Below are 288,358 nucleotides of genomic sequence, written 5' to 3'. Positions count from 1 at the left end.
AGTAGTTTTAGAGATTGAATAGGTGATGAAAACAGAGGCACTTTTATAACAAATCTTACCTCCTTAATGCAGATATTTGCACACTGACTGCTGAGGTTGTTACACAAGTTGCACATTCACATCTTTGCAGAGGAAATGGATGCTTCTTCCTTCAGTTCAAGTAAAAATCCAAAGACTCATTACTTATCATTTCACCTAATGAATGGAAGAGTTTTCTACAAATAAAATGTGTCCAGATTAGTTTGATGAGTCTCTATGTATTACCCAAATGAACGGTGTATGTATACTACATACATAAAGTTTTGACATAGTTCAGTATTACTAGTGTCAGAATTACCATCATTATGGTCCAATTATATTTAAACATTTGCATTCTAATTACAAAAATACATAACCTGAAACCACTGTGCACCAAGTTGTCTATTTTTGGTTTCCATATTGGCAAAACATTTTCTTTTTACAATTTCAGATACATAAAACTTGATTTGCCATTTTTTTGCATGCGTTTATAAAATAGAAATTTGTAGGAACTAATCTTGCAGAACTCATCAACACATGATTTATTTGACTCAATTTACACTATTAAACAAATTATGTAGATTTGCACACTGGCTAATATTTCAAGTTTTTATGAGGTTTTTATGTGATTTTCGTCTTACACTTTTATAATTGGAATACTGCATCAGACAGATTCAGAAATGCGGTTTAATAAAAAGTTTATTTAATATCCCCCTTGAAAAAGATGCTTTTAATCTGAGAAACAAGTGTCTTTAGATTTTCTTTTAACAAAAATGTAAAAATATATATGCCTCTGTCTCCTGCACAATTGATAAGTGAAAATTTCTCAAAGAATTTGGTCATGTTTAGTTTTGTCCAGGGCATTTCTGCAGAATTTGCATGTTGTCTTCAGGTGAAGGCTCGGTCTTAGTTTTACAGTACAAAGTCGAGCTAAGTGACCTAACAGAGACTCATCAGGACTGATGAGTCTCTGATGAGTTTTATCCATCTGTCTTGTGTCGCCATTCCATCACAGTTGTTTGACATGTAATTTTATTTACTGTAATTAAATAAAGTAAAGGTGAATGCAATCAATAAATTCTTGCAGTAAATTTGTTGTAGTAAATTATGATAATTAAGTAAGTACCTGAGAAGTTAAAGTAATCTAGAAAATTACATTTTCAGACAACTTCTTGACCTTTATCTTCAAAGCCCTAATACATTCTTAATGGTCAATAAAAAGTAAATAAAAAGTATAAGTTGAATGAAAACATGCATTGTTTCAGAATTCAGTGTTATACAGCCATAATTTATTATATATGTGGCTGAAAGTAACATCGGGAAAAACAAAAACACTCAAAACCACACAAACAGGCAAACATACAGCACACCCACACCTCATTAAGAAAATAATCACTCAACTATAGATGTTACAAACATTGTTCAATGAAGTGCAGTTCAGACAGACAGGGTGAAAAGCAAACTGTATATATGCGCTGGTAATGGTTGGGAGTGGTGCCGTTTGCATGTATTATCTGCACCTCTCAGACGTGGTAATTGAGCCTCAGTGCTGTTACGAGTCTGGTGAGAGGCAAATAAATGCATCTCCTCACTGCTAATGCTGAAATCCGATCCTGTCTGCAGATATTTACTGTGGGCTGCGTGCTGTCTGTGCCCGTAAGCCTGTGCATTACCCCTGATTCATCAGGCTGTTTATCTCGCCAAGTGAGCAAGAAAAAAAAAGACCTGCAGTAAATTCCCATTATTAGATGAAGTGTGAGGAGGCCATGGGGGAGGAAGGAGACAGACAATGTGGCTTCGATACAGCAGGAGGAGCAGTAGCAGCCTTTCAGACGGTGGGTCTCGTCAGCTGAGGCAGATCATTAGCTGCATCACTTTGAGATGATGTTTTTACTGTTTGGTGAGAGTTGATTTACTCTGATCAATGAGGGATCTGTCTCTGGTGAGTAGAAACACAGTAAATTTTAACAACACTGATGTTATTAGCATCATGCTTGCCGGTCTGTGAGGCCAACAAAGAGTTTACGACAAGCTGCTTCACATTAGACTCTGGTACAGATTGCTCAGGTTTTAAAACTGCAATCCTGGGGTGTCAAGACACTACCACACAACCCCAGAGTGGATATTTCAACTTTTTATTGCTGCTAGAAAGTGTACACACACACACACACTCTATGTTTTTATCTATGTTAGGGATGTAACGTGTAGCTCTGATGAATTTTCATGAAGATGGTTAAAGCTAGAATACTGCACCTTCTTTACAATTGGGTGCCACAAAAGAAGGCTTAAAAGTACTGGCAGGCTTTACTACTGCATTGTTGGCATACATGTGGTGGCTGGACTGCATTTACATTACATTTACAGTACTTTTTCAAGGTTATGTTCCTTTCTCCAATCATTTTCAGTTCACAAGTAACATTCAGTGAAGAATACACCTGTGACAAAAACATTAATTCATTAAATTCAAGCACTCATACTCATTCTAACATAAATTATGGCATTCTTAAACCCAAGCTAAAAAAAGAGTGGGGGGATTGGAACACATAAATTTGTACCCATTATATATTTTTATCAAATATATTTTTTTCTTCAAATTGGTAAGGTGGTAAATGTGGTCCATGTTTGTAAAATCCACAGCTGGCCATCTTGAGTGCCTAATTATAATGATTCAAAGTCTCAAAAGTTCTAACATCTACATACTCATTGCTGAATAAAATCCCATTTTCTTTCTGGCAACTGCTGTTGACATATCAGTTCCTTTTTTGGCAGAAAAAAAACTATGAAAAGCAATGCTTGAGGAAAACATCGGCCTGTCAGAAAAGCCGGTGTAATTTGAATCTCAAGTTAGACAGCGAAGAAAACCACTTGGCCTTTAAAATCAGTCCCACGAGAAAGTTCGCTCTCCCTCGTTTTCTCTTCCACTCTCTCTCCTCAAAGTACAGTGTGTTGCTTCGGTGCCATCACTCGCTTTCTCCTGATGTCACGTTTGACCTCTTTTTCTAGCCTCCCATAAAAGGAGGAAAGCACGCAATGCTGCGCTGCAGGGAATACATGGCCTATTATGTTATTTACAATGCTTGCATCACTGCTAATGCATTTGAGGAATATTTCTACCTTATTATTGTGATGCATGTTTTTACATATGCTAATTCAAATGTTAAGAGCTTATCATGTTTACCTAATAGTGTTTAGAGTAGGATCTCTGGATATACTACAAAAATATATTAAAATACAAGAAAGAAATTAACCTGTTCCTTAGAAGAAAATTTTGCACATTTTTAAAGAAAGCATTTCACATATTTGTTTGATTGTTATTATTATTATTTTTTTTACAAATTTATGATGAATGACAGTAAGTTTGTTTTTATGGGTGCTACCAATCAAAATTTGCATATATCACAGGGTCTGTTTACTATTTCACAGTTGAAAGGTGTATATGAAATGAGCCCTGGGAGATATGCTGTTTAGACAACAGAAGTGCACAAACAGCTTTGCTGACACCATTCTGTGTGTAATTACTTTTAGAGGTTGCACAAATAACAGATGGAAAGGTGACCTTTTCACAATATTTATTTATGCTTGGAAATTTAATCTGTCCCTGTCTGGCCTTTGTTGGTTAAGAATGAGGGAAATTCTTCATATCAAAAGCAGGTAGTGTTTGACAAAATGTGCTGTGAGGAGTGTGATGTTTCTAAAGGTGTTCTTAACACATTTAAGATTTAATTTAGGTCAGCCTTACTTTACTTTAGTGCATTAAACAAGACACTTTTTTTTGATAATATTACTTCTTTGTCAATAACAGACATGTTGTTTTTCATTTTCTTTTTGTTTAGCTCATTATTCCTTCCTTCAGACGCATCCTGGGGGACACAGAATATTTTTTCCTATTGCTTTCCTTCACAATAATTTTGCATTCCATTGCAAAGTTTTTGTGCTCCCTCACAAAAATGTGTTTGCATTCTCATAGAAAAATTATATATTTACTTGTCAGTTCATGTGGCACCTCGAATACCGAATGTCTTCCTGCTAAAATATAAGGTTTTTGTAAAGCTTTACATTTATGTTCGCACATCATTTCTGAGATATCTGAAGTTTTATAACATCTTTTTCTTTAGGACATAAACACACCACATACTTATGTGGAAAATGCACATATATTTACTGAGGATCTTTAAAGTTGTACATATATACTATTTTAAATTAACATATTTTATCACCGTGACTACATACAACATAGACCAGGGTGAATTTGCTAATTTATTGTGAGGACATGCAAAAACTATTGCAAGGGAACGCAACAAGAATGCAACAAGAAAAAACATAAGAGTGTGGGGGTGGAGGGCAGGGTTGGGGCGAAGTGTTCCTTTCCTTTCCATTGACCTTGGAAAACCAGTTTGAAGCTCCACGGTATGTAAATTTGTTCCTGACTGGGGATTGCTCTGCTAGACCCCAATCACACTGGAAAGGAGTCGACACAGCATGCTGCTCTGGTGCAAGTCGTCGCTCATGACATTAAAACTCTCTAATTTGTCACTGAAACTCTCTCGAATTTCCCAGCATTGTTTCTCTCCCTCTGTGGGTAAGGGCTAATTTCAAACATACTCATCAGCTTATCTTTCCTCCTCCTCCCACTCCCGTCTCCTCCCATCTCCTCGAGAGCTAACTCAAAGCTAATTTGCAATTCTCAGCGGCAGAGGAATTGATGTCTCATCTTGGTGCTAGGTAACAGAATTATGCGAGTAATGAGAGAGTGATGAAAGAAAAATTTGAGGCAGGGGGAAAGACAAAAAAATTAGACTGTTTGATATGACAAATTGTCACGTCTCGGTTTTGTTTTCACTTTTAAAGCCAGAAATGTTCATGTTGTGAGCTTTAGAAGAGTGTTTAGCTTCCTGTCATGAAAGATAGGACATGGCTGTTTATGACATGTTCAATTCCAACAGGAAATAATTGTATTTAGTAACTTCCTTGACTTTGACAACAGTAGCTTAAAGAATGTCTGAGCTTCTGAAAAATAGTTCAAATGTTGGATTTTTATGGGTAGGCCCTTTGAAACTTTCACATAGGCGCACTTCTGTTTTATTACAAATGCAAATTAAAAAAATACTTTTTATTAAGATTTCATGCGATGGGAATTGAGCATGTAATTGTAATGTGAACATTAGTACACAAACAGCACCAGGAAGAGCAAGAACTTCACATCAGAGTTATTAAAAAATAATGCGCTTGACCTTTTATGGGTATTTGGCTAAACATTATGTGACAGGGACAAACAACTTGGAATATCGCCCTATCTCCACTGTAATGGTGGTTGTTGCATGCTGTTACTATTATTTTTTTTTGAGTAGCAGATGGATGAAGCTAAATACATGGCAGGTCTGTAAGTAAAAAAAGATCTGAGGCTGTGGTGGTGCGTCAGGATAAGCCTAAACATACAGTGAGAGCTACAATAGTATGATTATGATAAAGAGTAAAAATCCTCATGTGTTGCAAAGACCAAGTTAAAGTCCGGACATGAATCCAATAGGGAATGTGTGATGATAAGACTAAAAACAATAACAGAAAGATGCTCACAGACATTTTTCATTCATTCTGACTGAGCTTGAAGTTTTGCAAGCATAAATATGCAAAACCTTTAGTCTCTAGGTGTGAAAAGAGACCTTTCCCTAAAGACTTGTAGCCGTAATTGCAGTGAAAGGTTATTCTACTAATTATTGACTCATGGGAAATGGATACAAATGCATGTCACCCATTTGAGACTTTCGTGTATATTAGAGCATAACATAATGTTCAAAATGCAATACAAAAATTAAAAGTTATACTACAGAAAATTATACCCCAAATTGTCAGAACTGTAGGATTGCGCTTGTGCTCACTAGAACACTTAAACATGAATTTCATTTCTTATGCAAAAACATCAAACATTAGAAGTATTATATGAGTAACCAAACTTGTTTTTGCTAATGCTTTACAAAGGTACATTCAGTTTTAGTTGAGTTAGTTAGAAATATCATTTGTTGACCAGTAAATTTAATAACTAAGAGCTGCTGTTGAATTACGACATGCATAATCATTCAGGCTGCAAATCTCAGTGTGAGGATCAGAGTGTGTGAAAAACAGCCTCCATGTATACTGTACAGTCCCCTTCAAACACATTCTACAAGCAAGGAGAGCTCAGTCAGCAAGAATCCTCTGCAACCACTTAACAGAAATAAGAGACAGTGCAGGGCAAATGTTTACTCCAACCTCAGTTCAACTCTTGTTAACAAACATGAATTTTACAGAGAACAGATAGGCTGTGAGAACTGTATGATGCAAAATGTAACTCTAAAGTTGTTTTTTTTTATGCAAATGCAAACAAATGTCTGTGTAACAGAAGGAATCTGACAAAGTTTACCTGTATGAAGTACTTTCAACACCAAAAATAAACATCACTTGCTGTTATTTTCTATTTCTATTCAAAGGTTTCAATAATATAATCCTGTCTTTACATTGCTGTTTTATCAAAAGAAGCAACATGGCTGAGGAAAAAAGCTATTATTCAAGAAGTGACTTATTAGAGCTGATGAGTATATTTTTTAAATTGGCAACATGTTACCATTTCTGTAATATTAATTAACTAAAGGCCTAGCCTATCTCTTTGATTGTTGTGAAGTTTTAAGAAAAATTGGTGCAACACTTAAGATGTGTCGTCGCTCTGATAAACAGTTTTTCAATTCTGACCAGTTCTCCCTTCCTTCTTTTCATAGCTGGCTTCTGCTTCAGGCATGTATGGCTGAGTTGCTCCAATTACAACTTGACTTTGTGTAGCATAGCACAGTTTTGGCTGTGTTCGAGCAGATTTTTATGTGAACAGCACTGTGAGCAACAGAAGATATGAATGTGGAGGCAATTTGCATAATCATGGTTTGAAAATAAATGAGGCAAAGATGTTGAGCTACATCTAAGCCATTTTGAAGAATGAGGAAACAATTTTCTTGGAAAAACAATCTAAACATGTAATTTCCATTTAGGTTTTTAGAGGTTTAATTACTGGCTAATTTCAAAGGGGCTCTAAAAAGTAGTTTTCATATGAAATCTGCAGGAGTAAGGCTATTTAACAATCACCACTGTAATAACAATTCAAGCAAATTTTTATGTAACTTGTGGTGTCCAACACTTATAGTTTTTTTTTCACTGATTCTTTTTCATTTCACTTTTCCGATTAATTACAGATTAATTGGCATCTTTATTTAGATCTGTAGATTTTACGCAAACATTAGACAACTGAACATTCTGACATTGCATCTTTTTTTTAAGTCAATAACAAAATTTTAGAATAAAAAGGTTTAGAATAAACACAGTTTATTTCACACACACAAAGAGAAACTGTCAAATAATCAAAGAGCTGAACTAAGATAATAGCAACTACTTGAATAGAGAGGCAGACAAAACTCTTCATCCCAAGTTTTTTTGTTTTCTTTGCTTGAACCAGAGACCATATCATCCCAGACAAATTCCAGGGGAAAATGTATTTTTGCAAATTTTATGTTGGTGTTAAAATTGTAACAAAGTTGTAATATTGTGCACAGCAGTACAGACTGTACCTTAGGGTAAACAAATGTGTAAACAAAGATAAAGACTTTTTAATCATGAATTGTAAAATGGATATCAATATAATTTTAATTAATCGAGTTACATGCAGATAAAGTTTGGTTTTATATCCAAAACTTTTAAAAATGTTGAAGAGTTATTAACAGAAGTTGGATTATTTTCCCTTTCCTTTTTTTTGTTTGTATTTAAAAACAAAAATGTCAGTCTGCAGGATTTAGTCTAGTCGGTTAAGGAGTGGGAGGTAGTGATATTCATCTCCAGCGGCCATCAGGAGAGAGCTTGGCAACACACGGGACTGGCTGCCAGTTCATCGCAGGGCAAGAGACACAAACAGCCAGAAACACACTGATACTTGGAGAAATTACCGAGACCAATGAAACAACAATTAACTCAATATTCCCCTTGTCTGTTGTTAGTCAGTACTAATGTCCACTGTTTTGATGTAATAAATAAATTTGGAGAAGATGCAATGGGTTGGAAGCAATGGTTAGTCTTGTTCAGTAATTCATGTGATTAAGAACTCTAAATGGCCTTGTAGTGCTAAAGGGTTTATTGCAGCTACAGACATCACCATTATTAACTTTTTCTGCCAACTCTTTCTAAACAGTATTTCTTGCATAACAGCCTCATCTCTGGAGAGATAATGAACACATAAATCTTTTTATACTTGTTTTTGTCAAAATCTGCTGATTATTTTATCTTTTTGGCTAGCTAGTGTTATACTCATAACTCATGATAGTTTTATTTGTTTTAAGGCTATATTTTGAGGTTGAAGAAACTGCTGAACCAGGAAAGCTCTTTAAAATAAACCTAAAATTTCAAATGGTTTTTAGTGTACTGTAAGGGACAACGATAAATGCTCAGTCACCAATGTGATATGACCAGATTAAACCCACCTTTTGTTTGAAGGAGATACAAACAGTGATTTACAAACACTTTCATGCATATGTAGGAGGATTCAAGTGTACTCCCTGGAATGCGTGTTGCTCAGCTGAATGCCCCCAACTGAGTGGGCATCTGTCTGCATAAGGGACCACAGGTAATAACAGTAAAAGTCCCCACCTGCTGTGCGAAATAAAGTCAGTGCTCCACTCACACACGCAAGCCTCACACGGCTGAGTTGTGCTAATATTGCAGGTTACTGCTGGCAGCCACCCGGGTGGTCTCACAAGGCTCTAATTAGGTGAAGGGTGGGCTATTCAAACCCTTATCAACACACCCAGTGACCAGACAGAGTCTTTTCTTGACCTGTCATTGGACCAGTTTACCTAAAAGTTGAACTTGAGCAGGAGGGTGAGCTGTTGTTACGTGACTGAAATAAGGATAGCAAAATAAGGAGGCAGTGCCTTGCACAGTGATTCAAAATCCCTGAGTCTTTCCACATTTTCCCATAGTGTATGTATGTATAGTGGCAGGGAAATATTCCATGTTTTTATGATTTTTACTTAGAAAAAAGATCTGAAAATGACCTATTGTCTTTTAATCTGACAATCCATTTGCCTCCAAAAGTCACCAAATTAGTAAACATAGTCAACTGTTGTGCAAATTAGTCATAGTAAAAATAAAGTAGTTCCATGAAGTTTGTTGGGGAATAAACAACATCATGAGGACTAATGAGCAAAGGTGTGAATATTAAAAACAATATCCAAACCATGAAACAGCCCCATGAATAACTGCACCATCCATTATTGGGAAAATTGAAAAAGAATAGCACAACTGTAAAGCAAGATAAGACTTTTTACCTGAACTGAGGCAGGGATAGAAGAGAATCATTTTCGGAATCGGCTAAAAGGCCATTGGTCCTCCAGGAGGGGTCAACGGTTAACCATGACCCCAACACGTCCTTCATAGAAGAGCGGCAATAAGAAGGGCTTTGATTGAACAAAGCTATAAGTGGACATATTTTCTATTTTTACTCGAGTCATTTGGGAAATACAGAAACATTTTAAAGAAGGTGCTATGCATAGATCAAAACTGAGATGAAACCATGTATTCAGCTATTTGTAAAATCACATGTATGTTGAAAAACTAACACTGCATATTACCTCCAACAGACATTGTTGAAACATGTTGTTGACAGATGCTTTTCTTCAGCTGAGGCAGGGAAGCTGGTCAGAGTTAATGGGAAGATAGTTGGCAAAACTGGAAGAAAAAAATCAATTAAAGCCTGAAAAAGATTTGTGAATATGGCAGATGTTCACATTCTAGCAGAAAAACAACCACAAACAGGGCCAGAGCTACACTGGAAATGTTTAGTTCAAAGCATATTCCTGTCTTTGAATAGACCACTTGAAGATAAAAACTAATTCCAATCAAGAAGATGTGACAAAATTGTTTTTCACATTCTTTCCATCCAAGCTGACTGAAAAAGTCTTGTCCTCTGGTCAAAGTGGGAACATCATCATGAATCTGATGTGGTTTATGAGGTCACAAGTCAATCTTTCATTAAATCATTATCTGAAATCATTTCAGTATTTCTGAAAGTTGTCTATTTTCCGTGTACCAAGTATACTACTCAGATACAGTAGAAGAGTTTAAATTTTGTGAAAATTCCACAAAGAATTGGATAGGAATGAGAAATGAAATCAGTCCAGCATGTGGAGAGATACATCACTCCTTTGACATGATGCCAGCGAGGACACCGACTTCAGTGTTACCTAGAAAGTAATTGCATCATCAATTGTCCACCGCATGACAAAGTCACCTGCTGATGTGGCCGCCATTAACCTCGCTGTGCTTGACCATAATGAACCGAAGACTTGCAAGTCAAATGTGTCATCAAGACATATGAGCAGTTGAAATGTGTTTATCTCTGTCAAAAACAATCCACGAATTCAGATTTCACACCAACATAGTTGTGCCTTAAAATGATGTCAGTCACCCTTCTCTATACCGTTTCTTTATATACATGCATATATATATATATAAAAAAATCATGTATACCGTCATTTAAATTATAATACTCATTTCAATTAAACTTGTTTATGATATTAAATGTACCTTTAACACACAACCTCCAAGCAACTATTAAACATTTGTCATTAAGCTCTCATTTCTGCATTAGTATATTTTTATTCGTCTTATGTAATTTTCTAATCCTAACGGTCATTTTTTAATTAGCAGTAAGTGGAACATCATTATAATTAATAAAAAAAGACCTGCGAACATCAGTATATGTGTAATTAATCTATATAATTGAGTCCCTGAAATAACTGAACCATTCAATAATATATTAATTATCAAATATGACTGTGATAAACAGGTAATCTTTTCAGGATGTGTCCAATATCTCAAGATTTGACCACTGGATATAGGTGCGCACCCTCCAAGTGGCACTGAGAGGGATGTACACATAAAAACAAATTGATATTTACCATGTAATTAAAAGTGATCCAATGAAGAGTTTATAAAAGCAGGTACGTTTTCTAAAATTCAGTCGGGGAGCTAAAGCTTGCCCTTTCGTCCCTCACAATATGTCTGTCTCTGGATCTTTGACTGTTAAATCAATACTGTCTCTAGCCTACCATGAGTCAATATGTGTCATACCTTTCTCTTAAAGCATTCATATGTCCTGTGTCGCTGTGATTTCTTGGTAAGGGCAGGCTATCAACTTTCCAATGCAAAATTACACCTCCCTGATGGCAAAAAAGAAGGACAAAATTCTCTATGAATGAATGAATGAATGAATATATGCATACATAACTAATGAGATTGACCTATAGACTGGTCAAACCTTAACTGTATTTTTAAAAACACAAATGATTTTAATACAGAAGTTGGGAATAACCCATGGTGGCATTAACACAAGAATCATTACTCATCATGAATTCCCAAAGTTTGGCTTAGAGATGGAAATTTGTCTCTCTCTCGCACTCTCTTCTCTGTTTCTCTCTATTTTTTTTATTTAGAAACAAATTAGTTTTTCATATGGAGTTTAAAGCTCACATAAAGGCCTGTGACAAAACATTTAAGACAGCTCAGAAAAATCCTCTTCAGTGTGTAAGGTAGGAGACATTATGAAAGAACTACAGTTATTGTATTTATTAATTATATTTCTTCCACAAAGTCCAAAAGCATCCAAACATCGGAGTCAGCTCTACAACTTAGTTTTTGTTTTTCACCTCTGAAGAGAGTCTGTATTTTTTTCTTTTCAAAATGTTGTTGCTTTGTTTGGACTATTATAAGGACTATTATATGACTCGCCTCATTAGGTGTTATCTAGCGATCACAAAGATTAGGGTGTGTTGGTAGGGAGAGTGAGGTTTAGGATGCGAGGTTGGGATGGGATGTTTTACAGCATAATATTTACCTTTTGAGCTAACACAATAAAAAAAAATGTTACAGAACAGTATAACTTCCATGGAAATAATACTTCCTGTAAGTAATACTTCTAAAAATTAGAAACACATTTTTGTGTTCTTTAAGTGTACCAACAAGAACTTTCTCCTAATTTTTTCTTGTCTTTATTATAGCAGGCATTTACTGTATCTATTCAACTTCAAACTTGGCAGGAGGTTGGAGAATAATTGCTCAAATTTTGCAGGCATGTTCTTACTTTGGGGTTACAATTTAGCCAATCATCTGTGATATTATCTGTTCCACTTTTATGCCTTGTTACGTTACACAGAATGTCACACTGATTTGACAGCTGTCTCACTGACTCAGCTCTGATATCTGCTGCACTTGTTAAATATTTACACAGTTCACTATAAATAGTACAGTTATACAGATGACACAGAGGCAGGTGAACACATTTCGAATCATGTGACCTAATAAAGAGATTGATTTTGCAGATGTAGAGGATGAGGCAGTGAGACGAACTGAAGGAGAGAGCCAGAGAGAGGAAGACGGGTCTGTTGTGTCTGTACGCCTCCGGGTCCTGCTTTCAAACCTCAAATCAATGTTGCTCCACTTAGAGGTAAATTGAAACAGTCTTTCCATCGAGTCCCAACCATTTTAATTTTCACCTGAAGGGGTCAGGGAGAGGACACTTTAGTGATGATGAAAGACATTTTCCCATTTTCACAGCTTGGTCACGCTTTGACACATCATTATCCCATTGACTTAATACATGCTTTCCCCTCTGTCTCCCTCTGCCTCCTTCGTCCATCAGGAAACGTGTGCTTCTCTTGCTCCTTCAACAGCAGCCACACTTTTTCTTCTATTTGCCTTCATGCACACAACGGTGTGCACCTCTCATTGCTTTTTCACAATTCATGTCAACTACACATCCTGTAGTGGTCCTCTCTTTGGTTTTTCACTTGTTAATCCTTTTCCCATTCTCATCCATTTCTTTTTCTCTCCTCATTCTTAGGCCTTTAATGGACTGTTCCCTCTAAGTGCTTGCTCTTTAAAGCATTATCATCCTCTATGGTTATTCTTTGGCCATATATTTATTTTACTTTTTACTTCTTTCAGTCTGTTGTAGTTGCTATCTTATACAAAGGGACAATCCACTTTCAAATAAACACAATCCAAATGAATGAAGAACTCATTTTGCTTTTTCATTATCTTGTAATTTTGTTTTTTAAAATTCTTTTCTCCGAGTGACAACATGTGATAACAAGGTAGTGAATGGAAAACTAAAGCACACCCCATTTTAATTAGGGTACAATTAAAATCAACTGGTCTAGTTTGATTGAAAAGCACCGGATTACTCAGTTCTTATAAACATGGAATTTTTTTGCCTCGTTAAAAACAGTGTTGCAATTGGCATAAGCAAATTATCACTGGTCAAAAGATAAATCTGCCCTGCGACAGACTGGCGACCTGTCCAGGGTGTACCCCGCCTCCCGCCTGGAACGTAGCTGGAGATAGGCACCAGCAACCCTCCCGACCCCATTAGGGACAAGGGTGCACGGAAAATGGATGGATGGATGGAAAAGATAAATCTCAGAAACATTACTTTCTTCTTAAATAATCTAGCAGATTTTAAGGTTTTAAGGTACTTTCACTCACTTACAGAGCTTGAAATGGCCATGTGAGGATGTTATCTTTTCACCAAACCTGCTGCTCACACTTTGTTCCTAGACTTTGTATTTGTTGGTTGTCTCTCATGCAAAGCTTTAAACTGAACGGTACAGGGCCTTTCTTTTGTTGAAGATAAAACCCTTTTGATTTTATCAGACTTTTATGATACAACCTAAGGTGAATATGTATGGTGTTTCTTTGCTGGGATATTATGATTATTTGGCTGGGAAAGATACTTAATCAATCAGACTGTCTTACTGATTGACCTACCAACTTACTCAATGACCCAGTCCTGAAAATAAGTCTATAATATTATGAAGAAAAGCAGCAACAAGTTTCAGCACTGTGGTTATCTAGAGGCCCACTGGGTGTTCATATTAGAAACATGTTACAAGGCTCTTTTATAAAAGTTTTTCCTGGTAAAACCGCATACACAGTGGCAGTGCCGTTTTCTGTAATATGTAATAATTTGGAAATATCTTCTTGTGTGGTCACTGTGCAATATTTTTATAATAGACTATACATACAAATATACTTAGTTGTTAGAATAATACATAAGCATATACAAATAGATATAATGTAAATAGAAAAATGATACATTTTATGTGGTAACCAAGTCTAGAAACACCTTTGTAAATATTATTAACTTCATATTTTAGTAGTAGCACTTTTAAATAGCTCTTTCAGGGGGATGTTTAATAACAACAATGAGCCTTTAGGAAATTATGCTCTGTCAAGACAGATTTGTATTTGTGCAGTGATGCATATTAATATGTATTGTAAACTGTAGGACTTCAAGTTTTGGGCTAACAATTAAAATTTTTTTATGTTATTCTGCAAAGACCTTAGATGTATTGCAATTTATTGCAAACACTTTAATTTCCAACAAATGAGTCAAAGACAATAAAAAATGTGGTTGTAATTTGAACCAATAAAAAAAATCATTATTCTTATTAATACACTCTTATAATAACCACAGCTGAAGCAGAAAAGAATGGCTAATTTCAATATTATTCAGATACTCAGTGCTACAGAAAGGGAACAGGAAACGCTTAAAGCTAGAGTTCTGTTGCTGACGATGAAAACAAAGAACGTTTTCTAACTAAATAATGCTTCAAGTTAAGTGATTGAACTGAACCAGGAAGAGCCTTCAGGATATCCAACCGAGTCCAACTAATGCCAGGACTGTCGCCTCCGGAAAAAAAAAAAAAAAAAACACATTTTCCACAAAATTGTGTTGGCTTGACAGTAGAGTTTGCTCAACATTGGCAGGAGGTGGGCGTGATTGCATCTGCACACACACCAAGCTAAAGACTTTTAGACAAGAGACACGTGAAAGGAAAGGCAGCATGGTGGTCACTTGTTAACAAGAAATGCATCAAGGACAGATGGAAATTTAAAGAAGTGCCAAAATCAGCAGTAGATTGTAGAAGGAGTTTATTTATTTAATCCTCCCTGCAATTGTTTTGGAAATTTGTCTATACAAAAAAATAAATAAAGAATTGAGCATCTGTTGTATTACTGACTGTGAATCATCCTGCAACAGTTCAACTGCCGGGCTGCTTGTGATCAAAGGGAGAGGAGTTAGCTGCAGTTTCTCCCCAGGAACACTCTATAAATAGTATTTAAAATGTTTTGCAAGGTCAAATTCTTTCTACAATCCAAGCATGATCTGGTGGACTTTATTTTTCTTTTTGATGGCACACTGTACGATGACATAAAATTTTAAATTACGTTGTCTAAAGAATCATAATTGTTAATTTGATCCATTGAGTCCCTGTGATCATTTCTCAAAAACCAGCTAACTGTGGTCAACTTTAAGAACATCCTGACTGATCACTGTCATTCATATCACCCATATAGTCAACATTATTAAAAAAAAAGGATAATTCAAAATTAAATGTTTTGAATTATCCTTTGGTAGATCATTAAAATATTCAAAGTCAAACAAAAAAACCTAGCATTTAAAAAAGCCTAGCATTTATTACTCTACCTAAATTCTGACCTATGATAGTACAATGATCTTGAACTATTGTCCTGCATTCACTTTGTTTCTTAAAACCCAACTCTGTCGTTTATGTCAATTTTTTATGCAGGAAAGTGACATATGGGTGTTGAAAAAGGGAGGACCATAGTTAAAGATCTTTGCTCCCAGGCTAATTAAATCAAGCTTTAAAATGTAAATATACTATAAAACAATATTGAGCTTCACTGGTTTTAATTGATGCCCATCCTGAATGCTTGATGAGGCTATTAATTTTGACTGATGGTTCACTGCAGCAGATCCAATGGTGAACTCCTTCATATGACTACCCTGTCGTATGAAGGAGTTATATATATATATATATATATATATATATATATATATATATAAGAAAAGAACTATGACAAAAATCTGAGCAAAATAACAACAAAAAAATGCAGCTATGGAACCTAACTATACACAGCCAAGTTTTCCTGTTTAATAATTTAAACTTCAATATTTTTATATTTTGTGACAGAAGCACAAAATATCAATACATTTGTTTAATAAATGCAGTTATTTTTATTTTTTACAATTTCTACATAAAAGTCTTAAGAACCATAGAATGGCTGATTTAATAGTTTGTAGAACAATATTCGCCTGAAATTGCAAAGCTAAAAGTCTTGTCTTGTCCTTCCCTGTCCAGCTGAAGATAAACACTCCCAGAGAATGATGCTGCCACCACCATGTTTCACAGTAGACATTGTGTATTGAAGGTGTTAGATTTCTGCTTCACTTTTGAATGCAGAACAAAATGTTAAATCCTGGTCACATCTGACCATATTATCGGTTTACTACTGATGGTTTATTATAATATCTATGCTATTTGACATTTTCTGCCAATTCTCAATTCAATAACATGAACGTAGAAGATGTAGGCTGACAAAAACAGTGGTTTCAAGTGTGTTCATATACAAATTTATGTCTTTTTTAAGAAATTTCTTCTCTCATGTCAGCAGATAGAGTGACAGTGTGGCGGAACTGGTTGCAGAGTGAAGGTGAAATCTGCTCTAGAAAATGGATGTCTACTGATAGTTACATAGTAAATTAGTATTCCAGTTTATGAACACTCCTAGTTTGGTGTAACTCTGCACACAGAGCTTTGAAATACAAAGACCATTCTTTGCTAATGAACTGTAAAGGTTCTGCATATGTATGTGCAATTTCAAAGGCAGCGCTTCTTTGTGTATTTGTATGTGTGTGTTCAGATAGTGATTTATTAATGGAGGAAAAGAAGTTCTCGTCTATCCAGCTCTCACTGCTTCAATGGTCTTTAGCAAAGCCAAAATTGAAATATACTGCATAATTCATGAGTCCTAATACCGCTGCCGTTCTGTACCACTAAGAGCAGAGGCAAAATGTAAGTCCTGATGATGGTTCATGATGAACCTACTTTAAAAATACTGCTGCTGTAACTATTCCGAGAGTGAAAGGGATCCTATTAACAATTATTGTTACTGTTAAGATGTTAATCGAGTATAAAAAGTGTAAACAGCTTGAAAAGCTTCTTGAAAATAGCAAATGCTGAAGAAATACCCAAGGTTCTTCTTATAGAGTCAGTCACCTCCCTCCTTTCCTTCCCTTTTTTAAGTCTTTCTTTCTTTTTCCATTCACTTTTCAGGCAGGTTTCTCCTTTCATCATCTCCTCTCATCTTGTCCTTCAGCCAAACTTCCCCTTACACTGTGCATGGTCTCATGTATATTTTGTTGCATATTTTCCACACCATATAATGTAATCTAGATATTTTTCCTTTAAACCTGCCATTCACCACTTCCTTTGTACTCTCCAGGCTTTCTTCGTGCACTTATCTACTGCAATGTACAAAAACAAAATCTTTTTTTCAGTCTTTCATTATTGATTTCTTGTCCTATGAACTAATGCACTACATTTTTTGTCTGTTATTACACAACTCGATTTGTTTGGCTAAAAAATACTTTTTTAGTTAGCCAATTCTTTATTACCACAGCAGTGTTATTTTCCAATAGGCATGCATCAGACACAATGCATAAATGTCCTGAAAGTGGCCTTTGGAGAATGATGCGTAATTGGCCTTATAATTTCAAGGCAACTGGACCTGCAAAAACTAAAATTTAAAAGTATGGCTGCAGTGGTAATTTCTGCAAAAAAGCAAGATTTCTAACATTTGATTTGTGTGACTTCTCACTCCTCTGGAGGATGAGGTGCTGTAGCACCCTGCTTGCCATTCGTTTCCTCTAATTATCCACTGCTAATTAAGGTGAAGAAAAGGCAATCAAAATGGCCACACCTGTCTAATTATAAACAAGTCAAACTGCGTGGGGTTGGATCCAAGAAAAGGTGAGTGATGATACTCCTGAGCCTGGACTCCTGGGCTGACAACCTGTTTAATTAGATTAAAAAGGAAGTTGTTAATTAATTAGTGCATCATGGTTGACTGCTGTTGGATTCTGGGTAGTGAGAGGTGATGGGTACTTTGAAGACATGTTGTATGAAAACTTTTCAGGAAAAAAGTGACTCAGAAGGACACGAATGCTTGTTTCTGCTCACTAGTTCCGAGCCTAAATTGTTAGAAAATATTCATTAAATTACACTGCATTAGAGTTTAAGGTGCTTATTAATTCATATGGTATAGTGCTTTTATTAATCTTACAAAAACCACCAAGTGCTTTACTCCAGAACAACATTCACTTACACATCCATATTCCAATATGCAGCAGCTACATAATTATCGACTCTCAGCCTGGCTTATTTTATAGTGCTAGATTTGAGATTTATTTAAGAATTAGCTAAGAAAACTCATGAACAAAAATCACTTCCTTGGATTTTGTACTGTGTTGCATTTCCCAGTGACAACTGGAACATCTAATGATGAAAATGGTCCAGAAGCCAGTGCTTGTTTCATTTATTTATTTGTCTTAAGTTGCTGTTTCCCCCCCACAATATACAGATACCTGATCCAGAGACCAAACAGAAAATAGAAAAAGGATGCTGTATGTTACTATATACAGCAATGGAAAAAATTAAGAGACCACTGCACTGAACCTCATTGAAAACCTCATGGTTATTCCACCAAATGTTGATTTCTGAACCCTTCCTGAGTTAAAACATCAGTGTTGTTGTTTTCCTTGTATTATTTAAGGTCTGAAAGCACTTCATCTTTTCATTATTTGTTATGTTGTCATGTTGTAAGTAGTTCATAGAATAAAAGAACAATGTTCATTTTAATCAGACATTTACCAGTAAAAAGTCAAATCTGAGAAATTGATCATTTTAAATTGTTTAAATTGTTTGTGGAAATTTCTTAGAACTCGATCCAACATATGTCCAATATATGATATTATATGAGACATACTTAATAATTGGTAGTGAATCAATTTTAACTAAAGCAATGGTGCTGAAAATAAATGTCAAAGTGTAACATCCAGTAATTGATACCAATTCTAAAATATTTATTTAATCATTATCTAGCTGAAACCTCTTTAGTGCTGCCTAAGAAAAGCAACAAAATAACTCCTATTTTCAATTTTTGGACCAAACACTCAACTTGCAATGAAGAGATATTTTCTGTCCATCATCCATGTAATCCAAAGGGAACCTGAAACCTACGTCTCGGTTCCCACTGCCACCTGTGTTGGCATGTTTTTTTTTAAAGAAATTTTAAGAGTTTCTGTCTGGCGCCTGGAGATGGAGTGATTTTAGTGCTGTGAAGGAGCTGATTGAAATCAACTGAAAATCAACCCAATCAAACCCCCAGGGAAGATTCCTGAAGGTGCTGCTTTTTGTCTCCTTTCAATTTGCTGAGGCTGTGTTGACTGAAGGCAGAGGGGCAACACAGAGTCGTTGCTTTAAGAAGATGCCAAGTGGAATGAAAATATACGACTCTTCTCAGAATTACAGATGACATTAAAATGATGTAATGTTTAGAAATATCGAGTTGTCATAGATGCAAGTGTTGTGTCTAGGAGAGATATCAAATGGATTTATAAATTATTGATGCCCTGTACAATTATATGGATGATTCAGGATGCCATCATTTATACTGAAAATCTGGGTGGGAGGCCATGGCAGGCGGCTTTTTGTTCTTCAGAAAGCAAACAGTATCTCTTTACCTGACTTTAGGTTTTTCAACTTGAATATGGTGTATTCACATAATCTTTGACATATAACATTTCTGAATGACCTCAAAATCCTATGGACAATGTTCTTTTCAAAATGTAGTTAATGAAAATGTGCTAATAAAAACTGAACAGCTTCTTAGATTTCATCTAAAATAATGGAGAGAAACTTTGAAAAGTAGATTTTGACAGCCCAGTGAAGTTCTACAGAAGTGAACACATCATTGGATCATTTATTGTGAGTGTTATGAATAAAATGTATTAATTCCTGCTTTCAGTAGGTGAAGTTATCCACTTTTTGCAGCAATGCATAGAAAATGTAACTACTAATTGGTAGGTACTAATGGATCGGTCTTCTCACTTTAGCTTGGAGGAATTACCCTATTTATTTACATTGCTGGAATAGGGAATTTTATTTAAATTAAAGGTGTACTTTAGATCCTTTCTTCTCAAAGCACCGACACTCATTAGAAATATTTTTGTTCTTTTTTTTCCTGTAAGGACTAATATGTTTAAGGCTGTTTTCTTGCTGCATGACCAAGTCTCCAAGTATTAACTCTTTCTCCAAAATTTGCTGGAATTACAAAGTTCAAACACAGATTATAAATCTAATACTACTGATCTCAATAATTGTGTGTGATTTATGTGGCTCTCCGTACTCATTGTATTTTGTGATAGTTTGTTACATTAGAACAATACTATTGTTTTTTGGGGGCAGTTTGTATTTATTTATGTCAACATTCATTTGTGAGCCACTGTAGGTATTTTCATTTATGTTTTAAATCAGAATTTTTCACATGGAAATCAAGACAAGGGATTTCACAAAAAGCGCAATACACAGGATGAAAGCTGGAATTATAAATATGGAGGGAGACAATTTAGAAAATCACTACAGGTTTTCTGATTAGAAAGTGGATGTGAGTAGCGTGTCCCCAAAGGTGATTGACAGCACTAAGACCGCCATCCTGGCTCTGATTGGTAGAACTGTGTATTTCTGCAAATGGCAATAGAAGCACAGTCAGAAGACATTTTCTTTTCTAATCTATGATTATCTATTACGCCATAGTGAGAGTTTTAAGAAATGTGTAAAAAAACTTATTTAACAAAAATAAAAGTTACATACTGCAGCTTTAAAGAGGTGGAAACTTTAGGGGATTTTTACTTCTTTTGCTGACAGTGCACAGCAGCAATTTAAGGGAGTGGAGTGCTGTCCTTCATTCTATATAGCTGGACAAATAAGTTCACTACATTGTTAAAATAAATATAAATCATAGGAATGACATAAGGCAAAATGTTTCTGGTTTTGAAAGTTCAGCTTCTTTTTTAATTGCAGTAAATCTTTAAACTAGAAAACAACCTGTTTGGATATTCCTTTTATCCACAAAACCTTAAGTAGTACTTAAACACAGCAATTTATTTTTATGTACTAAGGACCAAATATTCACTAAAATGACAATGAAAATAATTAAATAATTCAGTTGGTCATCTCACATCTGTCGCTAAGTAGCAGAACAGGATGAGGTTCACACTCAGCTCTACTATGCTTCTGCCAGCTCTGTACCCACCCCTAAGAAGCTGGCCCCCCACCCTTTCCCACACACGCACACGTCATCAGTGTGTTTGGTGTGTGTTTGTTTGGTGTTGTTTTGATCGCCAAAGCTTGTGTGTTTGGGCTGTGCTGGCTGGGCGGCGAGTGTGCCCGGTGCAGAGCTGATGGCGTGCCAAGTGCTCCCTGCGGGCCGGCTGTGCCTTCCACTCTGCTCAGCCACCGTGAACACTGAGCCGACAGACTGCTGCAGGGGGAAACGCCACCCCCTTTCTTGTTCTCTTTCTCTTATGCGCAGAAAAGCTCTGCATCCTCACTCCACATCAATTTGTTTTCCCTCCAATCCTTTCCCTTCGATCTTCTAATTATTGCTTTTCCCCTCTCAGCTTATTTCTACCTTCTTCTCATATTCTAGACATTTTAGGATTCCCTATGAAATAAATTAGTGGAACCAATATTTTCTTCCAAAAAAGCTAACCTTTTACATTGCTACTTACAATCTTTTTACTATTATTATAGCAATTTTCACTGAATGCCGTATACGCTAGACGTTTAGATGCCCCGTTCTATTAGGTTTAACTGGAAATCCTTACCTTGGTTTTGAATTGCAATACCTACTGTTCATTAGCATTTAACTCTAATTAGCAGGCTCATTATAGCATTGAATCAACAGCGAAATTCTTTCAGCCTCCTCACTGTGCCTAATCGTTAAGCAAATGGGGCGTCCTAAGTTTGAAGTGATTACTATTGAGGTGTAAGTGTCACGGCCCCACACAATGTCACTCAACTGACCTTAACAAAACAAAAGTGGGATGACTGGAAGCAGTTTGTTTCCACTTGGCAGCAAAGACGTTTTGTGTTTGTACAGAGAGATCACTTGTACCTTCAAACATCTCCGACAGCTTAGACATCACCGCTGCATGTTGTGAGATGGCAGCTGCTTAACAGACAAATGCTAATGCCTTAAGCTTTTGTTTAACTTCCACTGCACAAGTTTGGTGTTCATGTTTGCATGATAATTTATGCTCCAAAAGACAACGACGCACATACTGACTTGCTGCTTCGAATTCAATAGATCAAGAATAAACAGCTCCTTCATTGGCTGATCCTCCAAAGCCTCGACCTTGAATAGGTAATGCCTGATAGATTGGTTATTCTTCCGAAGGAATGCAATGTGCACAATGACTTAGGAAATTTCTGACATGCATTCACACACACATGCATGAGTATAACCACAACCAGATACAACTGATCAGTTTCCCAACCAAAACTTCACTAGATGTCTAGCAGAATAATGCAGCCATGTGGCACACCAAACGATGCTAATGCTGTGTAGTTCATGCAGACTTTAATCTTTTTTGAGAGTGAATTGAAAAAAAAAACGTTCATATTTTGAATAGATGAATATATATATTGCTTCAATGACTTTCAAAATATGATCAGCTGAGGACGAAATTAAAATATGGAATATAAAAAATGGAAACTAACAGACAAAAACAGTCTAAAGGGTTGATCTTTGACATAGAGAACACAATTGCTTTTGCTTTAAATTAATTTATTCATCAAAAGAAGTTGTAAAATCTGCAAGAGCAAAATACAGATTATTAGAATTTCCATCAATGAACGTAAGAGCTTGGAAATCTGAGAACAGGTCTGTTGATGGTGAGTGCAATAAAGAAAAGCACAGATTCAGCAATTACTCAGTAAAATTTAATTGAATTAATGTTAATTTCATTTCATTTCATTATTAGACAGTACACACATACGTGTATATACATCAGTCTCTCTGGTTTTACTTTTATAGGTAAAATGGTCAAAATAACAATGAAAAGAAAACAAGTTCATATTCATTTAGAAACAACACTACTGATGTTTTAACTCAGGAATAGTTCAGAAATCAACATTTGGTGGAATAACCAGGAGGTTTTCAATGGGGTTCAGTGCAGTGGGGCTCTTCATTTTTTCCACAGCTGTAAATATATATCCTCTATATATAGATAAATGGTTACTTAATTAATAAGAGTCAATTCAATTAGCTGTGTATGCATGTATTGATGTAATAAAGTCTATATTTACACAATAGTGAAATCAAATTGATAGATCAAAAACTTGAAGTTCTCCTCTGCGATACAGAGGTTTAGAAATGCCATGTGTGTTTCACTGAAGAGCAGCAGGAAACAGAATTAATGTGGTGTATCACTATCTGAAAGACCTGCTCCTATTACAAGCCACTCATCTCAAACAAACTCTCCCATGACTCTTTCCACTTCCACACTTCTGTCTCTATCTGTCTCTCTAGGTCTCACCTCTCTCCATTTCATGGCTGTTTTCTTCCTCTATTTGCTTGACAAGACAATGGATAATAACCCTGGAATAGCACAGAGACCGGCAAATGAGAGTAATCAAGCTGTCTTGTCCTGGTGGTGTTCAGGTTCACTCATCAAACCCTAATTATCACCCTGGAAACCAATGTTCCGCTTTAATTGTTCTGATGAATGAAATATTACAGAGAGGAGTCGGGCTGCAGCCGAGCGGAATAACAGCTTTTAGCCATAAAACATGGCAGAGTAGAAGGATGTGGATAAGGAGGAGGAGGAGTGAAGGTGACTGAGAAGGCGAGACAGAGATGGCAAAGAGAAGTGGATGAAAACAGGTTAATACTGATGATGTGGCAAAAAACAAGAAAATGGAAATTCATAAAAGTTAAGAAGGCCAGAAAAATCGCTGTAACGATGTTCTGGGTAGAAATAACTCAAACAGAAAAATGAAGTCTATTTTTTTAAGAAAGCACAGAATGAAGTATCTGTCAAGAGAGCAAAACATATTTCATTCAAAGATCTCTCACATTGTTCCCAAGTGAGTTGTTCAAGACTGATTTATTGGATTATGTATTTCCATTACTTGTTACTAGCTTGTCAATTTCCCAGTAATTATAACTAAAATGTTGTTTATCAGATGCTGACATAATCATTTCGAATTAAATCCACGTCTTGTTTTGGTACAACATTCAAATGCAGAGCATGATTTTTCTATTCTTTCATGTATTAATTTTCAGTAATTTTTAATTTGCCTGGCAAAAAACAAACCAGGAGGGCATGAAATGAGACAGTTGCACAAAACATCTGCCAGCAAACTTTCTGAGCACAAATTTCTTCCTTCAGGCTGTACAGTGGAGCACAGCCACACGACTGTGGATATATTTCCTCTTCTTGGCTGCATATGGAACTGCTCAAAGTTCCTTTCACATAAGTTTACTTGTTACTGTAGCCATTACTGGAAGGGCTGCATTCTGCCATCAATAATGAAGTGCACTGGACTTTTTCTGCAGTAGACTCTCCCAGCCATGCAGTTGTGCCCAGTGCTGGAGCAGGGAGGGAGGAGCCATGGAAATGCAAGAAGATATTCAAGTAGACATTTGTAGCAGAGGAATAGAATTTAAAAATGAGACACAATTTATTTCTGTACACATTAATCCATGCACTTAACATGAACATAACAGGTTAGACTTGACAAATAAATCTTTACCTATTATTCAAATAGTTCACATTTTCGCTAAGAGTTCACTGAGTGAACAGATAGAGTGGCAGTTCTCCATTTGTGTTATGTGGCTCAGAACCCAGGGTTAAACTTTTCATCTTGAACAAGTTTTGTGACTCAGCAGCTAACCATACCAGTACATTCACTCTTATCAACTTCAAACTAAGCATGTAGTGCCACTGTCAGGAAGTTTGCTTTTAAATACATTTAACCAGCCACTAAAAACAATCTCAACTGAACAATGCCTCAAAAATCTGCATTTTGATCTAAAACAAGGCAGACAAACTGATTCATGCTTTTAAATTATGTGGACTAGGAAGTAGGATGCATTGTTGACAGGACACATGCAATCATGTTTTTCATCATTTACTGTTCTGTAATGTTTATCTTTTCAAATATATTTTACAAAGTACATAAAATTATTATTTTTTATGTTATTAATTAAACCAAAAGTTAAATGAAACAGTGAAGAATGTTGTTATTTTCCCCACCAAATTAAATAACATTGATGAAAGATCTGACAGATTAAATTATAGGACTATTCCTTCACTATCAATGAGTAGCAAAACTTCTCTGAAGACTGTTTAATTTCAACATCTCCTTCTGTTGATTTTATTGGGAATTTTAGATTTATGATATTACTTGTCATTGTGTGATATTCATTCCAAGTAGGCATATTATGGATTCAGCTTTAGGAACAAATTTAAACAGAACAGACATATTATACATCTATATTTGTTCTAACCAATTCAGCAAAACAATCTGCATTGACTTTCAACATTTTAAAGTACAAAGCTCCTTTTTTAAAAATCCCCATACTTTGTTAAAAAGTCTAATTAATTTATTCAGAGGCACACACACGAAGTCACACACATAGCTCAAATTTATGCATTCAATCAATCTTAAATGCATTCATTTTTAGAGTGTGAATAAATGAAACCTAATGCATTTGATTTTATTCTTATGTCTACAGTGTAAATTTACAGAAATGATTTAGCTGATGTTGAACAGGAGCAGCAAGTCATGGAAGTTAAATTTGCACGACTTGCTGCAATTTATCATAAAAAAAAAATGAAAACAGCAAATGTCACAAGTACATGTATGGGGTATTTTCTTCGCTGGTAATAAATCACTCGAATTGCATATTCAAACTATTAAGGTAACAAGGCAGTCAGTCAGCAGGCTGGGTTAACTTCAAACAGCAGGTGCAGAGCTGGTAGGAGGAGCATGCAGAGTGAGGTGAATTTTAAATGGAAAGGATCAGAGAACCAGCATGCTTCTGCCAAACTAAAACATTTTCTACCTAATATCATTTGTCCTTGGGGCTTAGAGACTTGACAACTCTGTTTCAGTTCTATTCTCAGTATGAAAGTGAAAGGAAAAAAAGAACGCAGCTTTAAATGTAAGAGATCAGTCTATGTTGTAAACATTCTAATACATTCATGTATTAACAGCTTTTGACCATTATTTTGAAGAATTATCTTCACTGTTGAGCTCCAAGTATTTCCATTGTTTTACAATTCCCTTCCAGATGCAAGTTGAACAACTTCCTTACAGTAAAGTAAAAATTTTACAATCACTTCATATCCACCACTTATTTTTTTTAAATAAACTAGCAGTAACATAAGTATAAAAATGCTTGCTATAGTTTAATTATTGTGAATATAACTTAGAAACATTTTTTCTTATGACAACCAAATTTCCAGCAAACCTTTGGGGTGATCCCAGCTGAAACCACCCAGAATTTGTAGGTTGTTCTAACATATCGTTTTTTACTGGGCAATAGAGGCAATGTCAGTTCTCTGTTTTTTTGGTTGCAACCACCAAGCAATCAAATAGTACCTGAAAGATAACTTAAGTCAGACAAATTCCTAAACAAATAGGATTAAAGAATATGATTTATGTCAAAGCATGCATTTTCTCTCAACATTAATATTTTTTTGCTTTGTGCAGCTTTTGGAAAAATATGGTGCTATATTCTTGATATGGATAATGTGCTATCAAGATAACTTTTTCTTTGTCAGCAAGTCATCTCAAGTAGTGTCTGTAAAAAATAGCAAGGTTTTCTGAAACTTTCCTAGAAATGAATCTCTTCCGCACTCTTGGCCTGTCTTAATCCAAACTGCATAGTGTTAAAGCCTGGTTTAGATGTTTGGCTTGATCAAACAAAATGTAAACCCACAAGTAAAGTAAGGCTACAAGTCTAAGCATATCTGAAACCAAAGTAAATATAGAAAGCAGTGAGTCAGATGGAGAGTAAATGTAGGCCTCCTGGTGCACTGCCTCATGTATTTCTCCATCATGAAACCACTCTATTCCATTCAAAACTAAAAGCAAAATTTTTACTACTAAGAAATACATTTTTTCTACCTTTCGATAGAGTGTTTTACTTGTCAAATCCACATAAAAATGTAAAACAAACAACTGTCAGTGGGTATTTTTTATAGTTAAATAAATATGAAGAACAATTTGCATGCACCCAAAACTGTTAGAGCAACAATAAAAACAACCAGAGTATTAATTTGAACATTTTAGGAAAAATAGTAACAAGATCTTGTTGCAAATACTGTGAAAATTAGAAGTTTTGTTCATGTCGAGGGCAGTAAGACCTTGCTTCTTATCTGCGGTCCAGCTGAGTTGGCTGGTCCTATCAGCAGGCTGTTATCTTGGTGCCCCCATAAACCTCAGCAGTGTATGAGCTACCTGGGTCTTATCAGAGTCAGTCCTCCCAGAAACGGATCCATGGCCGCTGGGCCTTCACTAACCCTGGTTCAACCTCACTGTGGTTCTTCTCTTTCAGCCTTGCTGGCCTGTTTTACCCTGAGTGCTTCCCCCCCCCCACTTTCTGGCATTCATTACTTTCAGTTCTGCTTTAAGTCGTTCTCTTGCTCTCTATGTCATTACATATTTGGCTGCATATCTAATATCCTAAGAATGAAGAGATGTCTTCTTCCTTTGGAAAATGTTTAAATAGAATTCAACTAAATAATGTGAAATATTTTTTGTCATTTAACTTTTTATGTTTATGTTGATAAAGTGACTTTATCACAAAGTTCAGTTTTGGTTTCACCTCATCTGGGAACCTTCTTCCATGTTTATTGTGGAAGAAGGTTCTGAATATTTTAGAAAAAAATGTTCCCTCGTTTGTGGAAAACTGGGAACTGGATTTGTTGTAGTTTAGTGCCACAGCAATTTTCTGGTTGGCCACTTTCTTCAAAAATAATACATTTGTGGAGTCCAAATGCAATAGTTGTCCTGTTGACAGATTCTCCCACCTGAGCTGTGGATTCCTGCAGCTCCTTACGAAAAGGCTTCGAATATTGTTATTATTATTTTTATCCCTGACCTGTCCAGAGTACGTCTTGATCTTTATCATATTGTTTTATGCCTAATATTGTCTTATCAAAGAAAGAAGGCACTTGGACTTAGGTGCAAGTTTTCTTGCAATAAAAAGCTTGCCCTGAAGTGTAAAAAATATCAAGCAGAGGCTATGTTTTTACAGGGTATCATTTTTGCAAAATGCATGAAGGAGGTATTATTACTTCTACATCCATTGTATATTTTATTGATAATCAAATCTGACAACCTGAGATTCGTGCTATGCTGTAAAATGAAATATGTTATCACCTCTTATTATAATTTTTAATTCTTTCCAACATTTGCAAGACTAAAAGGACATATTTATAGGCATTAGTATAAGAAAAAAAATCCCTTATTTGTATCCACTATTTAATCCTTCCTGAAAACCTAATATTGTCCGGCTGTCAGCTACAATATATCAACCCGTCTCTTTATGCTGGAAAGCCACATTGGTATTCATAGTGTGCTGTATTTTGAGCATCTAGCACATTAAAGCCGACCAATTACTCCAAAACAACTGAGAACATGCATATTAGAAATGTCAAATTACAAAACCTAAATGTGCTCAGGGCCTGCCTATTCAAAACAATATCTGGGGTAAACAAGACAGCACAGCTTTTCCAAGTTTCTGTGGAGTGAAGTATATAAATGTATTTAGAGCTTGTTACAAACAAGCAAATTAAAACAAAATATAAAGTCTTTAGAACAAAGACATCACAGGAAACACAAAGGAGAGAAAAAAACTGTAAATGACAGTGGCAAAAAGATATCATATAAAGGTATCCGAACCTTGGAGTTTCAGATATTATTTATTCTGAAACTCATTATTTATTAAAAGGAAAGCTAATAGAAGGGAAGTTTGACGAAGATTTTATAAAACAAACTTGATTTTGAAATACATACTAAAGAAAACAATTAGAGATCTCTTTCATATTCATAAATGTGCTAGAGGTATGAGTAATTTTGAACCTAATTGTGTTTTAAACCAAATTCAATGCAGATCATTTCAATTAATTTACCGTAAATATAATGCAATCATCCAGTACCAATCAGACTCGATTGCATACATTACCTGAATTAGGATATGCATAAATATATGCCATATTATTTGATCCAATTAAATCTATATTAATCCCATTTATTTCAATCCAATGTTATTCAGAATCAGATTGAATTAGTCAAATTCTGTTAAAATACAAGAAGCATTAAATTATAAGATCCTACTTTCTGCCATAAAGATGATTTCTGCAAAAACAATAATTTTCAAGCATAAGGATCCATTTCTTTCTGTTAAACCTGTCAAGCAAGACAAGGCATGTTTATTTGTATACTACATCATTTTAGCAACAAGGCAATTTATAGTGCTGTATGTGAAAAAACACTCCCATAAAACATCAGACAAAAAACATTAAAGCGGCATAATAGAGGAAATGATGAAAAGTTGGAATAATAATTATGTTCCTGTTGTTATTGATCAATAATTACTTGTCCATTGAAATGGGTAGATTATTTAAAATCATACATTAGATCTATTGTTTTATAGCCTGACAAAAAAATTGTTTCAGAAACATCATACTTGCCATGAATATATCAAGACATCAAAGACCTTTGACACTTCCGTATTTATATAGAATGGGCATTTGGTCCCACTGGAAAAAATATAAAAGGAAGCTCATTTTCAAATAAATCTGCCACCAGTTCTCTAATTGACAGGCTCCGAAGGTTACAGCTCAGTGTTTTGCTGCTAACTCCGGTAGCAATGTGTTGATTGTGGTGACTTGTGAGTTTACAGTGGCAGTAATTATTGGAGTGGCGGCAGTGACAGCCCTGCTAATGAGTGTTGACAGCCACACCCCCATGGCTGCTTGTTCTAATAGCCTAAACATCAGGCATGGAATGGATTAGTTTTTTCTACTTAAACACACACACACACACACGCCCGCACACACACAGGATGGCTCTTCATAAACCAGGTCACAAGAGGATGCGGGTTCTTACAATCACACAAATATGGAACATGAATATGCACAAATGTAAAAAGAAAATGCAATTATCCCACAGAGAAAGCTTGCTGGGTGAGAAAATTATGTTCTGATGTTATTTTTGATTTTCACACAGTATGGCTGTGATGTGTTGCTGCTCAATTAGGCTTCATTTGTTTTCGTTAGAGACAAGTGTAACATTTTTCTTTATGTAATGATTTGTAATTAAATGTGATTGAAATGAACAACTCTAGGGTATAAAAGTCACATTTGACACACAAGTATTTCCTATAAATTTTTAAATTAAATTAGGTAAAGATTTTTTAGGATTTTTAACATGCCTGCCCCATTATTCCTGATTTTCAATTTCAATAAAAAAAGATATATATCTAGTATTATTATGTATGATTATATATCTGAAGGAACTGCAGTTTGCATGCATTAGCCTATCTGTTTGCTCCTTAACCTTTGCAGCCAAACTCAAAACTGAGGTTATTATGATCACTCTACTGTAAATATAAGCTGTAGAAGCTAAAAAGAATTTGATTTAATATTATATCAAATCTACGCAAAAATAAGTAATCTACAATAACATCAGTCAACAAAAAATGTGTTATAAAATTAAGTTGGTTAAGTATGTTTAGGCTTGTAAAATCACATCACATTTAATTTATAGATGAAAAGAATGTTATCTTAAAATATAGCAATATTTGAACTACTTAAAAAGGCCAAAGTATTTTCTGCTCTACTTCTAATTTGACCAGGATACTTATTCCTTGAGTGCATCGGCGAAAAGGAACTATGTGACATAGTTGTTGTTTGAAAGTCTGCAAACTGTCACCTGCAATTTTCATCTTAATTAGGAGAACATATGAGTAAAAGAATGTTAAGTTGCTTTCTTTTCTTAAAAAAAATTAGAGCCCCAACAACATAAAACAACACCCCAGATTTGTCTGATTATTGCATTGTGACAACTTATCAGGCTCTAATTTGGAAATAATGAATTGCATTAGCTGCGAATCCTGTTCCCTTCTAATTAGTGGCTCTGGGACCAGGTTTGTCCTTTATGAGACGCTCCAGAATGGAGTAATTATGCTGTATAAATCAATTAGAGCCTTTCATTTGTGTACATTGTGTTTTCAGTTGCAGATTAAATGGTGCTTATGATAGACAAAGAAGCTGTCCGGTGCACTATGAAGTAGAGAATTACGAGAAAGAAAAGGGGAAGGGAGACGTAAGGGAAACATGTCTGAGAGGAGGGTGGACGATCAAAACAGGGCTGCAAGGGCAAGGGCATGCTGAGAGGATAATTTGCACTTCCAACTCAGTCTTTCACATGCAGGCAGTGAGACAGATGTGTGCAGAAGGGCAGAAAGAGGAAGGAAAATAAAATGAAAACACACCCTTAACCTGATTTGATCCATGTGAGCTGCTGAACATTGAACAGGACACTGATATCTTTTGGTTTTAAAGCAGACATTTTAAGATTCATTTCAATGACAAGGTAAATCAAAACATTAGTGGATTTGGATATTTTGTGCCATAATAATATCATCAGGTGTTGGTTTTTCATTCAAATGTTTTTGTGTGTTAAATATTTTCGCCTCAGACAATTTTTAGGTCCAAATTTTGGACTACATCCCGCTATCCCCCTCCATCTTCTTACTTGGTAATCTGGAAGAACCAAACAAATCATATCACGCCTGCCTGTAGCTTTATCGTCAAGAAAAAAGTCTGCTCAACTGCCAAAAGATCACTACATCACAACGGCTAGACCTCCTCAAGCATGCCACCGGAGAAATACACACATCAGTGGAGGAGGAAAAGGAAGAAAATAATGATGTCACAAAACATGCCATAAGTTGTGATTTTAAGGATTAGTTTTATTCTACTTCCATACAAAATGTGTTATTTTTTTCTAATTAAACAAATCAAGGAATAACATTAGAACTCTTCCAGAAATAACAACCAAATTTGTTATCAAATCCATATATTTTAAAATACAAAATTTTGTTGTTACTCTGTTATTTGCTGTCTGTCTTCATATTATGCACCCCTTTCACACATAAAAAATGTCATTTTTTGTTAATTTACTCATTTATTTTTAAAACCAATATCTTAGTTTGTGACACATTTTGCTTGTTTGTCCACATTGCATGTTTTCTACATACTAATTGGTGAATAACAAAAAATAACTATGGATTATTAAATTTTATTGTTAATGACACACTTTTCACATGAACAATTAGTACCTTTATGCCCAATTTAGCTCAAGCCAGTTCAAACCAGTTTAAAGATTTACCGATCAAGCTTTCTTGGCTGATTTTCTAGGATTAGAATCTTTAGTTTTTGACACTCTGCACAGAAAGCCGAGGTGTTGAAAATAACAACCTTCAACAAACTGTTTCCTAAATCCACTGCCATGAGTTGCATGTATTATTTTCTCATGAATTTACAATTTTTTTATCTACTGTAAAGTAGTATTTACAGAAGATATTTTTTAAGGGAAACACTGTGAACTGTGTTTTACATGCTGCATTCTAAAATATGAAATGGAAATATCTATTTTTAAAGAAACTGCTTCACTTTGGCAAGACAATAAATTGTGCTTTTTTTGTAAACAAATTACTTATACTGTCATTTGTACACCATTTTCAAGTTATATTCATAACTACCTAAATCCAGTGCTTAAAAACAAACAAATTAATCAACTAGAAACATTCATAATTTACATTATGACATTAACATATTATATTTTCATAATCATTTAATGATCTGAATGAAGTAAAACTAAATCTTTAAATAGTTTTGTTTTACATCCAAAGATAATGTGCTGGGTTTATAAAGAAAATGGTTCGATTTTGTCTCATTCTAACATATTTACATTAAATTATCTGAAGTAATAAGAACATCTGCCAAATATGTTCATGCTTTTTCAGTTTTACAACCCACTCTGTAGAAGAACCAGTAACAATGGCTTACCTTTGAGTAACCGAGTCATAAATAAATAAAAATGAAGAGGAGGGTTGCGTGACAAGAAGCAATTTAACTAGCTGCTCTCTCTTTTCTACGGGAGGGGCATAGTGCTTTAGCCCAACTCATCCTCACATGTCACAGTTTCTGATGGTGACAGAGTTCACTGGTGCAAGCCAAACAAATGTTGAATGAATTTGGTGTGAATCTCGCACAGGCTAAAGGGATCAGGGGCAAAAATGGACACAGCTTTTAGCAATACCCTTCATTGCATGCATCATTCTATTCTAAGATTGGATCAGGTTTGCTGAATAAAGACACAGAGCGTCCTCTGCTGCTGTCTGCAGACTTCTGTCTCCTGATGACTGTCCTGATAAGATAAATGCATTACTATGATCATGCCCATATTATGTTTGCTAAGATAATCAGAACAGAAAAAAATTTACAATTCAGACTCAGAATCTAAATAGTGTGCTGTCTATTATCCAAAACCCAGGCTACATTAAATCCATATTGACATATTTACCTAAAAAATAAAAAATAAGATGAAAAATAATCATCCCACTTATTACCATACTGTGGTACTCTGTCTTAGAGAAGGCTGGATGGCAAAGACAAATTTGTAAGGAAAGATGCTACTGTGTATGTGAAGAAAGATTTTTTCCCCAAGCCATTAAAAAAATTACTTTTGATTAAGACCAGGAAGCATTTTTCTGTCTGGGAATCCATGTAAAGAAAACTCAATCTTCAATTCTGCTTGAGAGCTTAGGCAGAAAAGTGCCAGAAATTTGATTTGTAAAAGTGCAGCATGGAGTTTTTGAAGTTGTAGAAAACAAGAAAGAGTGAAAAAAAGGAAAAACTTCTGTCTGTGATTTGTTTCTCTCTTTTTATTTTTTTTGAAAAAAGTTAATAATGCACCATTTGTTCAAAGTTGTCCAAACTATTCAGCAAGAATAGTTTAAGACAATTAGTAAATTATTAAAACTAAATCCATCCATCCATCCATCCATTGTCTGTTCACCCTTGTCCCTAATGGGGTCGGGAGGGTTGCTGGTGCCTATCTCCAGCTACGTTCCAGGCGGGAGGCGGGGTACACCCTGGACAGGTCGCCAGTCTGTCGCAGGGCAACACAAAGACATACAGGACAAACAACCATTCACACACACACACACACACACACACACACCTAGGGAGAATTTTAGAGAGACCAATTAACCTAACAGTCATGTTTTTGGACTGTGGGAGGAAGCCGGAGTACCCGGAGAGAACCCACGCATGCACAGGGAGAACATGCAAACTCCATGCAGAAAGACCCTGGCCGGGAATCGAACCCAGGACCTTCTTGCTGCAAGGCAACAGTGCTACCAACTGCGCCACTGTGCAGCCCTAAAAACTAAATCCTCCTCCAAAAAACCCTCAGTTGTTTCTACATGTTGATATGGTACAATCATAAAATTAAGTGTATTTAACTGGGATTGTTTTTGTCAAAGACAAAAACAAAGTAGGACAACAATTGTAAAAAGGAGGGAAATTGTCTTGTCCCTTTCAAATAAAAAAATAAAATCTATATGCGTTATGAAGGTCTTGTACTAGTGTTCCTCACCATCATAAAAATGCTCAGTTGTGAGCTTAGTTTGGCTTCCGTACCTTTTGAAAATAACCTTCAAGCAAGTATTAAAGACAAAAAATCTGCTTTTAAAAATAGTAATTTACAGTTCTAATGTAATATTGTAATTTTAAATGTCATGTTTTTGTTTTTTCTGTAGGTGGAAAATCGTCATTAACAGAAACAAAAGCTTTCAAATATCCATCTATGTGCAATTAATCTATGTCTGTGTTTCACTTAGTGATAAAGTTATTGAAATAAATGGACTTTTATTAGTAACATTTCAATTTATTGAATGAGTGTAATATCCGCAAGCTATTTTGATAAATATTTTTTTCCTATCAGGTATGGGCAGCAAATTAAAGCGAAATAAAAATAATAAAAAAACAACTAAATGTGGAACATTTCTGTTTATAGGAGAAATAAAGAATTAAAATGCTTACGACTGTAAGTGTAAATAGCAACACTAATATAACTAGTGCTACAGCTTTGGTATTTATTTTTTGAAAAAATAAATGCAAGTTCTCAGTTGTGACAATTTATGCATTTATTGTCAGTAAAACAGTGCTTTAAAGAATGATCTTTTATTAATTTATACACCCTAAGTCAATAGTTGGTTTTCTTAAAAAATATTTTACAACCAATACTACTTGACTGCTTGCCTTAGCCTGCAGAATTTATCCTCAATGTTCTTTGTCTAAACTTGCAATAAATTACATTTTAGTTCAGTTTAAACCATAAAAGTTTCTTTTTTAAACAATGCTGTAATCAGGTTGTTGTTAATCTACTTCATATGTAGCAAATTTAAATGCTGTCAATTAGCTTTAGTGGTTAATTATTTTTGAGCCTGAGAAAGAACCATTTTTGTTCCCCTTTTATTTATTTCTTCTAAATAAAATAGTGTTAATGGAGTATTTGTGGGTAATTAAATCTTAGTAGTTATTTTGTGGAGGTCTCATAAAATTAGAGAATATTATGTGAACAAATAGAGAAGTTTAAAGGAAGGATTGGTCAGACATTCCAAACTTTGTATATCTCACACGTCTCTATTACATCTGTTCTCGCAACATGTAGTGAGCGTGGCTTAACTGCACCAAACCTAACCGACTGGACTAAAACAGCAATAATCTGGTGACCAACCAGTGATGCCCAATTTCTTCAGTGGGACAGAAAAACTAGTTAGATGGAAGAAATTATACAGATTAAATTATTCATTACTTATCTCCAAAAAGTAGTTCACAAGTATAAAAACAAAAAACCTCATATCTTTTAAATATATCCCCCATCACCCATTATGCTGGTTTAAGTCATAAGTTAACAGTCACTACTAAAAATCTCCAATAGCTGTGGGTACAAATGATCTTCTGAACCTTGTAGTCCTTCAGCTTTTTATCTGTATTGTAAAGATATATTGGATATTAACACTGGAGAGGATGTTCAACTGCTAGCAGGACAACGACCCTAAACTTGAAGCCAAAGCTACAGATGGAATGGTTTAGATTAAAGCACATCCATGTAGTAGAATGTTGTGTGCCGTTTGTGTTTGCTGTTTGTGTTGCTCTGTTGCCTGAAATGCCAAGAAGAAACTTAGATGTCTTTAGTTGGAAGGTGACACAAAGTTTTATCAGAACTGTATTTTGAATGAAAAGACTACAGCTCAACTCTAAAGTCCATTAAATTTTCTTCATGGCCAAAACCATCACAATATTTGCCTCTGTGGTGCAGAAACGAAGCCGTATTAATGCCAGTGGTACTCAGCTGTCAAGCACTACAGCTGCTGAAAAGTGAGGATAGTGCCAGGATGTGGCAGGTGGCTGGATTCATGAAAGTCTGGGTATCTTGTTGCCAATATCATCTATCAATAATCAGAGTCATTTTCTCCTCTATTGCTTTAATGAGGCTAAATGATGAAATGATGACCAACATTTGATCCAAAAATCTGACATGACTCCTAATACTAAAACTGCCAGCCAATATATGGAGAGTTTTAAATAAAATCCAATACTCTGTAGTGACATTTAATTTTTCATTTATTTTTATGTCCATTCCATTAATCAGACAATGCAATCTGCATGCTATAACTTTCAAGCAATATCACTGGACACGTACACGCCCACACACCTGCACACCCATTAACTCTCCTAATCTCGTTAAACACCATATATCCATCTCAAATTCTAATCCTAATGTATGCTATGTTAAATAACTAAACTATCCACCTATCAAATAATCCATTTTAAAATTATATTCCCTAGTTTGGGATTATACAATTTGTTGCTGGAATTTGGGTCAAGATGTGAAGTGTTTAATTTAATTGGAAATAGTATAACTTGCTGGATACACTAGCTGGAAGAGTATTTGACTCAGTAGAAGATAACTGCTTCTCCTGGAACACAAATATTTACTTTTCCAGAAGCAGTTTGGGTAAATAAAAATTTATTTTTTCTCAGTCTCCCTCTTGCATTTTGGCATGCATTACTGTAAACACTCATGATGAACTGGGTCATTTCAGTGGACCAGCACTCACCAGCTTTGCACTTTACACTTAAGATTAAATTTTGTCCTTAGGAGACAGAGGTAAGGCTCGTCCACATAAGGAATGAAATGATCTAAATTTTTTTCTGTGCAAGGTAAAAAAAATAGTCCCCACAAAAAACTAAAACAGACAGATAGACATTTTTGATTGGCCAACAAACTCCCCTGACCCTAACCTCATAGAAAATCTATCAGGAGGAAAATGACAGACACTAGAACCAACAAGGCAGATGACCTGAAGGCAGCTATCGCAACAATCTGGGGTTCCATCACGAGGCATAGAGGTTGATTGATGCATTGACTCAGTAATTCAAGAAAGAGGAGGCCCAAGCAAGTCTTGAGTACGTAGAGATGTACATACTTTACAGAAGCCTGACTTTTGTGCTTACATTTGTTTTTAATTGGTTTAATGTGAATTTGGGGTCTTCTTTGTCTTTGAGCCACTCATTAAAACTGCAAAAAATAAAAGCTTGAAATATTTATGTATAATTTGTAACGGATTTCTATGAAATGACTGTTTTACTTTCTGAGATGACTAGCAAGAATTGCAATATTCAAATTTCTGCACACAGCCATAGGTTTGTTAAGCTACTTTGAGAGGATTTGAGTTTTGTGACCTCCATGACATGCTGGCAGTTGCGCTCCGAAGAAGGGTACACTGTGGTCATAAAGGGATTGACGAGTCCAGCAACAATAGTTGGGTAGTCCATCATGTTGAAAGAATTATTAATTGGCGCTTGTCTCCTGTGGTCAGTGGGTGAGACCTTCAGGTACACCCTGTTCACATCAACACAGACTCTCCATCACCTAAGGGCATTTTATAACAGCCAATTAACCTAATATACACATTTTTATATGGTGGGAAAAAGCTGGAACGCTTGTACACATGCAGAGGGAGAACATGTAAGCTCAACATATTCAAATCCAGGACTTTTTTGCTGCAAGGCCTCAATAATAACAAGTGTGGTAACATATAGTACTAAATGTACCTACCACTTTTACTCCAATATTATATTTATATTTAAAAAAATATTATATTTATCCCACTTATCATTTGCTTAACTTCTCTGTTGATTTTTGGTATTTTAGCCTTCTACACTTTATCCTGCTTTGCTAGGTTCTTATTATATGTTTATTCTGTACCCTGCTCAATGACAGTAATCGCAGAAGATAAATTTAAACTGTGCCATTTTTTCTTAAGATCAGCTACAGCTAAGCTAAGTGAGTGTATTGTTCAGCTCAGGTCGAGCTTAGGGTTTTTAAAATTGCCTATCATATCACGCCTCATAACATAAAGGGTATGTTTTTTTTCCTATTTGGGACTTGAATGATGTCAACAGCTAACATAACACCTTTAAACAATGTTTTTACAATTTCACATATGCATGGTTGCGTTTACTCCTTTTTAATTGGTCTCTCTGTTCAGTAAAATCATGTACTTGTTCTCCTTCCTAATATAGTGTATATACATTTCTCTCTCAAAAATGTACCCTAGAGGTAAAGTAAACAGAGATCCAAAGCATCAAGCAGGAGTTCACCATCCTGTCCACAGTAAGGTAGAGATCAAAGGCACTCATTCCTCTTCACCGCCTGGGAACACATGCTTTGATCCTCTATTGGCTTGACCTCCATTCGACCTTGTGATTTCAAACAAAGGCCTTTGTTCTCTTTTTCAAACCTCAGGATGAACTGAGACAAGAACAAACCAAAATGTTAGGAGAATAAGAAGTATGAATACAATCTGGTTTGAGACTGACCAGGTATGGAACAATATTTTCTGGAAACAAAAGAGAAAACAACCTTTCAAACCTTAAGGAACATTCACACCAGATTAACACTGTACTTTGAGATCAAGAGTCATTCGGGGTCTTGGATGCATCATGGGGAAGAAAGGTTTAAGTATATCCGTCCTGCAGAGCTAAAGCCCCCTTCAATTTAAATTAGTCACCGTCATGTCATTGATTAGCGTTCCAAAAAAATTTCACCAAGCAGCTGCAACAAATAATCAGAGCACCATATGGAAGCTCATTGCACAAAGAAATTGTAACTTTCTGGTCTCCCAGCTGGGGAAATACACACACGCATCCAAATTGCACCCAAGCTTGACTATGCAGGATCTCAGCTGACCAAACGAGATTAGTTTCAGGCTGCAACCTGAAACTGTAACACTTTCAAACATAAAGTTTGTTATTAGCACTAAGGAAAACGAGGAAAAAAACATGGACATTTTCACAGCTTGTGTGATACATAGTTGCACCATGACTCATAAAAACTAACTCCAGGCTTTAGAGGATTAGTCGGAGTGATTTCTCCAATAATTCCTTGAATGCTTGAACCTACAGTCATTTGAAAATGAGCTCCACACACCACTCATCTACTAATCAAACAATAAGTTCAACAATATGTCTACAATATCCATCCATCCATTTTCTAACATCCTCATCCCTAGTGGGGTCAGGAGGGGTGCTGGTGCCTATCTCCAGCTAACGTTCCAGGTGAGAGGCAGGGAACACCCTGGACAGGTCGCCAGTCTGTTGCAGGGCAACACAGAGACAGACAGGACAAACAACCATGCACACACACACTCACACCAAGGGAGAACTTAGAGAGACCAATTAACCTGACAGTCATGTTTTTGGACTGTGGGAGGAAGCCGGAGTTGTCTACAATATGTCTAATCAATTTCATGAACAGCATGAATTTGAATGGTTTTTAGTGAGATTTGACACATAGAATGTGATTAGCACACGACATTCAGACTGACAATAAAAGAAAATGTAATTAAATTATATTTCTTTAAAAATGTCATTATCCATAAACACTTGCATATGAACACAAGATCCCTTTCAAAATGCATTCACATCTGAGAAAATGCTTTGTATCAGATCAGTTACAATAATTTCTGGCAATTTAGTCAATTTTCAGGAGGTAGATTCATCACTGTCTTTTTCGTCCATCCCTCCGTATCAAATGTAAAGGTTGCTGCTAAATAAAGGACAGAATGCCTCAAGTAATGTAATGTATGTTACAGTTATGTAACATAATGTAACAATTTCACAATGGCAACACCAGATATACTGTCAAGTAGATGAGCAGTAAGAACAATTGGCAACACCAGCCCTTCACAAAGTACACCCACTCCACTCCATCTCTGCTGTAGGACATAATTTTGCAAACTTAATATGAAACCTACTCCACAGCTGCTGTTAGCCATGTATCCCATTACATATATAATCATTATTGTCGCCCATATGTCAAATTGTGTCAGGGACTTTGTAAAAGGACTCTGGCCCTGTGTCACACTGCAAGAGTCAGCATGGAAGAGAAATATTTATACCTGCCAGACAGATAGACTGATGTTTAATTCATTGGTTTCAGACTGTAGCCCTGCTGACCCTAGATTGTAGAAGATGGAGTCTTCTCCGGGTTTATAAGCTCTCATTAACGGCCAGTGGGGACCCACTCCTCAAATTGGTTCACTTGCCTGCTTGTGGGACCTTGTCCGTATAGTTACGAATGTGTTTGGGTGTTTTTAATAAAAATGTCGCTGTTTTCATCATCAAAGCTGTTTTATACATTAGTAACAAAAAAATTACATTCCGCTGTTAAAATGCAAGATGTTTGGAATAACAAAAGAAAAACCCAAAAACCATGAAAAGAACATTAATGTGATATACTTCTAGTATAATTCTTCTGAAAAACAACAAAACTATTCAAGGGAACATGTGATACACAGGAAAACTGAAATAAGCCTGCATAGCCTTAAATTAAAACTTTGATTCAATTCCAATCAGTTGAATCAAAACAGGTCTTTTAGGGCCAAGATCCGTCATCAGTTGCAGAGAATCATATAGGCCTTTACAATAAATATATCCTAAGTTCATAAACAAATATATTTCATAAATGAAATTCAGCTGTTCTAGTAGAATTTTCTGGATGTTTGTTCATTTGCATTCTTTACCTAAAACCATGATTTACTGGCTACATAAGATCAAAATCATCCTACTGCACAAATAGTCAGGTGAAGATATTAAAAATATTCTTATATTTACATAGCCCAATGTAATCTCAATCCTGGAGCCTTAAAGCACACGGCCCTGCATGTTTTAGATTTAACACACCTCATTCAGATGATTGCAGTTCAGAAAAAGCCCATTTTGGCCATCAATTGAAATCTCATTCCAATACCTGCATTGTTTACAGCAGCGTTTCCCAATTCCGGTCCTCAGGCCTCCCTGCTCTGCATGTTTTAGATGTGCCTCTATTCCAGAGCAGCTGATTCAAATGATTGCATGACCATCAAGTGCTGCAGAAACCTGTTGATCACCCACAGATTCAATACAGGTGTGTAGCAGAAGGGAAACACCTAAAACATGCAGGGCAGGGAGGACTGAGGACCGGAATTGGGAAACACTGGTTTACAGCACAGACCTGTGCACTGCATATTATAAATGTACAAAAGGTATTAAACTCAACATTGTGCACATGATTGACATCATTCTACAGATGTTTGAAGTGCTTGAACTGAGAAAAATAAGGATAAACTGATTATGTGATGGGAGTCGTTCAATCTGTGCTTGTAATTCCATAATTATCAATCACTCTTTTGTAGAACTTGTGTTTCCAAATAACACAATGTTAAAACGTTCTTGGTCCATTGCCCAATATTTAACATTTCCTGGACTGTTGACTGAAATTCACAAAAGTCATCTGTGCATTCTTTTTTGTAACAAAATCTCACAACTATTTTGATCTTTGTTTTATTTGGTACTTTACCTATGATGTAGATGTTCAGATATTTTTTTCTTTTAATATCACTAACAGTTGTCACAAGTTAATGCAATTATAACAACCTTTTCAGGTTTGGTGAGAGCTGCATGATGAAAAATCCTAAATGGTGACTTTTGGGAGAGGTTGTGTGGGTATACATTAGCATAGATTAAAAGCTGCAGATGAGCAAGAAAAGCTGTATCAGAACCAAACACCAAAAGGAAAAGAAAAAACTAAGGTGATCTGAACTGAATCCAATACGTCATATGATCAATTGCATCGAACAAATTGGCAAAAGCACCATAATAATTCACACATGGCACAATTCTTAAGCTTTCTTGCAATATTTTTCTTTTACCAAACATATGACTTTTAATTTAAGCAAAATATATTATGGAAGAAAAATATGTTCCGACGGCCTTTCTGCTTGTCCTTGTGATCCTTTAAAAAAAAAAAAAAAACTTTCCCTTTGTACATGCCTGTTGAAAGTAAAGCAAAAACAGATGGGGGAGCTAAATTAGCATTCAGTCACTCATGTTTTTTGTGCCATCTGTTAAAAAAAAAAAAAGATGACACCCTCAGATTGCAAAGCATAGATGAAAGGTTTTGTACTTGGTCTAATTATCCTGCCAAAGCTAGGGCTTCTTGGCTTTGTTATGGTACTAAAAATCCTGATTTTAAAATATAGGGTTTACTTATATTTACTAGTAATAAGTTAGTAAAATTGCTCCAGATAAATACAATTTAGAAAAATAAATCTACGTAGTGACTGACATTGATGTGTAAAAAGCTATAGGGCATAATCATCCCACAATGACAAGACATATTCAGTCTGTGTGAATAGACATAACATACAGAATATGCTATTAAGTAGATTAACACAACTTTACATCATGCATTTTCCTTTGGCTTTCTCTGGGCTGTATATATTGCAGACTTAAAAAACGCACCACAGAAACCTTAGCCGGCATGACGCAACCATCAAGTAATTAATTTTGGCCCAACCCAGGAGCAAAATTTTGGGTTCGGTTCAGGTAGGGCTTGGGCCATAAATTTAAATCTAATCTCTATTTAGAACTGGGGTGATGTTCTCTACTTTCCTAGTTTTAGTGAGAATGCGAGCAGCAGTGTATGGATTAGCTGCAGATGTCTGTCTGACTTTTTAGATGAGCCTGTGAAAAAACTGTTGCAGTAATCCGATTAAAGATAAACGCATGGATGAATTTCTCATGATCTTGCTGAGACATTATTCCTTTAGTCCTGGAAATGTTCTTCAGGTGATAAAAGGCCAACTTTAGCTGGAGAAATTATGGTATATCCATCCACTGATTTATTCTAAAAATCTGTAAAAATCTGTTCAAGACCAGAGTGTGTGATTGTTGCCAGTTTAAAATGTTGAGTGAAACCAAAGTTTTGAAGTACATCACACAAATTTTTTACCACTCTCTCTCCCATGATTAATAAACAGTCATCAGTATATATAACAGATAAAATGTTCCTACAGTCATTGGAGAAAAACCTGCTGCGTATTTTGGGCTCTTGCAAAAGTTTTTCCACATTTTTCAATGGTACAACTATGAAATGCACTACATCTATTTTCAAGAATTTATGTGGTAAACATAATTGTAACACAATGATAAAGACGAAGGAAAAATGCATACATATCTACCAAAATACATTGCAGTTTGTTGTAGCAATATGTCAAAATGTAAAAATGTTGAAGGGGTCTGGATACTTTTACCACCACTATTGTAGTTTGCGCTTGTTCCATGTATTTTATAGCTGTAGCTTCCAAGTACCATAGACATCCTGTGGCTAATGATGTAAGCAGCACAGAGATAAATTTAGTGAGACAGATGCAGGGGTTCAACTCTGGTACCACTACCTGATTTGCATAAAATCCTGTTAGCTTGTCAGTCATTAGGATGTGTTTAAGCTCACAGTATCCTGACAGCTGAAGAAGTCCCCCTACAAAGGAGTGCAGTCATGCTCATATATCAGAGGGGAGAAAAAAGCAGCCGCAGTGAGTTGGCCATGGATCAATTTATATGTAAGGCTGCACCATGATAAGACTGGGAAAGTATTGTCAAGGTGCAATACAAGCAAAAGCAAGTCACCAAGGAATGCTCAGCCAAAAAGTCACTCAAGTGGATATTTTAATTTTAACTTGTTTATGAGAATAATGTACAAGTTCATTCATGTCTGAAGTGCTAGTTGGAGCATATAATACTTACATCCCCAGTCTTAATTTAATGACTCGTATATAACTTCACATTTTGTGCACATGCAAAGTTAATTTTGATAGTCTTTGACTGCCTTTTGCAGAAGTAAGCAATTCTATCTGTCTGTTTGTCTAATGCGTATTAATTTCCACTTCACACACATTATGCAGTTAAGAAATTGTATGTTGAAAACAGAAGAAATTAAAACCAAGAGCATAAAGGTACAAAATGCAATTAAGGAACAAAATCCAAAAGAATTCAGCTTAACAGCAGAGGACCAAACATCAAGGTTAGAAGGACAGATGAAGTGGCAAAGGAATTTGGTACTACTATGAAACTGATAAAACTTCATTAATGGTTATGTGACAGCATATTTTAAAGCTAGAAGAGCTAAAAAGCCGAAAAGCATGAAAAATAAACAAATCACAAAAAAACATTAAACATTTTGATTTTGTGATTAAACAGTTTTCAACCACTTTTTTGGCATCGTCTGTCAACAAATTACAGTGTAAACAATAAAAACGCAAATTTTTCAACAATTGCATGTAAAGACTTGCAGCAAACTTGTGATTAAATGTGAAGGTTGAAATTATTCAGCAAAGACTCATATAAAACATTGCGATCAAAATAAGCAATTGAAAATACATGGTCACGTACATAATGCACAATCACTTGCATGAATGTTCCAAAGCATTTGGAGCTTGGTAAAAGACATGAGAAACAGCTTTTTGAAGTGCACAAGGGCATTGAGGATTGAACAAGTAGCTTTGAGAATTTCAATTCTGATCTAGAAAATGTACCAAAGTAACTGAGAAGAACTGTAGGTGCATCATGATTTTATCATTTTACTTGAAGTGAAAAGTAGATGCATCTGCTAAAATCCAAAATGTGCATTTGTGAAGTACATCAATATTAAAGCGGAAATAATAATAATAATAATAATAATAATAATGATCATTTTTTAAAAATTGCCTTTATCCAAAGTGGCGAACAAGTCATGGTCATTTTATAGGGCAATCTGAATCTCAATATTGTGCTTTTGGGGAAGTTGGCAATTAAACCAGCAAGCCTCTAAATAAAAAGGTCAGTCTGACTCGTGACATAAATTCACAAATGAAAAGAGCTATAAAGACATAATATTTTAATCTTGCCAACAGATCATGTTCTGTAAGAGCATTCAAATAAATTATTTCTTCTTTGGCATATTTTGAAGAAAGTGCAGCTTTTCAATTGCTCCATTTTTTTTTATTACTTGAGATAACTCAATTAAGCACCTGTTTATGAGCAAACAGAGGACACATGAAACAAATATGCAATGTTTCATAAGTAAATGCATAATAGAGATAATATTATGTTTAACTTTAAGCAGATTTTGTTATTAATCAGATGTTTAAATTATGGACTGATTCCTGTAGTAACACTTGACTAGGATATGATGTCATGTATTTCTCAAAAACAATTACGCTTAATGTTCAATACATGGACATTAATGGAATGCATAAACAAGTCCCCAGAAAATTAACGTGTAATTAATGATAAACCAACCATAAAGACTGCATTTTAAATGTAGGAAGTTGAGAAGGTCCCAGTGAACATTATCTTTAATCTCAAAGCATCCATACTTACTACATTTTCTTTAATGAGCACAGACTGCAATAAAATCAGAAAAAATATTGCACAAAAGTACTGTGTATTGAGTTCAGCAACATTACAGTAGATGTGAAATGATCACTGCAATAAAACTTAAAAGTGAAATATTGAGTCACTTCTTTCCCTACATGGTAGAAAACATCATATCAAAGGAAAACAATGTGCAGCAGCTTGCTTTTCTCTGGCATCAACTACTGAGTGTAAACTGAAAGATGTGTTAATGCAGTAGAAAAAGAATACATCTTGTAGAGTAGCACTGTCATTGTGTTCTTTTAGAATAAAACGTTTCTCGCTCCAGTCATAAAGCACTTCTTTCACTCATAGTAGAGCTAATTAAGCAAAGTGAATTAGAAAAAAGGCTGAGGTCCAAAAACAAAAAGAGGGAAGAAATAATCACACTTCAATAGAAATAAATTAGAATGTGTCATGAAGCGGTGCGGTGTGAGGTGGTGAGGCAGACGCTTGAGACCCAGGTAGAAATGAAAATGATGATTTTAATGACGGGAACACAGTCCAAACAACGAGCAGCAGGCAGATGGACACGACGACTAGACATTGACAACGACATACAACGACAAGGACCCGACGAGGAACAAGGAACACAGGTGGAGTTAAATACATGGGCGGGTAATCACAGAAACGAGACACACCTGGGAACAATCAAGGGGAGGACAGGACAACGAAGAGACTCAAGGACACAGAAAACTCTAAATAAACACAGAAAAACACAGATCCTGACAGAATGTAAGACAAAAACAGGTGACAAAGGACTGCAATTAATTATTTATGCAAAATCACCAACATAGTTTGTGCTTCTGACAGGTCAATGCAGCAATCAAACGGTTGTCTTAATTGCATAATTGTTTGTAAACTCTAATATGTATTTTACAATTTTCAGTCTATGTGACTTTGAATCATGTCCCTATTTGGATGCTATATTTTGATATTCAGCTGCAAAAATTTAAGTAGGGCAGAAACATATGACCTTTGCTTTAGGGCGACCTCTCTTCACTGAGGTGGAGTAGGTTATGCGTTTCTGCTTGACTGTGCATCTCCACCTCTCAGACTGGATTCCATGTACATGGGAAGTCAGAACTCCGTTGTGGGAATCTCATGAAACCCAACTCAACCAAGTTGAATGTTGTAGTGTAACTGGTAAACCTTTTATGGATGCAAACTCGACTAAAAACCCACCTGTTTGGAATTGTATTTGAAACGTAATCAATTACAAATTTATTGATGGAACCTGACATAATGTCGTGTTTTGATTGTTGATTCTATGTTGCATTGTTTCTGTGTTTGATATGATGTAAAGCACTTTGAAATGCCTTGCTGCTGAAATGTGCTATACAAATAAAATTTGATTGATTGATTGGAAAATGAATGGATTTTGCTTAATTATTTTGCACTGTTTAGCAACACAAGCTAACAGAAAGTTATCCATAAGGAGATACAGTTTTGTCGACTTCATCCTTTAATTGACCAAAAGTCATAGGTCCAGCCAAAAAAGGTTAAAGCTAAAATATTTCATTGTTGCAGCTTCCCACTAAAATATTTTAAGCTAAATTCACTGACCCAACATGAACTGTTTCCCATCAGTCATTGTTCTTTTATTAAATACATGCCAACTACAAATAGACCAGGACAAAACATTGCTGAGAATGACTTTGATTGGTTTTCAGAAACTACACTTCTTTACGTAATACTATCCTGTTCTCTTCAATTACAGATGTTTCAAATGTTTTTGGATTTATATACTCTCCGGTTTCAATTGTTAGAAAGCAAACAAAGTGAAGCTCCAAGGGGAATGCCCAATGAGTTAAAGTTCTATGATTTCTAGAGAGAAAGAGCAATAACTAGTGCCAACAAACACAAATGTCTAAGTGTGCATACAGTATCACAGGTACACATACAGTCACCTCATTTGTACCTTGTTGCATCCACTTTTTTTTTACTTAAAGGATTACAAATCTTTTGCTCTTGAATATGGCTCTGTTTATTGATTCATAAATAACGATCTGCAGTCAGTTCAAGTTCACTTTTGTCAAATTTAAATTTCTTAATTAAACCAAATCCACTCATCAACACACACATTTGAATAACTTCTTTGAACCACACTCTATTAAAGGGCTGAAACGATTCCTCGAGTGATTCTAGTACCTCGATTATTAAAATTCCTCAAGGAAAATGTATCTGCCTCGAAGCTTCGTTAAATTATATTTTATTATTTAGCGCACCGTGTTCCGGCCGGGAAATTACTTGCATTGCCCAGCGCTCTCACTTCTGCCTGAGTTGTTGACAAAAGTTAAATATTAGCTGCATAACGACCAGTTTTCAAGTTCGGCCTGGGAGGATTTTATTGATTTATGATAATGTCTGGGTCTTTGTCGTTTTTCGGGGGACCAATAAGCATCCTTAATGTGACTGGCGCGATGCCTGAAGTACAGCAGCTTTTCTCCTCCCGGAGCTGCTGCCTGGTGGCGTGTTCAGAGCGAACAGTGGGGAAGAGCGCTGCAGGTGTATTTAGGTGAGTGGATAGACTGAACACTATGGACAGCTGCGCATTAGATAATTAACGTCAGTTCAGCTTTACGGACAAACCAGAAAATTTATTTCATATCATCCTGGTCTCAACAAATGGGTGACGGAGCTCATCATGACGGTACTTAGCTGGTAGATATTTTTGTGTGTGACAAACAAAGGTGTTAACTCCCGTTGCTAACAAAAACACAAAAGCTATAAATGTCTGGGCAAGGTGAGAGTTCATCTATTAAATTGACTTAAGATTAATGCATAAATGAAAAGCTGGAGTATAGACATTTTTTTATAAGTATATTTGTGAGCCTGCCTCTTTATTATTGAATTGAATATAATTTCAGATTTTTGTATAACTTTTCTTCAGGTTAACTTAGAAAGTGAGCTGTTATTGTTACGAGTTAATTTTCTAAACTACAGAAAAGTTATTGTTAGGGAAGCTCAAATGTGAAAAATTGGACTGATGTTGATATCCAATAGTGACACTGTTGTTATGTTAGATTTACCAATGTTTTACTTTATCTTTTTTTTTAATCCAATTATTTGATTAATCGGAAGAATAATTGATAGATTTCTCGACTACTAAAATATTCGTTTACACCAGCCCTATTGTATTATAATACTATGTACACTGATTTAATGACATGAAATTCTGACTACAAGGGATAAACAGTTCAACTTTCATACTTAAAATGCCCATGTTCCTAATGCAAAACAGAACATGCCATCACAATGGCTGTAATTAAGTACTTTTAATCTGTAGTGACATCCTCTGTGAGGTCTTTAAAATGCAGAAAAGGAGGGAAAGGTGAGGAACTTGCAGAGACTTACTGGTTTGTTTCTTAGATCTTATGCATGTGTGCACACTCCCACACACACTCATCACACCCCTGAACTTTTCATTTTATTGTTAATTTTCTTTACAACCTTGAGATACTCGTGCATCTGGTTTAGTGTCTGTGTTGATTATTGCTCATTTGGGCATTAATGTCAGGGCTGGTGAGACTAATAGTTTGTTCATAGTACCAGAGTTAGGGTAATAGGACTATAAAACTGTTCCTCCCCCACACTTATCACATGCATGGCTGCAGCAGTTTAAAATGGCTAACTGAACACACAACAGTACAGTAAGGTACTCACTTACAAACAAAGTAAGAACAACAAAAAAAAACAAGATTTGAAAAAGGTGAAGTATATCAAGCTATGGAAGCTAAATATTTATGAATAAATCTGGGAATACCTGCTTTTGGATTATACTTTACTGTGAAGACAGATAAAATGAGACAGAAATTAACTTATAGAAAAGCACCATATTTTTCCTGAACGCTAAATGCCAATTACTTAATTGAGGTTTTGTAGCAAGCTTGCAAATCCCACCCTCACTATATACATACAGTTCTGTATTCTGGCCTAAAAACTTTCACAGTAGCTCCTTGGAGACTGTGTATTTCCACCTCTCAATCTCCAAAGGTGACCTTCAGTCATTACTGAATTGGAACAGCACAATACTCTCTTCCCCGATCTCACTATTCAAGCTGTGAAAATGCAGAAAACAGCTGAAAAAGAGTAATGTGTAAAAATGTACACCTAGGAATAGGTGTTGGAGATGGGTGATGAAAGGGATGATGGGATGCAAATGGATGCATAAAGTGTTTACACATGGCTAATTTCATCCTGTCAATCTTGCAAGAGATTGAGGACAGTAAAAACAGTTGAAAAATTGGAAAAAGGAAAGAGTAAAAAAGGCGATGCATAGTTATGAAATAACTGAAGGTTACTAAGTAAAACCAGGGAAAGAAGAGCTTTAATCTTTTAGTATATTTAGTTAAATTATCCACATTTATTGTAGTATATATTAAACTGAGTGTCTTGGAAACATAATGATGAGAAGAAAATTAATCATAGGTTATATTATGCTAACCTTTAACATTTTACTGATAATGGGTACATGAAAGGCCACGATGTACACATAAGACCACTAATACTCCCAACACTGTTGCACATATCCTTTATATTTCAGTGGCCTAATAAGATATATCGCCCAAGTTAAATAATGCTCCAGCATCGTTTCCCTACACTTTTAACACTGTGGCATATATAATTTCATCACCTGATAAGCCAGCCAGACAAAGACTTTTGTTAAATAATGCCAAACCATTATGCTTGATGAGCCCCAGAGCCACTCTGGCCATGTTATCATGCATGCACATTACTGCTATATCATTTACTCAGCTGTTATTCAAATACTGCAGCAATATCCTGATAATACCACTGCCATTTTAAATGATATGCAAGATAATGCAAGACTGATAAGTCTGACTTAATAAAGATCTATTCACCTTGTGATGCTAGATACGCCAAGCTGAAAGAGTTGTGACATCATGATCTACTTTCTGATTAATTAGGCTAATAGGCTAATAATTATCTTACCCTGTGGGTCACTCATATTTGAACTTTCCAAGTCCAATGATCAGTTGATTAATAAATACAAAAAAAAAAAAAAAAAAAAACAATAATGGTGAATGGTGTGAAAGCATTAAAATAACTTTACGTAGTTGAAGGTTATTTCAACTACGTAAAGTTCAACCTTACGTAAGGTTGAACTTCAACCTTCAACCTTACGTAAGGTTGAACTTTAGGTTCAATGAGGTTCAGTAAGGTCCAGTGTTCAACCTTACGTAGTTGAACACTGAATCCAACAGCACCGGCCCCAATACATGTGAACTATTCAAAGTAGGAGCACATTCAACCCCACATTTTATAGTCATAACACAACAAAGTCAGCCGTTTCAAGGATTCAGAACACTAATCTAAGCAAATCATGAGTGCAAACAGACCATCTGCTTATGAAAGCATAAGGTTACATAATGGTATCATCAAGTTATTTCCATAACAGAACTCACTTAATTCTTTAGTAGTGGTACATTCTGTTGCTTATTCCACACAAACTTTCTACATATCGAAAAAATCTGTGTCAGGATGGTTTCTAGAGATCTCACTATGCTATTGTATCACATATGTTCTTGGGCATTCCTTGTACAAAGCTGCATACCTTTGAGATAAAAATGCAAAATATTAATGCAGTAGTACAATGGAGTCTCCCCACTATTATTACAACACATCCTATTTCTTTAGCTGTGGAAACCAGACAGCTGATGCCGTTATGGTCAGATGTCTATGTCATGTTTGCATCAGATTCTTTTGGGTGTTCTTGTTATCCAGTTTGGGTGCTTCAGTCTTTGTACTGACTGGAATCTTTATCATATCTCTCAAAGCATTTCTGTGCATTTCTGGTATGGCTTATTAGTCGTCTCTCAGGAAATGCTTTTGCTTCATCTACAAGAATCTGCAGTTGGTATGTGTCAAACTAATATATATATATACATACAGACACACAATAATTTATGTTGCATATTTATTTATCTGAGCTGATGAGAACAATGAGAATAGGATGAATTTTGGGATCAGCTGAAAGGTGATGCGTGAAAAAGACATGAAGGAAATGAGGGTAAAACCTGATGAAAATTTCAAGTCAATCTATTTTTGAAATGTGCCACAGTGTGTGGGAAAACGGGTTTATGCTGATAGACATGAAAGGCAGCTACTATTGTATAGATGCGTTTAAAATTGCATGACTAGGCTGTAGAGGATTTCAAAAGAATTCAAATGCAGGGTTCAGGCAGAGTTTAAATTAGAATACTGCACCACTGCTCATCTTACACTCTCCATAGAAACCACTGAGACAAGTAGAAACACGCAACTCCTCATCCATCATAGAATTTTGTTTTCTTTTTTTCTTTTACTTTTAATGAGATTATTTTTAGATGTTTCATGTTTTAGGGACCCGAGTACCTTGTGGTAAAATAGCATATTATCTCATATTCTAAAAAAAACCCCACCATGTACGTTTGTTAGACTTTAGCCATATTCAGCCATTCTATAACTTTCTTAAAACTAATCTAAACAGCCTAATTATTTAATGGCTGTTGGGAAACCTTCAAAATGTATTTTTCTGGGTCAGCATTCATATACCAACAATGTTTCTAATAAGAACATTTTACATCCAAGCAACAACACGTCTTTTGAAAGGATTGGAAAACGGAGAATACAAAAATTTTCTTCAGCATGTGAAAAATGCTTACCTAAAGAAATGAACAAGAATAAAAACATATTTAAACAATTGGTCAGCAATATACAGTAGTTAGTAGACTGTAAAATGAGAAATTAGTTTAGCAAATGTGGAAATGACTTTAATCTGAAGAAATGTAAAGAAATGTCTCTCGTTTTGCTATTTTGGGCAACTGAATGATCATTAGGATTATTGCAACTTTGCATACTGTTTTCATATTGTTCAATCATAAACACGGACCTTAACTTGACAAGTAAAGCAATAGTGCTTTATATGTCATTATTGATTCTTTTATGATCTATTGTGATGTTGATGCAATAATTTTGATATTTTGGTCAATCCTGGTAGGCTTTCCCGCTGTCTTCACCATTGGTGGATAATGGCTTTCACTGTGTTTCATTAAAGTCCCAAATGTCTTTGTAACCCACAACAAACTGATTGAGATTAATGACTTTGTTTATAATCTGTTGTTGAATTTCATCCAGGAAACAGGTCTGTGTATGGCCAGTTTCCAAAAACAAAAATTGTGGCTAATTACAGTTATTCATGACTAAATAAGGCACACGGTGTTGGTTTGGATGGCTTTTTTTATCATAACGATTGAATTTAAAATTTTGAAAAGGCATTGTTATCTATGTGTGTTATCTTTGTCTGTTATCAAAATTTATTTAATAGTCTGAAGCATTTAGGCATAACCAAAACAACCGTGTATGGTAAGAATAGAAGAGTATACAACATGTATGTCTCCTCCCTCAGGGTCAAGAACCCGATGCCTATGGCAAGCTATGTCTCCCTTATACTTATACTAATCCAGATATCCTGGTGTATGTTGTAGATGTTCCTGTTCATGGCAACTGAATTATGGATGCAATATTGACTCTTGTATGAGGGCTGGACCCCTTAATCTGAATAAACAGACATAGCTCTCACCTGAAATTGACAGTATTGTGAGAATATGTGCTGTGGTCAGCACTTGTAGAAAAGCAGTACTGCTTGAGGTCATGACACAGCTTTGTATACTGAATGCAGAAAGGAGACTTCAGTCAACTACACGACTGAATCTCAAAGTTACACAATTCCCAACCTTAATTTGCTTTTTCCATTTCAACAAACTCAATTATGCTGTAAATATTTTCTAGTCAATTTTAGTAATTGAGTCACAGCCTTACACCAACACCTAACACATTATGACAGTGGGATTTGTTTTGTTTATTAATTCAGTTAATAATGTAGATCTTGGTGTTTAATAAGTGGAGCTTATTAAAATGTAGATGAACACGTTTTCTCTAGAGTTTGAACCTTACAATCACTGACGGCTGTAACAATATTTGAAACCTAAAATTGTTCATGCCTAGACTTTAGTCTTTAACAGTTGTCAGCAATTAAGAGAACTTGCAAGTTGCTGACAGGAGAGAAACAAATTGTGACATAAATATCCAAAATAGAGTAACTAACAAGACTTGTACTTAATTTTTATTAGAGGAAACCCAGTCCTACATTAGAAATTTTGTTAAAATGAGCAAAGGAAATTTTGCAGATTTTTTTTTGTTTGTTAATTTAGTTTGTAGTCATTGTGCAAATTGGTAATTCCAACCCCTATTTCATGTAAACTAACTAACTTGCATTAAGTCCTTAAGCATTGCATATGTGTTATGGAGATAACTGAAAAAACTTTCAATTCTATAGTTTACACGCCTCACATAAAGACACTGGTTTACAGTGAACTATGTAGTAAATACATTTATAAGAGTCTGCTCCACTAAATCTCAAGCTATAGTTCTTCGCTAGAAAAAGGTGCATTGCTTCCTCTGCTTTGGTGGTCACTCTTCGACTCGATGACAGGAGGTAAACTAGGTTTGTGTCTTGTTCAAAAGTAATGGCAGAATGGATTGGAAGATGGATAGACAGACGGTGGTTTTGTGTACATCACTGAAGACGTTAATCCAATCTGTTGTGGTGAAAAGAAAAAGAGTTGCATCACAAAGTGAAGATCATGACAGCAAGAACAAGATCCTGCGTGCAATGAAATGAGATTCCAGTGTACTGTAGGATGTATAGACCTGCTTGTGAGACCAGGAGAGACGTTCTAAAATTGCAGGCGACCATGGAGAAGAACTGCTGCTACTCCACATTAAAAGGTGATTGAGGCTTTTAATAAAAGCATTTGCATATCTGCATGTGCAACATTACCGATAAATAGATGGGCCTTCAGTCATTGATTGACTGAAGGTCCATATAAAAAATTTCCAAGAATGGTGCAAATTAATGCATAGCAGGTAAGAAATGTGGAAGTTTCCCGTTTTTATCCCCCAAAACATCTGACAAAATGGCAAAAGTACAAAAAGGTGTTAGAACACAACAGAACCCCTTTCTTCTACTTGCCTGTTCACTTATTTCAATTTACACATATCTTTATTGTGATCACAACTCACAGATTGATAAGATACACATTTTAATGTAATTCAGAAAATAAGATACATTTTTAACATTTATTTAACTGAATTAATTTATTTTTTTAGACTATTTCAAGTAAACATTTTGCCATAAAATTCAAAATCCTTACCACATACAAACTACCGATATTCATTAGGTCTTCTTATTTTCTCCTATACATATTACCAGATTTAACCTGCAAGACCTGCCCAAATATACAATTGCTCTTTAAACTGTTAGCAAGCAAGCTAGTTTGTGCACTCTGGTAAAGACTTTTTTGAGCTACTGCTTCATAAAAGGTGAGCATTATTTATTATACACAATTTTTTTATCTATAAGGATAAAAATTTGAGAGCAGTTTTTCAAGATGCAAAAATGTGTATGGTCAGCAAACAGGAGAAAGACCAATGGCACACCTTCATTTTCTCATTGATTATCCCTGCTAATGTTCTAATCTAGCTTTCTATTCTTTCTCAGTAAAACACTAGCCTCATCAAGACCCAATTAGCTCCTTTGAAGCTCACGGTGATCCATCATAACACGATAGACACGCTCATCTTTTCTCCTTAGTGTAGCAACATGCAGTTCCCTGTTCTAGTCGATACACCTCCCTTGCGGAACTACTGCAGAATAGTGGTCTTCCTTCGATCAATAGCTAACAGAAATGAATGCATGAATGAAGCTCACATACTTATTCATTAGTAGTGGAGCTTCATAACAATAAATATGTAGGTGGGATTTTGAATACAAAAACAAAACAAAAGTTACGACTAACTTTCACAGAGTGAAATTAGAAAAAACACACTATCAGCATTAAGGCAACTTTCTATAAGAGTGACAGTTTTCTGAAGTTTTTTCTGAGTTATCAAAGATTTTCCCCAAGTTATTTTTGCCAAGCCTAAGTCAAGTTTCAAGACTCTGTTGCCTGAAATTACTATTCCAACATTAGATGTGTGCCATCCAATTTGTCTAAAACACAGAATAATATTGAATTTACACCATTATACTTAAGACTAATTTAATTTATGAACATTTAACATCTTAGCATTTTTGGAACAGGAGTTTTGTTTACCTAATCAGAAATATGGCATGGATATAAGAAATTGATTAATACCATTTAATGTTGAATTTGTGAATTTATCAAAAAGTCAGTAGTTTTATTTTTAAGTGGTATTGTCTTTTTATTGACACACCTGTTAATTCTCATGCACACATTGTGTATTCATGTATTATCAAGTGGTTTTACAGGTCGTAAGACATCCAGTTTGTCAAAACTTGAAAAACGAATAGTTATGTTGACTTCGTAAACCCCAGGGGAAAAAAAATATATTTTTTATAAATCAAGTTTTGCTGTGGTGATAAAAAAAAAAAATTATTTTTACCTAATTTTGTTTTAAAACTGCAGTAGGTAACTTTGATATAACTTTTTTTTTTTTTTTACACATTTGTAAAAACTATCAACATGTTGTGACTATAGCATGAGACAAAGTCTGTTAAAAAAATTGAATTCCTCTGCCTCCTCCATGTGGTCCTAGAGCCATCTCCCGGTCAGCAACAACCAATCAGAGCCAGAGGGAAGGTCTTAGCGCTGTCAGTCACCTTCGTGTGCGCACAATAATATGTATTGTCCAACTAGAAGAGATTATCAAGACTACATGGTAAGAGGAGGATCTGACAGTGATTGAATTCAACCAGACCATTTAAAAACTGATAAGAATTATTGCTGGATGTGAAACTACTGAATCTAATGACTGGATGTGGAAAAAAATGAGACTTCTTGCACTTGTTCTAGGCATATAATCAGTGAAAAAAATAAAAACCATACAGTGTCCTAAAGTGACTGCATGACTGGTCGGAAATTTGAAGTGGCTGTGGTTTATGAGGAGATTATGTCATTACCACTTTTCTGCTGACTGAACGTCCCAGGAGTGCCACGCTTAAATTTATCAATAAAGTATGAACTATTCTGGCCAGATTAAACAGTGTCCTTGTTCCACTTTAAGTCAGTTAAAATAATGACTGTTGTGGAAAATATGTTCAGGCCTCGAGGTACTGAGGGAAAGTAATGGCTTAACTAGGGTAGAAAAATGAACTCTACAGAGTCTATTATAAATGAAACTGTAGTCTAAATAACAGGTAAACACAGTAAAGCATGAAACAGAATATGAGTAAGCACAAGGATCTTCTACAATGTGAAATAAGAATTAATACAAACGTAATCAAAACCTAGCTGAAAAAACAGAACTAAAGTCTTTCAGATCACTATGCATGAAGCTTTTAATAAATGATGCAAGCAACATATCATTCTGAAATAAATATAACATGAAATGTATGCAAGTCAAGGCTCCTGACTAAAGCCTGCGTTTACCATAGTATATTCAGCATTCAAATGATCTGCTATGCCTGCACCACAAAGTCAGGCTTTTATACACACAGTTTTTTTTCTTTCTTTCTACAAGAACCTTTTTCTTTCTTTATGGCTGTTCTTATGCAATGATGGTTTAAATGTTACCAAAGTAACAGGGTGTTTTGACAGTATCTGAATAAACTCTGCTTAGAGTGTTTTTAGTGTGAACATGCTGAAATGTTGCGTCTCTGCATTTCTGAGTTTTTGTGGGTTGTTTTCTCCTCCATCCATCCATCGCTTCTCTATAACTTGTATGGCCAATGGTCACCGGGTGAGAATTAGGGTAATACTGTCATGGGGCAAGATAGAGACATGCAGGACAAATAACCACGCACACACACACACACACTCACACCTTAAAGCAGTTTGTAGTATTCAATTAATCTAACAGTCATTTTTTGTACTGTGGGAAATAGCCAAAGAACCGAGAGAAAACACACATTTACACACCCCAACATGTAAACTCCATGCTGAAAGAACCCCTGCTCTTTATTTAACCCAGGTCGTTCTTGCTGCATATCAACAGTGCTACCAACTGTGCCAATATGCAGCCCTGCTTTCTTTTTTGTTTATTTTAAAAGAGACAAATTAACAGCAACTAGTTCACCTTAAATCTGGGAATTTAAAGGGGCTCTGAAAGCTAGCTGTCATCTTTGTACCACGAAAGCAAGTCACATAAAATTGTATGAAATTTGCCCTGGGTAACCAGCAAATAAATAAATCAAAATGTGTGGGGCGATTTGCTGTTGTGATTTACACAAGCAACCTTGAGGTTTGAAATTATGGAAAATTTGATGATTATTATGAGTAGCACAGCATAGGACCAGCTGTGTTGTCAGTGGTTTTCCCTCTCCATCTGCTAACACCACAACTGAGATTACACTCTCCCACTTCACTGGCTGTTACTTCCTGAAAACACATGCATGCACAAATTTAGACAAATCCACAGCTGTTCTTGGGCTGTTTATTTTTAGGACATTTGATTGATGTGGCAATAAGTCTTTCCATGCCTTGACAGTTGAGGCAAATTAAAAAGTTCAATATATGGAAATGGTATTCAAACAACCTTTTGTAGACTAAAATGCTATAAACTTTATATGAATATTTTAATATTTTTTCCTTTGTAGACCCATTCATCAACATTTAAATTGAGGTTTTAGGGATGTTAGTGTACGTGCAAGTGAATATATTTATGTTGGTTAATATCTTTGGTCAGGCTGATATTTCTAAAAGCCCATGAGATTAAAACTGAATCCTATTAACTTACTTTCAGTTCAATTGTTTTGGAGTCGTACGCAACAGTTGAAACACTTGTCAGGGGTCTTCACATCCAGAACAGGCCTTGGCGCCGGTGTTCTGCAGTGGGATTGAACACATGACCTAATTACTCAGATGAATATTGTGTTTCTGTGACGGAGGAGCCGTCAAGAGCTGCGACGTAGTCATAAAATAATGTCCATGTCAACGTGCAACGTGCAAGCACACAAACATTCGCACAACCGTGCAGACAACTTACTTTTTTGTTTCACGTCAAACTGGCGCGGTGTTCCTGCCTCGGTTATCACATCCATCCTAACTTGTAATTTTCGGTGTCAAACATTTTCCCGGATCAAATTTTCGAACAGGGCTATTTCCAGATTGTGGCGCACCAGGGCGGGGGAGTCACGTGATGGCGTAATGATGTCATCAGGACATATTGAGTGGTTTCTATTAAATTGAGCAATGCATTTTAGTCACAGGTTTGTTTATTTATTTTTTTTCTAAGTGTTATGGTTATTTTTATTTTGCATATTTGATAAGAGTTTACTTGAGTTAGAAGTGATTTTTATTTTTTTTATTTTTAATCTTCTTGTAGGCGGAGCTTGTGGCTATAATAGGGCTCTGCACCTTATAGCACCTTGTTTCTTTTTTAAATCTGCATTGAACGTAATTTTGCTGTATACCTTCATCTTTGTTCACCTAAAGACAAACACACTAAATATCACTGAAGAGAACTATGGCATTGGCCAATCATTGTTATTTATCCAAGTCATAATAGAGTTTCAATATGGATTTGTTAACGTGATTTAAATATATTTCACAAACAAAACAATAATACAAGTAAGAGATTTTTTAAGGAAAATAAAAAACAATAACTAAGTTTTAAAAACATAAATGAGATCAACACAAATATGTGGTGTGTGTGTGAGCGTATGTGTTGTGTGTGTAAATAAATGTATGTAAAAGCCTTGAGAATTAAGCATCAAATGGTGCAACATTTTTAAATAAATGTTACAAACCAGTAACAAAAAACAATAATATCACAACATTACAAACATACTGATTAATCTTGGTTTTGCTCAACACAGGAAGATAAAAATTAACCATAAAGTTAAAACCCAGTTTCAATACAATTAATAAACTCAATAAAATTGCACAACTAAACCTTACAGACAGCAAAACCCTGAAAAAGTAGTCATTTGAGTCAAACTTCAGCTAACTTCATAGATAACAAGAAATGCCAGTGATGTAAGCGGTAGAGCATGAAACCTTGAACTAGTGTGAGTGAGCTCACAACAGCACCTGGCCTCCTGGGAATACCGGCTAGAACAACACTTTCGGAGAAAGTGCTTTCCTTTTTATTTTTCTCCTCAGAATATTTTCAAATCACATTGCCAGGGGTTTGAAAAGAAAGTCAGCGGGCAAATATGAGCCCAGAAGACATTATTTCTCTCCAGTAACAATTTAGTTTCTACGTCTTTCCTTTTAGACATAAAGTCTTTAGCCTCCCATACATTGAGTAGGAAAAATAGCTACTGAAAGGGAGATCTGAACATTTTCTTGTTTTGGAACGGTAACTAATTAACACCAAACAATATCAAGATAAAAAACAAAATTCAATTTATAATTTGTGTCAAACCGACCTCACTCAAGACATTAGTAAGCAGTGTTATTATAAATGTGGGGGCTGCATGCTAGTGGGGACAACTAGAAGGATTGCATTGTTTGCAATGAGATGAGGGCTTATTGCTGCAGAAAAGTCAGGCTGACATTACGTGATACTTGTTAGAAAATACCACAATTAATGTTCTGAATCAACACATCTGTTGCTCTTTTTGGTAAAAAAGTCCAAGTCCACATGTCCATCAGGATATGTACACACAGAGGCACATAAACACACACTTTCACTCTCCTCTCTTATTGGTATAGATTCATTAAAATCCACATAATTATTCTGTTAATTTTCTCTCTTTATTATAATTTTGGTTTTAGGAGTTTTGTACAGAATAATGTGACACATAGTAAGTTGGTGTGTAGTGCCGCATTAGTTGAAAGCAGACAAAAAATTGTTTACTCACACAAAGTATTACAATTACTTGCCATCCTAAGAGCATTCCCCTCAGCTTCACACCCTCCTGTTTCATCTTACAGCCGAGGTATTTTCCCTGCATTTAATCCACAGGCAATTGTTTCTCCTTTCTGCTACAGTAGACAGGGACTTGATGATTCCTGGTAAGAAGTGACTCTTTGCTCCTATCTGTTTTGGAGTAGAGGTGGATCATACAAATCTCTATTAATCCCCTGTATCCCACTTCCCCAAGGAGCAACTTCAACGTTCAGGCATTCTGGGATTGGCTGGGTTTTTAGTTTCTCCCTCAACACTGTCCTTGCATTGAAGCGTTAACTCTTTGCTGCTATCTACCAAAGCCACGCTGGCAGTTCAGAGTGTTGTGATCATAATGTTGGGGAAACACAAGTTTCTGTCCAGACTGACTTCCCATTTCAAATCCAGAACAACTTGTTCAATATTTACCTACTTTAAAGGTAAATATTCCTTTAAAGGAGGTTTCATTCTTCAGCACACTGATATTACCAGTGCACTGATAATATCCAGAAGATATTATCAGCTTGTGCGTCCTTATAATATATGCCTAGAGTAGTGTTTCCTAACCATGGTCCTCAAGACACACTGTTGTGAATGTTTTAGGTTTTTCTTTGCTTCAGCTCATGATTTTGATTGATGGCTACTTAACAGGTGTTGGCTGAACTGCAAACTTCTGAATCGGGTGTATTAAAGCAGGGAGACATCTAAAACATCAAGGGCAGTGTACCTTGAGGACCAGGGTTGGGAAACGCCAACAAAAAAATTTGTAAATTAAATCATTCAGATTGATTTAACTTCTTATTTATGAACAATTGTGATGATACTCCGAGCAGAGATAAGGTGCTAGGCATACCTTCCTTGGGAAAAGCTTGTGCATCCTTATAATATGTGCCTTAAAGATGAAGGAACTCACATGAGGAGAAAATTAAGTGTTCTCCACACCACTCCTTATGATCTTGTGGTGTGGGTAAAATACCATATTGTCACCTTCCCTAAGTCATTTCTTGCCAAAAGTGATTTTGGCAAAAATCAAAAAAAAAAAAAAAGGGAAAAACAAGCACCAATTTTTTTTTTCCAAAAGATGTTTTAGACAAAACCATCACTTTTGGCAAGTAAAGTGATGTAGGCCATTATTTTAGGAAGGTGACAATATGAAGATTTTCTGGAAAATCTTAGATCCATCATCTCTTTAGCTCAGTTTCATCTTTTCTGCAATTCTCCAGTTGAACCATTGGCTCTGTTTAGCCATTGCAATTGACTTGGGATGCTCCTGTGCTTCTCCCTTTTCCCCCTCCTTCATAACAAGATGGCTTGTTTGCGTTTGAACTGAAGGGCTTGGTGTATCTGAAAAAAACTGCAGGCATCCGATCAAAGATGTGGCGTCCCTTTATTATCATTCAACTTACAATTCTTGATGCAGCAAAACAAAATAATCAGAAAATATCAAACTTAGAACTCCTTTCTGATAATACAGTTGCTACAACTACTGAACTACTGCAAACTATATAAAAAACACATGTTCTGCCACATTCTAGAACATTCCCACCCATTAAGGCTCTGATAGGTTGTTGTCGACCATGATTGACAGGCAGACCAGCCAATCACGGTTCAGACAAGCCTACAAGGCGAAGTCCAGCGAAGCTGTGGTATTTTCCACAGCGTTGGTGCGGCCAAATGCCACCAAAGAGCATTGGGAAGAAAATCTACTTTGATTGCCTAAATAATTCACATCTGAAATGAAAATCAGACTAAACATTGTAAAGACTGTCGGGTCATTCTTTCTTCTTGTTGCCACATGAAAAACTGTAGTTTTATACACGGACTCATGAAGTTTCATAAGCAGCATGACAATTCTTGGTGTGGTGTGTTAAAAGTCCTGCACCAGCAGCTCTAACTTACCTATCTCATTTAGTACAGGACTTGAGCAACGTGGATGTCCAAGTTACTGTTTTTTGATTGTGCTGATCAAATATTTCAGTTTTTAACCAGTTGCTAATGGGGATTTTGTAAATTGTGAAAGCCAACATGGGCCTTTACACTAAACTGAAACCTACCAACTTGTGTAAAAAATTTCTTCTTCTTCATCAAGTCAAAAGATCATTAACCCTGCTATGGTTTGCTTCTCAGATATCTGTTTCCTTTGCTTAGAAGGACATTTATCCTGATTACTATCTAAGAGTAATCAGAGTATTTATACAACATATCATCATGTTGTTAGAAATTAATTTTGGTAATGTTTTGATTTCTGGAAAACAGTATGTTCTCCAGAAATGTACAAAAAATGTTATGCATTTGTTATATGCGTAACTCTACTTTATTTTGAGCTCTTTCTGGCATCACTGCATATTCATCAAAGTATCCTTTTTGAAACAACTGCATTGCAATCAGCCTAATTTTAAATGCTCCTAAGGAGAAAAAAAGAGAAAAGAACACCCTTCTCTGGCAAGAAAGTCAGTTTGAGGAGTGTAGAGCCTATGCCTATGGTATAGAGCTGTGAATGACTGTGTAAACTCCTGTGAAGTGCCTATTTACACACCAGTGTCTCAGGGGCAATGTCAAATCTAATGCTGATTGAGCCTTGCCTCTCACACTCCTGCTTCAAGTTGACGGCATGCCAATGAGTTGGGCTTCAAAGTGTGTGAGAGAGTGAATAGGAATGTTTGAGCTGCAGAGACAAGAATAAAAGCAAGTCATCATTTGCCACATAAAATGATTGCTGTCTTTGTAGTGCTAATATGAAAATGTTGGAGTAACTTTAAACTTACAACATGTAATCCAACAACAAAATAGGAACTTTGGCAGAACAAGAGTTGCCTAAAGGAAGGTCCTATAAATATTAAGAGCTGTATTCTGAACAGCATTCACAGCTATATGCCGAATGTTGTCCAACAACATTCATAAGTAAATTTGTTTTTAACTTGGAAAATACAATAAAATGTAATCTCACAAGAGAAAAGAAGACAAATATATGAATGGATATGTACTGACAAACACTCAGCATTAGAAGAGAGGAGCTGGTTCTGACCAGAGAACAGTTTTTCTCAGTGGCCTATTGCACACTGATGCACAGACATTGGAGTCTGTTTGTCAGCTGTCATCTAAACATGAGTCAATTAATCTTAAAGATAAATGTGAGTCTTCCTGTGCCACCATCAAGCCTTTACCCTCATAAGACAAAACTCATGAAAGTGATATTATTATTGAACGCTGCACTTGGAGGAAGAATGAAGATCAGAGACAACAAGAGTTTTAAAGGCAGTCTGATGAAGTAGCCTAGGCATGGGTATTTCACTTAAGATAAAACATTTCCTGAAGCAGCAACATTGGAATGGAAAGTTACAGTTTAAGATTGTTTGTTTGAATCTTGTTGCACAGATTGACTTTAGAGCAGAGTGACATTTTGGTGTGTAATTTTTATTTTAGTGTTCTGGGTATGCAGTTTTTGTAATAAAACAGATCCTTCTTGTCTATGCAAATTTATGTTATGTATGGCACATGGTTTGTTTGAAATATGACGATTACATTAAGTGTAAAAATGCCAGAGAAGCATATCATGACTCAATATAAATAAATACTGTCAGATCCATGAATCACTTCACTTTAGAACCTTAACCTTGTCCTTTTTATCCTCAACAGCCTTGGCAAACAAGAATATTATATGCAAGATTGTAAAGACAGTGATCAATCTGCATTACATTTACAAACTACTAAAACAACGCTCACCTTTTCTCCTTGCTGCACTTCTGTCATACCGTCACTACTGCCGTAGGCTCAGAAGAGAAAGCATTAAAGAAAAAGGTCAGGCCTCAGTTATTAGGCATGGTACTGTTTGCTAATAGCTCTGCCTGGAGAGGCAGTTATTGATTAGAATCTCTCTTCTACAGCAGTGAGGAACACGCACATTTTGTTTGTGGTTCCTAATTGAGCTCAGTTCACCTTGTGGACACACTTGTAGTTGCATTACAGATTAAATATTTCAGCGTGCTTCAACAAACAAAAGCACATCTATGTCTGACAGCACAAGGACACAGAAACACACCTGCTTGCAGATAAAGATTTAGTTGCAATAAGGTGCATTAATTATTGGTGCTTGTGATTGAAAAACTGCACTGTTCTGCTCCTACACAATCAGGAGAGTATATATTTACTTCAACATTATTAAATTAAAGGAATTTAAGTAAAACTCATAGATTACAAAAGCTTTTTGTATTGTTTCAAAGAGTTTTTGTTGCAAGTTGAAAAAAATAATCTTTTGCCAGATAAGAAAAATAAAATTTTCAAAAAAAGTATTGACATTTTTAGGTGGGAATTACGCCAACATTTGAAAGAAACATTACACAATGACGATAAATCTGAAAAAAGGTAATGATTCTCACAAAACAATTTTGTCCATTGCATCGAACTGGTTTTGATTCCAACTGTGGTTCCTCTATCCTCCACCAGAGGGCATATGACAAGTTTACAATTTTATACAACTATTTTAGGCAGAGGTCACAGAAGTGTTATAGGGTAAAAACTCAAGAATTTCTGAACGAAACCATAGCAAGTGGTTATCTCTAAAACCCATTAAGTACGCTTCACAATATTTATCATTTAAGGTTCAAGTTACATTGTTGAAAGCCAAAAAGACAAAGAAAAGCTTTGCTTGACTTATATTCAAAAGTAGACATGCATTCCATGACTCCAAGAATGATCAAACTAAAAGAGCCACCAACGTGCCATCTTTTCTGCAGAGGTAAACCTTTTCAGGGCAAATCTAGTCTCAATGCCAGATCAGGAAATTTGGAGGAAGGATAGTAGGTTACTTTTAAACCACAGAGACTTCAATGAAATGTCAGCAAACTCTGTCCAAAGAAGGACGTAAAATTGGTTCTTGGCTTTCCTTATTCTTTTTGAATTCACATGTGATGAAACACGTGTCTTTTCCAGCCATGAGGCATGTGATGAATTGCAGTTGTTTAACAAAAGCCACTGCTCTGTGGAGGGTCAATAACTCATCTATGATCAGTGAGTGTGACCACAGTGACACTCTGATCAAAAGTGTATAAGACTCTCTGTGATCAACTGTATATCTGTCAATGCTTTGCCAAGTGATACAACCTTAAAACAAATCTACAGCTTCATGCTTTCCACACAGTTCCATTAGTAATACTATGCCTCAGCAAGGGGAGTTCTAGCCTGCAGGGATTTTTGTACCATAAATCACCTTGTGATTATGAATTGTATGCAAGACCCCGCTTGGTGACAAATTAGGCAGCCTGGAGGAGCAACAGTATGCAGTGGCTTTAAAAATACTTGTTTCTGGCTTTTTAAAATGTTAATAGCTAAATAGTCACTTTAACAACGCTAAACAAATATTGAGTTTGACCTTATGGAATACATTTTCTAGTGCTTCTCCAAAAGTTTACAATATCTGAAGCAAACCAGTCACATATGGCACTAAAATGTAAAAAACAAATAATAATGAAAACACAACTACACAAAGGTGTAATAAGCAATTTCACTTCATGACTATGTAGCTTGGACATCTTTGAGTGGTTGTTGTCGGGAAAGGTGAAGCACAAGGTAGGTATTGTTTTTATGTTCTTTGTTCTCTGTTGCCCTTGAGTGATGTGTGGAGAATTGAGGATTGGCAAATACCTATTTGTATTTACTTGTACATACATACATGTATTTACCAAATAGGTATTGGTAAATACATGCTCTCTCTGACCCATGAATCAGCAGCTATTTCAGGTGGACACTTCAGCCAGGCTGCTAATTCTGGTGCACACATTTATTGACATGCAAGTCATCTTTAACAGTTTCATAACATAAACATATTTTTGATACAAAACAGGGATTTCTTTGCATTGAAATATGCCTTTACAATGTGTAAACCTTTATTGAGAAATTGCCATTCTTCGAGCTACAATATTCTGGACTTATTAGACTTGCACTGGCTAGAGCCAGAAATGCTTACCTGAAGGTAGACCTGCACTACATTTTTCACCATAACTCAGCTCTTTATGTTTTCATTTATTCTAAGTAGAGTTTCAAAATACTTTTTATGTTCAGAAACTGTCTGAAACTATTTATGCTTTCTTAGGTTACCATTCCAGACAAAGAAATTGGTTACAAGGTTGAATGTTTGTTTCTAAAACTCCTATTTGGTACCGTATAATGCCGCCCATCGACTGACTTGATATTCATTGCCGATCAGAAACTTCAAAGCATAAATGAATACACCTCAGGACACAGGATTTGTGAAAGATATGTGGGATATTGACAAAAAAAAATTGTTTGGAGAGAGAGAGAGGGTTTGTGTGTGTGTGTGTGTGGGTGGGTGGGTGGGTGGAGGGATGATAGAAAAATGAGGAAATCAGACAGTACAGATAGTAGGACAGAGGAGGGGCATCACTGTTGAGCTTATTAGGATTGACTCCCCCATGCTTCAGACAGTTTAATAACTGTTCTTTATTGTAATAACAGAGGGCTGTCCTACCATAGATGGTTTCAATTTCTCCAGCAGTGTCCATCATGCACAAGGCAGATTAAATGTCTTGTGTGGACTAATCGCAGACAGATTCAGATTGCCCTCAGCCAAGCTTCTTTGGCCATTAATGAGACCATTTTGCTGAAGTGAGCTCTACTCAGGGAAAGCTAATCTCTGAGTAGTGTGAAGAATGGGGTACAAAGGGGACAGAGAGAAGCACTGACCATGAAAATAGCTGCAAGATCAATTGCAGAGTTTTTTATTTGCTGGCCTCAGGTGGATCAAAATATGTTGTTTAAACAAAACTAAAGGTTGGTAAAACAATCCTGTGTGATATTAAACTATTTTTAATCATTCTACATAACAATTCCCTTGATGTAAGAGCTATTGATACTTGAAACCTTAACACATAAGTCAAAAACAAATTGTAATTCAGGACAGACACAGCTGGAAACTGATGAGATACAACAAAGATGCCACAGGAATGAGCCCGGAAAAAGGTGGAGGACAGAAACTGAGCCACACTCAGGTCATACTCAGAAGAAGAGCAATGTCACACCAATCTTTAATAACTTCATGCTGAGAAAAATAGGAGGCTGACTCTTTTGTTCACTGAATGAACATAAATAACCAAGAACTGTCACTTAAAAAAACCACTGCAAACTGTTGCTCAGGGGTCCAACCTGCTTTCTGCAGCATCTTAAACATTATGCTGGTGCTTGCTATGCTCCAGCAGGAGTGTGTCTGAACCCCAGATACATTATCTTGTCCTGCAGTTGCCACACATGTTGCTTTGATAAGTTATTTCTTCTTTTTGGTGTTGTTAATATGTATTTAACAATACATATGTCATGTGTTGTTTTTCCCTGTTATTTCTCAGTTCTTTGTTTCATTCTCTCTTTCTGCAGGTGTAGAAGCAGACTTTTACTGTGTTTTCTTCAATTCTTCTGTTCTTCTTGCCTATTTGCATGGACAGTTAGGGCTGAAACATATAGGATGCATGCACACTACAATATTATAGCAAAAGAAGAGTCTTAAACAGAGATACAACTGAGTGTCATTTTAAAGACTTATTCATATCCAGGCTTACTTACAGAGAAAATCACATGCTAAAAGCAACTGGATAGCACTTTATAGTACTAACATAACACTAATGTTTTTTTTAAAATTGTCCCTAAATAAAATAAAAATATAAATTTTTGAATTTGTTAAATGAATTTGACTTTTTAAAATGTATATTCTAAAAAGCTCCCTTATGCCTTTTCACTTGGTTTGAATATTGGTTGTATAAATAAAGCTGACTTGCTCTGCTGTCATATCAACATTAGCCCTGTGGCCTCTCACCCTTGGAGGAACTGTAAAGCCTCATTGAATCACCAACCTAAATTCTCCCTGTGGGAGAAGGGGAGAAAAATGTAAAACGTTAATGCGTTAATGAATGACAATCCACCAGCAACTAAGACTGAGTATGACAGTGAATGATTGGTACAGTTTCCTTAATTTGTGCAAAATGGATCAGTAAGATTGTGGAAGCAATTTTATTTGTAAACCTAGAGACATTTGTTTAAAAATGAAATCAGGGGATTTGGGGGGAAGCACACAACAGCTAAATCTTGTATTTGGAAAGAAAGAACATCAGCTGGAGATGGGTTTATTTAGGGCTGCACAGTGGCACAGTTGGTAGCACTGTTGCCTTGCCTGGCCCTGGGTCTTTCTGCACGGAGTTTGCATGTTCTCCCTGTGCATGCATGGGTTCTCTCCGGGTACTCCGGCTTCCTTACACAGTCCAGAAACATGACTTTTAGGTTAATTGGTCTCTCTAAATTCTCCCTAGGTGTGTGTGTGTCCGCATGGTTGTTTGTCCTGTCTGTCTCTATGTTGCCCTGCGACAGACTGGCGACCTGTCCAGAGTGACCCCGCCTCTCGCCCGGAAAGTTAGCTGGAGATAGGCATCAACACTCCACCTGACCCCACTAGTGACAAGAGTGATAGAAAATGAATGGGTTGATTTATTGGTGGCAAAGGTTTTGACAGAACAGGAAATGTTTTACATGACATATGACAGTTACAACTGGACCACTCACAATTGGAGTTCTGCTTTTAAATCCTGTCATGTTCAAAAAGGTTATCATTGGGGCGTGCTGTGGTGGCGCAGGGGGTTAGCACGCCCCACGTTTGGAGGCCTTAGTCCTCGACGCGGACGTCGCGGGTTCGACTCCCGGTCCCGACGACCTTTACCGCATGTCTTCCCCCCTCTCCTCACCCTCCTTCCTGTCTGCCTACTGTAAAAAAAAAAAAAATACGAGCCACTAGCGCCGCAAAAAGCTCTTCGGAGAAAAAAAAAAAAAAAAAAAAGGTTATCATCCACATTTAGTAAAAATGATAAGGCATTTAGAAAAGGTAGTATAGACATGCCTAAGGGGTGGACAAAGGCAGAAAAGGGAGGAAAATGGCTAAACACAGTAGTTATTGAGAGATATCTTAATTTAAAATTAAGCATAGTGTTAATGGTAAATACCAGTTAATATCTGACCTAATGTTTCACTTTCTGCTTTTGATTGCCATTTTTTTCTTTCAGTGTCTTCAAGTAATTTAAATACCTAACTACCAAGAAAAATAAACTGTTACACAAAGGAAAAGACACGGTGACAAAATGGTAACACCTATGTGCCACATATAGCTATGAGGGGGGGAAGGGCCAAAGTAACCTGTAGCCTTATAAAATCTTCCATGTCTTCATGTGTGCTTTCACACACTGAGAAAGCATTGACATATTTGTGTTCACCCACGCATCATCTCAGATTATTGTTTTGCCCTGTAGGTGAGTGAAGGACATTGTGCACCAGAGTGAACTCATAGCTGATGAGAAAATCTGCTCTGGTGGAGCCTTGTCCCAAATGAGCTGCTGCATGAGCAGGTGTGAATGAGTCAATTAAGAGTTTTAATGAGGGGGAGGCTTAGATGAAGGAAAGCTATGAGAAGATGGAGAGGAGTGTGTTGAGGAGGGAGGTGGGAGTGGCCGTGCATACCTAAATGAAGGCAGGATTCTGATCTAAGGAGGCTCTCGTGTGGAGCAGATTTCTGCCAATCTTCGGTTCTCACTGCCTTTTCTTTTTCCTTCATGTTTGTAGAGTTTTTATTATAACTGTAAAAACAACAAAGATGAAGATATGGTCAGTTTTCTTTTCAGAAACATACATTTTCTAAGGTTCTTCTTACCACCTGAGGAAACATACACCTGTTAAGGGGTTTTCAGCTGGCTGACTTTTCATTCCACAGAGAAAACAATTTTGAGCTTTTTCAAGAAAATGTCAACTTTCGTGAGAACCCATCAATATACAGTATTTGGACATAATTTTTAAATACCATTTATGCTGCTATAAGCTACAGCTTACTATGTCTGCTAAGCAGGACATAGTGACCAGTTTTCCTCACTCTGCTACTTTCTCCTTCTACTCCCCAATTTAGCAACATTTGCTGTTTGCAGCTTTTAACTTTGTTTCCTCTGTCCAGTGTTGCTGTTCAGAAACTTCATGTATACCTTTACGTTCACCTTCTATAGGTCATACACTTGGTCCACTCTTTTAGTGTTTAACTCTTTCCTAAACATAGCCATTGCTTGAGCTTTTACTGAGACTAACTGAATGTCCTCTCTTATTCCTCAAACTTATAAACTGGCTCTGAGCTTATCAGTTTAGTTGCGTTTCTTAGATAAAACACCTAAGGGAACGACAACTAACTCTTTATATATTCTTTAACATATAAAGCACTTCTGGATCAGAGCTTCTGTGTTTTTTGTGTGTATGCTCTGTCCTTTTAAACACCCAATAGGTCATTGCCATGTACACTGAGCCAGGTTCAGCTGGAAGTTTCTTTCTGTTAAGCTGAGTTTTCCTTTCTGCTGTCTTTACATGCTTGCATCAGGAATGTTGCAAGGCGGTGAAGGGGTGTAATCATCAGGATTTTCTTTAGAAATTTTTTTTAGCCAATTTGAATGATGAACTGAACTTTACTGCATCATTTGAAAACTAAAATAAAACAGGCAACATTTTAGTCTGTCTGATTGAAGTGACTTTTTTTTCTCTAAGTTGACATTTGTTGTGAATTATGTAAACTTAACTTAAATTGAAATTACCTACTTCCAAGGCCTAACATTTTCTTTAGATATTCTTAGCAAATCATCACCGAATAAATTTTATTTATTTATTTCTAGCTCTCATATGATCTTACATAACCTATCGCATATTTAGTATGACCTCCAGGTAATATAAACTAAAATCAGCTCATATTAAAGGACATATTGTCAGTTTTCACTCTTATAACTGTAAATCAGAAAAGAATGTGAGGCAGTTGCATGCATAGTAACCAGTATACACCTGCAATGCAGACTTTTGGATGTTCTTCCTAATTAGATGATTACAAGTTTTCTCACAGTCCATTGTGTCAACTATTACAACCCTAAAGTTTTTTTTCTGTCTTTGTCAGTTATGACCACATTTTCTCTCTTAATCATTGAACAGGAGTTGTTCATAGAGTCAGTTAGGATAATTAGATTTGGGAATGCATAAAATAGCTCAGTGCTTGGTCCAGTACAAGCCCATCCACACAGAAACACACACATGCATGCACACGCACACACTGGATTATGCAAATTAGGGGGTTCACGCTTCCTTTGAAATGTAAAGAATGAGTATGGAGGGTTTGCTGTAGAGATAAACACAGGGTTCAGATGGAGGACACGGAGAATGAGCTAAGCTGAGCTTCACATGATGTAAATGCTTTTTCTAAAATTAGACTCTGCTTTAACAGCAATGTGATGTGCTGGTATTTTGTACACGTTATACTTGTAATTTCAGAGTGCTAACAACTTATTACAAATTCAGCAGTTAGCTCCATGAAAATGTTCCATTCAGAGCAATTTATTCATAGGGAGATGCTAAAAATGTACAAATATGGTTTTAAAAAAGAAAAAAAAACACTTTTTAAAACAGTGAGTGTTTGTTGGCAAAAAATGCCTAAATGCTTTATTGGATAAATTTGGTAGACGTTTGGTTTAAACAGTAAAAGTCTGATTGTATGTTTTTAAAAATTGATGACTATTTGGTCACCAATTTGGAGTTTTTTAAGCTGCCCATCCTTGTGCAAACATGTAATCCATGACTTTCAATACACTTTACTGCATCCTGTCATTACTGTGATTTAAAAAAAAAAAATACAAATGAAACCTTGTTGTGCATCTGTGTCCTCTGTATTATGAACAACTCTCTTACAATTGTGTGTAATGTGTTTCTACTTAGAAATTATGATTATGTTTTGTAACTGTGTATTATTAAACATACCACTATTCCCCAAACATTTACTCCCAAATAAAAAGTACAGAGTATATTCCACACATTGATGTTATCATTTTAATACCACAACTGAATATGGATGAAATCAGTTTATAATCACAGTAAATCATCCTGTGGCCAGCAGTCTTTGAGGTTGATCCATCTGGAAACATTGTCTGCAGATTTACAACATTTATCTAAGCTGGTAGCTGAATTTGTTGAGTCTACTATGTGTTTAGAAATAAAGTGATAAAGCTTTGTAAGCTTTGATTGATATGTCAACACATTCTAGCAGCTTTCTCAACCTTCTTAATCCAGAGTTGAAGCAGCATTTTAAGGTAATCCTGCAGAAACTCAGTTGGGGGCAAAATATCTTTTGCTGTCAAGAAAAATAGATACATCATAGTCTGGAAGGTAAATGGTGAGGGAGTTAAGTGGGACACAGCAGCAATACTGAAGTGGCTCATAAAGTACTGGTGGTATGTTGGTGGTGTGTTATTTCACTGTCCGTTTTCAAACATGCTTAGGTCAGTTAGAAAACCAAAATTAAATGAGAATGACTCACTAATTTGCTAATGTGTCAAACAGTTTGTTTCAATTTTCCTTAATATTCTGAAGTTTACATACATTTACTTGGTATTTATTAGAACTGCCTGTTAAGCTATATGACTTCAGATGTTTTGTGAATCCTTCCAAAAATTTCTCACAATAGTGTATAAAAATTTTGGCCAATTCCTACTAACAGAACTGATTAAACTGACTCAGATTGTAGGCTGCTTTGCTCAGACAACATTTTTCAGCTCTGCCAACAAATTTTCAATGATTAGGGCTTTGTGATAGTCACTTCAAAACAATGACATGTTTGAATTATTGATCTTTGTATATGCTCTTCTTGGAATATTTTGAAAATTACCCATTTCTGCTAATAATGCTGCTGAACTATTAAAGAACTCCATAATTCACAGACAATAAAATACCAAGGACGCTGTTGCAAAGTTGCAAGTCTGCCAATGCAGGGCCTATTGTTGCCATGAAATGACCCATATAAGAATAATAGCAGCTTAAGTATGCATGAATTGCAAAGAATAGAGGTAGAAAAAAACAATGAACTGACACACTGCTTATTATTCATTCATATGTTCGACAAATAGAAAGTAAGCTGCTGATATGCATCCAGCCAAAACACAGAATGAAAGACAGACAAAGGAGATTTGTGTGTCAAGACCTCTTCACCTGTACCACTGGAGTGGAGGAGCATGATTGTCTAAAATCGGTTTTATTTACCTTAAATAAAACATTCATATTAAAGCTGAAAGAGTAAATTTGGAAACAGTTGCAGATTAAAACAACCTACACTTACTGAAAAAAGCAAAATGATTAAAGAACAAAAAGTATTTTTTGTATTTCAAGATTGAGGAAAAAATTGTGATTTTTCAAATTCGGGATTATAATCAATCTTTTTAATAAAATTGTGTCACATGTGTGTGTGTGACTTTGGGACCTGCAAATTATTTAGGATGGTTGCCCTGACATAAATCATTAAAGGAACAATATATATTTTCAGGACACATAGTGCCGTTTTATATCACAATCAAGTAACTATGTTACCTTTGGTTGTAATTAAACTTTTGCATATAACATAACTTAAAAAAGATTTTACTTTGCCATTTCATGACTTGAATTTGGTGTCCAGCTCTAAGAATCTTTTTTTCTTTTCAACACTCCATCTTTAGCATGTCATAACAATGACTTCCCATTTTGCTTGTTGCAGTAGTTTATAGAAGCGTTGAACTGGGAAGTAGCTCAGCAGACTTGCAGTTCAACCAGATGTTTGCTAATTGCTGCTGCCGCTAGTCTAGTGGAGCTGAGTGAGGAATGCACGGAGGAGGGACGCTCTGTGAGGCTAAAGCATGGCTGTAGACTGCCGCTCAGAGGATGAGCTTTGTGGGAATAAGAGATCTTATGTAAAAAGAATCCCACACAAGACCATATTTATTTACCTTTTTTTTTTTTTTACAATTTTGTTGTTTTAATCATCAGCTGTTGATTAAGCCCTTTTCATGACCCTGTACCTGTATAAGGCTTCGATGGAGGGAAAGCAGCCCAGAAGATCCTCTCTACAGATGATGTTTGTTGCAGTTTGGTTACTTACCAAAACTAAAATTTATTTATTGAATCTCAAATACCATGCGTGAAACGTGAAGTATTTCTGAAGAGGGAAATGTAAGTACAAAGGCACAAAAAAACCCCAACAAACTAAAAGAAAAAAAAAAAACATGACAATATCTTGAAATTATGAGTCTCAAAACAGAAGAACAGGGGTGGATGTTAGTCACATGAATGTAGCTCAAAGTGTCTATGCGTTTTTTTAAAATACCAAGGTTGGCATCTGGCTTAATTAGTGTAGGATACATATGATACATATGATAATGAACAGATAAATGTGCTCATGATTCACCATCAAGTTTCCATTACCAACCTGAGTGTGAAGTAATCCACATTCTGCACACACTCCATCTTGGCAGCAGGGGAGTACCAGATTTTGGCAAAATAGGTTACTTGGTGCCTGTTTTGCTCCTTAGCAGTGGATAATTGCATAGTCTTTGTCATATATTAAGCAATCCTATTAACTGAAACTCAACATCATGCTTCATCATTAGGCCATTACAACTCAGATGTAATCTTAGCTTATGAATTAAATTACCTGTGTCCTACATGACATTAATAGAGTCTGAGTGAGAGTTTTATGTCTGCAATGGGGCTAATGATGATAGGAAATAAGTATTTCCTCTGGGGCAGCAAATGAAACAGTTTAATGTTTGAAGTTGCACAGAACACACTGTAGGACATTTGAATGAAGAGTTTTAGAGCATACTACTTTTTTTTTCTTTTTTAAAGTTGCAGTAAATATAATGCTAAAGAGTGTTTTGGTTTTATGCTCTTCTACTTTTCAGATTTAAAAAAAAGGAAACAAAATACAAGTCTTTTTTGTAAAGTAACTACATCGATAGTTATTTGTCTCCTACACAACTGGGGTTTAACTCTGTTGACACTTTGAAAAGAAACTACATCAAACGATTTCCTCAGCTTCTTCATGACAGCTGGAGTCTTCTCCAGCTGGCTCAGAGTTCACAAAAAGGGCAAGCCAACATATCCAGACAACATCATATCAAACTATCAGAGAGCTGCAGCAACACAGAAGACATTTTGCTGCAAACCTTAGAGGAGGTAAAAACAGCCCTCAGGCTTCAGGTGATGAGCCTTTTTACCTGGGTTAAACAAGGCCTTGTACACAACATTTGTTTTTCAATTGTGACAATGTTTGGGAACTCAGACATTTCCGTTGGCAGGGAGGTGAATATTGATGGGGTTAGCAGGATATAAACCTTGAGTTAAACTTCTGTTGATTAGATCCCCGGTAGGAACATTTAAAAATGCTGCAAACCATTGAAGAAGAAACAAGTCGATTGGCTCTAATTTCCACTGGGTTTATTTTAAAATATGTAAATCCCAGCCAGTAAAAATAACTGATGTATCATGAAAATTGCTGATTTTTCTCAAACAAATCAAGTCAACTTCCTTTCAAATTTTTGTAGGATAAAAAAACAACAACCCCAAAACAACTATATGCAACATGAGATAGTGTGCCACATTTCAATCATAAAATAGCCACTAGAGAGAGTAAGACCTCATTCCACATCATTTTATTTGGTTTCAAAAGAGAAGGGGTAGTGAAGACATAGCATTCTCTGAAACATTACTGTTCTTATCCATATAATTTAGTGTCTACATATGCCCTGTGTTCCCAGTATGAGAATTGTTTTATGCACATCACAAAACAGTGAAAAGCAGAACCCAAAGGCAGAGAGTTGAAAATTAAATTGTTCACTTACTAAACTTCAGAAATAGGAAAAACAACCAGCAAAGTCCAGGGACCCCCAAATGGCAAGGACTAAGAGACATGCTGGAGGTGACGTTGGTCTCTGACAAGGTGATTTTTAAACTGGAGAGTTGATTACTGAACAAGAAGCAGGTGGTTGATTAAAATCTGGGTGCAGCTGGGAGGGAAAGCAACAAACTGAAGTTGATCTGAGGAAATTTGTTAGAATACAGGGAAAACATTGAGGCAGAATACAAATATCAAAATAAAGCACAGACTGAACAGTCATGACAGCACAGACAACAGAGCTTCCCCAAGAGAAACCAGTGTTGCCAGAAAGAGGCAAAAAGACACAAAAATGTTAATCAATATTTGATCAGTTTTAGAATATCTGGAGTCTCGTAGTTCTGTTGAAAGGTCATAATCAGTCAATATCTTCCTGCAGTAGATTACTTTGTTGTGTTGACTTTGACTACACAGACACTTTTTTCCAGCTAATCTCATGTTCGAAAGGAACCGAGAACAAAATGAATTTCTTCTTTCCCTGAACAACACACGTCAAAAATGTAACAGTGATCTACAGTGGAATATTTTTTAAAAGCTTTAATGTTGAACAAAAAAATAAGGCAGTGAAAAATAAACACAACAGCAATCACTTTAACCACATTTTAGTGTTTGTTTTCCTCCATTGCCTTATTTATTTGGTGAACAAACATCCAGGCGCTGCTGTCGGTCCTGTGCTTGGTGGGTTCCTGCCAGATACATTCAGCATGTTTCAAATGAAATACATTAAATATTGTAGACAACCATGTAAATACAATAAGCTTATGTGAATAAGCATCTAATCCAAACATAATGGTTGTATAAGAAAATGTTTAGATAAACTGAAAAGAGGTTTTTCAGCACCACTGACAATTAGTTTGATCCAACCCATTGGCTAGTTGTGAGCAATAAATTTAATCAAAGTAAGATAGAGATAGATAAGATAAATCTTTATTGTCATTGTCACAAGGACAACGAAATTCAAAGGGTGCCATCAGTCGGTGCACATGCCCAAAAACAAAAAATAACTGTCTCACAATTCACACACAACGCAAGAATCAACAAACAACTGGCAAAAAAAAAGAAAAATAAGAACAGCCACATTCTCACATACATCATTTATGATGATTAAGTAACTAGCATGGAGAGTTATTTACCTTAGTTAATCTGCTACAGTTAACAAACACTCATTTTAAGATCTCTTAAATATCTTAATATCTCTTAATCTTTTTTTTCCCCCTGTGATGTGCCTAGAACAATTTGGTTATTTAGCAAATGTATTAATCACTATTCAATTTGGAATAGGTTTTCAATGTGAAACAATTGTTGAAAATCAAGATTTGTATCAATGTTTTGCTTAAGTGATAATTAATAATTATGATTATCAATTTGTCAATTAAATTGTTAATAAAGTTACATTTTGTTTTTTTTTATTGGGGCACCAATCCAGTATTTTTGGAATCATAAGTAAAACTTGATAGCCTTGATGAAAGAACAAATTCATGGCTTCTAGACAACAGAAAACTCCTCACATCAAGAAATTATGACTGCCACACTTATTTTCAACTTAATCTGAGAATTTCTGAACAAAATAGCCCGACATTACATTCAACTGTATTTCAACATTACAGTTGAAATATGCAGTCTAGCTACTGATGACAAAGACAAAAGAAATATATTGAATGATAAATGAAATGGAAAGCTGAAGCATAACTTCAACTTATAATTAAAACAGGGAACAAAATGAAAAATCAGCATGAGCCAAAATGTAGCTAAAGCTCAGAGTATCACAGATCAGCGTGACAGTGATAGGGATGAGGTTTAGGAAACCAAAATGTGAAAAGGGGCTGATGTCAGATCTAGATACTGTCCAGATCCAGACCCATCCACCACTTCGGAACAAAAAGTCATAGAAACTCAAACAAGTGCTCCAGCCTGGCTTTAAAACTAAACAATGGAAAATGTGGCTTCAGGACTCTGTTCTGTATGACAGCAGAGCGTGTGCGTGCGAGGACAAATGGAAACAAAAGGAGAGGGAGAGCACAGCACAGATATGACATGCAACATGATTTTGGAGCATTGTTCAAACTCTCTTTTAATACAAGTCACTTCAAACAAATCGCAGCATTTGTAAAACATTTTGAAAGCCATGTAGATTAATTACCTTCCCCTTTTTACAATTTTGCATTGCTTTATGTTGGTCAATGCAAACAAGGTTAAAAAATATTTTGTGAATAAAAAGTGAAAAAGCCCTTTGGAAATGTATAGTTTTATTCAATCCTTGGACGTATATTTATATCAGTAGAGTTGCAGAATGATCTTGGTTTGATTGTTTATTAAATTATGTGAGTATATTTATGATATAAGCATCAGTCTCCTCTGAGACCAGTTAACTGACTTTCACCAGCTCAGCAATTTTTTTTTATTTTGGTAAAGCCATTTTTATACAGTATATCCACTTTTCTAACCAAATGTCTATTTACAATAAATAGCAGTGCTACAATATGGCCTTGTGAGGGGATATGATGTGGGGGTGTGGGTTAGTGCTTGAATGATGCATGTGCATATTACAGACAAGGATATACAGAGCATCTAACGGACTGGAAACAAGGCTTTATATTCAGCAATTTATGATCTCAATGAAGGTGAAGGAGCATAGGAGGGAGGAGAGCAAAGGGAGTACTGATAGAGACCTTGGGAGGTGAAACAAAGGACGTTGTCCAAGACAAACTGTCATCAACAGATGTTGATGAGAGACACCCAGAAAGCACAATTGAATGAGAATGCTTCTTTCAGTATTTGATATTTATTTTTGCCTTCTCTCTGTTTTGTCTTACTTTTTATTATTTTATTTTTTTTTAGCTTTTTGGCTGCCATAACAACAAAGCGTTCAAGCATATCTCTGAGACAGGTATCAAAGGTAAAATATACATTTCTTATACTCTTTTTAAAGTTTAAAAATATATGAATAAAAGCAAACCCTATTTTTTTGACAACTTCTAACTTATTTTTACTCTGCCTGTTACTTTATATTATGTTTTTTTTTTTTAGTTAGCACCTCTCTTTACCCTTTCCAAGTTTTTCCTCTTTCCACTGCTGTCTTCAAAGTTTGCATTTGGCAGATTCTCCCTAGCATTCCTGGATGTTTATGTTGGCATTTGGCAGGATGTTGTGAAGCCATGTGATTAATCCCCCAGGCAGGAGAAACAACATTAACCTACCGCTCTATATTTGCCACTGCATCACCTTTGAGAAACACCTTGGTCCAGCAGCCCACATTATGCTACACCAGAAAAGTGGGAGTATAAGCATATAAAAATTTTTAACAGGGTCCTTAGCTTTCTACTTCAGATATGTACCCCAAACAGTAAGAGTTGTAATTGTCAAACGCCCAAAATATGCATTTGGATTTAGTAAAATGTCATGTGGTATTGCTAGCCAGCACATTAGTTTGTGTACTAGTTTTGTTATTATAAATACAGTTTTTAAAAATAAAAGTTTTACTATGATAGCATTCTGTATGTCTTTGAGATAGAAAAACAACATTTTAATAATATGCTGTTGCCTTGTCAAGTGGCTACATCCTGTGTCAATATAACAAATATTACAGCATTTCATTCGACTCTGTGGACAGAAAATGGTGAATAAGTTACTGTACGCAGTAAAAGGATTTTTCCCCATGTCTTCCCTGGAAAATTGTTTTACTTGAAAAGAAGTTTCAAAAACAATAAGAGGGAGAGTGATAGTTTCCCTTTTTATTTTCCTTATTAACAACAACTTAGATAATATCTCTAATATAAGGTAATTTAGTCATCAACATTGACTATTGTTAATGGTGTTTGCTTTGCTAAACTTGCTTAATCCAACAAACAAACAATGGTAGCTAATTTCAGCCACTTCTAGTCACAATATTTACTTTGATTCTTCTTTTAGGGATGATCCACATCTCATAACTAAAGGTGATGGTTGGAACATTGACAGATAAATAAATAAAGAGTTTTACTTTTTGAATTAGATCTCACTTCTTTGACTTAGTTCTTTTGTCACCATTTACAGAACACTTGTATTCTTTATTGCAGTCAAAACCCCAATCAATTCATCCAATTTCCACTCTGTCAAATCATTCTACTTACGGAAGAGATTTACCTTTGCCAGTGGGGCCAATCAGCCTTTTTTCTTGTGAGGACCTTTTGGGGTCTCAGACTTTGAAGGGAAGACCTTGTGGGCAAGGGAACATTTCTAGATTTAGATTTAACTTCAGAACGTGATGAGCCATGCTGCATGAATAAACACTTTCAGTGTGCTGACTTTATGCTGTCCAAAATATATGACAGGACTGTCAAACGTTAAAGATTAAAGAGTCGAAAGGGAGTCAACAATATGTATACACAACACCAATAAGCAGTGGAAACGATAAAATATATATTCTGACAGGTTTGTTTTTCTTGATGTCATTGCACCCCATAGCTTTGTGTTTTCTCCTAAACATTTGTCTGTAGTATCCAGCCGTCTGCCAATGTTGGAATCCATCTGTCTTCCTCTCTGTTTGATGCAGATGGAGCAACATGACAAGGGCACGGGAGCCAATCCATTCCAACCTTGTCATTTGCAGGCATTTCGATCTGTCACAGCACTCTTCCATCTCGATTAGGGGTGTCCTGCTGTGGAGAGACAAGCCTGTGGAAAGGCTTGTGCATGTGTGTGTGTGTGGTAAAGAAGAGGGAAAATGTGGTCTTTAGGTGAGGCAGCACTGTGATACTCATCCCTCTGAACCTGTCAAAACCAACACCATTGTCATGTTGAGGTTGTGAGGAGCAATGCCACTTTTCCACCTTCGTGGGAGTTACTGTTCCTGAGAGGAGATGTTAGAATATAAAGAAATACATGTCATAGATTTAGTTATGTGCTAAGATGGTACGTCTCAAATGATGTGTTGACGTTAACTTGAAAATCAAGGTTTAGTTTGCTTTTAAAAGCTTTGTAAGTGCTGACATGTTTCCTGTTCCACAAAAGTGGATCAGGACATCCTTGTGCAGTTTTTTCCTAGCCCTGCTCTGCATATTTTAGGTGTTTCCTTGCTTCCAAACACCTGATTTAGATGAATGAGTGATTTGCAGCATTGGGTGGCTGCAAGAGGCCAGGTATGCTGGAACATAGACACATCTGAAACATGCAGGGCACAGGTTTTTGAGGACCAGATTTGGGAACCATTGTCCTATAATATATTGTTCACGTGAGTTTGAAATAGGAACATATGCTAAATACACTGAAAACGGAGAGAGAGAAAAAACTTGATTTCATTTTCTGAGTTGAGTTTTTTCTCTTTTGTCTCAAATAATGCTCCAAGCACCTCAGCAGATTTTCCAAAGCAATGTGCAAATTTAGTCACATTGTACACAAGTTATGATAATTAGAGGACAACATTCTACACAAACCTGGTCTGGACTTAATCAAGGCTCATTCCCACCAGAGCCAGGCAGATGAGTATTTATTTACAGATGAGGCGATTCCTGATGTTTGCTTTATTATTTCAGTACAGTTCCATCTTGTTCAAACAAAGATACAGTATTATAGAAGACTCCTCCCCTCAATCAAATACACACGCACACACACCCCCACGCATGCAAACACTTCCCTGACCTGTTCTGCGTGTTTGTCCAGACTAAATATGCTTACTAATCTATTTGGGTGACCACAAATCTCGCCAGCCAGCTTTTAATATTTATCTCAGTCTGTTGTTGTATAGTTGTCCTTCAGAAAAGTAACAATTCTGGGAAGCAGTGCTAAATATGACATAAATTTACCTAGATTGTTTTATGATAAGGATAATCTGTTCCTTTTGTATGTCTTTTAGACATTAAAAATGCTACAGAAGAAATAAGGTAAAATTAGACAATTGACAAAAACAATTAAAGAATCCACTTTTGTAAGTAATGCTTATGATAATCAGTTACCATTTATCACCCATTTAGTAAAATAGATGATAAATGGTAGATAGGTAATAGGCAATCTTCACACAATACAGATAGAACATCATTTGTATGGCATGATACGAAAAAAAAAGCAAAGTAAAACAAATATCTTTCAGCTCCTCTTGTTTTTCATTAGCTGTAAGGTTTTTTGTTTCATTTTAATTATAATTGCTGAAAAGTAATGATAAATAGTTTCAAATCTGCTTTTTCAAAATATTCAAAATTCTAACCCTTCATCTCAAATCTTTTCTCCTGGTTAAATTAATTTTCAACTCTTCAAAATGCAAAGTTAGAAAAGCTCACTGGTGTTAATATTAATAAATTGTTGGGTACTCATTATTTCAACCTTTTGGCATTTTGAACTTAGTAGTTTTGGTTATTTCATCCCCAACTTTTTATGGTTGAAGAATTACAAGATTTAAAGTACTTTTTCAAAACACCATTGGAAAGATACAAAAACTTGACCTGCAATTATAAGGTTTGCTGCAATGTCAATAAGGATGTTTCCATTGATAGTCAAGGAGAATAAAAATAACATTCTACATGCTTTTCTATAATAAAATAAACCTTCATAGTCCTTAATATATTTTATAAAATGAGATTGTTACAAATGGGGCTTTAGAACCATGTTTTATGGAAATAAAGTGCATTTTAGAAATTTTCAGAACATTATAAGCAATGAAGATAAATTACACTTGAGATCTGAGCACTCTTGTGATTATCTAGTTCCAAGTCTATTCGAAATATTCCTTGATGTTGGTGATAATGCAATGGGTAAACATTTATGAAATGAAAGTGACAACATACATGACAACATACATAACAACAACATGGTAGAGAATGGAACTGTGAATTGAAATGCAGTAAATAGTTCCAGAGCTGAACTTTAAAAAACAATAGCAGGAAAGTTATTATTGTGATTGTGATGTGACGTTGGTGATTTAGGATTACATTTGTATATTGTTGTTAAAAAGGATCAACTTTACACTGATATTACCTATGTAATTAAAAATGGAACTAAACCCACAATATGGTCATATGGAAATTAAAACCAAAATGACCCAAGGCAAAAAGTTCTTCACCTACCAAGGGGAGCATGTAATTTTCAGGTCACCGAATGTCATTTTAGTAGTCAAAGGCACCAACCCTGGTATCAATCTTAGGCTTAATGACAATGGTTTTGACCTCATTATCCTTGCCCCCCTGACCATCTCGTTCCCTTACTCATTTATCTCTCCTTTTTTCTTTTTTAATTCTCCTGGTGTGTGACCCATATATCAGCCTCATGCTGGTCTTCTTTGAAAAGTCGTATATTGCCCTGCTATGTCATCTGTACACGGCATGATGGAGGTCTCTCTGTGACTCCACATAATTGAAGTGTACACCATGGCGATGCCGCTCCTGCTATTGGAGAACTTAATATTTTTTTTTCATTGCAAAAGCAATGGTTATAGCCATATGTAGCAGATATCAAGTGAAAAGTAGTTTGGTAATAGCATAAACTTTTAATACCTCATACACCATTTTATTAATGCAGCATTCACAGACACTGTATATCTTCTTTCTCTCTCATTCAAGGAAGAAGCTGAGAGATTGTTTGGGAGTTTTTTTATCCCTCCATTTCTCTCTAGTTCTCTTTTTCTTTCTCTCATTTCCTTTCAATGAAGAGTATCAAAGCTCTGCTTCTGACATCCCTTCAGTTATAGAAATACCAAGAGAGCTCTCCAGTAAACTCTACTTGACACAGTGACTGAGACATCCGACATGCTCTACAGAATTGAGTGTATTTGAGATAAAACACCAGGGAGATATTGCACTTTAATGCTTTTCAGATCATGTTCTTCTACAATTAGGTTCATAAATGCTGGCATGTTCATCTTGAAATACTTTCTGTTTATTGTACTCTTTTGCCTTTTTAATACTTTCTCATAAATAGTTATTTCTTTTCAGCAGACCTCACATTTATTCTGTGTCACGATGCCTAAACTGCAGCCCCCGCTTTTCTTCCACTGTGGAGATGAAGCCATTACTGTTTGAAAACAGTTATCTCGTTTTGGGGGACATATTTTAAATGAATGTGTTTCCTTTCCTGATTACAGCATTTTTTCGTCCATAAAAATGAACGTTTTCAAATAACTTTTTCTTATGTGACATAAATGCATTTATAAATGCAAGGATTTACAGTGTTTAGTCTTTATATGACACATTATATATGACTAGCCAATGTTTATCAGAATGGATGGGTTTAGGTTTAGCAAGCATTACATGTAAAGCATAGCACTCTAAAAATCAAGTATGCCACTGTTTCCAATCAAGTTTATTTAATAAATTTTTATTCAGGTAATTTTATTCAGGGGTTTGTGCTTGTGATGTAACCTATTTCTTATATCACTCATAGTGACACATTTAGAAACAGCAGATGATCAGGTTCACTATGACTTTAAAGGGCATCATTTCTTTTTGGATGTTTGTGGTCACATGGGAAGGTCATAGGTCAGGTCAGTCATTTGCTTGTGGAAAACCTGCATGAAAGGAGTAGAGTTTGTTTGCATTCACCCGTGTTAAGCCTTAGAGAAGTTTTATTTATTCACAATTAGTTTGGGAAATAATGTTAAGAAACATGTCAATGAAAATGAAGGCATCTTTACTTTTATGTCTGAGTCATCATGAAACTATTTCAATGCTCAAAGGTACCTGTTTAGTTGTCTGTCGCTACATGTAGAGCAGCATGCATAGGAGACTAAATTCTGTAAATTGGACTGAAAGAATTATGCTGTCTTATTAGAAGTAATGTCGAAACAAAAACAATAAGAAACACAACAAATCAATTATTATGAGATATAATAAAAATATAATAAAAATAGAGTTATCTTTGATTTTTACTAGTACATGAAACAATTGTTCAACAGCAACAAAATTATAGTGGCCATACTTTGAGGTTTCATTATAACGTAATGCCATATTTAGTATTTAGCTAGACCTATGACAAAGTCTGACACAAAGGAGTAAAAAAAAAACAAAAAACAACAATACTTAAGATATATGTATATCACATGCTCTAATGTGTTTTCAATGTTTTTGAATATTTAAAAAAATATTTTCATACCAATAAAAGCAGCTATGTAAACTTGTTTTGAATATTATTTCCCAATCAGTATGCAGGCATCATGGTGGCACACAGACACTTGGCTTTTAGTTCAATCACATTTTGAATAGACTAGAACCAATTAAGAGATTTCAAGATGGGATCATGTTTTCCCAAAGGTTTGTGAGGTTAATCGTTCAGCAGCAATAGAGAGAAAATAATCAGAGCCAAATGATGAGTTACTAATCATCCACAGAACACAGGCTCACCTTCTGCACTGAATGCTTGTTTCCATTGTGATAAGGTTGAAAGTAAGTCGGTATAATCAGAACAAGCAGTTTAACTTTATTGTGATAAATTCAGGAATTTATTCAGGAATAATTTGGGGGACATGATCTCCCCTAACTATTATTTTTTTATTTTTTATCCTATGCAACTAAAGTATAGTCTACGAAAATTGTGATCAATACTTCATTGTTACATAATTTACAAATCAGCATTTCCGTGGTGTCAGTAGAACAAGCAACAAGGCTGGTCTGTACAGCTTGTTTCATCTTGGTTGACAAATAATGAGATGTGTGGGGAAAGCTTTTTTCTTTTTTGGTGTCGAGGAAAGTGTTTACTCACAAGACAAAGTGTCCTGAATAAGACAAACACCATGGTGTTGAAAACCTATTGACAGACAAAGACATAAAGAGACGAAACGAGAATTAGACATTAGGACAATACTGTGACACCAGAAGCTAATTAGGGAACAATATTTATTTGCCAAAGAACTGCAGTTAACTTGGTTTTTCAGTTATTTTTGTTATATATACAGAAGAGTTAGTTTTTCATGAGTATCAGTATGGTACTCATGTCATGCACACAATGAGTATGACACTCACTTAGGAATGGAAAATTATGTTGTATAAATCTCTTGGGTTACTTTGCACAAATTGCTGAAGCAGGTACAGACATCTTTAGTTGTTTGAGAACAACCAGACAAAGATAAAATGATAAAATAAGTTTAACATTTTACACCATCTGCGTTAGTATTTTTATATCCTTATTTTCAACAAAAGCTCTTCAAAATCTAATTACCGTAAGTTGTTTCAAGTAAAATTGCTATAGAAACCTCTTTGTATGTGCTCCATTTTTCTAATAAATTTTGAAAAAATAATTTTCACAGAGTAGGAAAGAGCAAACCACTTTACTGCATTGTTCTGAGTGAAACACTCCCTGTCTGTGTTGAAAGCATTCCTGGATATATGGGACCTGTCAGCAGAAATTTATCAAAAATGCTTAGCAGATATACTGGGGTCTAATACTCTTAGATCAACAGAGTTTTAAGCTGGGAATTCAACCACTTCACGTAAAATTAACTCAGCATATCAGAAACCTAATACTAAGGATGACACCCTAACCGCAATTCCTATTGTTTGGCTTTAGCTGTGTACACAATACACTTCTATTTGCTCTGCTCCATTTTCCTCTTCAAGAATTAGCCTTGGGGTAGGGTTTATGAATTCACTGTGCTCACTATGCCATCCCTGCCTCCTCATTTACTTAATGCGTCACCTCTCATTTCTTTGCGTAAGTAAACAGGTCTTTAGACTGCTGTCTCCTTATTGGCCATCTGCGAGGTTTATTTTTTTTTCCTTTCTGGAGAGGGGGTGGTGCTTGAAACTGGCTTCATCAGACTTCCTCAAAACTCTTGGAGCTTTGAGTGCAACTTTTCTGTGAAACAGCTTTTGGTATAACTGTTGCTAAGTGTTAAAGTTATTTACTTGCAACTTATAAGGATCAACAGGAGATCATGGAGTTACAATAACTGATTCCATTGAATGTCTAAGTAGGGCTCTTCACCAGAAAATCCCTGATGAAACACTGAGGTAAAGTATACATTTCAGAATTCAACTTATATTCATGAATTTTAACTTCCATTTAACTGTTATCTCAGAAATTATTATTTAAAATCGGTATAATATATAGGTATGCTCACACCTATGGATGTTATGTATTTGTGTTGGTTTCTCTCTATTATTTGGAATTTTCTACTTGGAGTATTCAGTTAAAGAACATATTTGCAACAAAAGCTCAACTGCTTTCTTGGGAGTTTGGAGTACCGAAACAAGAATATGACATAATGTGTTGAACTACAAAGACAATGAACAAATGAACAACGCACATTTGGAGAGTTCTCTGACAATACCAGCATGGAAATAGGAGAATATCAACAAATGGCTTCCGTCAGAAACATAGACAAAGGAGCAGATGTATGGAAGGAAAAAACTATTTGCTTTTTTATGGAACAAAGAGAGAGGGAGAAAAAAGAGAGAGAGAAGTTGAACTCCTTGAACCATGTTCCACTTTCTTTCGGGTTTTTAGGCTAAACACTGCAGAATGTGCTCCTAAATCCTTCCAGCAATTTTTTAATCAGCTCCTCTGTGTCGAACAGGTAGGGAGGAAAATAGAGGGCAAAATGAGGAGTTCAGCTCAGAGGATACTTATTTCTGAGGTATAAGTCTTTTATATTTGTTGAAACATGTACACACAAAGTTGTGCTTTTAGAATCTACAGAGAAATAGGTTAGTCTGTGATTAGCTATGCTTCATTTCCCAATATCCAAACCCTCTGTTCCCACAACACAATCACATGCTCACCAAAGATTCCGCCCTGACCTCTAAGGTACAAATCTGTGTGGTACTAAGGCAGTTCAGAATGTTTGGCATGCTGTTTTAATGCAAGAAAAATAGTTGTCAAGCATGACTTAGAACAAATTAGATTCTGTGTTGCATGCTTTCTTTCTCTACCGCATCCTGCTTTAGAACTGCCAGAATAAGCATATTAAAATACACACAACTGCTGGAGTTAGAGTTACTCTATGTATTTATTTTACTTGTAATATAGTAATATTGATAGTTTAGTTTATGTGGGTACAAATATTTTTTTATATAATTTTTTTGTTAAATATTATACACTTCATTTTAGGGGCACTTTTTATTTTTTTAGAAAGAAAACTGAAGTAAAGTTCCTCCCTGGTTTTTGTTGGCTTTGCTGATAAAGTCAAATGACTCAGTTCTCATGGGTAAATCTACTGCAGTCAGTCGGACTGATGGTGCAGATAAACAAGTAGATAAACTTAGCCTTCTTTCCTTCATCATGCACCTTCCACCTCTACATCCATTATCTTCCGTCTGAGGTCGGGTGTTGGGGGCAGCAGACTTCCCTCTCCCCTGCCTCTTGGGTCAGCTCCTTAAGGGGGAATCCCAAGGCGTTCCCAGACCAGCTGGGAGACAGAGTCCCTCCAGCGTGTCCCAGATCTTCCTCTGGGTCTCCACCCAGTGGGACCTGACTGGAGCACCTCATCAAAACTGAAGCTTATAAAAGTGGTGTGCAAACCATCAATCCTTTACTTAACATTTAATTTTAATGGCAACTTTTATCAAAGTAATTTATTATCCACCATATAATTTTGGATGAAAATTTTTTACTTTTATTTTTACAATCAAGTATTTAAACTTAAAATGTGATTTGCCTCTGTGTCTTGCTGTTTCTTGTGCACGTAATTAATTTCTTGCATTTCATACTTATTAACAAACTACTTTTGTATCCATTTACTTAACCATCTTATCTTATCTAGGTAGCGATACATTTCAATAAATTGAGATAAGCATTTTCTCAAGCGTGCAACCTTATGTTAATTGTATTGATTAATGTGCTGAAGTCTCTTGTGAAACACAAGCCTTTTAGACCTCTTATCAAGTCAATACAACTCTGGCTTCCAGCAATCACACAATTATGTTTTCTTAAAGAAGAATATGAGTACAACATTGATAAGCATTTTAAATTAGTGACATATTTTAAAAATTGTTTGAAAGGAACTTGGGAAGCAACAATTTTGGTGAAGGCCTGGATCCGTAACTATAAACCACCTAAATATATAAAAGTTTTATATCAGTGGTGGCTGAAATTTTCAAGAACTTTTCAATTTATTTCTTCCAGTTGTTACGAGACATAGACAGGTGTCTGTCATGATGAACCTCACAAGTTTGTTCTTTCTTTTCATCAGCACTGCCGATTTCAGTATCTTCAAAAACATCTTAGTTTTGAAGAGAGGGGATTTCCACAATGAGAGATCGATTGGAGGAGCTGCATCAGACAGCTCAGGAGTCGTCAGGGCCAACTGCCGACCCTACCAATCCTTTCTCAGAGGAGGGTGATGATGATGAATCTGTGGAAGCTGGGACCATTACGCAGCAGGCCGTGGTGTTTGAGGAGGAACCAGTCATTCAGAATTTCCTCTCCGAGGCTCAGCAAATCAGAGATGACATCTCAACACTTGAAACAGAGGTTAGGTGGGAAAAAAATGACAAGCTAAAGTATTCATACCTTGTGAATAGTGCATCGAGTTTCCACACATTTCTTCTGGAGGTGAAAGCATTATGACTGTACCAGCTTTGCACATGTACAGATGGAATTGCCAATTATTTCCTAGCACAACAGCTCAAGCATAGTCTGACGGGTTGTAGGGCGTCTGTAAGGATACATTTTTAAGTATTGCCACAGATTCTAAAATGAATTCAGGTCTGGGATTTGACTATTCGGTTATTATGACACATGAATATGCTTTGTTCTAAACCACTCCATTGTAACTTTGTCTTTAACTGTACTGGACATTTCAACTGCGAAAACACAAAATCTTACCAAGTGTTTTATCGAGTTTCTTGTGCAAAAATCTCAATACACTTAAATACGACACTAACTTAACCCTTTCATGCATGAATTATGATCCTTTGTGTCAGAATTGTTTTTCCATTAAAAAAAAAAAATTCTTAAGGCATAAAAAAAGGTAGGAAAATTTTTTTGTAAAAATATATATTTTTTATCAATCAATCAATCAATCAATCAATCAAATTTTATTTGTATAGCACATTTCAGCAGCAAGACATTTCAAAGTGCTTACCGGAAAGACATTTCCGGACATTTCAAAGTGCTTAATGTGATCAATTGTAATTTTGTGCAAATACAAAGTTGTTATTTGAAAAATACATCAGTAGTATTGTTCCTTTATCTGATGTCACAATATTTTTTTTACTTGCAAGAGTCGTCTACAGTAGAAGGAGGGACCGGGTCGGTTCTCATGCTTCTTTGTCTGTCGGCCATATTGAATTTAACAAAAATAATTTTTTGCATTTGCAGCTGATGGCCAGTAGTTGATGGTATCTTTTATGATGCATTAGTGTCCACTTCAGTGGTCTGTGTGCATTTATAACATAAAAATCTACAGGAAGCACAAGAAAATGGCTTTTAGATAGCTGTCCACTGTAGTGACCAGTATGCATGAAAGGGTTAAAAGTAACTTTTCATCAGCATAGAGGAGTTTGTTTGAAGTAACTAATTCTTGTATATTGATAAAAACTACTAGTTTCGGTCGCAGACATTTTCTCTTGAAACAAGACAATTTTTCTGTATTTTAAGTGAAATAATCTGCCAGTAGAAACTAGTAATTTTTATCAATATTTTATCAATATTTTATCAATATATCAATATTTTTATCAGTTACTTGCGAGTGAGATTTTTTTAAATTCAAGGGTAATAAAATAATTGAACTAGAAGCTAAACAAAACAAAAGATTTTGTGTTATTGCAGTGTTGGACCTCCACTCCAGCCTTGTCTTCTATTTGGTTTTCTTCCAGGATTGCCACTTGCCTAGCTTAATCCATAATCTCTATGTCCCTGCTAAAGAAAACACTCTACATCACCACTGCCACCATCGAGTTTTAATCTGGGGATGGAATGTTCAGGGTTATATATAGTGCTGTTTTTCCACCATGAATACTGTTTTGCACATAGAACAATATGTTCACTTTGTAACTGTCTCAAGTTTGTCTTTAGCCACAAGTTTACTTTTTCTGCTACAAAATTTGTGGCAAACTCCAAACAGTATGCTTCGAGTTGTCGCACGCTTTTTCTACAGAATTGATTGAATCATTTAGATGTCCAAATATTGAAATATTTGGACTTGAAATATTGTTTTGTAGCCTAAACCTGCTGAAGCTTTCTCCTCTATTAATGTGTTTCTTGGTTTTTAGGGATGCTGTTTATTAAGTAATATTCTGTAATGAACCTCTCAGGCTGTCACGGAGTTGTATTTATAATGAGATTAAACTACTCACTAGTCTGGTAAAAAGCAGCCAATTCTTCTGTGCTTTGCTTTGTACAGAAGGTTTGAAACAATTGCTTGCTTGAGGTGTGGACTCTGCTGATTTACAAGATCAGATCTAATTTTACCCTATTGCTAAAGTTTTGCATGACATATGTAATGTTCCTGCTTGATGAATCTTACTGGAAATGACTCTGAGCGGAATAGGTCCATAATGACTCAATATTTGAAAGTGTGTTCAACATGGAGCGAATGGCTTCACTCATTTCCTGAACTACCATTGCCAAGGTGCCATCTTATTAAGGCAAACTAAAATTCTTAAACTGTGGAGAAAATGGACGTAATCTTTTACACGTTTTCTGTTCGCTTATTTGCATGGTTGAAATTTTACCAGAAAAATCCAAGATTGAGAACTGAAAGGAGATGAAGATAAAACTGCGTGGAAAAGCAATGGCCAGGCTGACAACAGACAAGTGATATTATTACTTATTAAAGAAGTTGGTTGCACTGCTTTTTTAAAGAGCATTAGATTAAGGGGAGTGAATACAAATATACTATACTTTCTTACTTATTAATAAAAGCTTTAGAAAAGTATTTCTAATCCTCCTTCAAAATCCAAATTATGTGCTGCTTTGTGTTCCTCTCTCACACAACATTTAATAAAGAGAAGGTTTGTGGTTGTAACATAATCACCAACTATTTTGATAGGTGAAAAAGACTAAAAAGTTTCGATACTTTTCATAAAAACTCATTTTGCTATTGATATTCTTCTTGTTCATTAGCTTTTTTGTAAATTATAAAATGACGTATTTGCTAACTCATATTTAACACGGAGAACTGACTTGAGATTGTGGCTCATACTAATGTTACATCTACTGCTCTAGGTCCTGAAGTTCTGTCAGCAGCAGAAGACCCTGGTGGCATCCATGCGTCGCTTTAGCGTGATGAAGAAAGAGAGCAGCATAACACGAGACATCAAGCTGCAGACCGAAAGCCTCCACCGCCGTTTAGACACCCTTTCAAAACAAGCCCAAAGAACTGAAGACCAGCTGGGAACGAATGCTGTCGCAGTGAGAATACAACGCTCCCAGCATGCAGCTCTGCATCGCAGATTTCAGCAGGTCGGAAAGGACAGCTTTCTCTTTGCATTTGACACTTGAAACAACTTTGTTTTCTCTACCTCTATTCTAAAGCTGCACAAATTCACATGAACAGAAGATATGCTTCATAAATGCATAAAACACATTGAAAAATGGAAAGATTGAAGATGGCAATAAGAAATCTTTTTTTCTCTCTATAAAAATATCTATATTATAATAAACATTCTCATTTAGGAGACTAAAAACAGCACTGATAGAACTGAGGCATATATAATTACTTATTTTATGTCTTTCTACAACAACATCTCCAGATGCACAGTAAATGCATAGTGTGATGATGCTCAAAAAATCAAACATAAATTATGTATATGCTAAAAAAGATGGGGGTGAAATACCCTCTCATTCTTCAACCCCTGCCCTCCTTTCTCATTTTCTCTTTTGCTATAATTACTTCCAGGTGATGCGCCAGTATAATGAAGGTCTGCTGACCAAGCAGGATCGTTGTAAGCACTTCATTATGCGGCAGCTGGAGATATTGGAAAAGAATGTAACAGAGGAGGAGGTGAATGAGATGGTCGCCACAGGAAATTGGGAGGTGTTCAACGAGAACTTGCTAAATGATGTCAGAATCACACGGTCACAACTGTCTGAGATCGAACAGCGACACAGGGTGAGAGCAAAAAACCAAAAGGGTCACGAAGTCTTGGAAAATGTTTCTTTAAAAAATTATATTCCCTAAATAGCTGAATGCAAAGATTTTGATAAAACAAATCTTATTTTAACATTAAACTTCTTGACAAACCTGTCTATGTCAATATCAAATAAAATTTATCAAAAGAAACACAAATCTTTTTTAATCAGGCCCTCTTCACATTTGATTAAGACCAGCAGTAACTAGAAACTTATTACATTTAGTTACATTTACTGACTTTTTGGGAAAAGAAATGTACTTTTAGGAGTAGTTTTACTCTACCATACTTCATGCTTTTACCAGATTGATATTATGAAGTATCGCAACTTTTACTTGAGTACAATTTCTGGATATTCCACCCACTGAGATTAATCTCATGAATTAAGAACAAATATATATTAATAGAAGATGCATGAGATACAGAGACAAACCTACAATCTTTACTACGTATTTTAAAATTATTTTCTATCTGCTTCTTATTGTGCTATTGTTGTTCAAAAAGTTACAGAAAATACTAAATATTGTCACTGGAAGTACTTCACATTGTCTTCTGCAAGAATTAATTACATTAGTCTTGAATTTAAAAAAATGGTTTGGAAATGTGTTTTTTCTCTTGTAGTGCAATTGTTATTTATTTTCATTTTAATCTTTATAATAACAGTCTTTGCACATATATATTTTTTCTGGTAGATTATATCGTCATAAAACACAACGTTTTTTTCTCATTTTTGAGCATTTTCTACAACTACTTTTAACTTGAGTGAAATTATGTTGGCATAGTGCTACTGTTACCTGGGTACAACTTTTAAATGTCAGTGGATTTTCTGAAATTTGGAAATTCTTAATTCAGAGTGAAGGGAAGAATGAGCCTAAAGCTCTCTTAGGTTTTTCCTTATGTCTTTTTTGGCAGACCTATCACAACACTGCAGTAGGATGTTTCATAACAATTCTAGAAATGTTCCTATAAATGGGGAAGGTTTCTGCATTTCTGCCATCAGTTTTACTTTCACCATGGAAGCAAGAACACTATTACTATTAGTATTTTTCTAATTTTATCAGCAGCACAACAGAAAACGGTTGAGAGATTTTTCTGTATACATTGAATAAGTGGTCTTGCGCAATAATGGTAGCCTTTTGTGGCAGGTGTTCAAAAAAATCACGCACTTCATTATGCACAATGGGGAGTGCACTACATATTTGATGCACTACAGCAAACATCCAGAAGATTCAGCACAGACTATTCATGTTCTGGCTGATTTTTAATGTTGTGCTCTTAATCCAAGGTAAAGGAGTCAGAGGAGGACAAAACTTGTCAAATAATCTTTAAAAATGTAAAACAAAAAAGAAATCAAAGTCTGAGACAAGGTCACTTTAAGAGTTTGTACATTATGATCTCCATTACCTAACTAATGTCCCTTTTTATGTCTGTTATAATATTTATGTTATCTTCCTCCACACCCAGGAACTCTTGAGCCTGGAGAACAATATGAAAGAACTAAGAGACCTCTTCATGGACATCTTCATGCTTGTAGAGGAACAAGGGGCTGACATTGAACACATCCAAACTAATGTTGAGCGAACACAAGATTACATAGCTGTAACTAATGAGAAGTTCAAGGCTGCTGCAAGATATAAAAAGAAGAACCCGATTCGACAGCTGTGCTGCTGCTGTTGTCCTCCCTGGAGATGCTGCATGTGAAACAAGTGCCTTTTGTGCCTGAGAGTTCGTTCCAAATAGGGTTTTATTTCAAACACTCATGGCTAACTTGGAAGTCAGCAACACAAGTGACATTAAAAGGAAGGTAAAGGTGTCGAAGTTGTTGCTGCTGCTAAAAAAGAGCAATGGTGAGTAGAGACGCAGCAGAGCACAGAAAACAATTAAAGAGGAGGGCAGGAATTGCTGTGGGAAGGTACTTGTTTCTTTCAGGAGGAGGTGAAGCGACTGCGATTGGAAGAGACAGTTCAGTGAGTTCTACTCACCAACATTGTTGCTTATTGGAGACCTTCACTGTCATCTGACAGAGGTCACAAACAAGAGGAGGCTACTGACACTGCTGGATCAGCAAAAGTAATATTCCAGCCCTTCTTCCTGAAAAGTAAAGCACTGTTTTTCCCCTCTGCCATAAGAATCCTAATGGGGATAGAATTGTTTTTTCAAAACATGCACTTTGCAAGATTCACTTTTCATTTTGTGAGGCATGAAGAAACATTTTCTCATAATGAGGAGAATTTTATTTTCAGAAAAAAATTATATTTTGCATACATTTTATTTTTGGCAATGTATTGATTTAAAAAAATACATTAGAACATGTACTGTATTTCAAGTCCTAATTATCCTTAATTATATTTTGTATTGATTTATGCAGTTTTATGTGAGCAGAATACAAATATTTTAGGCATGACAAAAACCTTTGAATGTTGCTAAATTTAGTAGTCACCGGCCCTTTAAATTAAATGTAATACATCATTTTTCAAAGTTTTTCCTTTCTGTATAATATATATTTTAAATCTGCATGAAATCTGTAATTTTTTAAAATAAGACTCCAGTCAGCATACTAAGATGTGTTTTATTATATCAGTGAGTGAAAAAGCGAGTAGTGGCCTCGGGGAAAGAAGCCATTAATTCTGGGAATTTTACATTTAACTCATACATAGTATCAAAACACCCAGAAGTACTGACTGACTTATCTCTTACCATTTTCTTGGATTCAGCTAAGACTGTTAATTCACAACTTCAGCAAAGTAATGGGAGATCAAGTGCTGAGTAATGCATTCTTCATCGCTCTGGCTCCCTGGTGAACCATCCTCTACCCAGAGATGACGATGGTGTTCCTTTGTGACTCAGCGGCCAACGGCGTCCGGTGTTCACGGCAAAATACAGGTGCAGCTGGGTGTGTGAGTGAGAGCCAGCCTGGAAAATCCAGTTGGACCACTTTTCTCAGATAGCGGCAGGATATGTTGGGAGAAGAAGAACAGTATAAACAGAACAGTTAACCGGTAGCAGATTGCTGAAGACGTCTGCTCCTCTATGAATGTTTAGTTTCTTATGATTCTGTCTCACAAACATTGAAACAAATAGAGGATTATAGATTTTAAAATCAGTTTATTGACCTTTCTGAGACTTTCACAAATTCAGCTCAGGTCCAAAGCTTCTATTGAAGTGTTTTTATAGCTTTTTTATTCGCTTCTTTACTTTTTTTTTTGGTTCAGCAGATGAACATGGTGTGACAGATGAAAGGTGAGGCGTGTGATGACTTCCGCCTATAGCAAGAAAACTCTTTCGACGAAGCAGCTTCTCTGTGTTGTACATCAGGTTTTTCCAGGATTGCAATCACAACATGAGACCAAAACATGAATGCATCAGATATTCAATTTTTACTATGTAAACCAGAACAAAATACATGTAATGCATATATGAACACTTTCCCTTGAGATTGTAAAGTAAAATGAAGTGCTGCTGCAAATTCCAAATTTCCTAAACAGCAACAATGCCATCCAGTGTTCAATAAGATAACTACTAGCTTGAAATTGGTTGTCACTTAACACTCAACTGCAAATGGACACCAGTATGGACTCTCAGAAAAGAAAAAGTGCAGGATGAAAAAATATCAAACATTTCAAACAATCAAAGAAGTAAATATAAAATCTCAGGTTTTATGAATTACTGCAAGCAAGCATTTTAAAGTGACCAAATGCTTTTCACATGTTTGTAAAGTAATATAAGAAATACATTAGAGAAAAGAAAAAGTAAACTCCAGTAGGGACCTTAAAAAAATGTGTTTTTCACATATTTGTTAAAACTGTCACTATGTAGTGACAGTATAACACGAGACGGATAGTCTGTGAAACATTTAAGCTCCTCTGTCTCCTCCCTGTGGTCCTACTGACATCAGAAAGAATGCACCACTCCCAGTGAGAAACAACCATTCAGAGTCAGGAAAAAGGTCTCAGCACTGTCAGTCATGTTTTTGCATGTGCTGCCGGTTTGCTGCATCTGCACTAACAGTGGAGAAACAACTTTCTGTTACTGGAAAATTGTTTTTCTATCACCATCAGTGGCATGCAGAAATATCCTATTATGATCACCTCATCAATATATGGCATCTCAGTCTCTTCATACCACACAATATAATCAACATACAAATAAAAACTGTTACTTAACAATATTCAAATACATCTGTGCTTTCAGCATATACAATATATTTATAATTTATAGATTTAACTTCAATAATATTGCAGATACATGACTGAAAGACGAGTCCAGGTAGGCATTTAAGTTGCAAGAGATGTTGTTCTTGATTGTTTTCCACCTTTGTTTTTCACCTCTAATTGTTTTCCACCGCTTTGTGTTTCATAAGTCAAAGCACCATGGGTCATAAAAAAGTGGATTTTATTTTTAGTTCAATTTATTCAATTCAGTCATTGTGACTATTCTGAAATAAATTATTTTATTGCTCCAGTAACAGTTTTGTTTCTCATATTTTATTTAAAGTCCATGCAACTTATGGTTTTGTACTTGTGCAATATTGAAAACACATCAGTTGTTCTTACCTCTGCCCATGTCACTAATTGGACTCATCAAAAATGTGTGAATAAACAATGATGTAAACACTGGAAACATAGGAACATCTCCAGATCTGCTGACTACAGAAAGGGTTACATTGTTTTTGACTGTTTACTGTACAGATTCCTTTCATCTCGACAGTTGGTCACAACGTGGGTCCAAAGGTTCTTCTCCAAATGTCAGCGATGGATCAAAGTATCCCTTTGTTGAGTAACACCAGCTGTGGTTATGGAGAACTGACATAATTTTACTGACTGTTCCTGACTGTTTTATCAGACCATCAAAAGCTAAAGACAGACATATCCAGCCCTGAGAAAGAGATAGATCACAAAAGAAATGCAAAGCCAGTATGGGAGCTCCAGTAGCAGCTCAAGCCCCAGAAGAATTGAATACATCTATGTAGGTTAAATTATAGACCTGCAAGTTAGAAAATTGAAATTAAAACAAGGGAGAAAAAAAATTGTGGGACAGTACAATTAAATTAGTTAAAAATAGCTAAATATACAGGTAGGGATGCAGCCACCTGAGGGTGATGTTATGAGATATCCATCCATCCATATCTGCTTATTTTGCATTGCCTTGGTTCCAATCGCTAGCGTGGAATACCCTGGACTGGTCCATCACAGGACAATACAGACCAGTAACCATGTGTGAACACAGTCATGAAAGCAAATATTGGTCATGATAATTTGTTGAGGTGAAATGTAAGCATTTATGCAGCATGCATATAGACATACGTATATCCTAGGTGAAATGTGAAAGACAAAAAAGAAAAAGACAAAACTAATCAGAGGAGTAAAGGTGTAGTGTGTGACAATAAGGAATACCAAAAGGTTAGTTTTTGCACCACTTGCATTTCGGCTGCAAACGATCAAGGAAAACAACATTGTGAGAAGTCTGGAAGAAAGAGAGAATATGGTAAAATAATCTATTTCTATATCAATTTTGTAGAAATGTAAGCCATTTAATGAACTGACGAGTTATCCTTTAACCTAAATCTCTGATTATATTTATACCAATGCTAAAGAAATATTTCAAATTAAGTCTTCAATGTCTATTTTCCACCTTAAAAGCTGCATCTTTGAAGATTTTGAATATTTTTGACATTTTCTTTTTTCTCAGGAAGGTATGCAATGTCTAAATATTACATCCAGTATAAAAAAAAACTTTACATTGCTGTTTTAAAAATATGTCTTCTTTCTTCTTCATCAAATAGATCAGCTTTTTTGTATTTACAGAGGCAGAAGCATCACCACTGTCGCCTGGGGAGGTAACAAAGTAGACCTGTCTGACAATAATATGGCTTCTTCTAACAATATAAAATCAATAAAAAAGATATGGTCATTTTAGAGCATGTTATTAAAACCTGGTGCAGGCCTTCACTGACTAATGCAGCTCAATGAGGAATATAAAAAATTGTTTTACTGCATTCCAATTTTGTTGCATTTATTTATAAAAACAATAGAGATACTTTGCTAAGCATGTGTAAATTGTTACTACAGTGATTATGTCAGGGATGTCTTTAGCTTATTTGACAGATGGCTGGATCATTATGAATGGGAGCGCTATAAATCAAACCACAAACAAGCTCTAGATGTGTTAACTCACAACTAATGTTCCAGTCCTTGCTTTTCACACTGTTTTATGCATAATATTTCATATTCCACTGATCTAAGATGTTATGCCAGATACAGTTGTCATTTGTGATCTTTCAGAAGGACCACCACACACGCAGGAGGTAGACATTACTATACTGGGAGTGATTTAATAACGAAAGATAAATGAGGAAAAGTGTGCAGCATGAAACAAAGGAAAATAAATCAATAGGGAGAAAAGCTCCAAGGCACACAGGAAACGGGAAACTCCTACAACAAATAAAAGAACACAAAAATAAAAATACAAAGGAGGGCAATTAATGGGACAATAATCAGGTGAATCGAATTAACTGATGTGTCAGTTGTGAGGGAACCAAGCTGGGGCAACTGAGGAGAAACTAGTAAATACTATGTGAGAAAAAGGAACAAAGAAACCCTGATGATAACCGGTGGAAGGAAACATTGGGATGAATAAAACAATTACAAAGGAGAATCAAAGAAAAAGGAGATCAACAAAATGCAAAGTGCACTATATCATAATCGTATCAAATCTGTGACAAAACCCCCACTTTTGTTGATTTTCACATTGACATTGAGGTTCCTCTTTCGTTATCTGATTGAGCTCAATTTCAGCACTGTTCACAGTCACTCTTACTAGCTTGAGTTCAAATAAAATGATTTTCTCTGCATTTTTCTCCAAAACTATTTTCAAACTAAGCAGCAATAATAACTGTTTTCCATCAGCAGCTGCAGCTGTGAATAGAACCTGCAATCATACAGTCAATCTGAGCCAGCAAATAGAGAAAGTAGCATGTTCAAATTGTCTGCCTTGGTTTCTCCCCTGAGACCTTACTACAAGAGATTAGAATTTAAAAGATGATCCCCTTAGACTAGGAAAGAAAAAGAAAGACAAATAAATGTCCCAGTTCAAATTAAAAGTCCCAACCCACTGATGAATACCTCATGACAGCAGAGGAAACCAATCATAGAATTAATATTTCCCAAAACTCCCACCTTATGAAATACATTAAGCCAGCAGAGGGAGCTCATACCTAATAATAATGAGACCTCACCGTGCTTTTCTGCTCAATAGTTCTGTACAAACCAATAAACAGTCCTTGTCAGACTTTGCCCTCCAGTTGTGAATATTTTTGCAGCTTATGGTTGTAAACAAACCATTTTGACTTCCATCAGTGTGCCATTACCGCAAACTCAATAGCATCCTTTTCTGTTCCTTTGTGTCGCGTATTGATTCATGCGTTCCACAATGAGAGGTAAACAGTGGGAGGGCAAGCCAAGGCAGAGCTGACGCGTGCACGTCAGGACAGAAGAGAGGTGAAAATTAACTGAGACGTGGGTGAATAAAACATGTCTCTGAGGATGTTTCCTTGTTTTACCCCTCCAAGGGCTCAGAGAAAACTGTGAGCCTTCCTGATGGTTAATCCTCCCTGTAATGAGGGGGCAAACACACTGAGCCTCACCGGCATGCACACACACTTTTATACTGCAGTCCTTGGCTAAACCACATTAATTGCAATAAATAATGTCCAATGTAATTTATTGCATGCAGCATGTAATAAAAAAGTAAGTTTTGCTTTTTATACGCTATAAGAATAAATTTTCACTCAGCAATGTTGCGTTTTGCAGTGCTTTCACTTACTGATCAAATACCTCCAGGGTAACTTTATAACCAACTACAAGAAGAAGCTTTGAAAAAAAAAAAGAAGCTCATCTGACTAATTCATTTATTGTGGTTTTCCTGCAGCAGGTTGACCTTGTGAAGAAACAGACAAGCTATCATAGCTGATGCAGTTTAGGTTCGGTTCCATCAGTATAATAAGTAATACGATCTCGAGTCTGGACTCTACTTTACCTTGTCATCAAACTCTGCAGAAAGTGATTAGATTTCACCCTATAAGCCTCATAATTGTATTTGCTCTGTTGTATGACTGTGTATGGATACAATTGTGAGGTCCAGTGGAGAAACAGTAAGTGCATTCAGCACAATTTCTGCAGCTATAATCAGAAGAGGGAAGTTATGTCCAGCTTACCAGCTGTTATGAAATCCAATGCTGACCATGAGATAAGTACAGTATATGGTACAGCGTAGACGCTCGTGAGTGTGAGTGGCCTTGCATCGAGTGTGTGTGTGCATGTGTGGCCTTGCATCGAGTGTGTGTATGCATGTGTGGCCTTGCATCGATACATTGTAAGGACGACTTCTCCTTACGGGGCCCATAAGACCCCATAAGAAGTGGTGCTTTTGGGTTAGTGGTCACTGCTTCTTGACACTATGTAAAATGTGTGAACATGAAAAAATAAATAAATAAAAAATTATCTGTCAACTTTCTTTGATTAATGTAAAAAAAAAAAAAAAACTAGAACAAATATGTATTTTTAAATTAAAAACAAAAGAAAAAGATATTTTGGTTTTGTAGTTATTTCTTTTGAAAATTAAAGAAAACATTGTCTAAAATTCATCCTTTCATATATTGAAGGGTGTCTCTTTACAACAACTAACATCAAGTTATTTTGTGGGAATTGTTGTGATAAGCAATAACAAATTATTGTATTATTTTGAAGTAGAAAGAGAACGATACATTGTTTTTACTATTTTTGTTTTTACAAAAAAATATATTTAGAACGCATATCATGCAGTCGTTCCCATCTCAGACTTTGAACTGCTTCATTTTGTTGCAGTTACTAATAGACCCTGGTGAAGAAAAGCTTTCCTACAGCACAATGCAGCCATCTTCTTTTGTTTTTGTTTCCTAACCTCTTTTGGAGAAGTCTAATCAGGTCTTTTGATGGCTTTCTTTGAATGTTGGTTTTCTTGCCCCTTTTCTATAAAGTCTACATGTTTAGCTCAAACTGTAGTGTACTAATAGTTGTTTTTTCAACAGATTCACACACCTGAGCTGTGGATCTTTCCAGCTCCCCATGTGCTTCTCGGATGTTTCTCTGATTAATTGTTGTCTGTTAGTTTAGGCGAACAGCCATGACTTGGTTATTGCATTTGCACTCTATTCTCTGACGGTGTTTTGTCAGATATTCAAAGCGTGGGGTATTGTTTTGTAATATAAATCTGTTTTAAAGTTGTCCACATCTTTATTCCTGATCTGTGTTCTCTGTTCCTTGGTCTTCATGATAATGTTGTATTCACTATTGTTAACTAACAAATCTTTGAGGTTTTCAAAGAACAGCTGGATTTACTCAAAAATTAAATTACACACAGGATACTTGCCAATTATCCGACTTCTAAGGGCAATCAGGTTCCCTGAATTTCATTTAGGGGTCAAAGACTAGAACATTCTGGATACAAATACACATTTTTCAGAAGTAAAAAGAATTACAGTAAATTGTACAATGTTTTTTGATCCCACATTAAAATTCTGGACTACATTGTCCTGGTCTATCAAATAGATTTTCAATAATACATAGACATTTGAGGTTTTACATGACAAAATGTGAAAACCAACGAATTTATCATCCCACTGAGATGGTTTTCAGTTGGCCTGATATCATTAAAAGACCCACCAATCTGTCTTTATGAAATGCATTACAGTAAAAGCAGAGAAGCTTTTCAATTAGCTAAAATAAGGTATCATTCAAAAGCATGAAACACAGTTTAAAACAAACAACCATAAATAAATTGAGTCTTTTCTCCTCACTCTCTCTTAAGGAAAGATTTACTGTATCTGCTGCTCCAGTCAGAAAGTTTAGCAGCCACTCATAAGTGTCATTGGGTTATAGATTATAGCGGTGTCACCCAGCTCCGCTCTTTACCTCCGGGACTTCATAAAGCTCCTGACTCCTGGCCAGACTCTCATTAGGCCCACACACTCCATACGCTTTATCTGACAGCCCTTGGCAAGCGTTGTAACAAATGTGTGTGTGTCGAACTTCTAGATTTGTGAAGCCAAAGTTTATACTGTACATCACAGCTCACTGACAATGTTGTAAACACACACACTTAGACGCAGCTCTGTTCCTCAGATGATTTAGAGTAGCGAGGACAGCCTTTGTGTGAAACATGTCGATGAGAAACTTAATCTCACCAAACTCTGGCAATTATTTATTTATTGGTGCTCTTTGTTAGGGCAGCAGGGTTCCAGAGAGTATGTGATGCACACTCTACTGTGGAGAGAAACAGATTAAAAGACTGAGAACCTCATGATTACATAAACTAAAAGAGGAAAATAAAGCTTCAAGGCTACAACATCATAAAAAGTTTCACAGATTAACTGCCGATTTATTTGTTAGCTTTTTCCTCTCTTTTTCATAATCTGTAAACCCAAACAACAATTTTAAAAAAGATTACATTTTGTTAGGCTATGTTGACCAATGACTATGCTATGTTTAATGCTGCTTTTTTATTTAATTATATGCAAAAAATCTATTGTTTGCTTTTCATATTTCGAACCATTTATTTTTATATAAATAGTTGAAAGTTGTGCGCTCACTGCAAGTGCAATGCCTTACAAAGGTTTCATGCCCAAAAATGTTTTATTTCACATTTTGTCTCATAGTTTTATGAGCACAAATCAGAAAAAATGTGCTGTTTATATTTATTTATCCCCTTTTCTCTTGTCAGGTAAAATCCAGCCTCTCGTACTCAGTCATTAATTGTTGGCCGTGACATATGTAATGCGCCAGTTCAACACTATGATGCTTACTGGGAATTGCCTGTGCTGTAAACAACAGTCCCTCGCTGTGAAGAGAAAAGTGCCGATGTGAACGAGACGGCTGTTAATTTTGATTCAATATTTGGAAGCGTGACGTATTAAAAATGTGTAATATTTTAACAGTGTAATTTTGTAAAAACAAATTGCATTTTTACATGTCTCGTACTAAAAGTATAATTTCTTAAGTCATTTGGATTATTTATTTATTTATTTACCACTCTATCTTTCAATATGCATGCTGTAATTAGGAAGGTTTAATATGCAAGTATAACCAGCTCAGCTTTTGAGTAAAACTTTTGTGAAGTGCCTCAAGATGGCATTTGTTGTGAATTGTTAAAATATAACAAAGTTTAAATAAATGGATGATTGTTGTGTTCTTTAGTCAGATAAAAATCCAATAAAACAAATTAAATTTAGTGATTGTAATGCGATAAAACGCAGAAAGTTACAAGAGCTGTGAATACTTTCACAAGGCACTGCAGTGCTGCAGTGAATAAAGCACATTTCTCTACTCTATAATAATTATGATGTCCAGCCACTACAAACAAACAAAACAGCCTAAAGAAAAGCTGAAGAGCCTCACTAGTGTGATGAAAAACTCATACAAACTATCTGTCAAAAGAATCTTTATGTTACTCCAAACAGCCTGCTTTTTGATTTTTTTATTCAAACATGCACCAAAAACCTTGAAAAATAGGTCATGTGAGAATATTCACACAAGAAACCAAAACATTTCCCAAATAAATCTGTCTGTGCTGACTCTTACAGAATATCCCTTTAATTTGCCAATTATATCTGAATTTATACAGAAGCTGTTCTCCCACCACACTTGACAGAACGGCTGTCAGTGAGAAGGCAATGCCATTCATTTTCACTTTTCTTACCACATCCTATTTTTCACTGTCTGTGAACAACCTCTTGAGTCAATTTAAATAGAGTGTATTTAGAGGAGATAGTGGGCTTCACCCTGAAAATGACTACTGACACTTAACAGACATAAGGTCTATGCTGGGAATGGAAGTGGAAAAAAAAGAGGCTAATCATGAATAAATTTCCTTCCTCATCCACATGGTCATGATATTCTATTTACAACCCATCTCTTTGGGTCTTTATATCAAGTTAATGAGATTTCAAATAAATGTGAATGGAGCTGCATTTAAATTGCTATTCAATCTGGAGGCATGGAACTGGAAACAGGAAGTATTCCACCAAATGACAGAGGCGCTATAACTAATGCATTCACTGACTTGGGCAGGTCTGAAAAATGCAATGAATGGTAGATAACTATTTGTGAATTTTAGACTTTTAATCTGATGAAAATGTGGAGTAAAAAAGACAAAGGAAAGGATGTGAGCTAAAGGAGATGGATCATTTTTGAAAGTGATAATTACATGTTTTTCATCATTCTGTCACATGGAAGTATAGGAAGGGTTCAAACAGTTTTGACAAGTTTCTATATTTAAACATACAACAAATTAAACCATTAATAAAATATTTTAGTTGAGTAAGCAGCGACAAATAGCGCCATGTTTTTACCATTTGCTGTCCTTCAGCTCCCAAGAAAGTTAAAAAGATTTGGTCTAAATTAATTAAATAAATACCAAAGATGCATTTTGAAATTCAGCATGTTGATTATTTCATTGGTTTCCTGTTTTTCTTTATTTTTATTGTCATTCATTCCCTATAATCCCTGTCATTTAGAAATTTGAAAAAAAGGTCAATCCATTAAAAAATAAATGGATGTGGACATTTTATCTTACAATGAATCATTTACAACCAAACGTTAGATTATATATGTATAAATTATCACCAATAATTTACCACATAGCAAGAGATCACATTTTCATTGTTTAACAGATTTAACAGATACTCTGTTGCTCTGAGTCAAGAATGGAAAGATTTAATTAAAGAAATAATTTTAAGATAAAAGCAGAATATTGTAAAGAAAAACATCTGTCAATGGGTTGTTTGTGCTGCAACCCAGTTTTATCTTGTTTCTCTGGGTTAAAATAACTGATTTGGTGGATCTGGATATACCGGTACATGGCTGAAATTCTTTCATTCCATGTTATAAACAGGTCAAGATTGAAAAGATATTAAAGATAGTATTACATAAAATGTATTAAGATGTGTGTTTTGATTTCAAGTGAGTTACAGAGTATTACACACAGGGGAAAAATGGTTCTAATATTAAGGTGGGGACAATTCTGTAGCACATCAAGTTTTTACGATTGTATTCTAGATAAAAAAGCAGCAGACAAAAACACCCCACCTGCATTTACACCCCCCACCCCCCACCCCCACACACGCAGTCCCAGTTTGACATCTCTATTAGCAGAAAGAATGACATGACAGGATGAATGAATAGCAATGAGCATGAGAGGACGTCAGAAAAAGACACAGTGTGAGGAAGATGTGAATGAGAGGCAGTGGAAGACACAGTAAAAGACAGGGATCAACTGTTTGTGGGGAAACCAGGGGCCAGGAGCCTTAAGCAAGGGACCTGCCAAATGCTGACAGTCTTCTCCATGACACCCCATTAGATTTCAATGGAACTGTAAGTTGGGGGAAGGGAGGGAATAGTTTTTGTTCTGAATTTTGTTGAGAATTTTGACAGGATTGTGTGTGGTAAGTTGTTTTTTTTTGTACCCCATGCCTCTAAGTTTGATTTAACTATCAGAACAACCATGTCAGGATTATTAATTTTAATTGCTTATGTAGCAAGAATAACATGACTTGTTCTGCAGTACAAAAAAGCTTGTTCAATAACTCAGTTTCAAAATGACTAAATTGTTGCAATGAATATTAGCCATATATAAAAAAAAATCACTGACAGATTACGGAAGCTGCAGCCAGAGTTCTCACTAACTCCAAACAGGCAAACCGTCACAGCAATCTTTATATCATTGCAGTAGATCCGTCTTTTCTTAATGTCTGATCTGAGGAAGGCAGAACAGTCGTGTATTTCACATGTACGTCATGCAGATATTGTGCAACATCAGGTTGCATAAGAGTTTAAACTGAGTGAGCTTGAGAAGATTTCAAATTTCAAAGAACGACTGAAAAACAATAAAACTATTAGTTCTGCTGCGGTATTCTACTGGGAATTCTTGCATTAAATTTAAAGTAAACCTTTGCTCCAATTCATTCATCTGTGAATGTGTTTTTGCTTTATTTGAATGTGCTTTCATGTTGATGTTTTATGATGCATTTTATTATTTTTTATCTTAAATTGTCTCCTAGTGTACTTCATAAATGTCTTGTAATTGCAATACATGCTGCGATAGAAAGTAAAGCTTTCTACAATTTATGTAGGGTGACAGTTGATTTACCATCACCCTACATAAATTCAGAATCAAAAAAAGATTTAAATACATTTATAAGCATGTCTTTGTAGACATACTGTATATTTCCAAGTAAAGTAACATTGAGCCTTTTGACAACTCAGTTTGGCTACAATACCTTAATAGCAATTCACACATGCAAAACAGAGGCTGCTCAGACCAGCATTGGTATAAGTTTTCAGATACTAAGGCTGTAGAATTAGCAAGGTGACATGTTACTGGTCTGATGGAGGAAACCCGAGCATCTAACGTAAATAAAGATTTGCACAGCTGAGGATTGGATTGGAGACCTTCTTCCTAAGAGGGAAAAGCAGCAACAACCACACCTCAGCCTTGATGTATTTTTCTTAGAGTGAATTATGCTGGTACAGATTATCGCCCCCACCCCAGTCTTTGTTCTTTCCCTCCTCTTCCTCTGGACGTCTCAGTTTGCGCCCCATCCTGTCTTGGCCCACTGAGGCTCTGTCATGTCGGTGCAGGTTCCACTGATTCCGGCTGAAACCAATACCTAAGGATTCCGCGCAGGAAAAATGTATGCAGACATCAGTGCAAGACATCAAAATGACAAAGCTGCCACAGTTGTGCTTCTAAAATTTCCTTGTGAATAGAGCACATAAATACTGATTGGACATTTTGACTTTTGGACAGCTGGTTTTCTAATGCAACAACATTCTTCACATAATGGTTTTTGGGGGATTTTGCAGCCACTGTTGCTTTTCCTCACAGCCGACATTGAGAACCAGGTAGCAGTGTAATCCATCTTGTCAGGGATCCTGCAGAGTCACTCACTGTGGGTCCTGGTCCTGATTCTACTACAAGATATTTATCATGGCTCTTACTCTTTAAGTTGTACTGATTGTAACTCAGCAGTTACTTTTCTTTTATATGGAGAATTTACGAGAAATGTAGGAGAACACAATTATACTCATCATCCTAATAAAAGCAGCTTATTTGTTCTTTCCCAAAAGAAGAAGTTGTCCTTCAGAGGGCAGTTATGAAGGTGTTTAGAGTTATAGACACACTGCTAGCATTAATTTAAAATCTTGAACAACGTAAATTTCTTTTGGATTGTTGTACAGCACATAAATACTTTAACATATCCAATTCTGATAGGGACGAACAGCACATATTTAAAGGAAAGTTAATTTTTCTGCTACATCTTTTTCCTTTGTGAAACTTATTATATGTGATCATAATGTTCTGCCACTAATCTCCAGAAGTCAGTGTCTAGTTAACAATAATACTCCAAATTTGATGGGCTACAGCAAAAGTACAGTAGATAAAGAAACCAACAAAAGGGCTGTTTTTATAAAGAAAAACAGGAGATCTGCTGATATTGCTGTTTACTTATCTCTCTGGGAAAACAAGGACACAAAAACTGAATTGATATTCAAGTGAGAAATAACTTTTTTCTCAGTTGTTTTCTTCTTCTTCACTTCTGAGAAGTGAGAAGACAGACTCGTACATTATTGCCCCCATGAGGCTGGAGGGAAAAATGTACATAACTAAGTTAAACTCTTGTTTTTCAAAATAGTATAAATACTGATGGATGACAGAAATCTTTAAACCTTTCATTGTGTGAAGGAACACTGCTAAGCAACGAATTTCCACTTATTTCACTCCTTATTTATCCATTTGTTTTCTGTCATTTTTTTCCTTCCTCTCCATCGCTCACTTCTTTCTTCCTTCAGTCTCCTGGGTCTTACTGACAGCTGGTTTTTCTGGCTCGTGTTTGCCAACAAAAGATTGTCTGACACTGATCACTCAATACTCCTCTGTCCAAATATTTCAGACTGTTTCCATATCAGACTTGAATCGTTGGAAATTCGACAGCATCTCTTATTCATGGTGACCATGAATTATTCTCCCTGATATGAGCTCCAGTCACGTAAGGCAACACCGGAGATGTTGGAACATGACAGAAAGATAAATATGGAGAGTGACAGAGATTGACTGACAGAAAAAAATATGAACCGTGAGAGTTAAAAAGAGATTATCTGAACATAGAATCGCGTCATGCATCAGAGTGTGACATTTTGTGGATTCTTTGGGACCTAAAACACAAATAAGCAGGAAAAGATTTCAGAATAAACTGCGACCAGACACCAGTGGGACTGGAAACACAAAATAATTATAATAAAAATAATTCATTTACTTTATCATGTCATATTGTTTTTTTTGTTTTTGCTACACTTATTCATATTTTTAGTGCTTTGTTGCTATAAAAAATTCCATCTTGTGGTATCCTAAAAAAATTATTTCACTTAAATTCAGTACAGCTCATTTATATAGCCCCAAATCACAACACATGTCAATTCAAGGTACAAATTCAAATCAGTCCAGTTATTCATACATTTCAATTGATCCTACTTGTCAAGCAATGCAATCAAGCTCAGTTTGTCCTTGCTTGCTTGCTTCCTTCCTTCCTTAACAGTCTGTATTTATAGTGTTCACAGAAATGTGTGCTTTGCATTCAGTGAATTATTACGTAATGAATTAATCCTAGCTGAAAACTCCATTTAGTTGTGTTCAAACTTTACAGCAAATAAAGTCACTTTAACATAGTATTTATTTTTTTCTTTTGTGTTTTCTGTAAGAAAATGGTTAGTCTGCAGTAATACATTTTGACTTTGTTCCACGTTACAACACATTTAACTGCAAATGCAAACGGACTTAGATGAAAAGAACATTATATTATAATTTGGAAAATACTTATATTTTTTAACTTGTCAAATTGTACCAAGAAAAAACAATACAACCTATTACACAAAATGTATTTTATTCTAAGTATACATTACATTTTAGAAAAAAAAATTAATTCTTCGAGATTTTGTTTGCCATTTCAAATTTGAAAATTTTAAAAACAATACTTGGATAAATTACCTGTCTAGTTATTAGAATAAGGCTTACTACTCACAATTACAGAAATATTGCAGAACTTTTGTTAAATCTGTTTCTTTTTCACATGGTAAAGAGAAAGTGAAATGTGTCTGATCTGAATCATATTCAGACTAGACTCGGGTGGGGAAATTTTATTTTATTACCACATGCTGAAGGATAGCTAAAACACACACGCCGACACGCCCACACACATACAGAAAACACATTCAAGGTCATGTTCCTACAAATAAGGGACAGATCGGCATCATAATAAATCTGCTCCGCGTTTCTTATAGGTGTGTGTGTTATTATTGAACCCTCCAAAGCTCAGCACTAAAGTCTTTGATCCATGAGAGTGCCGATGTGTGTCACAGTGATGGATTTAGTCATTACTATGTCCTCCTTGTCTCAGAATCTGTCTTTATGTCGAATGTTTGTCTATTTCTTTTTTTTATTAGTTTCTAAATTCTCTCAAGATTTTTTAAACTTATGAGACAAAAAAATACATTTGTGACAATCATAAAGTTTGTGTGTATGTCCTCAGATCTGAATTAGTTTGCGTAATTTTTTTAAAGTCTTTTACATTTATAGATTCTCAAAAATTTCAAATTTATAATTTCCAACATATTTTATTTATGTATAAAAACACTGATGCATGATAGGACACCACTAAGTTCCAAGGATAGCATTTTATTTTATTTTTTTTTTTTGGTTAAGAAAAAGTAAGTATAAATGTAACTTCCTTGATAGCTTGGCCTCAGCTTTCCCAATTCTTTCACAGGTCTTGTGTCTTTTTTATATTGCACGACTCTAATCCTTTCACCCAATGGTCTATTTGAACTTTCACACCACTTCAAGTGGGAATACCTCATCAGAAGGTGTAAAACCACCTCTGCGTGACCTCTCAAGGCCTTCAAGTGATCTCACGTTTCCTGCTTGTAGGGGTGCACTTACTGTCTCGCACATCAACCAGTTGTGCAAATTGCTTTCTTTTACACAGAGACCAAGAGACTCGGAGCACACAGCTGAACTGACAGTTGATATTAAGCAAAACCCTCTGTGTTGCTAATTATCTCTGTAGAGAAACAAGGCCACAGACGTGTGCATGGGCCTCTAACCCTGTTTGAGGAAGTTTTAAGTAGAAAAAGATTATAGATTGAATTTGAAAGCCCTGCGGACATGTGGACATGTCTCCAACAGGAGTATCAAGGTTCTCTTCATAGCTTTGTCAGACTTTTCAAATTAACCGTGTCATTAGAGTAGATTTGTAAAATTCTGGATAGGAGTTATATCTCAGAAGAGCTTATTATGCAGTCCACCAAAAGAAAAACAACATAAAAACCAACTCAACTACACTAATCAGACAGAAGCTGACCAAGGATGAGTATATTTTGAAGCTAGTCCAATGCCAAACATGCTCAAAATTAACAAGAGAACAAAAAGAAAGGGCTTCTGTTAATTCCTTTGATCATTTTTTATTTAAATATATTATTTCTTTAATCATGCTCATCTTACTTTGCAGTTCCTTCAGCATCAGTTTTATCTAGAAACAATTAGAAATGGCCAAAGTTTTCTTCTTGTTTTCTTTGTTCTTTGTTTTATTTATTTGCACGTCACTATGAAAAAGGGTTTAAGGATTAATTACAGTATTTAAATAGGATTTTAAAACATTTATGAAGTATAAATTCTAAACTTGTTTATATTTATGTGGTACAAAAAGAGTGAACAGACACATTTAAAAAATAAATAAATAAAAAAACTTCTGTTAAGCAGAGTGAAACATCAGGTTCCTGGTTTAAGTTCAACATTTTAAACACGTTCAAATCAGAATATCATCCAAAAAACGAAAGTTTTCATTACACAAATGGTCAGGGTCTTTCTATTTCACAAGATAATGGTTGATTCCAACTATCAAGATTGTATAACAGAAAATGAAAAGAGGGGGAATAATATCTTTTATTCAGTTTCATAATCAGATGGTTCTTATTTGCCTGAACATGCAGCAGTGTTTTTAATTGAAAATGGAAATTTCTCTATTTAAGTGCTGATTACCATAGCAGGTGGAGAGCAATTAAAATAAATGAATGGTGAAATGTCCCATATATGAGTTATAGAAATGCTCCAGGCATTTTAACATGCAGCCATACTTTTCTACAGTAAGTCTTAGATCCTTTTCCTTACTCTTCGCACAGTATTAATTTAGCTGGTCTATATTCAAACGAAGTAGAAAAAAGCAACAACGATAGGTGTTAGGTGTTGTGCGTGTGCTTGCGTGTGTGTGTCTGAGCACCCCTGTGGCTTTTGGTGCTCGGTCAGAAAGCATGACTTTTATTCAGTTTGCGACTATTGAACAGCTGAGAATGCAGGAAACTGAAAGCAGAGGCAGAGTGGAGACATGTGCCATATGGAAAACTGAAAGTTCACATCATGTATCATTATCATCATCATCTTGATCACAGACAGCTACCACACGCCCATACACACAGGCATAGAGAATGACAGGGTGATGAATCTCAGCATGAAGGGAGGAGTAGTGTGAGAGCTTTGAAGAAAAATAATATTTATTTTATAATGTGAACAGGGTCTTTTTAATTCCCTAAAATTAAAGTTCACCTCCACTGAAATACTGTTTTCAGTTTCCCAAGCACTGCCATGCTACCTTTAAAAGTTTTTATATATACATATAATATAATCCAGTATACCACACATTCAAGCTACTGTTACTGATGAATATGCATGTTGTAAAAATACCATCTGAAAATATTAATGATTAACAGAAAAACTCATTTTAGATATACTGTATATATACAGTATACATATAGTACAGACCAAAAGTTTGGACACACCTTCTAATTCAGTGGGTTTTCTTTATTTTCATGACTATTTATAAGGCAAGAAATCCCACTTATTAACCTGACAGGACACACCTATGAAGTGAAAACCATTTCAGGTGACTACCTCTTGAAGCTCATCAAGAAAATGCAGAGTGTGTGCAAAGCAGTAATCACAGCAAAAGGTTGCTACTTTGAAGAAACTAGAATATAAGGGGTATTTTCAGTTGTTTTACACTTTTTGTTTAGTGCATATTTCCACATGTGTTATTCATAGTTTTGATGCCTTCAGTGTGAATCTACAATGTCAATATTCATGAAAATAAAGGAAACTCATTGAATTAAAAGGTGTGTCCAAACTTTTGGTCTGTACTGTATATGTATATATATATATAGTGCACTGAAACTTAACCAAAGTTTCATGCTCTACTTAAACACCTTCTTTATAGTTATATATTCACTAAGAGGGGATAAAGTTAAACATAAAAAAGGCCCAACAACCTGGTTGAGGTGCACAGACTAATACTTTGCCTAACACACTTTCTGATTAAATTTGGTCAAATTTTACTCCCTTTTGATAGGTGTGTACCACCATGACAGACCTTGATTTTGAAATATTTTCCAATATGTTTTGTGAAAGTTCTCAAATTCTCTCGGTAACCCCTCAAATTTTCAGCCATATTTAATTCAGAGCTCTTCCTGAGCATTCCAATACGTTCATTTTCCTTGGTGAAGATATGCCTTTTTTGTGGGTTCACTGTGATGCTGACCTAATATAATCCCTCTTGAGCTTTCCAGCAGACGTCTGAAGGTTTTTGATCAAAACTAGAACTGTTAAATGAATGTATCTCTCTTTTTCAGCTATGTCCAAATATTGATTGTTTTTAAAGTTGAGGAATCTAAGAAGCAGTGCAAATGAAGTTTTATCAGAGCAAAAAGGCCATATGAAAATGATACCCAAAATACTTCTGGAGACGAAAAGACGTAAGAAAGTTATTGGTGTTTGAAAGAGATCTCAGTAGTGTGTCTGACAGGAAACAGAGACAAGGTGTCATGCAACACTCCAGCTGGGTGTCGTCCTCATCTCCAACCCCCAATGATGTATGGTGAGACGCCACTGGGAGCCGACTAGTGAGGCAGGAGACGGTGAAATGGAACCAATATCTGGAGCTGCCCTCTCTGCCATAAATTAAGTGAGGATGACAAGGATTAAATAGCTCAAGCTTTTGAGTGTTTGTGTGTGTGACTGTACTTTTGTCTTTGTGAAAACTTTCAAAATCTGACATAACAGAGGAGACAGTTTTATTAAATGAGATCATCTTTGTAGAGTGATGAGGGAAAAGGGTGAAACTGCATAAATGTCTACATTTCATTCAGTCAATATAAACTTTTATCACAATCCACATAAAAATCAATATAAACACAAGTGTGAATGTAGATGACAAAAGGTAACACAAAGTGAATTCATCTGGGATGTAGAGAGAAATATGGCCGTGTGAACAAAATAAGTCCATGTATGAGCATTTTTGCGTGCTTGCCCATGCGTGACGATCCAAGGGTATTGACTAACATATGTTTGGAAGCTCATATTGCATCCAGATGTCACAGCAAATCAATTCCAGTCATAGAAGGCCAAATGTTTTTCATAAGCCTCGCAAAGCCTGGCAGGTGCAAGGTCTTCAACAATTCAGTTGTGGAAACAAGGGCAGAAATGGAAAATGCACAGATATTAAATGTTAAATATCTGCTTTATATTAAATATCAATCAGCCATGTGTAAAAAAATAAGGGGAAATATTTTTTATAACTTTGTGCTGCTTGTTTAAAGGGGGTTAAATTTACAATGATTTGGTGAAATGTTTTTTGAAACGAAAAACTAATGTATTATAGGAAAATCGAATGGGTGTTTATGGGCACAACTAGCTCACTAGGAGTACGCTTAAGCTCCTGTTTCTATTTCTTGTCTTGCCACACATGTTGGCTTATTTAAATACAAGTACTGTGAGGATGTAAATTTGACAAAGGAAGATTGTTTTGTAAAACATCAAGTTCTGATGTGTTGCTAATGATGCAGCGTTGTCCATGTACTGGAATGAAGAGTGTCAACTTAGGAATTTTCTGTCAGGTTAGAGCAAGCTGGTTTTCCCCATAACATCAGAGGTTTATTTTCCTTTTTTCTCATACTTAACTATAAATTCAGAACAAAGGTTTACTTTCTATACAAAGCATGCAAGTGTCTCCAAGAGTTCAAATAATTACCAGCCAAATTACAACACCAGAGTGCTGCGGCCAATTCTTGGATTTGACATCACCAGGTGATTGACTGATTATTAAATAAAATCATCTGTTGCAAACAAAATGATATGATGCAATAATAGGGGCCTTGCTGCACAGTGCCACAGAACTTTTTAATATGTCCAAAATTTACTTTGCCTTCTTTATATCTGTAGATCAAATTGACATATAACAGCATCTGATGCAAAGAAAGGTTATACTGGAATTGTACTGACTTAAAGCAACATTCCCTCATAGGTCATAGAAACACCAGGTGGATATGCTACATTGTGATGGACATATTGGATTCCATTTCCAACTAACAGAAAATGACAAGTTTTAGATCAGTTTTTTAAAATCTTTTTTGACACTTGTTTTTGGCACGTATTTTATTTCACCAGTTCTCAAGTTTCTATTTGAGTTAGGTTACCAAAATGTCTTGATTCCGTTTGAGCTTGAGCCAAAAACCCAGAATACAATTTGTTTATGGGTGTTTGGCTGTAGGCATGAAGCTGGTGCACCATGTTCAAGGTTGCTGATTCCCCAGTTGAGCTGACCTAAGTTTTATTTTCAGCTCTCAGGCCTTTGCCCTTCCAGCCCATCCCATCAAGCTACCACTCAAACAACAACAAATAATACCACACAACTTTTTCATTCAACACATCAGATTAGGGTTTCCTTCCTACATACCTTGTGTGCATAGTCAGGATTTTAAATACGGTGTTTCAGTTTTGGTAAATAAGTCTACAGACTTACTAAGTCACTATAGCATTGTAGACTCATTTTCCAATGAAGCTAGACAGAATAAACATAATAAAAACCACTTATAAGACTCTCATGTGTGCAGAAAGACATATCAAATTTGAAGATGAGCAAATAAAGACTTGTCAAGACAGGCAGAGGGACTTTAACAAGGCAAAGAAGCATTTCATTAAATTTAATTATCATGCATTATCAAGACTTTGGTTGGGTTATGCCACACATAACATTTTAATATGAGCACTTATCAGCCCTCAACCTCTGTCAAAAGCCAACTGCATTAAAAAACTGTTGTTATGTATTTATTCTAAAAATTCTCTTTGGAACTAGAAGCTGCATTACAAAAATAGTTTTAAAAAATGGTAAAAGTGATAAATACTGTTTAGGTTTGAAACTTATTTTTCTTCTGCCCTAGAAATATATGTTGGATATGATGATTACATGATCGTAAAAGTAGAGAAGCCTAATTTTGCATCAGTTATGGTTGTTCTTGGCAGTCCCACAAGACTTAAATGTTCCCAACTTGTCTTCTTAAACAGGAAAGATTAAATGCTGAGTTTATTTTTAAAAACAAAATACTTCAGTTTTTGACACTTGACAGAAAACTGCTGCTATGAGAAATTTTCATGGGAAATTCTCATAAAATCTTTTTGTAAGGTATGAAAACATGTTGTATAGTGGAGATGAGTTATATTGAACTCTTAACCTCTAAATCAAAATCATGTGCAATGATAACTCCCTCTGTAACTTTTTGTTACCCAATGCAATGCCTTAACCGTAAAAAGTTAAAGAACTTATACACACTTAAAATTGCTCATAGCCTTCAGACTCCATGGCAGGTTTATAAAAATATTTGTGACATGCCAACTACATTACGTCGAAGTCATTGTCAGAACAATATGATCTATTATTCTAGATGTACATAACAAATAGTACTTTTACAAAATTGCTGGAATGAGAAGCAAGAGTAAAAGGGATCTCTGCTGGAAAGAGGAAGAGAGACATCGAGGGACAATTTGTCATCTGTCTGGTTTAGATTGTGCCGGAGAGAAAATGTATTTGGAGAGCACAAAGAAAACACTATAAATTACTCTCTGTACAACACATTCATAACCCAGCATTATCATCTCCGATCCATATATCACATGGAGAGAGCTGTTTGCATTTTGCACAAATTCACAACCATATGGAGAGCGGCACATCTGAGGACACACACACGTATTCACACTGAGCTGAATCTACGCCAAAAACCATTAATCCACTCTGTGACTGGGAACAAGTCCAAACGGGCTTGTTTATCTGCTCAGGTATCTGATGTTTTAATATGAAGTATGTAACAATTTAACTACCAAAATATTTATAACTGTGTCAGCTAAAATATGCAACTTTGATGGAAGTAACTGTGGAGTTTATACTAATATTACATAGAAGATGCGTGCTAGATAAAAATGTAAAAAAAAATCTGGAGCAGTAGTCTGTGAATAACAGACATTATGCTCCACAGCATGGTGCTGATTATAATTTCTTTAAATCTTTTGTGTAGATGTGTTTTTAATTCTATCTTTACTGTTCAAATCAGTAAAACTTGCTTGAACTAAATGTTCCAAAATTTCCTTTTTTTTATTATATCCTTGTTGATATAAAACTATCAAAAGTAAACATAATCTTTTGTTAATGACCCTGGAGGTCATTGTTGTCTAAAATATCCCATCCTTCTACTTTCTCACTTCATCTTACTCATCTTTTTACATTTCATCTATATACACACATAACGTCTCTTGTTCCCTTTATTTCTCAAATGAACAGACATGGTAGTTTACCTGGAGATATGTGAATTATCTGGAGCAGTGATATAGATGGAGACTGTGACCTGCCAGCACCTCAAAGTTGTTCCAAATCAATTTACTGTTCCATCACTGTGACCCAGTTATTCATCCTTCTCCCCCTTCCCTGTCCCTACAACACTGAGCAATCTCCATTTATCAGTGTCTCTGTCTCCATTCTCTGCTCTCATCTGTTCTTTTAAAATTACTAAGAGTCAGATTTTCTTGACAATGAGAAAAGTTTGTCTTTTTGGGCATCACTTCAGAAAAAAGAAGGAACACTGGAGAATGAATTGGGATTTGAAAATAAGCTTGCCCTGAAACCTTTTGTTCCACTGCTCTCATGCAGTATTCATAGATCTCGATGAACAATTCCTCGCTTTGCATTCATTTTTTAACCTTGCTAGTCAGGCGCATGGTTAATGACCTTGAGGGAAAAGCAAAACAGTGTGACTCACACCTGCTGCTTCTATGGGAAGAACGCATATGTGTGATTCAATTTGTGTTTATATGCAGGAAATGTCTTTTTTTCAATAAACATTTATATGGGGTTAGATGTACAAAAGCTAGTAGCACACTATATCAATTGAAAATTTAAAAGTTGATAATATAGATCCATAATACACAGAATAACATATTTCAAGCAAATATTTTCACTATTTTGATGATTTCCCTGAAAATCAGAATTTTATATTAAACAGAAAACATATATAATCAGACATTTGAGATTACTGAAAGGCAGGCTCATGTACTATACTCTTTTTCTACAAATTACCACATTTGTGGCAAATAGGTCATCAGTGATAAGGTGCTATGGAAACCCAGGTTGTTTTCATAGTGGCTTTCAGCTCATCTGTATTGTTGGATCTGACATTTCTTATTTTCCTTTTTGGAATCCACTATAAATTCTCTGAGGAGTTCAAGTCAAACATACTTTCTTTCACAAATTGTTCTAAGAATTTTGACAAAACTGACTTGAAAACATTGTTTTCCAAATAATCCCTGAATTGGGGGTCATGTCATCAGCTGGATCTCAGAGTACTTAGGATCAGAGCCTCCCTACTCTTCGCTCAGATTCCCTCAATACCCAAAGAAGATTCATTCATTTAAAAAAATGGCCTTGGAGCACTCAGCCACACAGTTATCACGTTCCTTATGTTAAGAAACTTACAGAAAATGGCAGTTGTAGCTCATGTCCAGGATACTTTTATGTGTGGTTACTCTCGAAGTTTGATGTCAGCTGCAGTCTACGCCTTTAGCACTTGTTCAGAGAATTATCCTTTCTCCATACTAAGTTCTTGATGTATGAAGTTGAAGAATAGTCAGTGAGTTGAATTCATGAATCCCATTTATTGATATCAAAATACAGCTGGTCCATTTCTCATGCTATCCTTGTGAACTAACAGAGCAAAATAGCATCAAACAGCAGTTTGTAATTCCCTTTATTATCCTAAGCTACCCCCTAAAGAGGCTGTTCCCTTTCCTTAGCGCATGTGATCTATGTGAATGCATGTACTGTATGTGTATATGAGCATGCAAATAGCTAAATGAGATAGAGGGAAACACAGAATTATTTATTCTCAATATACTCTTGAATTAACTTTCCTTCACAATCTTCTATTCATGCTTCTAAGACAACTTTTTCTACCTCACTTTTTAATTCTATTTAACTTTCTATTTTATTGCATTAAGCACTTGGTGAACAACCAGCTTCTTTGCAATAGTGTTTTGTAACTTAATGGCTATCAAATCATCAGTCTCTCAATACCCAAAGAACATATCTATGGCTGTATAAAACACAGCCATAGATATGTTTGTGAATATAAAAGCCTTTTATTTAATTCTAATTTATGAAGAGATGGGATTTTTAATCCACCTTAACTTTAAACTATAACATCATAATCATTTTTTTTTTTTGCTTTTTGAACTAAATTACTAAATTAACTAGTCAATGGTTTTCAACTTTATTGCACTGCACCTGTAGTTAATGAGAAACATTATTCTCAGAGGTAAATAACAGTTGCAAAACTATATTTTGAGTTTGGTAAAATATATACATTTTGCACCCATTAGTTTGCAGTAAGTCTACATGTAAATCTGAAATCTTAAATTTGTGAAATAGCTATTTTTATAACCTACTTCAGCTAATGTGACTTTGATATTTTGACAGGCAAAGAATAAGATTGGAGTAAATCCCCTTTGTGTGTGTTTAAGATAAATCATGTTTCTTTTATCCTACAGGGTATTAGAAACACATCAGCAATAGTATTTACACAATTCTAATCACATTGCCTATCTTCTGTCATCTGAAACCAAAGGATTACTTTTATATCCTGTCTCACTGTTGACAGGAGAGGAAGAAGTGGGTGGCAACCCTCTTTTCTTATGTTTTATTGTAAGAATAAACATCATTCGCAGAGCAAAAGCACATATTTTCTTACAATAATGAGTGATCTGTGTGCAGCTTTTTACTTTTTGTTTTTTCCCTTGTTACACTGATCCAAGCAGAATCTGTAATAGACATTTTAGTTTATGCAGCTGACCACAAAAAAGTAAGTTTAGGTATGGATGTAAACAGTAAAGGACACCAGACAAGGGCAAAGCAAAACGATTACATTTAACAAAAGGAGAAGAAGTGGATGAGCAAGACTAAAACTTGCAAAGAAAATTACAAAGCAGGAACATTTCTTTCACTTCTAGTAAAAGTGTAACAACAGAAGAATTTGTTTTGTTGAATTCTAAACTCTTGATGTGGTTTACAGTTTGATGAGGGTGAGCACTGCAGAACCAGAACAAAGAGCTGAAACGTACATCTGTCCCCTCTACTCTGCATGCAAGAGACCACCTCCAGCTGTCTGCATAATAAACACTCCCTCATCCACACATGCACGCACACAGAAAACAAGAAAATATTCCAGCCACATTTCTGGACACAAAGATGAACACACATTGTGAGCTCAAACATTAAGATGTTGTAATTTTTGGGATAATTAGTTGGCCTGTCAGTTTTATGGCTGTTCCTTGCTAGCTCCAAAATTAAGCCTTTGAGACCTCTTGCTCTGTTGCACACACATACACACACGCACATTTTTGTCTCTTTATGTTTGTGCGTGAGAAAGAGAAAGACACATGCAAGAAGAGAGGCAATTGAAGCTGGGTGGTGGAGGTGCGCGCGTGTGTGTGTAGGGGGGGGTATAAACCCACTATTTAATTAGGAAAAAATAATCTCAGCTGCTATAGCCCTTAACAAGATCAAGATTTTCTTCAGTCATTGTCTTAAATGTGCATTTGCTCATGCGATAATTTAGATTTGACCATTTGTATTCAAATACCCTTTGCGATCACAATCATCCCAACTTCTGTAAGCAATTATTTCATTAAAAGAAGAAATTTTGATGATGAAGTTGAAATCCACATTCTGAAGATTAAAGAGAAAAACTCTTGAAAACGTTTGAACATGCAGGTTCTTGTTTTGCTGGGAAAACAGCAAACGTTCAGGTCAGAAAAAAGGTATAAACACTGTTGGTAGTTTTAGCTCAGGCCACTTCTTTAAGCTTCCAATTTTCTTTGCTGAATACTTACTGAAATTTAAGGACATTATCACATATCTCCTTCGATTAAATGACTACCTTTTGAAACAAAGCAACTTTTGTTCATTTCTATAAAATAATTCTGACCTATTTTTGAATAAGCAAGTTCCAGTCTAAATAGTTATTTAAAGTAAAATAAAAAAATCTAATTTTACTTTAGGCATTACAGCAACTTGTTGACGACTTAAAAGACTGGCCGTGATCCACTAGCTTACACAGTCCGTTAGTAACTGTAGCCCTATGGGTACACACGGAAACATACAATGACTCACATCCACAAAGTGATTATTTATGATCTGAAACAGGTGAGGATAAGTAATTTAATTATGTTCCATAAAAACAATAAACTCAGGAGAAATAAACCGGCTGCTTCTGCACTCCCGGCTTTGTACTCAACCCTCTGGCAAGTAACTGGTGTGTAACGTACATAAACACCGTTTCCTTTTTAACTGTCTAGGACTCTTGAAGACCAAAAGTGCCTTGCTCTACCGCTGACTTTTATGAGTCAATGTCCAAAGCTATCCCACAGTTAAAACATTTTTCTAAGCTTTCAAATTTGCATTTTCCCTACAGCCAAACAAATATAGTGATTCCTTTTTAAGTATATATCCTGAGCAGGATTACTATGGCAACAACACATTATCAGTAGGGTAAAACTAACCTGTCTCATGACGGTCTGATCCCAGCTCACGTTCCCTATTAGTGGGTGAACAATCCAACGCTTGGTGAATTCTGCTTCACAATGATAGGAAGAGCCGCCATCGAAGGATCAAAAAGCGACGTCGCTATCAACGCTTGGACGCCACAAGACAATAATCCCTTTGGTAACTTTTCTGACACCTCCTGCTTAAAACCCAAAAAGTCAGAAGGATCGTGAGGTCCCGCTTTCACGGTCTGTATTCATACTGAAAATCAAGATCAAGCAAGCTTTTGCCCTTCTGCTCCACGGGAGGTTTCTGTCCTCCCTGAGTTCGCATTAGTAAATATAAATATAAATATTTCCCTACTTAGAATATCCTAATCTTCTCTTTTCCAATGTTGCTTTTCTATCTCAAATATGAACAATTCATCAGTTTCAAAGACGGGATGGTACTTTTACATTAAAAGAACAGCAAAAAAGCATATGTAATGAGCATCAATTTAAATTGATCATTTTCATTTTTCATTGCACTTGATTTTATGCTTGATCACATTAATTCTTTTGCATGTCAGCTTGAAAAAGTTAGCTTATCAGCAGAATGCTGTTTAATATGCTAGACATTTATACAGACAATAGGCTCAGTCTGTAATTCTTGAAATTGACCATCTGATTTTAAGTTGACTTATTTCTAAAATCAAACTTAGGAATTCAAACTTGCTGTTAGGCTTGAATACTAATGAACAACCGACAGAAACTAAACTGACATGTTTCATATTTTCTAGCTAAAAGTCAAACCAAGAGTTTGTAGTTGTGATTGTGCCAATGAGTCCTACTGGTTTGGATGGTGTATAATTAACTTTTTCTTTCAAAATGATATTCTTGTATACATTACTCCCATTCCCAACCTAAAGAATGCCTCCCTGGCACTCTAGAATCTGGTGTTTGGGCCTAGAGTTACATTATCATCCATCTCTTGATTCGTGCTTGTCTCCAAAGGTTATTTTCCTTTTCATACTTACTGCAAACAGTCTTAACATAACAGGTTGGGAATGAATAATAGTCCGCCTGATTTTTGAATATCTGCAAACATTGCTATTTAAAATCTAGTAGATCAGCAAAGAAAAAAAAACTAAAAATGATATCCATTAAAAGCAAAGAGGCTTCTTGGCTCCCAGAAAACTCAATAAGTGTTTATATCCTTGCTATCATTTGCACAGTTTTTCCTTGTACAAACTCAGTTGTTTTTAGATGTACAAAAATAAATGCACGTTTTGTTCATTTTTTGCACATTTCTATTAATCTGAGAATGCAAATTTTCATAATTGTACAGTATTTTTGTTATGCTGTAAATTTGCCCTTACCGTACAGTGTCCTGCTTGTATTTTCAGTTTTTAGATTTTATCTTTGTGTGAATTTGCATGCTTCTGTTACCCTGCAACCTCGGATGGCTGAGGGTAATGTAGTAGATGATCTTGCCTCAACGTGTGATGCTGCGATATAGAAAAGACGAGACACACACGTTGAGCTCCTTTTACCTTCAACAGGAAGATTTATTCTTCTGGTGTGCTCAATCTTTTCTTGGTCACTAACGCGTCAGCGCCCCTAGCGGCCATGTGTAGAATTGCACGGACTAACTGAAATAACACTACAGAACTTATTACGATGAGAAATTAAAGATACAAAATGAAAAATTATGTTGGGGTGCCTATTTTCTTACTTCTTGGTTTTGTTTACTAACTTGTTTTTCACCCCTCTACACTTCCATTTACCTGAGGGACAGTAAAATGTATTTTTCTATTCTATTCTATTCTATTCTTTTCTAATAAATCCAGGCCACAAGGCTACTTGCCTTAATAATACTGGTTTCCCTGAGTGACCTTACAACCTTTGTGATTTGAACAGCATCTAGCAGGCATCATGGTGAGTCCTCTCCGGAGGCGTTACCCTGACCAAAACATTCTCCCCCAAACACAGACTGTTCAAATTTATTCTCACATATCCCCTGGCTCTGTCCTGGGCAGCATATGGCTGACCATGAGGTTCAAGGACACCAGCCTTTCACAGATTTAGGAAATCCATCACTGACATACACACATTCATCTTGGCCTCACCCTGCCGAAAATAAACACACACACTCTGACCGTTCACGGACACCCAAACAAGTGGGCACTACTTACATGACGGAGAAGTCATGCAGAAACAAAGGTAGTTGCTTTCTCTACAATGAATGGCTTCTGATGACAGGAGGTGGATGATGAGGTTCAACAAAAGGGCCCAAATGGAGAACTAAAAGCAGAAATATGCACACATCAACACCCAAACTAACTGCCTGACCTTGTGTTGCGAATGCGGTGTTTTGTTTGAGTTGAAGCTGTGACATAACCCTCTTTTCTCTCTAACAGTTTACATCCTCAGAATCGTTTAAATCCTCATATTTACTTTTTTTTCCAACAGCAAAGTGAAGCCTTGAAACATTCTCAATTCCTTTGTTGATGTGAATAGGATTAAATATAATCCATCCACACCAAACTGAAATATATAGACATGTTGAACATGATACGGAACGCTGGTGCGCAGACAGGAAATGTAGCCAGTGTGACATATAATCAACAAAAACAAGCGTTGGCCAGCTTCTCTTATTTGTCAGCTGCCTGGCCTTGGTGTCTCAGCTTGACATGTTTGAATAATCCAGGTTGTGCTTCAATAAGCATGGCTCCTATCAGCCTCACATAGATTTGATGGATCATATCTATTGGCCCAATCATTTGTCACAACAAAAGGAGGGAACAAACACAATGGCTATAGTAGCTCAAATTATATCTAATACCTCACTTCCCAACCTAGAATGGCTCCGCAGGATGAAAGCAAAGTAGGGATGTCTTTTTCTTTGTTTTTTCACAATCAAAATTTTACAGTGAGTGGATTTAAATATTGTTTAAATATTTATTTGAATGACAATGATAATGTTAACTCTTTCAGAAAAGTCAGTCAAACTAAGTAAATACATATATATGTAACCCCTTAAATTTCTGCAATTTGACCTGGAAGTATGTAAAGTACCAAACAACACAGTATTGTTGAACACACTTGCATATTTAACTTTCATTATCAAAGGAATATTTTCTTCTTTTTTTGTTTTCTTTTTCAGACATTTTAATAGAAGAAAATATTTGAAAAAAGTATTCAATCAAAACCCAGTAACCTCTGGATGTCTCACTGTGGCACGGATTGTAGACATAGATGTAAATATGGCTAATACTTAACAGGAACTAAACATTTTTATTATAAGATTCCAAAACTAGCTTTTAATTCTGCCATACCCCACTCAGATTTCTTGTTGTAGAAAAGGTCTACGTGAAGTGCTGTAGTTGATCAGAGTGCTGTTGCAGTAAAATGTAAATTATGATCTTATGTGTGTGTGTAGGCTACTAATTAGTCAGTTTGTTCTACATGCGTTTAGGATCGTGGGGAGGACGGCAGGATGGGGGCACACAGATTTCTTTCCTACAGAGGCCATCTGTTGAAGAGATGCTCAAACACACACACACATTCATATTTACACTGGAGAAAAACCATAAATGGAATGCATGAGGGGCTCGCCATTACTTGTAATGTTTAAACCAATTCAAAATATTTAGTCAAATTGCCAACAACAATAATTTTTATCAAAATGTTGAGTAATAATCTAGAGGAGCGGGATTGTTAAAAAGGAAATGATCCAGGTAGAGGAGTAGTGGATTAGAGAAGTTGGGTTAATGCTAGAGTTTGTCAATTATGTATTCTTACTCAGAAGTGGGATCAATATGACTCCGAGGAAGTGTGAGGGTGGCTAAGTTCAGCAGGGGCTCAGGGAAAGTTGATAAGTCTTTCAATGTTGCCATACCTAATGATTTACTGGTGTAATGCTGGAGGGCAGACAGCAAATAAGTAGGGTTGCACCGAGGACCAACGGAGGACTCTTGTGGGAGATCAGAGGGAATCCCAAATGAATATTGCAGCAGCGGTTTAAACAAGAACGTAGCTAGAAGTTTGAAAAGTTACTTTGGTGGAGACATGAAGTAAATCTTAGGTAAGTGGTTCCAAAGCACTTTACTAGGGATATACACACATGGACATATTATTGGTGTCTTCTTCAGACTTCTTCACCTGTCCACATGTATGTTGGCCCACTCTCTGTGGCCATCTGCTGTAGTTGTCTCAGTTTTGAGGGATGCCTTCTCCAAATGACATGTTTCAGCTGCTTCCACGGAAGTTAAATCGAATTTAAACCATTGCTCATAGAAGGCCAGTTCAGAATAGTCCAATCCTTTGCTCTTAGTCACTCTTGGGTTGTTTTAGCTGTTTGTTTTAGGTAATTGTTTTGTTGGAAGACTTGTGACCTGTGATTGAGACCAGAGCTTTCTGACATTTCTCTCCAGAATGCCTTGATAGTCTTGAAAGTTTATTGTACTCTACTTATTCAAACTCCCTGTGCCAGATGCAGCAAAGCAGCCCCAGAACATAACTGAGACAAAGAACAATGAGTGGTCTGATCTGAAATTGATGTACTTTGACCTTGGACTTCCCCTTTAATTTCTTTATAGGTTGTTATGGCCCCTTTGGTTATCATTTGTGTTATCTTTCTCCTCAATTTGTCATCAGTTTTCTCTTTAGCCAGGGATGGTTGGCTGCAGTCCTGTAGACCTCAAACTGCTGAAAAAAATTGAAACTATAGTCATGGGAGCATGAAGCTTCTTGGAGATGGTCTTTTATCATTTAACCTTTAACATGCTTGTCTATAATTTTCTTTCTAATCTCCTGGGACAACTCTCACCTTCTTTTGCTGTGGTCCATGTTCACTGTGGTACACACCATGTCACCAAACAGCACAGGGCTACTTCTCACCCTTTAAATAGGCAGAATGACTCTAATGCTAATTAGAGAACAAAACTTAGTTTCACATGTTCCTATGGTCAATTTATTTTCAGTCTTTTCTAAAGGTATCAACATTTTTGTCCCAGTCTTTTTCATCAGTTTAATTTTTTATAATTATGTTGAACCTAAATTCAAAGACAATCTCTGATTTTCACAGGTTCATTTTCAGTAGTGTTTTAAAATGTATTATTACTTTGGTCAGCTTGTTGTGGCAACTGTTGTGGAGTTTTCAACCATTAACAGAGGGGTGTCCACATGTGAAATAGCAAGGAACTGCAACTGTGGCTGGACAATCTGTCAATGTCTAGAAGTCCCTCCGGTCTCCTTATGTTGTGCTTTGATGAGCAGATTAACTTCATGTGAGCGAATCAGGCAAAAGCTCTGACCTCACAAGAGATGAGAGTGGAAGAGAAAAACCATAGATAACAAATTGACTCAATCTTGAAGTCCATCTATTACAATTATCATTTATATATAAATTATTTTTTATTACTTATAATGTACCTTTTTTAAAATCCTAGCACTGGTTTGGTAAATTTAAATCTACTTCTCTGACCCATCTGCCAACCATGTCAGAAAGTTTTACACTTTTGTGTACATTCAGTTTCGCTATTAATAAACTTATATGCCTTTCTATCAAGCCCAACTTGGTTTTTAACATTTTTGTCTATTTCTGTGGAGTATGTGAAATGGCTCTCCTGTTTGAAGTACTGTGGTATTTCACTTAGCAAGATCAACTTTCGAACACACATTCGAGGATTGTGAAAAAATATCTTTCAGAATCAAAAAGTATCCCTTCTCCTCATATGTTTTTAAGAACTCAAAGCCTAGAGGCTGTGAACAAACTGGTTGAATTCATTTGATTATCTTGCTCCAACACTGCTCAGCTCAACAACTCGAACAATAAGGAACCCCCAATACACCCTATCAAAAAACCTCCACAGCAACACAAAGAAAGTCTAAGGAATCAATATTCCACCTTTTGGAGGCACATATAACTGTGAGTCTGAGCTGTAACACATTGTGTGGTAAGCTCTTTCTCACTTGGCTGACCTTGAATGAAGCCTCAGATGAGAAGAAAATACTATTTTCACCTCACTCCTGGACCAGAAGTGGTTTGCTGTTGGCTATGTGTGTGCGTAGGAGAGTGTGTGTCCATTTTTGTGTCCTATTTCAAGTTAGAAATTACTTTCATAAAACTGTAACACCATCTTGGTATGCTGTGATCACTAAATTTCATTAATGAAAAGATTGGAATATATTGATTTATCTTAGGTAATGCTGAATACTGTTGAAAATAATCTTTTCTGCCAACACAACATAACTCATTAAAGATGCAGTAGGGAGTTCTGAGAAAACTGTGGTCTTAACTTGAAAAATTCAACAAGCAAGTACAAAATAACATGTAGTTTTCCCATATCATTTTTTTTCTCTGCCATTTGCACAGTGGCAGCAGAACAACAAACTTGAGCTTGAACTATGGTATGTGGAGGATGGGTGTGAGCAGCATGTACATGAGCATAATTGACATTACTAAAGATGGTCCTCGTGGCTCTAAAGAGTTTTCTGACCAGGAGCAGAAAACTCATTATGATTCTAGCAAGTTTAGCATTTGTTACGATGCATAGACATCTTAACAAATGATGTTTACTCATCATTTGTTATGATGCATAGACATGATGTTTTTTTTCCAACAACATATTAACATATTAAGCACATAGACTTTCATCATCGCCTTTTTATACATCTAACACTGTAACAATGTAATCTTCAGCTTAATTTGCTGCCACTGATTATTGGATATGTTCTAACTCTGTAAGTGGTAAAACTTCTAACTACATACACCACACATACAGTGCTCAGGAAATGTCAAACCAAGGAACTAATTATAGTATTACCTAATGTTATGCTATGCTGCACAAATGCTCTACTTGTACTGATAATTTACCAAAATTCACACATCTTGGTAAGTCAAATGCTTGGAGTGGATGAAATGGCCTCAAGATGCTCAAGATAATTATTAACAAAGTAACTTATTCTGTCCCAAACCAGCAGCACACACTAAAGTTTGCATCTTTAATCCCAATAAGTTTAATCAGATTCAATCTAAGAATCAGTGATACAGAGACTGAAGTTATTTCTGAAGTAAGACCTTAAAATTAGATGACAATCTCCAGCAGGAATGGTAAGATATTTTTTTTTATATAGCACATTTTCAGCAAGAAGGCAATTCAAAGTGCTTTACATGAATTAGAAGGAAATAAACAAAACAACATACCAAAGGAAAGTGCAAAAAAAGAAAAGAAAACAAAAAAGTATGGTAGGATGTTGGGCCTACCATCTTTCTTTTGAGAATGACAACAAAGAGAGGTCAACAAGGCATGTATTCAACAAGGAGGTAGTTAAAACCATGTTTCACATTCAGCTTGTAATGATACAGAAAGTAACACTCCTGTAACACTATTTCCCATCTCACTGTGTATGATGGTGTATTTAAAAAAAGTTTCATGTGAGCCTACAAACCAATTCAGTAAACTAGAATATTATTGAAAAGCCCATCTATTATAGGAACTTTATCACTAAGTAAAACACATTATATAAATTAATTACACACAGTTGGAATCTTCAGACTCTTTATTTCTGTCAATTATGATCATTTTCCTCTGAGAGCTAATCGAAATATGACATTAATAATTAAAATATTACCTCAAACCAATAAAAAATGTTTATTTAAGACACAAATGTGAGCTTACTTCAAAGTATGTTTAATACCTGCTGAAATGCTATTTTCAAGAGGTACTTGAAACTGACAGATCAGACTAATCAGCACATGTATTCTAATTTATTGAAAGAGTGTAAACTTAAGAAAATGAAGGAGAATTTTTAGTAGTATGTGAGGAATCAAATGAATCAGAATTTGATTAAAATAAATAAAAGCTAAAACATTTCAATTATAGATTCATGCTTCCTACCTATACACCAAATAACAGCAGGATGAATTTTTCATCCTGTTGAAGTTCATTCATCTTCCAAATCCTGTCCCGCTTATTTGTTTGGATGTAAAAGACCTTCATCACATGTTTTTCCTCTTAAACTCAGAGTCCCTTAGCGAGTTTCTTGATTCTGAACAACTTTCTCTGTCGGTGACCTTTTAGGTTACATCCTCTCTGTCCCTGACCCTCTGACTGAGAGCAGCCTTGGGAAAGCGTCGGCAGACTGATTTACACATTCACGGGACAGTGGTGCATTAGAGAGGTCATAAGGGCTTTGTATTTCTTCACTATTCCAAGAACCAGGCCTGTATTCTAAGTTAGTGGTGATTTACTGAAGGGTTCTGTGGATCTGAGAGGCCATGTCAAAGGACATGTGGAAAATATGCAGAAATCTGAGAAGTGTTTTGCAACAGAGTTATGTCTCTGTTTGTAGTTCAGTTATTTTAGACAAGGAGAGAATGGAAAGGCATGACTTCAGTTTATTTCTTACTCAAAGCAAAGAGAAGCAGATTATTCCATCTCCTAAACTGAAAAAAACTGAATCATAAATATTTTATACTTTTATATACTTATATATAATTGTTCCTTCATTTTAAACAAAGGAAATTACTGAAGGTAGCAAATTTTGGATAAAACTTTTACTTGGTCGGTTTGTGGTTCTTCACTTCTGTTTATTGCTTTTGTTTTCATTCTGTTTATTACATCAGTGTTTCTTAACCTGATTGTGCTGACGGCAATGGAGGGCCATAACACAGTAATTACATTTACAGTATTTACAATAAATGGTCTATCAGATTAAAAAAGTGTAAACACCCAAATCCAAATATTCTGATCAGATTCAGATCAATTGGAATGAATTTCTAATCTAAATGAGAGAGGTTGTAGATTATATGGTGTCCATGTAAACACTTCATGTTATTCTGATTGTGGTAAATTGACCTGACATGGTGGAAGCAAAACTGGTCTACTGCAGCACCAGAAATACTTTCACTTTTCTGTCATGTATTTGTTTTAGAAAGAGAAATCCATTTTAAGCGATGAACAGTTATACAACATCAAGTAAACACCCAAGAGCAAATGCTGAGACCTTTGTTTTTCTTCGATTTTGAATATGGTTAGATGTGCCATTTAGCTTAAAGATCTGTATATATTTTAGTTTGCATCTCCATAAATGGTAAGTTTCAAATGCAGCTAAGACAGTAGAAATTGACATTGTTTTGGCATCTAACAGATTTTTTCTTCATTGTGAGAACACGTGTAAAGAAAACATTGAAGTACAAAAAGAACTGAATGAAATTTGGGCTCAGAAAAAAACCTTTTTCATGGGCTTGTTTGACATTGAGTACTACTGATATAAACACATTTTGTTTATTCAAGCATGCATTTTATTTATATGTCAAACAGGATTAAACATGTGGTGTGCTAAAAGAACCGTGTGTCTCCTCCATCACTCTTAGAGAATAGTGAACAGCCATTTACCATCTGCCAGTGTACTTTATTACATGTACTGCGAAATACCTCTAAAAATGCAAATTTCCCTCACTGAATCACTCACTCATTATGGTTATAAGGAATTAGCATGTTCAGAAAATTTTGTTTTAACAACTTGACATATAATGTTGTGCAGTTTCTCAACAAGCCTAAGGCTGACACAGCTTGTACATTTTTGAGAAACAGCTCTTTCATTGACGTCTGGCATTGAATTTTGTTTAATTTCAGAGACGACAAGAGAGGTCTATGAAAATGGTTTGAAAGTGCCTAATATTCCTTGTATCCTGCTTTCAGAGTCACCATCATGGTGGTCTTTCATTTATTGCTTCTATTAATCACCTGGTAGACATTAATTCAGTCATGGTTAGTATCCCATGGATTTATGTCATAACAAGCTTAAGACATTTCTGACATCTTGAGAAACAATGTCAAATTACTTATTGACATCTCAGAGTAAACTGAAATTTAAGTCCATGATATATGCTAGAATTTCCCCCCCTTTATGAAGCTTCACTCTAACATCATTAATTTTGTCAAATTTATGCCTTGCCTTTGTGATTAGAAGAAAAAAAAATATTTTCAACATAACGTGTACACTATTTATATAAACTTACATATGTACAAACTTCTACCTCATAAGAAAAGAGCTATCAGTGGGTCTCTGACAAAACATACAGAAGATTTTTAGAAAATGGTTGTTGTGGAAACTTTGATTCCTTAAAAAATTGTACATGGATAATTTAAACAGCACATGAAATAGATGTAAACATTGGTATTTAGTATGCAAATTAATCAAATCAGGCATAATTTGTTGGCAAAATGCAAATTAAAAGAGAAATGTGATGTATGTAATGTGGCACAACCAGAAAAAAATTGTCAGAGCAGGAACTGCAAAAACTGCTTAAGAATGGTAAACTTGGTGTTTGAAATCAGCTTATTTACATAGTAAACCTGAGCCATTTCTGGGGTGGGAAAAATCCAGTGCTGATTAGCATACCGACTTCATTAGGCTATTCACATACTTTTCTTATTGGTTTCAGCCAATTCGCTACATGTTCAGAAAACACACATGGCTACCAAACATCGCCACAGTCACATTTGAAGAAGACAGATACAGTGAAATTGTGAAGATTCATGAACTTTTACTGCAAGTCCTACCAGAAAAGAAAGGAGAAATCTCCACTTGGAACACCAGAGTTCATGTACAACGTGAGAAAAGATTCTTTAGCAGAAGAAAGAGCGGCAGTACATCAGAAAACACGGGCATCTTAAAGCTATGGCAGACATCCTGACTTCTGAGATGGAAACATCCACCAGAAGATATTGGTGGAAAGAAAACACACCTGGACCACTTATATGATTTGAGGCATTTGCCAATGCAGGAGAACTTTTCAGTTTTTCACAAGGTGGGTTTCAGAACTTTTGTTATTTTTAAGACACAATTACAATACATAGCACTATGTTTTTTGTGAAATGTATAAAATAATTTTTGCATATTATGATGAATTTGAAAGACCTCCTTGTCCATCATACATTTAAGTCTGCTCTGCTGCAATCTGTTTGTTCATAGAGACCAACACGTCACCACACACAGATCTGTGCTGCGCTGCTGCAGCTGTCCTGACTATACTATGACAGTAACCAGGTGGGTTTTTCCCCAGACAGCATTTAGATCTGGGCCAAATTCATTTATAAGTCATCAAATCCGCATAACAGTCAAAGGAGGTTTACGCACATGCGCCAGTTCTGGCGCTCAGGCTGGGATTATGAGCCAACCTGCTTTCTCACTAATCTTGTTTGCACAGTGCCAACATTGAAATGGTCATAGCTTCATTTTTCTTTTATTTCTTTTTATTTGACATTGGAAAGCTTAGAATCCACACTGTCAGAATCTGTAAATAGCTCCAAAAGCCCCCGGGGAAAACTTGTTCCTGGTTTTTTAAGTGGCCAGTCACATATGCCACCTTGGCTGTATGGTAGTTTGGGGTGATGTTGTTACAATAGTCCACAGGGGAACTATCTCCGTACTGAAATTATGTGAGGCAAGGCTTGCATGTTAAAACATCATATAACCTTCATCTGCTCAATTTAAATACCATCCTTTGTACTGTACTATGTTCCTGGATATAGTACATACTGTATGTTTTTTGTCCAGTTACAAGGCTGCAAGGGAGCCGTACAGAGGGGAAAAGTTAGGACAATTCCAAGGGCCCCTGATCGACAGGGGGCCCTCCCACAAAATAGTTTTTTTTGTGTTTTTGTTTCTTATAGAGATATAAATAATGGGGCCCCTGTCAGTTACAAAATGAATCACATAGTGTTTTTAAAGGTGTTTTAGCAGTAAAAATGAAATATTCCCATTCCCAGACCAAAAAACATACATCTAAATTTGAACCCCCCCTGGATGTGCATGAAATGGTTCATTCGTGCTTCACGTTGAAAGTGTTCAGTAGCAGTCAGTGGAAGACAAGAACGACTGTGGCAGTTACTATGCTGCCAAGAAAAATTATAAAGTCAGGTTTTCAAAACGAGAGAGAGAAAGAGTGTCAATTTATAGCCCAGTTTTTCTCCAACAGAGGTGGGTAGACTGTGAGATTATCAACCATTTAGCATAGTTACCTTAGCTACAGAGTGCTGTTTGCCTCCATTTCACTACCATTTAATGAATTAAGGAAATAATTTAACAACATATTCATATATATAACTTGTCTCTGTACCTTTAACACATTTAACAGCAGAAGAGTCAGTCAGCATAACCTTATAACCTTTAAACCCTGTCCCTGTGAAAAAGATGAGCAACACTGTGTTCAATGACAAGCTAGTTAGAATCATTCCAGGGAGTCTATGTGTTTTTTTGTTTTACAATTATACAACAAAAGTGATTTATTTATTACTCACAAAAATTCAAAATAAATAAATAAAATTTTCCATTAGCACACTTAGCAGTGTGCTAAGTGCTAAGACTGTCCTCCTGGTTCTGATTGGTTGTTTTGGTTGCAAAGTTGCATTACTGTAGCCAGCAATAGCAGCTCAGGGAGGAGGTGGAGGAGATTGATTTTTTCACAGATTATCTATTTCATAGAAAACTGTCACAACATGGTGACAGCTTTAACAAATATGGAGAAAACATATATTTTTTTTATTAAAGTTATATACCGCAGCTTGAACAAAATGCAACAAAATAGCATTTTTTGAGAAGTCTGGATTGTTTTATGTATATTTTGCACGTTGCCTGTTACTGTTGCTGGAGGGAAGAGACATTTCAATAAGCTAAAACTAACAATAAAAAAGTTTAAGCAACCTTTTTGCATGCAGTATGTGGACTGTAATTCACTAGTGAATATTGTGCCAGTATGGGTACTGGACCAAAGAAAGCAACATAATTGCAAGCCTTAAAAATTGTAACAGCAGCTGCTAAGAGGGGGCCCAATTTAACTTTTCGTCATGTGGCCCAAGATTTCTGGCGGCCCCCCTGCAAGGCTGATTTATATATGTAGAGCTACAGTAAATACTGTACATGTAGATTTAAAAAGGTTTGTTTAGCAACTTGTTCTGTAAATGTCGCTAAGAGAAAAAGTGTTGCATGTTGAAATCATATCCACCCATCCATTTTCTATACCTGCTTAATCATTACAGGACTTTGTAATGGGACCCAGCAGGACTCAATTTATATAGCACTTCAAAATAGAAACATATTCAGCCAGCCATACTCAGTATCGCAAACTCATTCATACACTTATACAAAGATACAAAGCTACATGAGGTTAAGCACATTGATTGATGAGGACGCTGGAATTGAATGCATAACTGTCATAACAAAGAGACACATGACAGGAAACCATGCACTCTCACATACCTAAAAGGAATTTGTAGGGACTAATTAACATAAAATGTGGGCTTATGGACTAAATTATACACAGAAAGTGATAGATTAGAACACAGGAGCTTGCTACAAAGCAACAGCGTGAACACATTGCCTCTTTGCAGCTCTTGCTAAGAGATTTGGAAGGCAAACAAAGATCTTGAAAAGATAGGTACTGTAACACCACAAAAGAGAGTGACAACAGGCACTGCAGTAGTTTAGAGAAAATAAGGGGGATGAAAATCAACTGGAAACTATAAGGGGGAAACCTTGTTATTTTGAAAAGTGAGAAGGCTGTACCTTCAGGGCTCTCCCAGTGGAAATTATGCCTCTGCATGCAAGGGGAACTATTGGCAGCCTGCGCTGGAACCCCTTATGATGTTTTTATTGTCCCTCCTGTGGCTGGCAAGTAGATTATTTTGTAACTCCAGCATAAATTCAATTCTGATAAAAATAAGAACCACATCATAGCGTATGTTTGTCTGTGTCTGATCTTAGGAGAAAATTTTGAAAAGGTGGACTAATAAGTAATATTTATTTTTCCACTCCATAAACTGAATTCTTATTTCAGTCATACAGTTTAATGCTAAGTTTTGAGCACCGCGTGCTATATGCAGAAAATTTAAAAAATGTAGAAGACATAGGAAAAGATCAAGGAACACACCAGAGAGGTCCGGGATTTCATTTTTTTTTCTCAAAATGTCATGTAAAGTATTGACTAAAAGAGGGTGAAAATAAATGCACACACCTATTTTTTCAGATTAATTTTTTTTCAAAAAACAAATAAAATAAATGCATCCATGCATATGCTTTTTTTCACCTAATTATGCAAAGCTTGGATTGGTGAATCACATAAAGTCCTAATTAAATATGATGCAGTTTGTAGTCTTAAGTGATAAAATGTTAAAAAAGTTTAAGAGTTGTGAATACCTTTAAGGGCAGTGTAAGTGGTGCCAAGTTAACCTTCAAGGAAACCTTAGACATTTGATTCTAAGAACTTCCACACAAAGCAACTGCAACTTCATATACACAGCTGCACCCTGATAGCTTTAGTTATAAACTGCATACTGAGAGAAACTTAAGGAGGCAAAACCTTGACACATTAGAGCAGCCAACATTATGCCAGCTGCATCAGCTACAATTCTTTGTAATAGCTATTCAGTTTACACCAACTATAAATATCTTCATCTTCACACCACACGATCTTAGATTCAACATCTTCTTTGACTAATGTTTAATAAGCATAGTCAGATTCAAAGCATGCATCAAACATTAACACAGGATTTACACAGGCCTGGTCTCCAGCACGCCATCCTTTTAATGCGATCAAAGAAAACTATTCATCCTGTCCAAAAGGAAATCAAGCAGCACACTCGCCTCTCTTCTCTGATCAAAGCATAGCAATTTTGCCCGACTTTTTTTTATTATTGTTTCGTATTTTATTGAAAGAAATTTATGTTTTCTTTTATTTGAACAATCAATGTTTGCCTTCTACTGTGATGTATTCAGGTTTTTTTTTTTCAACGTTTGAAGAGACTCTGGTACTGATCTCCCGACTTTGCTTCAGACGTCGCGATCAAGTGAACTTTCTGAGACCTCAGAGTGACAGGTAAGGGGTTTGTCAGAGTTTGTGTTTTTGTTTGTCATGCTGACAACATTTATAATAAGGTTCCAAATTGAAGGTATTATGACATTTTTCCTAAACTGTCGACCTGATGACTAAGTTTAAACATGAAAAGGGAAGCCTTCAATATTTACCAAACAATTTTCTCTGTCCCTTGCTCTCTCAGTTTCACACACAGACACACACACACACCCACCCCCATACACACACTCACAAGAAAAAAGGAAGGAAGAAAGAAAGAAACAAGGAAAGAAAAAGAATGAAAGAAAAAGACAGTCTGGTCCTTGTTAGGTCCTAGCTGAATAAACTGTACCTCCATTTTGACATTAATTGACAGTTGGATTAGCTGTTATCAGAAGCAGATTGGAGGAACTGTGGGACATAAGCTTTCTTTCATACACCAATAATTTGGCCCCTGTTTGACTCAACAATGAAAATAAGTACAAGCCGTGGTTATGATTTTTGTGACTACTGCCCCAGTCACACATTATTCCAAGGTTTCGATACCTTCTTTTTTCATGTCTCCTGTAACATTTAATAAAATGGTTTTATAATTCTTTAAGTTTTATGATGTCTTTGTTTCTACCAAGACAAATAATGTGTGTAGATTAACAGTATATTTAGTTCCAAGGTGGGATTAAACCATCGGTTGTTTTCAGAACACCAAAGAAAAACCCAAAATGTAAAACACAAATAAAACCCTGAATGAGTGGTCAAAGCAGAATCAGAGAGAGAGAAAAAAAGAATTTTTGAGAAAATTGTGCTTTTTGTTTTTTTGTTAAGTATACTACTTGGAATGAAGAAGCCACCTCATGCTTTAAAGAGGAGCTTCAGAGGTTTTAAAATGGTAAACTTTGTGTCTGAAATCAGCTTCTTCCCAGATTACAATTTTACTTACCTAAATTGGCAGACAGGCTGAACAGTATTGGGACAAGCAGACAATGAGTTCATTGAGAAATGCTCACCTATAATTGAATTACCTTATAAAACAAAATCCAAGGTTGTGAAAATGACATGGGGCAATGCTAAATTCATCCCGTACAAATTTAAAGTGTACATCCCAACTGCACCCATTCAAAGACATGATTGTGCGCCAAGTCACCTGTGTGACTGCAGCAGTAAAAAGGTTAATGGTTACTCTGGAGGAGCTGCAGAGATCCACAGACATCTAGCAAAACGTCCACACCTGAAACCAATTAAATATCTGTGGAATGACCTAAAAAAAATCATCTAATCTGAGTGAGATCAATTGATTTTGTAAAAAAGTATTTTCTAAAAATTCCATCTCTACATTTTTGACGGAATATAAACGCATATTCACTTTTAATCTATAAATTTGTTGTTATTCTGTTTTCACATTGTACAACGTTTGAGTGGATCTTTCATATGAAACAGTATTAAAATATATTAATGTTTCATAAATATATTAATATTTCATTAATATATGATTTTATGTTTACGTTTTGACAAAACGTGAAAAAGGTCAAGGGAAATAAATATGTTTGAAATATGTTTGAAAATCTAAAGTTATTAGGAGGTAAGAGTAATATATGTTCTTAGGAATCAAACTTGAATGTTTACGTGGGAGCAGTGGCAAAGCAAACACATCCAAAGCCTACCTCCTATTATCACACTATATTTGATAAATTAGAAGGCAGACTATGCTTGATGGCGCAATAATTAGGGGTCATGAATTTTTGCAAGCAATGTGTCACCGCAAACATTACTGCCATTTATTGTTATGAATGTTTAACAAGGCTTGCTGGTTATAAATATATTTGTTCACATTTGTATGTACATATTAAGTTTGTGGAAACTTTTGCTGAATACCTCAGTTTAAACTTTTCAGGTAGCAACTTTACCCCTGATGCTACTCCAGTTTCTCTTACATGTGTTAAATTTTTAGGAAAAAGATAAAATTATCTTTTCTTGTGCAATTGAATGGACTTTGAATATTTGAAATATATGTATTAAATTTGTTAATCAGTTAGCTGCTTCTAATAATGTATTCCAGAAACTAGGAGTAAGAGTGAGTGACAGGAAATGTAAAAATTGAAAATCCTGCAAAAAGGGTAAATAAAGTCAATACACATTTTCAAAAGTAAATTAATCATTGAGACAAATCTGCCTACACATGTTTGGGCACAAATACATGGTAGCACATTTACATCCATCAGACACACACAAAGCACGGTACAGTTGCAGCTCTTTTCCCTGAATAGCCCGATTCACTACACAGAGTCAACATCAAACTGCTCACCTTCTTTTGGTGCTTTCTCTCTTCTTTTCTTGTAACTCCCTCCCTCTCTCTCTCTCTTTCCACTGTCACGGAGCTCTGCTGGAGTTAATCTTTCATCTCCAGGAATAAAATATCAACACCTAACGTAGGTTAATAGGAACAAAATGACAAGTCATCTAAAAGAACTTAACTCTCCATTGTCCAGCGTATAGGCCCCAGAATGTGAAGAAATTTGTTGAAGTTTAGCCCATAAGTGGGAAGCAGCTGCAGCCTTACTGCTGCCAGGATTTCATTTCTTTAAGCGCACATCGTCAGAAAGTTCAACAATTACAGCAGAGAGCAGATTGCAAATATGATTACCATGGATCCAGATGATAATGGCTTTACCATGCAGTTACAACAAAAGGGGAATTAGCAAGTGGATGGGAACATTGTAGCCAAGGAATTGAGCATAACATTTATTATGATATTTTACATTTCAATAAGTTCTCATCAGCCTTAAATTAGGTGAAAGATATATGAAAAAATATATAGAAATATAGTTTAAATCAACAATTTATTTGGATGTGAAAAGTTTAAATACAGCTATAAAAGCACTTAATAAAACAACAGTTTTCATTTACATTAATTTAACAAAGTAAGAACTGTACAATGTACTACATTAGAATTGTTTGGCCATAAAATTTCATGTGCCATACGTTCAGACTTTCCTTGACAGTAATATATTTGATATTTGCATTTTATGCCAAGCTGATTTGACTTGAAATCATTCAATAATATCATCTACTTAATTGTGTAGATCCCTCCAAAGAAAAATAAATAAAAAAACATTTAAAAGAGTAAAAATATGTGGAGAGTAGAAATGCATTTAAACGCCCACAGATGTGTCAGAATTGATGTCAAAACATCAATTGTCAGAATTCTGACAAACTCAGAATTCTGTCAGAAATTCAGAAATTTCTGACAAATTTCTGACAATAATACCAAAAATAATTATCAAAAATAATAATAAACCTGTTTCTCCAGCAGAGAAACTGATTTATCCTGATGTTTCTAGTTGCTGTTAAAGCTTTTGATAGTGCTATACTAATTTTAGTTCATAGTTTTAGTTCCCTGATTATATTTGGGCATGTATGCTATACACAGAAAGTAATGAACAGTTTTCAAGTTGCAAACACACCTTAAATTAAATGCTTTGAATATTTAGTGGTATACAATTTGTTTTTCTCTCAGCAACCTTTAAACCTCACTGTAATCTTACAGATGTTTTTAATGAATAAAAACTCAGTATAATGTACTTTTATAGTTATTGTCCTAGTTATTGTAAAATAATCTAAATATGCTACGTAAACGGTACACACAGATTTTACCTTTAATTTTTTTGTAAAATTATCTAAAAAATATCAGAACCTGTGAAAGTGATGCACATACTCAGCGGACGTAAGGAATCTCTGACTTAGATCTGGGTTCCACCAGCAGAACCCTCTTCTGAAATTTGCAGCTTGGCACCTTAGAATAACGGCTTGGAGAACTAAATCATAACTTATGACTATTGCCCGGTATTGCACTGCATTTATATAGTTTTGTCAATTGTTTTCACCATCAATGTGTCTGCTCTTTTATACTGGTATTCAGCTACAGTGCCAAGCAGTGTTGAGTAACCCTGAGTATAAGCTCTACAGCTTGTCTTGGTGTAAACAGATGGTCTGAACTGTGATGACTAGTTTCTGATTTCAGCCAGATAGGGATAAAGGCTGTCAGCCGCGTTTTCCAAGCTCTGCAGAGGTAGAATGAGTGCAATAGTTTGAAATATGCAAAGTTTAAATAAAATATGAGGTCCAGTTTCATAAGGGAAGGGATGTTTAGATATTTTCAATTCCACTGTGAAGAGTGACAAGCTGAAATCTAAGAAGTCTTGGTTTTAAGCTTGTGTGACTATCCACCATTGTGGCCACCATCTATGCATGTGCTAAATTCCATTCATATAGAATTTACTTCAATTTCTACATATATGACAAAATTATGTAAATAATTTATAAGTGCCGTTTAAGACACCCCGATAAAATAATATTTCTTTGCCCTCCACATCACATGTGTCTCACTTTGTGTCATTCTAATATCATATCCTAAAATAAATTCTTGAAGTTTGTGGACATGTGACAAAATGTGTAATAGTTCAAGCAGTATGAATCCATTTCCAATGACCTGTAATAAACACTTTCTTTTATCTCAGATGATTTGAATAGCCTTCCAGAAATGTGCCTTTGAAATTGTTCTGTAAGCCTCAAAGTCCATTTATTTATTCCATTGTTATTATCTTGTAAAATATAATCTCTCGTCATCCAAGATGAGAGTCCATATGATCAGATATCTTTGACCTTGGTTCAAGCTGTCCTGTTATCATGACATCTGACACACTAAAATAATTCTTCCATTTTCTGATGTCAGTGTGAGATTGATTTTCATATCATAAATAACACAAGAACTCTTTCCAAGTGGGATGACGTTATGAAATTTTAACAGAGCTCTGCAAGCTTGCTGAGAACTACAGCTATGAAAAGAAGCTGCCTAACATGAATTAAATGTTCCTTCTGATGTTACCACCTCCTGTTTCAGATGGCAGGTGGAAGTGTGTAGTTTATGTGGGTTTCATTTGAACAGATTGGAACTTTACAAGAATGTCTTGTCATATTTTCCATCTGAAAATGCTGGGGAGTTAGCAGACCATCACATTATTGCAAGACCTTTGATAAGTATACCTCTGTTATAAGGGAAAGTCGGCAAGATGCCCTCAGTCAGTGTGAGATTTTCTGTTCCTCATTTGCCAATTTATTCCATGTAGACGTGCCAACATGTGCTCATGAAGATTTTTAGTTTGGGTCAATGATAAAAAAAAATTTAAAAAAAATCACATTCATGCCAAATCTTTATTGCATGCTAAACTGAAAATGATTTGTTCTTACAAATGACAGATGACATAAAGCATACAAACATTTGATGTGAACGACAACTTACAAAACTGTCTTACAGGTCACTTCACAGTCCTTGTAGGACCATTTGTTAAAGCAAATTTATTGTCATGTACCTGGTCAGTGAATGCTTTTCAGTTCTCAGAACATGATGAGTCTACAACCTTGTTAGGCTGTTATTGTTTCGTTTATTTAACTGAATGCCTGATAAAACATTGAGATAAGACTGAGGAAAGAATTTTATTAAAGGCAAAAATATTACATTTAAATTAGAAGTCTAGAACACTTTGAAATAATTTGTTATTAGCCTTAAAATTATTGATTGCTGAATGTGTCAAGTTTTGAAAGTGAATGTTGTGTATTATTAAATTAAGTGAGTATGTATTTGAGATTACAGGATTCAACCGTCATCTAAAATATGGGAACTTCACACCCACAGACATGCAGGATAGATCTAAGAGCTGAAACAACAATAACTCTAACCTGAAGTGAGGTACTTTGTTCTGTTTTACTGTGGTGTTTGCCCAATATTGACAGAGTGTTCATTTCTGACTTAAATAGATTACACGTAAAGCAAATATTTGTAGCTTTTCAAATTTTACATTAAGATTTTGCCTTTTTAATGGCACGTTCAGCATTTCTTGGCAATATAATTAAACTCAAATAAAACAAATACACCTGATATGTGAACCATACACAGTTCAATTAATAAATAATGTGAAATTAACATAGAAGCAAAGACATACAGTATGTTTGTTCATCCATTGGTAGATTAACAATATAATGCCCCCACTTGGGCACAGTATCATCTTACAAAATCAATACAAAATGTCTGACAGTCCCCATGAGTCAGTCTGTCTGTCTGTCTTTGACTTGCTCACTGTTCATGTAATTAGTACATTATGGCAGTCGCTTCCCTGAACTGTTTGGCCAGCTGTAAGTGGAGAGGAAGTCAGAATCACAGAGCATGAAAACCCAGCCCATACAGCTTGACTTATAAATGTTTTTTCCCTCTTATGACAATCATCGGAAGTGGAAAGATTTAATAATTTCTAACACAATGAGTTCCCCATGGCTTTATGTCAGTCCTCAACGGGCCAGCAAAATGTCTTTCAAAATGCCTGCAGGTGCGCGTGTTGACAATGACAAAAAAATCCCACCAAAGTCTCTTTCACAAGAAATCTGGGCCCTGCTAGTATTTGTTTAAATCTGCAAAATGGAAGCATAAATTTGAATCGCATTTCTGCACTCATACTTTCCTTATTCTGCACACCCCCTCTACCATACACACAATCCATAAGGCCCCTATGAAAGCAGGGCTGAGATCTAAGGAGACCTAAACCAGGCTTGACAGTCAACAACGCTATTAAAGCAAGACTCGGCTGCAACCAAACACTGTGGTAATTGTAAATGTCAGGCAGGATTAACACAGAAATAAATACCTCACTTTCCTTGCATGTTTATGTGAAGCAAGAAAGAGAATACAACAAATGCCAGATAAAGAAAGTCAATCATCAGCTAAAATCGGAGCATCTATTCAAAATTTTGATGATAGCCAGAATATTAATAGGCCATAAAAATGGTAAAACTTGAACTCTGCCACATTTACAACTTTTCATCATAATACATTTGCCACGAGAAAACTCTATACTTTTCCAGGCAGAGAGTCACAGAGGGCCTGGTGCCTATCTCCAGGTATCTTCATCACCACGATACCCTGGACTGGTCACACCATAACCGTATCAGAGACATACAACCAAGCACGCACGCACACACAATTCAGAGATTTAACCAATTAACCAAACAGTCATGTTTTTGGACTGTGGGAGGAAGCTGAAGGACCCCTGAGAAAACCCACACATGTACATAGAGAAAAAAAGAGGATTTAGAGTAACTTTATGCAGCATTATTATCATCAATCCCGATGCCAGTATTGATCTTGGTCAAACTCCACTCAGTGTTGGGTGGAGCATACTCATGCTATGCTAACCTGGTGAGTCATTGAACACTATTTGGCATCTTGTTGATGCCTCTTCCTTGGTGTGCTCATACACTGATGGTTTCCAGATGTCTCCTGGTCTACCTGACATTTTCCAAAGTGAATATCACCATTGCTTTTCCTCATCTCATTAACCTACTTTTTTGATACAGTTATTTTTTCAGATCTAATCCGTGAAATTGGCTGTCCACATTGTGGGCAATTAAGTCTCAAAGTTTAAGATTTGCCATCATTTTATCAGCTACTACATAGTTTTTTGGGTAACTCTAATAACTATCTTGAGAGGCCAGAGTTTAGCTAACACATCTAGTAGAGATAATTATAAATTCTTTGATCTCAGTAACATACTGTAGCTTCTTGTGTGTTTCGAGTCATTCAAGTGTTACGGAAATATATATAAAAAAAACATGATTAACAATAACAGTAATAATAATAATATAATAGAATATTATAACTTAAAGACAGTGTGGAGATACTACAATAGAAATATAATACAATCCAGAGGATGTGCAACTGGGTGAAAACTCTAACAATTCATTGTATTGTCTTTTATCACCTGGAGCACCTGAAAATGAAGTTGCAACAATATTGCAACTTACTTTCCAAAAATATGAGCATTCCTTATTCACTGTAGCAGCTGGTAAGGATTGACTTCAACATCCTATGCAATTTATTTGTTTAAGGAAATGGTGACACTAACATGTGGCCTTTCCATTCACTGAGGTCAAGCTTAGTGAGAAGGCAAGAAAAATGTGGGGAATAACAGTGGTCAAAGCAAAGGCTTGTCAAAAATGCATCTATGGTCTGCGACAACGCTCATAAAAATCTCTCAGACACAGAGGAAGCTCCCAAATAAATCAGCCCATGTGCTGTGTCTTCCAGACAGGGTTTGATACAGGTGATATATGGTTTTAATAAATTGACAGAAAGATGAACCAGTCAAGAAGATGAAAGGCAGAAGTAATAAATAAAAAATAAAAACTATTTAAGTTCTGTGAAAGTTTGTCTCAGAAGAAAAAAAATTGTGTCAAAAAAAAATACTAAGATAGTTTGGCTATGAATGTTCATCTTGATACAACTGTAGTGAAGCAATTATTTGCAATGAAGTTAAACCATAGATACATTTAAACATTTCAAGTGAAGTTGTGCCATCCTCAAAATCTTAAAAAGAAAAATCATAAACAGCACATAAAAAAGAAAACCTGACACCACTACACATTTTCATGTGAAATTGGTTTTGTTGCTTTTGATTTTATCCTGTAAATGCAGTTGAAAAGTGAAACGTACAAACTGTTTGCATCAACATGTCTATTAATGCCAAAATATTCTTGGAAATGTGGTTGTTGTTCAGATGTGCCAACCAAGCCCGACTTTCAGTGTCATAGTTTAGACACAATTTACAAGGACTTAGAATATATAACTTTAATTGCTCAAAACATTTTCTTTTTATTTTTTGCATATTTAGCATTTGTGTGGAGGGCATTCAAGTGCACAAATCCAATTAGCAGCCCTACTTCTGCTCTGTATTTATTCATTCACTGATTATAAGCTACATAGTTCGTCAACATTTTTTTACAAAAAGGTCATAGAATCTATGATTTACAAGAACTTACTTGACGAAAGTACTGTTCACATGACTGTAATATAAAAGAGACTGAGCCCAGACATGATTACGTGAGTTCTTTTATGTGAAGAAGGCAATACTGATCTGTGTTCGGTGAGTACTTTTGGAGCACTTCAGCTCATTTGCTTTGAGGAGAAGGCAGAACAGCTATCCAACTGGAGCTTTGTAATTTAACCAAATGTTAAGTGAATACACCAGATTTAATTTTTAAAAAATTTGTATTATGCATCATGACTCTTTAAAGTTCTGTGCACACAGACTTTTCCAATTAAATATGCTGTAGCTTGGTAATCTTTTTGGCATTCTTAGCATAGGTTTTTGTATTCAATTTCAGAAAATGTATGTATTCACCGAATCAAAAAAAGTAAATGGACATAATTTGTCATGCTTTTTAAGTCATACAACACTAACACATACGCATACACACCCCGATATGCAAATTGGTAAGCTAGGCTAAGATTAAGTGCCTTGCTCAGGGGCACATCAACATGTGGCAGGAGGAAGCTGGCATGGAAACATAACTTTGTGAATGTGAATCTCTTCATCAACAACAGCATCCAGACTGCTAATTTTAACAGAACAAATTATTTTACGACCTAGAAATTTTAGGTCATTTTTGTAACCTAAAATGAAAAATATTGATGTGCACATTGTATTAATTAATAATATCCTATCATGACAGTGAAACATGTCATGTGAAATTAATGTGCCTTGGCTCTTAACTTTATAAACTTATATTCTTCATGTTAACCTTGTGTTCAGGGTTATTCAGTGTGCAAATTTTCATACAAATCAACAACAAATTCTTCTCCCTTTGGCAGCAATCTGAGCAAAAATCTAAAGCTGTGTTGTAATTAAATAAAGGCCTGAATTTTTAATGCACTAAATATAGACAATTCCATTCAACTGGGGAACAATAGGTGAATGATGCAAACATGCACAAGTGGAGGAAATGAGTCTTTACCCCCTTTTCTCTGTAACTAATTTTCTTGCTGTTGAGCCAGATTTAAAAAGTGAAGGAAGCCAGATATGTTTGTTTGCTTTTTTGGACTGATATGCTGAAAGCAAATTGTTCTTATATGGCATATTTCTTCTTATGTTAATTGGGCAAAATTAACACCAACTGAGAAACAGTGAGGAGAGATGAGAAACAGGAAGTGAAAGGTAAGAAGAGATCTAGGGGAGAATGAGCATACAAAAAGTTAAAAGTTCCAGGCACTGAAGTATAAGGGAAAGAGACAAAAACTTAAAAAAAGATTGGAGATAAAAGAATGAAAAATGAAGAATGAATTGAAGATGGTCTAGAACAGGGGGTTCAAATGAGAGATGCCAAAGTGCTGATATTACATTGGCAACAGTCCCACTGCATTATTTTGCTCTACTTTTATGAAAAATCAATTGTCCCTAAAACAGTGTCAACAACAGCTAAGACCAGCCTCTCCATAGCCTGTCTATTAACTAAAAGACACAGCAATCTTAACACCACTAACAGAGCTTTATTATCTTTATGAGCTTTTGTCTTTGTGGTAATGACAGTCTTATTCACAACCCATCAAATAAAGTGTTACCAAAATTTTCATACTAAAGTAATTCTCTGGATTTAAAAATGATGTTTGATATTTAACATACCTAGAATATTGTAAATAATTATCACCAAATACATTTTGCTAAATGAATTATTTTAAATCATCAAAACCAGAAAATTAAAATCAAACTTTTTTTCTCTGACCAAACCTTTTGTGTCTATAAATGAGTTTTTGTCATCTACAGTGTTTTGTTTTTTTTAGATGTCGGATGCCTCAGATGTCTATTCTACAACCCTTTCTTTCCTCTCTGGTTTTGCTGCCCTTTCATTTTGAGGACATTTGGAATTGTGTTTCAGTGTTATGTTGATGATTGTCAAGTCTACATTTGAAAAAAACAAATGTCGACTGCCTGAATGAAATTAAAGGCTGAAGATTTTGAACTACAAAAGTGGCCCTTGCGACACCCAACATTTGACTCATGGTTAGTTGACTCTATATTTTCAATCCACTGCCACAAATCTAAGTGAAATCCAAGCAGGATTTTGAAACAATCATTCACATCTTTATTACCACATGCCTTAACTATTGTAACACAATTTATTTTGGGATCAGACTGGCTGCACTCTCTTGCCTTCGGCTTGTCCAAACCGGGACTTTCTTCACCTGTACTCTCCTCCTCGGTCTCTAAGTTCAGATGACTAACTACTCTTGGATTTTTTTAAAACAAAGCTAAAAATCAGAAGTGATCAGGGTTTTAAGGTTCTTGCCCCTCAGTTAAGGAACACTTTGCCTCTTTTTTTGACTTATTTTAAATCCTTTTTGAAGACTTTTATCCCTGGCACTCAACACAGTATGAGATGTTTGTTCTTTCCATAACTTGCCACACCAAAATATAAATGCTACTTCCAGTCAGTTCCTTCAAATGAGAAAACATACTGGTAAAATATGTGGTCTACCACAATAATTTGGAACACTGACTTTAATCTCATCGCAGCCACCTAAACAGCCACTCATTTTGGAGGAACTCCCTTCTGGTGTAAGAAATTTCCCTTCAAGCTATACCAGGAATTAAATCAGCTCTGGATAAATACTGTACTTTTAAAACTATAATCACAACATAGAATTTAGGTTAAATAAGCTCACGGTCAAAATTACAGGTTTTGCATGCCTTGCTTAGACTGACACCACCTTGTTCACCAGTGTCATTGTTTAACTCATGCCCACATGGAAAATCAAACTAGTTTAGGACATTTTTAGATGACTCCTAAGCAACTTGGCCAATAAAAGAAGGGAATACAATTCTTGGGTTTGGGACCAATTGGTCACAAGAGAAAACTTACATGAGGCTTTAGTGTTCCCACACTTTATACTAAGACAATAGCTGTAATTAAAGCTTTGGGTCTTGGTCTTTACATAATCTGAATTTCTCCCTGAAATGAGGACAGAATTTCCCTTTGAGTCTCTGTACCATAAAGTATGTTATGACACTCTTGTTGATGCAAAGCCATTATTTGCCAAACCAGTGGATATTTGACTCTTTCAGTATTGAAACATTCATCTTATATACTATATTTATTGCACATGGTAGTCCATCAAAGATTAAATCCACTGAGAGAGTTCCTATAAAGAACTCAAACAGGTCCAAGCCCAAAGCAAACAGTGTTTGATCTTCAAGTGTGTTCACATGTACACATCACCATGTAGTTTAAAGCTGTGACAGGTTGGTGCTCCTTGCAATGTACACAAGGAAATTATGTGTTTGCACTTGCACTCTGCACCACACTGGTAAGGCAGAACCATTCTTCCACAATTTTCCACTGCAGTAAGACTAACATGGTTTGTAACTCAGATAACCAGCAGATGACATCTTGGCCCTTTATCAGTGAACTCTATTTGCAGGAAGTGATTTTACAAGACTGACATCCTCACAGCAGGCAACAGGACTTGCTGAATGAGGCATCAGGAGTTTGTCATCAAGCCATGAGCAGCAGCTGCACACAGCTTGGGGCCACTTTTTACTGGAAACCTAAAGGAAAGAGCAGCGAGATAGATGGATGAGACCACAGAGCATGCTTCAAAGGCAGAAGATGAATCTTCGCAGGGAGGAGATGAACCTTCACAGAGAGGAGGGGATGTGGGTATCTGTCTGCACAGCTTTTTAAAAGTACATTATTTCTGTCATTGTGTGCATGTAAAAACTGTGCATATTCTCAATAATATACTCAAAGTCTTTACAAATAAAAACACTGGCCTACAATATACAGAATATTTAATCTTTTGCTATAAGGAACGCACATTATTCAATCATGAAGAGCAAACAGAGGTCACTAACAGCAATGGAATGAGTAATATCTATGCTCTAGTGCAGGGGTGCCCAAAGTTGGTCCTCGAGGGCCGACATCCTGCATGTTTTAGTTCTCTCCCTGGTTTAATGCACCTGGACCAAATGATGGCTGTTAGAAGGCCTAAGAAGAACATTGACATGCTGAATAGGTTGTTCCTACCACCAGGGAGAGAACTAAAACATGCAAGATGCCAGCCCTCGAGTACCGACTTTGGGCACCCCTGCTCTAGTGTCTTTCAAATCTATTCCCACTCCTTGAACTTTACTACAGATTTCAACAGTACAGCCACAAACAGTGAATTTTATAGAACTAATTAACCAAAAGTATCCATAATTGTGAAGTTAAAGGGGAAATGTCATTATTTTTGACAATACATATCTGAAAGGTTTTCAATTTTGTGTCTGACATTACATGAAAACTGATTTTTACACACAGTCTCCAATCAGATTGAGCGTCGGCTGTGTTGCCATGAAGAATTGAGAACATCTTTGGCCTGCAGACAAGCAAGTTTTAAATATGTAAAACTTGCTACACAATATGTCTAATTGCAGGGGAAGGTAGTTGAATTAGAGAGCTAAATACGATTACACACACACAAAAAATGCATTACTATGTTTTGGTATTACATTTAATTTAATGCACTACAATAAATTAAATGTAGTGTACCAGATGTGAATTACATTAAATACAATTACAAGTTAACTATAAAGTGACAAAGTTGGAAAATTAAATGGATGAGAAAGCTTGCATAGTTACCTTATGCATCATTGCAAACCTATTTTAGTTGGTAGCATATCTTGCATATCTCTCCGTTTCCATTATCTATTATTTTCAGTTAAAAACATGTTTTTTGTTTTTGCTGCTATATTAACAGTGTAGGGCAAAACAAAAATAAATAGTGCTAGTCATATATTACTCACAAAAGTAGTTACAAAAAAAAAGTTTACTTCTGAAACAATAATTACCTCTCCAACATAGACTTCATCATTCTTTAAGTTTCACATTTCCTGGACTCTGGATCCACCCCTTCAGCTAGCCTTCTGTTTTTCCTATCTCTCCAGTGGTTTCAGTGCTGTGAGGTCTTATACGTGAAAATAAACCAAAGTGGTGGAGGTAAGCATACGGTCTTCATTGTTTTCTGACTTGAAATGGCTAGTACAATTTTTCCCTTTTTTCCCTCTGTGCACATCTGCCTCAGAACATCTGGTTATTGTCAGAATTTGGACATTGGGCTGAGTCATCACCATTCTTTTCCCTCACTTGTCTCCCCAAAGAAAAAAGAAAAACAGATAATCTGCTTTAAAGTCAGACAACAAATCAACTTTAACCATGGATGATCAGAAACAAAATGCTTTATTAGATTCAGACGAGGAAACAAGGAGCAGAGTGGGAAGGTTTAGCAGTAGAGGCTTAACTTGGAGCAGATGTAGAACATTTGTGAAAAAAGGAAGGTCTTGTAGAGGTAGATGAGTTGTGGCATAAAATGTCTCAAGAAATATGTTGTGGAGATACTAAACAGTTTCTAGGAATCTTTTAAATATTTAACATTTTGTTTTATTTTCACATGTACAGTTGTATTAATCTGATTATTGAACTATGCTTAAAGTAGAAATCAAGGACTTACCTTTGCTCAAATTTATTCAAGCCATGTATAACAATAGCTAAAAGCTAATGAGAAATTTATATTTAAGGTGCCGTTTGTCAGACTTAACATACCCTATTCAGAGACTCGGTCTTAAAAAAAAATATATATATATATAAAATATTATATTATTTATATAATAAATAATATTAGCTACACATATATACATACACAGAGTCAAGATTAGCAGAATATGTGTTGGGTTTCATTATAATCATTGATGTTTTGCTTGTTTGCTTAATATAAAGTGTACATTTGGGATATTTTCTAAACTGCCAATTGAAACAATTCTGCAGTAGTAGAGTGAAAACCCATTTATATTGGGCTAAAATGATGTCAGCTTAAAGTGAAACTGAAAAGAAGTATTGACACTGAAAAATATAATTTTAAGTATAATGAGCTGGGATATTTTGGATCCAAAAATACAGCAAACACACATAATTGCCTGTTTAACAGTCTTTATTTAAAATGATTATTGCAGTTCTGGACACTGGAACCGTTTAGAGATCTGGAACAGTGAGGTGAGTGACTAAGGCATGACAGTTTAGCAAAATCTTGCCCAGAATGGAAATGACTGACCTGTTGAGATTATTTCATATGTGATGGAGAAATCCCAGGGGAGATGTGGTTGAAGTAATGGTCCATGTTTGGTGACATGGGCACCACTCTCCAACAGGCTTAAAAATCCAGCACAAAGAGAATAGTCAAAAATTAGATGAGGTCCAAAATGAAAGAGCAAAACCTAACCAGACAAGAAGCCGGCAAAGAGGCAGGAGTTCACATGACAGAAAAAAAGGTTGACTTACTTTTAACTTGGCTTGAAAAGGCTTAGTGCATCTGCATGTAGGTTCTGATAATTTGCCACTAGTGCTGTGGCTGGGAGAGGCTCATATTCTGAAGAGCACAGGTGGAGATAATTAGGCACAAATGAGCTGGGTTTGGAGTTGGGACTCAAAAGTTCTGACCTCCTGGTCCAAAAAATCAACTGGAATTTGACTTCCCATTGTGGGAGAAACTCAGTCTACCCCAGTCAGAATTTATAAGCCCAATTGTGCGTTTCAATGTGGCTGTTCTTCACATCAACATCAGTAATTTGTGGTGAAAGCATATTTATCTTGCAAGACACACTAGTAAGAATCTGTCTAAAATTTAAGCTGCAGAAACATCTCAAGGATGATCAGTGGAAGAAGCTTAATTTTGATCTTCATGGCAAAGGCTGTGAATACTTATGTAGATGTGATTTCTGGGTTTTCCATCTTTAATACATTTGAAAAAATCTCAAACATTTTTCACATTGTCATAATGGGGTATTTGTGTGTAGAATTAATGCAATTAGAAATAAGGCTTTAACATAATAAAATGTGGAAAAAGTGAAGCACTGTGAATACTTTCCAGATGCAATGTACCAGTCAAAAGCTTTGTTTGCGTTCTTGGTATGTTCAATGCAAAATCTGTGAGAGACTTTCCTATCAACACTGGAATAAAACTTTAACGTTGGCACAAAGCTCTTTAAATAAGTACGTGGAAGAGTAGAATCTGTGTATCAGGAGACCTGTTTAATGGATACCTCACTCAGATCTTCAAGAGGAAGCATATGCAAGCCCACCATCGTTGTTTGCCAGGAATAAAAACATAAATACATGTCGAACAGCCAGTGCTGTCGGCGTTTACATTCTTGTACATCAAATTCAAGAACAAAGTCAAAAGAGAATGATCAAAGCCAATCTTTCCCATGTTATGAATGAGGAAGTTGATATATAAAATCCATTTGAAGTTAGCAAATTAATACTTTTATTCTTGGTACATTGCTGTTTTTGTTCTTTATAGTGGAAGATGAATGTAAATGAAACTGAAGAAATGTAAACAAATGAGACTTAATTTTACGGAGCCTTCTAAAAGTAAGTCTGGAAAAAATATTTTTCCTAAGGTAACGTCATACATGTTGAACCATCCTATAAGAGAGAAACTTATACGGTTCTACTTTTAACCACACTGAATTTTTCTTTTTTTCTTTTGATTCCTAAAAGAAACTTGTTAGTGTAAATGTTCATCATGATCCACCACCCCCCACACTCTAATTTCACAGTGAAAAGCAGTCAAAGTCTCATTTTTTCTCAGTTATCCAACTGCATTTCTGCCACCACAAGTACCATTTCTGGGCCAGGATGTTTCTGCAAAATCTGTGGGATTACTTAAGGTATGTACTGTATGTAGGTTTCTGGGATTACACCTTCATTTTTAGCCTTTCTGTAGAGTAAAGATGTTCATTGTTTGCATCAGTTTATCGGTTGCATGCAAATATGTGAGAAGGGGTGTCTGTGCAAAGCCCTGCACACTACTAAGTTATCCTAACATGTGGCAGTGCATATCTACTCTACATTACCAAAAATATTAAATTACTTAACAAAGAAAAGGCTTCAATGATAATTTTTAATATAAACATTCATAGGGTTTTGTTCCATTTTTCACAGTCACAACAGCTGAAATTATACTGTATGCAAATATTAGTACTGTTTATGGGATTATTTGACCATTTTTTCTGAGTATTTGTGAGGTCAAACACTATTGTTGACCTCACAAATACTCTTGGACGAGAAGGCCGGTTCACAGTTTCTGCACCAGTTTGTCATTCAAATCTCTAGGTCGAGATAAGATCTGCACATCTGTCAAAGTCCTCCACACCATGTTCATTTGAAAAGGAAGGGGACCAGACATCAAAAATGTCTTGATGTACTACTGCATTCTAATCTCCTTCCACTGGAAATAAGCAGCTGAGCCATCTTTTAAAAAACACCACACAATGATGTCCTTTGCACCAAACTTCACACAATGTAGCGAAACAATTACTGTTCTATTGAGACCTGCCAATTCCCAGACTTATTGCACAGGTGACATCCCATGGTGCTACCAGGCTGGAGTTCCTCAGAGTGGGCCATTCTTTCACAAATGTTGGTTTCACAGAAAATGTGAAAGCTATATTGCACTTATCATCAACGTAGAGACGATCAGTTGTTGTTGTTGCCAGCCCAGTGTTGACGTGATAAACTTGTCTTGGCCAGCAGCACCTGTAGCTGTATTGCTGTACTCACTGTGTTTAACTTGAGATTTTCCTTTTAGTAAAAAAAAATATTATGTTATATGTTAAAAAAAAAGAAACAAAATAGTAGACTGTGCAGGCTAATGAGTCTGTGTGTGTGTGTATGTGTTGCATTATGTGCGTTGGGCCTTACACTGTTTTTGTGCGCCACGCACATGGTGTGTGTTGGGGATGTGCTCATGTGGGTCAGGTTCAGAGAAAGCTATGTGTGTGCCCCATAATATCCTGCAGGCGCCCCTGGTCATGGCATTGATCCAGTATGAACAGTCCTGCTTCAAATTTTCTAATGACCAATTCATGTTTTGTTGAATATAGGCTTTATACCATAAGCTGCTACACTGGCACCTGGAGTGCAACATTCTCAGGACCTAAAAATGCTGCCATCACATAAATGAACTACCACAGTTACTTCCTTACAAAAGTTTTAAACATCCTCAAAGCAGTTGGGGAACTCTCTTGTTTAATTATGGGACATGGGAAGAGCGCTCCATTTATACGATACACCCCAGAGGATCACATTCTAATAGATATTGATGCCTTAGCCCAATGAGACAGAGCCTGGATTTTGTGAGTTTTATGTTAATTATCAGTTGTTAAGAATAGCATTCTATAAAAGATTTTTTCTATTTTGTTTTGCTTTTTTTTTTCTAGAGTACATGTGAAATAAAGCACAGGAGCATTTGTGTAATCATTCATTTTTTTTGAAAATATTTTGTGAATTATTTATTATAAAAATATAAATGTTTTCACTACAAACCATTTTACATTAGTAGACAAGGCCATCTACATTTGCAGACAAACTCAAACAGACACACATGTCAGTCTTTAGACATAAAATTAGGGATTTGTATAGGGTCCGTAACAATATTGCTCTCTCAGATGTCTCAGGTTTATGAAGTTTGTGTTAAAATCATATCAAGACATCACAGACACATAATTTAATCTACGCTCAAAAATCATCAATGCATTGTATAATGTTAACAAATAAATAATGTAATCATAATTGCCTTTTTATTGTAGAAAAAACTAACAAGTATGATTCAAAGTAGGATAAAATATAATACAGATGATTTTTTTCCTCAATTTTAATTAAAAATGTTGCACAATTTTTATTCAATCATTTATACATACAAACATTTGTACAAAAAAAATGGATGGCCATGTATATAGTGAGATCCGGAGTGCTAGTTGCTTTCTTTATGATGGTTTTACATTATGTACATGCTAATTTCAAACACATATCAGCAACAGCAGCATCCACAGGTAGACCAAGTAAAGGAAGACAGAATTGACACACTGAACAGGGCTGGGTTTCCCAAAAGCACCAACAGCACCCCTGTGCTTTAATCAAGCTTAGTCTACAGCCAAGGCAAAAACGTTGTCATTCAAAGTGCTACAGTAATGTGTACCAAGTGCTTAAAGAGGCATAAAGACAGCATCTTCATTGTAAATATCACGCGTTCAAGAGCACAAAGTACCAAAGTGCCAGTTCAAAAATACTGGGTAAGTGTTGCACTGAGGGACCAGCTGGGTGACATCAAAGCAGAAGACTAGCATCGTTAAATATGTACTCCATTTACATAGATATTTTAAGGTGCCTTTAGGAAATCCCATGATGGACGTGGCATATCAAGTTACTATTTCAGAAAGCAATAATTTATTGGATGTATTGCATTGTTATCAGAACATTTTAATATTGAGTCAGACTGGGGCAATTGATGATTGAGCTATACTCTAAAGAAAACATGAGAAACACTTTATTACATTAAACTAAAATAAATGTTTTCTTGGTGATTCCACCATGATCAAGACCAACTACAGGAGGCACTCTATTTTTTTGCTTGGAAAACAACAAGATTCATTAGTTCTAAGTTAGTTTTCTATATTTTTTTAAGTGTAGTTCAAATTATTTGAAACCAAAATTTAAAAAAGAGAGAGCTTTTCACATGGCTTTATTCATTGAGCTATTGTGTAAAATCTTCAGCTTGACCACCTTGTTTACTTACTTACCTTGCCCATTCAAAAAAAAAAAAATCAGCTGTTTTGAAGTCTTGGCGCAAACTTGTCTTTCCCAAAGAAGAAACTTAATCTCAAAGTCATATTTGAAAACAACTCTGCATCACAAAAACATTTCATACAGACAATTGGGTCTGTTCACCCCTTTGCCATCCTGTACCCCCATGTCTTACCTATGCACTGCTACTTAGTTCTTTTTACTTCCAGTTCATACTTGTAAACAAACCATTTGTTATCCATAAAATTAAAATATTGCTTATCAGTATTTTTAGTAACATATTTTATGAGTAACAGAACTCCCTCTCAAGAACTGTAGAAATCTCTAGAATAATTAATCTTAACTGTATATTTTATGAAAAATATTGGTACTATTCCATATTCCCATTTATTTATGATACGGATTAACCCCTGATCAAATTACAGTAGCTCTGACTAATCTCCTGCTGGGTGCCATTATAAAGTGAAGTAATAAGGGATCACTTTAAAATAAAAAAGTGAGTATTACTTAATGGATGATAGGTGCAAAGAGTCAAACAATACATAATGCCATTGTGAACCCAGAACAGCTAGGTTTTGAACAACCACAATTACAAAGGTATGAAATGGAACAGGGTGAAATGACCAGCAACCGACAGATCACTTTTTCTGTTTTGGGCTCCTTGCATTTGCTTTGCTCTAAGTATTTCCTCTTTACCTTCATGTCATTAAACTCCTTCCATCTCAGCTTTCCACCGGTTTCCTGTTGTAGGAAAAAACAGGATATACTCATCCTGAGATTCCACATGAAGGTGGTGGGTAATAGTACCTAACATTAGCACATGGAACAAAGATGTCACAATAATGAAAATTCTGGGTGTGCAGTGTTATGGCCACTTCGTCTTCAAAGCACAGCATTTAATACATACGATGAATGGATTTGATGGATTACAACCTTATTGCTTTTAGTGGCATGTCTACTGAATGCAAATGCTTTATGTTAGAGCTACAGAGTCAAACAATAGGTGAGTCCACATGAATTTGGCCATGTCTTGGACTGAGTACTGAATGTAGGTAGCTGCAACTCATATCCCAGCCTCAGACTTCATCAATTCAGATGATATAAATCAGCTGTGGATGTCTGCCATGCTCTTCTACTCATGGCATATCAGCTGTTCTCCTCCCTTCGGAAGACGCCGGCGTTAGCCAAGGACAGCTCCAGCATTTTGTCTCTCCCTGCTATGTTTTCCAATAATGACCAGGCTTGCGTTCCTCATAATGTCTTTCTGACCTCCTTACCTTTTGTTTTCTCTCTCCCCCCTCTATTAGTCAGTAAGGCATCTCAATGTGGGCTTGTAGGGAGAGGGGTGAGCCAGTCAGCTTACAAGGTAGCAGGTCAGTTCTGAACCCTTTCCCACTTCTCTGTTAGAAAGCTTTCAACAATGTGTGAAAGACATCACATGAGACATTTTTTTTTCTTTTCCATCCATTTGCATCTCCATATTATTTAGATATGTAGCCACTGTGTTAGTGTGTGTAAACACAGACCAACAGAAAAGTCTCTGGTGGTTTTCATTTCTTGTTATTGTTTTTAAACAGGTACTGGACCATTCTTGGTATGGGATTCTAGGGCTTTCAGGCTGCTCACAATCTTCTTTTGCGGTCCTGCAATAGTCACTCCAACCTTTTTCAGATCCCTGGTGTTTGAAGAACATTAAGAAAAAAAAGAAAAAGAAAACAATCAGATAAAGAGAAGACAGGAGATAAAGATTTATCTGTAGAGTGCCTTGAAAACATAGTCATACTCTTCAGATTTTTCACATTTTATCTGACTTTCTAAGAGTTTTTTCTTTTTTGTCAATTGCATCATATTTACCTCCATCCATCCTCAAGAAAAGCATCCCCATGACTAAGTTTCTTTTTCCTTTACATTTACTGTATGTACTTCTAATTATTGATCTTAATTATTGATTTTATGTATAATAAATACATAAACATTTGAGGCAGTAGCACAACAAAATGTAAAATATGCAAAGGGTATGACTTATGCACTGCAAGAGATTGTGAATGCAGTAGTTGTTAAATTTGATAACATGGCAGAGACATTTGGTTAATACTTGCACAAGCAATCTTTTTTTGTACATGCATTCAGTAAAAGAGCAATTATTTAAAAAAAACGTTTGGGCCACTTAAATTATAATTGCTAGGAGTGTTAAGTGGCATAGACCTGAAGAAAAGAAACACAATTAATTGTTAGCAAATTCTGAAGAGACTGGCAACATTTTTGAAGTACACAAATTACTAAAACTACACAAACAAAACCATTAATGTGACTACGATACACACAAGACACTGCTACATGTCAAAAAAGTGATTTTTTTGTTATGTTTTCCAGATTAGAGCATTGCATTAGTAGAATCGGTGGAGTTGCATACAAAATTATTGCAGTACTACAACACAAACTTTGCCATTATTAGATTGCAAGTTGTGAGTGGAAGCCCAGCAGCAGCTCTGGAAGTAAAGCTTTGCTCTCAGACAGGGTCTGGGCCTTAGTCCTTGACCCACCATCCAGAGCCTTTTTAGGGTGGAGAGGAGCTGGGCGTTAGAGGGTGGTGATTCCCATTGATGGCTCCCATTCTGGGCATGTAGCTGGTGTGATGTGGACCTCCGTCAGAACCACTCTACTGAAAAATAGCCAGGCCCATCAACATGTTATACAAGATATCAATAAGAGTTGGTACGTCTGGGATAAAATCCAACACTTAATGTATTTTGACAGATTTTGCAAGAGATTCATTTGAACTTGAAATGAGTTGATTGCTATTAGATTATTTGTACAGTTATACAGTATTTTAAATCTAAAACACTCTGTTTAAAGGTGTGTAAAAGACTTAAAATTAATATTTTTTTCTTGTGGCTGGATGATCTCACATTTGAAATGTGGCTAAAATTCCAACATTTAACTTGAGTGCATTTTAAATAGTATGAAGATATTTAAAAACTAACAAATTGTAAGCTAATTACTGGCTGTTGGTCCGTCTAACAATCTTCATAACATACTTTTAACTTTTTACTGAAGCATAAAACCAATTTAGGTTTACTATTTTCAACTATATCAGAGCTAATTTGTGACTTTCTGTCTTCCCAACATATGAACATGATCTTGACCTGACATAAAAGAAGAAGTAAAAATTTTATTTTCAGAAACTTTAATTAGAACTGTGAATTACTAAGATTGACATTTTTGGAACCAAATACTTTGGGTGGGTTGGGGTTTATGAATTCATGAGCCTACTTTTCCTTCTAATGGCCTGGGACAATGGCAAAAGAAATCACTCGTTCTGTGAATTGTTATTGGAGAAGCATTGTCGACTGCTGTTTTTTTGGCAAAATGGGGTTGAACAGTACTGAGTGCCAATAACTGTTCCATCACTAATTCTTTTCATAACACAGGATTTCTTCCCTACTTAATAGAGTAACACAAATTAATTACAGAGTTGATTTTATGATGTCTGAAGTTATCCCATTTATGGCAAACAATTTATTTTAGAACTTCAGTCCAGGGGTGCAAAATACATTTTTACATATCAGTATGCTATTTCATGTGCTGTGCAGTTTAGGTAGACATTTTTTCACACTGATGTTTGCAGATGGAAAATATGCTATTCCAAAGTGGTCAGTATTTTCTCATTGGTCCATCCCATTTTCGAAAAAGGGTTAATCAATTACTCCAGCAGATGAGTCAGCACAGTGTGCAGGAGTATGACTGTTCATCTAAGGTCAGAGCATTGCCAAGCCTTGTGCTGAATGTCAAGGACTAGATTAAAACTGTACAAATCAATAGAGCAATCTATATTGAGCAATACATAATCTGAGCCAAGGCTCTTAGCCTTGTACCTGAGCTTGGTGTCTTAGATGGAGTCTTCAGTGGATTAATACCACACTGATCCAATCAGACATTTACCAACAGGAAAATCACTGAGGACCAATGCATTTTTTCCTGTGTGAGATTATTATTTCCACTCACTCCCAAACAAGATGATTGAAAAAAAAAAACTTTAAATATTTTAACAAAATCCATTGAGTAAGTGGATGAAACATGGCTATGGATAGTAAACCAATGTGTTTTTACAAACCATTGGAAATGGATAAAAATAATAGAGGAGACAAAAGGCAGATACAGAAGACTTCTTCAGAATATGCCAATGTTGACCAACTGGTGATATCAGCTCCACAAACCAACATTATCTAATTTGTTACAAACTTCTTCCATCTAACATGTTTAGTTCAACACTAATGACTGCCTGTTTTTAGAAGCTGCACTGATACCAGATTCTTTAAAACTCAGTTTGAGTACAAGTACTTACATTTAAGTATGTATGTATTTATGTATAATTTATTATTCATTTTTCTATGTATAATTAAAGGTTTCTTAAATCACAGACTTAGTTTTAAATATTCTGCTACTAATGTAGAATGGTCTAATACAGATTTTCAAGTATTTTAGTTTAATTAAACATACTGAATGTTGTGAAAAATTAGTTGTATTTGCCCTTTAGCCATTTCCCAAAACTACAGTCAGAGGCCCACTTCAGCTTTATGCAATGTTATGTCTGCAGTGTGGAGATAGTAAGGAATCTCACATGTCAGCATACACAGAAGGCGTCAAAATCCCAAATTCTCATCAATAGATAAAGTCAATTGCATCCGTACATTGTCGTCTTCTTGTTATGTGACTCACATTCAGTTGATGGTGCATTGCTATCACTTGCTGGGTTAGAAAAAGTATATGCAAACTAAAACTGTCTGTTAAAGGGAAACAAAGCCTCCATCACGCTGGCATCAGGTCCTGTATTATCAGAGTATGAACACACGATGTCAAACAGATATTTGTAGTGACATCTGTGAATCTCTAAAGAAAACCCCCCCCCAAAGAAACAAAAAGAACGAAGGACTTGGTAATGGCATTTGTAAATGATGTCATGACCTATACTTTTTAGGTCCTAAATGGACAAGAACTAGCTCACGTTAGACCTGTGAACCCAGTTCAAAATATTTTGGTGATGAACTATGAAGATTAAGCTATCCAGATAGTTTATCTGTTTGTTGGAATCTTACTCTGTAGAGGTCTTGGCCAGGGTGTCACAGGAGCTGTAGCTGACCCCTGAGAAGGCCTCCTTGCAAGGCAAGGTCCTCATGGCATCCATCCAGTCACCCATCGTCCCCACTGAGGGAACTTCTGCACTGCTCCTGTCCAACAACAGGTTCGCTGGTCTAAGGGACAGAAGAGACAAAGGCAGATGACAAATTGAGAAACAAATGTACAAAGTGCCACATGATCTGTAAGTTTTCATAATATTTGATAACATATGAATTCAGAGCATCGTTTCAGGAAAACAGGTGGATAAGCATCACCTCGGTCATCAGTTGACAAACTGATATACTGCCTGACAGGTGCTGTCTGGCTACCATTCAACCACAACTTGTGCAAAGCAGCTTTTGCTATGTGATTTAAGTGTGTACATAGTTTATATTGCTGTCTTGGCTCCAAGCTTGTCCCGCAAAGCATGTGCCATGCAAGCAAATATTTGAGTGGGGTGTGATTGAAAAATATTTCCCCGAAGGGAAGTTGAAGTTCAAAGGTGAACACAATGGGGGCTCCTTGAAGGGTTTGTCTCAAATGTAATCTCCCAAAATCTTACACCTATCATATATTATCACACAGCTACTGTAGAAGGCAGACAGATACAGATATTTGATACATTTTGACTGAGTAAATGCTTTGCTTTTAATTCTACTTAGATTATGTGTTGTTTAAAGTTTTCAGAGTTCATCAAAATTTTTGTTGCAAGAGCATGGTATAGAAACAATGCTTTCAGAAACCCTTTAATGGCACAAAGTTCTTGAAGCCAAAAAACTACGATCCCTTTATGACACCTAGTAAAGAACATATGAAATGCCAGTTCTTTCATGAAAGTTAACCAAGAGGTTTTACATTTTCCATTACTGATGGTCACCTTTACACAGCATTACATTATAGCTAAGAAAAACCTTCCATGATAAATAAACTATTGTGCATGTGTGTCTGTGTGGGAGTCAATTATTTTCATTATATATATTTAGAGCCAAGATTGCCATCAAAACCAGCATCCGTTTCTGTTTAACTTCGTTACCACTTCCTGCTGAGCATGTACTCTGTAGCAGAATGCAAAATTGGATGTTATTACATTGGATGGTTCAAATTAGATCAAATGAAATGTACCATGTTAGCTGGTGCTCAGTAAAACAGCCAACTAACAAAGATACGGAAAGCGGAGAGGAAGCTGAAGATGAAAAATGAACACAAGTTGACAGGACATCACGTTTTCAGCGTCACTCATGATGCTAAAGCAGTCTGGCTTCGTTCGCAGTTGGGGAAACTGGATCACATCAACGCAGTGAATATGAAACCGGGTCAATCTATCTTGAGATCAAAGTGGAACTAACGATAACAGCAGAGCACTTTGTGTCCTTTCTTACTTTTTAAGGACATGCTCCACCTGTCTTTCCAAAAAGGCACCTGTACCGAGACAGGACAAAAGAGAATAATGGAAAGCAGGAAAGTACAGCACCAGAGAAAGAGGTAGAGTTCCCAGGGGGATGCTATTCATAGCAATGTAAACAAACTCATTAGAATACCAGGAAGTCCACTTCTTTCTGGCAGACATAATACCTCTGAGGGGTTTGAGGCACTATCAGTGGTAGTTTGTGTGATCTGGGGAGATGGAACTCAGAGATAAATGCAAGAATAGAGATCATAACAGAGACGTTTGAAAAAGTCAAGAAGTTTAACATATTTTAAATAGAAGGCCTTTACACAAAATGTTGTGTTTTAGTTTTCATTCACTTTCAACAAGAACTCCCAACAATTAGGCATGTTCTCTGCAGTATGCATAATACTGAAGTAAGGATGTTTTTAAGAGATTCAAAATATAGTCGAGAAATTTACCAGTCTGCTATTAGATAACGCCATCAAAAGCACCACACTGAGGCAAGGCAGTATACTGAGAGAAGAAAAGCGACATGGGATTTCTAACGGAGACAGTAGGAGAGAAGGAAAAAGGTGGAGGAAAAAAAAGATGCTCTTGAGGTGGTGGAGTGGGTGTTTTTACAATGATTGAGTCTTTTCCTGCCAGATCAGAGGCCTGTCAAAGTGCTGAGGGCCCCCCAGGACTCTCTGGAAACACTGGGTTGTCTGAAAGGGAGGGAATTTGTAGCTGGATAGAGGGGGTGGTTTGCTTGAGAAGGGAAAAGACAAAAATGTGAATATTTAATTTAAAAAAGTTCATTTGTTAGTTGTTCTTTTTCTTTTCTTGTTTATTTTTATTTAAATAGATTGATTTTATGTTGTTTTATACTGTGTAAAAAGCAACTCAATTACAAATTATATATAAAATTCCACCAAATTATACTGTTATAAAGTATGGAGCTTCATCTTTCTTGCAAGATTATTGATCTTTTTCTCCATCTTCCACCTGTACCGATTGCCTTCGTGTTCCTTTCTTCTCTTTCTATATTCTGCTTACATTTCCCCCTCCACTGTGTCCACTGGGAAGTAAACTGCAAATGACCTTATTTCCTCCCTCTTATCATTTTCTTTGTTTCCTATGTTGTTACATTTCTTGCGGCAACTCAAGAGACAAGATTATTGGTGAGGAAAGAGAATGATGTGATGCAAGGGGATAAACAAAGAAAAAGGAAAAGAGAGCAGCTGTTTGATGCCAGAGGATGTTTTCAAAGCCTCTTGTGGATTTAACAGCATATAGAAATGCAGAAAAATCCCGTTTGAGCAGAAGTAAGCATAAAACCACTGCAGAGAATTAGTCTGGCCCCTTTATTGGTGTCAGTTTTTGTGCTTTGTAGTCTATCTTTCAATTTTTCAGGCTTTCAAATACCACAGTTATGCAGTTTTTATGGAGCTCACGGAAGAAAGAATAGCTGGATGAGTGCAACTTTAACAGATAAAGTAGATGTGGAAAGGGCATTGAAGGGAGAAATGACCTCACAATAGGTAGCAGCAAAAGGAAATCTGAAAGTTTAAGACTCAGCTTAACTGAAATTTTTAAATCAGGCTGTATATCTGTTTAAAAAACTGTGAAGTAGGACAATAAGTCAGAACTGATGCTGATTCCTCTTTAGCCCACTTTGCTAGAATTTGGACAGTCTCTGCAGATAGATTTCTTGAGAGTTTCTCCCATTTCTCCCACTGTGAGAGTTCACACTCTGTTTCCTGAAGGAAGACATGTGGGAGAATCAGAAGTTATTTATCAGTGATGTGCAACCAGAACATTCTATTTAAGAGAATCTGAAACAACCAGCCTGGCTGCATGACCAGACTTCAGTCATTTTACAACCACACCAGCATGGTGGCAATGAAATATTTCTTGTAATATATAGATTGGTACAGCTGCTATGCACGTTGCTTTGGTATCCAACAAGATATCCAGGCAATAGAATAGACAATCAACCATACCCACTATTTATTTACAGAGCCATGTTTATTCCCTTGCACAAACAGATTGCTATGCTCTGGGTTAACCTCTTAACTGTCATGACATTATGTTGTTACCAGAAATTCTTAGGAGCTTTGACTGAGAAGTACTTTGGATGATAAGCTCAGCACAGTTTCTCCAGGTGTTTGACAAATGCTGCTGCTAGTGTTAGTCTAGAAGAGCCGATAGGTGGAAAGAGGGCTGCTCTGTGAAGAGCTTTGTGGAAATAGGCGGCACTTTGTGTGAACCAGCGTGTAGGAAAACTTAAATGACTCCCATGGGAGATTCAAGAATTCCTCAAACATGCAAGAAAAAAAGCAATTCTCCAGGTATGTTTTTGATTAGGCTATAGCATTATAACATGATGTGAAATAAAAAAACTTGAGTTTTTTGCTTTCTTTCTTTACTTTCTTTATTACTTTCCCTGTAGACCCCATCCATCATTCTTTAGTGAAGCACTCTAAAAATAATCACTCCTTTTTCATTAAGTAATCACTTCTTGCCTTCTACGATCATTACTTTTATGTATGCTTTATGGAACAACTACAACAGATTCAAGGTGTCTTGGTGGTCTCGCCTAAACAGTGACGCAGAGCCATTTAAATGCTGAACTTTTCCAAAATCAACATCTGAAAATGCCAGCTGCTTCCAGACAGTGGTTTTGTGTAAACAAAGCCTCAGCTTGGTTAACGTCATGCAATATTCGGATTGAAAGAAAAAGCACCTGCAGAAACTTTATAAATGCATGAGGGCAGCATGCCATACTACATAAAATGAGATTTGAACATATTATTTTCCTATCAGGCAGTATACATATTGCACTACAACCTTTCAACCAAGTGTATCACTAAGTTAGATTTTTTTGCCACTGCCACACTTTTTTGATCAAAATGAACAATGTCTTTTCTCAGAAAACACAAAAACCTACAGTTTCATGTTTTAAACACCTTGAAAAGCAATTTTGACAGTGACCTCCAACCCTGATTGGACTCCTGTTGGCCTATAATTTGTCTCTGACAGCCAACCTTGGCCCAGTGACCCCCACTCTTTTTCTATTCGCATGCAGAGACAGTAAACTCTAACCAACTTCCACCTCCCAAGTCTCCAGATGCTCGACTCTGGTCGCAGGCTTCGGTCCGAGGTTGGGAGGGAGGGGGGTGCAGTACATTAGCCTGCCAGGACAGCCCTGAGACAAACGAGGTGTGTTGAGCTGAGAGCAGCTGCTCCTGCTGTGCAACTGCCGCTGCCACCACACATTCTCTCCCTCGCTTCCACATACACACAAACATATCCGCACTAGCAGTTCTAATAAATCACCAGGCAGGACTCAGTTGGCCAGGCCGCGCTCACCCAGTGTTAAAAGCCAATCAAGAAAATTACATGCAAACTCCAAGGGACCTATTTTCACTTTCTTAAGAAATCATTAGTCAATGTTATGAGCTCTGACATCTCCATAATACCATTGCCGTCTGCTGTAGACCCAACGCCAGTCTCTCTCCCCGCTCAGAACTGACAACTGTACATGTGCTGCCCTGCTTCCCCACGGCCCCCTGGGAGAATTGTCCCCCAAACAATAGAGACAAGCCCAGTGGAAGAAGAAAATAAGAAGGAAAAAAAACACAATGAGAACAACAAAAGGGGGCAAGAGGATGAAGAAATAAAGTGCTATTAAAGGTAAACAAAAACAAAAAATAGTGTTTTTGTATTTTTTTTTTAAAGTTTTGCCAGTTGTTCTCCCAGGAGAGCAGTTCTTTAGTTGAAGTTTTGCATTATGCACTGTCAAGCTGAAATAAACTATATAGAAATGCTTTTACTTTCACAGATTGTAATACTTTCTTTTGTATGTTAATATTGATTAATTGAACTTTTATTCACACATAGTAAACTTGCAGTTACCATTAAAACTATCATTTCAATGCCTTTCCTTTGTCAGAAAGGATATCGGACATTGAAAATACTGTGATAAATTACAGCTGGAAAAGGGGTATGATTACATAAGTTATACTTCAGCATACTCCTTTTCAGACTCATAATCACCGATGTGATGTGTTTTTTTTTTTTTTTCTTTTTTAAAAGAAATATACTATGTACTTTGTGTCGTTTACACTGTCGGTGAAAGGTTTGTCTGAAATAAACTAAACTAAACTAAAACTAAACTTTGAGTCTTTCTCAAAGGCAGGGGCCTTATGACATGGGGTCATAATGTATGAGTAGAGAAAAAGATATGATTCTGTACATTTAGGCTGTAGCAAGAAATAACACCGGAGCTTATTAACAAGTTTGATTGCAAATCAAAGCTGAAGAAAAAAATGAAGAAATATTTCCTTTGTTCAAACTACGACTTTCACAATTCCCAGAATTTACTCTCTTAGATGATTATAAAATATTGTTTGTTTTGGAAGATCTGGCTTAGCAAATGACGGCATATCCTTTATTGTTTGTTTTTCTGTGCTACATTCTCTATGTGCAAAATCTCAAATGAAGAAAATCAAAGATTCAGTATACTGCTGATACCTGGATGTAGTGTTGGCTGTGATTTTGAGGCTGCAGGGGTTGCGAATGAGTTTGTCAAGAATGCTGACAATTTGGTCAAACTTCGGACGGTTATTCCGCTCCTTCTGCCAGCAGTCCAACATCAGTTGATAGAGTGTGGCAGGGCAGTCCATGGGTGGTGGCAAGCGGTAACCCTCGTCTACAGCTTTTATTACCTGCAGGCAAGAACACACTGGATTAGAATGAATTTATATAAAGTTTCTTTAAAAATGTTGTTTTCAATTGTTTTGGACTAGAGATGGTTGAGTCATTAGGATCAACGCACATATTATAGCACATATAAAAACAGCAAAAGTAGACCAGGTAAAAAAAAAAACCCAAAAAACATGTTTATTCTTGCTTATCAATAACTGGTTTATGTTTTAATACAAATATTTGTTTAGAATTTAGGTTGTTTTATTGTTTTTCGTTTCGTATAAAACTCTCCAACTGTGGGAATGTAGGTCATTCAGTTTGTTTCACAAAACTAATCTTAATCTTTCAACAGAGGTAGTTGGTTTTGAATCATTTAGTTTCTGCAAAGGTTCTGAAAAGGATGCGAGAGAATCTGGATGAAGCTTGAGCGAAGCTGCCAACTCTTTTGGTGTCGTGGTTGCCCCACACCACACTAATAATAGGTTTAGTTGTCTCCCCTTCTTAAAAAAGAATAGAAAATTGGCAACACTTACATCCTGATTGGACATCTCCCAGTATGGCCGCTCTCCATATGACATCACCTCCCAGAGAACGATGCCATAACTCCAAGCATCGCTGGCTGATGTAAACTTCCTGTAGGCGATTGCCTCTGGGGCTGTCCACCGGATGGGGATTTTTCCTCCCTGTGATCAGTAAGAGAAAGAATTATCATATTATCTGATTTTGCCTTAATATTTTTTAGTGGATGAATCCTATAAACATAGCTCAGAAAATACATAAGACAAAAAAAAAAAAAAGTGTATTGCAGACATTGCTGGCTCTTGGGGGAGTCATGGAATCAAATCTGGCGCGATGAAAAGTGCTAGTCAAGTGTTGTTTCACGTAATTTGTGACCTTCATGTGCAAAAATAAATTACTTGATAGCAAGGCATAAAGTATAGGAGTGAATTTTCCATCCGAGGCTGGAATCTTATGCCTCTTCTTTGCCACCCTATTATCTCCCTAACACTACTTTGTATTTTGTTTCAATGGTGTAGGAAGATACGTTGTACAGTATTAGTTCAAAAAGCTCCATCACTGCCTTCCTACACATTGTTGGACATATTAAAAAGTTAGACAGCATGAGTTCTATATGTATATTACACACGTGAACCACTGCTATGGCATTTACTTAACTGCAACTCAAATATGGCGGAAATTGCCCAACAGCAACATTTCTTAATGTCATGCAACAACGTACAGACGCTCTGTCAGCAGCAATGAAGATTCAGTTGTCTTAACATGCCAGATCCTTAAAACTAAAAGTGAAACTGACAGGATGACTGTCTGATTCATTCAGCTGACTATTATCTAAAACTTAGAGGTACTCACAGAGTATTGAAATTTACTTCCAAGTATGGAAACATTTATGTGTTAACGTGTCATAATACTGAAACCCACTCGCAATATAAAGCTGAAGCACATGAAAAAAAATACACATACTTATAAATTTAGCAATACTCAAGGTTCCAAAAAATATAACTTTTGTCCCTCACATATAGACCAGTGTGGCAAATGTTTTCCAATATACAATGGTAAATGGCAAATTAGAGAACTTTTGAGATTTCTAAATTTACTTTTTATTAATACAAGTGTACTCAAACCAGTTAAAAGTAGAAGATGTCTGGATCTAAATTTCTGATTAATCAAAGAGAAGCTAAACTAAAATAAGCCATCCGGTTTATAAAGCAAAAATATTGACTCACAGAATTAAATTGTAACAAAAATATTTGAACAGATTTGGTCTTAATTAAGATTAATTCACATCAACATTAAAGAAAGGAAGGAAAATATAAACCAAATTATATTTCAATTATTTCCTTTGTGCAATAAAATTTGTTTTTCTTCCTGAAAAGCAAGACAAATGAAGAAAATAGTGCTAAGGAAAGGATGTTGACATTGGCCAGTCGTAGCAGAGACAGCCAAGTCAGTTAGCCTTTGCTTTGGAATGCACAGTTATACAGACTGTTATCTAAAAAGATCTAAAATGTTATGCTGACTAGTGCTGAACGAAACACTGGAAAATGCATGACAGTGAAAACACAGACAAATGGTTGCATGAATAAACTTATAAATCTCATAAATATGACATATTCCTAAACTTATGCTCTATTAAACTCTGAAGTGGCGGTAAAGTAAAAAAAAAGTCTAAACATGCATATACGAAAATCAAAAGTTTATTCAAGTAGAGACAAGAAACAATAAAACACACTTCTACCAAGCCTTTGAGTCTCATGGATGATGGAGTTGTGAATCTGTGTTATTATTCCATTTTATTCATTTTCTGTGAGAAAGGCAAATGCCACACAGACTGTTTATTTGAAAAGCAATTCTCAACCAGCAAATTAAACCCTGTTTTAAAGGGTTGCATGCATTGTTTAGACCAGAGGACGCTATGCTGACCACTTATGCACATACACATATACACAGCAGAAAAAAAGACAGATGAACGTCTGGAACATGACACGGCTTCTGCTATGTTTCAGTTTTTGACAAGATCATCTACTGCAGAAGTAAATCAAGAACAAAAAACACAGAAATGCTAATGAGGTTAAGACATTATTTTCATCACAAATCCTCTTTTATGTTGTTTTTCTGGATTAACCTACATAATGCTTGCAATTATATATATATATATATATATATATATATACATATATATATATATATATATATATATAATATGTCAACTGGAAAAATATATGTTGGGTTTTATATTCAATCTACAAATTTCCAGAGTAATCTTAAAACTCATTCTACTTTGAAGGGAACTGAACAAAGAAAAAATATATCTTCACATTATGTTTCACACTTTCTAAACAAAATACTTTGAAAGAAATAAATCTGGTTTAAGAGAAGAAAATTCTGTTAAAACTTAGTGTGCAGTTTTGTGACAAATTAAAACACTACTGTCCATACTATGATATGCAAAAATAAAAACTTAAGCTTAAGAATAATGAGCCGCAGGACCTTTCTCAGTGCAATAATTCATGTAGTTCATTGTGTTCTTGATTTGACTTTGTGGCTCAGCTTACCCTGGTGGTGTATGCAGCCTCCGGGTCGTCCTCCAGCACTCTGGACAAGCCAAAGTCTGACACTTTGCACACCAGATTGCTGTTGACCAGAATGTTTCGGGCTGCCAGGTCTCGGTGAACATAGCCCATGTCTGACAAATATTTCATGCCCGAGGCGATACCACGCAGCATGCCGACCAGCTGGATTCCTGTAAACTGGGCATCATGTTTCTAAAAGAAAGAAAAACAGGCAAGGGAAAAAGAGTTATAGGAAATAAACGTACAAAACTGTGAATGCTGTACTTTTTGAATATAAATAAAAGAGGTGGAGTCTGACCTTTTCTCATTAGCATTTGCAAAATTTTTATTAACCTTTAAAAAACACCTCTGACATTCCTGTACTCAATCTTAAGCTTAACTGAATCCCACGGCTATAAAAATGACTGGATGAAAGTTAGGTAAAGAAAATTGAATAATTTGAAGAAGTATTCATACCCCCTAAACTTGTTTGGCACAATACAACCACAACCATTATTTGGATTACAGATAATGAACCAATGAACCTCCATTCTTGCCATCCTGTAGCTAGAAATGACCAAAGAATCTACTAGAGGACCAAAAGTGTCCAACATTTCTTGTATGTCTCTGTTTTGTATCAGTGGTCATCTGCGGGTTTCCTCTTGCTCTGCTTTACCCTCTGCTTGTCAAACACCACAAGGAGAACTAAGAGTAAGATGAGTTTGTATGATGAGCGTGTTTTTCTTTGAAAACCAATCAGACCCACTTCTTCTCTTATTTCATCCGGACCCTTTATAGGCCAGGCCACCTGGTTTAGTCACTTCAAAGCTTCGGTGGATGCAGTATGCTGACATAAGCTGCGATGCATAACACAGAGAACATGAATGTGCGTGTATTTGTATGTGCGCCCCCGTTCTTGGTGATGAAGAACAGGCCTCCGGGAAAACATGAGGAAATAACAGTTATAGCCGCCATGGGTATGTTTGGATACAGTACAGACATGGAAAAAATGTGTAAAACAGGCATTGGCACTCATGCTTTCAAGCCAGTAATGTAACTTGGCTGATGCACTTTAACTAATTTCAGTGAGTGGATCAATTCTTCAGCAAACAACTGAGCCATGGCAACAGTAAAATTCCAGCTGTACTGGAAAAGCAATGAATGAGAATACAACTGAACAAATACTGATATTTTATGAGACTGATAAAAAAAAAAATCTTATTTTCAAGGTTTTTTTTTCTTTTTTTAAGGTGTGTTGACAATTTAAAGTCAATGTATGTGAAATATGGACATGAACCTTATAATTGTGTATGACAAATTACACAATATCTATTTGGAATGTGATGTTCCAAAGGAAAACAGTTTTGAAGCAGAAAGGAAAAACAATTCCTTTGCACTACAAAGTAGAACTTGTGGTATATACGTAATGTATGAACCTCATCAGACAGAGCAGAGCTAAAAGTTGAAAAAAAAAAACATGAGATAGGAAATAAACTGAAGGGATTCTGAGTTTATAAGTAGGTTTAAACATATTCTGTACATTAAATTATTATGTACGTATACATTTTGTATTCCTTGTGCTTTGGTAATTAAAATAAATAAATAAATAAAACAAATATAAATACTGAATTTCTAACTGGATCCAGCAACTCCTGATCCAGCAACAAATTCATTGAAGAAAAAAAGAACAGCAAAATCCAACCAAAGTATTCTCCATTGTCCTGTGACTCTATTTTAATTTTTAGCAAGAATTCCCAAATGTCTAATAGTAGGTTTTTGTATGATAATGGCAACTATGACTGGATTGTATGGCGTCTGCAATCATTCCACTTGCATGAGCTTAGCCATGGACAGATTTTTTTTCTTCTTTCATAGCAAATGAACAGATCAGAAAGTGCCATGGAAGAGAAAATAACTAAAATGGTTTTCAATGGAAAATAAGTTGTTTGAATTAAACATATTGAATACATACTGTAGAAATATACTATTTTCTTTCCACGAAAAAGAAAAAAAAACATAAAAGAATTTGCCGGCCTGTCTGTTCTTTCTCAACAACTGTTCCGTCCATCAACTTCAATTACAGCTGCTGCGTTGCCGTCATTCAAAAGAATGATGGTTTCATTTTTGGAATAGCACTGGAAGTTATTTAGAATGTTGTTAGAAACACAAACCATAGCTCAAACAATGGTCTTGTACACCAAAAACAATTTTTTAAAATGCCATCTTAGATTACCAACATTATTCTATCACTTTGTCCCTTGACTTGTCCGGTTAAGTAAAAATACAGACATGCTGTGACGTGTTGCATTATTATTTCAGTTTCAGTTTATTGTACAAATTCATGAAAAATGTCATCTCCAGGCACTTTACAAAAGCTAAATAATTAACCTAAATATAAGACTTGATTTAGCCACTCAAATTAAAATTAAGTTACATACATTTTAATTTGTCTCTAAGGCAAATTCAATTGATAAAGTTTAGATCAAAAGATGCCCAGCTGATTGAATCAGGTCAATGACTTTACAGCACTACCATCTAATAAGGAAGCATGTGGTGACAGTGGCAAGAAACAACTTCCTTTCAACAGGAAACGACCTCTAACAGAGCCTGGCTCAGCTTGTCATCTGACAAACTAGATTGGGATTTTTAAAAGAACGCAGATGCAGACAACAAACTGTTGTACCTTTGGAGCAAAGATACTGTTTCTTAATTTTCAGTAGTTTTATGATTCGTCCTTCTAACATGCAAAATAAGTCGTCGTGGGCTCCATTGGTCCATATGTTTGTGTAATTACTTACTCTTAGGAAGCTATCGAGGGATCCGTTCTCCATGTACTCAGTGACAATCATAACGGGCTTACCTGGAAATTGAAAACTTCTGTTAATGGTTATAATTTCTACAAACACAGACTATCACACTACCATAAAACTTGCAGCAAAGAGTTATTAGCAGAAATGGGAAAAATCAAATGTATTCAACAGTGTGGTGAGTTAGGGCGTGCTGTGGTGGCGTAGTGGTTAGCGCGACCCGTATTTGGAGGCCTTGAGTTCGACTCCCGGACCCAACGACATTTGCCGCATGTCTTCCCCCCTCTCCTTCCCCGTTTCCTGTCAGTCTACTGTCATATAAGGGACACTAGAGCCCACAAAAGACCCCCTGGAGGGGTAAAAAAACCAAAAAAAAAACAGTGTGGTGAGTTAAAGTAAAGTAAAACTAAAAGCCCCATTATGGGGACTAGACTGAAGATGGCCAATATTTTTTTTAATACAAGTATCGGTTACATCTTGTCACAGGTTTTCTATAGGTCAGATGTTAAAGTGAAACGTGTTTAATTCTTTGGATCATCTGATTGTATAACCATGCTTCCTTGTGCCATCTGTATTTGATCAGTCATTGGCCAGGGAATGTTTGAAAATTGCAGGGAATGTAAAAAAAAAAATCTTCAAATTACCCAGATGTTGATTGAAGAGAGTCAGAGTAAGGACTTGTTTGTGTCCCAGATACGTTCTCTGTACGTCACTCTTGACTTAACTGTGGTTTGTGCTTCTTCTCCAGTTTGATTCTGATTTATGTGCCCTCCTTCCCCCTGTCCCTTTTTATTTCTGACCTACCTTTCCATTGTTACCCCATCCCTCGATCTCTTCTCTAACCTTTTTTCTATATTATTGAGAATATATATTTTTTAAAGGACAAAAGTTGAGTCTTTTGTGTCATTTGTTAAAAATTTTAACTAAAATAAGAATCTAAGAAAATTGCTGTAATATTATTATTTAATCCAAATAAAGCAAAAACATCATACTTTGTGTAAATTAATATTCTATTGAAATATATTATCCCGATTCAATTTAATGTAGTAAAATTGATCTATATCTACAAATTACTTTGAATTACTGTGGAATTACTAAATTATACTTTTATTTATTTCCCATAAAACCATTTTAATTCAGACATTACATTTGTGTATTTTTGTTTCTGTGACTATTTAATTAAGAAGCATGGATTTTGCCAGAAATTTCAAAACTTTCAATAACAATTACAGTAAAACATCTCATCATTCAACTAGAGCTGGTGTAAAACAACCTCCACCCACACCCACTTCCTAAAAGGCTGTGATGGATTGTTCCCTTTACCAACAAATGACTTTTATAGTGGCTGACAGGAACACACACACACACGCCTACTATCGTCCTGCTTGTCCTCCACCCTCTTCCCTTCCCTCTTTCTCTCTATTCTCAACTTTGGCAGTAAAGATAAAGGCCCCAAGACCCCTTTGTTCCGTCAGCTAAAGTGTGAGAGTATGTGTAAATGCAGATGTGTGTGTAGCGGTTTGAAAGAGAAGAAAGCACATGTGAGCATGAGGGGGTGAGCGAGTGTGTGTGTGTGTGTCTGATCCTGCAAACATGCAGCCCATGGATCAGCCAAAAGCAGCAGCAAGGTAAATGGGGTGTGAAAGTCTCAGGATTATTAAGAATTAACAGGAGCAGCTTAATAAATCACCCTCCAGCTGTGTGTGTTTGGGCTTTTAGGTGTGTGTCTGCATGGGGAAGCATATCAAATGGACCCTCTAAAAGTAGGACTGCACTTGTGCTGCTCTGACTTGTGCACATGTGTTCAGAACATCTCTACAAATGTCATATGCACACACACATGCACCCGATGTGTCTTCCAGTCTTAGTGTAACAACTGAAACTAGTTGTGACAGAATTCAATGCTGGTTCAATAACTGCAGAAAGAGAGACATCATTCTCATCATACATTCGGTTTCAACTTAATATAAAAAGATCATCAAACATAAAGGTGTGTTAATTAGAAATCATTGAAAAATCAATTTGTTTCAACAATTCAGTTAAAAAACATGGTGGTTATGACTATTTCTTTTTTCCCAAATATGAAAACTACACAATAAAACGTATTTTGAATATAGTAATGTTGTGATATCGCCTACACAATCATAGAGGAGACAGTTGACTTGATAGTTTTCCAGCAGACAGTCAGTGATACCCACCAACAGCAGGGTAAGCCACAAAAAGTCGTGGTTTGAGAATCTGGCTGTTCACAGTGTGCGGTATCTTAAAATGTTTATGGAAAGTTGAGTGGAAAAAAAACATTTTCCCATCCACGATTCTAAAGCAAAGCCTATTCAAGATTTTGGGGCAGTTCATGAGCCAGCAGTTTATCAAAATCCAGATGAGCAAAAGCCGACCACAGTAGCCTCACAAGCTTTTCATCTTTATCTCACACCACATTGAAGAGAGTGCATTTCTGTATTTAAAAACCCTTTTCATTACTTTTTTCTGAAGCTGTTTTTTTTAATGTGGGAGTTTTAACCAAAATTAACAGAATTAAACATTTGACATATCACTCTTTGTGTAAGTACTCTGCTTAAACAGTTTGAATCTAGACTCCAGAGTGGTGCAGTTGACCCTGGCATCAAGAAGGTTTCAAACCAAGCTCAACGTTTTGCATGAAGTTTTATTTCAGTGTTATTTTTGCAAAAACTAAATGCAGACGGAGATAAGAGTGATAAGAGTCAAGTACCTGAAACCAATTTCAAGAATCAACTAAGGCACCAAGTTTTTTTTAGATAGTGAAAATCAGGGGACGTAAAAATAAGAAATAAATGTGAGATAAAAAATCTGAGAAAGTAAAGTCAGAAAAATTTCTTTAGGTATTTTAAGAAAAACTGTAGCGGTTGAACTACTTAACTAGGCAAGTGCCGCAGGGATAGTAAGAGGCCAGGTCTTTTTCTTAGCAGCAAAGTTCAGACTCATTATTTTCCTCTTTCTTCAGTCGTTCCCTTTTAAAGAGGTCTTGTGTGTGCTAATGATGGTCTTATAAAGAGGCCCAGAGGGGTGCAAGTCAGAGATATGGATTTATGGATTTAATGCTTGTGCCTGACACAGACTTTGATCAGAGCACATTGATCTGGAGAGATTTATACCACAGCAGCTCAGTAAAAGTCATTGCTTTTTACACAGAAGTGTCGGGCATTTGTGGAACCATTTGTCACAGACAATTGCAAATCCACAATTGGTCTAAAAAATAACAGACCAAAAAACAATAATCCTATCCTCGTAAGGAAAATATAGAAACCGCGTCATTTTCTGGTCAATGTGTTTTCTGTTTGCAAAATGTTTCTTTAAATAATAAACAAAACATTTAACTGACCTGAATTCTGGCTAATCCAACATACTATATCTTACAAAAGTATTTGTAACCTGGAATATTTGTAAATTTTATAACAATGGAACCACAAACTTTAAGTGTATTGTATTGGAATTTTTTTGTGATGTATGAAAGTTGTGCATAATAGTGAAGTGGAAGGGAACATCGTTCAGATAGATGTGCATATATTTAGCCAACCTTCTGCTGCAGTTACAGCTGCAAGTGGAACTTCATATCCGGTATTAAAGCTTTTTCAGCTCTTATTCATTTTTTTTTTGTTGTTGTTTTTGTCAGAATTTCTTTCCAATGTTCTGTCAGCTCTGACCAGCTTCTCCATATCATGATGCTGCCACCACCATGATTTGTGGTGGGGATGATCTATTCAGGAAAATGTGCAGAGTAAACTTTCTTCCAAGCAATATTTTGCATGAGGCCAAAACTTTTGAATGTAAGTGGACCAATGGATCTTCTTCTACGTGTTTTCTGCGTGCCTTACTTGGCTTGAAAGCAAATGCACAGCCATATGTTATTTTCATTTGTGAAACAATTCACACTGAAAAGCATTTTTTTAATGTGTCTTTTGCATTCTTTGTTCATGTGTGTGATTTTATATTACTATAATGTTCGAAAAAAAAAAATAATTATCACTTTATCTTTTTGCTTTTACTTTGGAAATATGGAAAACATTGTTTGGTAAATTATATAAGATTCTAATAACAAACACTGCACTTAGAGGTTGTAAAGTGATAAAAGGAAACAAACGTAGAACAGCAGAACATGAAAATGAATTCTAATAGTTGTCTAATAGCTGTCACCTAATAGTTGCAGACTCAGTTTACAACTTTCATATGTATTCTTTTCCCTCTACTGTGATTTTTGTTTATTACATCAAACATCATAAATATTCATTGCAGTTGCATGTGATAAAATGAAATGTATCAGGGTTATACATTATTTTGCATGTTTCCATCAATGCTTTTTTTTATGTGCATCATGGAGTATTGCATTAGAAAAGATTTGTGGAAACAGTATAATTTGAAATAATTTACTCAATTTCTCAACAAGGTTTTTAAGCTCACTTGTGGTGGTTTTTGGCTTTTCTGAAAATGAGTTAATGCACAAAAAAGGGAGATGGAAGCATATTTACTGAATAAATTGTGACATGGGAAAGTTTCCCCTCCAGAGTGGGAAATAGATTGGGGTCCAAACCTAAAGCTCGGAGGTGAAAACTCTCTGTTTTTCTAAGACATGAGATAAGACACTAGTTTGCAACCTATACTTCTTGTTTACTACAGCCATGCGTAACGTCAACATCTAAGAAAATTATCATGTGTGTAGCCTGGTTTATTTGCTCCAAACCAGCAAATGGTAACATGCCTTTCTTTTTTTCCCCCCTTTTTGAAACATGTCAAAAGTTTGCTTTAAATTTGTGTGGCAACATAACTAAAGACTGGCGCTTAAGATATTATTTGAACAAAATTATTTTTGCTGCATTGACTGAGAAAAGAAATCTTTCGATGTCTATAAATGTCTAAATGGATTATGAATGCACTTACTGCGTGTCACTACACCCTCCAGCCTGATGATATTGGGGTGATCAAACTGTCCCATGATTGATGCTTCTGCAAGGAAGTCCCGCCTCTGCTTGTCTGTGTAACCTCCTTTAAGAGTCTTGATGGCCACACAGATCTCCTTCTTGCTGGGCAGTTTTAGGCGACCACTGCACACTTCTCCAAACTCACCTACAGTTAAGATAACATAAACACAACACAAATCACTTTTTTGAATGCATATAATTTTTGATTTCAATTGTCATATACATTTAACTTCTTTCTGTCTGTCTGCCTGTCTTTTCAATAATATGATTTTTCAAACCTTTGGCCATCTGGAGTTAAATAGTGTTATCAGTATTTCAAGAGCTCAGGGAGCTTTATTTGATCTTGAGGAGTTGGCTGTGTTTTGTCCATCGTAAGATAAACTGAGAAAGTCTGTGGAGAATGTGTATGTTTTTGTAAGGGAGTGCAAGCTTTTGAGGTAGTCTAGCCACTTCATAGGCCCATGTGACAGACTTCTGGCTAGACTATACAACAACAGCAGTCTGGTCATTCCTCTTTGTGTTGTTTTTGAATGTGTGTTGAGCCTAAATGCATGCACACCCTAAATAAGTTTAGGTGAGGTGACGTCAGAGCTGAGACGTACAGATCTTTTTCTTAATCCAGTACACTTATATCCAAAAGCAGCTCCGGATCAGAGAGTGTGGGTCAAACAGTGGACATGAAGCAACAGTCTGGAATGACTTAAACCAGAATAATTACAACCTGTCTAAATACCAAAAAGTGTTCCTGGTCTTTCCTGGTTTGCTTCATTCCCCCGGCCTTCAGCTATGCACAGAAAAAAAAAAAACAGGCAGAGGCACTTTCTTCATGTGGTCACTCTCAGAAAGGGGATCCTGCTCTAATAAGGCTTAATTAGGAACACTCACCCCTTTCCTGTTTTAGGAGAACCATGGTGTTTAGATTTGATGCTTAGCTTTGACCTATCTAAGAGGACTGGCAAACTGTGTTGTTCTTGCTTTATAACACAAGTTCACAAGTTGCCAACAAGATCAAAGTCGACTTAACAATCAGAGGGGCTGAAGCAGAGTTGAAGAAATAGGAGGTTTAATGAGTTTTGGTTTTGTGTCCTCATTAAAGTTTCAAATGTGGATAGTAGGCAGGATACAGATAATGGACAGCAATGTTTGCATTTGGTAAATGTAGAGGTTCAGTTCACACTTTAAGTTGCCAAAATTAAATACCAAGATCAAGCTCCACTTACTTTTTTTTTAAAACATCAAAGGAAAGATTTGACAGCTACGTCACATATTTATTGGAGACTGTAAATGAGAAAAGTATTAAGTAGGTTCTTGATTTAATTCTTTAAAAGTATTAAAATTTGAATCACCCCTCTAAAATGAAAGCAGCTTTCCTGATTATGGTCCAGCATCTCATCTGGTACTATTTTCCCAGGTCATTCCATCAGTTTTTGCAGTGTGAAGGTCTGATGGGACTCTAGAAAGTAGTCTGAACTTGTGTGCTAGAGGCTGAATTTATCTATTCTGACTGAACTCGACATGAATCATAATTGATCACTGTCCAGTCTTCACTCCTGCTCAAGTTATCAGCTTTACCATATGGGAAGTGATGGGGGGAAAAATAACAAGACAGGAATTTAGTTTTATTTCCAGAATAAGGTTCATGGTATTTGCTTACAGGTAGTTGACGGTTGCCTCACATTACTTTCTGTTTTCCTGTACTATAAGTAACAAGTAGAAAGATAGATGGAAGTTAAACCAAAACATAATATGTTTCTTATTGTTGTAAATAACACAAATATAACTCATCCAGACAGTGCTTTGAAAATGTTGATACATGTAGAATTTAATTTATTCCTCATAAAGTACTCTTGTGCCATGTAGATTAATTATGAAGAAGGGAGAAAACAAATGGCATTAATGGTGATGTAATATTGAGAACTTTTTCTGCATTATTAATCTTAATATAATTGGTTCAATAGGTCATTCTGAATTCAGGGTCATGAGGAAATTTCTAAATTACACATGGCTACAATTAAAAATATTGGTGAGTACAAAAGGGGTATATTTTTACAAGTCTAATTAGAACCTAGGAGATGATTATATTCATTCTTCAACATAGTCTGGTATTACTAAAAACTTGTCCAAAACAACCCACATCTTGCATGTGTGACTATTGCAACAGTGTGTTTCCTCAGTCCTACCTGCTCCCACGACTTTATCAATAGCAATGCAGGAGGCGTCAAGTTCCTTGGCAAATTCATGAACAGCCTGGCTCGGGTCTTCATACGTGTGGGGATCCACATAAGTCCTGATTCCTGGCAGGCGCACTGCAGAAAAAATAAGAAGGAGGGATCAGTAAAATATAAAAAGGTCACTTAGGGAGAGGTCTTTAACTTTAGAAGAGGGTCACCATATATAAAGCTCTGGAAAAAATTGAGACCACTGCACTGAACCCCACTGAACTCTTCCTAAGTTAACACATTGGTATTGTTATTTCTAAAAGCATATGAACTTCATTGTTTTGACAATTTCTCATTTTCTGCAAATAAATACAAAATTTTTACCTGAACATTCAGAGACATAATGTCTGTAGTTTATAGAATGAAAGAACAATGTTCATTTTACTCAAACATACATCTATAAAAAGTAAAATCAAAGAAACTCACCATTTTAAGTGATATATATATATATATATATATATGTCCCCACCACATGCCCATTGACTGCTGGAGATAGGCACCAGCCCCCCTCGTGACCCTGCAGTGTTTGTATTGTGTTTTAGTAGTCTTGTCATGATGAAATTTATGTTTAGTAATCGACCCAAACAAATTATTCACAATGTAGCAGAGTCTGTTTGGTGCCTGGGAAGTTAGGGGCTGATGCTTGGACAAAGGTTAAAGATACAATAACGTAAAATAAACATTGTTGCTTTAACAACAACAAAAACAAACTAAACTTTGAATAAAGTTAATTTTAATTATTATCAAATGGTATTTAACAGAACTTTATTAAAAGCTAAAATCCTTAACTGTAAGCTAATTCTTGTGAAAAAAGAAAACTCTAACAGATTCTTAAACTTGTGCTGTTTTTGGACACAAAAACTTTTCCATTTTGTAAATTAATAACACATTTTCATAATAACATAAACACATCCTTTTCAACATGGCCCAGTTTCTGTTAACATTTAAAATAGTTAACGTGGAATCAAGTTGAGCTCAGCAACATCTGGCCTTAAGCCAGCATTGTCCGAGACGTAATTCTGCAGCTACATTTTCGAGTTCATGAAATGACAGAAAACGACATGAAAAAGACAGTGCACAGCATACTTACAGTGGCCATTGCCAAAGTGAAGTCTTTTCTCATCAGGATGTTTGGATTTGCTGCGGCAACAAAACCTGCCAATTCAGAGAGAAAAATCCAAACTAGAGCCACAATTTCCAGTAAGACTTCACCCAATGGCTCAGCCTGGAGACTGGTGAGAGCTTTGTGTGTGTGAGAAATCAGCTCTTATAAGCCTAGTGAGGATAAGTAAGTCTTGTAATGTGCCATGGATTTACAGTGTGGTCTGTCTGAAGACTCCTGTCAGCCAACTTGAGCCACACATCTGCTTGCAACCACCACGCACACAAATACACACAATATATGGATAGCTCAAGCGCAGATGTTTTGAATATAAATTTGTAGTGTGTGATGCATAAGGTAAATAAATTGTTTTAAAAACACTTATTCAATTAGTAATCATTTCCAACTGAAAGCAGAGAGTAAACAAACTGATGTGATTGAAGGAGACTACAATTTAAAATCCAGATGACTGACTGGGGACAGACCTTCCAATCAGGATGTAGAGCAGCACGGTGAGCAGTATGATGGCCACCGCACAGGAAATGGCAATTAAGACAACCTGGCTGTTCTCACTGGAGATTGAGAAGGCTGCTGAAAGAGAATCAAGCACGTGTTTAGGAACATCAAACCACATATATCATCTGAAAAAAAGTAACATAACTAGTGCATTGCGGAAGAGTTTTTCGTATTTTGTTGTACCGCAACCATAAACATCGATGTATTCTTACTTGGAATTTTTGTTAGACACCAACACCAGCTAACAGTTATGCAGTGGAAGAAAATTAGATTTGAATTTAATTTGTTTACAAATGAAAAATTCAAAAGTTTACTATCCATTTTTATCAAGCTTCCATTAGTAATTTTTTGTGTAACTACCTTGAATAGAGTGGTTCAAGCATCACACATCTAGTAACTGAAATTGTTGCCCATTCTATGCAAAACAACTCAATCTTTCATATTTTTGTTATTATTTTTCAAAAATTGGGTAGAAATCTCATCACAGATTTTCAGTAAAGTGTACTGACATCAACTGAGCCGGCAAACACATCAGTGTGATTTGATCTAAACCTCATTCCAGTTCCAGAAGTACGTTCAGTATTATTTTCTTGTTGGAAGGTGAACATCCATCAAAGTTTTAAGTCTTTTTCAGCTTCTAGCAAGTTTGTTTTGTTTTTCTGAAACTGCCCTACATTTAGTTCTGTTTGTATTCTCTGACTTACAAATGCCCAAAGCATGATGCTGCATCACCACGGTTGACTGTAGAGATTGTGTTCAAGGCAATCTCTAGTTTTAGTTTTTCAGCTCATATTGTATTTTGGGTTGAAACCAAGATGCACAACCAGTTTATAACTATTCCTTCAACATGTTTGCTCTGTCCCCTGCATGGCTTGTCTGAAAGTGCAAGCAGAGCTTCCCAGGGTTCCCCTGCAACAATGTTATCCTGTTGTCTTTCTTCCATAAAAGGCAGATTTATGGAAGAAAGACAACCAATAGATTTCTTTTTTACTTGTCCTGCCATTTCTTGGTGGGTTTGCAAATATTTTCTAGACTTTAAGTTACATAGTGGGTTGGATTGGTATTATTTTATAACCTAACCCTGCTTAATACTTTTCTACAACTTAATAAACTTCATGTTTGGTCTTCATGATGTTGCTTATTCTCCAATGTCCAATGTAAAAAATATTCAACGCTTCAAATAACAGCTGGATTTACACAGTGATTCAATTACAATTTACTATCAAATACACAGTTGGTTTCACTGGATCTTATTTAGGTGTATCAAAGTAAATGAGGCTATATAAATGTGTCTGCCAAACTTTTCAGATTTTTATTTGTACAAAAATAAATAAATAAAAAACAACTAAACCATTTGCTTTCACCTCAAAATTACACACTACTTTATTTGGTCTGTAACTTAAAATTATGTGTTGTTAGTGGTAGTGACACAACAGAAATTGAAGAAAAAGTATTCTTGCACAGCACAACAGATTTTCAGTTAGAAAAAAATCCTCTGCATGCTAAGCTTACAGTCAGGGCTGGTTTCAAACTGGAAGCTGGGGCTGCTGGCTCCATATCCAGCGGCAGTGCGAGCTCTGATCTGGAGCAGGTAGGCTGTGTTGGGCTTCAGACCATTCAGGGTCACATTACAACCCCGAGCTCGAAGAATGGTATAGCTGGTCTCCTGTTCTTCCTGGAAGACAGCAGAAAACGGTTGGAAATTCTGTATTTGTAATACTAATGTTCTATACTCTCTTTATGTTGGTGCCATAATGGAATATAGTTCACTTAATACACAATGTTTAGTACTGTACAGACCATATGCATACCCATTTTTGAATACATGCACGTGTATACCGGAAAAGGGAGGGTAGAGGATTTGACAGCTTCCTTCTCAGGTTGATGAATTATCCTTTTTATATTTTATGACTTCTTTCCTACTGATCTCTAGTGATAGGACAACAGGTAGATTTACACACCAGGTCTGCATTCAATTCATTGTTTCCAGATGTGAAATGGAAGAAAGGACGGAGGAAAAAACAGAGAACAGAGCAAAGGTTGGATGAGAAAGAGAGGATATACAACATATCCATGTGTATATTTTACTGAGTTTTCTTAAGGACAAGACGAGACTCAATTTAGCTGTTAGATAAAGAAAATCACTTTAGACTGAAACTATTTACAACAATGAAAAACCAAAAGTTTGCAATGCCCCAAAGGTTTAAATTTTTTAACTTTCTTTATGTCTAAGATTATGTTGTCAGTCCATGGCCAACACAAAATTGCAAACACACTATTGTTGACCCAGTTCTAAGCAATGAAACATGGTTTTACAGATAAAAAACAGCACAAGCCTGACTTTAACCCTAATAAAAATCTGTTGCAGATGACTTCATCATCAATCCCAAAACTGAGTTATGCTTAGAAATGTTGACAAACTCGTAAAAGTCAGTCGAGACTAGAACATGTCAAAGACTCTTTTTATTGACCCAATTTAATGCCAGATGTTTATTTGAACAGGCAGTCAGCATAGGGTCTTCAAGAGACACAGACATGAACACCTAACCTTGTGTAGTCAGTGTCCAGAGGAAGCTTCACGCTTCTTCATGAGGAAGAGCTTTAATGGTACGCAAAGCTTTTCAAACATGTACGTGTCTGAGGAGGAAACTGATACACCAGACCTGCGCTGGAACGACTTTTCATCACGACTATAAATCTTAGGCAGCCTGTCACAGGGCAGTGATTGAGACAACATGTGATCCTCTGAAAATAAAACACAGGTGTGATGAAACAACAAGAGAGGGCGGGAGACTATTTGCATTACACAATATAGACGTTTCACTAAAATCCTGTTAGGTTTTAACAAGGCCCCTGTGTTCAGCTTCGCCTTGATAGTCCAAACAAAGCTGCAGCTAATTACAGCTCTTATGTGTGCACATGCAGTCATGGATGCACAACAGAAGTCTTGCAAATACCTGTTTCAACAGGCATTCCTTTTGTTTAAGACTAAATAAACAGCTTGAACTCGATTGGTTTTTAAGCTATCTCAGCTTTTTAGATTAGAATGATAAAAAGTACAGAAGCAGTCAGCAAAGTCTACCCCCACAAATTATGTTTTCACAAAGTGCCCTTGTGAATGTCTTAGTAGCTGCAGAGCGCCCCTTCTTGCCAGTGGAGGCGACCGACAGATCATATAGATCATACAGGTCTACTGAAGATGAAACACATCTTTTCTTCTGGGAAGCTTTCTGGTTGGGAATTCCCAAGAATATCACCAAAGCTGTGTAGATCTTGCTACGTGTGGGATAGGAAATGAACAACACGAGGGCTCTAACACGTAGGACATTTGAGCTGGTAGTTCCATAACTGTGTGACATATAAATAAGGTATGTAGGGTTGGAACTTATTTTAGAAATTAAAACATGTCACAGAGTGATGCTTGGCCAGAAGGATACTGCTTTAAAGTTTGATGCCAGAAATTCCTGATTAAGTGTCTGCAGACCAGGAATGCAAATGTGTTAAATAGATCATCTTTAAAAAAAATCCCTATGAAATGTTTCATTTATGTCCTTTGCTGTGCCAGGTGTTCCATTAACAATCAATCACTTTAAAGAGCATTTTGTAAATTTTTCTCATGAACTATTGCTACTTCATTAACTTTTCCACATTTTATCAAGTTAGAACCACAATTTTTAATGCAATGTACTGGGATTTAGAAGTCATTAACATTGCAACATCGTGAAATGGAAAGGCAATGATAAACGGCTTACAAATTCGAATTCAAATGAAGATCTGAAAATTATGGTATCTGTATTAGTCCTGCTTTGTGTTGGTTTATCATACGAAATATGTGGTTATAATGTTAAGATACAGTATTTTGAATTATACTACTTATTATCTATGCATATTATCTTATATTTATTTCTTTCTAAAGACCATATACACACAGGTAAAACTACATATTTGTGTAGATTAGAAAAAGAGACATTTCAACTTTTCTCACAATATAACATGAATTTAGACAAAACCTTTCATGTTTTAGGTCAGCTATGATAATCAAATATATTGTTAAATGCTGAGTTAATCCAAAGAGATACAGAGCAATCATCATTGCAATATTCTTATCACAAAGGACAGCTTAGAGTGCAATAAGCACTGGCAAAAACAGTATAGTCACAGCGTTATGAGTTTGCATTTTACATACTGATGAAATATTTAGCCAGGTGGGCAGAGTCTGGCGGAAGCAGGTGCTCTTACCAGACACACATGACATTGCTCAAAATACTAAATGTCAAAGACTGATGGAAGCACAGAAAACATAGAGAGGAAATAAGGAAATAGGCACATATCACACCTGATAACATCACAATATTTACCAATATTATATCACAAAATTATTTAATATGCTGCTACCTTAAGTAATATATTTTTAAATCATTTAGAGAAGCCCAGGTGATGATGTTCTGGCTTTGCAAGCTTCTGATAGGTTAATTGAAAACATGTGATTTAAATGGGGGGAATGTCTCTAATAAACTTTAACCTTCAAATCTACTTCATTATGAGACATCATGATACAATCAAAAGAAATCACACAAAATAATATGTTTCATTCTTGTGCAAAGTTTCCTGATTTATACAGATGCCATATTCATATGTTTACCAATTCTACACAAGTCGAAGTATCCATTATAGCGCTCAGAAAGGAGAAGGATTCTTTGTCTTGGTGGAAAGGTGTACATCAGCATTAGAAAATCAACAAAAGACTATGTGCAGATGCTGACTGACACTGGAAAGAGAGTGTCATTATCTACAGTGAAATATGCCCTGAACTGATATGGAATAAAAGGTCATTTATATTGTAAGAAGCTATTACTCCAGGAGCAACATGGAAAGCCAGCTCACAGTTTGCATATGTTCTCAGAGACAAAAACCTTAACATATGGAGAAAGGTCCTGTGGTCTGATGAAACTAAAAGTGAAGAGTTTGGCCATAATAACCATCATTACATTTAAAGGGAACAAGAGGGATACTTTAAAGTTTGATAACACCATCACATCTGTAAAGTCTGATGGGGACAGCACCATATTATTTGAGTGTTTTGCTGCAAGAGAAATGGGACTCTAGACCTTCCCAAACTACATGGTGACAGTGAAAAAGAACATTATGAGGAAATGTTAAAGCAACATCTCAAGACAGTCAGGAAGTTGCAATTTGGATGCAAGCATGTATTCCGATTGAACAATGATACTGATCACAATGTAAAAGTGGTGCAACAACAACAAAGGCAACGTTTTAGAGAGACAGTCAAAAAGTCCTGATCTCAATCTCAAATGTTTGAGAGTAACTTTAGATGGTATGAGAGAAAATAATAAACTTAACATGACTTGACACGACTTTACATGACTTCAAAAATAAAACAGTACCAACTGCAATAAGGAAGGGCAAAAATGCAAGTCAGCAATCAGAGGAAGCTTGTTGAAGGATACCTAGCATGTTTGACTCAATCACACAGTTTAAAAGGCAATTCTAGAATAAAATTAATGTACTCTTCTGAATTTGAAGATTGTTAGAGCCAAAACAGTGATCTTTCTTATTAAGTTTAGCTTAATTTAATGTTAAATATAATATAAGGAAACAAAATATTTTGCCTTTTATTAGGTGTAAACATATGATTTTCAACTCTGCATTTCTATAAACTTCAATGCTAAACTGAAGTATGATTTTTACAAAGAAAACTTTGTGTTCAGATTTGTGCACCGTGGGCCCTAATAGCTGGTATGCTCTGTGAGAATCTGCATGCTACACAAAGGGGCCTCTCTCTTTCAGTGATCTAGGAGGAGTCTTGTCTAGTTGGTCAAGTTCTGGTTTCTGGAAGGGAGAGCTTTTTGACAAGGGATTAAAATCCTTGGACTGAACATTTATTTTTCTTGAAGGTTTTCAAATACTGGAACTTGGTGCAAAAGCGTCAAGATTCTCCTTTCCGTCTATCGTCTGAACTCCATAACAGTTCTGTTTTTAATTATAAAGGGTTTGCCATGGCAGAGCATATGCTAGAATTTCAGCAATCCCCGTTTACAATTAGACATGCAAAGAGATTTGACCCTTTGTTTTTAACTTTTCTTGTTTTAACATCTAAGAAAAATATATCAAAGAAGAGAACAGAGTTCAGGAAGCAAAGAGCTTCTGTCAGCTTACTAATCAAGACATAAAGGGCCACCATTGGCATTCAAGCAATATGATCTGAGTTACACTGATGCTCACACATACACATGCATTAATACACAGAGAATAGGCCAGACTGATTAAACTTGCATCCACGGCTAATTACACCATCAAATGTCAACCTAGCACAGCATCGGCGCTGAAAGCCAGTGTAATTCGTTCTGCACTAATTTCCCTCACAGAGAAATGAGGGGCCCCACAGATGCATTTACTGTCTGCCATAAAACTTGTCTCCATTAAGGAGCTAACTGCAGAGGAGAACAGCATGAGAGATTAAGGAAAAGAGAAATGAAGGATGAAAAATAAAAATGTGTTCAATGTAAGGGGAATGAGTATAAGGCATAAAAAAAAAATAAAGGAGGACACAAAAAAAATATAGTAAATATGGTAAGAAAATGGTTGTTTTAAAGTTTGAATTAAAATGCAGGATCTCTCTTTGAGCTGAAAGCCATTTGGCTGGGTAGTGAGATTGTCGAAGTGCGCCAAATATATTTCCAAGCTCAAGTGCTGATACAAGACCTAGAAAAGTATGAGTACAGATTCAGCTTAATATTTAATAAAAAAAATAGAAAAAGCACATTCCTTGACATGTGTTTTATGAATTTAGTTAAACTTTGGGGGATGGAAAATGCTGAGCATTAAACCTTTTTCAGACATTAATAATAAAAATCACTATATTAAAAAAATTAAAACACTGACACAACAATTTCCCTAAGGACAGAGCTTAAAATACTTCCATTAAATAAAGCTAGTACTGTTCAAGAATACCTTCCTGCTCTAATTGTGCTGTGTCTGCAGTGTTGTCTGCTTCACTTTCATCCACTTCCTCAGTGAGTCACTCTTCTTGTCAAAAAGATTACATTCGGGAAGCTCTCTGTCGTTTTAATTATATTATGCCATTGCATCCTGTTAAAGACTGTTGTGTACCAATGGATGAACAAAGACATAGTCGCCTTTTGATCAGTATCTCATCTCTGTAAGCTGGAATCAAGTGGTAGTCTTTGATATGGTTGATATTAACTCCGAGGACAGAATACCTTTCTATCAGTATAAACACTAAAAAAAAACAACAAACAAAAAAAAAACACGTAACATTTGCATCTCAATTTTTTTTTGCATAGATTGTTTGTATTGTTATTTGACATGATACCGAGTCAAAGTTAAGGCCCTGAAAAAAGGGTCCAACTCAAAAAAATGTAGCTAATTTGTTACAATTAATCAAAGTCAATCAAACCTAAATAAAGTAAGTCTGACTAATGTAATTTGATTAGATGTAACAAATTAATTCCATTTCTTATTGTTGGAGCTTCATTCTCTTTTTCCAGTGACGTTATGAGTATTTACTATGTGCACCCGTTCATGCGATGTGTATGGGGTATGATCAAGTCTCATGGTGCTTCATGGCTTGTTGTTGTGTTTGAAAACTGTTGATTTCTAAGTATAATTTTTAAAGCAATGTACCGGTACACAAAAACAACACCTACAGGCTCAAAACTGGTCAACACACTATTTCTTCTTGCAGCTAATTGGTCGGCATCATTTTATGGGAAACGCATAGGAGTGTTTTCATACCTGAGGTGTTCAGGCTCTTTTAAACAAACTATAGTTAGTTTCCCTCTTTGGTACAGTTCATTTATATAGACATGACCATAGCAATAACACTAGGGTATGGAGAAAAACAACCATACCAAGATCGTTTGGATGAGGTGATCTCAGTTCGGTTCCAAAGTTTAGAGAAGTTTGTTTGTGGTGTGAATGGGATCTGACCTCAGTCAAACAGAGCTTCCAGGTGTACACTGAAAACGTGAGTCAATGCAGTAGAATAAACAAACTCATAAACAACAGTGGAATGTCTTTTTCTTAAAGCATACTAGTATGTGCTATATGCATTTAATTGCTTCAGTCAGTTCTAAGAAAAATCATTTAATATATTTTTGAAAATGAAATCTAGCTCAAAAGAGGGTCTATAGATCACCCTTCCTTCTTTGAAGACACATGGACTAAAGGTTTATGTTATTATGACCCTTTAACTATTTTCTCCACCAACCTTTTCATAGTATTTAATCTCATAGTCCAGGATGATGCCGTTGGGTCTGTCTGGTTCCTGCCAGGACAATGAGATGCTGTTTCGAGATGTCTTCTCCTTTCGGATCACAGTTACTGGAGAGGGAGCTGGGCCAGAGACATAGACAGACACAAGGTGTAGGAGGGAGAGAGAAGGTTCTGTTAATGTAAGGTTCAATGGAAGTTCAGGGTCAGGTGCTGAATACTGGAAACTGTCTGTAGCTCCTATTAGCCTAATTCAGTTTGCTGAATTGTGAGGGTGAAACATGGACAGAATCAAGACAGACAGATAGATTAGATAGATAGATAGATAGATAGATAGATAGATAGATAGATAGATAGATAGATAGATAGATAGATAGATAGATAGATAGATAGATAGATAGATAGATAGATAGATAAAAATTATTATAGTTTGAAAAACAAAGAATATAACCCATAGCTCTACCTATAGATTTTTCCTAGTATCTTTACCAGTACCCCTTTTTATAGTACTATTCTTTCAACTGAGGGAGCTTCAATAATATATGATAAAATGAACAAGGCTTTAAAGACTCAAATCTACTTCCAAACATTTCGGAAAAACAAAAAACAAATAATACACCAAAAACGCCAAAGATCCAGCAACTAGCTAACTAAATAAGTCGCTCATTGTATTATAAAGTATAGTAAAAAATATTCATAGTCTCATAGACCAAACTTTAGCCCAAATGTCATAATTTGTCTGTCAGATTTTACCGCAGATTCTATTATTTCAACACATGTTTGGAGGGCCTGTGATACTTTTCTGTGGAAACATTGGGAACCTTTTACTTCATTGTCTCCCTCCACTGTCCTCGTCTCTTTTGGTTTGTTGAGCTCGTCTCCTTGCCAATTTTCCTTGCCAATCCTTCACCCATGCATTGCCTTGCCTCAGGGAGTTCACATGGTCCCAATCTAGTGATTCTACACATCTCTCCCTTTATCAAGCATTGCTTTTCTCCCTCATTCTGCTACTCTATTTCTATCTCTCTCTCTTTTGCTTTCTTTCTCTCTCTCCCTCTGTCTTCTCACGCCCTCTCTTATTTCCCTTTTTTTCTGCTCTCTAATTGCCAGGCAGCTTCGGGCCCAACTCAGCATCTGAGGCATCGACTTTTAATTTTATTAGACCACAGGAAAAAACATGTTTGTCTTTGAAATGTTCAAGCCTCTCTTGATTATGATTATATGGCCACAGAATGCGTCTGAGTGTGCATATGTATGCTTGTGTGTATTTCTGTGGGAAGTTATTTTTTCTCCTGTAATGAATCCAGATGGGTAGAATCTGCTTCTATACCCCCATGCGCCTCCTTTCCTCCTCCTCTCCCTTTGGCTCCGACAGCGGGGTGAGGCTGTGCTTTTTATTGGCTCTGTGGTTTATGGTGGTAATGATTTACTGAGTCTGGGTCGCTTGGAGGCAGCTTCAAGTTCCTCTCCTCCTTTTTTTTTTTCCACACCCCTCTTCTATCTCTCTCTTAATGTCTATCGCCAAGCACTTAAATTCCTGTCACTCTCTTTTTCTGTCTAAGGCAAAACTGTAAAAGTGACACAGCACAGAATTCATATAGTGGCTTTCAAAACTGACAATTGGTGTAATTCACGTTAGGAAATAACATACAACAATCGGGGGCAGTGGATAATGATTGTTGATTGTGGGTACTGTCTTTTAAAAGTGTTGTTACCATTTTAACTTTTACATATTTTCTCATAATGATACCATAGAAAAGTAGGCAGTGCAGGGTATGTACCACATACATGTGAAATTAAATGAACTTTCTTTTTGCAAATAAACACCTGAACAATGGGATGGTCATCTTTGTTTGGCCTCTGTTTACTGTGTTAATCCTATAAGACACACTGTGCATGTGTAACCAAATGAGTAACTAGAGTTCCTGTGTGCAATTTATATCTCAGTATTTAAAAATTGCTGTTATTTAAAAGCCTCAGAGGAAAAAAAAGTAAACTGCTTTTTTTAAGATCAAAGAACATACAAGACAGGTCAGTGCTCGGTTATGCAATGATATCCCAAATGTTCAACTGTACAATCCATCATCTGAAGAATGAAGTACAGCACATCTGTAAACCTATCAAGACATGGCCATCTACCTAAACTGACTTGCTGGCTGAGGAGAGTGTCAATCAGAAAAGAGGTCGGCAGGCCCATAGTAACTCTAGAGGGACTTCTGAAAACCACAGCTCCAGTGAGAGAATATGTCTCAGGGATCTTCACTCCGTAAATGTGATCTTCGAGGGTGAGTGGCAAGCAGAAAGACAATGTGGAGGGAAAGCTTTAGGAAGTGTCAGGGACACAAACATGTAAGAAAGGTGCTTTGGCAACATGAGATCAAATTCAAAGTTTTTGTCCATGATGCAACAAGCTATGTGTTAAGAAAGGCTAATGCTAAACATTGCTCAAAACTCCCCAGAGCTGCACTGAACATGCTAGTGGAAGTGTCATGTTGTTGGAATGTTATTCAACTCAATGAACATGAAAGCTTGTCATGTTTTTTGGAGTGATGAATGGAGACAAATATATGACAATACTGGAATACCTGATAGAGACTGGAAAAGACATAAAACTTAAGAGATTATTCACCTTTTATCATACTTTTTGATGGTATTTTCCAACAAATTTAAAACTGTGGTCGCAAAGTGAGAACACTTTGAAGGAATTTGACTTGTGAAGGTATTTTAAGTGTTTAAAGTAATCAATACAAAAACTGTGACACAAACAGCCATGTTACATCAATATAATAGTTAAAATGAGTTTTCAAGATGTATCAGTCCAAATATAATGCTCCCATGCTTCCTTGTAACAACCCTGCGTGGCAAAGTTCAACTGCAGTTACATCTCACCAACTCTATTCATGTGTGGATCACAGTTACTGTGTTGTTAGCATACTTATGACTGCAAGTGGAGGGCAATGGAGGAGAGAGGAGGAGAGCTATCTGACAGCACCTTGACAGGCCAGCCAGGACACACTGCTCCTTCCCAGGGAAACACTTAATCCAGCTTTTAACAGCTTTGGCATCTATAGTTGTGTGCGTGTGTGTGTGTGTGGGTGGGGGGGGTGCGGGGGGGTGTGCTTGCGTGTGCACGCCTGCGTGTGTATTTGAGAAAAACTAGCAGACGGATAGGGCTGGTGCCCTGACATACCTAATCCTTGTAAACTCTCAGGGTTGATGGAAGGTGTGCAGCTGCAGTCTGAGATATTTGTTAGAGAGCAAGAGGTCTGTGTGTGTCTGTTTTGAACCGTGGGCACAATGTTAAGATGCGTGCTTTGTGTTTTTATGTATGTGCTGCCATGTAATTTAACTCTGTGTTTGCTAAGTACTGATAAAGGAGCTGATTGCTCAAACATTGGGTTGGTGTTTAAAATTCCTAGCACATGCAGGCCTCTTAGTAGTGATAAGCCTTCTTCAAATCTAATATATATTCACATTGGCGGAGAATACCCTGACTAATAACACGGATTATGAAGCTTGCTAAAGAAGGTTTTAAAGCTTTACTAAATGACCTCTTCGTTCTCAGTTGCATTGTTTTTTTGATACTTGATTTTTAAACACAGTTGACCTTTATCCTAATAATAACTTGTTTGTCATTTCTTTGATCTCATCTGCACTAACACGACTACACACTGAAAATAGACACTCTTTTTTCTATGACACAAAAGAACAGCTAATGGAAGACATGTTATAAATCCACTTGCAGCAAGAAACAATGAATATACACTTTTACTCAATGTCAGCTACTAGGGATATAGTTTGTTATTGCTTTTATGTGAAAATGAGGGGAGGGGCAACAGAAGTTTGCTTTTACATCTTATCAGGTAATTTAAAAATAAAAAATTGCAGGCATGTCCTAAATTGCAATGAAGAGCTCCAAGGGCCTTCAGTGTATCGAGCTTTAAGAGGACCCAAATATAAAAACAGAAAAATAAATTTAAGTTTCAAGTTCCAATCAATCAATATAATTACCACAGTTTATCTGTGGTAGAATAGTGTAAAACCAAATTGATTCTGAGTTTGAAAGATATTTTGAACAAGGAAAAAATGTCAGTCAGAAACTCATGAGATGATGATAAAGTAGAATATCCTGCATTCTGTTCTGAATACTTTCAGTCTCAAAATAAATCACAGCAGAAATTCTGATAAATGTTCTGATCAGCCTGTGGGTGTTTTCATTATCTGCAATCAAGCTGTTCTACAGATGGTTCACACACATTGAAAAAGAAACTGAAGATTGAAACAAAAGCAAGACAAAAATAGTATTAAACTACAATGTAACCTTACTCTGTACATACAGTTTTAAAGCAAAGATCTTGCCTTTTTCCAATCATTTTTATTGTGATGAGTTTGATGTCTGTGCATACTAGATCACCTGCTAATTGTTTCACAAGGAATTCCTTTGTGAGAGAAATGTCTTTAACATGTCTCAAAAAAACCAAAAAAATTAATAAGAAAAATGTTGTTAGATGTGGCTTGGCTGTGCAAAGGGACAGTTAGAAAGAAAAATGACTTCGAACAATTGAGGAACTTCACCAAGAAGGATCAGGGATGTTGGAGAATAAACTATTAAACTGGCAGCACATTTAAAGACTGTCTGTACAGAAGGAGAGAAGAGGAAGTAAAAAGGAAATACAACGTAGCAAACTAGAGCTAGATCTTTATGCATTCCTTGCTCGAGTCAAGGATTTCTGAGGTTTGGCACTAGATTTATTTCATCCGTGGAATTTCACAACAATGGTTCTCTTTGCCTCCTTGTTCTTCAAAGAATGTGGATAGAGAAAGATGTTTGTATAAAAAGATTGATGGGAGATTTAGGAGGTCATTCTTATGGTATTGGACTTTTTAAAGAGAAAAGACAGTTCTTTAGAAAGGAAGGAGGTTATATGATGCTAGTCGTTAAACAAGAGAATTGCAGTTGGGAATCGGCTTGTAAATGTCCAGATCTGATGGCTTGAGTACATATGTTTGGAGCGTATCAAATTTAGGTTGTTATTATATGATAAGAATCATAGGATATACAGTGAAATGTTCTTCTGTTCGTATATGATGTTCTGCAGCTGTTAAACATTCCTTTGTTTTTTCTAGAATCTTGTTTTGTTTTACCTTAGAGGATTGCGATCAAATCCACAAAAATGTGTCAGATATCACTTCTAGATTTCCTTATGAAACAATCAGCTGAGTGAGAAATCCTAATCTATAAAATTGGGGAGTTAAGATGACAGTCTAGCCATCTTCTGATGTTTACATCCAGCAGCATAATCCATTATGTCCCAAAGTTCAGATCATCTCAATTTGGTTTTTTGAACATGACAATGAGTTCACTGTATTCCACTTGCTTTAATAGTCTCAAAGATTTCACTCACTAGATCAATTTGCAATGTGTGGAAGAAAAAATCTTAATATGTATTTGTAGTTGTCAAATATTTAGCAACTGCTTGATGCTTTCATGTCAACATGGACCAAATTAAACATATTGTTAATTATATGCCACAAAGAATTAAGACATTTCTTTTTCAAAACTGATGCAGTTCTAATGGCAAAGAGAATCCAATGAGGTACAAGCAAAGTGTTCTTAATACAGTGACTGGTGAGTGGTTTAAAGAAATTAGTCAGGCTTTTATCTGTCTAACTGTTTAAATCATTCCTACCTGCTTGATTGGTGGTAATGGTGACAGCAGCATATTGTCTCATTTTGGGAGCCAGTGATGATACGCCATTCTGTGCTTCAATCTCGAAGGTGTAATTAGTATGAGCCAACAGGTCACCCACTGTCACGGTGGTGTTGTGGAGACCAGTAGCTCTTGGCAGAAAGCGGACATTGCTTCGACAAGGCTCACAATTCAGAGTCCCACCGGTGCTCCCATTGGCAGCAGCACCCCGGCAGCGTTTGCAGAGGACATTAAAAGTGATATCCCTACGTCCTCCTGTGTCCTCTGGCCAGCTCCAGTCCAGGATAACTGAGGTCTCGTTGATGGAGGAGATCACATTCCGGGGAGCAGAAGGAGGTCCTGGCGGGAGGATAAAGGAAGAGGTTGAGGCAAGGTGGAGGTGTCAATTCAATTTACAGAAGGGAAGAGAGTTTGGGGTAAAAAAATGATATTACAACAGAAAGAGGGGAGTAAAACTGTTTAGTATACACCAGCAATCTAACTATAGAGAATAATGTTTCTAGCAATTTCATTTAAACAATGGTAATTAGATTTATGACAAATGCTTTGTCAACACAAGAGATGACAATGTTTTGTTTATAATTGCATGTCTTGTCATTATTATTCTCTTTTAAGATTTTACTTTAAGACACATTATGTCTCTCTTATAAAAGGATTAATATGTGTACAATTAGTGTACAGTCATTCAAGATCCCTCTTTGAAAGCCTGACAAATACAGTTTGTATTCATACTTCAGCTGGAAGCATGAATACAACAGAAAATAACTCATATCTTCCTTCAGTTCAACCTGTGAGCAATCTGGAGTTGTGAGCCCCATTCAACAGTGAACCCAGCTTGTTATCTCTCTGTGCAAGATGTCTGAAGGTGGCACTGTGTTTATTGTCATGGAGAGTGAACTTTAATTTGAATTTGATTGTTCATTTCAGCTGGTGGATAAAATCCTTTTGCCATTTCAGTGGGAGCAGTGGTGGGAAGCAATGCTCAAAGAAGCTGAGCCTCCAATTGCCTTACAATAAATTACTCAATCGCTGCAAACCTGATGTGAAAGGTATTGAAGCCTTGGAAAGAGGTCAATGTGGTCAGTTCTACTTAAAATTCCCTAGAGACTAGACCCGTCGACAGCAGTTCACATCTGCTAACTGGTACTTTCACACAAGACCAAGGACTAGACAGGACCCAGACTTTAAGCTTTAAATTTACGCTTTAAGTCTTGATTCAAATTAGCAGACATTATAAAAAGATTTTTGGAATACAATTGCCTTGCTTCAGATGTCATAAAACACATCTTTGAACAGTAAATCAAATATGTATTTTGTCTCAGAAACATTATGCATTAAAGAAACGAGCAAGAGTGTTTCACATTTTGTCTTATGACTTAATACTGGTCAGTGTATTATTTCAGTTTGTGCCAGTTTTCTTCTCTGAAACTACAAGAAAAGAAGGGTATGTCAGAGCATTTGTCAGAAAAAAAAACAGTCGTTCTTGAATAACCTTTTGACTGACATATAAAAGTACAATGTGCTATTACAAACAGATTTCCAGATCCTCAGATCAAATCTGTGAACAATGCACAGAAGACAAAACAAGACTGACATATAACTCAGTTAAATAGTGTCCAGGCAGGGGAAGAAAAGAAAAGGAAATGAAATGTTTAGATTGTGACTTAAGATAAAGTCCTTTGTTTAAATGGTTTAAATAAATTCTGCAGCTAAATTCGGTTTCAGATTTTTTTTGATAGATTACTTTAAAGAAAACCTATAAAAGGTTAAAGTGAGTCTTTTCAGTATTTGCAAGTCTAAAAGCAATAATTTGTGGTGCAGGTGTTACAGGACGTCCAACATTAATAAAAAAAATATAAAGGCAGATTCCAAACATGGAAATAAGCAAACGCTATTAAAAAAGGGCCAAAAAAGTCATAGCACAATATGTACAGTTTAGTTCGACACAAATAATGTATATTTAAAGTAATGCAAAAACTAATTACTTTGGGTAACAAAGCTGCTAACACTGACATGTCTAATATGTTTGATATTAAATAGTGAAGAATGGTACACTGTAGTATTTCTCCTCAACTGTCTGTGCTAACAGTTTAATTTTCCCTCTGCCCGACTTTCTTTTCCAAGAATGTAAATTAAATTTTCCGAGTCAACTTGAAACAACCTCTAGAAGGCTGCTAACAGTAAATTTCCTCTCCTGAGATAATCATGATCATTATCTCCTAACAACTCATCAATTCATTTTCATCTGTTGCGTTGCTCCAACTGTCCCAGTGAGGTGAAATTTGCGTAGTTGACAAGATGATGTTGAGATAATCACAACAGGGACCTTGCGTGACTGTCTTTCTAATTAAGATTCTGTCTCTGACTGTAGCCCCTGATTTATACTTTCTACTGTTCTCCACACAGCCCATTTTGTAACGGATGGATACATAATCTACCATCAGGGAATGGGATGATTTATAGTTTTGAAGTGAAAGCATTTTGGAATGCCTGCAGGAGGCACCTGCATCTGCAAGCCAACCTCAGAAATTTCTATATTAATTTCTCACTTAACTTGAAAATACTTGGATGTTCTAGGATATTACAAATTCATAAATTTGCAAGAAAAAACTTTGATTTTCCATGATGAAAGACACAGATTCATCATAAAAATATTGATAATAATTTTAAAAAAACTTAGGATATTGTCTGGCATTGTGAAGTCAGAAATTTGTAAGAAAGGAACTCATACATTATAGTTTGTATAAATAGATCATTTCTAAAACGTGTTACAGCTGGGTTGGTTTTCTGTATTATCACATCTCCCAGATACACACTTGATGAAGTCATGTCGCATCTTCTCCCTCTCTGTCCAAGACATTCTGGATCCTGTTTGAGGTGTTCACGGCAAATGTTCTGATACAGGAAAAGAGTCCAAATGGACCACTCACATGTAGAAGATATCCAGATGTGCATCTCATAATTTTACCAATTCAATGTTACAGGACATTTGGGATTATTCAGCACAAATGTCTTACTTTCTAATTTCAATAAACTTCTAAGTTTTAAATTGAAATTTCAGATTTTTCAATGTCAGAGAATTCATTTTAATTAACTTTTAATATGATAAATGCATGCTTTAATCATGGAAAACAGCTTTTTTCCCTCACATTTACGACTTTTTGACGCCAGAGAATATCAAAGTTTTGTATAGTAATTATGCAAAATTAATCTAGAAATTTCTGAGGTTTTTAGGTAGAAGTGTACATTTCTGTGGCCACATTATTTCTGTTTTTATTTATAATGGCCCTTATACTCCCACTTCCATTATTGTCTTGAAATTCATCCACAGTTGGGCCTCCAATTAACTCAAATATTGTAATTTATCTCCAAGAAGTTTGCAAACCCATAACATAATCATCTGGGGTTCCCAAAATGTTTAAAGGAATAAAAATCTTAGAGTATGTGAAACTCTGAATTTGAAGGAGGTAATAAAAAAATGTATGTAAAACACTTTTGGTATCCATGTACTTCTAGAGTAAAAAGCGGATTGTTCTGGAAACTCCACACATATTGATGTGTTTGATATTAACCAAAAATGTTTATGCTAAGAGAAGTCTGAACACACACTTACGAGTACATGCCATGGAGGCAGGATCTCCTTCAGCCCGAAAATAATTTTTCTCACAGCCACAGTGCAATGACCCCTCATGGTGGGAGAAGCTATGAGGCGGACACTTTGAACACTCCATGTTGCCGTGGGTAGATTTGTAGAAGCCAGCCCTGCACACTGGAAACAAAAGAACACAGACAGATACGTGAGCATCATGCTGAACCAGCACATCGACAGCTATATAATAGCCTGATTCTTCTTCGGGGCAACTACAACAATAGCAAGCACAAAATGAAAGATGGGGAGTGTTTAATGCAGTTCGTCTGTCACACACGCACAGACACACCCCCGCACATAAACAAAGCGTGGGAAAAATACTGAATGTACTGTAAATCTGCAGTTATTGTACCAGGGACTTGCTGAATCCTTGTAAAACAATATTTTTCCGAAACATCTTTGTCTCTGTAGCTCTCAGAAGGCACAACATGAATAATGCAAATTGTCCCCTTAGATGAAAAGGATGTTCTCTTTAAATATCTGTGGTATTAAATTTGCACTCAGCAGCTCTTTTAACTCCTACTCAACAAAATATGTTGCAATCCGCCCAACTGGGGTGACATTTCACCAACCTATATTGAATTTGAAATTAAATGGGTGACGGTAGGAGGGAGAAATCAAGGGGAAGGGGAAAAAAGAAATCGGATGTTTTATTTTTTCCCCCTGTAAATTCTTCTCCAGCTTGGTTTCATTTCTTCTTGTTCTCGGCTTCTTTCTTCTTCCCAAAAGATTTAAATCCCTATTATTCTATGTCGTCCCACTCTGAGATGAAGAACATTTGAACCAACAGAATTGTTTTTACTGACATACCTAAGCTGCTCCGTTATATGTTAACCTCAAGATCACCATGTCTCTAAAAACTAAAAACAGGCACTCGATCCTTTATAATAAAACCATGTTAAATCACTTAATGATTTAATAAAATTGAAGCGATTCAATCACAAGTACTTAACAGTGACGTATGTTAACAAACAAGCATGTTTTCTTTCTGTCTTTCTCAAACACACATACTCGTGTACCTGCACACAATATTAAATAAATGGCTAGCAGCAAAAGCAGCAAGGCAGCAGAATGTGTGGGCTCAGCAGAACAGGCCTGACAGATCCCAGTGGTAGACAGCGCTGTTCTGCAAAAGCCAACACTCCCATATCCATCACTGACACTGCCACGCCAAGGTCCCCGCGCTGCACTAAATACTCAACGCATACATGTGCACGACTGCGTGGCAGCAGGTATGCTCCACTGTGTGTGCAGGGTAACAGGAGGAGGAGTGGAGTTTAAATAGTTCTGTGCGCTCCAGCAACAACAAAGCTCCCTGACAAATGCAGGACAGACCACCGTGATTGGAAAATACAGTGTGAAATTAAAAATGACAGCCAGCATTCCTGGCCAATCAGGTAGTAGAAACTGTAGTGGATGTTGGGTTGTGGAAGTAATGTTCCTGGGATGTGAAAAACACATCAAAAGAAGAAGGCAATCGGGATAAGCTCAATGTAACAAATATTCAGAAACAAAATTTGACATAATATGTCCAGCCCAAGCATTTCATCGCTGTATATCACTAATCAAAATTGCCAGAGCTATTTTAATGAACCATAAACCACTGGATTTAGCTTCAACTAAACTTATTGGAACACTACGATGTGAGATAAATCTGTGTTACCATGAAAAAGGAGGTCGTGGGTGGAGAAAGAGCAGAACAATGAGAGCGTAGCTGTCCAGACTTTTTAGTCAACCTTTACGTTAACAGAACAGAACGTCTCGGGCCCTCTTAAAAAAAAACAACGAAGAAGAAAGAAACAGCTCCTCTTAAAGGCACAGCACAATGGACCTTACCAAAGGGGCCGCTTTTCATTGGCTGATGGCCATTCTACGTGGTCACGTGTGTGGCCTTCTCACAAACAGACGCTTCCCGTTAGCTAAGTACAACATAATGGCAGAACTGATACAACTTCTACACCTTGAAGCCTGTCTGCTACACAGTCTTACGTTAGCTAAACAGTTCAATATGCAATGTGTGCTGTATCTGACATACACTAAAGATTTTATTTTAGCAGAAAAGGCTTTGGACTAAACTGTTACTCGTGTTAGCCACGTTAGCACCAAGTACAGCTAGTCAATCAACCATCGCTGTGTTCAGGGAAGCGCTGATTAATAATCGAGAAATAAATAAAAAGCCTGGAAACTTGATATCGTAACGGACTGAATGTTATGCTTTTAACGTAATCTTTGCTCGTCTTGCGGGGAGCAGGCGGTTGCCAAGGTAACAGGTGTGCTTAAACTACAAAGAGAGAGAGAGAGTAAAAAGGTAGGAGTGGATTTTAATTGATCACCTGTTCGGGTTATTTTACCTTTGTTTACCTTTACTGTGGCGCATTACAGCCGCTGTAGTTTCTAAACGTTGGACTAATGACCTCGTTCGTTTGTGAGCATACGTCATTCACAACAAACATCAAATAGAACAAACATATTTCATACACAACAAATGGCTTCTACCGTGGTAATTATGTGAAATTAAATTAATTATATCCCAGCTTCAGAAGATTTGTCTTTACCTTTACAGAGCTCTCTGGTTCCTCCTATCAGTCTGTAGCTTCTCATATTGACGTCATCAAACCAAATTTCAGATCTACCATAACTGACTGACACCTGCTGGCCTCAGGTTTGCAACCAGCTTGTGACTGAGAAACCAGTAACCTCCTCCCAGATGATGACATGAACTTGTTAATTCCTCTGTCCATTGTAGTAGCTGATATATTGTGAAAATCCGGTAGAAATGATGCACTAATCGAGTCATGTTTACATAGAAACAACGCGCCGCGAGGCTTTGCTTGTGAGACTTATGGTCACGTGGGTCGGTTGTGGGCGGAGCTTGGTAAGGTCCATTCCTTAGCTATGAATCAACTTTAGTAAGTAACCCATCTTGTATGTTACCACATTAATTGAAAAGGAAAAATAAATCATCTTACATTATCAACTAATTTCAACTTTATATATATATATATATATATATATATATATATATATATATATATATATATATATATATATATATATATATACTGTATATATAAATGGTAAGCCACTCAAATGGAAACATTAAGATTTTGATATTGATGTTGATAAAAAAAAGTAATTCAGATTTGTGTTTTAAATTTTAAAATGTTTAATAAATGTGCATTTTTTTCACTTCGGCTGCCTGGACTTCAGCCATCTGGTTTTAGCTCTGAAGCCAAACTTACTGGCTCCAATCTAAATGGAAACATAATTAAAACAAAAATGTTAGCATATGGGAAGACATCACAGATAGGAATGTGATGCTTTTATCTCTGCTAAATTGTTACACTTTTGGAGGATATAAATGTGTTTGGCTAAAAATACCTAAAACGTATCTATACACCAGATTGTTGCTTTTTCTCAATGCTAAACATTGGGAATAGAGGGATGTCCCTTTCCCCCATCAATAGTTCTTAGAAGTGTGATTTGTTCCAAGAACACCTCCTCTCCTAACACTTCAAACATGCCAAACTCACATATAGTTTGCACTTTTCAGTTGTTATTTTTGTACTCCTGTTTTCCTTTTGGAAATATAATAAAACTGAAATGAAAACAAGAGTTTCTTTTTTTTTCTTAGTGAACAGTGCCTAGTAAAAGTATTCACCCTACCAGTTCTTTTGTTACATTACAACACCAGGGTTTTTCATATTTTATTAGGATTTTATGTGACAGGCCAACACAAAGTCGAAGCCATGAAGCAGATGGGAAATATCTGTTTTTTAAATTTTATTTAAAAGAAAATGGAAAAGTTTGGCATGAATTTGAATTTGCTTTACTCTGGTATTTTAATCAAATCCAATGCCTTTACTATTCATCCATCTATTAAATAAAGTCCACGTCTGTGGTCAATCAGGAGGAGCTGCGGAGATCCACAAGTCTGTTTACCAGACAACTATTAGTTGTGCATTCCACAAATTCAGCCTTTATGGGAGGTCCATCTACAGTATTGATTTGTAAAGGTGGTAGAGTGATAGGTTTAAGTAAATCTACCAAGAATTGATAAAGGGGAACTGGATAATAATAATAATAATAATAATAATAATAAGTACGCTTTTAGGGTTTCAATTGTAAAATTGGAAACATAATATTTTAGTCCAAACCTGAACTTGAAAATCACCATTTATCCATGTCCTGTCCAATCTTAAAGAGTATAAGCTAGTTGACATAATTTAGCAATGAAAAGTATTCACCACCCTTAAGATTTTACCTTTTTTTGTTGCTTTTACAAAACATTCATAATCAACAAATTTTTGGCTTCTTTTTTTTTTTTTACTAAAAACTCCCTTTTAAAATTAAAAGAGAAAACTGATTTCTACAAAAAAAATGATATATAACATAAAACAAGTAATTTCATAAATAGTCACCCCTTGTAAAGTGACTGACCTAATTTAACTAAGGTCCAGTCAATAAGTGCTACTGATGCCACAATGAGTTGAATGGAGTTCACCAGAGTGTAGATTTCAAGTGATTTTAGCATAAAGTCACCTGTGTCTGGGAGCTCCATTCACTAGTTAATCAGTATTTCTGGCTTCCATTACAGCATAGAAGCAAATCAAAGAAAAGGTTATTGAAAAGTATAAGCTAGGGGATAGATACAAAAAAAATCTCTAGGGCACTGAGCATGAAGTGAACGCCCATGCGTAAATCTAGCAAGATCAGGACATCCTCACAGACTGATTTACTGTGCAAGAAGGTCACTTAGAAGAAGGCTTATCTTTAGTCAAATTGATTACTGCAAGAGTGTCTTCTCAGATCTGCCAAAAGACAGCTGCAGCTGATCCAGAATGCTGCTGCATTTACATTTGAATTAATGGAAAATAAAATAGAATAAAGCATAGCAGGAAAAAGATATTGTTTGAGCAATCAGATTACTTATAAAGTTGATAACCAAAACTGGTGTTTTGTGTGACATTTTTATGATATATATGGATTTTTGTTACCACAGACCTGAAACTCTTTTTACAACTGTTGGAAATGGATATTATGGCTCAGTTTAAAACAGTTAGGTTTGTCAGAGTAAAAAGACTCTGACTTATGCTGATGGTAAAATCAGATTTTGCTTGCATAAGGTTTACTCTTCATTTTGTGGAAAATCAAGATGCTTTGCCGTAACATAGCAGTGTGGGGGAATCTGAGCTGAGAGTATGATACCATTTGCAGAGAGTTTTTGTCTTGTGTGTGGCCCTCTGCATCCATAAGTGTGACAATTTAAAATCTGTTTCTTTTTTCTTTTAGTCAAACCATTTGATCTAAACAGTCACAATATGGGAACTAGTCTTTTATGCAAAACTATTTTCAGTCCTAATGTCATGAACAAACAGGAAAATAAAAGAAAGCGAAAGCCCAAATTACATGTGTGGACTGTCTCACTGCCACTGCAAGTCCAGGAAGCCTATAACACAGTGATCTGTTACCAACTGTACAATATAACATGTAACATGATCGTTTCACTTAAATGTGTGATGTACAAACATATCTGAACACATCATATGGGGGTTGTAATATAACTGGGGTTGCAATTTGCTCAATCAATGACTTGGGACATAGAACACCCTATCAATAATTAACATTGCTGCTGGATGCTTTAGTGGTAACATGAGGTCTCTCTTTTCAAGACATATAAGTGATGACCTAATATAAAGCATGATACACAAAGTACATTGTGTGTCTAAGTTACTATTCTTCCAACAGGTTTGATAATAAGTTTTTATATATTTAGCATCTGCATGAATCTCAAATTAATTTAAAACTTCTTTAGATTTTGAACCATTTTGAGGGTGACATACAATGATTTTAAAAGCAACAACATTAAGTGTTTGAATATATTTTGTATTTGGTCTCATTTATGTGCATACTTTTTGTAGCCATCAACGGGCTTCCTGGCTGGATATTTAATCATTTATTGCATAAGAAACAGTAAAGCCTATGTTAATTGGTTATTTTCCTGATATGGACTTGGCTTTCTGCATAGTCTTTACATTTTTAATAGGGTTGAGGTAGGGACCATTCCAGAAGGAAGCCTGCTTTATGTATTATAAAACCTGTTTTGATGTATTTGGGATAATTATGCTTAACTGAACACTGAAATGAACCCATGTTTCAATCATCTAAATGTTGATATGAGGAAAGGTTGATGAATTTGGAGGTAGTCCTCCTTGTTTATTATGTTGTCCACCCTGTATGATCCACCACTTACTGCGAAACAAGACTGTCAAGAAGATCCTGTTGGTAGCCTGTGTATAATGTATGCATATACATATTCAATTAATTGGATTATGTGTTCCAATGAGTCTTTGTGGGACTGTGAGATTAAAAGTATTTGTTGAAAATAATATAATCTCACATTTCTATTTTTAAAATTTCTTTTTCTATTGTAAGTGGAAATAAACGGTCATGTCAGCTGAAAGGGGAAAAAAATCATAACATCATAACTAACAAAAATAAAAGCTTAAAAACATCAGTCTGTGAGTAATTAATCTACATACATTTCACAATAATACTAATAAAAAATACATAAATGCTTGCATTGCTGTTCAAACATCAGCATTGCTATTTGAACAGCAATTCTGCACAAAAAAAGGCGAACTTTTGTTTTTCATAATTTAACCCATCTGCTTCTCTGCACTTTTTGCTAAGCCACTCAGCAGCCGTCATGTTGACCATCTCAGTGCATTCGCGTTGTGATTGGGTCAAGCATGACCCGGTCAAAGCAAGTTAACATAAAAGTTATAATTTGCCAGCCAAATAGAAAAATCTTGCAGGCTACATATGACCCAGCAACCACCAGATGATAATCATTGAATCACAATTTAATTAGAAAACTATATATATATATATATATGTATGTATATATATTTATAGCATAACCAGTAATAAGGGTCATATCAGCATATTAACTCTCATGTGACTCTTGTCCATATGACCTCATCACTTGCTGACCAACTGATGATGCAAAAGCACGTCTCCTCTGTTCCTGATCTTGTTCTTATCTGCTTGAGTCACACAGTCAGGCTTGGTCCTGATTTTCTTTAAATGCAAGAAGGTTTAGTCTTATAAAAAACTGTGCTAGAGTAAGACTAATTTCCTGCTTCCATTCCTCCCCCTGCCTGTTTTCTCTTTCAAACTAACAAGCTTGAGATGACTTTTTCACTTTCCTTCTCCGCCCCTTCTATTTCACTCCATTCCCACCTCCTCCTTATCCTGCTATCCCACTTCCACTTCTTTTCTGTTTGACTCCCCCTTCTCTTTATGTTGCTCCGTCCTTTTCCTAATTGAAATCACTCCCTTTGAAATGGAAAACGTATGTGCTTTGACAACTCAGTCTTTTTTCTGGCAGTCTTATCCGGAGCCACTTGTAACGGTGCTGGAAACATGGCAACAGTAAACATCACACCCCCTGCAATGAAATCTCTGTTGGGGACCAGCAGTAATCTGTTAAAGAAATCTAAAAATACACATTGTTGTACGATTTCTGTTTATCTTATAATATTTATGCTATCACAATCTCTCTCTCTCTCTCTCTCTCATATATACAGTAATTTGAGCAAATTAACAAAGTTAATTTGTTCAAAAATTAAACAAGAACTTATGATATCTACTCCCATAACAAGAGGCAAAGGTATCATTGAAATAAAATATTTTCACACTGAGATACTGGCAACTGATACATGATGACAGGACTCTACACACAAAGTGACATCAACATCCATTATGCTGAATTACAATCAATTTGGTGAAGCTAATATGTCGACAACCCAATAAAATAATTTTTGATTTGTCAGAAGTATAAATGAAACCAATAATCAGACTAGCTGGATTGTGTCTTGGGGCAAATACCCATGTTTCCATCTGAGTTAATTTTGATTATTATGTCATTTTCCATGACAATCAAGCTGGAAACCCAGTAAACCCATGTGCCAGTATTAACTAAAGCAGACCAGTGAGCTCATGCCTGCCACTCATAGGAGAAAAGTTAGCCTTAAGTACCGTACCCTCCAAGTCTTAAATTCGTCTACTGGAGAAAACATTAAAATGTCCAAACTCAATCCTCAAGTTTCTTTTGATGAATATTATGACAGTCAGATAAGCAAATTGTAAAATACTGATACAAAATAGTGCCTTGGCATTGTATGGTACAAAAATCCCACTTTTGAGAATCTTATAATGGCAAATGTTAAAAACAATCTTTTATTTTGCTTTATAATCAATTCAATGCTTTTTTGCTTCCCAAGAGCAAAACTTTTTTTTTTTATATAAGTCTTTTAAATTTTGCTTCAGTTTGTATTTATGGAGATAAAAACTTATTACACACTTTTGAATGTCATAGCACAAATTTCAATTCATACTGACACTATAAAAATACATGCATACTCATTCACTTTTAAATACTTTGACATGTTAGAACCACAAACGTCAGCATATTTTACTGGATTTTCATATGAAAGACCAAAAAAAAAGTGCATTGAAAAGTGAACATTTTCTTACAAATAAAAACCTGAAAACTGTGGATCATAATATCTCTGTAGTCAGTCTCCATTTTTCTGATACTACTAAAAATCAAGTGCAACTCATTTATAAACAACTAGTATTATGAAGACCAAAAAACACAAGAAAGGTCTACGAGAATATTATGGAGAAGCTAAAAAAAAAAGTTTAATTCTAAAACAATATCTCAAGCTTCAAACAAGTCACACAGAACATTGTTTAATCCAGCATGACGATCGAGGCACAACTGGCTGTCCAAGCAAGACATGACAGTGTACCAAATCTGTGAAAGGCCAAGTACAGCACTGACCGGAGAAGCAGCTGAGAGGTTTAATTAAACCTTGGAGGAACAGCAGAGATCCACATCTGAGGTGGGAGAAAATCTTTTTTTAGCAGAACAACTATTGGTCATGCATTCCACAAATCCTTAGAAGAGTGGCAAGAAGAGAGTCATAAAGTCATAAAATTATTTGGTGTATGCAAGACACTGTGATGGAACTTAGAGGTGGCATCATTATGCTCTGGGAGTACTTCTCTCAGGAGCCATAGTAAATTTTAACACAAAAAGTAAAGTCTTACACATAGGTTGAACAGAGTATCTAAAATTTACATACGTGTCTGGATGATGCATTCTTTTTAGCAACATGAGTTCTCAAGTTGTATTCTTAGCAGAAATATAAATAAGTTATAAAGTTGGCTTGATTAAGTGAGTATTAGAAGCTTAAATGCCCAGCATGGTGGGCATGCTAAGCTTCTGTGAAACCCCTCTGACTACAGCATACATCATGATGTTTTGGCAAAAATAGCTGTGGTTTATAACAGTATAGTAAACACAGTCATCATGGCAAAGAGGAACAACATTAATGAGTTCACAAGATCAAAAAAGGGAGGAAATAATGATTGACAAGCTGATTTTTTTTTTCTTTCAGTTTTATCAGAAGTCAGTAAAAAGATTTGTAGGCTGAATGTTCTTCCGTTGCATCAAACCAGAACTGAGCTGGGGAAGTTTGGTGTTTTGGTACAAAAGTTGCAGCAGATGGATTGAGAGAAGTACATCATCTACTTTTGAGTGACTGACACCCGTTTTAATAACCTCATTCATTAGATTACCCCATTCCAACTCACACAAACACACAGCATGCTTGTCTCTGTACCGGAGAAGTTGGCAGTCACACTCCGTTTGTTAGCTTCTGGGAGCTGAGAAACTGCTGAAGCTGCTAGTTAAAATTTAGGAAAATATCACTGCTGAGCTCTGTCCTGCATAAATAAACATCCATAAAATTCTGGCCAATCCCATAATAGTTTCGCATTCAGAGGGAGGCAAAGCATGTGCCAGAAGTGTTGTGATAAGAAGAGGTAGACGACAAGAGTCTGAGAACAAAATTATACGATTTTCATCAAGTAAATGTAGTAATGAGAACTAAATACAGCACGTTGGCTAAACTACGCTGGGCTCTTTAGCTAACTGCAGACTAGCTATTTATCTAATTGAGTTTGTTTATCTTAACTGGTTTAAATAAATGCTTCTGTTCCCTAAATGCCTTGTTTGTCTTAATGTGGGCCCGCAATGCAGACCTCCATTTGCTAATTGTCACCACAGTACCATCAACTGTTTCTTTCTGCCCAGGTGGGGGGAAAAAAAAAACCTTTCCATGATTATGTGAGTAGTCTGCGTTCCTTGTGCATCTGTGTGGGTGATCGTACACACAGACTGGCACAGTAAAGCTTAATTAAGTGGTCAGATCCACTTCTGATTTGCATAATAAAGCAGCCTGATGAGGAGCATGCTGCAGAAAGAGGAGCCTAAAAGGAGGGAGAGGGAGATGAAAAGAGCTGGAGAAGAAGTGGGAATGTTGAAAGAGAAGGGAAGTAGGAAAAGAGGAAGAATTAAGTAGGGCCATCATCACTGACACTATAGAGACATGAAAGCAAGAGTCATGAGTGTTGTGGCAGTTAATATGAAATAACAACAAACGCGATACTGTTTCTCACATTTTGTCAAGAATACTGTTTAAGTGCAAGTGGCCAAATCCACTCGAACTGTTAACAAAAGGTATATTTTCAGCAAAAAATGATGATGCAAAAAGTAATTTTAGAGAACAGCAAATATTGACCGTCATATGAACATCTAATTTGCATATGGAGTAGCACTGGATGCAGGGGCAGAACTCCAATTTTTCTTCTTTCCTTTTTATCAAAGCTCTTATGAGCTTAAGAGGAAATTACCAGAATCAACACAGCTGATACTTATAAGAAAACAGACTGGCTGAAAAGATGTGCTACAGCACTTGGCGTCTCTCCAAACATGAGAAGGACTAAACAAGCTTTAAATCTGACATGTATGCATGGGGTGTTTCAAACCCAAACATATTTCTTTTCTCTCTAAGCATTGCAAGATTTTGCTTCTGAATGCGTCAAACTTCTTTTTTTTTGTTTCTCTGCTTCTTCTTTGGATCTATGCATGGCATCACAACCTTTTGCTTCTGTCCTTTTTTGTCCATCAGCCATGTACTAAGCCATGTACTTTTTTGTGGGCTGTTTTCAGAATCGTTTTGTTTTGCCATTCTTTCATAATGGCTAGATTGGTGGAGTGCAAAACTAATAATCTTCATGTCAGTAGATTCCCTGCACCTGAGTTTTGTAACTCCTGAGTTATTGTGGGCTGCTTCGCTGGTTCTCTGATTAACTGTCTCTTGACCCGGTACATCAGTATATGTGGAGAGCAACCTACTTATCCACTTTAATCCATCTCTCTTATGGTAGCTGTAAAGGGCAAATATGTGATTAATGCTTCACTGAGATTAGGTACACTGGCTACCAAACTCAAACATACTTGGGTAACATTGCTGCTCAAGAAACCTTCCCTCCATCATTCTCATGTGGTAAACTATCAAATCTCTCTCCTTCAAATCTCCTTCTAAGTTCTTTTATACTTGAAAGTGCACTTCAAGCAGGTTACAGAACATCATACACCAGATAACCAAAATCACCAGATTTTAGTTTTTTTTTAAAACCCAAACCTTGGGGGTTTTTTAAAACCCAAAATCTTGGGTTTTTTTTAAAACCCAAAATCTGGGTTTTAAAAAGGCTTGTTCCAATTTTGTTGGCTGTGACAGAACCCTTAAGAGAAACTATAGTGACAGCCTCAACTTATCAGCTGCTACTTAGTCAAACATCCTTTTGTTGCTTTCATCACTTGATTGTGCAGCTTTTGATTACTAAGCACAAGAAAGATCAGGTTGTAACAAAGCTAACATGCCACCCTGCTTCTAGTGTAATCTATGGTCATCTTATTCCTTGAATACTGGGACACTCGACTAGCTTCCACCACTGAGTTCCACCAGCTACTTTTAGGCACTCGTATCAAATCTATTAATGTTGGCTGACAGAGTGTTTCATGAAACAAACTACTGGAAAGGATTTTGACATGACTTGGTCACTCCGGTCATCAGAGATTATGACATAAATATCAATACAATTCAGACTCTTTTTGTAAGTTGCTCCACAATGATGCGATAACTTACCGAGCTCTATCAGAACACTTTCTCCTATCTATCCTTGAGAAACTCTTTGGCCTTGAGTGAGCATTGCCTACCCTAGCACTTGTCTCTAACTAATGAGACTAATGTATCTAACTCCTCTACTGCATGCTATATGCCTACACTCTATTTCCACATTGTCATTCCCTGTTACCTCTGGAAGAGCTTGAGAGGTAGACTTACTTTTAAGTAGCTTAATGTTAGTTTTTATATTCCCTGCATTGTTGTATCCTTATATATAAATCACTTTAAATTAAAATGCCTGCCAAATGCATAAACATAAATATGCCTGGTTCCATTTTTAAATGACGGGTTGACGTGTTATGTGAAATGCATAACACTCCAAGGCCTTGTATTTATGCTTACCTGGTCTCTACTACTTTTTTTTATTTTTTATTTTCAATAAATTAATAAATAAACTTAAATGCAACACCAATTTCTTTATTTCCCTAATTAAATATCTTTATAGAAAAAAAAAACAGTTGTGGGTCCTGCTCTTAACACACAATTAACAGAGAATGGAAAGGCAAACGCAGTAAAACAGCATGCAAATGGGCATCTGTGTGCATGTGTAAAGCTGCTGTGGACGACAATAAACTGGGACAAAACATGGCAAGAACTGTGCAAACACATTTCACAGAGAAGCATGGATCAACTCCCTCCTGTACACATTAAGGATGCAATTACTGTTTCCTAAACACTTCACACTCCAGAGATTAGCCAGGTCACTAATATCCAGGGCATCCAGCACACTAGTCCAAATTCACTTTTGGCAAACACACACACAAGCTGGCATACATTTAATTTTATATGGAAGACATCAAAGTATATGGGTCTAAAGTATAAAGACTAGGGAAAGAAATCTGATGATTAACACTATTGTCAAATAGAGATAAGGCCACTGGTTTATATATTCACAGAGGGCTTTCAATGTAAAGTTGCCATGTCCTCTCTATGAATGCCTGGGATTCCTTGGGGTGAAACAGCTATGTCCCAGAATCCAGAAACATGCTGGGTAAATTGGAAGCTCATTACTTGATTAAAGGCATTGTTATCTGTCTCTGTCTCTGATACACAACCTGTCGTCTACAGACCACTGGAATTTTCCACCCTAAGTTTTTCAAGTTTTTGGTTGATATTTTAAAAACACTAATGTGGCACTGTTATGCTTTGTTTTGTGCAAATTTGATTGTTAGAGAAAACAACCTATAGAAGGTTGAACATTACAAAACATCTACATTATACATTTGGCTATTGATTTGCAATCGGTATATACTGTATATACATGACTGTGCCTGTAGAAAATCTCATACTACTAAGGCAGTCAGAGCTCCAAAGATATCTTTACATGCCACTAATCTGATACATTCAACATACATGAGCATAAGTACACATATGTGAAACAATGTACGTCCCTGTTTCCATCTATGTTTGATTTAACATAATGTGATGTGATGCGATACAAATATGATAAATATGAAAGAAACAAGAGAACATATTGAAACTGAATTAGAATTTTTAAAACACTGTTCAACAAACAGCTTTGTATTTTATTTCCAGTATAATGAGGATCAGTGTAATACAAAGCCTTCCATACAACAGATGTACTCAACTGTCTTTTAGTAGTTCAAAAAATTGTACAGGAATTGTGTTGTTTTTTCCAGAGAAATAGTGCCATTTTATAGCACAATCAATATTCAGTTGTTATACAAATGCTATTTACATAAAATTTGACTTTATAATTTAATGCCTTGAAACTGGGCTTTTGTCTCTTCACAAACTCCTGCTATTTCTGAAAGTCCATCTTCAGGAAGTCATCACAACTTCTCTCCTTTATCAACCCTTCAATAATGTTTTCAGCAGAAGCTCGGAAGTTTAGAAACTGCAGCTCTGAGGAGGAGATGCACCTCAAAGGCATTGCTAGGTCCACCCAGGCATTTTGCACAGCTGAATGGTTGCCACAGGAGAATAAAGGATTTCTCAAACATGCATGAAAGAATCAAGGCAACACTCCAGGTATGTTTTTGATGGGGGAATAACATTATTACATGATGTAAAACTCAAAACAGATGATTTTACGTAACACTGCCCCTTTAAAAAAGACACTAAAATATTTTAAACACACAGACTGACGACCTGTCCAGGGTGTACCCCGCCTCTCGCCCGAAATATTAGCTGGAGATAGGCACCAGCACCCCTCCTGACCTCACTAGGGACAAGGGTGTTAGATAATGGATGGATGGATGGATGGATATTCTAAACATATTAGGACCCTGTGACAAGTCAGAACAATAGTGCTTTCATGCTGCAAGCACTACATCTAAACCACATTCCATGCCATATGGTGAAAATGGAGTAAGTTGATTAATGTATTAAAGGTGACCTAAACTGGTTTGATGAGGTCATCAAATATTTTTCAATGTTTGCTTTGTTACACCACTACAGTTCTCTTCCCAAACCACAGCGGGAATGTCAGTAGAAAAACAAGAAGTTCATTCATAGACATACGTTTCATCTGAATGGAATTTATTTTAGCATTGAAGAATTCTTTCAGGTCTGTATCTGGTCACAGCTGGTACACTCGCGTTGTACATATAGATGTCCATGAATCTGTTTCGTACAAAGATGTGACAATCTTAGCATCTCTGCACCAACCCACTACCAGCAGCATTGTCTGTGTTGAAAACACATATTGTGTTGTGATTTTACTTAGCATTGTGAAGAAGCCACTGACCTATTAATGGAGCCTGACATCTACTAGAACAATCACATTCCTGAATTTGAATCCCAGGAAACAGCACACAATCCAAAACGACTTTAAGCCTCTTTGCCTCTGTCAGTCCTTTACACGTCTTTTATCTTTCTCTTTACACAACAGATAACCAGTCATGTACACCAGATGCCTTTTCACACAAGGACATTAGCTGCCTTCAAATTGGTGATTTAACAGGCCAGACCATTGTCCCATAATCCTACGTATGACAAAAGTATCCAAAGGCAACCATCTCACACTTGATCAGCTCATGCTGATATGAGAAAACTAATAAGGAACCCATTTTGATTTATATACTTTGCTAAATATTTCTTTTACATGTGCACACCTGATTATTTGTAATAAAGCTGTAAAAAGTTAGCCAGTGTCAGAGGAGATATGTGAATATTATTTAGAACATTGCTAAACCACATTCTATGCCATATGAATGTGGCATATGTCACTTTGCTCTATGCTTTAACTTTGCACAGAGCAAAGTAAAAGCTTTTGACATGGCAATGCATTCCTTCACGTTTATTCCTTCATCATATCATAAAGAATTACGATATGATGGCTCTATCTATACTGCCTTTGATATATTTTAGCATTTCTACAGAAATAAAAAAAAAATGCTTAGAAACAAATAAAGTCTTTTGAACTTCCAAAAGTGCATTTGAAGGCAAATTTTACAGAGTTTCAGGTTTTTTTGTTGTGTAAATGATACATTTTCCTGAAATATTTTTCAATGGCTAAAAGTATTACAGCCATTTTTAAAATATATTAAACTATCACAGTGTTCTTATCATGGCAACGGTTGGGGATTTATTTATCATTTTGGTTCTCATCTTAGAAGAGAACAAATGGGTTTCTGACTTGGGACTGAAGGTCAGAATGTTTTTGAGTGGCACACAACTTAGATGGCTAATTGGATTTTCTTACACGCCGCTGGGAATACAATAAGAGGCAATTTGATCATGGCCCCATGTAACTAAATAATATTAATAAAGTTCACAGCTTCATGCCAGTTTGTAGTTTCCTACTCAGCTCAGTCATATCAAATACCTTTTTCCATTTTCTCATGTTCAGGAAAGAAAAAAAAGAACAAACAGAAAGCAAAAGATGTTTTTTGTGGGTGACTTGGCTTCATGGGCACAAAAAAAATCCCAGTTCGAAAATGAATTAACTTCTATTTCTCCAAGTGTTTTAGAATTATAATTTACTGAAGACTGAAAAACATCTTTAAAGAACATTGAAAAGCAGATTTTGTATAAAGCTTTGGACTGATTGAATTTGTCATTGTTCTATGATGAGATTTCAAGCTAACTAGCTGTCTGTGCACACCTACGGATTTTGATCATAAACACCTCCTTAAATTGAATCTGTTATTTCAATGTGCTTAGGATCATTTCATTTTTACTTAAAGGCAATCACTTGGTGACTGCTGTATGTGTGTACAAATGGTTTATGTTTTATGCACATGTGTTTTGTAGGTAACCAATATTATTAAACAGTTTTTCCCCTGACTTCCAACTTGATTTTGATATTTTCCTTTATAGCTACTGTATGTTATAGCATTTTTTTTGCACACCAGCCTTGTTGTTCTGTGCAGATTCCTGCTGCAGTGAAGGGGTTACCAGGAGGGTATCTACAATTACTTTTACAAGAAATACATAAGTGCTTGACTTAAAGTGCATCCTTTCAGAGAAGATATCATAAAACCTACGTTTTGGTGAAATAAACCATATTTAAAATTTTAGGATTATCATGTGAAAACACATAATTTCATTGGCTAGATTGAAATAAATGTTGTTTCTTGACTATTTTAGAAATTACCTTGACACTTAGCTGATAGAGTAGAAACACCGCAAGAACCATTATCCCTGAATAGAAGGACAAGCTCTGACATCAATCCTCCAAAAAGTCAATGATGAAGTGTATTTGCTCTAAAAAGGATTAAGTGGCTCATGAAACTTCTGGAATTTATATCTAAATGCTTTAAACGATGAGCTGCAATGCTTTGCTGAAACAGATAAATGGAGTCTCATCTGCAGGGGAGTGATGCATGAGGTGGTAATAGTAGTGCTAAACTACTTTGTGCAAATGTGTCCATCATATGGGTGCGTCCTTGATGAGCAATGTGTGTGTACATGTGCGAGCGGGTGTCCATAGGACAGAGAGCTGCAGGATTCCTAGGGCAGGTGTCTCAGCAGTGGTTAGGGCAAAACAGCACTAAATCACTCCTCAAATGACACACCTCTCCACGGGTGTCCTACCATGTGTTGCTGCTAAGAAAAAAACCCAGAGAGTTACTGTTTCATGCAACGACTGAGAGATATAAAACTCTCTATAAATCAGCACTTTGTGATTCTGGTGACAGACACAGATTATGTATGAATATATGCTATCTTTGCCCTTGCTGAATGCAAGTGAGCGCACATTTCTCTCAGTTTATTTGTAAATGTATGTGTGCACATGTGTTTATGTGTGTGTATGGATGACAGACTGGCGCAGGTGAACCACAGACAGGGCCAGACATCCTGGCACGATCCAAATACACATCAAGACTCTCGCCTTACGCCATGCTCCCTACCTTCTTGCTTGCTCCTCCTCCTGAGACTGAGATTGCCCTCAGCAGCAGACGCGCACACAGAGGTGCTTAGACAATTAAGTTACTAATTAATAGTCATTAAATTGTTGTTTGCATTTATCATTTATGATTCACGTTGAGCAAGTACTCCATATAACGCATTGCTCACAAGAAATTTGAAAAAAAAAAAAAAATTGACACCAAGAAAGACTTCAGATAAAATCATAGGATTCATTTAGGATGCATTTACAACATGTAGTCTGCCTAGTCTCTGTTGTGTTATAACTCATCACTGATGACAGAATCATAGATACTATTCACATGGGTCCATTCAACATAAACTCCCTGAACTACTGTAATTTTAGAAAATGCCCAATCACCAGAGATCCATTATAGCTTGGTGAAACAACAAAAGAGAAGCAAAATAATATAAACCCAGATGACTAAAATTAATATATGAATATACAAGAATTGAAACAGAGATAAATGACATGTATATATACTGTATATATATATATATATATATATATATAAAAAAAGTTAAGCTATACATCCAAATCACTGATACAGACTTAGACTTAGACTGACTTTATTGTCATTTTGCATGCACAGGGTGTATACAGAACGAAATTTCGGTTTTACAAAGGGCAAAATACTTTTTTTGTGGTTTAAAAAACCACAGCAGAAGTCATCAATGGTGTGGTGTAGTGCTACTAATAGCTTAGGAACTATTACATTTTATCTTTAGATTATACGTACATTAATTTCATACTTAAATTTTGAGAAATAAGAAATAGTAAAATGTATAAAGTGAAAGAGAGCAGTATACAACCCAAACAACCAATATTTGATCAAAATCTCAAATTGAAGCATATTTATAAAAAAGACACAGATGCACAGCATTTTATCAGCAATGAAACCTTTCACGGTCCATGACCTTGCAGAGAAACATGTTTTTTTCAATTACTGGGTGTTTGGGACACCTAAAAAAGCACACATTCAGCAGAAGTTTATTTCCAGAGTAGAACCCCGCAGAGCTAATGCTAGTGTAGTCATGTCCGAAACGTCCCAGCTCATTGTGGTGGAACAAAGACGTTAAATTATAGGGTTTCTTCTTGTCCTCGAGAAGCACCACTCACAGATTTCACTTAAACTTGTTCCAAGAGCAACCACATATTGTTCTGCTGGCAAAAGAACCAATTACATAGATGGACAAACTGATTCTCCCAACACAGTCACAATTAATTTGGTCCAAACTTCATAAAAAATGCAATGCAAACAAGTCATCAATTTACTTTAGGGTCCAATTACATTTAGCACAATTAAAAGCCATCCCTCAGTATGAGCAAACATGTCACTACAGAAGACAGTTGATATCACAAATTGTTGTCTTCTGCTTGGTGTCCTAAAATATGTTTGAATTTCTCACTCTGTATGGAAAGAAGCACTTGTGCCCTTGTATCCATTTTTAAGTGCTTCAAATGTTTTTATGGCTTATTTCATTGTTTAGACATTAGAAAAGGACAAATGCAGCGTAAAGACTTTTTCCATTAATTTTCTGAGTTCTGTATTACCTTTAATTCTGGACCTTTTGTCTCTCCCATTTTAAAGAGTTGCTAAAAGAAATTGCTAAAAATTTTGACACAGATTTTTTTTTTCCAAAAATCTGTTTAATAATCAGACTTTTCATCACCAATTAATTGTGTATAAATCAAATAATCATTTTGTTTTTTACACAAGCCTTCTTCTCCAATTGTAGTAATAATATCTCATGGCCTTTTCCACATTTCAACCAAGGGTTCCAATAAATGTAACGGGCACTGTACATGGTGTAAGAGCTGCAATATTAGTGTAGTTGTGTTTTGTTTTTATAATAATTCAATTGTACACACAGCACTTTCACATACTTTGAAGCAAAATCTCTGTCTTATAAATAAGAATCTGGTCTTGGTCTGGTCTTATTCTTTCTCAACCGCAGTGAGTGAAACCAAACTTGATACTCTGTAAAAACCGCAATGAAACCTCCACCACTCTATTATAAAAAGAGTGTTATTGTCCCACAATGGTCTAAAAACACTTTTACAACATTTTTTTTTTCTGCCCTAGGTGGAGTCGTTGGAGTTTTCTTTTTCTTTTTCTTTACAGGTGTATAAAACATCTTTATTAAATTGTAAGAAATCTTATAGGTTCTGGCATGCTAGTAAAGACCCACTATGCCCAGGCCTCCATTGGCTAGATATAAAAAACAGAACAATTAGTCAAGCTCCTTTTTTTTCCACAATTCACATAGTTTGTTGACACTGTCACTGTTATTAACTGTGAAACTGTCTATAAGAACCAGACACCAAAACATCCAATCAATTAAGTCTCACTCAAGGAAACTCTGTCCTCTTTGGAAACACTGGTTAGCATTAATTTAGGTTGTTGTTACGAGGAATGGCAAGAGCGAGAAAGGCTTTCACTGTCGTCATTCATCGCAGGAGAAAGTAGACATTCATCATGAGGGCTGCCAATGCATCTTGTAAAGAATGAGCTGCCATGGCCCATTTAGATTAAAACCACAATTTGAAATCCTTTGTGTATTATTTTAGTATTAGGCATCAATTATTAAGACCCAAGTGTATCATTCTTTCCTATTTGGGAAATTATTTGCAATTAAAGTAAATGTGATATTTGGAAAATCACATAGCTCCATGGACAGTCTCTTTTTCTTTGTATCACTTATAGATACGTTGGAGTTTCTCCCCAACACTGGAGCCAGTGTCAGGCTGAAAGGCGAGAGTGATGGATGGGCAGGGCTTAATCACCTTTAATCAGCTCTATCCCTGAATAATGATGAACAGCCCTTTTTATACACGCATAATGAAGAAAGAAAGAAAAGCTTTGAGAAGAGATGTGTATTGTGTATATTTTATTGGATTCATGACCGGTGGCAGATGCCGTTCTTCTCTGTTTTGTGGTTACTATTTTCTTCTCCTTCGGAGTCTCACACAAGAATTTCTCACATCGCAGACTTAATAGAGATGTGCTGACCAGGATTGTTTTTTTCTTCCCCACAAAACCCACTTTGACTGTGTCCAATTAAAAGATCAGCAGGTTTGAAGTAAGACAATCTATTACAGCTTTTTTCAAGTTAATGATGTGTACAAGTAGATTTTAGCTTTTAGAAAATAAAGTTACTTGTTAGATAAACAAAATAATGTGCAATTCTTGTAGTACAGTTTCACAAGTTTGGACCACAAAACTGGTCAGGAATTAAAAAAGGAAACCAAACTAAATGTCACATGATTTATTGAGGGTGTGCCAGGCATTAAATCTCAGGCAGTGCCCAACATCTTTTAAAAATGCATGAAATGGACCCCACTAAAACTTTTTGGAGTTGGAGTGAATTTTTGGGAACCTCACATCTTGTTCTCTCTGAATAATATGCTGTTCTAAAAGTGTAGGTGTACTGGGATAAAATCACAACATTTAACTTGACCAGGACAGGGTACATTGCTTTTCCAAAGTTGCTTTGATGCCAAAGTCTATTTTTTCCTCAAAATTTAAGAATCCACTGACTCGCATAAGTTATTACAACTATCAAAATGCATTACTCAAAGAAACAAAGTGAGTGTCAATGTCATAAACTGCATTACTTAGCCTCCTTTGTTTGAGCTGGTACATTACATGCATCTTGGTCATACAGTAGTGATTGGGAAAATCAGATTAAATCGATTCTCAATAGCCAAGAGTCCAGACCTTCTGTAAAAAGCAAGTGCTGGTTTTTAACAGGCTTGATGTCCAATAGTGCAATAAGGGCATTTACTTACTGTTAAACCTCTCAATGCCAAATACAAGCTAGCAGACAAACCAGTTATTAGTGAAGATACTATTTTATGTTAAAGGATTAGTAAATATTTTCTCTTCAAGTAGATTCTAAAGCATCTATTAACCTGGATACAGTTTAATCCAGAATGTACAAATTATCTTTCAGTAGCAACCAATGTTTGATTAGAAATATTCACTGTAAAAATAGCATGTGTGTAAACAGCAGTTGCAAGTGACCACTTAACAGTGTTTGCTTCATCCTTGGCCCCATTTCCCCCATTCCTCCCACTCTCCAATCACCCTCTGGAGCCTTGGTGTGGTTGACAGGCAGCTGAAGGGCAGCGCTGTCAGGGAGGCCAAAGGCTGAAGCGTGGGGGGCCTGGTGGGGTAGCTGAGCCCCAGCACAATGCCATTACAGTGGGAAGAGAGCTGAATGAATGACCTGAGGAAATCATGGGGCCAGCAGGAATGTTCCCCTGCTGAGCAAACACATGGTATTGCACTCTGCAGCAGGGCGATAACCCTCACTCTCCCAACAAAGAGTAGTCGATCATCAAAAAGAAACCTGGTGAAGAGCTGTCATTGCAGGCAGATGTAGGACGTGTCATGGTTACATGTAAACAAACACACAAAAGTGTCGGAAAGTTCATGACCTTTGTGCTCATCAAACTTTTAGATGGACACATATCCATAGAATGCAGACTCTTGGTTGTGCTGCTGCTTCTTTGTTTTTTATTTCTTCAAATGTTTGTAACCATATATGATTTTGTAATGATTATTGTACAATTACAAATAACTCTGACACTGTCCAAAGATTTAAATCTAAAGCTTTCCTTTGCATTATTTGTGTGGTTAGCAATCAATGAAACATTCTTAGTTAAGTGGAAGTTGCAGCCAGTTTGTAACTGGCCTCCAATTCAAAGTCCAGTCACAGCATAAATAATGTTTACACTGTGCACAAATAAGTGTCAAGGTTTATGATTCATAGAATCTCAGCAACATAAGTGAGATACATATTATTACTGCTAATCAGAGATGACAGTAAGGCAGAAATATAACAAATCTCATTACAACTTGATTGCTATAAGCAGAAATCTGTGACCAAATGCATAGCAAGTAACTAATGTCCTATATCATCTACTTGAATTGAATTAAATTAAATTAAAGAACATCACTGAAGAAAATACATGTATATCCTGCTTTTTTGACTGAGGACATGAGCTCAGCTGCTCCAAAGAAGCCTTTGAGATTGGTTTGTAGCTCTTTGTTTGATAAACTCAGAGCATATGTAGGCATTGACACCTGTGTGCCATGTGTCTACACTGCCAGTTCACAGCAGAGTTTCTGCTGCTGCTGAATACAATGGCAAATGAAAACAAATGTTTTTTTTTGTTTTTTTTTACTACCAATACTGCCTCAGCGGAAAAAATGAAGTGATGAGAATTGCCAGTCAGTGAAAACAGTAAAGTGAGCCTTTACACAGAGTGGCAGAGCTTTGAAAGGGAGGAAACACCATAGCAGCATATAGCTTCAGGCGTTTTTTCAACTCAAATCACAGAGAAACAAACACATCCAGAAGATGTATTTAAAACTCAGCAAGTGTCACTTGACACTGCGAGTCTGAAGAACAGAAATGGCCATAAAAAGTTACATATGACTGTGCTGCTCTTGCCAATCATAAAAAAATGCTTGTATCTTGAAACAACTATATTGTTGTATGTTATTTTCAAATTTTTTAAGAACCTCTACAAATTATAAATATTTTGAATACACCTTAACCAGTACCCACAGGAGTGACACTGGAGCAGAAAATCTGACCTTACAGTTAGTTATGGTTTTACCGGGAATCTGGCATATCATACTGGCGTATGAGATGCTTATTTCTATGACAGCTGTCAGTCATTGAGTCACCTATAAAATTCTTAATTCTATTCCTCTTGAATAGAAAAGCCTGCTGCTTGGCAAACAATGCCAAAAAAGTAAAAGAAAAAAAAGAAATAACAATAGAAATAATCTATTACGGTAATTTTACTGACACAGTCAGAAATTAGACCAGATTAGATGTTAGCTGGTAATGACCAACAATCAGAAAAGAAGCTCAGTGAAGCTGTTATAGAGCACTTTTGGTTCACTTATTTATTTTTACATATACTGCAGAATTTTGGCTGCGTTTGGATTAATTGAAAATTAGCCAGTGTATTATGTGTGTGTTTTTAATCTGACTTCAAATGTACCTGATTTTAGAATTTGGAGAGAAATACATTTTTTCTTTAATTTTTTTACTATGACCTGATTTACGAAATGTAAGCGTGGAGGGAGAGCCTCCTTAATCTTTTCATGACTGTACATGAAACTGTTCACCAATGATAAACAGATGTCTGGGGTTGAGTGCAATTAACTGAAAGCGATGTGGTGCGCTCCCTCTAGTTCAACAAATCCTGAAGTCTCCCATGCATTGGAAGTATTGTGCCAGTAAAACCCTTCTTCTTTTTCCCCTATTGTTTTTATGGGACCATAAATAGTCCAGCCTAAATTAATGAGGCCACAGAGACAGTGATGGAGGACTGAGGGGATAAAGGAATGAAGACATGAAAGAAATGATAGATTGCATCATTATAATGCAGCATATCTTACTCAACAGTAACTGTTAGCTTTGGAAGTTGCATATTTCAACATGTGCTAGTTTCAGTCTCAAAATGTATGCAATTATACACACACAAACACAAAGACTGAATGTTTTTCATATCCTCACATCGTCTTGGTGAAACTTAAATATGCATTCACACATGAACACAAAAGCTAACTCAAGTGCAAGACAAAAAAATCCTGCTCAAATCCTGCTTAGTTTTAGATGCAACATCACCTGCAGTTACAAGAAATAAAAATAGTAAAATTTCCCCACTGTTGGACAAGTTATTGAGTATCTTGTTTAGGCTAACAGAAGCTGTAATTAACACTAAACCTCACTTAGCAGACAGCAGATTGCTCACCACACCACTTTGTTTTACTTAAAAACCACACAGCCCTTTTGTGAATACAACAATGAGTTATTCTTTACTAGAACATCCTCAAGCTTTGCGGAAAACCTAAATTACCATGGAATAAAAAGTAAAATACACTTAATGTGATTGGCTTCACATTGGATCCAAAACATTTATGTGCCGCTTTGAACTAACGAAGAAAAACTGCTTGAATTACTATAATTTTTTAATGAACTCTAAGAAAACTTTCCAAAATCTTTTTTGTTTTTACTTCAACGTCTCTTAGGAGCACAATTTACTGACGACAGTTTGAAATAAGAAAACTGCTTTTTACACCTAAATTTTCTCAGTGCAGAGTGCTCAAATAAAACTTGACAACTAGAGAGACTGTAGTGAAAAATTGACTGGTGACCAGAAACAGCTGAGTTTATAAGCTCACAATTCCTCCTCATGAGGAATTACAAAGCTGTGGAGGGTTGTTATTTTAACAGGATTTCCAGCAGCTTTCCACAACAAATCATTATAAGAGCTGTTACGACTGGAGTCGTTAAATGTTATTATGTAAATGAGTGTGCAGGTACTTGTTTTTGATTGGTGCCTGGAGGACGACGGGGGACGTCCGATTGGTGGCTTCCCGGATGTGAGGAGTATAAAAGCGGCTGACGTGGACTTCCTGGAAGATCTCTCCTCTGCTCATCTCAACCGGCCACACTGTTTGTTTTGTTTGTTCAACTTCTTGGTTTGGAGTTTGTAGGAGTGAGCTGCCATTTATGTTGCCTTAGTTCTTTCCTGTTTTTTTAGTTAGGGAGGTAAGTTTTTGTCATTTGGTTTATTTATTTTTCGGTTAGGTAAGTTGATTATTATTTAGATAGTTCCTTTTGTTTGTTGTTTTGGCACTAGCTCATTCTGAAGTTATATGCTCCATTTTTGTTATATTTAAATCAAACATATATTTTTTAATAAACATCATTGTAAAATGTTTAACTTTGTATGTGTTGGCTGTTTGGGATGGGACGAGGAGGGACCTTTCATGTTATGATCTGGCCACCCCTAGACGGGTCGTAACATGAATTGGGGGCTCGTCCGTTCAAACCCCTCCCAATTTTGAATTTGGGTCTCGTTTCGTCTTCTCTCGTTTTGTTGGTAAGTGTTCGTTGTTCTGATTGGCAGTTTTATTTTGTGCACGGGGGAATTATGGAGAAGGGATTTTCCCTTGCTGATTTTGTGAGTTCACCTTCTTGGGTAAAATTAGAAAAATGTAGAAAAGCGGACCTAATTATTGTGGCTGACCATTATGATGTTGAGGTGTCTTGCAGTGATCGAAAATCGGAACTGAAGGAAACGCTGTGTGAACAACTGGTGGAGAAAGGTGTGTTGCAAGTGACTGCAGTGAAGGAAGCTGGAGACGCCGCATTTGGAGCGGGTGTTGACGCAGCACTGGCTGATGTGCCTGCTGCAGTCTTGGAGATCAACCAAGATTCTAAACCTCTTGAAGGTATGTCGTCTGAGAATCTGCGTCTCGCACTCCATATAAGGGAGGTGGAGAACCGCAACAAGGAGCTCGAAGTGAAAGCCATGCATCTTCGAATCAGAGCTCTTGAGCTCCAAAACAGTGCTCCTGCAGTTTCACCAAAACCACCAAGCACAGATTCTTCTATTTCTGTTTCTTTTGACATTAGTAAGCACATCACATTGGTTCCGCCATTTCGTGAGTCTGAGGTCGACTCTTATTTTGGCGCATTTGAGCGCATAGCCGCTGCTTTGAGCTGGCCGAAGGAATTCTGGTCCCTTTTACTACAGTGTAAGCTTGTTGGAAAAGCCCAAGAAGTGTGTTCAAGTTTGTCTATTGAGCAGAGTCTAGATTATGACACTCTTAAGAAAACCGTGTTGCAAGCTTATGAACTTGTCCCTGAGGCATATCGTCAGAAATTCAGAAATCTTAATAAAACTGCTAATCAGACATTTGTTGAGTTCGCACGAGAGAAGAACGTTTTGTTTGATAAGTGGTGTCATTCGTGTAAAGTTAAAACTATTGGTGATCTAAAATCCTTAATTTTGTTAGAAGAGTTTAAAAAGTGTCTGCCTGAACGGATTGTGACTTATTTAAATGAACAGAAAGCGTCATCATTGATGAACGCAGCGCTGTTGGCTGACGAATTTATTTTGACTCATAAAAATGTGTTTTCTTCACAGAATTCGTTTCAGGAAATTTTTTTTGAACGGAAAAATGCATTTTCAAGGTCAGTAAGTCGAAATGTGCCATCTGTTGCTTCAAAATCAAACAACCGTGATTGCTTTTATTGCCACGCACCTGGACATTTAATTGCTGCGTGCCCAGTCTTGAAGAAAAAAAAAGCTAAAAGTATAAAAACTCCTGCGGGTGTGGGATTTATAAAGTCAGTTTCCCAGCCGAATGTACGCGGTGATATTCAACAAAAACCTAAAGTTGATGTTGATCCGCAGTTTTTGCCATTTATTTCGCAGGGTTTTGTTTCTTTGACGGGTGAGGACAAAGATCAAGTCCCGATCACAATCCTTAGAGATACAGGTGCTTATCACTCTTTTTTGTTAGAATCTCTGCTGCCTTTATCTAGTCAAACATCTTGTGGTTCAGATATTCTCGTGTGGGGAATAAAAATGAGCGTAACCAAAGCCCCTTTGCACATGGTGCACTTGTGTTCACCATTAGTTTCGGGACGCGTTAAAGTAGCCGTGCGTCCGCAATTACCTATTGAAGGAGTTTCCCTCATTCTTGGTAATGATCTGGCTGGCGGAAAAGTGTTTCCTCCACCAGAAGTTGTTGATGACCCAATTTCGTTTACCCTTGCTGATGAATCAGCTGCCACTTTGGATGTGTTTCCTGCGTGCGCAATTACACGCGCGCAAGCTCGTAAAATGGGTGAAATTGTAGATTTGTCTGGGTCTTTTATGGCTACACTTGATGAAAATGGCTTTGATTCAAATGACTCTGTAAAAATGTTAAAATGTGACGTCTCTGAACTTATTCCTGCAGATAAAACTTTGAGTTTGAACATTAATAAGGAGATGTTGGTCAAAGCGCAGCAGAATGACCCGTCACTGAGTTCTTGCTTTTCTGTTGCAGATAAGAATGGATTTAAAACTCAAGTGACCTATTTTGTTGAAAACGGTGTTTTGATGAGGTCCTGGTCCCAAGATTCAGGTGATCTACATAGAATAAACCAGGTGGTTGTGCCAAAAGATTACAGACCTCAGATTCTGAGCCTCGCACATGATGCCAGCTTGGCTGGACATCTCGGTGTTAAAAAAACTTATCACCGTGTGTTACGTAATTTCTTCTGGCCTGGGTTAAAGTCTGACGTGGTGAATTATTGTAGGTCATGTCACATATGTCAATTAGTGGGAAAGCCAAATAAACCAATTCCACCAGCGCCTCTTCATCCCATTCCAGCGCTCGGCGAACCATTTCAACGAGTTTTATTGGACTGTGTGGGCCCTTTGCCAAAAACCAAGTCGGGTTATCAATACATCTTAACTCTGATGTGTGCTGCCACTCGTTTTCCGGAAGCTATTCCATTACGCACGTTAAAGGCGAAGAACATTGTGAAAGTCCTCATAAACTTTTTTTCGACTTTTGGTTTACCTATGGTTGTTCAAACGGATCAAGGGACAAATTTTATGTCAAAGGTCTTTGCTCAAGTTTTGAATGAACTGAAAATTAAACATCAAACCTCCAGCCCTTATCATCCAGAGTCACAGGGTGCGCTGGAGAGGTTTCATCAAACCTTGAAAATTATGTTGCGCAAATACTGCCTTGAATCTGATAAAAGTTGGGATGAGGGTCTTCCACTTCTGCTATTTGCAGTTAGAGAAACCATTCAGGAATCCCTTGGATTCAGTCCGGCAGATTTGGTATTTGGACACACTGTTCGTGGTCCGCTCCAACTCGTTAAAGAGAAATGGTTGTCAGAGTCGCGTCAAACTGAACATAATGTGTTGGATTATGTTAGTAGTTTTAGAGAGCGTCTTTTTCATGCATGTCAGCTGGCCCAAGAAAATCTGGCTAAGGCTCAGAATAAAATGAAAGCTCGTTATGATAAAAAAACTGTGAGTAGAAATTTCACTCCAGGTGAAAAGGTTTTAGTACTACTTCCCTTGAGTGGATCGAGTCTTCATGCACAATTTTCAGGACCGTATGAGGTGGAGAAAAAAATAAATGAAACAAACTATGTGATTAAGACTCCGGATCGAAAACGAAAAACGAGGATTTGTCATATTAACATGCTCAAACGTTACGTTTCCAGGGAAGGCATTGTAGATAACACCTGTTTTGTTACTCCTGTTTCTGTTTGCTCTTCACCCCCACCATATCATCTGGCAGATGACGATTTGAGGGAGAACAGCGGTTGCATGCCTGTGACCCGTTTGCGGAACTCTGAAGTGATGGGAAATTTGGAATCTTTTCTATCTCATTTGTCACAGCCTGCCCGAAAAGATATTACTGACCTGATTGAAGCTAATTTATTACTTTTCTCAGATCATCCGCACCAAACATCCGTGCTGTTCCATGATATTGATGTGGAGGTTGAGAAGCCAATTAAACAACATGCTTACAGAATAAATCCAACAAAGCGTGTTTTGATGCAACAGGAAGTGGCTTACTTGATTGAACATGGTTTAGCAGTACCCAGTAACAGCGCGTGGAGTTCGCCCTGCCTCCTAGTCCCAAAGCCAGATAATACATTTCGGTTTTGTACAGATTACAGGAAGGTTAATGCTGTCACCAAATCCGATTCTTTTCCACTTCCTAGAATGGAAGATTGCATTGATCGTGTTGGCTCCGCTAAATTTGTCACAAAGTTGGACCTGTTAAAGGGTTACTGGCAAGTTCCGTTAACACCAAGAGCTTCCGAAATTTCTGCTTTTGTAACTCCTGATCATTTCCTCCAATATACCGTTATGCCTTTCGGGTTGCGTAACGCACCCGCTACATTCCAACGTTTAATGCAAAAGGTATTATTGGGAGTGAAAAGTTGTGAAGTATATTTGGATGATGTAGTTATTTATTCTGCCACTTGGACAGAACATCTGGAAACTCTTTCGGAAGTGTTCAGTCGTTTTTGTGATGCCTCTCTCACATTGAATCTCTCGAAATGTGAGTTTGGAAAAGCCACAATCACTTATCTAGGAAAGCAAGTTGGTCAAGGACAAGTACGTCCTATTGCTGCTAAAGTGCAAGCAATAATTGATTTTCCTATCCCACAGACAAAAAAAGACTTGCGTCGCTTTTTGGGAATGTGTGGTTTTTATCGCGGGTTTTGTAAAAATTTTTCAGATGTGGTTAGTTCATTGACTGAACTTGTTAGTCCTTTGAAACCTTTTATTTGGTCTTCCTCTTGTCAGGTCGCGTTTGAGTCCGCTAAAGCATTGTTGTGCAGTGCACCGGTGCTGGCTGCGCCAAATTTTGAGCGTCCTTTTAAACTTGAAGTTGATGCAAGTTTGTGTGGTGCTGGAGCTGTGCTTCTGCAGGACGATGAGCGAGGCATAGAACATCCTGTCTGCTACTTTTCGAAAAAGTTTAATAAACATCAGTTTCATTACAGCACAATCGAAAAGGAAGCTCTTGCTCTGTTACTTGCGTTACAGAACTTCGAAGTTTATATTGGTTCTAGTGCACGACCTGTCCAAGTGTTCACCGATCATAATCCGCTGGTCTTCGTCTCCCAAATGCGAAATTCCAACCACCGACTGATGCGCTGGTCTCTGCTGCTGCAAGATTTTAACTTGCAGATTAACTATAAAAAGGGTAAGGATAATGTATTAGCTGATGCTTTATCTAGAAGTTTTTAACTCATTTGAATTAAACACTTAGGGGTGTGTTTAATTCTTGTGATTGGGGGTGTTACGACTGGAGTCGTTAAATGTTATTATGTAAATGAGTGTGCAGGTACTTGTTTTTGATTGGTGCCTGGAGGACGACGGGGGACGTCCGATTGGTGGCTTCCCGGATGTGAGGAGTATAAAAGCGGCTGACGTGGACTTCCTGGAAGATCTCTCCTCTGCTCATCTCAACCGGCCACACTGTTTGTTTTGTTTGTTCAACTTCTTGGTTTGGAGTTTGTAGGAGTGAGCTGCCATTTATGTTGCCTTAGTTCTTTCCTGTTTTTTTAGTTAGGGAGGTAAGTTTTTGTCATTTGGTTTATTTATTTTTCGGTTAGGTAAGTTGATTATTATTTAGATAGTTCCTTTTGTTTGTTGTTTTGGCACTAGCTCATTCTGAAGTTATATGCTCCATTTTTGTTATATTTAAATCAAACATATATTTTTTAATAAACATCATTGTAAAATGTTTAACTTTGTATGTGTTGGCTGTTTGGGATGGGACGAGGAGGGACCTTTCATGTTATGATCTGGCCACCCCTAGACGGGTCGTAACAGAGCCTTTAATGACAATGGAAAAAAAAATGTATGAATAAAATGAGGCACTACAAAAACAACAAAACAAGACAGACACACTGATGAAAGACATTTGGATCATAATTATACGTGTTCACCTGTGGTTGAGTTGTGGCGTAATAATTTACACCCTGTTTAACTGATAATGCAATGCAGTGCAATCTATCAACCAACAATCAAGGAGTCTGGAGCTATATTTGTCACACAATCCATCACACCCTCACCCCTTCAACTCTTTATGTGTGTTGATTTGTCACTCAGAACAGCATTAGCATGGTAAGTACATGCAGATCCAAACCACAACCAGTAACCTTTCAGGAGCAATTTACATGTAAATCGATGGATTAATTGGCTAAAGCTCATTAGAGTTGAGCTCTCATCAATACCTTACAGCTCAATTAACCCAGACTTTGAACTGTAATTCCCACCTGCCCAAACACCTCCATACACACGCAAACACACCCCAGCAATGCCAAGTAGAATTTATGACAGAGAAGCACAATGGATATATTTATTGGTAAACTTAATACTGATGTTTTGAAAATACACATAGACTCTTTTTATCTAAGTTACAATCCTCTTTGTTAATGCACCCACAAGTGACACAAATTATAACAAAAGTGCCATTGTTCTTTAATAAGTAGGGGTGTAATCACACATTCAGTTTATTAGACAAAATTATATGGCTTTATGAAGAGAAGAGAAGATTTTAGTGATATTTTTGAGAAACCTAAAAACTGTGAATCTTTGTTTCTGATAAAATTACTTTCTTGACAAATTAGAAACTGTTTATAGAATATGTAATGTCAATATCCCAGAATATCATAATCCAACTGCACCAAGACTAACAACAAGACTGATATGGTAATGTCATAAACATGACAATACATGTCATGAACATGAAAGAGTCTTCATAAATATTTATGACTGTGGTCATGAAGTGTCATTTAGTAAATAACAAACTTTTAATGGAAAGTTGACATGTTTAATATCAACTTTCTAACACAAGTTTGACACAACGTTTCTCAAATGTGTCATTATTTACCAAAAAGTGCAAAGTTGACACTTTTAATGCAACTTTTAATGCAGCTAAAGAAAAACCATTTACCAGATATTAGTTACACAAACAGATCTATTGATCATAGCACATTTTTTCCCCTCAATTATTTGACAAACCTATCTAAAGTGACCTTGAAAAACTAAAAAGTGGGTAGTCTTGGAATTGTTTTAATCAGTTTTCTCAAGCATTTGTCAAGATTTTGCACTTTGACATCACCTTCAGGCTCTGAAATTGAACCCTAAGAGTGAAAGACCAGCAGAGCAGAATGAACGGAAAAAATCAGTGTGTTGTATCTCAGGGTGTGGGCCCTGCTACCTTCACCTTGAAAAATGTCTCCTGCCACCCATTTGAACAGATAGGGGAGGAGGGAAATGAATAAGCGAAGGTGGGAAATCTGTGGATGATGAGTACAGTAATCATGTCGGACACTGCTGTCTGCCATTTTGCCCGGCTAATCTTCTCACTGCCTCTAACCTGCCATGCATATTTGCGGGATGAATATGTGAATGTGTGTGTGTAATCCACAAGAAAGGTCAGTGCTCATCTCTGAAGCATCCTTCAACCTTTAAAGGTTGGGTCCTTTGTCCTGGTGGAAATGACACTTCATTCAAGCTGTCAGAAGAGGAGAGGCTGAGACAAAGACTGATATTGAGGGCTTCAGTTTGACAGAAGAAGCAATTTTGTCAGTGCAAATGCTTGCTGCTACAAAGGCTACTATTAATGAAAATTGACCTTAAGGGCTGATGGGGTAACTAAAACTACTAACCTGTGTCAGATATAAAAGCATGTCAAGAAAAATTCTATTATTTTTGCAATTCTTAGGACATGAATATAATGGCAACATATGATAATAATTTAAACATGTTTTTAATGTTTTTCAAAGCCAGGAAAGTAGTTGTCACCTTAGACGAACACAAAGGAAATATCAGAATAGGAAAATATGCATGCACAAACACATCTGCAGGACTTTTAGGTGGTCCTCTGTGGTCTTAGGCTGGAACGTCCATATTTGGCTCTACTGAGAATGTGAACGGTTGAAGAATGTACCGTGCAGGGAACGCTAAAGGTTTGACCACTGAGGCCTGACTGCGTTTAATCAGCACTTGCAAACTGATACACACATACGTGTCCGCCCCCAGCCGAACATTTATCACACACAAATAACCTACTCCTCTCTCACAGATTGTACACATGCAGACACACCAAACCGCGTTTTGTTCCATCTGACATCATTTCAAAGTCAACCGACACAGATGAAGCTAAAATGTCACCACTTGGCTCCTCGTGGGTGGATAAGTTTCGCTCAAGTACTCCACATATGAGTGCAGAGACCTTTTACTTCATCTCTGTCAACTGTGGCAGCAGGCAGGATCATGGATGCATGGAGTCAGAATCTATAGATCATCTTAGAAAGGCCGGTTAAGATCTGGGAATTCACAGATGTTTGAAGGGGTAATATCTTAACTAACATACTGTGTGACATTAGAAAAGGGAGTGTCTTAACCCTCCTGTTATGTTGCAGGTCATATTGACCCGTTTTAAAGTTTTCTTTTTTTTTTTTTCAAGATTCTCTCACCGCCAAGAAAGCACAGATAAATTTCCCGTCTGATGCACATTAAGTATAGTTCAAATCAGATTAAAGTTTTCATAGCAAGTTGTCAGACTTTTTTGTCATCCTTTTATTAGCTGATAAAATGCTTGTTACAGCAGGCATATTTACTAACAGTGACTCTTACCCAAAACTGCTTTTTTAGTGTGCATGGGCGTGTACACTATTGCATACAGCGTATTTATGGACCTGAAAGTCTGAGAAAATCAGTTGTGTAAAAGTGGCTTGTAAAAGCTTTTCTTTTTTTTTGTCAACATTTTCTCACACCCACAAAGTGTTTAGATTTTATGTGACACACAAACACAAAGTGCTGGACAGTTGTGAAGTGAAAGGAAAATAAATTACATTTCTCTTTATTTTTTAGTAAACAAAAATCTGACAAATATGATGTGCCTTTGCATTCTACCCCTGTTAGTCCAATGTAACAGAACCAGTAGTTCTAACGTGGTTTGATGTCTCTTAATTAGTAAGCTGAGTCTAAACTCAGCTGCAAAATACTTGAGAATGAGAAGGGAGGTAAACAAAAACCTAGAGTTGTGACAACAAATAAGCCATCAATGAAATGAACACATTTGCAATTGCAGAGTTTTTTTTAAGTACACGTTAAGTCTAAAGTGTTAGAGCCAAATCCAAATCAATGCTTAAGTTATTGAAACGTAAATAAATGCATGTACAACTTCTGAATGAACCAAAGATGATGTGATTTTATTTTGATATTTTCAGCTGGATGTTTCCCTCCAATGACAGATGCATAATTTCACAGTAAAACATCAGCTGAATCGCAGACACCGGTCTCCTTTCTCTAATCATTACATGAGGTAAATCTCTTACTAAGACTTGAAGCTCAGACCAGGAGTTTAAGTCAAGCCTCAAGTCTATAAAGGACAAGTCTAAATCAAGCCTGAATTTGAGTGACCTTATTTGGATTTACAAAAAAGAGCATACTTGGCCTAGTCCTAAAATACTTCAGTGAAACAATTAACATTGACATTGACCGTTTTTAATGCATTGACATTGGTCCAATAAGTAAAACAGGGCAGAAGTGAACAGTCAATGTTTATTTAACATCTAAAAGTAAAATAATTGGTTTTACGGTTCTGTGGCCAATCTATAGATTTGAGTATTTAATGATTACAGAAGTATATTTAAATTTTCCTGTATTTATTTTGTTACTGCTTTAACATGTCACTTGTTGATTTGCACAAGTGACATAAAACATTATGTTAAACATTGTAAATGTTATTTTACTTTTTTACCCCCACCATATATTTTACGTTCAGTCCCACTTTAGTGAGCTTCCATCTGGCTTTAATAGTCACAGCTTTGTACCCTCTAAATTGCAAAAAGACCAGTGGAAGCCTATATGTGTTATAATTGTTGCAGCATTTTAACTGAAAAAAAAAAATAAAGATTTTGCTTTTGAAATGAAAAGCTTGTTAAACACTGACATCTGTAATGGAGACAGCCATTTTAAGAGACATTTAGGTGGTGACACAATGACTTTTCACGACTCTGCAAGGTCTCTTTTCACAGTGAGTCCATAATGATTCTGACAACTATACGCATTATTATACATGCCTGTAGGGTGTGTTTAGATTAACTGAGACACTTGATAGCAGCAGCCCCTAGAAGAGCCTAAGGTTACAGCTTCGGGCACAACCAAGTATTGTACCATGTATTTTACAACATATTGTAGTTCATAATAAAATGATCACATCTTAAATGCATTGTTGCTTATGAATATGATACTAATTTATACTAAAAATGACACACAATCATTTTAGTCCAGACTTGTTATTAGGATGATATTCAGTTGTCTTTGTGTGCTGGCGCTTCCTCTGAGAGAAGAGATCACAGAGATCCACACTAGCTAAAAACGACAAACATCATTATTCAATGAAACAGTCGTGATTAGAGGTGGATTTTCTGATAATAATTTACGGTGTATTAAAGCATAGCAGACAAATAATAACAGTAATCAAATCGGTATTAGTAAGGAAGATTCAAAGCAGCAGAAAGACATAGAAGCCTTTTGATTCTTAAATCTCAGCATACAAAGAGAACAAAACCAGGATGAAGAATTTCTTGAGTTGAGTCATTTGGTTTGAGTAGAAATGATGAAGTGTATGTCCTGGCTAACAGATGCAAATCTCATCAAAGTTAAAAAAAAATCTGTCAGGAGAGTAAATTCGGAATGATTTCCAAAGATATTCCACTGACCACATCTGACAGGCCAAATCTTTTTCAAATAAAAGGACATTTGCAAGGTAAAAATGTTTTTTTTTTCATTGTCAAACAGTTATTTTATGTGAAATGAATAAAATTAATGTCAGCATTAATATATCAATAAAGTTGCCAAAAAGAAAACCTTACACAAAGTACCTGGTTTTCAGCATGAGCAAAAAGACAGACATTTGTTTTACTCCTTGCTCAGATCACGTCAACATTTTCCTTCGTCTATCCAGCTTGCCTCCTCTCATTTATCACAAATGACAAACTAACTCCCAAGTTCTGCTCCGACATTTCTCCTTCCCTGGCTCTTACATTACACGTGTATCCAAACATTCATTTTGTGACAAGCGAGACGTTTCCTACTGTTTTCATTCTCCTGTCCCTGTCTGTCGCAGAGCGTGAAGAGCCCAGTCCCAACAGAAAAGGTGCAACACTGTCAGATGCTAATGTTGTGATGGACGTACTCTAGTGGCAGATCCCTGAGAATGTAGAAATGTGGCAAGAAACATTGAGGTTTTTGTGTGTTTTACACAGTGGACCAATGTAGCTATCACCTGTTTCAGACGGAAACATGCATCTTGAAGCACAAAAGAGTTATATCAGCAACAGCAAAGTTATGAACGATAAATGAACACAACAAATGATTTCTGAAACATGTTTAGGCTTACTGGACTTTTTTCCCCTTTTCTCTAAAGTATTTTAAAGGGGCGGCATTATGTATTTTCCAGACACATTGTGATATTTCATAACACAATAAAGCAACAATGTTATCTTCAGTTGTAAAAATGCTGTATATATATATCACAATGCTCCTCTATGATGCTGTTTACAGTGGTTCTTAGTGGCAATGGTCTGAAGGAGTCCATATAATGAGCTCAGCAGACTCACAGTTTGCTAATTGCTGCTGCCGCTAGTCTGGAGGGTCTGAGTGGAGAAGACTGTGCTCTTTGAGGAAGGAATTCAACTGAGGACTGCAGATCCAAGGAGGAGCTTTGTGGAAATAGGCAGTGTTTCCACAGGAGATGCAAGAATTTCTCAATCATGCATGAAGGAATCAAAACAACACTCCAGGTATGTTTTTGAAGGGGGGTATTTTACATAATACCCTCCTTCTACCTTATTAAAGCTGAACCACAGAGTGGTCATGTGGAGCTTCCATGCACACATTGAGATGTCCCCATGGGAAATAATTTTAAAAGCACAAACCTAACTTTTTCCCAAGGTTTCTGGAAGAAAATCTAGAAAACCTAGGTAATGTATTAATTTATTCGTGGGACGGGAGAAATTATGTTAAGAAATACTTGCTGAAACTTAATCACCAATGCCACAAGTTTTAGAAACCCTGCTGATAATTATTTTCACAGCTCTATTGCATAGAGGGCAGCACTTAGTCTTCTGGCATATTTCACAAGGCTGAAGCATGGAGAGGGATGGATTGACTTTTCCTTCTTCTATTATTTCTCATATTTTCTCAAATCCAGAGGTCCTCTTATGCTTACTTCCCCTCGGCGCACCCTATAGATTTTCAGTAGTATTTTGTTCTGGGAACTGAGGAAGTAGGTTGATTTTGTGTCTGGTCAGCCATTTTCGTGTGTTGAGTTGTTGAGCATCACAGATCCTCCAACATGTTTAACAATTGGCATGAAGAGTTTTTACACATATTCATCCTGTAATACACCAGATCTTAATGTAGTGTTTGTTGCTGAAAAGTGACATGTTCAGTAAATGTCACACTCAAGTTTAGCCATCTTCCCAAGTGTAAAATTGCAATGGTAAGACAAAACAGTTTTTCTTCCTGCTATTACCCCAAGCAATTGTTTGTGAAAAGTATTGCATGGTTGTGATGGAGACTTGGTGACCCCAACAGTGAACGTTAAAGAGTTTGTTTTACCTTCTTCACCACCAGCCTCACTGTGTGTGGTGGCAAGATAAATGTGGGTCCTTGTCCTTTCTAGCAACCAACAGCTAAGTGAAATATGCCTCTGTAATGCTGTATTTTTACCCCAGGGAAACAGAAAGCTTTGCATTACTAATACGTTCCTAGTATACATTAAAATAATGTTTCTGTTACATTTGTTTTAAAAGGATTTGAGTGGTTATGGGTCCCAATAATTATACCACTGGGAATTTAGTTAAAAACAAGTCGTTTTATTAGAGTTTATGTTTAACCCAAATCAAATAAACAGACACACATTAAAGGTTGGATTTCTCTAAATTTGTCTGTGTGCAGCTATGGAGCTATTTCTTGCAAGTGTTTTTAAACAACTATAAAATGGGTGCCATTACAATTGTCTGTGTCTATGAATTCATGATACATTTAAAGAATCTACTGAAGATATACATGCAATGACACACCACACATACACACGTAAACCTATAAATTACCTACTGTAAAGATGTTCAGTCAGCTAGCAGGGCCTCTCAAACAAACAAACGCCCCATGCATTCAGACCTCCATCAGTCTCCTGGCATCATTCTGTTTCTATGCATTGGTGTATATTTGTGTGCAGGCGTGTGTTTGTGTGTATGCGTCAGCCTCAGAGTTAAGTTGAATTCCTGAGCCTGTGGTTACCAACAGCTTTGAAGTCCCAGCAGCACCAGGGCCCCGGGGTGACAGGCTTTACCCGCTGCCCCCAGCCTGCATTGGAAGGCCCACAAAAGAGAAAAGCAAACAGGCAATAATACCCAGAATGAACAAACCTTTTCTGGGTCCCTGGCTACAGCTTCCTTTGCTATTCCATGCCAGAAACACATTCACACACACTCAGAAACACTCACAAAATCCACTGATGTGAGCCACTTTATGTGTGCAAACACAGATGAAGAAGAATCTTGTAAATTAAATGGGGTTGACATACATTGTATCAGAAAACATATGATACATTAATCTCATATTTTGTATGGCAGTGGTGGCTCAATTTACTGTATTTGCTTTAAGAACATATTAAATTATTGAAAAGTTTTCTTGTTTGGTGTGCACTGCACTAATTTAGGCTGAATTTGAAAATAGTATATAATCATACTCTATGTTTTGGTTATTGTGACTTCTTTCCTTAAGAACACATAATTCTTCTGCTGCTTTACGGAGAGAGTAAATATGATTACTGTTATGTTCTCAGCATGACAGCCCTAGCTCCACTTTTATTTTATTTCCACAGTAAGGATGCACTTATAGAAAAGGTTAGGGCTGATGTTAATAATTTACAGCCAGTATCAACATAATCCTTTTTGTATTGCAAACAATGAAAAATGAACAAAAAAAATATGTTATAAAAAGTACCAACATAGATCTGTAAGCTATTTTAGCCACATTTAAAGAACTGCAAACTAAGTTTGTCACAACACAAAAATTTCAAATGATACTAAGAAAAAATTATGCTCAATATGATTTTCAATGCAGTAAGACATTTTTTTAAGACATATGATTCTTTATATTTTATGAGTAAAAAATATAATTACAGTCTACCATTTGGCTGTGTTAATTAAACACATTAGTGTCCTAAGGCTCTACAACTACACTTAGGAGTGATATAGTACCATTAATTTGTATCACAGTAGAACAAAGCATTGTGTGATTTGAATGGAACATGGTTCTGAAGTTCACACCAGGGAAGTGCGTCTTAGACAGACAGAACACAGCATAAGAATGTCTGTAAAGCCTATACATAAACACATAGTTTTACCTTCTTTTTAGTATTGATTATATCCAAATTTCAGTTATTTTGAAAATCCCCAGAAAACTCAATTTTAGAAAAGTGAATTACTTGCTTCACATAAAAAAGTAAAATTTTTAAAAAGAAACTCAAATGCTTAATTTAAGGGAAAAATAATGAAGGAGCAAAATAAATCTTCCCTTATTGCTGCAAGGCAACAGCTTCACAAACTTCGCCATATATACAAAGATATACTGTATATCTTTGTATATATCTTACAAGTCTAACAAATCCTGTTAGTTTAAGGGCAAAGTTGATCCAGGACACACCACACAATATTGGTCAGTGCCATCGAGTGATGTTTTCCTTTTTGTCTTTAGGCCAATGGAAGCTTTATATTGATCAACACTGATTTTAGGCCAATCAATTGGTGCTTCCTGACAAGTTCAAACCACTACGACCATGAAATAAAAGCAATATCAAAATATATGCTTAGACATCATTTTTAAATGGCCATTTGTTTACTTGCTTTCAGCTTTGGGCTTGTAGAATCATGACTTTAATCTCCTTCATTTAACTTTATACATTATGGAAATTTAATTTTTCTACTTTTCTGTCACATTATAGTCAAATCAATCAAAATGACAAATAGAATGGCATGTAGGGAAACACAATAAGTAAATAAATTAAATATGTTACATAGCTTAGAATGACAGGAAGAGAAGGTTATTTTTGATCTTAATGTGTTCTAAAGTTAATGTAAAATAGGTTTCTTTAGAACATAAACTAATGAAAAATTTACAGCAGCTCATGTGATTATTGATTTGTACAGACTAATGATGCAACCATGTCAACCGTCCCAACATATTTATGAAACAATTCTTCTTAAGGGTCCAAGCATGACATTTTTTCAGAATCAGGACTGCATCTCTTATTCAGATTCAAGGATGTCTAAACAAATCGCGAATTGTTCTTTTCTGTGACAAACTTTAAGCTTTGAAACAGTTTTTGGTTGCTGATCTAACCCAATAGCCCAGTTGTTTCCAAACCAGGAGGCTTTACAGTGTAACTACATCGCCAGGTAACCTATCCAACTTTAGATACAGTACAATGATTCCTTATGTGATCATAAAAGTGACTTTTAATCTATGAAACATCTGACCAATGCTCTAAGTCTACAGAAAACTTCTCCAGAGTGAGTTGCTACAGATGTCTTTGCAAATGGAAAACACTGTAAAACCATTTCTATAAAATTTACAGAAGCTTTTTGGCAGCTGGAGACCAGGAAGTACTGTAGGTAATTTTGTACATTAGTATTACTGTATGTAAGATTGATTAAAGGATGTTGTATTTTAATGTAAATGTTTGCACATAGTTTCCGAGGGGCAAATGGTTCAAGTTTTCCATTCATCCATTTTCTATACCAATCTAATCCTGTTCAGGGTCACAGGAGGTTCTGAAGCCTTCCAGCGGTCAACGTGAGAGTAGTGGAGCCCACCCTGGACAGATCACCAGTCTATTATGGCAAGAGGGCCCGGGTGTAGATTTGAATCTGGCAAATATACTGTTAACAATCTGGTTCAAGACCTTTCCTATGAGAACACTCAATTCAGGGCTTGTCCTTCTTTTCCCGCCTCTGTTCTTCTTTTCAGGTCCAAGAGGGCTAAATGCCAGGGAGCACACAGCCAAAGAGTTGCAGCAGCAAAAGCCTCCACTCTAAGCTAAACTGACAAGAGAAGAGGAGAGGAGACTTAAGCAACAGAACACCAGTGTTAGAACAAAGCTCTGTACTGTATCCTTGGTTCACCCAAACAAGTACGCACAGGAAAGATTGAATTGATCTGACTGCCTGGATTCGGTTTAGAAATTTGTAGCGGAAGTGTAGGATACTCAACCATAAAGAGTGAAGGTGCCCTTTAACAGGGAATTTCCAGTAGGAACAGGACTATGTAGTGCCTGTTTTTCGCCCATTGTGAGTGTACGCCGATACAGACAATGCAATGAAAAGGGTAACAGCTCACACATATGAATATACAGTATGCAAACACATGCTTGGGTATAGATCCAAAGTAACTGAGTATTTTTCTTCAGTCCTGGACAAGAGGAAGACACTGTGCTTGCTGCAACTCATGGGGGACAGACAGCACCACTGCTGTGCGTGTGTGTGGATTTCAAAGGGGTTTGTGAGTGTGTGTGGAACTGACGTGTTTTTGTGAGAGCCGGTGGTTATATAATGGCCAACAAAAACAAACAGAGTCCTTCCAAGGGGACAAGAGGAGAGCCAGCAGCTCCATGTATTCACAGCACTCAATCTCAACAGTCTGGCAGACAAATATACAAAAAAATGTAGTTCAAAGACCAATGTGTTTGATGAAAATCATGAGGAAAGAGTCAGCACAAATGTGGGAGCTCTGCAGTGACGCATCATTTTAATTTATTAATTCGAATAAAAAACACAGCGTATTATAATGATGATATTTTCATATTTTATCCATTATTGTTAAATGTACTATACTTTAGATCTCTAAAAAGGAACAGTGAGTACAGTAATAAAGAAATCTTTATTGAACCATAAAATAAAGATTGAATTATATAAATTTGATTACTTCAGACTCAAGAGCAAACTTTTTTTGAAACATCTGTGAGAAAGAGAGCAAAAATCTATCTGTGTGCTCTCACCAGGTTCTACGTAGAGGCAGCCACAATGTCATTACAGAAAATCATTTAATTCATTGCGTGAGCGCACAATATTGCTGAACAGAGCTTTGGTTATTATTAAAAGCAAAAATAAATCAGCTCAGGCCCAGCCTAAGTATATGATTGGTCAAGTTGATGGAGGCTCGCGTGACAGCCTCAGTGGAAGATGTACAATGCGAGTTCAAAATATCTGCTTGAGAGCGAAGCAATTCTGTGCACAAGGGCAGCCGCTAAATCACTTAAGCCAGAGAGTGAAGAGTGATATAAAACATTTGACGTGATATGGACCAAGTGCTTTGAACTCGGCAGCCAAGACCATCAGGCAGTGGGATGAGAAGAACATGTGGGACGAAAGAGAAGGAGCAATCACCAGACATTTTTGTTTGATTTTGGACAGCTAGAAACTCACACACCCACAAAAAAATTAAAAATAAAATCTGAGTATTTATTGATTATTTGTGTTTGTATTTATGTTTTATGGATGATATATAGCAAAAATGTGAACCAGAAAACTATAAATGTATATTAATATTAATAATAGATTAGAATATATATATATATATATATATATATATATATATATATATATATATATATATATATATATATATATATATTTTATTTAGAGTTATGTGTTACTTTTGAAAAAAAGGATATGTAGAAAAATACTTTGTATATATAATATTTAATTTAATTTTATTAATTGTTTTTAATTAGGTTTCCTTTTTTATTGCTGAGAGGAAAAAAATTTTAATCTGAACATGTCAATTTTTTACAGTTTAGTCAGAAGGATGAATTGTAATTTATGACTGAATGAATTTAAAGGAAGTTATTGGTAAAGTGCCTCAAGTCGACATTTATTATGAATTAATACTATATAAATATAGTGTTAATTGCATTGAATTGAATACTAATTATATTATTCAATTTCCCAGGTAAAAGTCTTGTTGAAATTAAAATATCTTTTTTCAAGACTGATCTAGGCCGGGTTGATGTAATAAATCAAGTCTAGGTCATATTGAAATATTGTTTAAGTCTAAAAGGACTTAGAAAAGTAGGAACAATATTTAAAGCAAGAAACTGACAAAACAAGACATTTGTGTATAAAGCCAGATCCTTCACTTCAAATAAATGAATGAACAATTTCAGGCAAGTGATGCATATGAGCTTGAAGTAGATTTGATAGTGTGTCTTTGTGCAAAGATTTTTTTCTGCAGTACAATGAATATTGTGGAGCTGGCTAGTTTCAGGGCTTTGTTTCTTGATAAATCCAGCAAGAATGTAAACCTGGATCTCCTCTCACCGTACAGCAGAACAGCTGCTTGCCCATGCAACACATAGACACACACACCGACACACAATCCTCTGAACACACACAGTTTTCACAAACAGGCCGCCGTTAGCTGTTTTAGGATCAAATTAAGGTTGCAGGAATTTCACACTGATGGTAGATACGAGTAGGTTCACCTGCTCCATTTTGTTGTATTGACAGATGAAAGATGGACTTAGCGAGATTAGATCTGGCTTCACATTTGTGTGGAAAAGCTGAAGGCTTCTTGCAAGATATACAGTAATCCAGACGAGTGACACCACTATACATGTTGGACATTTCTGATTACTCTGCATCAGCGCTGAATTTCTACATGATGAATAAATCAATTGACACCAGCTGCTCTGATAAGGATCATATAACTAAAATATGTTTACATAAATACCCATTGAATCGTTCCAGTAATGCATTCAGTCCTCCACAAAAAAATGAAAAATAAAAAAATTAAAACGTACATGTACTCTCATATATCTGCAGCTTGGATATGTACTCTCACGGCCTCACCCAGGCAGAGTGCGTGTTTTCTTTCAACGGCGCCACTGAAAAAACAGTCTGACATTTAACCAGCAACTATGGCCTTGCACACAAGCAAACAAACATGGACACAAAATTACAGCCCAACAACGCAATGATTGTCTATTAGTGGTGTGTACTCAAATAATTAAGTTAAACATACTTTAGAGTCTCTGGAAATAAAAACAAATATTCTCACACTCCCACAATCCCACTAATAAAATATTTTACTGAAATAGAAGAAACTACATTAAAGTATTAATGAAAACAAAAATAAAGTTTATTTTAATAATTTCACCACTGTCTAGTAAATCTTTCTCCTCTCTTCTTTCATTTGAAAACAGACAGTGGTGTGAGAAAGTATTTAACTCTTTCCATATTTTTTCCATCAATGCTTCTTTGTTTCCAGTTTATAGAAAAAAAAATCAAAGACACTGTGTAAGTACAAAAACAGTTTTTAAATTATGATCTTGTTTAATCTAGGGGAACATTTTATTCAAACCACCATGGCATTTTGTGAAAGTATAAATGCACCATAAACCTGAAAGACATGCATTTGAATAAATTTGGGACATTTTTGATGAACCAAAAAAAATCTCGGAGTAGTTTTGGAAGGTCAATCTGTAAAGATTTTTCACCTGTTCATGTTTTTGCCAATTGTAGATGATGGCTCACTGCATTTCTTTGGACTCCCAAAGTTTTAGAAAACACATGACGTGTGGCTTTTTAAGATCATTTAGCCTGCTTTATGTTGTCAGGGAGATTGCTTTGAGTGATTCTTTAGCACAAATAGTACTCAGATCTGGGTGTGGCTAGTAAAGTTGAACATAGGCATCCAAGACATAAAAGTTAATTCGCAATTTAAAAATGGGGGCAAATGTTATTTTTGTGTAGGGCTTAGGTGGACAGTTTTTTTTTTCTCTTAGCAAGAAAAATGTAATTTGAAAACTTACATTTTAAGGTGCAGTTAATTTTTCACAGCTGATTTTGCGGTTTTAGCTTAGAAATGATAGACATTTTTAACAGATTTCTCAATGTAAAATCACAGTGGATTGTACAAGTACAATTAAAGGCTTTCATGTCCATTTACAATAAAATTTTAAATAGATCACAGACTAATGCGATAAAGCTTCACAACATGTGCCGGCTTGAGCATCTGTAACATGTGTATACTTGATAAACCATCCCTCACGCATCTGTTTCTACCATTTTACTCCATGTGTGCAGCCTTGTAAATATGTTTTCCTCCTCTTTATGGTACCAGCATATATGGCGACCTAACGCCATTTGGCCATCTATCTGTTAACACAGAGGGCCTGGTGAGCGTGCGGCATGATGGGGGCCCCTGACGGCTGCTTGCAGGGGGCTGCAGGGGCCTCTTGGTGCAGCTGTCCCACTCCGTAGTAACACAAGACCTTATTAGAGTCCATTAGAGCACTCTGAAACTAATAAGAGATTGTCAAATACATCCAAACATTCACACAATTCACAGAGACGCAGGAAGCGAATGGAGGGTGACAGCGAAGTGGGAGGGGTGAGGGCTTGTGTGTGCGTGTGCGTGTGCATGTGCGTGTGTGGGTGTGTTGATGGGAGTCCAACATATATTTCCATAACATCATTCCATTATATCTATCAAACTTGTTCTTTTGTTACATTTTTGAGAAAAGTCTGAATAACAGATAGAAAAATGCAACAAAAATATGACAGGTTATGTGCTTTTTCTAGCCACTGAAATATATATTCATTCGATATATATTTTATTCCCGGTCTCTGTTTATTATATTGTTTTTTTCTGACTTTATCCAGCCATGCTGACTAAAATTAACCTTGCATCTGGGCGATGCGAAAATGCTTGTCTGGAGTCCAGAGTTCCAGAAAAAGAGCGTCCCCTGGCCCTGACAGCAGGGGCTTGACCTAGTAGACTGCCTTTGATCTTTAATTAACACCGGGCATGTCTCTGGAGAGAAAAGCACTGATGAACAAGGAACCGTTTGGGACAAGCTACAAAAGCTGAGAATGCAAAATGGAATATTCTTTGCTGTAATCCTCAGTATTGTTTCTGCTTTAAAGCCATTATAGGAAGTAGCTACTGTCTTCCCACATTTAGAGACAGACAAGTTGTAAAAAGCTCAAGATCAGTAAGATTACGTTTTCTGTCGGAGTCTCAAGTCTTTTGTAGCTTGTAGAGAACAAGTTTTCTCTCACAATTGCCCTGTTTTTAGCTCCCATCTTCCCATCAACTCTGACCAGTTTCCCTGTCCCAACTGAAAAATCCTCACAGCATAACATTGCAACTACCATTCTTCACCCCAAGGATGGTGTAATTAGAGTTCTGTGTGGTTTGTTTCACACTCTACATAGCATGTGGCGTAAATGGCAAAAAAATAGGCTTAGATCACTAAACTAGGAAAGAAATTTGAGCTATGTGGCTGTGACCTCTACAAGTTTCTTTCAGGTTTCTTGTGTATCCTCCATGGATTGTGACAAACTGCAAACAAAACTTACTTTATTGCTTTCTTTCATACATGGCTTCTTATTAGCACATTTATAAAGACTGGATTGTGATCCACATCTAATGACACATGGACATGACCAGGCTCCGTGAGTGGTGTACGGAGCCTGGTGCCAGAAGAAAAACGACGAGTGACTGAGGGTCATTGCGCGTAACGGAAACCCTGTAAATTCTAGACACTAATAGGTACCATAGCATTGCACAAAAATCAGTGAGGGACGGCATAGTCCCTGCTCGAAATTCCGTGAAAGAGGTGTACGGAGCCTTGTGCCAGAAGTCCATTAAAATGCTGTCTACATCGTTTTAAACTGTGTGATTGTGAGCGTGAGTGGGAATAAAAATAGCAATAGGTATTTCGTTCCATACAACACAGTAGGAGTGTAACAGGTAAACCTTCTATGGATGCAAACTCAACTAAAAACCCACCTGTTTAGGATTGTATTGGAAACGTAATCAATTACAAATTTATTGATGGAACCTGACTTAATGTCGTGTTTTGATTGTTGATTCTATGTTGCATTGTGTTTCTGTGTTTGATATGATGTAAAGCACTTTGAAATGCCTTGCTGCTGAAATGTGCTATACAAATAAAATTTGATTTGATTTTGATTTTTGACATCTGCCACAGTTCCAGAGTTTAAGACATTTAAAATTGATAAATTACGTTCTCCCGCTTCACAACTACATTATAGTTTGTGTTGGTCTGTAAGAAATTTTTTCCAAGGAACTACAACAGGAACAATTTCCCTTTCAAAACATGTGTGAAGATTGTGCAAGCAGCAGAACAGTCATGATGACCAGACAATGATATACAAAGATATTTGCATCAATCTCAGTTTAACCTCCTGCCATACTTTCACCCGCACCCACAATCATCACCACAGCTATTCCATTATAATCCACTCCAGTCTATTCCCTTTGTCGGACCTGTCTGTGCAGTTCTAGCTAAAATCTTCCAAAGCTAATGATGTGTCAAAGAAAAGGTTACTACCAAATTACTGCCGGCTGCACCCGCCTGCTGACGGACCTGGATAACACATCGTCTACATATAGAGAGATACATGTGTACAGCTGGGCAACCTATCCAGAGACACCTCGGGAGCCTTGGATTTGTTTGAAGGTTTCCCAAACAGAATGCATCCACAGTCAAGTATGTAATGTGCACACAAAGACCAAGTATTTCACATTAAAGCCCTTAAACTGACAGATATGAAGTGTAGAAGTCTTTACATCAATCTGTGACCTCGGAAAGGTCTTTGACTTATTTAGATCAGAGAGGTTCCACACACAGGAAGAGATGAGACATTGGACATTAAAGAATGCAAAAAAAATATTTTTAAAAAGTTTCTTACTTTGGCAGGTGCTGATTCTCTCCTCGTATCCTGGGTTACAGAGACACTTCCCAATAGGCACGAGCCACTCCCCCTCTGTGCTACAGTACATTCGTGGGGGTTCCTCCTCTTTTGAGTAATTGACACACAAGCCTTTGACCTCAACCAGGGACTGGGAGTCCATGGGCACAGTGTCAGGGAAGGAGGCCAAATTCTTCACAGTTTGTGGACACTTTTTAAAGTAAACTCTGACTGAGACTAAAGCCACGCAGGCACCCACGTCCTGGAATGCCAGGTAGAAACCTTTCTTGCTCAAAGGGCCCACCTCACGCACCTCAGTGTTGAGCTTGAGGATACGATCTCCAAGGTCTGTTTGGGTAAAGCTCTCATCTGCAGCAATGGTGTCAATCTTCAGAAACTGATGCTCCCTGAAGTGGCTTCCCTGGTCATCGTCTGTCTCCAGGTAGAGGAGGTTAAAGGTCTCCTTACATGTGCCAAGGACCAGTGGGATGGAGTTGCAGTCCCGCAGGGTGAACTTCAGCTCCACGTAGATCTTCTGCGCCGACTGGCGAGTGATCCAGTTGGTGCGAAGCCAGTTGTTCTGGCTGTACTCCATCACATTGCAGACCTGGAAGGTCCTAATGGGGGTGTAGTGCTCGTCCACACCACTGATCTCCTCCCACTGCAACAAACAAAAAGAGGGAGGGGTCGAAAGGAGAAGCAGAGGGAAGCAGGAAGGAATAAAAGAACAGAAATACAGCGAATAAAGAAAGTAATGAGAAAATTAGGAAGTGAGAATGGGAGTAAAGATGGTGAAAAGAGAAGAAAATAGAGGCAAAGAGATTCATATAATGTTGAAGACAATTAGGGGTTTGGAATTAGAGGAAAAAAGAGGGAAGGAGGGGAGATAGAGAGAAAAATAGTTATCTCCACCCTGTAACCATTTAATAATGAATTATTTAGATCCAGATTCATTCTTTCTGAATACTAAACATCTAATAAACACTTAAGGGTGAAAAAAATCACACTACCAGATCTTTTGTAAATGATTCAAATTAGTTAAAAGCAAACTTGCTGCCATAGCCAATTTTTCTCTATTAGGATGCTGTGAAAATATCTCTAAGATAAGCCATGAAGTGTGATGTTTCCATCTCAGTTGCTCTAAATTTGTGTGAAGCTGCATAATTAATATTAACAAAAATCTCATAGTGTTTTTTTTTTCACCCTTACACTAACATGATCTCTTTTATTTCTCTAATAGTGAGGACTTTCAAGCTGTAGTCTTTGTTATTTGCATCACAGAACTACTTCTACTTAAAAAAGAAAACGTGCTGAATCCACTAAATGAAACAAAAAGAAGCTACGAGGTATAGACAGATGTGAGTGTATACCAGGAACGTTCGTGTCTATCTTACATTTTCCCTCCACTGGGAGAAAGCAAAGAGAGGAGAGGAGAAAAAGAGAGCTGGGTCATTCCTTTTGAATTCAACACAGCGGGAAGACTCATTGATCATGCTCTTCGGCTTTGCTGTCTGGGCAAATCAACATTGAGTCACAGCAATGAGGGATGGACACCTGCAACAGTGGGCTTATAATGGTTAAGATGAGATAATGGGTGTAAATGAGCAAATGGTTTTCCTTTTTCGTTTTAGTGAAATTTTAATAGAATTTTGCCTAAATAATAAGTCCCTCTGTTGTGTTCAGATATGAAAGAGTTCATTAATTCACAAAGACTTAAAAAATTATTAATACCGATGTAACTTTTTCACATTTTGGTGCATTTAAGGTTGTATGCAATAGACCAACTTAAAGAGAAACTATTTTTATACATTAACGATTCAGAACTGTACTGTGCATGTGTATCTAATTCCCTCTTGATCATGATGCACAACTACATTCCAAATGCTTCTATGGCTGCATGTGTTTTGGGGGTAAAGTCTGATATTTCTGTCCATTCTTCTTAGAAAAATATTACAAGTAACTGGATTCTACCTCCATCCTACTCATTCTACCTCAACTCTATGCCTACATTTACACAATTTCAAATCGTAAATCTTGCTGTATACTTTCTGTACACATTCCCTGAATTTAGCTTTATCAAATGTTACATCAACTCTGAGCATTCATATCCATATTCAGATTAAAATACATATGCAGGGACTCTATTTAATAATTATGTAACCTCTGAAATCTATTGGTTGGACTGGACTAAAGGTGATCAGAGTAAAGAAGGCAAAATACAAAATTACAAAACTGTTTTTGTTAAAACAACAACAAAAGAAAACATTGAAAACTTTGCACCCTTTCTCTTTGCATTTCATAGTTGAACGTTGTGTTGGTCACGTCTCATAAAATCACAGTAAAATACATTGAAGTTTTTCAGGCAAAATAAAAAAAAATTAAGGGGTATGAATTTTTTGGAAGGCACCGGAGACAAAAGTAAAAGCCTTAAAAAGTAAAAGCAGAAGTAGTAAAAGAGAGGGACATAATTAAAGGAAATCTCAGAGGGAGAGATTTCGTTTGTGTTTAGTCTCTCCCGTCATGGTTCCTTTGGCATCGCCTCATTCATCTGAGAGCAGTGAATGGTCCCTGAAGCTCTTACAATAACAGGGAAATGATGGGAGAATTCAAAGGAGTTAAATATAGAGGTGAAACTAAAGTTAACATTTCACCTGGCTGTACTCACAGGTTTAAATGCTCAACTATAAATACAAGCACAAAATGATGTGATGACAAGCCGAAAAGGGTTGCTGACAGACTTTAACAGAGCAGAAACCTAAAGGAGTACCAGCTTTGTCATAGTGATTACTGACTGCTGACATTGTGTTTGATAAGAAAATCTACTTGTGTGAACACACGGACAAATGTGCATGCTTAAATGTGTTTCTCCATTATCATTAAAGATTTTGGTGTTTGTTTGCATTTTTAGGTCAACTTATCTTGCTGAAATTTTTTGCAGAGCAGCAGGTTTCCAATTTTTCCAGCAATTCACAAAAATATGTTTACTATATTAAACATATTTTTGTTTAATACCAATAGTACCAATATCTTTTTAGTACCAAAAAGATATTGGTACTAAGTGAACAATGTAGTGTATACTAATACAACTGTGCTTTATTAAACTTTAAACAAGAGTCTGGACATTTAAATATTTTAATTTTTACAACTGGATTTTTAATTTATTTTAACTCTGATTTTATGTGTTGAAGTTAAATTTGTGAAGAGTTTGTTCTAAATGCATGTCACCCCTGTTTAAATATGTTGGTTCTGATTCACGAATCACTTTGTATAGCATGCAAACTTGAGTCTACATATTCACTAATATTCATAGGTATTGCACAACCTTGCTTTAAATAGATTTTCACCAACTATGGTCATTTAATAAATCAATGTTTCAGTTGAAGGAAGTCATGGCTGTCCTATCTGGTTATTTTCATAAAAATCAAAGAGGTTCTAAGATAACTGCATGAATCAAAGCATAACTTCTTTCACAGAGCTTCAATAGACTGTTACTGAGTTTGAAATTTTACAATTTACAAACATGATAAAATTTGTTTGAAACTGCCTCCACAAAAGAGAAAGATTCACGATGAGTTAAATTTGACCACTACTTTGAGGTAATTATCTTGTTCTGCTGCATTCAGAGCATCTGTTTTTCTGTTTGAAATGCTATCTGGATTTTCTACTCTATCTTCCTCTGCATGTGTGCATTTGTAAAACATCACAACTGTGTGCCGAGTCTACAGCTTTGACCTCAAGACCACATAAAGGACTTCATTTTGACAGCATACTCTGACATTTCACTTCACTTTGCATGTCTTCATGCATCAGTCCCACATTTTAAGACAGTCTACATTTCAATATGTTGTGAAATATCCAAACGAGTTCAGACTGATACATGTATTTTCTCCTTTAGATATGCCTATTCTGATTCACAAATGTTTGCAGAAGCCTTTAAAATTTTAAATTGCAATATCTTTATGACATAAAAAATAAATGATATACTGTATTTTGTTTTCTAATGCTTTTCAAGGGTAAGTTGTGTTGCAGATGCATGTAGCTATATGAAGATTTCTATAAAAGTTTTCAAGCTGTATGTTCTCTAATTGTGTGAATCACTCACCAATATATTTAGAAAACTAAAGGTGGATTATTTGCTAATCAGGAAAAAGAAAGCCATCATCTTATATTTCTTCAGCGCAACTCTCCTCCTCGTTGTACTCTAATTGATATATAACAACATAGTGACCCTACACTAGTCTCTATGACCTCTGACCCTGACCCTTAATGGTCGCAGCTGAGGCACAGGTTGGTGTGATGCTGCCCTGGGTTCTCTGATCTGTGCTGTAGGTGAAACAGCAAAACGGACAGTAATGAAATGTGGTAACTTGAGCTGATCAACACATAGCTATGGCAACAGGACCTCCTCAAAAACACCTAGTCAGCACTCTAATTCACCTAGTTCAAAGATGTTAGGGTCTTTGGTAGTTAAAGGGGGGCTATATAGGGTGACAAAGCACTTAGATGTAACAGTGACTGACAGATTTCGGAAGAAGTAAAATAGATCAACACCTGCCGGGAGTCTAAAACATCTTTTTTCAGCATTAACTTCATTATTGAAACATATTCCACATTGGTGCTTTCAGATCTGAGTTTAGAATGTATTTTGATTAAATTGGCCATAAACCAACATAGTGTTGGGTTTGAGGATGATCTGACGAAGGGTGTTCTTTTTATGGCTTAGGGTTAAAAAAGAGCTTGAGTCATGAATGCATTTGGCAGCTCCATCAAAGACACAGCCTTGGCTCCAATGCAAGATTGGCGCAATCATATATGATATCACTAGTTCAGAAAACATAACCTGATGTGCCAGATGGTCTGCTTCACGGAACCATCTGGAAAGTTCTTCTGGAGTTTTAACTATGCTCAGAAAAAACAAAATTGTAATTGTTAGTAAAACAAACAATGTTGCGTGACTAAAGTATCAATTGTTGATACTGCTAGTGAGGAGTGCTCTTAAAAGCTGAAATATCTATGATACGTCTGCACCTAAAAACGACAGCAGGGCAACTGAGAGGCTATTTCATTAGCCGAGCTTTGAGACCTTTCTGTGGATGACTCTTAATTTGGTGAGCCTAGTTAATGCTTCTAGTTTTTAAAGAAATATAAAACACATCACTAAGGGATGCTAAATTTATAGGAGCTCTCTAAAAGTTTGTGTTAAAACAGTTTTTGAAATATTAATATAAGTACTATCATTTTAAAACACGTGTTATTTTTTTAATTTATTGTATATTGACTATTTTTCAAAGGCAACACATCTCTTTACTTTAGCAATAATGATAATAAAATTACATAAAATATGGACTTTCAAAAGGCCACACTTCTAAATTTTGGATTAACAGTGACTGCCTAGTCTAGATCGGCTCTTCTATTTTTGACGTGGACGACAGTTGTTTACAGTGCAAGCAATTTGTAGGAGAAAAAAGTTGATTTTTCATCTGATCTGACTAGACCATTCTTTTTTCCACATGTTTGATGGGTAACCTACATGTGGCAAACTGCAATAAAAGATTTGTTGCAGCTCCTCCACACCAACTTCCCCAGGATGCTGTAATAGGTAGTTGACTATTAGTATGCGTGCAGTTGTTGCACAAATACTAATGTATTGAACCAACATGTTGTTGGCTTCATATTTTTCAATGAAATTAATTTAAATTTAAGGACAGCCCTTTTGCTGTAAAGTGTTTATGAGGAGCAAGAGCTATTGTTGATCTTGTAGGCTTTACTGTTGAGATGGTCACAAATTCCTTTGCTATAGAGTTATTTTCTTTTAGTTGGTTTAAAACTCACATTATCCATTTTCACATCTAAACTGAAGTCTAGAGTTGACTCTCTCCATTTTGAATCAAGATATTGAACACAGAAGAAAGTAACCTTTCTGACTTGTGACTCAATGCAAGAAAATTAAGGAAACAATGTGAATCCCAGAGAATCCTCTGGTATAATACACCCCTTGATATGTCCTATAAAGCAAAGCTCCTCAAATGTAAAAACACATTTCTATCCTGCACTGCATGTGTGAAAGCAGCTACCTAAACTTGTTTAAAACAAATTAATATTGGTAGCCATGAATGAAGATTTGAAATACTGCAGCAATAAGCCAAGTTCCTGGCAAAGACAGCCACGTTGTATCCCCCGTTGCTTTGAAGACTGTACTTCACTTTGCACGTACCCATTAATTCTATTCTGCATGCAGAGCCGGTGTCTGGGGTGTTGGTTTGTTACTGAAGAATGCTTTCAAAGCATGCGAGAATGTAATCTTTAACAGTCTTTAGTGATGGGTTAAGCCCCCCGGACACTGCAAAGCAATCAGCCTGCCTCCCAGACAGATAACAGTATATCTGGATCAAACACACTCAAACACACAGACGCACAGCCATCAGTCCATTCGGTGGCTCCCGAGTGAACATCCTGGGGAGGCTAAGCTCTTAATTTGTTCTGACCAGAGCACGTTGCGTCTCCGTAGGCCAATAGTTGAAGCCTCTCTATCAGTGTGAATGAGTTTGTATCTGCGTGTATGTGTGAGGGAGGTAGAAAGGGTTCTCTGCCATAGCCACACATTTGGAGAAATCATTTCTGAGCAGCGGTCTCCGAGGGGCATGCTGCTTATCAGAGCGTAGTCAGTGGATGACGTGAGTAATTACAGATGATTCACCTTGAGGACCTGATCATCAGCAATATTTATCTGTGTCTGTGTCTCTGACTTTCTCCCCTCTGAGCTTTTCCTGCTTCCTTCAAAGCCTTCCATTCACCCTCCTTACTTGTCTTTTTGATCTCCCTGTCACTCACTTCTCTTCCATTCTCAAAAATGAAGGTTCTCTGGTCAGATGAGACAGGCAGCATCATGCTTTGGAAGTCTTTCTCATAAAAGAAGAATGGGTTTTATTCAAATAAGATGAAAACTGAACTTTTTATCCAACATACAAAGTGCTATATAAGATGGAAAACTCACATTGGACATCTCCCTCAACACAGATATCTAGTGCGTGTCATGGCAGTGGCAAATACTTTACTACAAAAGCCCGAATTTTACCAACATTTATCTTTCTACATCTCTGTCATTTTCTCCTCTCACTTTCCTCTGCACTTTCAACACCTCTCCATCTATTCTTTCTCCTCATCTTTTCAGCCCTTAGTTAATTCCCTGCTCATTCTGCTTGGAAAGGTTCTCCGTAGAGAATAACATCAACGGTCATTCTCACAGCACTTTTACAAATTGGATAACCACAAACTTCTTATCTAAACTAGTTCAAAGAAAAAAAATCTGAAATAAAACAGACATTTCTCTGCAAAATGCATAACCTCTGTCACACATTCCAATGGCCAGGGCTGTATCAAGTACCCGTATCAGTGCACATTTTCCTAGTTGCTCACACGCAAATAACTTAAGCCGGCACAACATCCATCTCTTCCGTCATTTAGTCGCACAGTTGCAATTGTGTAGTCTGCAATCGTCTGTAGACCAAATGGATTTTAAAGTGCATGCAGTTTTTTCTGTGATTTTTTTTTTTTTTTTTTTTCATTGCGGTTGATCCTCATTGGAGAAGTTCGGCATACTCCGACAGTGCCAGCGCTGTATACGGCCGAAGGAAACTAGGTTTGGCAGTCCAATGGAACAAATGACGGGATTACCTTAAGCTACTGCCAAAGAGTAATTCTAACACTTAATAAAGGAAAAACAGGGAATTGTGTATGTGTGTGTGTGAGAGAGGGGGAAGGCGTGCATGAGTCTGTGTGAGAGAGAGTAAAAGAGAAGTGGGGGTGGTGGGTGACAGGAGGCCAGCCCAGAGGCGCAGGAGTCTAACTAGTTAGACAAATAAACACTGAACAAGAGCCCACTGGAGGGCTTTGGTGGAGAAAGACAGACTCGCAGATGATAGAGGCTGCATTTTCTTTTTTATTTCACAGCTTTTTCCTATAACTTCTTTACATAAAGTGTTGTATTATTTACAAAAATGTGATATGTTTTGAATTTAGGAGGAAAAAAGGACAGTTCAAGATTTTTCAACATATGTTCGAGCTGCAGAATGAACAATATGCTATGTAAATTGCATTTTACTCTTATTCGTACATTGGTTTCATGATTGTAAACCAGCACTAAAATTTTTTAAGGGGTGACAATGCATGTAAAAAATGTTTTGAACCACATAGAATTCTGAAAATCTTCAAGTAAATAAGATTGTGGTTACTATTTTGTGGATGTTTCATTTAAATTAACCAAATTATTAAGAAAACATTTTATCTCTTCTCCTAATTAATTAGGAGTACCTTACATTGGTGTCCAGATATATATATATATATATTTTTTTATTAGGAGTAGATTAAGAATAAGCAATACATGTTCAATTCACAATAAAAACCATACTTTTTTTCTATGATAAAAACTTATGAATAATAACATTTGAAGACATGTTTTGTTTTAAATTATGCGATAAACCTTTTCCTACAAATACAAATGTGGTGAAATAACATAAACTTTTGATATCAAAATAGAAAATGCTGTGGTTTGAAGTAACTCAAATAATGTTCAACAAATGAGACTTCTAAGTTTGCATGCATTGTATAAACACAATCAATGTTGTTCTTGTAATATTTTATTAGAGGTAGTCATTTTTATATCTCCTCTTACGAGGATCATTTGGGGGCAAGAACCTGAAGCCCGTTAATGCCTTAATCTCTCTTTAAACACACACACATATGTGCACAAACGACAGCACATGAATGCCGTACAGTTTCCCTTACGTATCTCAACCATACGGCACACTGAATACTTAACCTTTGACCTGCAAGATGAAAAACAGGCAAAAACGTCTGAGAAAGTGGGTTAATCTACACTTGATTCTGTTGTTCAATAAGAGGATCAATGGAGTCTAAACATCATGATTTTTGTGGTTTAAGTCTTCATGCAGTTCAGGCATGATTAAAGTGGTGAAGATAAAAGACTTAAAGATACTCACCCCATGTGATGGGTAGGAAATCCATCCTAGCTCCCCTTGGCTTGCTTTAGAGTCTAACAGGTTAACTGTGGTAGGAGAGAAAAGGAAAAGCAGACAGCATATGAGTGACCAGTTCTTGTTAGCCCCAATTAGCCTTCATTTAATCCCAAAGGAGAAATCTCCAACCTCAAGGACTGATTATTTACTCAGCTGCCACACACTGTGACTCACACGATGGCATTAAATGGCTCCATGGCTAACTTTGTGAAGACAGTGATACAAATAAAGACTCTCTGTTTCTGTTTTAAACCTTTATTAATTATTAGGTTCCTAACCTAGTCTGTAGCTTAACACTACAATCAGACCTATTCTATTTTAGATGTTAACAATCTAAAATAGTGTAGATTGTTCCTTATAATGCATAAGGAACAACATCCTCATTGTTGGTCCTTACGGATTATAGCAGCTTGCAAAAGTGTTCATACCTGTTAAACCATTTCTGCTTTTTGATATGTGACCAAAAATCACAAACTTTAAAGTATTTTATTTTATGCAAGTGACCAATTCATGTGAAGTGGAAAGCTTTCAAATTTTTTTACAAATCTCATGCTCCTAAATAAAGTATAACAGTGGTGAGAAGAAAGTCATTATTGAACAAGAATGATAGGTTATGTTATATTGATAAGATAATATGATGCTGTTGAAAATATATTTTTTTTTTCAGTAGCAAGAGACTGGTTGAACAGAGTTAACTGGAAGCTGGAAGAAGCTGTGTCAATTCAATCCAACATCTGAAAATAGAAAGATGATAGGATGAGGTCAAACTGAACTTTTTGCCTTACATGCATGATGCTCTAACATTTTTTCAACACATCATCCCCACAGAAAAACAAAACAAAAATAAACATGGTGTTGGCAGCATCATGATGTGGGGATGCAAGAACAGGTATGCTAGTCAGAGCAATTGGTTTAGTACAATGAATGGAGCTAAATCTGTTTTATCTCATTAAATCTCAATAACATACAATAAATTATGTGTATGTATTATGAAAAATTGGTAGTTGTAATTTCATTATTTCAGTGCACTGCAATATAAACTTGATAAGGAATATTAAAAGTTTCTAAATGTATAAGCCATTGCTAAAAGTTGACTTTCACAGTAATAGAAGGAGCATACCTCTGATCCATGCGAAAGGGAGAACCCAATGCTTCAACCCTGCAGAATGTTTCAGGATACTGACAGAGCTACTGAGATGTTAAGATTGTTTAAGCTTATATTTAGTAACTATTAGGTTCTAGGTTAATGATCTCGACTGTTTGATGGTAAGCCTTAGTAAAAGGTTTGCATGAAATAATTAAGTCATGCATCTCTGAGCATAAGACTTAGAAAATTCAGCATTGCTACTCAGATATGCTACTGACTCAGAGGAGTTTAAGCCAATGAATACGTTTCACAACTAAAATAACTCTCCTTTTTCCATTTAAGGCAAATGCTGCATTTTAGTTTGTATTAGCTGAATATGTTTTCTCAACTGTGAAAGAGGTTTATATTGCCTGGAAAACTACAAACACCCTGCATAAGACACAGATGAACACAGAAAGCATATCTTTCCTCGCAGGCATTTTGAAGGTGGTGAACAAAAAATACGGCTAGGATTTAAAGAAGCCAAGAGACAAGCTTAGTTTCAAAGAGTCGTGCTTTTGACCCATTCAAACACCAGCCTACCTTGCTGCACACTCATTCATGGTGACAGAAGTGTAACCAGGTAAAGCAAAAGTGCTTCAAATCAAAATTTAAATGCAATCACCACTTTCAGAGGTAGTCCAAAATTCCATTGGCCACACTATGACCAAAATATGAATCTATTTAGAAAGAATGGAAATGTAGCCTGCATATGAGTGTGTGGGCGTGTATGTGTCTGTGTGCTCAAGAAGCCACTGTCAAGAAGCCGCTCTATTTTTCAAACAGGCATTCAACAGCAGATAGAGTAAATCCATGTCTAATAGAGGAAATATGACATGGGACAAATAAGACAAGGAACTCAGTGGTGCTATGATGCAAGCTGAGACCCTGGAAAACAGTTTTCTGTGGTGAGCTGAAGTCATACCCTTGTCAGTGGAGCAGAGAAGCAGAGTTTTATTTTATTTTTTAAATTCTGCAGTGCTGATAGAAATTCTATGACCAGCAGTGCAGGTAAATAGTACTATTGGAAAGTGTCATTCCTGCTGATGGATATGTTGAACAAATTACCTCTGACATACAATGTATTCCTTGAGCTCTGAATGGAATTGGAGCATTTTCTGCTATTGTGTTCTCGCAGAGTGAAAGATTGCTATTGAAGCAAGCTGTCAGTATGGATCACGCAGAAAGAAGAATATTGAGACAGCTTATTTGCTTAACATAAACCTGACTTCAGCAGGCAAACTGTCACAAGCAGAAACACAAACTTGAGATGCAAATCAAACATCCAGCCATGAAGGAAAATTAATCCCACAATGCACTGCATCAACCCACTTTGAGATTCAACAGGAAGAGGAGGAGTTTTAGGAAGGAAACTGTGCGGTCGAGGTCTATGGCACACCGTTGTAAAGGTCTATAATAAACGATCTCTCTCTCCTGCCACCTGGGAGGGCGATCATGGGGAGACAGTGGACTACCTGAACCCCGCCCTCATTTTTTCTACAGGCAGAGAGAAGGGTCACTCCAGAAACCGCAGGAGCTCTGAATCCAAAACTATGCAGGTGACTATATTGACCAAACCAAAACACTAAGTCTTGGTTTCATTCAAAAATGTGCAGAAAGAACCTTGTCCAGTTGTTGCCAATTCCCCAAAATTGCCATTGATAACCCAATGCTAGCTGACTCCTCCAAGAGAGAGAAGAGGAAACAACCAATTCAGCTCCAGTCCAGAGCTCAGAATCACATATATGCTGAGTTTGATGCAAAAGAAAAACTCATTTTATATGGATTCATTACACAAAGAATGTGTGTAATGAATCCGTTGCCAGGCAAAAACCACAGATCACCGTTTAATGCTGCTTTACTATTGCTGGAGAGCCATGCCATTCTGATGCTGAGCTGAAAACGACACGTTGTGAGTCAGTAGTACAACATGCTGCAGCTGCTGGCCGATATTTTTCAACATTTATTTCAAAAAAGTTTTCCCATTTGTTCAGAAGCACAACTGAGTACCTCATTTGAATCTGCAAGTGTCAAAGAGAACTCTAAGCTGTAACTCAGTTTGCCATTTTTTTGTTGAGAAAATGCTCATCATTATTTTAATGTTTTATTAGTGAGCTAAAAGACTTTCCAAAGCAGTTTTTTTTCTTCTAAAGTCACAAAAGATCACAAAGTAAAGCAAAAAAAAAAACTCCCTGAAAGGTTACTCTTCCAACAAAACTGACTCATCTCTATAGTTCATTTCCTTCCAAAAGCAAAGTGATTTAGATCCAAGCACGTACAAACAAGTAACTTGCACACACCCATAGCAGAGGGAAGCAGCAATGCAACTAGACCCTACAGCTATGACATCAAGCACTGCAATCGCATACTCCCTGGATCCTCCTGGTCAAACTAGCGTTCCGAATCCAGTGACGATTCTTTTCCAAATGTTATCCCAGGATAGCTGGCAACAATCTAATATGGACTAATATAGCAATTTTCTTTATAAATATCCGCAGATTTGGCAACAAAGAAGTTCAGAAAGGAAGAGAAACACAGAGACTTATCTACTTCTGGCTTCTAAGTCGAGCCACAGCAATGCAGCAGCACTCAGGCAGTTGAGTGGCAGAATACACATTACTATTAGAGTCTAATGAAGCTATCTGTTCATGTCAGATAATAGCAGCTCCGCATCCAGGCCCATTGCTTCCAATTTACATTTCTCAACAAGCCAAGCCCACATCTCAAATTGAGCTGAGCGAAGGAATTTGAGTGCAGAAAATTAGACAGCTCTCATATCGCAGGAAGGGAAAAAGGGCCCTTCAGCTGTACTTGGCTTGAGAAATCAGCACCGACGCATATACAAGTAAACACAAATAAATTTTCCCATCAAGGAAACAATGGGAATACACAAATAGAGATGCACAGATACCAGCTACAAAAATACAATAAAAATACAAATAAATAGATAAAATGATGCACACAGCTGCATCGTTGTTGTGTCCTGTGTTGCTGTGTCAGTCAGTTAGACTCTGTTCAACAAAAATGAATGAAAGTGAGATATTTCTCATGTTGTTTGATTTACTTCAATGTCTGAGTCTGTATTGCTGGTTCTGGTATCTCTTATCTTCCTCTTCACAAAACTTAACAGATTATGGGCTTAGGTGAAATTCATTCAGGTTTTCTGGCCATTCATAGTTCTTTAAGCAGGTGTCCGAACTTTGACAGTACCATCACGTGTCAAGTCCTTCTTAAAAATAAATATCTAAAATCAAAGTTTGTCAGCATAGGTACTCAGGAAATGCTTCAAAATGTTTTGGTTGGTAGCTGAGCTTACTTTGGACTTGATACAAAACAATGAACCAATAAAGCAGATTATGTTCCTGCACAAATAATTATTAACTCCACAACTCTTCATTAGGTGTGCTTAAAATCTTTTTAAGACTGTGGTTAGCCCTGTCCCTTGTGCACATTTTTCTACTCCACTTCTTTCTTCCATTCAGCTTTTTATTGATGTGTTTTGGTGCAGCTACCTGCGATTCTTTAGGACTAACTCTCAAGTCAGTGGTCTTCCGTATGATTGTGCAGGCCAGAATTTCTTTTTTCATAAATGTGTCATTATTATTTCTCTTATATACTATTACTGTTTTCCTAATAAACAAGATTTTTGGGCTTCATCACATTTGAGCCATTGTCAAATTTAAACACACCACTGTGCGTAACATGTCAAACACATGAGTTTCACTGCTTGAATTTGGTAACATTGAGAAATATTCAAATACACCAGAATGTACACGTAAATGTGTGTCTATATTGTTACCATTGGCAATCAGGTACCAGATAAAGTTCAAAATTTTTAAGGCACATGTCGTATGCCCTCGTATGCAGTTGCGCCCTGAGCTACATATGCTGAAATTTCGCCACAAGATTTCTGCTATTACTGCGCATGAACCCTCAAACTAACACAAAATAAGACTGTACACAAAGATTTGCTGACAGTCTTTACGCTCTCTCTCTTTCACACACACACACATGGACCCACAGAATCAGTTAGCAAGCTAACGTCAGCCAAGAATATGGCCCCTGCCCCATCAGGGAATGCTTCTAAACGGGAGTATTAATAGCAAACTCAGCCAGCCTGTCTGAGAGGGAGCAAAACATCAGAGGTGGAAACAGGTGAATCAATATATATAAAGCAAACCAAGACCACCGTCTAAAAACCCACAATGTGTAAGCTGAACCTGACAAATGGAGGCAGTCAATGACACTAGATATATGATGATTGTGCATGCAGTATAATCATATATCTGGTATTGCCCAGCGTAGTATATGTTGAGCAGGGGAGCACAGGCACGTAAAGGGGGAGAGGGACTGCTCATTTTGATGTCTGTGTTCTCATAATTTACAGCTGCTGATTTTTCCAGCACACATTTTAATTCGAGCTTCCCCTGCAACTAGTGCACAGCTGATGAACATGCAGAGGCAGACTAACGGCATCAAGATGTTGATCAGGCACCTAGATTGGACTAGACTAGAATAGAATAGAATAGAGTAGAATAGAATAGAATGTTTCTGTGTAGGATGCTTCTGTGCATGTGAGAGCTGGTAGGCCGCACTGCAGGCAAAGCAAGGCGACTTGTGTCTGTGTTAAAGGGTGAAGTGTTCACCTCCCATTATGAATTATTCAAGAGCAAAGTCGCTCTGTCTGATGTTGTTGCTACTTGCCCAGCCCCTCTGTCCCCATTCTTTCTTTATTTCATATTCTTTCTATCTTTCTCTCTTTCTTTCTCTCGTTCCTTCTTTCTTTCTTTCTTTGATTCCATCTGTTTTCACACTTTATGCCTTATATTTTTGCCTTACTGTAAAAACAAAAACACTAGCACTGACATAAGTATGTTCCTCTGCATACTGTGTACAGCATGGGAACATGTAGTATCTACATAATCGTTAAGTTTCACTCTAAACTAGTTGAAATCATGTTAAACTGACGTTGCCAGTCTTCCTCATTTGTTGAGCACACACAATGGCTTTACAGCACATACAGAGAAGCTGGGATTTATTTATATATTTTTTTATTATTATTTTGTGAGTGCACTAAAATTTCCTGCAGTTCTGAAAGGTACCATAGCTCACAAACGTTCATGTGTCCCAGAGGGACCGCAGCTCTGGGCTCTTCGGGGCGAGCAGCTAAAAATACCCGCGGCCTCCAGGCGTCCCGCAGCGGGCCTGTACCTCACACCACCTGAGAGGACAAGCTGCGCCAATTCACAACTTTTTTTTGTTTTCTTCCATCAGTGATGAAAGAAAGAACCGCGACAATCAAATGTAGCCTGCAACTTACTTAGTTGAAAAATAGATAAATAAATACCTTGCAACTACGTCGAAAGGTTTCAACGAGATCGTCGTGACCTACTAAAGGCCACACGAGTGTATGAAACAAAAAAGAAAAAGCAAAAAACGGTTGAGCCATAGCTGGACATGGGGAACGAAAGAACAAAAAACTTTACATTTTCTCTCAATGAGGAAGAACTAAATAAATAGAAAAGGGTTCATTATCGCTTGCTTAACCTGTGATTACATGTAGCTTCCTGCATAAACATTTGTATTTAATTTGGAAGTAATGCTGCAACACTCTTCATAAAATCTGTAAAAAAAATAAAGAAAAAAAAGGCATTTTCTAAAAAAAAAATTAAAAAAAGAGAAAAGGTCTTTCCCTTTTAGACCTTTTTTTAAAATTATTCTCTACCAGCTAAATTGCTCGGTGACTGAAATATCCCGAAATATTGCTGTATAGCAGGCATGTTCAAATGAATATCCAATCTACTGCAGGCAGGATATGTAATTACCAGCGTGTTGAGTAATAACTAACTGACCAAATATATAAATAAACAAAAGCACCTACTCACAGAGGCACAAGAAACAATAGAAAAGAAGAAGAAAAAACTTTATTTTGTGATATGGCAAAAGTGAAATTTTAGAATTTCTTCATCATATAATTCAAACAAGATTTATATTTATTAAAATAGTTCTGTTTCTGATTTACAAAAACTGAGCTTGGAGCACTTTCCACTTATATCGTATATGGACACACCCATAAGTAAGGTAAAGCAACTTGTAGTGACTTTTGTAGTGACTTTGGAACATGAGTATGGTGATTAATAATGTTAAATCAATGCTTATCGTGTGCTTTATAAATCAATATCGTTGGGCAGTAGTCAGATCCGTCGTAATGATGGACGCTGTTATATATTTTGCAGTGCATTTTCACTCTTGCGAGCTGCTTTTCGTGTTGAAATTGTGTTTTCACCTAGATCATAAGCTCCTGATATCTGCATGTATTTCTGTAAGGACGGAGCAGCTCCACGCTGACGCTCCCTGGCAGATTTATGAGATCGAAAACTGTCAATTAACTTAATTGCCTAATTTCTGGCATGTTACGCTTTTATCTAGCCACACTCTAAAGGAGATGGTTTTGATGCGTTTGTGTGTATGCCTTTTTTTCACGAATGCCGAATGATAAAAGTGTCTTCTCAGGAAAAAAAAAATACACAAGCAGACACACACACACACGCACACACACTCCACCGTGATATATTTTTCTTATATTTTGTGAAGTGTTGATCTCTTTCAGTTTTACTAACGTGCATCAACAATACATCTCTTTCACACATTCCAGTACTGATATCTTGCACCATTGAATAAAGCTCCTCGCGCGGAGTCTGAGCTGTTTGCTGTAGGTCTGCGTAAAGCGTTTGGTTTTTATTCCATTTTGTCACGCAGCATATTCTCCTAACTCACGCCGTCAAGGAGCGACCATAAATTACATATAATGCTCTCTCCTCTCCTGCACTGCTTTATACAAACGAACCAGAGTCCGATCGTCCCTGACTGCAGGGAGACTAAAGCAGACAACTCTCTTCTGTATTTTCTAAAAAATAAAAAAATAAAAAGTTTAATGATATCGTTCAACAGGCATTTCAAAGCGTACAAAACCGAAATCAGCTTCAGTTAGATTTATCTGTCTTACAAACTAACCTCGGACTTCATAAGGACACTTTGCCCAACTCTTGAAAAGTACATTTTCAAGTTCATTCCCTTGGGAAGTCTCAAATAGGGAGACCATTGTGTGGCCTAAAACTTGAGAGCTTCCAGAGAGCGGTGGCAACAGAAAAATAAAACATAATTTGATAACTCTAGATATGATTCGTATATCTAATAAATTTGCTTTTTTTTGTCTTTGATCAACCACTTTCCTAAAAAAGATTAACCTATCTGCACTCATTTGAAACATCAGTGAGTTTGTGTCCGGCTAGCTAAACAAAGAAGTATAAATACAGTGCATAATTACTGTATTTATAAACTCTTAACCAACTATATTATACGTCATCCTGTTTAGATTGCTTTCCGACTTTAATAGTGTTGCGAGATGAGCATCTTCAATACTCGTCTGACTTTTGCTTCTCTGCTCGGCACTAACTGATAGACATCGGACAAAATTACAGCATTTTTGAGAATATACACTGTTTTAAGAATTTCATAAAGCTTGTCAATATAGTAAAAATTCAGCAATTTATCGTTTTTAAAGTCTTTATTTTTTGCTGAGCGTCGTTTTACAGATATGGGGAAGTGACAGTGTAGACTTATAGGACCCGTCTAATAACGGGCGAAAAAGTCTCCTTAACTTTCACAGGGAACACAACTGAGAATTAACGAGTTTGATGAGAAGGTAAAATTCATGTGAAAATTTAAATTGTTGCAAAGCCTTTTATCTGTTACAATGTACATGTTCACAGTGGCTTGCAAGTATATTTTGGGGTCAAAATATGCGTTTTCTTTTTTTTTTTTCTTCTTTTCTTTTTTTAAAAGTACAATCCTGTGCGTTTTTACGCGCACTGCGACTGTGCTCATCCTCTACTCATTGCCTTAAAATGAAGTTCGGCTCACAGTTACCCTGTAACTGGGGCGTTTACCCCGAATGAATTAGTGGGTAGGCAGTAACCGACAGTTAGACATGAAGAGTTCCCTTGTATCTCCGTAACAACTCCCAAGGTGCGTATTTAGCAGGAGCTTTTTCAAAACGGACCTTCAATTCATGTAGATTTAAATAACTAATAACAGTCTCAAAACTGCCTTTCACGCCCCCTTCTCGAGATCTATGTTCAGTTTGAACGTCCGTAGACAGTTTGCTAGTTAAATGACGTCTTGTGTCTGTTGATGCCACACTGTCATATCCGTGCGCTTTGGATCATCTTCCTATTGTTGTCGCAGTTATTTGAACAGTGATCCGCGACGGGCGCATGGCATGCTGCGATCAGTGCCGAGTGAAGCGCACCATTTAAACACACACATGCACACACACTCTCTCTCTCTCCCTCTCATACACTCACACACACACACACACACACGCCGACTGACTGACACACACAGAGTAGCGAGCGCTCACGTTGATTCAAATGTCCGCAGAGTTGCCTTACCTTCATTGGGGGGGTAGATGATGAAGAAAGCAGGGACAACGCAGGAGATTAGAAGGTGTAAAATGAAAAGAAGTGATCGCGGATTGCAATCCATGGCGGCGGATCAGAGGTACAGAACTCCATGAAGCCACTGACTGGTCTGGGAACGTCTTCTCTCCACTCAGCTTTCCCCCCCTCTCTCCTGCTCCGTCTCCCTTCAGCAAGAGCAGTTTTCCGCTGGGTCCTACAGAGTCAAACCAACAGCAAAACACAGCGCTCAAGTTCATCACAGGTCAAGCAGAAACTGAAGTCTATAGCAGGAACGTTTTTAGTTATAGGTTTTATTTTACATTTTACTTTTATTTTGCATATCATGTTTTTTTTTAATGTTTGAATCGAGCTAATAAGAAATACGACCTGGGTTTCAGGGACGAGCTAAAAAAAATGGAGTGACATAGGGACTTCATGATGCTGTTTTGTTTTACTGAGGCAACGATTTGGTAAGATTAGTGAAATATTTAGTAATTCTAACTACGCATTTATGTTATATTATAGTTTAAGAAGGTTAATGCACACCTAAAGCTGTAATATTTTGTGACAAGTGAGAACAAAAGTCAGAGGTAGACTGCAAAAACTTATAATGAAATGTATCTGTCTATAAATGTAATGTTCAATCTTCTGTATCACTTAAAAAATAATTCTAATAATAAATGTCAAAAGCATAACTGAACCCCTAAAATTTTGGTCATTTATTTTAGTGAATTTCTGCATGATTATTTGTGGCTACTATCTTAATACCCCTTAAGTTAATGCTTTAGCTTAGCAGCTATGCTACTGTTACAGTTAAACTTCCTAGCAGGCTAATCAGGTGATATTCATGGTCATTTATGTCAGTAAGAGTATTTTGTAGTCTGGGGGCCATTTAAAGGCACAGCAAAGCAGCAAAAACATAAACACAATCACAGAACTGAACTTAACATTCAAAGAACAACACATACTAGCCAATGACTCTAACTCTCTTTTGTTTTATTGAAATTCAGCTATTTCACTTGTGTATTTTATCTGTTAAACATATTGATTCTAAGATGCACTTCACTTCCTGCATCATCAACAACAGAATTCATGGGGCAAAATCTTACGGTTCGTTTTTTGCAGTGTAATCCAGCTGTCTGCTTTAAGTTTTTCAACCCAATACTTTAACTTCTATACAATTGAAGGTTAAAAATAAATAAAATGTAATAAGTGGTTTAGGTCTAATTTTAGGACTTTTTTTTTTTTTTAAGAAAAACCACTGTTATAGTTGTTAAAGTAACAACATGAGAATAAAAGTGATCTCAAAAAGTTTTTAATACATTTATTTTACATTGTCATTTCATGAGATGTTTTGCTATGTTGAATCTGTGATCTAAAATAAATTAACAAAGTTAAGTTGATATTTTAATTTTGTATTGGATGTATTTTTTATACTACCGAGATTATATCTTTTTACTTGTCATACTAATTTCATGAAGGGACAATGTTTTATTCATTTCTATGTTGATGGACATGTGATATGCATGTGGTCAGGTCTACTGTGGACAATTCTTTGAGAAGACCATTAGGGGCCCCCAACATCACAAAGCTTGTTGTATCCTGAAAGGCTTGGGTGGCAGTATAACGTCAGGGCTCTTGCTGAGACACCAGCTGTTGTGGTTGGGGGTTGGAGCTGGAGGTTAAGGCAAGGCATGTGATATATGGGAAAAGTTAAAGGACACAGCACACTGTGAACACAACAATATAGCACCATTTGGACTTTGAGAACTCACTCCAAAATTCAAATGATCTCATTAGTATACACATGGACCTCATGTTTAATCATATATTAATCAGTATTAATATTAATCAGTGTTGCATAAATGATATTCTAAGCCAAATATATATATATAGAACAGTATAACTTAACACAGAGGTATAGTTTTATGATCTTCTGTCTGCCTTTTAATTGGGATTCTCATGCCACTAGAATGACATCTAGCTATGCTATTCATAATCTGGCACTGATGACGCTGCAGCTTTTTAAAATCATTAGTTCAATGTATATGTGCACATTGTGGAATAATGAAAAATGTTTGTAAACATAATCTATAACACAATGATGCAAATTCAAGACAGTACTAAATATTCAGATTTTTAGGGTGTTTTCACATGTTATGCTCTGCATGATTTTGGGGGATGGGATGATCAAGAACCCTTTGGATTCAACTGCAGAGTTTTACAGCGTGCTTAATGGAAATATGTTGGAACATGTGTAGCATAACTGTGTGATAGATGCAGACTACTCCATACATCTAATTATGCTATACTGCTAATCTTATACTAACCATTATATGAGAAATTATTTAAGGCTTCATACAAGTTAAAAAACCATGCAATTTCTTGAAGATGATTGCTAAACCAATTACGCAATTTCAAGCAAACAGTCCATGTTTTGAAATTTTCAGTTGTTTGTTCATCATCCCCTGTGTATCCTGTGAGGTCAACGTGTTCAAGCACCATTTAGCTTTAACTGCTGAATTTTTACAGTGTATTTACTGTAAATCTTAGACCAACTACCTTAATAGCCAACAAAGAGCACCAACTGTAAGATTCACAGCTCTTGAGCTTGTGGTGAATGCAGAGAAGAATGATGCGAGTGCTCTCCTTGCTACATTATTAAATGACTATGGCATGTGGATTTACAGCAGGTTTTAGACACGCCAGCCTTTGTCATACATCATCCTCTACATCCTACTAATTCACTTATTACACAGAGAAAAAGATTAATATGAGAGGCCACACAGCTAACAATCAATTCAGAAGATTGACATTCTGGCAATGAACGTGCCGTGATTTATTTTTACAAATATATTATATATGTAAGCAGAGAAAAGATCTCAATGCAGTTGCAAAGAAAGCTATAGTGCTTTGTAAATACTTTCACACTTTAAGTTTTTCACCAAATAGCTGTTATTACCATTAGATTGTATTACATGCAGATGATTTTTTTTTCTATAGCTATGAGATTACGTCTGTAGACTGATGGTTGCACTGGATTTTGTTTAGTGGTATGAGAGTAAAGGTGGACTGAATACAAATACACACTCTTAATTTTTTAGTTTTTGTTCTTTTTAACATTTTTAAAATCATCATTTATTGTTACATTAAAATTTTGCACTACTTTGTGTTTTATTCATAATAATGTACATAATTATATTGACATGTGGCCTTATTATGTCAAAATGTGAACATAGATCAAAGTGGTGTAATTACTATTGCAATGTTCTTTAATTTAGATTTAGCATTTTGTCACGATAGTTTTACTGTTTAGAATCACAAAAAGATTTGAGGTAGTTAATTGACTGTAAATTGTCATGAAAAATAATGTAGAAAATCATTTTGTGACACAGTAGGAAAGAGCATAACCAGTCATTTCTGATAACATACGAGTGACGTGGTATGGCGTTCGTTGCTTTGGAAAAAACTTTGAGCTGACAGCCAAAGATAATAAATTGTAATTGTTTTTCTTTGGTTGTCTGAGAAGCTATGTCAATGCTTATAGTCAATAAACCAAGTCAGTCCCAACTAATTGCTGAAAATCTGTTTCTTATTGCGGTGAATTGGAAGAATGTGATGGGTCCCTCCCATCTACATTCACTCCAACATTTTCTTTTTCTACTTTTCTCAAAGAACGCTTGTCCATCCTGATCTCCTGCCAGTGGAACAATCAAGTACAAAAAGGAGGAAAATATTGATTTACAGCCACAGTTCGAAGTCGTGGTGTGTCCCGACAAGGCTGAATACCGCTCCAGACTCATGGAGCAGATGTTGTTTAGAAGCAGCTTTGAAGCTGCCATGTCCTGGCCCTCTTACACAGTAACGCACAAACAAACAAACACATAAGCTGAGTGTGTTTACTGCTCGCTGTCAGTGCTCTCTTCCTCCCTGCGGTTCTAAGGGCAGTGCATTCCTCCATACTTGCGGGGTTGCGAAGGAGGAGAAGCCAGCAGGCTGCTGGCATGTAACTCTATCCCCCCACAGCAAACATCGTACTAGGAACGCTTTCATATGTTTGCCAACGCCACAACTCTTCATCCATTTTTCATCTTATTTTTTTCCTTAAAGAACTATAGGAGATTCTGAATCTAAACAAAAGTGTAGAAGGCATTACACTATTTTGGACTGAAACAATAAAACTGCTATAATGCTTAATGGGGTAATTTCACGGGAAAATGTCTTGGTTAGATGAAAATACAAGTTTACTTCCATATGACAAAATGTTCAACTTATCTTATTCAAAAAGAGCGGGACCGAGTGTGACCGTTTATATGGAAAAAAAATATTAAGTGCCCCTCTGTTTTCCGTATTTGGACCAGTGATTAATTAGGTTATGGTTCATGAGCAAATCCCCCCAACTCAGTCACTGAGAGATAGTCTTGACAGGACTGACCAGACAGCCATAACAGGGCCGGACACAGCCGACTCTTTTTCTGCGACATCTCATCTCCCAAAACCACATCTTATTTTTACACCTTGACTAGATTTTTAAGGTATGGGATTATTACTATATTAGCCAAAAGGTGACGGAATGGATTATCCTATGCCAAAAAACCCCCAAGAAGGATAAGCAGTGAGTGTTTGCACCTTTTCGTTTTAGTTAATAATTGGCTTCCTATGACTCATGAGCCAAAACACTTGTTTACATTGCACAAGTCCTTTTTAGTCACCATCAAATGTTATTTCATGTGAAAATGTTTTTTCTTTTATTTAGGTGCTATTTTTTCATGACGTATTTATTACACGAAGGAGCCTTAAGACTACAATTTAAAACCAAATGTTAGAATTTCTGGCAACCTGAAGTTAATTTTATTTTTTTGTTATTGTTTGTTTAATATTGTTTAGTTATTTACAGGTTAATATTTATTTTTAATATCACTTTACGGTGTTGTCTTAAAAAAAAATATCTCAGATTAGTGAAAGCAATTATAAAACAAAAATAGTGCATTCGTGTTTGTTTATGCTTGACCAGACCAGACTTTTGTGAAGTAATGTCCATTTCTCTTTATCAATGACCAGCATGAAAGAACATCAAGTAAAAAAATAGAAAAAAAGAAAGAGAAACGCAATTACAGCTGTTGTGGAATTTCTGCTACATGTACAACGGTCAAGTTAATAAGAGCATAAAAAGTTTTTTTTTTCTCTTCAGTTTGAAAAGTTGGATATTTTTTTGTTGTACTTTTATGGAATTTTCATAGGGTGTTGTTCTACTATAGCTTGGTTGAAGTATAATAGTAACGCATCTTCAGAATAAATTCATGGTAACATTTATCATTTTACTGCTCTGGAACTAGGAGGTAGCTGGTATGGGGTACATGGCGCACAAACAAAGCAAATGACTCCCACCCAAGAAACCACAATTTCATTTTAGATTCCTGTGTGTGGTGAGGTTTAGGTAATAAAACTTTTTTAAATTATAAAAAGGAGACATGAATGAAAAATATTATCATAAAAATCCAAATAAAAAAATGTCCCTTGACTATCTGAATTTATAGAAGACCGCAACGTAACCTCAACAAAGTTCTGCCAATAGTAAAGTGGAGCTATAAAAAAAAGTTTCATTAATGCCTTATACAAGGAAGTGGGCAAAACACTGTAATGCAAGAGTGTCAAAGTTATTTTCATTTTGAGCCACATCAAGATCATGAACATTCTCAGTTTGCTGGTTGTGGCAGAATGCATTGATAAAACTACCTAAAACAAACTATTAAAATGTCATAACATTCTCTCCATTTGAAGTACTTCTTAAAATTAAATACTTAAATTCTTTTCACACTGATATAATTTGGCACTACACAAATAAAACTGATTTGATTTGACTGGTGAGTTTATATTTAGGCACACGACAGTTATCTTAAAGTTTATTTATGTGGCCTTCTAGACTCTCGAGAGCCGCATAAATAGTTATGGTGGGCTGGATTTGGCCCGCAGGCCTTGAGTTTGGCACATGTGCTGTAGTGTGAAATCATGTATTTCAAGCTATGAGAGGAAAAGCAAGACACATTATGAAATCTATTGATTTTGAACTACGTAGAGTGAAAATGCAAACTGTCATCCTGGTAAAGATAAGTAAAAAGTCTTTTTAAAATTGCATTGTCTTGCATTAATTTAATTTCCCTTTTGAAAATCTACACTAGCTTTCTACCAATAACAGACAGATGCCTTTAATATTGTGACTAAACAAGTGAGAGACAGACTTCTCCTGCTTTTGTGAGCCTACAGTTCAAACCTATTAACCAGGAAGATGACAAACAACCTCCTTTATTCCTTGGAGCACTTGATTAGAAGAAAAGCAGTCATGAATTCCGCTCACTTTTTATTTAAGAGTGCCAAAAAGAAGAGAGTGAGTACATTTACTCAATAAAACAACATAAAGAAAACATTTACCATTTTATCTGGGAACACATTAGGTTAGCAAAGCCTTTAACTAAGGATTAATTGAACCTTAGTCAGACAAAAAGTTTCTTTTAGTGTGGTAAGCAAACCAATCTCAACCCCACCATAAGAGCTGGTAATTAGAGAAACAGGGGACAAAATTTGGTATCCTTGATGGTATTGTGGCCAAAATTTACAGGGAAAACTACAAACATTTCAAAAGGAAGTCGTATTTTATCTTTTGTACACTCACCCCTCTACATGCAAACACACCCCACTCAGTAGTGGAAAATAAAGTTCTGAGACATTAATTAATTAACAAATTCTGTGTAAATTAATACAACTATACACATTTTTTTAGTTATTAATATGACCACAAACATTATTCTACTCTTCAGTCACCAAATAAATAAAACCGAATGAACCAGTAATTTGAGTCTTGAAATGTAAAAGCATTGTTCTTTTTTGCCTAGAAATGCAGTTGTTTGAAGCAAATGGAAGATCATTAGTTTCCCTGTGTTTGTTTAGTAATTTCACAGATTTGTGATATGGGACTCATGGCCAAGTGCTGCCTGAGATAATCAGCAACAGTAGAATGAAGGCATTGTGTTGTGGTGAGGACGTTTTGGCTTCAAACACTGACGTATAATCACTTGCTATCTATCTTTGAAGGTTAGCCTCTGTATTCTAAGAGGCAAACCTTAGAGTACAGAGGTTAACCTTCCTCTGCTGTTCCTGTCGCCAGACTTGAGCAGGATACATTCCTTCTGCAATAAGATTAAAGTTATCCAGTCCACCCAGGTTTCAGAACAATATCTGACACATGAAATTAGATATTTTTATACCCAATCACATTTCAAAAGCAGTATGACTGAGCTCTAATAACAAGCTGTCATAGACAAAAAAACTTTTATATTTTGGATAACAATTACAGATACTTTTTTTTTTAGATTTAATATAATGGGTTTCTTGCAAAATTTCATAATCCTTAAAATGTTCAGATTTTATTTTATTTTTTTACATTAAAACCATAAATGTCAATGTGGTTAATTTGGACTTTTTGTGGCAGACTAACACAAAATAGTGCTTAATTATGAAGTGCAAGAAAACATGCATGTTTTTTTTTAAACTCAATCTTTCCCTGCACTTGTTCCCTGCTACGACTACATTATAATTTTCCCACTGAGGAAAAAGGATAATTCTATTCTATTCTATTCTATTCTATTCTATTCTATTCTATTCTATTCAGGCTTCCATGCACCAAATGCAAAACTAATATTTCTCCTGTTGACAGATTGTCCTAACTTAGCTCTTGATCTCTGCAGGTCCTCCAGAGTTATTATGGACTACTTGGTTTCTTCTCTGAAAATTGCAGTTTTATCCTATTGATCATTTTCAGGAGACAGATTAAACAATACTCTGTCAGGTGACTAAAATTGATGCACTAATTTTGATCATATTCCTGCTTTAACCTTGTCTACTATTTTATTTCAGTAATGGTCTCCAACAAAGCTCTGAGACTGTCACATAGCAGCCATAGAATTGGACTGTGCATTGGTTAGCTTCTTTGAAATACGTGATTTCTTAATGTAGTTCAGAATAAAGAGGGTTCACTGCAAATGAATATCACACATTTTGGATATCTGTTTGAAAAAATAGCGTAAACTATGGAACGTTTGTAGTTTTTTGTGCTCCATCAAGTAAAATCCTATTAAGACACAATAATATTTGTGGCTGTACATGAGAAAATGTGAAGTTCAAAAAGATGTGGATACAATTTTCAATCAATGTATCTGACTGAGGTGCATATGAATTTATTCTGTAAAAATGGATGTAAAACACTGTTGGCACAAAACCATATAAAAACCCATAAGGTGGTATTAGCTATCAAAAATACCATAAACATAACAGCACTTTCTATTGTTTCTTTATCCATGAGGGTGCATGGTTGGGAAGGAAGCTGGGTGAGCTGCTCCGCTGTTGCAAACACATTTAGCTTAAATGTGTTTAAGTTAATACCTTAAAATATTCAGAAGAAACACATCATAACTGTTCAGGTAATGGAGTACAAGCCCTGAAGTAGAGTGTGTTAACATCACAGAGCTTTCACATAAGCAGCCAACTGGTCAAAGGCTCCTTCGATCGCTCAGACTCATTGGAAGCATCTGTTCTGACTTGACTGTTGCTGTTCTTTTTTATCTATACATCCTCCTTAACATCAGCGCATATAACCAGACAAGTTGCATGTATATTTATTTCCACACTCTACATTTATGCCACGTATTCTATATATACAGATGTATGTATACAATCAGCTGCTATTTACGTCCAAATAAACAACGTCTTTCCTTCTGGTCTTGCAGGAGAGGAAGACGACACAAAACAGAAGATGCTGCGAGTTCAGGAAGCACACAAACATACACCCCCACAGACAAACACACACGCAATCATTGCCTGAACTTTCCTAAATGTACTGCATGAAATGTTCCTTTTCTATCAGCAATGGCTAGCTTGGAATTTACTTGGACAGATGTCAAGCTTTTGAGCAATAAAACACAGTCGCTACACATGTTTTGGAGGATTTAGTGATTTTGGTCACCTTTAGATCATTTATCTCTCTTGAACAACAAGGACATAAAAACCCAGCATTGACAACCTGGTTAGCAATTATATTATTCTTTCTATTGAACCCAGCTGAATGTCTACCTGGCCAGTCAGTGAACAGGAGTTGTGAATGATGACATCAATTTCCTGCACTCATTTAGAATTGTAGTCTGCCTTAATGGGGATTGTAGTTTGGAAATGGCAGCAGAGGAAGTGAAGTGAATTCAATTAGTGTACTCCAAGGTTTCCAAATATTGAGGAATTTAAGTAAGAGCAAGAGGAATGTAGAAGACATTTTATTGCTTTCAAAGATGTCGTGGGCTAACTCACCACAGGGTCTTTACTGCACACACAATTTTCTGTTATCCTATCTTATCTCATTGAATTCAATGAGAAGGTGTGTCCAAACTTTTGGTCTGTACTGTATATATAATTGATAACTTTTGGCAATTGTTTTTAAAAAAATAATTATTTAGGTTTGTTCATATAGTTTTTTTGTCACATCCTTGCAACATTTTGTTGTTGCAAGGTTTACTGTTGCAAGAAGTTAAAAGTTATATTTATAATTTATTATCAAGTATATTCAGTACTTCATACAAATACATACCAGTGCTGTCAATTGTGTAAAAAAATTTATCAAATTAATCACACTATAGTGTTGTGATTAATCATGATTATGCTTAACTTGGTAATCTTGAAATGTAAAAAAGAAAATCTTTCATTGTCTCAAACCACGCATTTCAGTTTTGCAGGTCTTCATATTCAGGAAGTTTTTTTAAAAAATGTCATTTTACTTTAAACATAATTTAGAAATGTTACAAACATTTTGCGCTTTAGTGGAAGGATAATTCACGTTACAATAAGTAGCTTATGTACAGTACTACCCTGGTGTTATCCAAACACCCATTGCAGTGTTTTAAAGAAAATTTAGCTCTGAACATACCAGTCTGACTGTCCTCGCTCATCTTCTCACTTCGTTTGTGACTCTGCATCACTGAATACAGTACATGACAATGTAGCACTCTGCTGTGAACTAGGTAACTCTCCGAGGAAGAGAGGCTTTTAGGTCAAAATAGGTAATGTGAATAATTTGCATTATGTCATTTTAATGCGTTAAACCTTTTAGATTAATCACATGCATTAATATTGACAGCCCTATATACTAAATGTGTATTCAGCTAATGATTTGGCTCTTAGCAACAGTCAGAGTTGCTTATGTGGTCCTTTTGGAAAAATGATTTCCTACCCCTTCTTTCCTTATTTTGCTCTAAGCATGTGTTTTTCACTGAAAGATCAATGGTAGCACACCATTTCTATTGGTGTGCAAATAATAAGAGACCTCTGTGGAAATAACCACTCAATACAAATTAATAATAGTTTAAGATTAATAAAATAGTTTTTGTATCAACTTTAAAAATTTTGAGACTTGAGCTATTGAAGATGGTAGTCTGCTTTAGTCTTCACCCTTGTGCTTTCTGTTAACCTTATTTAAAGACCAAGTTATCTGAATTCATACTAAATTAAAAACTGATGTATTTGTTAAAGTTCCCACATGTTGATTTGAATAGTTCAGTCATTGCCTATAGGTTCTGCTTTTCCAAGCTTCAAGAAATTCAGGAGTCATGCTGAATAAAGAAAACCACGGGTGTGGTGCATTACTACCAGTCTAAATCCAAGTGCTTTAGTAAAACGCTCTATTGAAACACGCAGAGTCTGGGTTAAGCTCATGAAGGAAGTTTCATTCTTACTGGAATGCTGCTTTGTTTGTGGCAACACTCTTTAGGGTGCTGCTATGCAAATTATGAAAATTACAAGCACACAGAAAACACAACTAAGCATTTTCTACAATGCAGTTATTCATTAGTTACTTCGGGAGTCAAAGCGTTCAGCCACAAGGCAGTTTAACTTTAAAACCATGCTCAGAAGTGTTTTCCTTTATATTATTTTTAAACTGACTCAATTAAGAATTTTTTTTCTTTTTTTTATTGACCAAACAACTGCAATTTGTATTTTTTTTAGGTATGAATAAACTAAAGCCTCATTTTAAAGATACATTTTACATAATGTGAGCAGCTATGAGTGCAACAATAAACACAATTTCACAAGAAGCTTATGGAGCTTTAGAAGTTTATAGAAACTGAAGTTGTTCATGGATAAGTAGGCAAGACTCTGTCAGAAAATGAAAATGATCAAGAAAAGTGAAAAGCTGAACTGCTGATTTGAGCAAGTGAGCCACTGTGTGCCTCTTAGACTGCACGTGATTGTGTTTGCTCAGTTGAAAATAATCGCATCAACTCATAATAAGAGGTTGTCACGCTAATGATTATACACTGTTGCTGATGTACAAGATGCTTGCTCATCAAATTAACTTGCACACACAGACAAAAAGTAGCTAAAAAGAAAGGTAAAACTAATTTGGTGCTTTCCCAGATGTAGTGTAGTGAGATGTGTTTGTTTCTTCCAGCCAAAGCAATGGGTTCAAAAGTATGACACTGTGGCAAAGATCTGATCGTTTTGCTTGTATAAAGTGTCTTTAGGAAAATTTAAGGAAGAAACTGAACTCATTAATTTCAGCACCATTCACCATAGGTAGAAAATAAATTGCCACAATCATCTTAGTAACAACACAGACACTGACAAAGAAAACAAAAAACGAAAATCCAGAAAATATGGTTGAAAGCAGAAAGCTAAAACAACCATGCAATTACTGAATGTGCTACAAGTGCAGATGGAGCATGAACTGGGGTATTGAGGGAGAATGGAAACAGGGACCGCAGGGAAAAATAAGTGTTGAAAACAGTCACAGACAAACACGGATAAAATTAACGATAACTAGAACCACAGAAATCTAACAAAACCCCCAATAATTTCAAACACATTTTGGGTGAATGGCCAGGAAACTGCTCAGATCCCATTAAGGTTCTATGAATGCTTTGCAAAAATCAAATATATTATCCCAAGAAAAACTGCTTAAACATCAAAGATATTGAAATCCTTATTATTGAACTTCAAAATACTATAGACACATTTGACAAAAAGACCTGTAACAGCACTCAAGCAGTACAGTTTGTGAGAAAACAAAAATTATCTCAGCCTCAAAACTTTTGGATACAACTATTGTATTATGACAGTTTGTTTGTCCAGATGACTTAAAACATTAATAAATCCTCCAGAATTAAACATCATACAGCTCTCTAAATAAGGCAACAGCACTTGATCATGGCTCACCATTTCCAAATGTTGTTCCCATAAACCCACATGGAACTCCATCATAGAAAAGGTATGTTGGCATTCATTAGCTCATTATTTGTCAGCATCGTCTGAGAACGAACATCCTCTGGAACACATGGATATAATCAGCACAATTCAGGCCACAAAACCACAGTGTTAGTCTAATCTCTAAATACCATGTATAATGGGCTGTGTGTCATTATGCTGCTTCCTTTTATGACACACATAATGTCCACAAAACAGCAGTGTGATGAATTGTATGTTTACATAGAATCCAACCAAAACAGTGAATAACACAAACCTCATCAGGTGTCAGAGCGGGCGTCTTTCAAGCCAAGAGTATTTGATTCTTTTCCTAACATGTTTTATACGTTTTAAAACACACTTGAGAGGGATACAAGAGTTTTTCTAAGAAGCGGGAGGCTCCCTGACAAAACGCCTTGATTTGTTCGTGTAGGTTGTAAGGTTGAAAAGCCTAGACATTTGGAAAATTTTGATTATCCTGTCTTTAGCTGTCTTAATCTTTCTTTCTATGTGTCCCCTCTCACTTTTGCTGCTATACAGGCTTCCTGAGAGCAGAGGGATTACCTCCATTTGTCTTCATTAGCATATTAGCTAACAGGGTTTCATGCCAGAGCCCGTGGGAAACTGCTGTAATTGCGAAGATAGCTGTGGACTAAACCACTGAGCTTGATTCAGTAATGGAGAGATTTTAGAGAAACGCTTTACCTTGATGCTTATGTCTCATGCTCTTTTCTGTTTTCTTTCCATGTGTGTTCTAAAGAATGGGGACGAAACGACTGAGAAAAAGACGGCAACTCAAGAAATTACTCTTTGCAGCCAGCTGGTTCCAAATCTTGTCACAAGAATTCAACAAACATAATCAGGGTGCTACATTTTTATGAAGAGAATCATCACACAACTGTCAGCCATGCTTTTGAGATCAAGCTGCTTTATGATGAGTATTTTTAACCTTTCATTTCATTCAGACGAATGGAGCAATACATTTTCAGTGCAAATCTGAATCTCTTTTGGAGAAGACCTTGTTTGATCCATTCTTACATATGGATGGTTTCAATACACTTTGATTGCTCTCACTTCAAAAACTTCCTATACAGCCAGATAGGCTGCCGAGATGTTTTTAATTGCAAGGCACAAACAAACATGAAAATTACAGCAGCTGAGCCCAATTAGTGCATGCTTTTCCATTGCTTTCTATAGTTTTATGGGTCATTATGTGCCTGTTTAATGAATTAGTTGGCACTGTATATTGTGAAATTTCAAAAGCTGAGGTCAGAAGTCAAGTTCTAAACTATGATCTGAATCAAAATTCAAATGTTGTAAGATTATGATCACATAAGCTGGCTTAAAAAAATAATGAATGTTTATTAATATGAATGATTACATTGTGAAAAATTTAAATTTTAAATAGTGAAGATTAGCAGTACTGTACATTACTAAACATGTTTTTTTTTCTGCAAAACCTCTTCTGTTTGTGTGAACTTAATGTATTATACTTTATGACACAGTACTGAATTCAATTATTAATACTGGATTTGAGCCAGGTAAGCCATTTTTTTTACATCAGTTTAACCATGCACAACATTTGTGTCTTTTTAATTGAAACAGGTCAGTGGAGAGTCTAATCAGCATCTGTGAGAGATGCTTTGCCAAAACTCATGTAGAGCTGGCATGTTTATGTAGCTCCATTAAAAAACAGAAATAAGTATTTGGACAACCTTTATATGAACAAATAAACTTTATTTAAAAGGGGACAGTGTGCAGCTCAAACATAAATGTCACAAATTGATTAATTAACTAATTTGCATCTGCAATCCCAATAAATAGCAATACCATTGTCTAAATATTAGTGCTATGTACAGATTCAAAAATTGATTAATATTAATCACACTCTGTGATCAATCTCAATTAATCTCTGTGCCTAACTTTGTAATTGCCCATTTAGCACGTGCCAAAAACCGCCATTCTATGCTTCTTTAAAAAAAGGAAAATATTCTATTGTCTCAAACCAAACATGTCTGAATATTCTAGGTTGTCAAGTTTTTTAAATTCAGATATTTTTCAAGGAAGTAATTTTGATTTAAATGTTAATTTAGAAATGTCTCTAGCGATTCATTTCCTATGTTACTTGTGCGATAAGGCAACCGTCACTGTCCTCATCCAGCCAAGCGACTGGATTTTCAAGCTTATACACTTAGATGTTCAACTTTGGATGCAGTGGCAGAAAACTTCACCTTTTGTTGCTTGTCGCTCTCCGTGTGTAACATAACTCATACCCTAATTACCTAATAGAGTTACCTAATTCACAGCGCTACTGTGAATTAGGTAACTCTCATATGGAGAGAGGTCTTTGGGTTAAGTTTTAAATTAGGTGGGTTGAATAATTTTAACACCTTAAATATTTTGATGTATGTGTTAAAGTTGACAGCCCTACTAAATAATCTTGAAATGTAGCTAGTAGCTATAGTATATTCCAGAAACCTGAGAAAGTTTCTGAAATATACTATTACCTTGTCCAGAAGCCTCATGTTATCTGGATAACATAAGCTTGAAACTTTACTTGTATGTTTTGAGAAGGTTTCAGAGAATAACCACTTAGTTCTGGTAGCATTTGAGTTGTGGTGTATACCAACAGTTATACTTAAGAATATGAATGTTTATGAGCAAAAAACTAAAAATTCTGTATGTGCATTCTCTATATTTGCAAATAGCAACTTTGTGCTTCAGTTACAACATCAACAATAGTGTAGACCATGGTAGTAAATTGCAAAGCCCCTGGTAATACACTTTGTGAAGAGGATCTGGGCTCTCAGCTATTAAGAAATGATCACTTCCACGGAGGCATGGACACTATGGAGCTTACTGGAAATCCGCTGTAAACAGTCATCACTGCAAATAGATTAGTGCCGAGCCAAATGAGGTAGTTGTTAATGTTAATAATTGGAAGTGTGGCCGACACAGACTGAACGACTTTGTTCACTTTCTCCACTTACATTGCTAAAACTACAGGCAGACTACAATTCTAAAACAGCACAGAAAATCGATGTCAATGTTCACAACTTCTCCTTCTGTTTGCGGACTAGAAAATTTACTCGAGGGAATCCAAGTGAAGGGGAGAAAGCCCAGACTTAGCTGTAAGCGAGAACTAAATAAAACAGAAAAGTTCAGAAAGGCAATAGCCAGGCTAGTTCTACTAGGTAAGAAACTAGTGAATGGAGATAATGTATTGAACTCACTATAGAGGACAGATTGAATGTTAATGGATATGCCTGTCTATCTGCAACAGTCCTTAGGCATCATTTATATTCTGTTCTAATTGCCAATATGTGCAAACCTGGACTTACTGTCCATCCCTTTGGTTATGGGGCATACCTAGATGGGCAATCCAGAGAAAACATCTTTGCAGCTGCACTAAACGAGAAGAGATTTTAATTAAACTGTCTATTTCTTTAAAAAAAGTTATTTTGTTAGTTAGACTACTCCTTTTTTATCACGTCTCTCTTGTTTTATGTTTCCAACCCTCCCCAGTCTATTTGTCAAAGCCACAGTCATTAGAAGACATGCCAGGTCAAAGAACTCTGCCGCAAGTTAGACATAACACTCCTGCAAACCTTTCCTCATGTTCTTTTTCTGCCAGCCACTCACTCACCTCATTTTCCCAGAGGCTTTCATGGGAGCTAGTGCTGTTTAGTTGTGCCAAAAGTTGCATCTTTACTCTTCTCATCTGCTGTTCCTCTTGAGATATTGAAAGCTTGAGGAGATATTCCAGACAGATTATTTTACTTCTTACTCGAGTAATAAATCATATTATGGATCATGCAGAGGGAGAGCTGTACATATCTCGCTACTTCAAAATGACAATATAAACAATTAGGTTTTCAAGGATTCAGTGGATTTTAAGCAGGAATGGGCTCTTATAAACATACAGTAAACAGTTCAGTCAAGATTTATTCACTTACCAATATAATGCAAAAGAAATTGTATGGTGCTTTACAGAAAAAACAAAAAACAAGCTTTTGCAAAAGTCAAATCTGAACCATCTCTTTCATCATAAACATTTAATCATTTAAGTGCTCAGAGAAAAATAATAGGACAGATACAAAAATACAAGTCAAGAATATATGCTCCAAGACAGTGGTTTAGTCTTGTCGTTCTTCCAAATTCAGATTGAGAGCAGCTCATTGAACGTGCCCAAAATTATCATGTTACGATAATCCAGGATGATCAGAATCATAATGGAAATTGTATCTCATTAAACTATAACATAATTGAAAATATGCCGTTGAAACCAGATATCATCTATCACATCAAAATACATAAAAAGAGATACACAATGATTTCAGAAAAAATAGGATTTGACTATTGCTCTGGTTATATGCTGTCTATTCCTGAGGATGAACACAAGATAATAAAATAGTTATAAATCAATCATGACTTCTACTAATATGGAAATAATAGGAGTATTTGTATTCTACCTGTGTTCTTATTTTTTTTGGTAGAAATTGTATTTTTTTTTTTTCAATTCTGCTTAGAATCATAACACAGAGAAATGTATATTACAATTACTTTAGCAAGTGACTTTTTTTTGGATTTGTTTAATAAAAATATGAATGTTGCCTAATGTTTTTGCAAACTCAAATCTATCCCAAAGATCTACGTATTCACAGTGCCAAAACAGTGGGTCAATATTTAGACACTTTTCAACAATAGACTGCCTGACTCTCACCTTCACACTTCACAGCCATTGAAATTGTGTTTGCTTTTCTCTAACTCCTATAGATTTACAGTGAACCACCTGTGAAATGAACTATGCAGACACACACACAGGGAGTGTCTTGACACACAAATACAACCAGCTGGAAAGGAGCAATGTTGCTGTAAAGGAAGTGCGATGATTGATGTCAAAACACAGGAACAAACGAAAGTAATCAAAACTAATCAAGAATGGCAGCTCAATTCAACAGAGTATGAGCAAACATACGGAACATGGCCGTAGGTTGACAAGGATGCAGCTACATCCTGATTACAGTTGTGGCATGTTGTACTGTATACAATCTGCTCTGCTGTTTGTCTCAGTTTAGTGCACAAATGTTTACCTAGAGGAACATTTAGCAAAGAATGACTTTGGGAGGAAAAAGTTGACTAGAACTATTTATATGTACAATGGTGGCAATGGCTCTAATAGATCTACAGCAATTCAAATAAATTTATTTTACATTTCCCATGACCCTGCAAGAATAAAATGAGGTAGATTTCCTTTTTCATTCCCAAACTACATCATAGGTTGCCTTTTGTACTAAATTCTGGCATGAAACTGGTTGAATATTTAGCCACTTTTCACCTCTTTCGTTAGAGCTTATTTAAATGGGATGGTTTCCTGGCAACAGCCAAGCTTTTGAGCATAGTCCATTTCAGGGAAAGAAACAAGACTAGTTATTCCTAGTCCAAGACCAAAGCTGAGGCCAAATGTTTAGAACTTCAGCAAATATTTCAGGACTTTGCTCTCTCTACCCACAAAGCCATGTCAAGCTTTCTGATGTTGCTGCAACAACAATTAGCAAACACTTGGTGGAACTGTGCATTGGTGACCTTATACAAACTACTTCTCAGTCTATCTCTCCTTTAAACGGTTAACAGCATAATGAGAAGCATTGTTGTGATGACAGGCTGAGGAAACAGCTGGAGCTTTTTAAGAAGTCAGGCCAATTTCAAGCCATCAAAATATGAAGTCATACTTTTTTTTTAATCATATTTGCTATGTACGGCTTGTTCATAACAAGTGAAGGTAACAGAGTTTTGTGCAGTAAAAAGGCACCATGTCCCTGAAAACTTAAAGGCTTATTGCTTGAGCCAAAATGCAGACACTGGATGCACAAAGAGTAATCTGACGTTACTTTGGGTTCAGGGCTTCAAGGAGGAAGCATGTCTCCCTTTCTTCCAGCAAAGAAAGAGGTCCCGTCCAAGGCAGCAGAAGAAGGAACAGGGAACAGCGCTCTGCTAATGAGCTAATATTGGAGCCAGGTGTTATGAAGCAGAGTGACATCTAAAAGGTGCAGCACACTGGCCCTTGAGAAATGGAGTTTGATATCACTGTTGGGGAGTTATATACACCCTATGATATCACAGAGTTTCCTCTCCTCAATCTCCTCCTCTTCCTCCCCCTGGAACCAAAACAAGGTTAATGCAGTGTATTCTGAGATTCAGAGTTTTTATACCAGACTCTTGTTTAAGTTCATCATGGCTACAGCCCCAACACTCACAACTTTAAGATTTTCAACAGTCAGGATCAGTCAGGTGGAAATCATGGCAATATCACACCAGGATTCAGGTCTACTAATCAAAGGAAATAGACAAATAACACAATGACAACAATATACTGAGCTGTAACAGATTTTACAAGCAGATTAGCTTCACTGCAGGCCAATTTCAAATGGATGTCCAATAACTTGACTTATTTTATTTAATCTTAACATAATCCACTGACAAAGGACTAATTGAAAGAGTTTCACCCCTAATCTTTCTGCAGTGTGTGCAGGTTCTGCTCCTATTTAATGACTGATGATCACATTTTATTCTCTGGAAACATTACAAATACATAGGCATTAACCAAACCAACATAGTATACATTAGATTCAAAGCAGAAACAGGGAATTTTCCTGCAGTGTTAATTACACTTTAGGACTTTGTCCAATTTGCATTTTATGTAGCTTTTTCCACCCATACAGAGCTCCACACATGTTGACAACAGATGTGTTTGTCTCCCCCAGTTACTGGCATCACTAACTGGCAGTAAAAATATACATTCACAACTGTGCCATCAAAATTACTTTTGTGGTGAACTTAAACATACACACATAAACATTAATACATTACACTGGAGTCACTACACAGTCTTAAATATGCCTTGATGTTTACCTAAGTGGCCACAAAACGGAAATTAAATTTTTTTTTTATGCTTGTCTGTCTGATATGCACACACACCCACCCACCCGCTTTAAATACAAAAAACACAAGTGACAATAAGGTCAAGCACGTTCTGGTTTAATTAAGAACTTCATCTTAATTAGATGAAGTTCTAATTAAGAAGTTCTAGTTAATGACAGAAGTCTGTCATTAAACTTCTCTATGTGCAGGACACACATACATGTCCTGCAGGTAGTCATATTGAAACTACAACTGCAAATGTTGGGGTCTTGGTCTCTACAAACTGGCTCAGTCTGTCCAACTGAATGGAACATTTCTTTGAACAGACAATTTTAAGTCTCAATTTTTTTGTATTGTTCCCTGTTATAGAGACTATGGTGAGGCCTACCACCTGGCTCTGGATTTTTCTGGCTGGGAGCGGTGCATATCTGCAGATAGCAGTAAGGCCACAGCAGCTTGATTTTTTTCACAGGTTATCTGTCTTATGTTGAAACATAAAACATAGTGACACAGCTTTAAAAATTATGTAAAAAATATACAATAAAAGTTATCTACTGCAACTTTAATAATCAGGAGCTTGTTTTCCAGTCATCAAAGAACATTACAAGGAAAGTATCATCATCACTAATCATTTTCCTTTATCAGTGGAATTTTAAAGGGCCTAAAGTAACAAAAAAAAAAAACAGAGGAGCATCATGTCTGCTAAAAAAACTGTCAAATGCACAAGTGTTGACATCAGATCACTCAGCAGCTCTATGTGATTGTGTGTATCTATACAAACTTCTATTGTTAACAAAGAGAATTTCATAACAGGATTGGAGAACATTGACTGCTTTTCACACTGATGCCAGAGAAAGTGAAGCTATATACAAGAGGAGAGGACACAGTCCCACAGAAGTCAATACATCCGAAACAGAAAAATACAAACCCAATCTTGTCGACAATCATTGTATTGAATTTTTCTCTAAACTGGCCTTTCGTCTGTTGCAGCCATGTTAAGTGATTACACAGTGTGAGGACGATGATGTCTCCCCGGGAGGTAGTAAAGAAGTAAATTGGAAGTGAAGTGAAGGGGTCTATGTCCACTGAGCTTAGCAGAGTAAGGACAAACCCTGGGGTCTTCAGAGCCTTCGTTAGCAGACGGGTCTGCATGTTTTCATTCGCCGGCAAACTGCAGGAGGTCAATTGCTGCTAAATTACTAGCGTGGCTGGGAAAACAGCATGCAGATAATTGGTTCACTCTGCCCGTCCACACGATTGAGTTTTCTAAAAAACTGTCTAAATGATGATTCGGGGCTCCGGTCCTGCAATTAGGCCGGTATTAGTCTAAGATTTGTGCTTCTCTGTGTATGTGTGGCTGAAGGGTGAGTGGCCAGGTTGAGAGAAAAACAACATCAAAGAGGATGTGGTGTTAAATTTCAACTGGTTTTCAAATTTATGTCAGGTTCTGCTCTCACTCTGATGAAATTACATACTTTAATTTTCAATGGCACATTAGATTGGGCAATTTCTTTCTTAAAAACTGGGGGACAACATTCAGTAAAAGTTAAAATGGATGAATCACTCTAATGAATCACTAGAAATCATTAGGAATTTAAGGCAGTCTGTTACATATTCTAAGTAACTGCACCTTCAAGCACATTGTGCTTCAGATAAAATCATAAATGTAGGAGTTGAAGTATAGTTGAAGTAGTTGAAGTATAACCCTCGTCATCTTGGATGAGTGTTCTACTCGTCCAAAATGAGACTGAGGTCACAACAGGTCCAGGGGGGAACCCCAGACATTACTCTCCCCAGTGACATCTTCCGACTCTTGGGGTTTCCCAAAATTTTCCCATGCTAGACGAGATGTCTCAAGCAAATATGGTGTGGTCTCCTCCCAGTGGGGTGTGGCCAGAAAATATGAACTGACTGTTTAACGTGGAAAACTTGTGATTCAATGACTTGAAGTTGTCCTTCTCCCTCACACCCCTCCAGATACTGCCGTTGTTGCCCATGTTTTCATTGAAGATCCTAGAGCAGGGGTCTCAAACTCCAGTCCTCGAGGGTCACAGACCTGCATTTTTTGATGTGCCACAGGTACAAAACACTGGAATGAAATGGCTTAATTACCTCCTCCTTGTGTAGATCAGTTCTCCAGAGCCTTGCTAATGACCTAATTATTCTATTCAGGTGTGGTGCAGCAGAGGCACATCTAAAAGTTGCAGAACTGCGGCCCTCAAGGACTGGAGTTTGAGACCCCTGTCCTAGAGGTACTGGATGGAATCCGTTCCAGGACACCAACCACAGACTCCAAAAAGGGTTTGGAATCTGAACTGCTACTTGGCGTATTGGCACAGACAACACTCAGAGTTTTAGTCATGTATCTTAAAACTGGAGTCCAAAGAAGCAATAAGAATCAAGGCACATAGCCAGGGGCTTGTGACTATCTCCAACTCAAAAGCTCAGAAGTCTACAGAAAGGTGCTCAAGTCTCACTTGAGTTCCTCTCTTATTGTTGTCCAGCCATGACAACTGCTTTACTCTATGTGAATTGGTCTTACACTTCTTTGATTTCTAAATATCAGAATCTCAAATACAAAAACATTCACAGTCAGCTTCTAAAGTACTCATAAATCAACGGTCAGTATTTGTGACACATGTTTTGGTTAACTATTTAATG

At 36.2% G+C, this 288,358-nt stretch overlaps 2 protein-coding genes and 3 long non-coding RNA genes across 11 annotated transcripts; 2 read left to right on the top strand and 3 right to left on the bottom strand.

The window, feature by feature from the left end:
* Positions 1–87,216: 87,216 nt before the first annotated feature.
* On the top strand, positions 87,217–95,938 carry stx19 (syntaxin 19). Its single transcript, XM_028022543.1, has 5 exons — positions 87,217–87,406; positions 89,587–89,867; positions 92,565–92,801; positions 93,238–93,450; positions 94,934–95,938. Exons 2-5 carry the CDS (start codon positions 89,646–89,648, stop codon positions 95,168–95,170), a joined length of 909 nt encoding a protein of 302 aa, XP_027878344.1. The 5' UTR covers positions 87,217–87,406; positions 89,587–89,645; the 3' UTR covers positions 95,171–95,938.
* Positions 95,939–96,482: 544 nt separating this feature from the next.
* LOC114147856 (uncharacterized) lies at positions 96,483–122,753 on the bottom strand. The gene is made up of 4 exons (XR_003596146.1): positions 122,627–122,753; positions 100,758–100,763; positions 96,727–96,732; positions 96,483–96,495 (listed from the first exon to the last, which is right to left on the bottom strand). It is a non-coding gene; the product is annotated as an uncharacterized LOC114147856 (long non-coding RNA).
* Positions 122,681–134,400, top strand: LOC114147857 (uncharacterized). Its single transcript, XR_003596147.1, has 3 exons — positions 122,681–122,794; positions 128,513–128,522; positions 134,388–134,400. It is a non-coding gene; the product is annotated as an uncharacterized LOC114147857 (long non-coding RNA).
* Positions 134,401–149,422: 15,022 nt separating this feature from the next.
* Positions 149,423–154,868, bottom strand: LOC114147965 (uncharacterized). Of its 2 annotated transcripts, XR_003596174.1 has the most exons (4): positions 152,490–154,868; positions 152,263–152,360; positions 151,007–151,122; positions 149,423–149,722 (listed from the first exon to the last, which is right to left on the bottom strand). It is a non-coding gene; the product is annotated as an uncharacterized LOC114147965 (long non-coding RNA). The 2 variants fall into 2 exon arrangements; XR_003596173.1 differs by lacking the exon at positions 151,007–151,122 and having other exon boundaries at positions 152,490–154,854.
* Positions 154,869–155,488: 620 nt separating this feature from the next.
* Positions 155,489–266,688, bottom strand: epha3 (eph receptor A3). 6 transcript variants are annotated; one of them, XM_028022806.1, is made up of 19 exons: positions 266,492–266,687; positions 256,877–256,941; positions 249,272–249,283; positions 247,878–248,538; positions 200,239–200,394; positions 196,605–196,964; positions 190,913–191,037; positions 184,174–184,336; positions 182,631–182,736; positions 182,134–182,198; positions 181,005–181,130; positions 178,784–178,969; positions 173,861–173,922; positions 171,066–171,275; positions 168,525–168,674; positions 167,818–168,011; positions 161,891–162,046; positions 159,338–159,453; positions 155,489–158,469 (listed from the first exon to the last, which is right to left on the bottom strand). In XM_028022806.1, exons 1-18 carry the CDS (start codon positions 266,583–266,585, stop codon positions 159,375–159,377), a joined length of 2,970 nt encoding a protein of 989 aa, XP_027878607.1. In that variant the 5' UTR covers positions 266,586–266,687; the 3' UTR covers positions 155,489–158,469; positions 159,338–159,374. The 6 variants fall into 6 exon arrangements, with proteins under 6 accessions (XP_027878607.1, XP_027878606.1, XP_027878602.1 ...); XM_028022805.1 differs by having other exon boundaries at positions 159,338–159,456; positions 266,492–266,686; XM_028022801.1 differs by lacking the exon at positions 159,338–159,453 and having other exon boundaries at positions 182,631–182,733; positions 266,492–266,688.
* Positions 266,689–288,358: the final 21,670 nt, after the last annotated feature.

The sequence above is a fragment of the Xiphophorus couchianus genome, chromosome 7 (assembly GCF_001444195.1).
Source record: "Xiphophorus couchianus chromosome 7, X_couchianus-1.0, whole genome shotgun sequence".
Taxonomy (NCBI): domain Eukaryota; kingdom Metazoa; phylum Chordata; class Actinopteri; order Cyprinodontiformes; family Poeciliidae; genus Xiphophorus; species Xiphophorus couchianus.
The sequence above is the reverse complement of the archived record's forward strand: the minus strand, read 5'-3'. Positions and strand labels throughout refer to the sequence as shown.

Excerpts from the sequence above, each read along its gene's own strand:
- stx19 (XM_028022543.1), top strand. The coding sequence starts at position 89,646 with ATGAGAGATCGATTGGAGGAGCTGCATCAGACAGCTCAGGAGTCGTCA. Across the intron at positions 89,868-92,564 it reads TCTCAACACTTGAAACAGAG|GTCCTGAAGTTCTGTCAGCA; the intron begins GTTAGGTGGGAA and ends CTACTGCTCTAG. Across the intron at positions 93,451-94,933 it reads AGATCGAACAGCGACACAGG|GAACTCTTGAGCCTGGAGAA; the intron begins GTGAGAGCAAAA and ends CTCCACACCCAG.
- epha3 (XM_028022800.1), bottom strand. The coding sequence starts at position 266,585 with ATGGATTGCAATCCGCGATCACTTCTTTTCATTTTACACCTTCTAATC. Across the intron at positions 182,737-184,173 it reads GTTTGAAACCAGCCCTGACT|CAGCCTTCTCAATCTCCAGT; the intron begins GTAAGCTTAGCA and ends ATTCTCTTTCAG. Across the intron at positions 171,276-173,860 it reads CCCTCGATAGCTTCCTAAGA|AAACATGATGCCCAGTTTAC; the intron begins GTAAGTAATTAC and ends TCTTTCTTTTAG.